This window comes from Delphinapterus leucas, chromosome 1 (genome assembly GCF_059928025.1).
Source record: "Delphinapterus leucas isolate spDelLeu-1000000601 "Yukka" chromosome 1, BTC_Dleu_Yukka2, whole genome shotgun sequence".
Classification (NCBI taxonomy): domain Eukaryota; kingdom Metazoa; phylum Chordata; class Mammalia; order Artiodactyla; family Monodontidae; genus Delphinapterus; species Delphinapterus leucas.
This window is the reverse complement of record NC_143129.1, coordinates 175,450,352-175,737,844: the sequence shown is the minus strand read 5'-3', so window position 1 is coordinate 175,737,844 and position 287,493 is coordinate 175,450,352. Positions and strand designations below refer to the sequence as shown.

The 287,493-nt window shown below is 47.2% G+C and overlaps 5 protein-coding genes and 1 non-coding gene across 12 annotated transcripts; 4 read left to right on the top strand and 2 right to left on the bottom strand.

Moving 5' to 3' along the window:
- Window positions 1-53,303: 53,303 nt before the first annotated feature.
- MICOS10 (mitochondrial contact site and cristae organizing system subunit 10) lies at window positions 53,304-88,760 on the top strand. Its single transcript, XM_022551820.3, has 4 exons — window positions 53,304-53,428; window positions 84,856-84,903; window positions 86,234-86,343; window positions 88,506-88,760. The coding sequence occupies exons 1-4, from the start codon at window positions 53,365-53,367 to the stop codon at window positions 88,518-88,520; spliced, it is 237 nt and encodes a 78-aa protein (XP_022407528.1). The 5' UTR covers window positions 53,304-53,364; the 3' UTR covers window positions 88,521-88,760.
- LOC115803889 (U6 spliceosomal RNA) lies at window positions 72,762-72,870 on the top strand. The gene has a single exon (XR_004024690.2). It is a non-coding gene; the product is annotated as a U6 spliceosomal RNA (small nuclear RNA).
- Window positions 88,761-102,853: 14,093 nt separating the features above from the next.
- NBL1 (NBL1, DAN family BMP antagonist) lies at window positions 102,854-113,981 on the top strand. 4 transcript variants are annotated; one of them, XM_030763884.2, is made up of 5 exons: window positions 103,111-103,193; window positions 109,387-109,447; window positions 111,236-111,430; window positions 111,555-111,666; window positions 113,066-113,981. In XM_030763884.2, the coding sequence occupies exons 2-5, from the start codon at window positions 109,407-109,409 to the stop codon at window positions 113,315-113,317; spliced, it is 600 nt and encodes a 199-aa protein (XP_030619744.1). In that variant the 5' UTR covers window positions 103,111-103,193; window positions 109,387-109,406; the 3' UTR covers window positions 113,318-113,981. The 4 variants fall into 4 exon arrangements, with proteins under 4 accessions (XP_089755930.1, XP_089755923.1, XP_030619744.1 ...); XM_022551818.3 differs by lacking the exons at window positions 103,111-103,193; window positions 109,387-109,447 and adding exons at window positions 103,268-104,817; window positions 109,584-109,587 and having other exon boundaries at window positions 111,242-111,430; XM_089899804.1 differs by lacking the exon at window positions 109,387-109,447 and having other exon boundaries at window positions 102,854-103,193; window positions 111,195-111,430.
- A 7,991-nt stretch (window positions 113,982-121,972) lies between these two features.
- HTR6 (5-hydroxytryptamine receptor 6) lies at window positions 121,973-133,720 on the top strand. The gene is made up of 3 exons (XM_022552122.2): window positions 121,973-123,200; window positions 132,897-133,055; window positions 133,248-133,720. Exons 1-3 carry the CDS (start codon window positions 122,466-122,468, stop codon window positions 133,695-133,697), a joined length of 1,344 nt encoding a protein of 447 aa, XP_022407830.1. The 5' UTR covers window positions 121,973-122,465; the 3' UTR covers window positions 133,698-133,720.
- A 2,134-nt stretch (window positions 133,721-135,854) lies between these two features.
- TMCO4 (transmembrane and coiled-coil domains 4) lies at window positions 135,855-231,426 on the bottom strand. Of its 4 annotated transcripts, none has more exons than XM_022552115.2 (16): window positions 231,362-231,417; window positions 220,934-221,041; window positions 217,099-217,255; window positions 212,158-212,335; window positions 204,346-204,520; window positions 203,612-203,639; window positions 194,724-194,856; window positions 187,570-187,667; window positions 187,185-187,328; window positions 186,292-186,411; window positions 181,955-182,119; window positions 180,948-181,084; window positions 179,172-179,256; window positions 151,442-151,559; window positions 143,920-144,037; window positions 135,855-137,019 (listed from the first exon to the last, which is right to left on the bottom strand). In XM_022552115.2, the coding sequence occupies exons 4-16, from the start codon at window positions 212,325-212,327 to the stop codon at window positions 136,606-136,608; spliced, it is 1,905 nt and encodes a 634-aa protein (XP_022407823.2). In that variant the 5' UTR covers window positions 212,328-212,335; window positions 217,099-217,255; window positions 220,934-221,041; window positions 231,362-231,417; the 3' UTR covers window positions 135,855-136,605. The 4 variants fall into 4 exon arrangements, with proteins under 4 accessions (XP_022407823.2, XP_022407824.2, XP_022407825.2 ...); XM_022552116.2 differs by having other exon boundaries at window positions 217,099-217,193; XM_022552117.2 differs by lacking the exon at window positions 181,955-182,119 and having other exon boundaries at window positions 231,362-231,426.
- A 17,852-nt stretch (window positions 231,427-249,278) lies between these two features.
- Window positions 249,279-250,361, bottom strand: RNF186 (ring finger protein 186). The gene has a single exon (XM_022551717.3). It carries the CDS (start codon window positions 249,957-249,959, stop codon window positions 249,279-249,281), a length of 681 nt encoding a protein of 226 aa, XP_022407425.1. The 5' UTR covers window positions 249,960-250,361.
- Between the last annotated feature and the right edge of the window lie 37,132 nt (window positions 250,362-287,493).

Here is a 287,493-nt window from a genome sequence, read left to right as displayed (position 1 = left end):
ACACGAGTTCGAGCCCTGGTCAGGGAAGATCCCACATGCCATGGAGCATCTAAGCCCATGCGCCACAACTACTGAGCCCGCGTGCTGCAACTACTGAAGCCCGCGCGCCTAGAGCCCGTGCTCCACAACAACAGAAGCCACTGCAATAAGAAACCTGGGCACCGCAACGAAGAGCAGCCCCTGCTCGCCGCAGCTAGAGAAAGCCTGCGCGCAGCAATGAAGACCCAATGCAGCCAAAAATAAATAAATAAAATAAGTAAATTTATGTAAAAAATAGAGTGATATAAAAAACAGGGCTTCCCTGGTGGCGCAGTGGTTGAGAGTCCGCCTGCCGATGCAGGGGACGCAGGTTCGTGCCCCAGTCCGGGAGGATCCCACATGCCGCAGAGCAGCTAGGCCCGTGAGCCACGGCCGCTGAGCCTGAGCGTCCGGAGCCTGTGCTCCGCTCGGCAACGGGAGAGGTCACAACAGTGAGAGGCCCACGTACCGCAAAACAAACAAACAAAAAAACAAAATGGGGTGATAATGTATTCTAAAAAACTCATGGTATATTCATATAATAACTGTGAAGCCGTCTAAAAATAAGATTTTGAAGAATATTTAATGAGATTATAATATAAAAAAGTAGAATAAGTCTATTATTATATTATATCCATGAAAAGGAAACAGACTAGAATGTATTACAAAAACATACTAGTGTGTGGTGGAATCACAGGAGACTTTTCATTTGTTCTTTACACTCTTCTGTATTTTTCAAATGTTCTACAATAAGCATGTATTATTTTTATTTTAAATCAGAAAAGACTATGTTTTCAAGGTTTGTAATAATATGAGGAAATGTAATTTGTTATAATGTTCAATTTTAAGAGCAAAAAAACAAAATTATAGAGAGCTCAACTGTGTTAAAATTTTGTTTTGAAAATGTGGAGGGAAATATACCCAAATGTTAGCAGAGGTTGTCTTGGAATATTTTCTTTAATATGCAAGTATTATTTTTATTTTGTAGGAGAAAACATTTTATTCAAAAATTTATCATGACAGTGTATTATATTATTCAGGTTTCTCCACAGAAAGAGAACCAATAGGATGGATTTATTTATTTGTTTGTCTGTTTATAAGGAATTGAGCCTCACAGTTATGGAGGATGGTGAGTCCCAAATCTTCAGCGTGGGCATTTTCATTTATGGCAAGCATTGTGCTGAGCATTTCACACGTATTACTTCGTGTCATCCTCATTATCACCGTTTATAATATATTCTGCCATTTATTCCCATATTCCAGGGAAGGAAAGTGAGGCACAGAGAGGTCAAGTAACTCTGCCAAGGCCACAGGGTCAGTGAGCAAGGGAATCAGGACACCAGACCGGGCCGACTTCTCCATTAGACATAAGAGGCACATTGCATGAGGTCCATGATATTTTTAGGGGCCCACACATTGTTTTAATTTTCGTTTATTTTATTTTATTTTTAAAATTTATTTATTTGGCCATGCCGGCAGCTTGCAGGATTGAACCCAGGCCCTTGGCTGTGAAAGTGTGGAGTCCTAACCGCTGGACTGCCAGGGAATTCCCAATTTTTTATTTTAAAATCGAGAGAAAAAAATGAATATAATGATAATAAATATATAACGAATTTAGTCTGGATTTGATTCATCCTTATTCCAACATAGTCCTAAAATATGATTTTAAATATTTTTTACGGAAGGAAAGGCCCACAAAGGCAGGAGTGCCTCCAGACCCCCTAACTCTAGGCCCCTGTACTTAAACTATTTATGGCTCACCCCCTCTCCGAACCCTAGTTAACCCACTTTAAGCCTGGATGTCTGTGTGGACACAGACAAGTCACCCTTTCTGTGCCACAGCTTCCTCCTCTGTAAAATGGGAATCATAGCTAGTGCAGACTCGTCTACAGCTGTGAGGATGCCCTGAGTGTACGTGCACAACACACAACACCTTAGCTACATGCCTGATGCTCAGTGAGGGCTCCGTAATGATTTAGCCACATCTGACATCATTTCTCGTTGCAGCTCAGGGTCTGGAGTGTCCACACCCTGCAGGGGCTTCTCTGAGAGGCCAGCTGGCTGACAGCCTCGGCAGAGCAACGCCTCATCAGGCCCACCAGGAATTCCACGGCGTCTCCACAGCAGCCTTGGGAGAGATGCTGATGAGTTCTTCCACCAACCAGGGGAAAGCCACACTTATAAAAGCTTCCAGGCCTCGGCGATAATTTCTCCCCTTCCCACACCCCTCCCCGCTCCCCTGGGCCCTTTCCCATCTTAGCTGTTTCTGGAAGCAGGACAGAAAGGACTTGGTTTGATGCAAGTGGAGAGAGAGCACAGACTTGGAACTCTCAGGAACTGGCTTTGCAGCCCAGCTCTGCCAAAACAAGTTTGGACAAGTCACTCAACCTCTCAGCCTCAGCCAAATAACAGGAACAGACAATTAAAGTAGGAATAATACTTGTGACCATTATTAGTAGTAGAAGTGTAAGGGCTTTGGGATCAGAGTCCTTTGGGTCAAATCATGGTTTCTACCTCTTGATGGTACCTGACTTCACTCCAAGTCTAAGTTTCTCATTTGTGAAATGGGGAACAATAATAGTACTCACCTCAAAGGGTTATTGGGAGGATTAAATGAGATAATTAGATCTAAAGTTTTCTGCAGCAAGGGCACACTGTAAGTGCTCTATAAAGGTCAGCAACTGTCACTTTAATTATAATTGTGCCTCTTCATGAGCCCTATAACATATAGTCCAGATTCCCCACTGCACACAGTAGGTGTTAATGGGTAGCTGTGGAATGAATAGATGAATGAATGGATGGACGAATGAACAAACTCGCCATCACTTTTGGTCTGGGACTGTTCTTCATGCCTAATCCCCTTTGACCTCAATGCAATAGAAATTTCAGCAGCTTCAAGACTTTCAGTCTTCTTGTTTTTTCTTGACTGGATGAGGCAGTTTAAAATATGTCTGCAACTCTGACACTCCCTTCAGAAGGTGGACCCTAATTCCCCTCCTTGACTATGAACTGAACTTAGTGCCTTGCTTCTAACAAATAGAATAAAGTAGAAGTGACTGTGCAATTTTTAAGACCAGATCATAAAAATCATGGAGGCTTCATCTTGGTCTCCCTCTTGGATTGCTTGCTCTGGGGGAAGACAGCTGCCATGTCATAAGTGTGCTCAAGCAGCTCTGTGGAGGGGTACATGTGATAAGGAACTGAGGCCTCTTGCCAACAGCCATGTGAGTGAGCCATCACGGAAGCAGATCCCCCGGCCCCAGTCGAGCCTTCAGATGATGCAGCCCCAGTCAAAGATTTGACTGCATCCCCATCAGAGACTCTGAGCAAGGACCACCCATCTGAGCCTCTTCCAATTTCCTGACCCAGAAAAACCATGAGATAATAAGTGCTGGGTTTTTTTTTTTAATTAATTAATTTATTTATTTGTTTGGCCGCATCGGGTCTTAGTTGCAGCACACGGGATCTTCATTGTGGCGTGCTGGATCTTTAGTTGTGGCGTGTGAACTCTTAGTTGTGACATGAGGGATCTAGTTCCCTGACCAGGGATCAAACCCGGGCCCCCTGCATTGGGAGCACAGAGTCTTAGCCACTGAACCACCAGGGAAGTCCCAGTAAGTGCCATTTTAAGTGGCTATGTTTGGGGATAATTTGTTACAAAGCAACAGATAATAATATACCCTGTATGAATATTCTTGATAAAAGTTTGCAACAAAGGCTTTTCTAATAATGCTTGGCCCATGGAGACTTCTGACTGTTCATTCTACATGGTGTTTTAACACCATTCAGAAAGCCTGAACCCACACTTTTCTTGTGACATTACTATTACTAGGCCATGCTTGTAAACTAATGAAGGACCCTTCCCTGCCTGGGATCTCAAGTGGGCTGCATCCTGACATCTGTTGTGCACCAGCCCTCCGTGGGATGGGCGCCACTGGATCCCTGGCTGGGAAGGAAGAGTCAGACTCAGTGATAAGCAGGCTTCTGTCCTGTCAGTAGCTCAGTATCATGTTATCAATTTCAGGAGGGTCCGTCTCGGAAGACTATTTCCTTACTGACAGCTCCCATGCTGATTTAACAGCAGCTAATCCTTTCACCTTGTTTGTAGACAACTTCAGAATCCTTTCCCTGGCTAGCCAAGTCTCAGCACTTGCTGGAGAGAACTGTCAGAGGCCTTTGCATCTGGGAAGTCTCTGCCTAATGTGGAAAAGATCCTGGAAAGAGTGTCTGTGACTGATCAGGTTGAGGGCTCAGGGCTGATAAAGACAAGCCAGCACTTCTTATCTCACAATGAGGATGTTAGCAGTAGAGCTGCCCTGAGGTCATGGTCAGTGTGGCGATGGCAGTCAAGTTCAACAGTCTTTTACTGAGCAACTGCTATGTGCCACTCACTGTAGACAAGACCAGGACACAAAGATGAGTAGACAAGGTCCTTGCCCTCAAAGAATTCACGGTCTAGTTGGGAAGACAGGCAGACCAGTGAATAATTTCAACGCAGAGCAGTAAGCAGAGGTTGATCTACATACCAGGTGAACTGGGAGCAGGAGAGAGAAAGGAAGGGTTCGCTCCTTGGAAATGGAGAGGTCAGGACAGGTTCAAGGAATACCAAGGAAGTATGATCAGCCATGAGCCAAGTAGAGGGGAGAAAATCTTAGGTTAAGGGCTTTGAAGGCTAGGGCAAGGATTCCTCTGACTTCTTGGTCTTAACTTCTGAGGGCTGGCAGGATTTAATTTATCCCCTTTCGATCTCTCTTAGAGTCTAACTGGATCATTAACCATGAAACCAAACTTGAAATTTAAAGGAAGATCTCCTAAACAGAGGTAAAAGTAAACTTACACCTGGATTTTAGCAAGGATCCTGAGACAAGGGTTGAGTGCAGATTTCTTATCAAATCTGCAATCTGTTTACTTTGACCATCTGCATTGCCATCATGCTTGGACTTTGCAGTAGCCACCTAACTCATGTCCCCATTTCTACTCCCTATCCTAAGTCCAGGCCCTCATGGCAGCTACAGTGTTCCTTTAAAATTTTCAGGGAATTTTTCAGGGGGCACGGTTCAATCCCTGGTCAGGGAACTAAGATCCCACAAGCCTCATGGCGAAGCCAAAAAAAAAACTGTAAAAAAAATAAATAAAAATTTTAAAAAATAAATAAAATTTTTGGGTTGGATTATGTCTCTTCTCTGTTTAAAACCCTTGGAAGGTCTTCTATTATGCTTTGGATAAAATCCACCCGCCTTTCTATGCCCCACCAGGCCCATGTGTCTGCCTTCTGCCCGCGTCTCCAATCTCCTCTCCTGTCCTCCCCCGTCTGCTCACCCTGTCTCATGCACTGGCCTTCTGTTGCCCAAATATACCAAGCTCTTTCACGCTCAGAACCATCCACTCACTCGAAACATGTTTATCAAGCACCTTCTATGTGCCAGACATTGTCCTTGGCACTGAGGATACAGCAGGGAACAAAATGTGCAGAAATCCTTGCCCTGGGGAAGCTTACATTTTAGTGAGGGGACACAGACTGTGAACAAGACACATCAATAAACAGTATGTTTGATGAGAATCAGGACGAAGGGAAAAGAAATAAAGCTGAGGGATGGTATCAGAGGTGCTGAGGAGTGAATTTGCAATTTTCAACAGGGTAACCAGGGATGGTCTCAACGAGCAGGTGACATTTGAGACTTGAAGGTGGTGAGGGAACAAGCCAGGCAGACACGTGGGGGCAGAGTATTCTCAGAAGAAGCAGTATTCGGTGCAAAGGCCCTGAGATTGGGGCGTGTCCAGTATGGTCAAGGAACAGTGAGGTGGCCAGAGGGGCTGGAAGAGAGTTAGAGATGAGATTCAAGAAGTAACAGGGGGCTTCCCTGGTGGCGCAGTGGTTGAGAGTCCGTCTGCCGATGCAGGGGACACGGGTTCGTGCTCCGGTCCGGGAAGATCTCACATGCCGCGAAGCGGCTGGGCCTGTGAGCCATGGCCGCTGAGCCTGCGTGTCAGGAGCCTGTGCTCCGCAGCGGGAGAGGCCACAGCAGTGAGAGACCTGCATACCACAAAAAAAAAAAAAAAAAAGAAGTAACAGGAATCTTAATCAGGTGAGTCTGACAAGCTGGCACAAGAACTTTGGTATATGTAGAAACCTCTGCCTGGAACAGTCCACCCTGGCTCTTCACATGCTGCCTCTTTCCCATCTTTCAGAACTCAGAGAGACTTTCCTTGATCACCCTCATCCCTTACTGTCACAACACTATCTTTTCTTCATAGTAAGTACCAAAATATGCAATTGTTTGATCTAATTACACATACTTCTCTGTTTACTATAGCACAAACTCCACTGAGGGCAAAAGACCTATCTGCCCTATTGACCATTGCAAACCCAGGGCTTAGCAGTCTGTCCAGCACTCAGTGAGTGTTCAATAAATCGTTTGTTGAATGAAAGAAATAGGGAGATTCTGTAATTATTATTCCTAGTTTGAACCCTATGGAGTATGAAGAAATACATTTTGACATTGGAGGAACATCCCCAGGAAACTTGTGGGCATTGGCCTGGAGGTCGAAAAGCTTTCAGAGAGAGAGAGAGAGAGAGAGAGAGACAGAGAGACAGAGAGACAGAGAGAGACTGAGAAAAGGAAAACCAAAAACATGCCACATGTATATTACATAGAAGCTAGAAAACAAAGCCTTCAAAACAGTAAGTGAAAAATGTTAAGATAGAATTCTACGCCTAGCCAATCTATCAGTCAGATGTGAGGTAGAATAAACATAATTGCAGATACACAAACTCTCAAAAATTTTACCTCCCATGCACTTTTTCTCAGAAAGTGGTTGATGATGTACTCCACCCATATGAGAGGAAAACACAAGACAAAGACGAGTATCCAGGAGACAGTGGCTCCAACCCAGGCCAAAAGCAAGGGAAACTCCCAAGTTGATGGCAAAAGGAAGACAGCATGACAGCTGTGCAGACAGCTTAGGTTAGATGGGTATAGGAAGGCAGAGGGCTCCGGGGTTGAGGTCTCCTGAAAAATAGGGAAATTCACCCATCATCCACTCCATGCAACCAGGATTGCCTGCGTCATTTACAGGACCCAGTGCAAAATGAAACTAAAGAGGCACGGCCTCTGGCTTGAAACTTATTAAGAATTTCAAGATGGTAATTTGGTAAACTTATTAAGAATTTCAAGAATTTAAGAATTTCAAGATTGTAAAAGCAGGGCGTTAAAAAAACTGGGTGGGGGACTTCTCTGATGGTTCAGTGGGTAAGACCCCATGCTCCCAGTGCAGGAGGCCCAGTTTCCCTCCCTGGTTGGGGGACTAGATCCTGCATGCTGCAACTACGACCCGGCGCAGCCAAAATAAATAAATAAATAATAAATAAATAAAATTAAAAAACAGAAACAAAAACTGCGCGGACTCTTCTGAGAATGGGGCCCTGTGGAACTGCATGGGTCATACGTCCAGGAAGTCGGCCTTGCATGTGACCATGTGGAAAACTATAGCAGGGGACTTCCCTGGTGGGTGCAGTGGTTAAGACTCTGCGCTCTCAATGCAAAGGGCCCGGGTTTGATCCCTGGCCAGGGAAGTAGATCCTACATGCATGCTGCAACCAAGTGTTCTCATACCGCAACTAAGGAGCCAGTGAGCTGCAAGTAAGGAGCCTGCCTGACGCAACTAAGACCCGGCGCAACCAAATAAATAAATAAATGTTTAAAAAAGAAAGAAAGAAAACTATAGCAATAGCCGTCCCCATCTGCAAGCTAAGAGAAACAAACTCTAGTTGACTTATGGAGAAAGGGAATTTATTCAAAGAATATCAGGTGGTCCATAAAATCCCAAGAGGGTTAGAGAACACTCATCATAGCTACCCTACTAGAGGAAACTCCTTAAAGCAGTCTGTAAACTGGTACGCTGAAGGTGATACCACCACTGTCCCCAAGTACTAGGCACTGCAGCTTGCAGATCTGATACTGCTGGGTCCCTGGGGATGGTACAACGTCATTGTCTCGCACTGCTGCCCTGCTGCAACTTGTTCTACCCAAAAAAAGGTTTCTTGTATTTTCTGCTTCTCCAGTCATTAGCTATCTATTCAAAGTCAGAAATGCGTGCATTATGGGACTTCCCTGGTGGTCCAGTGGTTAAGACGCAGCGCTTCCTCTGTAAGGGGCATGGGTTTCCGTCCCTGGTCAGGGAAGCTCCGCATGCCGTGTGGAAAAGAAAAGAAAAAGGAAAAGAAAAGAAAAAAACAAGAAAAAAAGAAAAAGAAATGTGTGCATCTGATGGGTGGAGCCCAAGCCAAGTGGCCATGCCCTAAGCTGCAAGAGGCTGGGAAAGTAAGCATCTAGAATCTTCCACTTCTATGAAGGAAGTTCTGCTTCCCACAAGTCTCCTAAGGGGGAATTCCCCAAATACAGGAAGGGTTTAAATCTGGGCAGCCAGGAAGAATGACAGATATCCGCTATCGAAGTATAGGAAGAATTCCTACTACATAGACTGAAACAAAACAAAACAACACAAAAGCTAAGCAAATGAAACCAAATATAAGCCAAGTAGAAATACAGATAAAAATAAAATAAGAACTGTTCAGAAAGGAAACACGATAGGACACTATCTGGCTCATCAGGGTTCTACATTTGCATATTCTGAATAACATCAAAACTGAACGTGGATTTAATCCCCCACATTTCATATTTATCACCTGGTGGAGATGCAAAGCGGAGAGTCAGGGTACCCGATGATTTAAGGATGCTCAAGAAATCATCTGCCATAATGGGAAGTTAAGAGATAACGTCTAAAATAGATACATAAAAAATTAGAAGTAAAATCCTATGTAGAAATAGGGACATCAAAGCCCAAAGGAGCTGCTAAACAGCAGCTGGGGAATAAGACTGGAAAGTGAGGAGAGGTCAGGTGGGGGCACTGCATTCTTCTTGTTGTTTGTTTTCGTTACATGCCTGTCTGTACTTCTTTGGGTCAGGCTATATCATGTTAGGCTGCGGTAACAAAGAAATCCTGAAACTCTCAGTGGCTTAACAAAATAACAGTTTTTTGTGGGTTTTTTTTCCCCCCTCATTCATACAGAATCCAGTGTGGGTTGGGCAGCCCTCTTTAGTCTTGTTTTCCCATCATCTGATCAAGGTCATGGCAAAAGGAAGAAAAAACTGGACGGTGAGCTGGCACAGTTTGAAGGGCCAGGCCTGGAGATGGCTTACATGGCTTGCACCCACATTCCACTGCACAGACCTCAGTCACTTGGGTCCAACATAAATAACTCTAAGAGCGTTGGGAAATGTGATCTCCTCAGGAAGATACATAGCATTGTCTTAACCACAATACCATTTACATTTTTAAAAAAATAAATTTATTTATTTATTTTTGGCTGAGTTGGGTCTTTGTTGCTGTGCGCGGGCTTTCTCTAGTTGTGGCTAGTGAGGGCTTCTCATTGCAGAGCATGGGCTCTAGGTGCACGGGCTTCAGCAGTTGTGGCTCGCGGGCTCTAGATCGCAGGCTCAGTAGTTGTGGCGCAGGGGTTTAGTTGCTCCGTGACATGTGGGATCTTCCTGGACCAGGGCTCGAACCCGTGTCCCCTGTATTGGCAGGCGGATTCTTAACCACTGCGCCACCAGAGAATTCCCCCCATTTACATTTCTAAAAATTCAGACTTTATTATTTAGAGCAGTTTTAGGTTGACAGAAAAATTGGACAGAAAGTATGGAGAATTTTCACATATCCCATTTCACCCCACCACACATAACAATTTCTTCTATTTTTAATATCTTGCATTGGTGTGGAACATTTATTACAATTGATGACCCAATATTGATACATTACTATTAATCCATAGTTTACATAGGGTTCACTCTTTGTTAAACAATTCTTTGAATTTTAATAAATGCGTAATATCGTGTATCCACAATTATAGTATCATATAGAATAGTATTACTGCCTTAACTGTCCCCTGTGCTCCGCCCATTCATCCCCTCCAACACCCATGCTCCCTGAACCCCTGATCTTTTTACTGTCTCTATAGTTTTGCTTTTTCCAGAATGTTATAGAGTTGGAATCATACGGTAATCAGCCTTTTCAGAATGGCGTCTTTCATTTAGCAATATGCGTTTTAAGCGTCCTCCATGTCTTTTCATGGCTTGAGAGCTCATTTCCTTTTAGCACTGAATAATATTCCATTGTCTGGATGTATCACTGTATGTTTATCCATCCAGCCTACTGAAGAACACCTTGGCTGCTTCTATTTTTTTTTTTTTTTTGTCTGTACTTGGGCCTCTCACTCTTGTGGCCTCTCCCGTGGCGGAGCACAGGCTCCGGACGCACAGGCTCAGCGGCCATGGCTCACGGACCCAGCCGCTCCAAGGCATGCGGGATCTTCCCGGACCGGAGCACGAACCCGTGTCCCCTGCATCGGCAGGCGGACTCTCAACCGCTGTGCCACCAGGGAAGCCCTGCTTCTAATTTTTGGCAATTATAAATAAAGCTGCTATAAATATTCATGTGCTGGGTTTTGCATGGACATAATTTTTCAACTCCTTTGGGTGAATACAAATACATTTGTGGGGATGCAATTGCTGAATCTTACAGTAAGGTTACGTTCAGCTTTGTTAAAAAAAAAAAAAAAAACTACCGAACTGTCTTCCAAAGTGGCTGTACCATTTTGAATTCCTGCCAGTAATGAATGGGACTTCCTGTTGTTCCACATCCTTGCCAGAATTTGGTGTTATCAGTGTTTTGGATTTTAGCCATTTTAATAGATGAACAGTATGGTTGTATCACATTGTGGTTTTTTTAAAAAATAAATTTATTTATTTATTTATTTTTGGCTGCGTTGGTCTTCGTTGCTGTTCGCGGGCTTTCTCTAGTTGAGGCCAGTAGGGGCTACTTTTCGTTGTGGTGTGCGGGCTTCTCATTTCTCATTGCGATGGCTTCTCGTGTTGCAGAGCACAGGCTCTAGAACGCAGGCTTCAGTAGTTGTGGTGCACAGCCTTCGTTGTTCCACAGCATGTGGGATCTTCCCCAATCAGGGTTCGAACCCGTGCCCCCTGCATTGGCAGGCCGATTCTTAACCACTGTGCCACCGGGGAAGTCCCAACAAGGGTGAATCTTGAGGACACGATGCTGAGTAAAATAAGCCAGTCAAAGAAAGACAAATACTGTATGATTCTCCTTATATGAGGTACCCAGAGTAGTCAAATTCATAGAAACAGAAAGTAGAGTGGTAGTTACCAGGGACTGGGGGGGTGGGGGAAATGGGGAGTGTTGTTTAATGAGTATAGAGTTTTGGTTTTGCAAGATTAAAGAGTTCTAGAGCTTTGTTGCCCAACAATGTGAATATACTAGACACTACTGAACTATACACTTAAAAATGATTAAGAGGATACAACACGTGGGATCTTCGTTGCGGTATGCGGGTTCTGTTTGTTTTTTTTTTAGTTGTGGCATGTGGGATCTAGTTCCCTGACCAGGGATCGAACCCAGGCCCCCTGCATTGGGAGTAGGGAGTCTTAACCACTGGACCCCCAGGGAAGTCCCAAGAAGATACATTTTATGTTATGTGTTTTTCACTACAATTTTTAAAAAGTTAATGATCTTTCCTTATTAGACTGGAGGGATGAACAAGAAGGCTTTTCAGGTCCCACGAGACCCTGCTAGAAATCTAGCTGTAAGCATATACTTAAACATGCAACAGTATTACTATTTAAATTTTAAATCTTTTAAGTGTTTTAAAGAGGCTCTTTGTAAAAGAAACGATTATTTTGCAGTGAGAGTGGGCAAATCTAATTTATCAGATATGAAAAGTTAAGTTTTTTTTCTTGAGTTCTCTTAAGGGCATCAAAAGTATATAGCACTGGGGGCTTTCCTGGTGGCGCAGTGGTTAAGAATCTGCCTGCCAACGTAGGGGACACGGTTCGAGTCCTGGCTCGGGAAGATGCCGCAAGCCGCGGAGCAGCTAAGCTTATGTGCCACAACTACTGAGAATGTGCTCTAGAGCCAGTGAGCCACAACTACTGAACCTGCAGTGCTGCAACTACTGAAGCCCACGTGCCTAGAGCCTGTGCTCTGCAACAAGAGAAGTCACCGAAGCCTGTGCACTGCAACGAAGCGTAGCCCTCGCTCGCCGCAACTAGAGAACGCCCGTGTGCAGCAACGAAGACCCAGTGCAGCCAAAAATAAATAAAAATTTTAAAAAGTATGAAATTCCAATTGTTTCTTTAAAAAAAAGTATATAGCATTGGACTTTCCTGGTGGTGCAGTGGTTAAGACTCTGAGCTTCCAATGCAGTGGGCCTGGTCAGGGAACTAGATCCCACATGCATGCCGCAACTAAGTAGCTGGTGAGCCGCAACTAAGGAGCACACATGCCACAATTAAGGAGCTGGCCGGCCAAAACTAAGACCCTGTGTGACCAAATAAATAAATAAATTTTTTTTTAAGTATATAGCATTTCCTGGGATTAAAAAATTTGGTTTTCTGAGCCCAAACAAAACGTACCTATTCAACTACCAATTACTGTGTAAGTAAAAAATTAGAACCAGCCATATTATCTGAACAATTTAGTTTGTTTCGATCTTAAAGGCATTATCAATTATACACCAAAGCGTTTCCCCATTTGCTTTGCCAGCCAGGAAGCTCAGAACAAGGTTTGTAGTACACCTCTAAGATCTGCACAGAACTATAGACATTATGTGTTAAGGCAACTTTGTGTTCTCATTTGCCTCTTAATTCATCTGATATATTCCCTCCCCTAATTTTTGCTTAGTCCCAGCTTCATCGCTTACTTTATTTATTTATTTATTTTATTTATTATTTTTGGCTGCATTGGGTCTTCGTTTCTGCGTGCGAGTTTTCTCTAGTTGCAGCGAGTGGGGGCTGCTCTTTGTTGTGGTGCGCAGGCTTCTCATTTCTGTGGCTCCTCTTGCTGCAGAGCACTGGCTCTAGAGCACGGGGGGCTTCAGTAGATGCGGTGCGTGGGCTCAGTAGTTGTAGCTCGTGGGCTCTAGAGCGTAGGCTCAGTAGTTGTAGTAAACTGGCTTAGTTGCTCCGTGGTGTGTGGGATCTTCCCAGACCAGGGCTTGAACCCGTGCCCCCTGCATTGGCAGGCGGATTCTTAACCACTGCACCACCATGGAAGCCCTATTTTTTTTTAAAATCTTTTACACAGCATGCATTTAGTCAACCCTCTTGGGAACAGGGTGGATTATATAAATAAATAAAACACAAATGAATAACATGAATGAGCACCTTACAGATATGGTCTTCTATAGTCATGAATTTCTAAACATCATCAAATCCATTACTTCCAAAGTCAAATAAAACTCCAGGGCCAAGTGAAATTCATCTTGTGAGGCAGAAGGAAGCAGCGAAACACTAGGGGTGGACTCTTCAACTAATATATTTCATATCTCTTTGTAAACAGGAAACACACAGCTCTAACAGCCAAGCAGCTGACGAGGGGAGGATGTGGGGAGGAAGGCTGTGACCATGAATGCACTAGCTCTAGGGGCAGTTACTGTTCACTGCAGTCCTGATTGAGCTTTCTAAGAAAGAGGTAGGAAGTTAAAACTATGCAGTGAGGAAACTCTTAAACACACGGATGTGTCATAAATCAAGATGACACTAATGACTTCTGTTAGTTGTAATCTGCTTTAGGCTGTTTCTCCAGCAGTGGGAATGAGGGACTTTGAGCTACCCTCACTTTTCCTTCTTGTTTTCTTTCCTAAGATCCACACAGAATTAAACGAAATTAAGTGCTGCATCAATTAAGCTTCCTGGTTGCAAGCCACAGAAACGGACTCTACCTTAAGCAAAACCAAAATTCATTAGAAGGCTGTTATGGACTGTGTGTTTATGCCCCTCCCAAATTCACATGTTGAAGCCCTGTCCCCCGATGTGGTAGTATTTGGAGATGGGCCTTTGGGAGGTAATTAGGATAGGATGAATCATGAGGGTGGGGCCCTCACAATGGGATTAGTGCCCTTATAAAAGGAGGCACCAGGGGGCTAGCTCTCTCTCCCCTCACCCTCAGCACACACAAAACAGAAGTCATGGGAGCACACAGTGAGATGGAGGCTACCTACAAACCAAGAGGAGAGGTGTCAGAATGAACCCACCTTGATAGCACCTTGATGTTGGATTTTCCAGCCTCCAGAAGGGTGAGAAAATAAATCTTAGTGTTTAAGCCATCCAATCTATGACATTTTGTTATGGCAGCCTGAGTTGACTAAGACAAAGGATATGGGGATTCACAGAATCAAGAGGAAGCTTAGAAAACCAGCAGGAATAAAGGGACCTCCAAGGCCTGGCAGTCATGTTTGTACAATTCCTGTAACAGAAGACACTCTTCCCATAGACCAGGAATTAGCAAGCTATGATCTACCAGCCAATTCTAGCCTACCACATGTTTTTACAAATAAAGTTTTATTGGAACTACCTCTTTCTTACAACATTGCTGGTTTCTTCCATCAGGGCTGCAGAGAACAACAACTGTACCCAGAATGCATATCACTTATACATGTTGTCTATGGCCCTCGTTGCACTGTAACAGCAGAGTTGAGTAGCTGTGACAGAGATCATATGGCTTGCAAAGCCTAAAATACTTACAGAGAAAGTTTGCTGACCCCTGCCTTAGACTAAGATAGGATAGCATGAAATGGTGCCCCATTGGAGTTGTGCAGTGCACTGGTAGCCTTGTCTGAGGAAGGCTGGGCAGTAGAAACCATAGCTAAGGCTATGCTACTCATGTTCAAGTGCTGTCTCTGTGATGAATCTGGGGTTCCCAACCCCTTTTCCATTTTCTTTGTCTTTGGAGAGTCCACTGGCTGAGCTTATGTAACAGGCCCATCCCTAAGGGACAGAGGGTGGAAGGATCTGGCCCTCTCAGCTCCATTTATAAGTGTGAGTAAGGGTGTCAGGAATAGCCTGTCCTGTAAGACTCCAAGTAAGTCCCAACAGAGGGGGCTTGGTGTATTAATAGGAGGAAGGTGGAAGTTTGATGCCCTTTGGCCAAAAGTCTGCGGATGTCCTTATGAATAATTACAAATATCCCCATCATTGTCATATGACCCTCAAGGTACACCTGGTTGGTTCCTTCATTGTCTTGCCCCACATCCAGACCCAGGCCACTTTTTTTTTCACTATTAGCACGTGGCCACCTTAGTCCAGGCCAACATTATCTCTTACTTGCATTGTTGCAACAGATGCCTGACCTACCTCTCTGCTTCCAGCCTTGCTTACTGCAGTCTGTTCTCCACACAGCTGTCAGAGTATTCCTTCTGCTGTTGGTCGGTTGGTTGGTGGGTGGGATGATTCTCTAAAACCCAAACTCAGGGACTTCCCTGGAGGTCCAGTGGTTAAGCCTCCGTGCTTCCATTCCTGGGGACACGGGTTTGATCCCTGGTCAGGGAACTAAGATCCCATATGCTGTACAGCATGGCCAAAAAAAAACAAAAACAAAAAAACCCCCCAAAACCCCAAAGTCAAATCATGCTACACCTCTGCTCACTCTGTCCAACAGCTTCCTGTCTAACTCAGGGTAGAAGCTAAAGTTGTCACCATGGCCTACCAGGGCATGATCTGTCCTCCCATTGTCTCTCTGATCTTCCCTCCTACCATTCTTCCCTTCACTCACTCTGTTCCAGCCACACCAGCCCCTGCACTGTTCTTCCAACAACACTGACATCCTCTGGCCTCAAGGTCTTTGATCTTGCCCTTCCCTCTGTCCAGAACTCTGCTCCCCCAGAGAGTTGCATGGCTCTGAAACAGGAGGGAAGGGGGCAGGACACAACATTTGAAAGAATGACATAGCCCGAGGACATGACATAAACTGATTAGAACCAAATGGGTCCAAGGTGGCAGACAAGTCGACTTCCACTAGACCTTGAGCCTCAGTATATGCTCACTGTAACACATCAGCAAGCTAAATGACAGTTCCAAGACCGACAATAGGATCAAAAAGTGGGTGGTGGCCCAATTCCTGGAAATCCCCGCCCCTTCCTGAAATAGCTGGAATACTCCTCCCACTCATTAGCCTCTGAAATTACCCACCTGTATAAAAACTGACAACCCCCATACCCTGGTGCCTTTCTCACCTTCTGAGATGGCCCACACTCTGTCTGTGGAGTGTGTTTCTCTCTAAATAAGTCCACTTCTTACCATCACTTTGTATCTCAGTGAATTCTTTCTGTGATGAGACATCAAGAAACTGAGCTTCATTAAGTCTTGAAACCAGGTGTGTGATCTCAGCTGGAAGACTATGGGTTTTTGCCGGGTTCGAGTCCTAGCCACGTGGTTTCAAATCCCAATCAGGGTTTTGGCTGGGTTCGAGTCCTGGCCGCATGGGTTCAAGTCCCAACCTGAGGTACAAGGTTTCAGCTCCAGCCCTCAAGATCTTCAGTCTCTGCTCAAATGTCTTCTCAATAGAGAGCACTCCCTTGACCACCCTGTGACCCTCTTTCTCCCTCACCCTGCTTTATCTTTTGTCATAGCGTTTCTCACCACCAAACATGTTCTATATGTCTGTTGACTTGTTCCTTATCTGTGCCTCATCGTATCGAGTCAACTCTGTGAGGGCTGCAGTATCACCGTGAGCTCTGCCTGAAGCTGGATAGGCACTGGAGGGATAATGTGAAATGAAAGAATCCTGACCCAGGGCACTGCTTCACTGAAGTTCCTGGGAAGCTCAGGACCCTGGAGCCCCCTATCGTGTGAAAATGAACCTCTTTCCCCACCCCTGGAATATTGATCCTGAATTCCCTCACTTCACACCCAAGGAATCTCCAGAGTATAAAACTAAAAGCTGATGGCATTGACATATTAAACCCCAAAATGCCTCAAGAGCAGGGAAAGTGTACTAGTTGCAGAGCAAGGAGGCAAGCTTTTCTTTTTCTTGTCCCCATTACCCTACTCTATTTTTCTTCATAGCACTTGCCACTATTTGAAATGGAGCTGAAGCCCCATCTAGCCACTTGACTATTCCTGTATTTTATATCTGTTCTTTCTGAAACCTTCTCTTTCTTCTGATTTTCCTTTGAGGACACCACCCTTCCCCCACTCTCGGTCCATATGACTTGATTGGCATAACTCTCACCCCAGTTCCAGGAACGGGCACGTTGACCAGGCCTACACTTGTCAGTCTACTTTACGCCTCTGGTCACAGTGACAGCTTTGAACATGACCCCATTCAGACAAAAGAGAATTGAGACCAATTCAAGTCAATGGGACTGCTAAGGAAATGGAACATCATGCTCCGGCTGGTTTTAAGAGAGAATAGGATGTAATACTGGAGCTGCTGGTGAAAGTGCCACAACGTAGGAGGACCATTCCTATATAAAGTTCCACAGTAAAGAGATATAGAGAGATTAATCTTGATACTTTTGAACCCCTGGATCCAGCCATACCTGAAGCTAGTGGACTTGTCAGATACAAGTGGCCTAATCCAGTTTGAGTAGGATTTTCTGTTACTTGCCACCAAGGGGTCTTTACTTTTTTATTCACTCTTCCCTCCCAACTAATTGTTCATTCATTTCCTCTAACTCCTTTTCTGTTAGTAGGAGCTGTATCTGTAGGTCAGACATTAAACCCTGAAATAGGATGCAAAAGTACTTCCTGCTCAAAGCCAAAACAATTGCATCAAGAGGAGGAAAGGTCAGTCCATTTTCCTCATGTTTCTAAGCATTTGGATGTTGTCAACATGAAGACAGAACTTCTAGCTTTTGATCTGCTAGTATTGGAGCTCTGTTAAGGCCAAAGAGCCTAACTCTCATGCTCCCCTTAGAAATGTAAACTTCTCCTTTGACTGAAGTCTTACAAATGTGCAGAATTGGGAGAGAAGGACCCTGAAGACATTTGCTGAGATATTTGCACAACTTCCCTTTATCTATTAAAATGATGTCATTGTTTTTAGAACATTTTGAGCCATTTTTCATTTATAATGTTAAAAGAATGCAGACACATATATAGACTGTAACTTCATTACTTTAAAAAATATTTAACCTTAATCAGTTTTTAAATTCAAGTAATAAATGTCTTAGGAAAATAAAACATTACAGGAATATATAAAGGAGGATATGTAAATTTCCCCATGAGCTGACTGTCTAGAGATGACCACGATTGACAGTTTGGTGGGTATTCTAGTATGTACTAAAACATAAAGTTCTTAGACACAAATGGATTATACCATACATATTGTTTGTGACTTTTTTTTCTTTCATATATCATGGACAAGTCACCACGTCTTTATACAGAGCTATGACAATCTTTTAAAAGGTTGTGTCATATTTCATTGTGTGCACGGCTATATATGTTATTTGAGTTGCCATTGTATAGAATAGCTTTGACTGTATAGAAATTCCATAATTTATTTTTCCATTTTCTTTTTGATGGACATTTGGATTCTTTCTAAAGTGTGGCTTATAAACAACAGACATTTATTTCTCAAAGTTCTGAAGGCTGGAAGTCCAAGAGCAAGATGCTGGTAGATTTGGTATCTGGTGAGAGCATGCTTCCTAGTTTATATACCCCCATCTTTTTGCTGTCCTCACATGTTGGAAGGGACAAGGAAGCTCTCTGGGGTCTCTTTTATAAGGGCACTAATCCCATTCTTGAAGGCTCTACCCCCATGACTTAATTATTTCCCAAAGGCCCCGCCCTCCAAATACCATCACATTGGGGATTAGATTTCAATATACGAATTTGGGGGGAACACAAACATTCAGTCTATGGAAGTAGGACTGCACTTTTTTTTTCTTTTTTCTTGATTAGTCAGTATTAGGGAATGAATGGCAATGAGCCATTTGCTTTCACTTACTTTCATTCTATCAGCCAGAAACCAAACTCAAATTGGCTTGGCAAAAAATGGAGTGAACAGTGAGGTAAGTGGCTTCAGGCATGGCTGGATTCAGGGCTCAGATGATGACATTGGAGCTCATTTTCTGTTTCCCACTGGGTTGGCCTTATTCTGTTCTAGGCCACAGCCCCCTGTAGCTCCAGGCTCTCTCCTTTTAGTGGCAAGGTGGTTGCAGCTGCTCCAGCCCTCATATCCTCTCAGATTCAAGCTCTGCACTCAAGAACAAGTTTGTCTCCCAATAGTCTGAGTCAAAGTCCTGATAGTTGCTCTTATTGGACCTCTCATGGACCCAATCATAGTGGCCCAAGGAATGGGCTCAGTTGATTCACTTGGGCCTGGGGTGGTCAAGTTCTCCTCCCCTGGGGGAGATAGAACCACTCCCCACCCCACCCCACCCCACCACCAAAGGAACTGAGAATGGGGGAAAGGCAGAGGCCCTAATGAAAACCTGGGAGTGCTGAATGGTTGCTGGGGAGCTCAAACCTTCCTCCAGTTCTGCTGGGCACTACTGAGTCCATTGTCATTCTGGTGTAAATTCATTCTCCATACTGCAGCCAGAAAGATGTTCTCTAAAAAGAAAAAATCTGAGCCTGTTTACAACTCTTCAGTGGTTCTTCCTCGCCCTCAGGATAAACTCCATCCTCCTTAACAAGGCCTCCAAGACGTGGCCGGCCTCTCCTACCACACCAGCTACATTTCTCCCCAGTATCCCCTCACACCCCTAAACCCTAGCATTCCTTAATAAAGTCATGCTGAATTGCTTAGTTGTCTGAATACACCCTGTTCTCTCTCCCACTTCTTGGCCTTTGCATAATAGTCCTGGTGATTTATAAAGAACTTACTAAGTGCCAGGCAATGTGCTAAGTATTATATGTGTACTTTACCCCCCATTTGAGTACTCACAATAACCCTATGGAAGGCAGTAGAGTGCGCAAGGTAGAAACACACTCCAGAGACAGTCTGCTGAAGTTCAGTTTCAGGCTCATGTATTAATCATGTTTTTATTTTGTTTTTATGATGCTTTGACATTTTAGGGCCTTGCTAATCCCAGAGAGACTGCCCCTCCCAGGGCTAGCTAATTCCTAGAGATAGTAAACAACTTGCCTAAAAACCCGCCTTTCACATGCAAACCAATCAATCCAAAACCAAACACCTGACTATATCCTTTATCAACTCTCACAGCGGAGTCAATATTGCCCCAGCTGTCAATCACCCCAGGGCTGGATGCCAGGTAACTAGGGACCACCCCATAGCCTGGAGCCTGCTGAAATTATTCAAACTAGCCATTCCTGATTTACCTTGCCTCTCTCCTTCCTTCCCATGAAAATCACAATAAAAACTTTTGACCATGCTTTTATTTCTGTCTTACTGACCCTGTTGCTTTCCCACACAGCCCTGTGTAGCTGTCATGCCCCACTCCCCTTGAGAATTGTAATACATTCTTCTTTCAAAGGCAGTTGTCTCCATGTCTGTCATCTTACCATACCTGATTAAAATAAAATCTTAGGTACATTTCACAACAGCTCAGCCTCTTACCAGGTGTGTGACCTTGGGCTCAATCTCTCTCTTGAATTCTCTTTATCTAAAATAGGGATAATAATAATGTCTACTTAGGGACTTCCCTGGTGGCACAGTGGTTAAGAATCCGCCTGCTAATGCAGGAGACACAGGTTCGAGCCCTGGTCCGGGAAGATCCCACATGCCGCGGAGCCGCTAAGCCCGTGCGCCACAACTACTGAGCCTGTGTGCCACAACTACTGCAGCCTGAGCGCCTAGAGCCCGTGCTCCACAACAAGAGAAGCCACCACAATGAGAAGCTCCTGCACCACAATGAAGGGTAGCCCCTGCTCGCCGCAGACCCAGCGCAACCAAAAATAAATAAAAATTTTTAAATGCCTACTCAAAAGATGTAGGGAAAAATTGTGAAAGACTTTGAAATGGGGGGAAAAGAAAGCGAGAGAGAAAGTAGAAAAAACATTAGAGGGATTAACTCACACATCAAGGTTCTTGGCACGTTCCATTATCTTTTTTTTATAAATTTATTATTTATTTTTGGCTGCATTGGGTCTTTGTTGCTGTGCGCGGCTTTTTCTAGTTGCGGCAAGTGGGGGCTACTCTTCGTTGCGGTGTGCAGGCTTCTCATTGTGGTGGCTTCTCTTGTTGCAGAGCACAGGCTCTAGAACGCAGGCTTCAGTAGTTATGGCACATGGGCTCAGCAGTTGTGGCTCACGGGCTCTAGAGCACAGGCTCAGTAGTTGTGGTGCACAGGCTTAGTTGCTCCGCGGCATGTGGGATCTTCCTGGACCAGGTCTCGAACCCGTGTCCGCTGCATTGACAGGTGGATTCCTAACCACTGCGCCACCAGGGGAGGCCACATTCCATTGTCTTTGAGTTATTTTACAACTCTCTAAGTTGTAGCAAACTGATAGTAATGCAATAATTATTGCTAGTAGAAATGCAAATTGTGTCTGGTGAAGTGAAATTTTGTTCAGAGGATATTGACAAGTTTTGTCAGTTTGCATCTGTTTGTAAAGTCATTTCAGCATTCCTTTTCTGACTATAAATGTAATACTTTGAATTTTGCTTTTAATCACTTGTAACCTCTTAGTGGTTCCCTCGTTGTGTAATGAGTTCAATAAAGTCTCAGTCAGGGACTTCCCTGGTGGTCCAGTGGTTAAGAATCCGCTTTCCAATGCCGGGGACACGGGTTTGATCCCTGGTCAGGGAACTAAGATCCCACATGCTGCAGGGCAACTACTGAGCCCACCCGCTCTGGAGCCCACGCCACAACAAGAGAGAAGCCCATGCGCTGCAACAAAATATCCTGCGTGCTGCAACTAAGACCCATGGCAGGCAAATAAATAAATACATAAATATTAAAAAAGAAATAAAGTCTTGGTCAATGTTCATTTGTGTCTGTATAAGAGTCATGATTTAATCTTTTTTGAAAATGAGACTTGAATGTTCCACTGAGATATCCAACAGATCCACCTGACAGAGCCAGGTAAACTGCCTTTACCAAAGTACCTCGTGGGTGGTTTAAGTACAGGCACATCTTTTCTTGGCTCTCAGAGATAGATCCCACCTAGCAATAGAAATTTAACTTTGCTAAGTCTCTGTTTCTATATATTCTTTCTACTAAGTTTGTGTTTTGTTTTTTATTTTGGTTTGTTTACAGTCAATAAATTATTCCCCTTTAGTGGCAGCAACAATTGGGATTTTGATTTTTATGGTCAGCACATTTACTGATCTCTGTGAAAGGGTTAATGATTATAGAAATCTATTCTCTGGAGAAAGAGGCAGAGAATCTGGCTTGTTAGTCTTTTTGTTTGTTTATTTGAGCTCAAATCAATTAAGATTTTGACCAATCAGTTTCATGTATTTTTGAGTTTATTCTTGATTCTTGGCAAAATTGTAGATCTAAAGCTCTGTAAGTTTGTATATGTGTAATACTGAAAGGCCCTTATCTCTTGTTGTGTAAGCGTGTAAAGTTTTCATATCTGTAGAGGATCTTAATAAATGAGATTATGAAGACTCAAAGAAAAGGAGCTCTTCTGAAGCTCTTACAGAGATAAAAAAAGGATTATAAATATTCTTAAAATGTGAATAAAATGAGGAAGTTGAATTTCTAATACTGAAATTGTGTGATAAGTAAAAAAAATTATTCTTATGGAAACTCAGAAGTGTTTTAAAAACTAAAATGCACTTAATTAAGATAAATCTTTGACAAATAAGGCTAGCTTAATAATTTTTCTTTGGGACTTCCCTGGTGGAGCAGTGGTTGGGAGTCCACCTGCCAATGCAGGGGACACGGGTTCGAGCCCTGGTCTGGGAGGATCTCACATGCCGCGGAGCCGCAACTAGGCCTATGCGCCACAACTACTGAGCCTGCACTCTGGAGCCCGCAAGCCACAACTACTGAACTCGAGTGCTGCATCTACTGAAGCCCGCGCGCCTAGAGCCCATGCTCCACAGTAAGAGAAGCCACCACAGTGAAAAGCCCGTGCACCACAGCAAAGAGTGGCCCTCGCTCGCCGCACCTAGAGAAAGCCCATGTGCAGCAATGAAGACCCAATGCAGCCAAAAATAAATAAATTTATTTAAAAAAAATAATTTTGCTTTAATAAAAACAGCTATGTCTGATTTATCAGTATGACTATAATACCGGTATACATTTTATTCTACTTGGGTTTATTTACCCTGAACTTATTCAGGTTAATTGATCAAGCTAGCTAACGTTACTCCTGTGTAGCATTTACAAAATGAAGAAAGGTAAATTTGTATTCAACTGCATTGAATCATTATTCTGACAAATCTTATTTTAACAGCGATCATGTCTTATAGTATGCTGGCTAATCCAAGATCTTCAGATGACTGAAAACCTTGCACTGATATTAAATTGAGTTATTTAATGAATAATCATTGATACCTAAATAATTTCTAAGATAGAACACTGAAACATTGTTAACTAAGCATGATTTTAAGTTTATATATTCTGCATATATGCTATATAAAGGCTATGTTCTGGGTTTCATTAATGAGCATTTTTAAAACATGTAAAAGAAATACCTGCGACTGTAGAAAGTTGCACTGTGATCTCTGCTTGTCCGCTGCAATACTTGGGTAAAGCGGACAGGTTTTCCTTAACTTACCCCACACCCTATTGTTATCTTTGACATAGAAGTTAGTTACTTTGGTGAAAAGTAAAACTTTGGTTAAAAGTAAAAATTCTATGAGTGGTTGAGATGACACTAAGAGCAGCGGTAACAGAGAACTATAACATGTATGTGAGCAGGTGTTCTCAGGCTTTTTGCGGGGAGCCTCTTATTGAGGACTCCAAACAGCTTTTGTTTATGCAATTTTTTTAAATATATAGATTTTATTTTTATTTTTTATATATAATTTTTAAATTTTGTTTATGCAAATTTTAACTGTTAATATTTACCATATTGGAATTTGAGGCCGGGAAAAATTTTTAACAAATCTTAAAATGTAATATATTGATTCATTTGAAGGTAAAAATGATGTACTCAGGACTTCCCTGGTGGCGCAGTGGTTAAGAATCCACCTGCCAGTGCAGGGAACACGGGTTTGATCCCTGGTCCTAGAAGATAGCATGTGCGGCGGAACAACTAAGCCCGTGCGCCACAACTACTGAGCCTGCGCTCCAGAGCCCGCGAGCCGCAACTACTGAGTCCGTGTGCTGCAGCTGCTGAAGCCCACGCACCTAGAGCCTGTGCTCTGCAACAAGAAAAGCCACTGCAATGAGAAGCCCCCACTCGCCGCAACTAGAGAAAGCCCGCACGCAGCAACGAAGACCCAACGCAGCCAAAAAAAAAAAAAAAGGTGTACTCATTGCTTGTTAACATAAATATCATCTTAGCATTAATATGAAAATTGTTCTGGCCTTGTGGGTCCACTGAAAGAGAAACACTGCGCTAAGGTAAAGTGTCAGTTTGATTCAGAATATAAAAGAGCATTTATATATATAAATACATTTTACTTGCTTTGGTTTGTGACACCTGAGTCTGAAAAGAAACTATGAAATATGTTAAAATTATAGGAAAGTTTGCTCAGTCTTGACAGGCTTGCTTCCTTGGTTTACTGATAAGTGCTTTCACCTGCTTATGAAAGGTTATTCTTTACTTTCTGTATAATTGCCTATATAGCAAACTTTCCATGTCTTAATAAGTTTCTGTGATTTATTCTGATTTTATTGTGTCGATTATTTAAGGGGGAAAAAAGAAGAACCATGATTCCTCACTTACGAAAAAGCGAATCTTCTTTACCATCTTGTTACCGTCTATGTTTATTTTTAAATGCTTTATTATCACAATGATAGACACTCATGATCCTCTCTTAATTGAATGTCCAAATCGTCACTGATAACTTTTTTGAATTTTTGCCTTCCCAGACTGGATCAAAAAAAGTAAAATAAAATTTCAAGATATTAGCTACGTCTAAAATGATCTTTGAGCTTTCCCATAGGATCTTTGGAAAATCACAAAGATTTGTTCTTTCACTTTATTCTTTATTTATTCTTAAACAAATATTTATTTATTTATTTTGGTTGTGTTGAGTCTTAGTTGGGGCTCGAGGGCTCCTTAGTTGCGACTTGCCAACTCCTTAGTTGTGGCATGCAAACTCTTAGTTGTGGCATGCATGTGGGATCTAGTTACTTGACCAGGGATTGAACCCAGGCCCCCAGCATTGGGAGCTCGGAGTCCTAACTGCTGCCCCACCAGGGAGGTCCCTTGTTCTTTCACTTTATAAAAAAAGATGCTAGAAATAATTAGATTTGCTTGAAGAGTTGCATGGAAAGAGCCGTCAAATCAGAAGAAATGCTCAGCTTTCTCTAGGTTAAATACATCTAGGCAAAATGTTATTTATACAAATATTTTAAAATTGTATCCTTTATGAGAAGTCCCTGGAACAATGTCTTTGCTCTCCATAGTATGTTCTTACCCTCAAGGAAAGCAGTTATGAACCAGTTCTCTTAAGAACTAGAACAATTATGAAATAGCTTTGTTGAGTTTTCCTACTTTCATCAGAGTCCTATCAGTGCTTTGCCTGATATTGGCAACAATAGTACAGTGTATCAGTCATGAGCTCAGATATTTTTAAAAATGTTTACTCTCTGCTACAATACTTGGGTAAGGCTTCCTTCTTTTATTTTTTCTTTCTTTTTTTTTTTGGCGGCATCATGTGGCATGAGGGACCAGGGATCAAACCAGGCCCCTGGCAGTGAAAGCGCCAAGTCTTAACCACTGGACCGCCAGTGAATTCCCAAGGCTTCTTTCTTTAATTTGAATCTAGCATGGTCTAGGCCAGTGGAATGCACATCAGACTTACAGAATAGAGACCTGTAGACATCTACAGATACTCCTGGTACAAAAAAATGTCTCAGGATTATTATGTTATCTCTGAAGATTTTTTCCTCTCTACAAATTACGTTTATCCATTTTTATGAATCAGATGTAACATTGACTGACTTCTTTGAAAATAGGCTTAATCATTATCTTTAGAGATAGTTTGCCTAAATTTTATTCTTTTCTGAATGTTTGATTATCTTTGTTTTACATGCCAGAAACAACGAAATTTCCTTGTCAGTTTCATGATTCTTATTATGCACATTCATCAGACCTTTCACATTGGAAAATTATCAGTAATCAATTGACCATATCCATTTTGGTCATTGCCATCTACGATATCTCTGAGGCTTGCCTGAAGACCCTGCTGTAAGCCACAGACCAGAGTTTGTGTTCTCAACAAAAAAGGAGAGTTTCAGAGCTTCACGGAAAAGGACTGTACCAGATACTTCAAACTATTGACACTCAAAGCTGAGCTGACCTGGCTCAGACAACTTTTAGGCTCTGCCAGTGGCGTGAGTCAGCATTTCCAGGGCGCTATAGTCAAGCAGAAGGCTTCCTAAGACACTACCTCAAGAGTCAGCAGAACTAGAATTAATTACATAGGACTGAATCGACTGACAAGGGAAAGTTTATTGTAGTTATTTGGAATATTATTGATGTTGTTTTAGTGTTCTATTTTCTAGATTTACAAGGAAGCTCTTTGTCTTTCTTCTTAAGCCATCTGTAACCCATAACAACTTAGTAGATTCTGCTTTTGTAAGTGGAACTAAACATTCACTAACCTTGCAGAATTTAGAAACTCTTAATGTACCCCTACTTTTCATGGCAAGAATTATTTGCATAGTTTTAATAAGAATATTCCCTCCTCCTTGCCAGGATAAATTGATTGTATACCAAGGCCTGGAGTGTCATATTTGAGAATGATGCTCCTCAAATCAGGTATAACAAGACATTTTAGGGAATAAAATTTGACACTGAACTGAACTTGTGTCTGCTTGCCCATGGGCAGCAAAGCCAATCTAGTGACACTGTGCTGTGGTGAAAGAACGTACAGCATTTACTGATGGACCAGGCAAGGAAAATGGGCAGCTCATGCCCAAAAGACCAAACTCCCTGAAGACTTTCAGGGAAGGAATTTTAAAGGAAAAATTAGGGGTGAGGGTTGCAGGGTGTGTGATCAGCTCATGGACTTTTTTCTGATTGGTTGGTGGTGAGGTAGCAGGGTGATGTTTCAGGAATCTTAATCATCAACCTTCTGGTTCCAATCAATCTGAGGCCTACATGCTTGTGGTCAGCATTTAGTCACCATCCTCCACCTGGGTGGGGGGTCTTAGTTTCTGCAGAACAACTCAAAGGTATGTGTCAGATTGTTATGTATCTCCCTTGAGGAGGAACTGGCACTCTGTTTTATCACTGAACTATTGTTTAAGGGATTATTATTTTTCTTGCTGGACTGCTTTTCTTTTGTTTCTGCATCCCATCACTTCTCTAATTAGTAACTGCTTGAGTCTGCTCTTTGGAAGGCCTAGGAGACTACAGCCTTTTTTCTACAAACAAGAAACAGTAGACATGGAGGGCCTTTTGTACCTGGGAGGGCCCTGCAGAGTCCCGCTTCTTTTCAATCCCCCTTTTTCTTTGATACTCCTCAATCCTGAGGAGAACAAGGGCTGGACAAGAAAGGGAATAAAGTTTTGGGTAGAGAGGTTAATCATAAACTCTGCTGGGTAACTTGGTTTTAGGGGACTTGCTTTCAAATTTGGCTGTATTTACAGAATTAATCCCTACAAAGCTCTCCAAGAAAACTGGTCTGGCACCTGGTTTACAGGCACTAAGGAATGATATTTGGGATATTTGGGAGACCTCAAAAGGAGGAATTCAACCAAATTTATAGGTACAACAGATGAGAGAAATCTGGTGAAAAAAGTTTCTTGGACTGGGTTTCTTAACCTATGAATAACATATAATAGAGCCTTTAAAAATTCCAAGTGGAGATCCCTTATAAAAATCTCCAGACAAATGTTAATTTGTAATTGTTTAAAACTGTATGGCTGAAATTAAGGAAACACTCCCATTTACCACAGCAACAAAAAGAATAAAATACCTAGGAATAAACCTATGTAAGGAGACAAAAGACCTGTATACAGAAAACTATAAGACACTGATGAAAGAAATTAAAGATGATACAAACAGATGGAGAGATATACCATGTTCTTGGACTGGAAGAATCAACATTGTGAAAATGACTATACTACCCAAAGCAATTTACAGATTCAATGCAATCCCTATCAAACTACCAGTGGCATTTTTCAGAGAACTAGAACAAAAAATTTCACAATTTGTATGGAAACACAAAAGACCCCAAATAGCCAAAGCAATCTTGAGAAAGAAAAACAGAACTGGAGGAATCAGGCTCCTGGACTTCAGACTATACTACAAAGCTACAGTAATCAAGTCAGTATGGTACTGGCACAAAAACAGAAATATAGATCCATGGAAAAGGATAGAAAGCCCAGAGATAAACCCACACACATATGGTCACCCACACACATATGGTCACCTTATCTTTGATAAAGGAGGCAAGAATATACAATGGAGAAAAGACAGTCTCTTCAATAAATGTTGCTGGGAAAACTGGACAGCTACATGTAAAAGAATGAAATTAGAAAACTCCCTAACACTATACACAAAAAATAAACTCAAAATGGATTAAAGACCTAAATGTAAGGCCAGACACTATGAAACTCTTAGAGGAAAACATAGGCAGAACTCTCTATGACATAAATCTCAGCAAGATCCTTTTTGACCCACCTCCTAGAGAAATGGAAATAAAAATAAACAAATGGGACCTAATGAGACTTAAAAGCTTTTGCACAGCAAAGGAAACCATAAACAAGACGAAAAGACAACCCTCAGACTGGGAGAAAATATTTGCAAATGAAGCAACTGACAAAGGATTAATCTCCAAAATATACAAGCAGCTCATGCAGCTCAATATCAAAAAAACAAACAACCCAATCCAAAAATGGGCAGAAGGCCTAAATAGGCATTTCTCCAAAGAAGATATACAGATTGCCAACAAACACATGAAAGGATGCTCAACATCACTAATCATTAGAGAAATGCAAATCAAAACTACAATGAGGTATCACCTCACACCGGTCAGAATGGCCATCATCAAAAAATCTACAAACAATAAATGCTGGAGAGGGTGTGGAGAAAAGGGAACCCTCTTGCACTGCTGGCGGGAATGTAAATTGATATAGCCACTATGGAGAACAGTATGGAGGTTCCTTAAAAAACTAAAAAATAGAACTACCATACGACCCAGCAATCCCACTACTGGGCATATACCCTGAGAGAACCATAATTCAAAAAGAGTCATGTACCACAATGTTCATTGCAGCTCTATTTACAATAGCCAGGACATGGAAGCAACCTAAGTGTCCATCAACAGATGAATGGCTAAAGAAGATGTGGCACATATATACAATGGAATATTACTCAGCCATAAAAAGAAACGAAACTGAGTTGTTTGTAGTGAGGTGGATGGACCTAGAGTCTGTCATACAGAGTGAAGTAAGTCAGAAAGAGAAAAACAAATACCGTATGCTAACACATATATATGGAATCCAAAAAAAAAAAAAAAGGTTCTAAGAACCTAGGGGCAGGATAGGAGTAAAGATGCAGATGTAGAGAATGGACTTGAGGACACGGGGAGGGGGATGGGTAAGCTGGGACGAAGTGAGAGAGTGGCATGGACATATATGCACTACCAAATGTAAAATAGATAGCTAGTGGGAATCAGCCGCATAGCACAGGGAGATCAGCTGGGTGCTTTGTGACCACCTAGAGGGGTGGGATAGGGAGGGTGGGAGGGAGACGCAAGAGGGAGGAGATATGGGAACATATGTATATGTATAGCTGATTCACTTCGTGATACAGCAGAAACTAACACATCATTTTAAAGCAATTATACTCCAATAAAGATGTTAAAAAAAATAAAATAAAGAACCGCTAATAATCTAAAAAAAAACAAACTGTATGGCTTTTAATTTTGCAAAGCAAATTTACCAGACTTGTATGACAAATTAATACTTTCACTGCACTTGTGTAAACAATTAGTACAAATCTAATGAGACCAGCTTCATTTTGTGATCAAGAATAAGTTTTCTTTGAGATTATTATGACCATAAGGGGTTTGGGGAGACCATACGGATGAATCGGAAAGACCCTGAAATTTATTGGGTGTCCTGACTGCCTGTCAGTGAAAGGTTATCTCTCCCTTTCATTATCTTTGAACTACTTTATAGCTCTGTAAGTTATAGAAAACTGGCAGTAATGTGAATGATTCTTGCCTATAGAAATGCAGTTGTGTCCAGTGGAATGCAATTTATTATTTATTCTCTAGTGGATATTGACCAACTTTGCCAGTTTTGTAACTATTTATAAATTAATTTCATTGTTCTTTCTCTCACTATAATTGTGGGGGTACTTTGATTTCTCCTTTGAACTATTCATAACGTCTTTCTGGTTCCCTCATTACTTAACAGATTCCATAAAATCTTTGCTATGGGTTCATTTCATACCCATATGAGAGTCAAATTTTTTTTTTTCAAAATTATCGTGAGTTAATATATGTAAGATGCATCGAACAGTGCCTGGCACCCAGTACAGGCTTAGTAAATGTTAGCTTTTGTAAGTAAAGGATTCAGATTATCCCCAGTTTTACAGATGAGGAGAATGAGGTACAGAGAAGGCAGAGGCACATTTGCTTAAATGGCACAGCTTGTCAGGGCAGGAAGAGAACTAGAATTCCAATCTGTCTGTCTTCAAAGCCTCTGTCTCCTTGTCCCCACCCCACCACACCCCTCTCTTACCCATAGTCCTCTCTGGCTGGGCTTTGCTAACTCCCACTCATTCTTCAGGTTTCATAGTTGGAGTCTCTCTGGATCCTTCTGGGCTAGGTTTAGCAGCGCCACCTCGAACCTTGTATCTTCCCCCATCAAGCTCCTATCATAAATATGTTGCAACCATCAATCTCTTCATCTAAAAGATGAGCCCCCATAATGACCAGGGACCAAGACTTTCCATCGCCATCCAGCACAGAGCCTGGCAGGCAGCAAGGGCGAGAAGTGAGGTGTCATGTAAGTGTGGCATTTTCTTCACCTGGGATGGAGAGCAGGGGTGCTTTCTGGAACTGCCTGGAACCCCTCTGCATCTCTGTTGTCTGCCAGTCCCACACTCCTTGGGCTCCTGGCCACTCTAGGGAGTAGCAAGCCCACCTAAAGAGGATGCCCAGAGCCACTAGGCTCTCATGACTTGAGTTTCCAGTTTTCGTTTTTGTGTTTTTCCAAATCAAATTCCAGAAATCCGGGTTTAAAAATAACCAAGAAACGCAATCTTCTCCACCAAGCCGTCTGGCAAAAACAAATCCTCAGCAGAGACCAATGTGCAGTCTCGCTTCACACTTACTCATTTTCAGACGCCAACTCAGCGTTTTGGGTGGGGAGGAAAAGGGGAGGCAGGACTCCTGGGGGCCGAAGGACAAGGGCCCAGGAGCAGGGCACAAGCTGGGCTGGATGCGTTGCAGGCACACACCCTTGTGGGCAGACAGCTGCTTGAAACTGCTGTGAAGTCCGGTTTTCCTTGGAGTCTCAGCCTCCTGGTCCCCAGCCCTGGTTCGGGCAGGAGATCAAAGCAGCCCTGGAAAACGGTCTCCGTTAGTGATCCAGAATTCATTCTCCTTCCCTAGGGAGACATCAGCTTCTGCTGGAGCCTGCCTTTCCCCATCATGACTTAGGGAATAGGCTGGTGTTGATAGGGAGTAGCGTTTATACTCACACCGATCAACGACTTCCAAGTCCCTCCTCTTTTCTCCATGGTCTATTTTTTGACCTGTCATCTTTCTTAGTGCCTGTTTTTGTGGGCGAGAAAAAAAAAAAGTGTGATGGAAGAGAGGAAATTTAGGACCAGGGGAGGCCTGGAAAACTGTCAAATTTCATATTTCCTCCTTATTTGAATCAGCATTTATGTCCCTCAATGGGGTTTTCCTGCACATGCTTGTATAACTCCCTTTTAAAACAATTTTTGCTGTTTTTTCCTTTCCCTGCCCCTGGGTGAGTTATTCCAACGACTACTTTCCACCTCAAAAGAAAAGTCGTGCACAGGAAAAAAGTGGTCGTGTGGTCTGTTGGCTACAACAAAAGTGGAGCCAGGAGACTTTGGTTCTATTCTGAGCCTTTTTGGGAACACAACGAAGGCAAGGGACAAGAGCCCTGCCCTCTTACGGGAGTTCCCGGGACCCAGTGCCAACAGGAGGAAGTTACTTCCTTCAGATCCAGAGGTGACCAGGAACTAGCGTTTATGAAACACCTGCCCAATGCCAGCCTTCTACTGACTGGCTCAATGGACCCTCAAAACTTGTGAGACAGGGCTTTTGACTCCTGTGTTACAGTTGGGGAAACCGAGGCTGAGAGAGATTGAGTGGATTGCCCCAGGTAGCCCAGCTTGGCAGTGGCAGCCAACATCAGAGCCCGGTTCTGGTTCTCAGGTCTGAGCTGTTTCACTGTAAAGCGCGACTCGCAACCCGCAACCGTGCTTCATTCGTTGATGTACTCAATTTATTGAGCACCTGTTACGCGCCATCCTCTGTTCTTGTAGTGTAGTGAGAAAACAGAGATCCCTTTCCTTTTTTCTTTGGCTGTGCCGCTTGGCTTGCCGGATCTTAATTACCCTACACCAGGGATGGAACCCTGGACTCTGGCAGCGAGAGCACAAAGTCCTAACCCATGACCCGGGACAGTCAGGAAACTCTCTCAAAGATCCCTGTCTTGGGACTTCCCTGGCGGTCTATTGGTTAAGACTGGGAGCTTCCACTGCACGGGGCACGGGTTCTATCCCTGGTCAGAGTAATAAGATCCTGCATGCCACGCCAGGCCAAAAACAAAACAAAAGAAAAGAAAAATCCCTTTCTTTACGGAGTTTATATTCTAGTCGGGGGTGGGTGAAGGAGAGAGGAAGAGAAAATAAAATAAAGAAGTAAATTATGAAACATGATAGGTGGTATATGCTAAGGACAAAAGAAAAATTAGAGCAGGCTAAGGGTTTTGGGGGGGCTGGAGACACTTAGGTAGGGTAATCAAGATAGGCCTCATGGAGGAGGGGACGTTTGAAGACTTAGGTGTGAGAGGGAATTCCCTGGCGGTCCAGTGGTAAGGACTCCAAGCTTGCACTGTGGAGGGGTGGGAGGGTGGGGGGACTGGGGTTGGATCCCTGGTTGCGGAATTAAGATCCCGGCAAGGTGCACGGCCCTGCCAAAAAAGAAAAAGAGAGAGAGAGAGAGAGAGATGTGAGAGTCAGAGAGAGGAGGCTGATGTTTCAGGGAAGATTATTACTGTCAGAGGGTACAGTCAGGTCAGTGCAAAGGCCCTCTAAGGCCACATTTGCCTAGCACATTCGAGGAGCAGCAAGGAAGACACAGTGAGTTTGAGATGTGTGATTTCTCTCCATACAGGGCCAAATAAATAACATCCAAAAGCATGTCTGAAGAGGCCCATTTATGAGGAGCTTCCAAACAAACCAGCCAATTCCTGACTTTCCCCACTACCGCCTTCCTTTAGACCAGCTGTTTTGAACCCAAGGGTCTGTGAACTTGGATGGGAAAAAAAAGTACAACTTTTTTTTTTTTTTCCACTAACCTCTTACTTGAGTTTAACACTTCCTTCAATTATGAGCCAGGCAACAAACCCCAGGAGACTTAGCAGGACCAGCAACTGACATCAATAGGAATCACAGATATTTTCATTTCACATAACAGGTGCTGTAAATTATCCCCAAATGTCTTTTACCCGCTTCACTTTGAACTAGTAGTAGTTATAGAGCCTGCCACTCGGTCTCATGCTTCATTGCATTAACAAGCACATATGTTACTATATCACAAATTCAAATTTAAAACATTTTTGATAATGGTATTTCATTATATCTAGTTTCCTTTGTAATCCTATGAATTTTATTGTTTGTATCTAAAAATCATTCTGAGAAAGGCTGCATCAGCTTCCCTAGACTGCTAAAGAGGTCCATGGCATAAAAGAGTTAAAACCTCTGATCTAAATTCAATATCCTTGACAGGACAGGAAGCAAAAAATAAATAAGGCACTAAAATTTCTTGATCCATGACAGGAGCCATGCCAGGAACTTGTCAGACATTACCTCGCTTAATCCTTACAGTTGCAAGGTGGACATGACTATTATTCCCATTTTACAGTTGAGGAAATTAAGGCTCAGAGAGGTTAAAGTCACCCAGCCACCAGTCAGTGGGAAATCAGGCATTCAAACTCAGAGAAATTTCTTTCTTTCTTTCTTTCTTTTTTTTTTTTTTTTTAAATATTTATTTATTTGGCTGCACCAGGTCTTAGCTGCAGCACAAGGGATCTTCCCTGTGGCGTGCAGGATCTAGTTCCCTGACCAGGGAACAAACCCAGGCCCCCTGCATTGGGAGCACAGAGTCTTAACCACTGGACCACCAGGGAAGTCCCCTCAGGGTTAGTTCTAAAGTCTTAATTTCATCAAAACAAACTGTATCATAAGTTGCAGCCTAAATGCCCGTCTGAATCAGGACAGTGTCATACCCACGTGGCAGGGTGGTATTAGTTTAGAGTCTGGATACTGGAACTAGTTGCCTGGGCTCAAATCCAGCCTGTGCTGTTTGTTTACATGTGACTTTAGGTAAACTGCTTCACCTCTCTGTGCCTTCATTTCTGTGTCTTTAACATAAGGCATGATGGTGATAACAATGCCACCAGCATGGACGTGTTGTGGCGTAGAAAGTGTAGGATGTCTAGAACAGTACCCGGAATGTAAAAGGTGCTTGCTTTATTTTTCTTAAGGACTTATTTTTATTAAGAGCTTTGGCTCTAGAGAGAAACCGATTGGGTTTGAGTATCAGCACAACTAGCTGTGTGGTCTTGAACAACTCACTTAACCTCTCTGAGCTTCAGTTTCCTCATCGTGTAAGTGGGGAGCACAATACTTGCCTCATAGTGTGGATATAAGGATTACATGATATAATGAATATAGGATATTTAGGTATTTACTGACTAGTACAATCAACCTCTAATAGATACGTGCTCAGTAAGTGCTAACATTAATGAATTACTACTATTATCTATTTCTGTTTCTTTTCAACCCCATCAATTTCCCTACTCCTTGCCCTTGTCTTTATGAAGCTTTCCCAGTCTTATTCCTTTACTCAAGGACTTCGTGGAATGTCTAATACGATTAATCGAACTATTAAAGCTAAATTCAGACATTTACTACCCAAATGTTTATTGAGCTCTTACCACGTGCCAGACACTGTTCTAGGCACATGGATACATCACTGAACAAGAGTCAAACATCTCTGCCCACAGCAGCTAATATTCTAGACTTTAGATACTCTGCCTCACACGAAGTCCCCTTTACTGATCTAGAGAGAATCCAATTAATATTTGACAATAATAACTTCATATCAATGTATTGGACATAGGTCTATACTGCCTTTCTCTAGACAGATCCTCCCTAAGGTGAGCTAAGTAGCTCTCCAGCCCCATCCCTTACCACTGAGAACTGTTTTTTTCTCTAGACATGCAATGCCCATTCACAGTTCCGTGCTTTTTCACAAGCCTCTCTTTACCTGGAATATCGTTTCGACCTGACAAACTCCTACTTGTTCCTTGGGGTCTGAGTCAAATGACCACTTCCGATAAATACTGTATGATATCACTTATATGTGGAATCTAAAAAATACAACAAGCCAGTGAATATAACAAAACAGAAGCAGACTCAGATATAGAGAACAAACTAGTGGTTACCAGTGGGGAGAGGGAAGTGGGGAGGAGCAATTTAGGGGTAGGGGATTAAGAGGTACAAACTATTAGGTATAAAATAAGTTAATATAAAATAGTCAATATTTTATCATCACAATAAATGGAGTATAACCTTTAAAAATTGTGAATCACTATATTGTACACCTGTAACTTATATAATATTGTACAACAACTGTACTTCAATTAAAAAAAAGTCTACTTTCTCCATGAAGCCTCCTTTGACTCCCGGGGCAGATGGCTACTCTACTTGAGCCCTCCAAGGGACATCTGCTTCTTTTACCTGATCAGCCTCAATTCCTTAGTTGCCCTTAGTTGTCCTTTAGGGAGCCATCCCCTCCTTGCTTTCAGCCCAGTGGGCTGATCTTAAGCCCACCTCACCCCTCATTCCAGGACTGAGCACGTGAATAGGCCTAGCCAATCAGAGTATTTCATTCTCAAGCCATAGTGATTGGTTCAGGTATGGACATGACCCAAGCCAGATCAATGAGATCCAAGCCTGGGACTGTATAAGCCAGTTCAAATTGGGTTTCTGTCCCTTGCAATTAAGAGTCCTGACTAGTACAAGCACTCCCTGAGTAGATTGTTTTCTGATTTCCCTGTTATCTTCTGTCTTTCTCCCTAGACTATGAAATAACCCAGGGCAAGGATAGGTTTTTATTCATGAGGTGATCCGGAGTCCAAGTCCCTTCAGACAAAGGGTGGTTGACATAGTCCTGGGACAAGACTGTAAGTAGATACTCCTGTCTGTTCCATGTGAACGTGAACGGCTTCTGGTCCTTCTTTCTGAGACGGATGGAAAAGAATGCATTTGCCAGATCAGTGACCCCGTACCACGTATGTGAGGCTGTGTTTACCAGCTCTAGCCCAGACACCACATCTGGCATAGCAGCTGCAATTGGTGCTACTCCTTGGTGGAGTTTACGGTAGCCCACAGCATCTTCCAGGATCTGTCTGGGTTTGGTAGGGAACACATGGGTGATTTCACCCTTTATTGGTGATGAATCAGTCTCCCCCTTTCATTGTCTTTCTCCGGTGCATTGGTAGCTTCCAGCAATAGCCATCCAATTCCAAAGTCTTTAAAACTCCGAAACACCTGATGGATTGCACCCATCAGTTCATTCTCTTCCTCTCACACCCCATTCCAGTTCACCACCAGTGAAAATCCTTAAAACTGCCCCATAATTGCATGCCAGAGGCTCCTGGTACTCTACAAACCACCGTTGACGGGGTCTTAACTGCCAGGCGACTGGCAGGTGATCCAGCTCTAAAATCCCATTTTAGTTTGCTTCCAGTATCAACTGACATAGGTTGAGTTCTCTGTGAAACAGATTCTGAATCTGAAATTTGCATGTAAGAACTTTAGAGGTGGGGTGCTCTCAGGAACTAAACCTTTGAGTAAGAGAATCAGAATTGGGGCCGTCAGAATCAGAATGCAGAGGGAGAAGCTGCACCCTGATGAAGTTGCTCTGAAGGTTTCAGACAGAACCATGAGGGGTTCTGCAGCTGAAATGGGTTTTCAGAGTTGTCCCGCTTTGAGGCAAGGAGGCTAAGGCATTTATATTCCTTTCTGACCGGTCACTGGATGCAAGATGCCTTTAGGAAGAGGGCTTGATCTTGGGCAGGGCACCACTCTGCCTGAGAGTGCCTCAGTCCTGAAGTGGGGGATCCGGGCAAACACCACTGCATCCTCTACGAAGAGTTTGTCTTTTCCATGTTGATGTGCTGGTATTCCACATACATTTTATTTTATTTTATTTTTTTGTTTGACTGTTAATAGACTTATTTTATTATTTATTTTTATTATTGTAGTAAGCACACTTAACACGAGATTTGCCTTCTTAAATTTTAAGTGCACAATGCAATGTCATTAACTGTACGTGCAACGTTGTACAGCAGATCTCTAGAACTTATTCCTCTTTCGTAACTGAAACTTTATACCTGTCAAGCAGCAACTCTCCATTTCTCCCTCCCCCCTTATTTTTATTTTTTTATTATTTATTTATTTGTATTGAAGTATAGTTAGTTTACAAGGCTGTGCTAGTTTCAAGTGTACAGCAAAGTGATTCAATTATATGCCTATATCTATACCTATTCTTTTTCAGATTCCTTTCCACTATAGGCTATTACAAGATATTGAGTATACTTCCCTGTGCTATACGGTAGGTCCTTGTCGTTTACCTATTTCAAATATACTAGTGTGTATATGTTAATTCCAAACTCCTAATTTGTCTCTCTCCACCATGTACATTTTAAATATTAGACTCTTATTAGCTTTAGATATTGCGAATATTTCCTTTCAGTCTGTCAGCTGCCTTGTTAACTGTCACTCAGTGTCATTTGTTGAGTAGAGTTCCTTAGTTACAATGTAACCAAATCAACAGATTTCTCTCCTTAAGGATTTGTCTCCATTGCCTAGGTCACAAAGATATCCTCCTATGTTCTGTTCATTCGCTGAATATATTTTTACCTTTCATATTTAGGCATTTAATCCTTTCAGAGCCCATTTTGGGTTTTTGTTTTGTTTTGTTTTTTGTTTGTTTTTAGCCACACCGCGTGGCTTGCGGGATCTTAGTTCCCCAACCAGGGATTGAACCCGGGCCCACGGCAGTGAAAGTGCTGAGTCCTAACCACTGGACCTTCAGGGAATTCCCTCAGAGTCCACTTTGAATGTTGAGTACTATGTATGCATCTGATTTTCTTCCCTTTTCCTCTGTACAATGAACCAGCTTTCTCGATTTGCCTCGGACTCTCTGCTCTCTGGTTTCTGCTCTCACCACTGGCTCAAGATGTGACATTTGCAGAAAATCATTGCCCTCTTGATATTTGTACTCTGTGGTTTTAAAAAAATTCCCATTCATCTTGCCCTCTATGAAGCCCTGGGCACCTCGCCCTCTTGCAGCTCTGTGTGTGCTCTTTCTAAACTTATTATTTATTCTTATTTATCTTCTCTTTCTTTGTCTCTTCTTCCTCTTTCATCCCTAGGGCTTCATTGCCTTAACTTCCTCTTGCAGCTCCCAAAAATTGATATAATTTAAGGCTCTATCCTGGTCTTTATTTTTAGCCCTTGTAATTCCATCTTCTTTGAGAAATTCATCCATTTTCAAGATTTTAATACCCCCAGGTGAGTGAGTCCCCTACTGGCAAATCCCGCCCTGACCTCTCTTGTGAATGCCAGTGACAAATTTCAAACTGAAAGTTGGATAATTTTTAGTATGTCTGAATTCAAATTAATCTTAACCGTGAAAGTGATTTTATACAATTTGCCTATATTTTAAACGTTTCCAAATCCTCCAAAATTCTGTCGCAGCATCTTCTATAAACTAGGTGTTCAACATATATTTATTCACTGGATAAGAGGATCTTATGTTTAACCATATTAAAAGTAAAAATTATCTTATTCATGGTTCAAAAGATCAGAGTCATAAAATTTCAGAGAAAACTTCATCCTCGAGTCAGCTTATCTTCTTCCTTTGAAACAAGGGAGGTAGGTCACCTCCTGTGTTACAGTGTCCCTCTCACTGAGGGTGGGGAGGGAGGAACAAGGGTTGGCAGTGGCAGAGCCACAGTCACTGTGATGTCCTGGGAAGATCACAGGAGTCAGAGAGACCTGCACTGAAATTCCATGTCCTCCATGGACATGGTTTCCTTATCTGTAAGAGTGAGTAAGAAGGCTCAGTCCAGATGGCCATTAGGAGAATAAAAGAAACAACACGTGGAAAAGTCCTTGCACTCAACAGGTGCTAAACAGAATTGTGAGTACCCTTGCCTCCCACTCCTGCATTTGGTTTCAAGCAGAAGACAGAAGTGTCTGAGCTCTCAGGATAAATGGTCCCTGTTAAGAGCATCCTGTTCCCAAAGGGAAAAGTCAGACTGAAAGTCTCATTGGTCCACAGAGCATCCCCATGAGTTTGTAAAGTAGGTTGAGGGAACTACATTTGTCTCCTCTTTACAAATTAAGAATTTGAAGTATCAAGTACCATCCTGAGAGCATCAAATGAGCACTTTAAAGTTGACAACGGCTCAGAACTCAGACTCTCATGAAGGAGCTTACTGTTCACTTTTCAGATGGGCAATGAGGGAGAAAACATCAAATGGCCCATCCACCTGACGCTTTTATATGACCTGGGCAGCATATTCAAGCCGGTGTAGGGATGAGATATAAAGTCTCCACAAGCATCCCCAGCTTGTCTCTGGACTCCTTCCAGACCACCTCCTTGTCTTTCCACCCTGCTGCTCCTTGTTCATAAACTCTCTTTGTTTTTGGCTTCATACTATGGTTCCTAGCCTCCACCCATCTTTTTGCTAGATGGTTCTCTAGGCTTGACTCAGTCTCCTGGCTCTCAGCAACCTCACCCATCCAAGCCATTGTTTTTGGTCTTTGTCCTTCCATCTCCCACCCTGCTTCCATGGGTAAGAAGCAGCCCATCTGTGGGGTCCACTGGAAGTGCCCCACTCCTCACCAGGACCATAAGGGTCATGATGGCCAGCCAGATTCAAGATGGCAAAGTCCTTTCTCCTCACCCCCCATCTTTAAAAATCACTCAACAAGAAATGAAACAAAAATATTGTTTACAAAACCAGGAGACAACAGCTGCCCTTAATCACACTAGGTAAAGTAGAGAGAGGAAAAAGGCAAAGCATCCCAGTTGGTTCTGACAATGGTGGACATCAGGACGCCCTCTGAGAAGCACCAGGCTGGATCTTAACGACAGAGGGTTAGTCTTACGCATCTGTTTATTCCCAGAGATTAGCACAGGATTGGCCAAATCAAATCTCATGAAACACTTGTTGAATGAATTACATCATTTTATATATATCATATAAAATGAAAGCACGTGAAAGCATATTTTGCTCTAAAAAAAATTGTTAGAAATGTTTACTACATTGCTCAGTGGAACTGCCATTACTTCTATTAGCCAGAGGGCCCTTCTAAACCCACACGCTGGGACTTCCCTGGCAGTCCAGTGGTTAAGGCTCTGCACTCCTAATGCAGGGAGCACAGGTTCGATCTCTGGTCGGGGAAGTAAGATCCTGCATACTGCACGGCACAGTCAAAAAAATATATGGTGGGCTTCCCTGGTGGCGCAGTGGTTGAGAGTCCGCCTGCCGATGCAGGGGACGCGGGTTCGTGCCGTGTCCGGGAAGATTCCACATGCCGCGGAGTGGCTGGGCCCGTGAGCCATGGCCGCTGAGCCTGTGTGTCCGGAGCCTGTGCTCCGCAATGGGAGAGGCCATAGCAGTGAGAGGCCCGCGTACGCAAAAAAAAAAAAAAAAAAGGTAAAAAAGAAAAAAAAAAATCCAGTATAAACCCACACTTTGAGGAAGAGAACTCTAAGAGATTCCCTTTTCCTGATGCTCAGCATTTCATGGCTTCAAATATTTTTTCAAACTTTCTGCTCTTTCATCAGCTCAGTTTTAGTCTTTCATTATTTTAACATGAACTTGGTTCCTATGGAGGTCAGGACTTGATCATTACATTCAGCCCTTTGCAATGATTAGGAACCAGGTAACAGCCCTGACATTTAATATTTAATTGTTTTTGATCAGCATTAATTAGTCACACATGCACACCAGATTCCCATTTAATTAAATACTCTTGGGAACACATTGTGGGCTCAGGGATTCTAACCACATCAAAAAGGAAATGTTCAAATTTAAAAGCTGGGCCCTGGAGACCCAGGCATCCATGGAAAGGAAATTCCAGATGTCTAGCAACCTCCCTCTTTCCTCAGAATCAAACCTCCTACTTCCAGCCCCCTGGAATCTAAAAATCTTAGCATTTCTGCTGAGAACTTCAGGCTGCAGCCGTCTCCTCTCTTGTCTCTCTTGGATCATCGGTTTTACCCGCTATCCTGAATCATCCCCCTCCACACAAAAACATGAGTAATTTCTCCCATCCTAAAACCCCGCTAGCAACTCCACCCCTTCTCAAGCTATTGCTCGTTTCCTTTGCCCCTCCTTGGAGAAAGCTCCTTGAAAAGACAGGGTGCACTTGCTGTCTCCGATCCTCCTCTTTGTCTCTCTCAAATCCACTGTCTTAAACTTTGGTCCTGACCCCTCCAAGGAAACTGTCCTTGTCAATGTAACCAAAATAACCTCCTTGATGCCAAATCCAATGGCCAGTCCTTCATCTTCATTCGACCCAGTTAATCATGTTCTTTTTCTTGAAACATTTTCTTCATTTGGCTTCCAGAAAACCATTCTTTTTGGTTTTCCTCCCAGGCATAGTCATTCCTTCTCATTCTTCTTTGCTGATTCATCCTCAACTCCCCAGCCTCTAAATGTTACAGCGCCACAAAGCTCAGTCCCTGGTCTTCCTTTCTCTCTGTCAATACTCCTTCCTTAGGTGATCTTAGAGAAGTCTATATATATGCATTGAACTCTCCATTTTTATCTCCAGCACAGACCTCTCCCCAGTTCACTCTGTATTTCCACTTGAATATGGACTTAGCCAGGTGCCTTAGAAATGCTCTATTGAAGAAGTGAAATCCCAGGGCAGAGTGAGAGAAAGGGAAAATGAGGCCAGGAGTGAAGGTAAGCAAACACAAGGGAGTGCATTATCAAGCTAGTCATATATTCATAAGAAAACACAACTAGTGGTGTGATCACATGGAAACATCTCCAGAGAGGCCAGGGTGGGAGTCAGGGTGGAGGTGGGGAGACACCACAGCACATGGTGCTGCCTCTTAAGAAGGTAAAGTTGGGCTTCCCTGGTGGTGCAGTGGTTGAGAGTCCGCCTGCCGATGCAGGGGACACGGGTTCGTGCCCCGGTCCGGGAAGATCCCACATGCCGTGGAGTGGCTGGGCCCGTGAGCCATGGCCACTGAGCCTGCACGTCCGGAGCCTGTGCTCCGCAACGGGAGAGGCCACAACAGTGAGAGGCCCACCTACAGCAAAAAAAAAAAAAAAAAAAAAAAAAAAAAAAAGAAGGTAAAGTTTATTTCTGGCCTGCAGAAGTAAGTAGAATTCATCTATTGACTCCTCATCTCTTGTCTCTCAATGATAATAGTTTACCCCTGCACCGCAGGTTGTAGTCCCTGGCCTTTTGGGGCTTCTTGAGGATGCCCACTCCCCCAGCCGTGGTTTAGAACTTAATCCTGGACTCAGAAGCGTTGGGAGGAACCATATCCGCCATGGTCTTGTCGTTTGGGTCTGATGCCTGGAGCTTTTTCAGCTTCTGTTGCAGTAGGCATGGTGAAGGTGAGCTGGAGCCTGGCCCTCACCCTGGGAGAGACTGAGACAGCCAGTGGTCTTAGCAGGAGACCATTAGCTGTGGTGACCAAGGCTCTTCTTTGAGTAAGCAGGCAAGGGGCCACGGGGAGGAGAAAGAGTTGAGGAAATACGGGGCAGTGCATAAACTGGGTCTACTAGGCAGCTCCAGACTTCACCTGACCAAAATGGAATTCCTGATTCTGTTCCCCCATGCAAGCTTCTTTCTCTCAGTTTTTCCCATCTCAGTGTCAATTCCTGCCTTAACGCCTCTTTCTTTTCCCCTCAAACCCTACACCCCATCTATCAGCAAATCCCATCAGCTCTAACTTCAAAAAAATCCAGATGTCAACCTCTTCTCACTGCCTCCTGTTTCATCATTTTTGGATGATTGCAATATCCTTCTATCTGGTTCTCTGCTTCTGCCTTGCCCCCAACATTCTATTCTCAACACAATGGTCCAAGTGGCCTTGTTAAACACAAGTGATATGGTGTCACTCCTGTCCTCAAAACCCTCTGATGTCTTCCCACCTCACTCACAGTAAAACCAAAGTCTTTGCTGTGGCCTATAAAGTTCTATACCATCTGCTTCCACCACCCCTCTGGCTTAATCTACTGTTTGCACAGTCTGTTCCAGCCATACTGTGCCTGTAAAGGGTCAAGCAAGCTCTCACCCCAGGGCCTTTGCACTTACTCCTCTCTGTGCCTACAAGACTCTCCCCTCAATTATCTTTGTGGTTTGCTTCCTCAGTCTTTCAGAGCCCTTAATGATGCCAAAAGCTTGACCTCTGTGCACTGGTGCCAAATCGAACCTTGGAGACAGAGTTTTGGATGAAGTAGAAAAGAATAGCTTTATTGTTTTGCCGGGCAAAGGGGGGCACAGCGGGCTCCTGACCTAAAAAACTGGGTCCCAGCCTGGCGGCAGCGTTTTGACAGGTTTTATAGCAATAGTTCAAGGCTGGGGTTGCTGACAAGATTAGGGTGTGTGCAGGGCCTGCACTCCTCTAACCTGGTCTCAGGTAATCTTCTTGATGAGCTTCTCTGTTTCCTTTAATCTCACCTCAGGTGTTTTCTTGTCTGCTCCTCCCTTCATTAGCAACTGTTCAGATCTGCCCTTTGGAACTCAGGGAAGGTCATGGAAGCTGAACAGAAAGGCTCCCGTGCCCACAGGGTCCTGCTCGGTTTCATTAACACCTCTATGATCCACTGCTTCTCAGCCAGAGAAGGCTCCATGGAGGAAGAAGAGGCTGAAGAATGGGAGAGATTAGGAAAGCAGGAAGGAAGGTGTGACGTCTTCAAGAGCTTGTTGGAAGGTCCAAAGTGATTGCAGGAATAATTTGGCCAAGAAGGAGACCTTACATGGAGACGTTATCACTGAACTCAGGTTCAGCTGATGAGCATTGGTTGGAAAGGAAAAGTTGCTTTATTCGGGAGGCTGGCAACCTGGGGAGAAGGCAGACTTGTGTCCAAAACCCAGCTCTGAAGATTCTGCTCCACCATGATAGTTTTTAAAGGGAGAATCATTCGGGGGAGGGGGTCAGAGTCTTCCTTATCTTCCGCTGTGTGCAGACTTTCTTCTGATTGGTTGGTGGTGAGGTAACAGGGCAGTGTTCCAGGAATCTTGTGCTCAACCTGAAGTTACCATCTTCCACCTAGGTGGGGGCTTTAATTCTTGCAGCAGAACTCAAAGGTGTTGTTTATGTATATTCCTTCAGGAAGAGCTAGGACCCTGCCCCACGGCTGCACTGTTGTTTCTTGACTGCTCCTCCTTTGTTTCTGCATTCCTTCCCTACCTTGATAATCAACTGAATCTCCCTCTGGAACTCAAGGAAGGTCAAGGTGGCTGAATGAAACCTATTTCCTACAAATGAGAAATGGGGGACACTGAAAGGATTTGTACCCAGGAGGGCCCCACAGGGTCCTGCTCCATTTCAACCTCATGTGGGAGAGTAGTGAAAGAGTTGAAGGGGGAGTGGAACTGTTCTCAAAAGGCTTTGTATGCAAAGTTAAGGAGCTAGGTGTTTATCCTTATAGGCAAGTGTGTCCAAGTGAGAATCAAGGTCAGTTCATTTAAGTTTCCACTGAAAACCAGGACCTCTGAATCAGAATTTGTTCAGGTGGTCTAAATATGTCTATAAAGGAAGCAATAGAAACCAGCATTGACAAAGGAGCAAAAAAGAAAAACAGGTGTTCTTGAGAAGAATCTTCCAGGCCTGTTCAGGAAGTTGATGGGAGAAGGTAGTTCTCCCCAAAGCCACTGCTTGAGATTTTATGTATCCCATGATGTGGTAACTGGGGGTTGGAAATGGGATTTCAAAACCAACCCAACAGGAAGAACAAGGAAAGGTTGGTGTTCTTTTTTGGTGCCCTCAGGTCAGCCCTACCTGGCTCACCCTCTTCCATCTCTTTTTTTTTTAGCAATAATGAGCATGTTTTCTTTCTTTTTTAAAACATTTATTTTATTTATTTATTTATTTATTTTTGGCTGCGTTGGGTGCTTGCGGGCTTTCTCTAGTTGCAGTGAGCGGGGGCTACTCTTGGTTGCGGGTTTCTCATTGCAGTGGCTTCTCTTGTTGCAGAGCATGGGCTCTAGGCACGTGGGCTTCAGTAGTTGTAGCACACTGGCTTAGTTGCTCCACAGTATGTGGGATCTTCCCGGACCAGGGCTCAAACCCATGTGCCCTACATTGGCAGGTGGATTCTTAACCACTGCGCCACCAGGGAAGTCCCCTCTTCCATCTCTTGACAACCAATGTTGTAAGGTCAAGGAGGTCAGTGAATGTGGGAGCCACCGCCCTCTGCTGGAGGGACTGGCCTCATCCCCAGACCTGTATTTGACTCCAGGTCAATAGTTTTCAACCTTATTTGAGAATCAGAAGAAAGCTATAGACTCAAAGAAAAAAAAAGATATGCACTCCTACATAAAGATTTGCACAGTTTCAGGGATTCATGGAAAGACCCTCTGAAACACACCCATCAGCCTCCCTAGAAGCAGACAGACCGAAGTACAAATTCAGGGCAGAGACACCCATCGCTCTGGCTGTGAGACAGAAGAGAAATTAAGAAGAGGCTACCCAGTCTATTTTATGCCAAAAATGCTGTTTTTTCTCCTTGGATCCCATGTTTAGAAATATTTTCTCTACCAAAGAGATTGCATTGGCTAAGAAATCATTTTTTCCATTCCCTAACTTTTTATTAACCCACAGAATAGACAACTGATATCCAGTTACCCCATAATGGCTGTGTTCATATAATCTAGGTCAAAATCAAAGGTCACTTGACACTAAGTTAGCCGGGGGAGCTCTGTAGTGGAAAAATCTCTGATTGATTTTGGCTGGCCCTTGAAATATTAATACTCAAGCCACGATGATTACATTTGTACCACCTGTCACTCAGTTCACGTGCTTAAATCCAAACCAATTCAGTGATGCTATTTGCCTCAAATTCATGCTCTCTCACACATCCACGTCAAATGCAGGTAATGGCAGAAAATGCACCTTCAGCTGCACCTTTTCAAGTGTTTCCTTTAAGGTCAATTCAAACATACGGTTAAAAAAAATATTGGCCACAAAGCTACACTTAAATCCACTCTGGTTGTTACTCTTAACTTGTGCTTCACACTGGGACCCTCAGGCACTAAAGACAGGACCATGTGAGAACATGGAACATCAGCTGAGCACCACTGAGTACCCGGCATGGATAGTGTTGGAGAGGTAAACATGAAAAAGACATCATTCCTGCTCGTCCTTCCTCCATTCATTCAAGAAATATTAAATGTTTCCAATGTACCAGACACTGCAAGGCACTAGGGATATAGTGATAATGAGACAAGTCAAGTCCTTGCTTTCATGGAACTTAGTCTGGTGGGAGAAGCAGGGTTGGGTGATGGAGGGGGAGAAGGAAGGAGTAAATAAATAGAGAAGATAACTGCAAACTGTGATATGCTCTAGGAAGGAAACAAAGGGGGTGTGTGGAGTTAGGTGGGGAATGGAGGCGGAGCAAGGACCTCTCATAGGTTTAGGGTCAGGGTCCAGGCAGGAAACACTTGGTCCACTCAAACTGGGGAATGGAGGAGAGTTTGTAAAGTTACTATTTACAAAGTGAGAGGAATGATGTAATACCCCGGATTTAGTAACAGTGGGAGCCATTGCTAGCATTAGGCCCATTTTTTTTTTTTTAGCATTTCTTTGTTTAAATAAATAAATAAATAAATAAATTTATTTATTTATGTAGGGCTGTGTTGGGTCTTTGTTGCTGCGCACGGGCTCTCTCTAGTTGCAGCAAGCGGGGGCTACTCTTCATTGCGGTACGTGCGTGGGCTTCTCATTGCCGTGGTTTCTCTTGTGGAGCACGGTATCTAGGCGCAGGGGCCTCAGTAGTTGTGGCACACGGGCTCTGTTGCTCCGCGGCATGTGGGATCTTCCTGGACCAGGGATCGAACCCATGTTCCCTGTCCTCGTGCCTCTCCGGGGCCAAGAGCGCGGTCGCAGTCTCTGTCCTGCCGCAATGTGGCCTCATCTTTCGGCCTGGCCCGGCCTGCCGCCGACGTCCATTAAGCTGGATCTGAGCTACAATGGGAAGAAGCAAATCAAAGAATCTGAAGAGAGCTGATGGGGAGGCCCATCTGAGGGGAGCTGCTGTGGGTACATCACTACCAGTTAGCGGCAGAGTATCCTGGGATCCAGCTCTCACGATTTCCAATCTAGTGTGGTCTCTGCTAGTTTAGTTTCCTAGGGCTGCTGTAACAAAGAACCACAGACTGGGTAGCTCAGAACAGCAGGAATTTATTCTCCCTCAGTTCTGGGGGCTAGAAGTCCAAACTCAAAGTGTCGCAGGGTTGGTCTCTTCCTGGTGGCTCAGAGGGAGACTCTGTCCATGCCTCTCTCCTGGCTTCTGGGATTGCTGGCACCCCCTGGCACCCCTTGGCTTTGCAGCCACAGAACTCTGATCTCTGCCTCCATCATCACATAGCCATCTTCCTTCTGTATCTGCCTGTCTCTCTACATCCCTTCCTCTTCTTATGAGGACATCAGTCATTTTGGATTTTGGGTTCCCCTTACTCCATTATGATCGGATCTTAGCTAACAACATCTGCAATGATCCTATTTGCAAATAAGGTCACGTTCTGAGGTTCTGGGAAGGGGGACACTATTCAACCCAGTACACCTGCTTCAAGAGAGCAAAGCATTAAGTTTGCAAAGTGTCTCTGTCATCTTCTCCTCTTTCAGGGACCCTTTCATTCAGTTTGAATCCCCCATTCCTGCTATTATATATTCAGAACACATGATCTAGTAGCTTAATCACTTGAAAGAGCAAGGATTACTCCAATAAAATGTCACTACACACCTATCAGGTTGGCAACAATTTTAGAGTGTAATTTTAAAAAATCAACTCTTGGCGAGGGTGTGGAGCAACAGGAGGTATTATACACTGTGGTGAGCATGTAAATTGGCACAGTCGTTCTGGGCTGAAGTTGGCAGTATCTAATGAAGCTGAAGATAAACAAACCCTATTGCCCTCCTTAGTTACATATCATATAAAAACGTATGCTGGGGCTTCCCTGGTGGCGCAGTGGTTGAGAGTCCGCCTGCCAACGCAGGGGACGTGGGTTTGTGCCCCGGTCCGGGAAGATCCCACATGCCACGGAGCGGCTAGGCCCGTGAGCCATGGCCACTGAGCCTGCACGTCCGGAGCCTGTGCTCCGCAACGGGAGAGGCCACAACAGTGAGAGGCCCGCGCACCGCAAAACAAAAACAAAAACAAAAACGTATGCCGATATGCACTAGGATATATGTACAAGGATGAGAAACCTTGTTGGTAATAGTTCCCAGCTGGAAACAACCCAAATACCCATGGAGAGTAGAAAAAATAAACAAATTATGAGCCAAGACATGGAAGCAACCTAAATGTCCATCGACAGATTAATGGATAAAGAAGATGTGTTTTATACACACACACACACACACACACACACACACACACACACACACAATGGAATATTACTCAGCCATAAAAGAAGAATGAAATAATGCCATTTGCAGCAACATGTATGGACCTAGAGATTATCATACTAAATCAGACAGAGATGAATACCATATGATATTACTTATTTGTGGAATCTTAAAAATGATACAAATGAACTTATTTACAAAACAGAAAGAGACTCACAGACATGGAAGACAAATGTATGGTTACCAAAGGGGAAAGGTGGGAGGGATAAATTGGGAATTTGGGATTAACAGATACACACTTCCATATGTAAAATAGATAAACAACAAGACCTACTGTGTAGTAGAAGGAACTATATTCAGTGTCTTGTAATAACCTATAATGGAAAAGAATCTGAAAAAGAATATATATAAACATATATAGATATAGATATAAAACTGAATCACTTTGCTGTACACCTAAATCATTGTAAATCAACTATACTTCAATAAAAAAACAAAAAACAAATCATGGATAGAATATAACGGAATACTATATAGCAATGAATCGAGAATGGACTATACATGCAACAACATGGATGAATCATAAGGCATAATAATGAGCAAAAGAAGTCAAATACAGACTGTATGATTCTATTTATATAAAGTTCAAAACCACGCAAAATTAAACCATATTGTTGAAGGATGCATAATCAGATAACAACACTTAAAGAAAAGCAAGGAAATGAATAACACAGAAGTCAGAATAGTGGTTATGCTGGCAGGGAGGGAGGGGATATGATCTGGCAAAGGACACACCAGGGAGTGGGCTTCTGAAGTGCTAGTAGTGTTTGTTTTACAATAATTTATGTGTCACACTGTATTTATGTTTTTAGCACTTTTCTGTATGCTTGTTGTATTTCACACATATGCATGTTTTTAAAAACAACAGCAAAAAAATAAATAAATAAAAAATAAAAACAACAACAAAGGACAGCCACCTGGGCTTTGGAAACAAACAAGGAAGCTACTTAGTAGCTGTTCGACTTTGGACACATTACTGAAGGGGCAAGATGATATAAGACCCCGCTTAGAGAAGATATGAATCAAAAAATGTGAATCTCCCTTTAAGAAAGGAATTAGTTTTTAATTGAAGGGAAACTGAAAAAATAATACTGGAATCTAAAAGACCTTTATATATGCAGGTGTTGTGCTGTAAAATGTTCTAATCTGTGTTGTTAATGAAGCTGGATTTACAACCTAGTAAACTAAACAAAGAGTTTATGTTTAGTTGATTAACCAGTCAAGGCTAAAATCTATTCTACTTAAGTGACCGTTTTTTTCACTTTTCTTCTATCCAATGTAAAAAGATACTGGCTCTCTTACTGTGAAATTGCTTTATTACAAGACTCTGTTTACCCATTTGAAACGCTAACTTCTATCTTTGTGAAATTTGCTCCATACAATTGGGAGAAGTCCTAATGATGGTAATAATAGTTTACACAAAGGGTTCAAATTAGGAACAAAGTAATTCTTTTTTTTTTTTTTTTTTTGTGGTACGCGGGCCTCTCACTGTTGTGGCCTCTCCTGTTGCGGAGCACAGGCTCCGGACGTGCAGGCTCAGCGGCCATGGCTCACGGGCCCAGCCGCTCCGCGGCATGTGGGATCTTCCCAGACCGGGGCACGAACCCGTGTCTCCCGCATTGGCAGGCGGACTCTCAACCACTGCGCCACCAGGGAAGCCCTCAAATTAGGAACAAAGCAATTCTTTAGGCAGTTTGTAGTTTCTAAAACATTTTGACACGACACTATCATCCTTTGAAGACTTCCTTACTTTGTGATACAAGAAGATATTCCAGGGTCATCTTGAATTTTCCCTGCTTGAGCCCTGGAGTCTTAGCCAATTTTCCAGGGAGCCCTGGGTCCTTTAAGTAGAGAATGGTATTTAGAAGCCAAGATCTAGGTTTGCTTATTGCTACTGGTATGTCATTGCTTTTAGGCCCTCTCCACAGACAAGATTGGGAAACAAACACACACACACACACACACACACTTTTATATGTATCTCTGTTACATTAAATACCATGAGTTCATACTGATACACTCAATTCCAATCCAACAGCAAAGAATTCTTTCAAGCTTTTTCCCTTTCCATGTTTGTAACTCCCTTCTCCAGCATTGAGAAATCTATTTTTAATCATTTTGAATGTAACTAAGTTTACAGTGAGTGTCTTGCTTTTTTTTTTTAATTGCTGTTTAAAAAAATATTTTTCCCACTTGTATGGGTCTTTGCTCTCTAAGAACTATAAAAACTCCAGAGTTTTCATTTATTTATTCATTCAATCAACATATTTATCAAGCAAACACTACGTGTCAGATAATGTTCTAGGGGTGGGGCTACAGCAGTGAATAAAGCATCGTATTGGGAAAGGAACCATGGAAAGAGAGAATAATAGATACAAACTAGGAAAAAGCTGGGATCTGAACGCAGACAGCCTGGCTCCAGAATTCATGCTATACCATCTGCCTCTGATTGCTCTCGTAATTTGCTCTCTGCCTTCTACAAAAATTCACAACTCTCTTGAATCCAATAAAAATGCCTCTGTCAGTTTCTAAATCTACACAGTGCAGAGCCTTGTGCATCTTCCACATTACTTAACATCTCTGAGACTCAGTTTCCAAATCTGCGAAAATGAAGATCCTAATCTCAACTTGCTGTGAGGATAAATTAAAGTACATGAGATGCCTGGTGATATTTGTGACACATCATTTGTATTTAGTGAAGTTAATTTTCCTTCTCTTTTTCAACATAAATGCTACACTATAAAGTTCCCCCAGAACAGAGACTTTTTTTCCCTCTCTCTAACTCAACTGATCAGTCAATCATTTATATATTCATTCTTACATCCATTCGAAAAGGAGTTATTGAAAATCCAATATATACTAGGCTCTCTCCTGGTCATCAGGATATAGAAATGGCACAGCCCCCATTCTCAAGGAGCTCACAGTCACATCCAAGAGACACACAAACAATTACAATATAGTCTGATATGTAGTTCAGATGCGAGCTGGATGAAGGATGGTCATGTCATGGAAGAAGGCTTCCTGAAGGAAGTGGCTCTGTGGTAGCAAGGACTAGAACAGTGGTTCTGCTGTTAAAGATGTCAAGAATAAATAAGTATATGGGTAAATGAATTCAATTCAGTTCATATATTTCATAGAAGATCCTACTGTCCAAGGCCTTGTGCTCTGAACTGGGAGTGTGCAGATGAAGAAGGGGCAGCTCAGGCCTTTAATGAGCTTCTAGTTTTACTGGCAGATACAAACATCTGTAAAGAGATGTTTCAATACAATGTAGAGAATCCTGTGGGGTAGGTGAGCTCCTGCGACAGTAAGAAGATGGAGGGAGGCTCCATGCTCTACTCGTGGATGGATGAAAGGGGGCTCCAAGTTCTATTAGTGCAGGTTTCCTAGAATGAATTGTTGCAGCTTGAATATAACCAGTAGATGAATAGGAGTCATTGACAGCTTCTAATCAGAGGAATAATAGAGTCAAAACTGTATTTGTTGGTAGGATGGAGGATGGAAACGGGAAGGGAAAACTAAAGGACACCAGCAAAGAGGCTGAATTATGAATAGGAAGCTTGATCTGGAGATAGAATTTGGCACTGTTTGCAATTACTTAGGGAGAGTATGTAAAGAGGATTGATGGAACCCAGCAAACCAAGACTCTTAACTAGCTGCAGAGAAAAACAGCCCTGGATGGACCCCGTAAGGAGAAGAGTCAGAAGAGGATAATTAGGAAAGACTGGTGTCCTGGGAGTCAAATGAATAAAAGAGAAGGCGGAGACAAGGAGGATCAGGAAAGAGACAGCAGTTGTGTCCAATGCTGTACAGAGATCAAAAAGCGTCCACTTTATTTGGCAATAGGTGACTTTTTAAAAAAAATATTTATTTACTTATTTAGGCTGCGCCGGGTCTTAGTTGCTGCACGCGGGATCTTCCTTGCTGCATGAGGGATCTTTCCTTTTTAGTTGTTGCAGGAGGACACTTAGTTGCGGCATGCACGTGGGATCTAGCTCCCCGGCCAGGGATCGAACCCCGCCCCCTGCAATGGAAGCGCTTCGTCTTACTCACTGGATCACCAGGGAAGTCCCCGCAATAGGTGACGTTTGCCAGAGCAATTTCTGTGTTGGTGGTGAAGGCGGGAGTTCCACTGCAATAAATGAGTGAATGAGGGAGGAGAAAAAGCCAAGACGAGTAAATGAATGAATAGATCCAGCGCTGTGCCCTCACTTGCCCTGGGAATTTCCAAGGCCAACGTCGGGAGCTGGTGTTGTGGAAGGACCTTCCAGACAGGGCTCTGGATGCCGCCTAGGAAACCTGTCTGCTTCGCAACCCTTAGGTAGGCGCGGCTCCAAGGTCAGGGTCACCTCTGGCCTCCAGGCAACCCGTCACCTTGACGACCAACTGAAAAAAACCGGAAAGTACGGAAGCTGTCAGATCATCTCGCGATATCTGGCGGGCCGTCGTCGGCCTTCCGGGCATGGGAAAGGAGGCGGCTCTCGCGATAGTTGCCTGGGGTTTGAGCGCGGGGCCCGACGGTCCGGAAAGCTGGAACTGCGGGTGGGGAACATGTCGGATTCGGAGCTCGGCAGGAAGTGGGACCGGTGCTTGGCGGATGCTGTCGTGAAGATAGGTAAGGGGTTCCTCGTCTCCGGCAGGCCCCACCCGGAGCCGATAAGTTGGCTCAAGGCTCCGCTGACCCGGAGGGCGGAGGAGAAGCCCCGGGAGAGGTCAGGCCGTTTGGCCTGTTCCAGCCCCTCAGGCCAGGGAGAGCTGTCCGGGCCCGGGCGGGAGGTCACTACGGCGGCTGGGGACGCGGGCTCCAGGAGCCTGGGCGGCTGCCCGAGGCGGGAGGGGTGGAGAGGCAGCCCCGAGGAGGTGGGGGTCGGGTTGGCAGGTGGCAGGAGAGTTGGGGAGCTCTGCGAGTTGAAGCAGTATGCAGGGCGCAACCTTGGGCTGGAGGCTGGAAATTCTCCTCCCTCGTGTCACATCTCTTGCACGGGGCGTGCAGCTTGGCCTGGAGGCCACATTCCTCCTCTGCTGAATCAAAAGTGCCCTCTAAGAAGGTCATCGGGAGCATTTTATAGATACTGTCAGGCTTTAACGTGAGTTGTTGTCATTCCCGAATTGTAACCTGGTTTATAGGCATCAGAGTAGTCTGGGGCCTGAAATCCGAGACATAGTGATGGTGATCTGGAATTAGAATTGCCTTGGAAAGTAAGATAGTGATTGGTAACTTTTCAGCCCTTAGTGTAACTCGGTGTAGCCTTTTAACACGTGCTCAGGGACGACACAAAAATTATGAAGTCACTGCTTGGAGGGGAGAGGGAAAGAGGGAAACTCACTAAGTGCCAGACTCTGTGCTTGGTGTGCAACTTAGTACATTATTTAATACAAGTCATGAAATTGAGAGTCAAGTGAAGGGATTTGCCCAGGGCCTAATCAATGACAAAGTTGGGAATTTAACCCAGGTTTTCTGGCTTCAAGTACCATACTTTTCTTCGATACTAATTTTTATTATCTAATTTTGATATTTTTGTATGGAAATCTTAAAAAAGTATTTAAGAGGATTTAGGATTGTGCCCTTGAATGAAAATATTGGAAAAGAAATAAAATTGTAAGGTCCATGAGAGCAGGGATGTTTTCTGGTTCATTCACTGCTGTAGCCTCAGCTCCCAGAAGAGTGCTTAATAAAAAATGTTGAGAATGAGTCAGTAAATGAAGTAATTTATCAGAGCTACCCCTTCATCCTCGAATTCACCACTTACCGGCTGTGTGATTTCGGGCAAGTTATCTAACCTCTCTGTGCCTGCTTGCTCATTTGTAAATTGGCAATAATATTGCTATCTCACAGAGTTGTTTTGAGGATTAAATGAGTGAGTTTATGTAGAGGCTTCCTTAACTATGAAATGGGGATAAAGAGATAGATTTACCTAAAAGGATTATGAAGACTGAAGGACAGAAAAGTACACAAGATACTTGCACAATGCCTGGCACTTACTATATATTCAGTAAATGGTGGTAGTAATAATTGTTAATATTGATACTGTGCCACTGCTGATCACCTGAGGCAGTAAGTAGTGTGTGTCATTCATGAGTGGGACATTGGTGGGGCATACACAGGTGGAATAATTAAATGAAGCATGGTGATATATGATTACAGATAAAAACTAAAATAAGTTATTTAGACTTTTTGCTGCAGAGCTATTATTATAAATCAAGTAAATGGAGTGGTGGGTTGAGGGAAGTGGGCCTTTAGTAGAGCTTTGGATAATGACTTGGACTTGGATAGTCAGGGAGAGTGGAAGAACTTGAGCAGAGGCTGGTTGAACTTTTATGGAGGAGGAATTGAAGCACGGAGAGGTTAAGTGGCTAGGAGTGGAGGAGCTGGGGTTAGACCCAGGCATTCTAATTTCAGCACCCGCCTACTCCCTAAACAAGGCTGCTTTGAGTGGAGTCAGAATTGTGGATTACCTTAGAGAGATTCTACTTTACCTTGAAGGCTTTTGAGTTGGCTTTGACTTTTTCACATGCATTCTGCATATTCAGCACCTTTGTCTTTAAAAATCTATTACTTTCTGCTCCCAGGGCTCAGTAAATCGAGGCTAGTAGGGAATCATGAGATTTTTTTTTTTTTTTTTTAGATGTTGGGGGTAGGAGTTTATTAATTAATTAATTTATTTTTGCTGTGTTGGGTCTTCGTTTCTGTGCGAGGGCTTTCTCTAGTTGTGGCAAGCGGGGGCCACTCTTCATAGCGGTGCGCGGGCCTCTCACTATCGCGGCCTCTCGTTGTGGAGCAGAGGCTCCAGACGTGCAGTCTCAGTAGTGGTGGCTCACGGGCCTAGTTGCTCCGCGGCATGTGGGATCCTCCCAGACCAGGGCTCGAACCCGTGTCCCCTGCATTAGCAGGCAGATTCTCAGCCGCTGTGCCACCAGGGAAGCCCATGAGATGGTTTTAAGTAACAAATATGTACTGAGCTATGGGCCAGTCAGTGGGCAGATAGGGAAAGAGAAGGCATTTCAGTGCCCTCAACAGGGAACTTATGTGATGTAAATGGAATTTTGGTATGATTGTCCTGGCAGTGTTTTATATAGAACAAATCAGGAGTAGAGGAGGCTAACAGTACTGTGAATGTGAAGTGATAAAAGTCTGAACTGTTAGACCAGAAAGGATGGGTCTGTTTGAGAAACTTCAAACTTTATCCCTCATTTATAAAAAGGAGATAGTAATACCCACCTCCTGGGCTAGCACAGTGCCAAGTACATAGTAGGAACTCAATAAATGCTATTTTCTTTATCTTCTCTCCAACTGGGTTAACTTTGCCTCATTTCATTTCTTATAAAGATGACTCCAAGGTTAGAACTTGGTTAAGTGGTGATGTCATTGATAAGAATTTGGAAGTAAAGCAGGAGGGGTGCATGTGCACCTCATTATACTAAGTTACATATAAGACTTAGTAACTGATCATGTGAGGTGGCAGGAGAGAGACTGTAGTGAGAAAAAAGCTCATAATTTTGATTGTTTTTCTGCTTACATGGTTGAATCTGTTTGAGAATGATAATGAGGTTGAGAAGAAGTTTTTAATTTTGAGGGAGAAGCTGAGTTCAGATTTTGAGGGGGTTGTCCCTGAAGTAATGGACGTAGAGAAAGGGCATATGAGAAATGAAGCATGGAAGTGTAATTTTGGGGGACTTTCGTCTAAGAGGTATTTGAGACTATGGAATGAACACTTTTTTTTTTTTTTTTTTTTGGCTGCCTTAGGTCTTAGTTGCGGCATGTAGGATCTTTCGTTGTGGCACGCGGGCTTCTCTCTAGTTGTGGCGCATGGGCTCTAGAGTCTGAGGGCTTAGTTGCCCCGCGGCATGTGGGATCTTAGTTACCCGACCAGGGATTGAACCTGCATCCCTTGCATTGGAAGGCAGATTCTAAACCACTGGATCACCAGGGAAGTCCCTGGAATGAACAGTCTTCTCTATGAGTGTGTTAGTTCCTATTCCTATAGGCAGTGAGGTTATAGAACTCTTTAGAAGTTATAGAGGTTATAGAACTCTTTAGAAGCAAGCTTCTTTGGCTGCTTGCTTTTCTAGTACTTCAAAATGGAGATGGAGACTCAGGAACGGCAGCCTGCCATAATAAGATAGAGGTTTTGTAGAAGATGTAGGCAGGGAAGAAGGACCAAGGCAAGCTTTCAGCTGCATATTGATAATTTCATATTCTCTGGCTTCAGAGAGACTGAAGGGAGGTCAAGGTGGATGGACAGCTCCCCTGGTGAGCACTTCTCTGTTTGGCACCTTATAATTAAGTGTTTTCATTCTTTTCCCACCGATTTGCTGAAAAATGACTATTTTAATCGCTCATGTTTAGCCTAGATATTGTACAGCTGAGTTAAAGAGCCCTCATAAGCATGTACTTTAGACACAAGTTGTTTTAAAAATTGTACTTCAAGGATTTACTCTGAAGCTTGAGTAATGTTCTCATATGATTTTGTCCTATAGGAAGAACTACATTTATTTATAAATACCACCTCTCCTTTCCTATCATAGGGAAAGCAGTTCTATTTCCCCCATATTCTGGTTTAAAAATATCTATTTATTTGTGTGTAATAGGAGTATGTGGGATGGAAGATTTCTAATATGGTTTGACCTGGTGTATTGAGCTCACTGACTCAAAGAAACAAAACAAAACACACTGCCTCCCTGTAATAGGCACAACAGGCCATTGTTTGTTAAACATGTTTCTCTCTTCTTTCACTTCTTGTTCCTTTCTTTTCCTTTCTTCCCCTCAGATTTTTCCTTTCTCCCTAGTTCATCCATAAGGTTTGAGACTAATGTCTTTAAAAAATAATAATAACATTGTTAGCATTTAAGAAGTTCCTAGGTGTCCTATTTATTCTCCATCACATCACTAAATTCTTTTAAAGCTTTTTTTAAAAATTAATTAATTTAATTTAATTTTATTTTTGGCTGTGTTGGGTCTTCTTTGCTGTGCGCCGTCTTTCTCTAGTTGCAGCGAGCGGGGGCTACTCTTTGTTGCTGTGCCTGGGCTTCTTGTGGTGGTGGCTTCTCTTGTTGCGGAGCACAGTCTCTAGGCATGCGGGCTTCAGTAGTTGTGGCATGCGGGCTCAGTAGTTGTGGCTCGCAGCCTCTAGAGCGCAGGCTCAGTAGTTGTGGCGTATGGGCTTAGTTGCTCTGCGGCATGTGGGACCTTCCCGGACCAGGGCTCGAACCTGTGTCCCCTGCACTGGCAGGCGTTTTTTTTTTTTTTTTTTTTTTTTAACACCTTTATTGGAGTATAATTCCTTTATAGTGGTGTGTTAGTTCCTGCTGTATCACAAAGGGAATCAGCTATACATATACATATATCCCCATATCTCCTCCCTCTTGCATCTCCCTCCCACCCTCCCTATCCCACCCCTCTAGGTGGTCACAGAGCACCGAGCTGATCTCCCTGTGCTATGTGGCTGCTTCCCACTAGCTATCTATTTTACATTTGGTAGTGTATATATGTTCATGCCACTCTCTCACTTCGTCCCAGCTTACCCTTCCCCCTCCCTGTGTCCTCAAGTCCATTCTCTACATCTGCATCTTTATTCCTATCCTGACCCTAGGTTCTTAGAACCTTTTTTTTTTTTTTTAGATTCCATATATATGTGTTAGCATATGGTATTTGTTTTTCTCTTTCTGACTTACTTCACTCTGTGTGACAGTCTCTAGGTCCATTCACCTCACTACAAATAACTCAATTTTGTTTCTTTTTATGGCTGAGTAATATTCCATTGTATATATGTGCCACATCTCTATGATTCACCTGTCAGTGGACACTTAGGTTGCTTCCATGTCCTGGCTATTGTAAATAGTGCTGCAATGAACATTGTGGTACATGACTCTTTTTGAATTATGGTTTTCTCAGGGTAGATGGCAGGCAGATTTTGAACCACTGTGCCACCAGGGAAGCCCCACTAATTTTTCTTAATAGCTCTTATCACCATCTGGAATTTGCAATTTGTTTCTTTACTTGATTGTCCCTCCTCCCTAGAATGTAAACTTCGTGAGAACCAGAGACTATTCTGTTCACTGTCGACCACCAGCCCCTGGGATAGAGGAGGCATACAGTAACTATTGTTAAATGAATGATATGTGTTGCTGAGAATTTTGTAGACTCTGTGCTCAGCCTGTATCTGCTACTCAGTGTCTTTATTAACTGAATTAGCATTTAAATTTTAAAAGTCCAAGTAGGGTATATTTCATGTGAGTTTCTGCCAGTTCACACTTTGATCATGTGTCCTTGTACTCTTGGAACTTTTACCAACTTTTAACTTCATCTGGGCATGTAAATTATTGTCAGTAATCTTAATAATAAAGTAGTATTAGAAATATTTGGGAGTAGTCAACCAAGAAACATAAACCAGAGAGCACTTTTTTATTTAAACAAGTAGAGCATGATGTTGGTTTAAGTGGTACTGCCAAAGCCTTATTGCAGGAAATTAAAAAGGAGTGAAGAATATTACGTTTTATGAATAGCATGTTCCATTAGTTTATGTGAATGCGTCATTAATGGCTTTTGCTAATTTTATGAATTTATTTTTGTTTTATCAGATTTATTGAATGCTCTGGTTTTCTTTCCCACTCCGCTCAAGGGCTGTGCCATTTATTGATATTTTCCTTGTACATACTGAGTAGTTAGTCTTGTGTGTACCCACATGAATAAGACACACATTCTTGCTAATGAGAATAGGAGGCCTAGTCTTGTGCTAACACAGGAGTCTTAATAGTTCTGGGACAGAGCTGATGCGCTCACCTTTGCTTGTCACTCGGACTGGATGGGAGGTTTTATCTATTTTCTGTTTCCCAGGGGAAATAAGATCCTAAGAGATGAGAAAATCAGAGTTTATGAGACTTATGGAGGTCCTTCCCTGCAATTTGAGAATATCTAAGCCCTGCGAGTGTAGGTCATAGAAGCATTGTCATTGACCTTAGAGTGCTGTTACGACTCACTCTCGAATGCAGTGTGACCTCACGACCAAGTTGATGTCTGTGTGGCAGAAGCTATGGCCCCAGATTTGCTGGAGGAAGCTTTGAGGAGAATCTCGTTCCAGTACTTTGTGGATTCATTTGGAGGCCTTGGGAATCCTTAATGTGAAAAAACTGTGAAATTGGCTATGTCCCTTCTCCCCCACATTTCACTCCCACTTTGAGACCAGAGTAAGGAATATCTAGTCTTTTTTTAAAAAATTTTGATTAATTAATTTATTTTTGTCTGTGTTGGGTCTTAGTTGATGTGCGGGGGCTTTAGTTGCGGCGAGTGGGGGCTACTCTTCGTTGTGGTGCACGGGATTCTCATTGCGGTGGCTTCTCTTGTTGCAGAGCATGGGCTCTAGGTGCACGGGCTTCAGTAGTTGCAGCAGGCGGGCTCAGTATTTGTGGCTTGTGGGCTCTAGAGCGCAGGCTCAGTAGTTACAACACACGGGCTTAATTGTTCCGCGGCATGTGGGGTCTTCCCGGACCAGGGCTCGAACCCATGTCCCCTGCGTTGGCAGGTGGATTCTTAACCACTGCGCCACCAGGGAAGTCCCAGGAATATCTAGTCTTAATAATACATGTATTGGCCAGAAAATCTAAAAGAGGAGAAAGAGATGTCACGGTTGGGAGAGGGGTTGCCCAATGCCATGATACTTTCCTGAAAAAGGCTGTCCTTGCAAGCCAGGTGTATTAAGCATAAGGAAACATGCAAGCCGTGGGCATTTATAAGCAGCCACTAGAATGTATCCCATTTAATGGACTGTGATAGCATTCACATGCCTTTCCTTTGCTTTTGCCTGATTTTTTGCATTAGAAATAAATGTACCAATAATTACCTCTCTGTGCCTCAGTTTCCTCAACTATAAAATGGCAGTTGTTTACAAGTGATGATAAAATGAGATAATCTCTGCACAGTGGTTAGTACATTACCTGTACTTGGTAAATACTAACTGCAGGCATGTGAATGAAGGATAGCAATCGTAAGTTAAAATAACACATTTGCTCCTATCACGGCTATTGTGGGTGGTGTGGAAGTCCGACAATTGGTATTCCAGTTTTATATACATAGTAGTAATAATTAATGTATACTTCTCTAAGCAATTTAATACCAGGCATTGTGGAAATCTCGGGGGAGGGGTGGACAGATGAATAGGCACTGGGCCTACCCTTGAGGGGCTTACCTTATTGAGGAATGTGAAAAGGAGGTGGAGACTTTGGAATTCCATCTTAGAGAATTCCATCTTAGGTGTTTAGTAGGTGGACCGGGTGGAGGCCTGCATTTCAGGTCTCAGAAACTGTCCAGGCATCGTCCCAGAGGAGAGAGAGACTTTGGCTCCTTCCGGGAGTGATGATAATGGCTACCATTTATTGAGCACTTACTATGTGCCAGACACTGTGCTAAGCATGTTACATTATCTCATTTAATCCTCATAGTCTTGAGGGGTATTTTCCCTCAATATATATTTTTTAATTGTGATAAAATACAAATAACAAAATTTACTGTTTTATGGGGGGGATAAATTAGGAGTTTGAGATTAACATATACACACTACTATATATAAAATAGATGAACAACAAGGACCTACTGTATAGCACTGGGAACTATATTCAATATCTTGTAATAGCCTATAATGGAAAAGAACCTGAAAAAGTTATATATATATATATATATATATATATATATACACATACACATATACATATATAAAACTGAATTGCTTTTTATTCAGTTTATATAGTATACCCAAAACTAACACATTGTAAATCAACTATATTTCAATAAAATTTTTAAAATTTTAACTTAAATTAAAACATTTTTAAATTGACCATCTTAACCGTCTTCAGGTGTACCACTAAGTAGTGTTAAATATGTTCACAGTGCTGTACACTCATTCCATCGTCTATCTCCATAACTCTTCATCTTGTAAAACTGAAACTCTGTACCCAGTTAATAACTCTCTACTCCTGCCCATACCTCCCAGCCCCGGACAACCACCACTCTACTTTCTGCCTCTGTGATTTTGACTACTCTTAAGTACCTCATGTAAGTAGAATCGTACAGTATTTGTCTTTTTGAGATTGGCTTATTTCACTTTGTATAATGTCTTCAGGGTTTACTCTGTTTATTTTTTTATTTAGGCTGTGTTGGGTCTTCCTTGCTGAGCACGGGCTTTCTCTAGTTGCGGCTGGTGGAGGCTACTCTTTGTTGCGGTGCGCGGGCTTCTCATTGCAGTGGCTTCTCTTGTTGTGGAGCATGGGCTCTAGGCCTGCGGGCTTCAATAGTTGTTGCTCGCGGGGTCAGTAGTTGTGGCTCGCAGGTTCTACAGTGCAGGCTCAGTAGTTGTGGCACACAGGCTTAGTTGCTCTGCGGCATGTGGGATCTTCCCGGACCAGGGCTCGAACCCGTGTCCCCTGCACTGGCAGGCAGATTCTTAACCCCTGTGCCACCAGGGAAGCCCGTTGTGGCTGTACCATTTTACATTCTTACTTATACTGCCCAAGAGTCGCAGTTTCTTCACATCCTCACCAACATTTGTTCTTTTCTTTTAAAAAAATTTTTTTAATAGTAGCCATCCTAATCAATGTAAGGTAGTATCTCATTGTAACTTTGATTTGCATTTCTCTAATAATTAGTGATGTTCAGCGCATCTTTTCATATACTTATTGGCCATTTGTATATCTTCTTTGGAGAAATGTCAGTTCAAGTTCTTTGTCCATTTTTTTTTTATCATTTATTTTTGGCTGTGTTGGGTCTTTGTTGCGCGCGGGCTTCCTCTAGTTGTGGCGAGCGGGGTCTACTCTTCTTTGGGGTGCGCATGCTTCTCACTGTGGTGGCTTCTCTTGTTGTGGAGCATGGTCTCTAGGCGTGCGGGCTTCAGTAGTTGTGGCACGCGGACTCAGTAGTTGTGGCTCACGGGCTCTAGAGCGCAGGCTCAGTAGTTGTGGCTCACGGGCTTAGTTGCTCCGCGGCATGTGGGATCTTCCTGGACCAGCATTTGAACCCGTGTCCCCTGCATTGGCAGGCAGATTCTTAGCCACTGTGCCACCAGGGAAGCCCCCTTTGTCCGTCTTTGAATTATTTTTGTTGTTGTTGCATTTAGGATTTCTCTATATATTCTTTTTTAAAATATTTATTTATTTTTGGTTGCGTTGGGTCTTTGTTGCTGCGCATGGGCTTTCTCTAATTGTGGCGAGCGGGGGCTACTCTTCGTTGCGGTGCACGGGCTTCTCATTGCAGTGGCTTCTCTTGTTGCGGTCACAGGCTTCTAGGCACGCAGGCTTCGGTAGTTGCAGCACGCGGGCTCAGTAGTTGTGGCTCTCCGGCTCTAGAGCACAGGCTCAGTAGTTGTGGCACATGGGCTTAGTTGCTCTGCGGCATCTTCCCGGACCAGGGCTTGAACCCGTGTCCCCTGCACTGGCAGGCGGACTCTTAACCACTGTGCCACAAGGGAAGTCCCATCTCTATATATTCTTGATATTAATCCTTTATCGGATCTGTGATTTGCAAATATTTTCTCCCATGTATGTGGGATACCTTTTTGCTCTGCTGGTATTATCTTTTGGTGCTCAAAATTAAAAAATGTTTATGAAGTCCAGTTTGTCAATTTTTTCTTTTGTTGACTGTGCTTTTGGTGTCTGAGCAGCAAAAATCTTGTTTCTCATCTACTCTCATACTGACAGTACTTCTGATGGTAGATGTGTGGGTTTTCCACACCAAGATATTCTCTGACACCAGCTGGGTGCTCCATTACACAATTCAATTCTGACAATAACAGGATAGCACAGACCCTATGAGTTAAGGGCTTAGTCCCCTAAGACTCTCACTTCAGATGCCAATCAGAAGTCCAGATAGTTACCTACGCTTCTGACTGACTGGCTATGAATCAGAGGTTCCCATGATTTCCTCTTAGGGTTCAATAATTTGTTAGAATGGCTCACAGAGCTCAGGAAAGCAGTTTATTTAGTAGATTACCAGTTTATTACCAAGGATACTAAAGAATATGAATGAACAGTCAGATGAAGAGATACATTTGGTGAGGTCCTGAAGGGTCCCAAGCGCAGGAGCTTCTGTTTCTGTGGAGGTGGGGTGCACCTCCCTCCTGGCATGTAGCCCTCCTGGCATGTAGATGTGTTCACCATCCTGGAAGCTCTCAGAACCCCATACTTTTGGGATTTTTCGGAAGCTTCATCATGAAGACATGATTAATCATTAACTCAATCTCCAGCCCCTCTCCCCTTCTTGGAGGATGGGGGATGAGGCTGAAAATTCCAAGCGTGACTTGGTCTTTCCGGTGATCAGCCCTCATCCTGAAGCTATGCAGGAACCCATCAAGAGTCGCCTCATTAGAGTAAAAGACACACCTATCACCCAGGAAGTTCTAAGGGATTTAAGAGCTCTCTGCCAGGAACTGGAGGCAGAGACCGATATATGTATTTGTATGACTTCATATCCAAGAAATCATTGCCAAATCCAATGTGGTGATGTTTTTGCCCTGTGTTTCCTCTTAGAGTCTTATAGTCTTACAGGTTTTTGAACTGTGTTCAGTTAATTTTTTTTTTTTGCGGTATGCGGGCCTCTCACTGTTGTGGCCTCTCCCGTTGTGGAGAACGGGCTCCGGTCGTGCAGGCTCAGCGGCCATGGCTAACGGGCCCAGCCGCTCCACGGCATGCGGGACCCTCCCGGACCAGGGCACGAACCCGCGTCCCCTACATCGGCAGGCAGACCCTCAACCACTGCACCACCAGGGAAGCCCTATTCTGTTAATTTTTGTATATGGTGCCAGATAAGGAGAGTCTGATTTCATTTGTTTTGCATGTGGATATCCAGTTTTCCCAGAACCATTTGTTGAAAAGACAGGTCTTTCCCCACTGAATGGTCTTGGCACCCTTGTCAAAAACCATTTGACCATATGTGCAAGGGTTTATTTCAGGGCTGTCTATTCCATTGGTCTATCTGTCTGTCTTTATGCCAGTACTACACTGTTTTTTTTTTTTTTTGACTGTGCCGTGTGGTTTGAGAGATCTTAGTTCCCTGACCAGGGGTTGAACCCGGACCCACGGCAGTGAAAGCTCTGAGTTCTAACCACTGGACCACCAGGGAATTCCCAGTACTACATTGTTTTGATAACTGTAGCTTTGTAGTAAGTTTTTAAATCAGGAAATGTGTCTCTTGGTTTGTTCTTTTTCAAGATTATTTTGGCTACTCAGGGTCCCTTGAGATTCCATATGAATTTTAAGATGTGTTTTCTATTTCTGCAGAAAATATAGGATTTTGATAGGGATTGCATCGAATCTGTAGATCACTTTGGATAGTATTGACATCTGGTAGCAAATAATATTCTGTGGTATGGATATACCACATTTTGTTTATCCATTTATCAGTTGATGGACATTTAGGTTGTTTACACTTTTTTGCTATTATGAATAATGCTGCTGTGACCAAGTATACCAGTTTTTATACGGACATATGTTTTATTTCTCTTGGGTATGTTCCTAGGAGTGGGATTACTGGATTGTATGGCTCTTGGTGTAGCATTGAGAAAAACCATTAAATGTTAAGCTGAAGAGTGACGTGGTTGAATGTCTGATTTCAGAAAGATCCCTGAAGTATTATGGGAATGAATTGGAAAGGCCCAGAATAAGGGCAAGGGATGTATTAGTATATTATTGCAAAATCATGTCATAAGTGAAATGATCAGGTTAGAGGAACCCAGAACTAAGATGGGGGCAGAAGGAGTGGAATGGAGACGGATGTAATGGTGACAGTACAGCAGTAATGTTTACCGAACTTGAAATGCAGGCTCATGAGCAGGAGTTGTCAGGGTGATGTCAAACCTACATAATGGAGAGTGGAATTGCGGTTGACAAGTAGGAGAGGCAGGAGGGGAGCCCAAGTAACATTTTGCAGTTTATTAATTTCTGATATGTCTTGAGATTTGTCACTGGTTATATGCAGCTCTGTCAACAGAGATGAAAGTTAATGCTGTGCCATACATTCATCTTCATGAAAAGAAAGGGTTTGGCCTTGTGCCTTCCTTGCTAAGAAAGTAGGACAGTAAATGATTTAGCAGCTGACCTACCTTAGAATTAACCAGCAGGTTTTGTGTATTCATCCTGTAATCAATTACGTGTAGTTAAATTGATTGTTTAAGACCATTTTAATGTTAAAAAAATACTATACTGGTCAACTAATCTATAACAAAGGAGGCAAGGATATACAATGGAGAAAAGACAGTCTCTTCAATAAGTGGTGCTGGGAAAACTGGACAGCTACATGTTAAAGAATGAAATTAGAACACTCTCTAACGCCATACACAAAAATAAACTCAAAATGGATTAGAGACCTAAATGTAAGACAGGACACTATAAAACACTTAGAGAAAAACATAGGAGGGACACTCTTTGACATAAATCACAGCAAGATCTTTTTTGATCCACCTCCTATAGTAATAGAAATAAAAATAAACACAAATGGGACCTAATGAAACTTAAAAACTTTTGCAAAGCAAAGGAAACTACAAGCAAGACAAAAAGGCAACCCTCAGAATGGGAGAAAATGTTTGCAAACGAATCAACAGACAAAGGATTAATCTCCAAAATATATAAACAGCTCAAGCAGCTCAATATTAAAAAACAAACAACCCAATCCAAAAATGGGCAGAAGACCTAAATAGACATTTCTCAAAGAAGACATATAGATGGCCAAGAAGCACGTGAAGAGCTGCTCAACTGCTCAACATCACTAATTATTAGAGAAATGCAAATAAAAACTACAGTGAGGTATCACCTCACACCAGTTAGAACGGTCATCATCAGAAAGTCTACAAACAACAAATGCTGGAGAGGGTGTGGAGAAAAGGGAATCCTCTTGTACTGTTTGTGGGAATGTCAGTTGATACAGCCACTATGGAGGTTCCTTAAAAAACTAAAACTAGAATTACCATATAACCCAGCAATCCCACTACTGGGCATATACCCAGAGAAAACCATAATTCAAAAGGACACATGCGGGACTTCCATGGTGGCACGGTGATTAAGAATCCGCCTGCCAATGCAGGGGACATAGGTTCGATCCCTGGTCTGGGAAGATCCCACATGCCACGGAACAGCTAAACCCGTGCACCACAACTACTGAGCCTGCGCTCTGGAGCCTGTGAGCCACAACTACTGAGCCCACATGCCACAACTACTGAAGCCCGTGCACCTAGAGCCCGTGCTCCACAACAAGAGAAACCACTGCAATGAGAAGCCCGCGCACCGCAACTAAGAGTAGCCCCTGCTCACTGCAACTAGAGAAAGCCCGCACACAGCAATGAAGACCCAATGCAGCCAAAAATAAAAAAACAAAAAGACACATGCACCCCAATGTTCATTGCAGCACTATTTACAATAGCCAGGTCATGGAAGCAACCTAAATGCCCATTGACAGACTAATGGATAAAGAAGATGTGGTACATATATACAGTGGAATATTACTCAACCATAAAAAGGAATGAAATTGGGTCATTTGTAGAGGCGCGGATGGATCTAGAGACTGTCATACAGAGTGAAGTAAGTCAGAAAGAGAAAAACAAATATCGTATATTATCGCATATATGTGGAACCTAGAAAAATGGTACAGATGAACCGGTTTGCAGGGCAGAAATAGAGACACAGATGTAGAGAACAAACGTATGGACACCACGTGGGGAAAGTGGCGGGGTTGTGGTGGTGGTGGTGGTATGAATTGGGAGGTTGGGATTGACATGTATACACTAATATGTATAAAATAGATAACTAGTAAGAACCTGCTGTATAAAAAAGAAATAAAGTAAAATTCAAAAATTCAAAAAAAAATACTATACTGAAAGAGGCCATTGAATAGTCATGGAAAAAGAAAGCAAATTACTGTTTTTCTTTAAGTATCAGTTCATCTGATAAATGTGGGTTACCACAAAGTATTGGTGGCTCACCAAAAAGTGCCTTTTGGTAGCCTGTGTTTGCAAACTGATACCTCTCCATTTCATGGAGTGATATCAGTTAGGCTAAACTAAAATACTTCAAAGGTTTTTGGTTGTTTATAGGTTTGGGTTTCAAATTAGTACATGTTAATTGTTGAATTAGTAGCTGTATTTTGTTTGTTATATGTATTTATAAACAATGTTTGGGAGCAGAAATCCTTTTTCCATTTGCGGCAGCAATATGAATAATGGAACATTGTGATCTTCCTAGAGGAGAATTTTCTGTTAGTATTGTAGAATAATGTAATTAGGCACTATATGGAACTTGAAAACATATTTAAATTTTTGTTTTGGCTGTGGTTTTATGCTTCCCTAAAATGTGGCCTGAAACAGTTTATTAGTAAGTATGCTGAATTACTTTTTCTGGCAAGTGCATTTCAGTGTTGAATCCAAGGGAAAATACAAATATTTACTTATAAAAGTCATTTGGTGTGGTAATTTTTTACCATGGCCATTGACCCACTAGTGAAATGTTAGGGCATTGCTAGATTGGATCCTGTTTATTTAAAGGCCAAGAGAGGGAAAGAGAGAGGAAGTTAACATTAATTGAATACCTGTTATGTGCCACCGTATTTGGCACAGTAATATATTATCCCTTTTTTACTCTACTAGCAATTCAGTGAGGAAGTTTATATTATCTCTTTTTCAGCAAGAAAAATATTGCTCAAAGATACTTGTAGAAATTGAGAAGTTCATTTAAAAATCCACATGAAAATGTAAACAATCCAGAACAAAGTGTTTTATTTATTTTTTTTTTGGCTGTGCCCTGAGGCATGCGGGATCTTAGTTCCCCAACCAGGGATCGAACCCTTGCCCCCTGCAGTGGAAGCACAGAGTCTTAACCACTGAACTGCCAGGGAAGTCCCCAAAGCAATTTTTTAAAAGAAAAAGTTGGAAGACTAACATTACCTGATTTCAAGACTTACTGTAAAGCTTCAGTAAACAAGACAGTGTGGTGTTGGAGAAGGGATACACGTATAAATCGGTGAGATTGGCTAGTGTCTAGAAATAGACCCATAAATATATTGTCAATTCATTTTTGACAAAGATGCCAAAGCAGTTTAATGGGGAAAGGAAAATCTTTTCAAGAAATTGTGCTAGAATAACTGGGTATCCATAGAGAGAAAAAAAATGAACCTCATTATCATACATAAAAATACATATCATACATAAAAATTAACTTGAAGAATCACAGACATGTAAAAGCTAAAACTAAATATTTCTAAAAGAAAGCATAGGAGAAAAATCTTTGTGACCTTGAGTTCAAAAAGATTCCTTAAAAAAAAAGATTTCTTAGGTCACAGAAAGCAAAATCACAAAGAAAAAAATTGATATGCTGGATTTGATCAAAATTTAAAACTTGCTCTTTGAAAGACACCATTAAGAGAACAAAAAAAGGCAAGCCACAGAATGGGAGAGAATATTTGCAATACATATATCTGATAAAGGACTTGTTTCCAGAATAAAGAATTTTTAAATTTCATCATAAGAAGACAATCCGTCTAAGAAAATTGGTAAAATGTTTGAAAAGATTCTTTGCAAAAGAAGTTATACTAATGGCAAATAAGAACATGAAAAGATGTTAACATCAATGGGTGTTGGGGAAATGCAAATTAAAATCATAATGTGATACCCCTATACACCCATTAAAATAGTTTAAAAGACTGACAACAGTAAAGGTTTTCTAGGATGTGGAGCAACTGGAATTCTTGTACACTGTTGTTGGGAAAGTATAATGGCACAATCATTTTGTAAAACTGGTAGTTTCTTATAAAGTTAAACATACCATCTATTCTACTCCTGGGTATTTATTTACTCAGGAGAAATGAAAACATGTTCACAAAAAGTCTTATATATATGTCCTTGAAAGGTGTCCTTGATAATCATAAAGTGAGAAAAGCAAATTTTAGAACATCATGTGTGATAAACGATCCTACTTATATAAATGGAATGATAAACAATAAACTTTATCCAGATTACTTCTTGGAATGATAATGATGCTTGGTGGGGAGGATCATTAACTTTGCTTTTTTTATGATGTAAGGAAATAAATGTGAGAACAATTTCTGTTCAAAAAATTATTTACTGAGTTCATTTGGTTCCTACAGTTGGGGACTATGAATAATCTTTAAATAAATATGTTAAGTCTAGTTTTGTTATTTAATAGGTTAGTTTAAATAAGCTTTTCACTAACTTTGAAATTACACTGGTACCTATAAATGAAGTTTCTCATTGATTGACAAGTTAATGGGATTTGCTCTTGGTGTGGATGTGATGTCCCATTGTTGCTTTCCTTGTTTGGCCCCAGTTGAATAACTTCCATGAATACATAGACTTACAGAATGATAGATTATTAGAGCTGGAAGGAACCTTAGGGATTCATTTGGTCTAGCGGTTTTTAAATGTCTTCCAAAGTACCCTAGTGGTTGCCACTGGCGGAGGGGGGCTAGGTACAGAGCAAAAAGGGAAGGCCGAGCAAGTGGATTTCTAGTCAGGCTTTCAGCCCAGTCCCCTCCCCCTGCCTAAACAGAGCAACTCTACTTTGATCTGTTGTATTTATATGTTTTCTGCATACGATTTTATTTGGAAAAATAATTTGAATGCTTTGGGGGGAAAAAGGCTGATAACAGTGATTTCAACCCTTTCACTTAACAGATTGGAAAAATGATGTCTGGAGAATTTGAGATGTGTTTCCCAGGGTCTGTTCATACAGAGTGATTTGTTTGGAACCTGTTTCTTTCTGTTCTGGATATTGGATAGATTTGTCCACGAGACTGCTGCTTTACAGCTCCTCCTGGATTTACCCAGTCACTGGGGTCCCACACACTTGGGGCACACACACACACACACACACACACACACACACACACACACACACACACACACACACACACACACACACTCTCTTCATTCTCCTACCACTGACCAGTCAGTAACGTAGTTTGGATCTCTGTTTAAGATAACATTTCTATTGAATGTGTTTGCTTCCTATTTCAGCTAGAGACCATTTCTAACTGAGAAATGGCTATCTAGAATCATATAACTTATATGTTACAACAAACAGGGGAGTTTATCATGTTTTCAAAATGTGGTCTATAGAGCCCTAGAGTTTGCGGGGCCCATCTGGGGACAAGTACAGGGTTCAGGAGGGTAGGGCCTGGTTGCTACTTGGACTCCTCAAATAGCAGCTTAGTTTTATCTTTTGAATGTACCGGGCTTTCACAGAAGATTTCTCTGGAAGAAAGGCTTTCTGCCTTGAAAGAGAGAAGAGGAAGAAGGAACGGAATTGTGTCCAGCCTCTCACTATAAGGGTGAGGAAACTGAGGGCCTGCAGTGTTAACCTCCTTCAGCTGGAAAAGCAGTGTGTGGGACATTGAAAGAAGAGTCGGCCTTGGGAATTCCCTGGTGGTCTAGTGGTTGGGACTTGGCGCTTTCACTGCTGTGGCCCGGGTTCAAGCCCTGGTCGTGTACCATTTGGCACGGTGCAGCCAAAAAAGAAAGGGTGGGCCTTGAGCTGAGTGAGCTTGGGACAGTCTTTGGCTTCTTTGAGCCTCAGTTTCCTCTTCTGTAAATTTGGGATGCTAATTCCTACATGGTTTTGATGAAGCCCAGGATTAGATAATAACCTAATGGTTGTGAAAGTATTTTATAAACTGTAAACCCCTAGACTGGGGGTGAAGTACCCCCTCACCCCAGGGACATTTGGCAATGTTTGGTGCCATGTATGGTTGCCATACTGGGGGATGGGGGAGTGGGGGTACTGACATCTGGTGGGTTGTGGACAGGGATGCCACTAAAACAACAGCACCCACGACAAAGGAGTACCAGCCCCAAATGTCAGCAGTCAAGGTTGAGAAATCCTGCCCATGACAAATGTAACTTCTCTAGACTTCTCATTCTTTACGACTCCCCTGCCACAGCCCTGCCAGACTACACTCACCCAACACAGGGTCGAATATTCATACATATAGTACATCTGTACACACAGACTCTTTCAGCAACAAACATAATGGGAAATGAAGTGGAAAAAAAAAGAAAAAGGAACAGGATAATTAGAATGACTTTTTTTTTTTTTTTAAATTTGGCCACACCGCATGGCTTCTGGGATCCTAGTTCCCTGAACAGAGATTGAACCCGCACCCTCAGCAGTGAAATCGTGGAGTCCTAACCACTGGACCACCAGGGAGTTCCCTAGAATGACTTTAAAGAAAGCATAGCTTATAATTTTTAGGTCTTTTTTGTTTTTTTGACTAAATACATACTTGTAAAAAAAAAAAGAACTGTATTACTTATAGTGAAAGTCCATTGGAATCTAGATAATGATTATTAACAATTTAACTTGTCATTCTTTTTTTTTTTTTTTTTTTTGCGGTACGTGGGCCTCTCACTATTGTGTCCTCTCCCATAGCGGAGCACAGGCTCTGGACGCGCAGGCTCAGCGGCCATGGCTCACGGGCCCAGCCGCTCCGCGGCATGTGGGGTCTTCCCGGACCAGGACACGAACCCATGTCCCCTGCATCAGCAGGCAGACTCTCAACCACTGCGCCACCAGGGAAGCCCTTAACTTGTCCTTTTTAAAAGAAGTGGAGAAAGTGAATTTGAAATGCTTTTTATTTATTTATTTTTAAATTTATTTATTTATTTTTGGCTGCATTGGGTCTTAGTTGGGGCACTTGGGATCTTTCGTTGCGGTGCGAGGGCTTCTCTCTAGTTTTGTGGCATGGGCTCCAGAGCATGTGGGCTCTGTAGTTGTGGCACGTGGGCTCTCTAGTTGTGGCATGTGAGCTTAGTTGCCCTGCGGCATGTGGGATCTTAGTTCCCTGAGCAAGGATTGAACCCGCGTCCCCTGCATTGGAAGGCGGATTCTTAACCACTGGACCACCAGGGAAGTCCCTGAAATGCTTTTTAGAAAGCATGATAGGAACAAGAAATAAAGGATAAAGAGGTGTGCTCACTTCTGCAGCACATACACTAAAAAAAATTGGAATGATACAGTGAAGGTTAGCATGGCCCCCGAGCAAGGATGACACAAATTCGTGAAGCATTCCATATTTAAAAAAAGGGGGGGGTACCACTTAGAATAACATTCTGGAAGAATATGGGATATGAAAATATGGTCAATATTAATGGAGGATGGGGAGCCATTTAGAAAAATGGTACAAGTGAGATGTGTCTGGGAGAGAGGGCAGATGGGGGGGCAGATCGCAGTGTGGCCCAGGTGCTTGTTTAAAATAATAGAGACCCATGACCAAGTTGCCTCAATTGTGTATTTCTTCAGGTAGAATTTGATTAATAGTTAACAGTGTATATGGGAGGAATTGAAATCCATTGCTTTTACTTCCGTTTCCTTTATCCAACCTAAACCTGCATTAGAATGCTTAGGATAATTTGTAATTATTATACACTCTGACATAATTGTTGACGAATTTGTAGACCTACTTTGACAAATGTTAGAAACAAATGTTTCTGATTGTTTGTCAGAACCTGCACATATAAACTACTCAGAATTCCTTTTTGATAGATTTTAAATGATTAACTGAAGCAAATGATTTGAGCAACATAATTCACTTTTTACTAGGAAGGTAGTCCTAAGAAAGCTGCTAGTTTCTTGGCATCATTTCAGATGACTACACTGAAGTCCATGAGTTGTAGGAATTTTTTTTTTTTAACCATTTCAGCGTAAGCCTGTATGTGAGCTTATAATATCCCCCTCTGATTAGAAGCAAAAATACAGTATATTACTGCTCTAATCTTATGTTGTCTTGACATTAGTATAAATGCTACTAATCTTATGTTTTCCCAGAAGAGATTGGCTGTGACCATTGAAAAAATTACTTTTTTTCCCTTGTTCCAATTGCAACTTGAAGTTCATTTTATTTCAGTGCATAGCTTATCTTTTGGAAGACTTGTTTTTTCTTCACTCAGTGTATGAAAACTAAATTTTTGGTTTCTTAATGTATGCAAGTCCAGGGATTTGGAGAGGTTTATTTATGGGGCTTTGTAGAGTACTTACGCCTTTAAGAAAGACTGTAGGCTTCCCTGGTGGCACAGTGATTAAGAATCCGCCTGCCAATGCAGGGGACACGGGTTCGAGTCCTGGTCCAGGAAGATCCCACATGCTGCGGAGCAGCTAAGCCCGTGAACCACAACTACTGAGCCTGCGCTCTAGAGCCCACGAACCACAACTACTGAAGCCCATGCGCTTAGAGCCTGTGCTCCACAACAAGAGAAGCCACTGCAATGAGAAGCCTGCTCACTGCAACGAAGAGTAGCCCCCGCTCTCTGCAACTAGAGAAAGCCCGCGCACAGCAATGAAGACCCAATGCAGCCATAAATAAATAAATAAATAAATACATTTTAAAAAACAGAAAAAGAAAGAATGACTGTAGAATACTACTGTAATAGAAAGTCAGCTGGGTGCTGTTTCCTAAACCTCATAGTCTTGGGCACCTTATGAGAGCTAGATTTTTAAGAAGACATTTAAATTAAATTAATTAATTTAAAAATTTTATTTATTTTATTTAACTTTGGCTGTGCTGGGTCTTCGTTGCTGCGTGCGGGCTTTCTCTAGTTGCGGCGAGCGGGGGCTACTCTTGGTTGCAGTGCGGGGGCTTCTCATTGCGGTAGCTTCTCTCGTTGCAGAGCACAGGCTCCTGGTGTGTGGGCTTCAGTAGTTGTGGCTCGCAGGCTCATTAGTTGTAGCGCACGGGCTCTAGAGCGCAGGCTCAGTAGTTGTGGTGCACAGGCTTAGTTGTTTTGCGGCGTGTGGGATCTTCCCGGATCAGGGCTTGAACCCATGTCCCCTCCATTGGCAGGCGGACTTTTAACCACGGCGCCACCAGGGAAGCCTGAGAGCCAGATTTGAACAGCAAAGAAAAAGTTGCTTGCTCACAGAGGTCCCCGAAATTCAGACAAGCCATTCCCACACTTTTGTGAATGCTGGTCTGGGATAGTCACCATTTGCACCAACACTACCTTAATTGCAAAACCATTGGTATATTTTAAAAATATTTGACCCCCTTTTCCATCTCTGCATTTCTCCATGACTATATCTTTACCTAAGCATCCCTTATTTAAGAATCATCATAAAGTGTGGTCACTCCCACTCCTCAGAAATTCCTAATCCCTGGTCAGAGTTGTGCTTTAACCTGTCCTGCTTTCATTTAGTACCGTCTCGCATTTCTGCTAGGCATGCAGCACACAAAGGCAGGGGGTGGGGGGAGTGTGGTGTTGAGGACAGATCAAAGTATGTAGGGTCACATTTTTCAGTCAGATAGCAGAGAAGGGAGAATCAGAAGTGTGGACCTAGCTCCCACCCGGCCCCCTGCAATGGCTTTCTCCTAACTGGTGTCTCCATCTTGGATGGAGCCTTCTTCAAATCTGTCCTCATTGCTGTGAGTGGGCTGTTGTAAAGTACACATCTGATATGTTGTTTCCCTGCTTAATTTCTGCCACTGCTTCCCTACTGCTTGTAATAGAGGCCAAGATCCCTAGTTTGCCATAGGAGACTGTCTGGCTTTATTTCCCACTGCACACGGTAATTTAGTGACCGGGAGCTCCTCATAGTGCGTTTCTCTCCTCCCCTTCTCTCCTTCCCCCTTCTCTAACCCTCCAGGATGGTTTGCGTGCCCTTCTCAGTGCGTCTAGCACATCCTGTTTCTGTCATTGTTCCTTGTACTTCGAGTTTCTAATTATCAGTAGGCTCTAACACTAAATAATGAACTTACTGAGAGCAGAACCTTATTTCCTGGGGCCTATTATAGTGCTTGGCACACAGTGGGTGCTCAGTTTGTGTAATGAAGGAAATGCCCACACATAGTGTTGGCTAGGATGAATTTTGGAAGGTATCTAGTTTCCTTTGGTAAGTCAGATTGATTAATAACTGTATATCTGTGAGGAGGCCACACCGGTGGCAGGGTTAACATGGTGACCAAAGACGAGGCCTCTGGAGTCAGACTGCCTGGGTTCAAATCCCAGACATGTGACCTGAGGCAAGTTACTTAACCTTTCTGTGTCTCAGTTTCTTGGTCTATAAAATGGGGCTAATAAGAGAAGTTTATTGTGAAGATGTAATGAGGTAATTTAATCCTGAAGCATTAGTGCTTAGCAAATGCTCTTCACTTTATGTGATGTTATTTGGTGTTCATGAAAACATTGTAGATGTTGCATTTTTATAAATCAACTTATATTTTAGATTTGTTAAGGGAATTTGGTATTAAAAGGTTATTTGATGACTTTTAAATAGCACCAATGTTTATTTTTTATTTATTTATTTATTTATGGCTGTGTTGGGTCTTTGTTGCTGTGTGTGGGCTTTCTCTAGTTGCGGCAAGCGGGAGCTACTCTTCGTCGTGGTGCGCAGGCTTCTCATTGCAGTGGCCTCTCTTGTTGCGGAGCACGGGCTCTGGGTGCGTGGGTTCAGTAGTTGTGGCTCACAGGCTCTAGAGCACAGGCTCAGTAGTTGTTGCGCACGGGCTTAGTTGCTCTGCGGCATTGGGGTCTTCCTGGACCAGGACTCGAACCTGTGTCCCCTCCATTGGGAGGCGGATTCTTAACCACTGTGCCACCAGGGAAGCCCCATCACCAATGTTTTTATAATTATCCAGGCAGGAGTTCTCAGCATTTTCTTCCCCACTGCACCCCCCTCCCCCCAAAACCCCAGATACACATACACACACTTAATCAGTTCTTAAGTCCTGTAAATTCTGCCAGCAAAATGTCTCTTCTTTTCCAAGTAATCCTGCACACCTTAGTCAGCTGAATCTTCCTGAAGCACAGCTTCAGTCATGTTATGCCTTTCTAAAAACTCTTCAGGGAAGCCCCTGCCTCCTGAATTAAGTGCTGTGCAGACTGCTTGGTCCAGCTTCTGGTGCCTTCAGAGGCCCCCGTCCCTTTCTAGCCTTGTCTCCTGCTCTCAGAGACACGCCTAGACTGCCCCCACTCCCATTTCCCTGCACAAGCCCTGCTTCTCTGCGGCCGCTGGGTGGGGTGCGCCACCCCCCTCCCCAACTCTGGCTGTTAAAAGTCTACCATTTAAGACAACTCAAATGCCACTTCTTTCTTGAAGATTAAAAAAAAACAAAAACTCTGCTAAATGTGTTCCCACCTTCCTGTCGACCAGCAGAACACTGTCCCTCTTCCGGCACCAAGGATCTGCTTTTGTTCAGTTTTCTGGATACCTGACTTGTTATTCCTTCTTGATCCCAAGCTCCGCAGGGAAGAGACTGTCTTATTTATTTCTGACCCTTGTTGAACCCAGTAGTCTTGCCCTTCAGTGCTCAGTAAATATTTGTTCTTGAAATGCTTTTTGTGGCAAAAGAAGGCAATTACAATTACTATGTGCAATGCACTGTTTTTCCAATCTTTTTACACATTTTATATTGTTTCATCCTTGCTATTCCCCAGTCAGGGATAGGCAATATTAGTATTCCTGTTTTTCTATACGAAGAAACTGACGCCTAGAGAAGGTATATTATTTGTCCAGGGACTGAGACATACCACATACCTAATCAGTATTCTCAATCATGTTTAACCTATGTTACCCCCAAGTCCACATAACCCTAAAACTGACGTGTAACCACTGGGTAACATTTCCCACTTTTTGAAGAATAAGCACTACATACTCTAGTGATGTGCTCCAAGAGGAAAGAAATTTATCCCCAGTGCCTTCTACTTAATAAATGCTAATAAATATAGATCAAGTAAATGTATAAGGAAAAGAAACCATTGGTTCTTGTTTCTCCATTGGTTTTTCATTTGAATCAGGAATAGGCAACAACGTAATAGCTATAATGATGTATACATAGGGTATAATGAATCCCTGATTCTTTTTTTTGCGGTACGCGGGCCTCTCACTGTTGTGGCCTCTCCCGTTGCGGAGCACAGGCTCCGGACGCGCAGGCTTAGCGGCCATGGCTCACGCGCCCAGCCGTTCCGTGGCATGTGGGATCCTCCCGGAACGGGGCACGAACCCGTGTCTCCTGCATCGGCAGGCGGACTCTCAACCACTGCGCCACCAGGGAAGCCCCCTGATTCTTATATTTACTTTCACAAAGATGAGAATCCAGTTACTGATATTGATGAGGAGGGGCTGGAGGTATTGAGAGGGAAGGCACTTGCTGGAAAATACCAGTTGAATACTGTTCAACTGTCCCTTTTGAACAGTTTGAATTCATTTTATCTCCAGCCAGTGCACAGAGGGAAGTACATCCCAGCTTGACTTGTTGACTGTTTCTCATTGATTCTAAGTCATTTCAGGGTTTTGTTATCACTCTTGGTAAGTCAAACATCTGTGGTTTCTGTTGTTTTCTTGAGGGATTGAAGAGTCACATAGTCATAAGTTACCCATGCAGAGCACTACAGTCCAGAAAATCCAGAAAAACACTTGGTGTCATGTAACAATAGAGTGGTCTCCCTGCTGCTCTCCTGACCTCTCCCTGAGGTTTATCTCTGCGGATAGGGAAGAGCCATGATTTTGGAGTCAGACAGCTTGGGTTTGAATTCCCCTTTTTAGTTATGTGTACTTGGGTAAGTCACTTAACCCCTTTACATTGTTTCCTCTTCTGTGAGACAAGATCATAGTACACCTCATAGCTGGTTCTGCAGATCAAATGAAATAATATACAGAAACGGTAGTACAGTGCCTGCCACTCTGTAAGTGTTAGTACCTCCAAGTCGCCCTCCCCCCATAAATGAAACACATGGCATCTTTTATTGTGTTTATTGAAACTTAATAATTCTTCATTTTCCATGTCCCTCTAATAGTTAATCTTCAGAGCGCCTTCACATTTTCCTACATACTATGCCCACATGTGAATTAACTAACTATATTTTAGTAACATGTGTACAGCCATGTTTCTTTTTTTCATTCTTAGAAAGTTGTACGACTGTCAGAATTCTGAAAGCTAGATTATGTGCTATATGCACTCATTTAAAAGGACCCTTTTTGTGAGTTTGGCTTTTCTTCAAGCAGAGCACACGAGTAATGACTTCCACATTTACCTTGCCTATCTTTGCTGCTTTCTGCTGACTGCTTTACTTGTTCTGATCAGAATCCTGGTATTTGATGTCCACCCTAGAAATTCCTACAGATGTGTCAGCCTCTGTCTAGTCCGACAGGCAACAGGAAGATTAAGGTCTTGTAAAATAGCCACCTTCTTAGTCTATGTCCTACACGCCCTGCAGCAGTGTTGACTTGTGAGAAGCTGATTAACACAGACCACATTTCCCATCTCTGGGCCTTTGGTCTGGCACACTTTCTTGGTTAATTCACATGACTTGGCATTTACACATGGACACCTGGGACAATCTGTCTTTGCCTCAAAGGATTAAGTAACACAGTTTGGAGTTGACTTAAAATTATTTTTTTCCCCCTCATAAATTGGGCCCTGAGCATCTTTCGTAAATCAGGAATGTTTCTTGGAAATGTAATTCTCACCAAACTCAGTCCCAAGGGTACTTTTCTATAAAAGCACGTTCTTGTTTGTCTGTCACAACAAATGCATTTGATGATTGTAATGGTGTTGATAGAAACATGATTGAACAGGAAAGCACACCCATTCTAAATAGGCCAGTTTCGTATTAATCCATGTTCAAAGCATAAATATAGTTTTATTAAACACAAGACAGCTCTAGGGAAATCTTTATTATATCTTAAAGCAAAATGTTCTAGTTCAGCAGTGAGTCTGAAGGAATCCCCTATATTTTAAAAAACATGTAGCAAAACCTGATGTATTTCTATAAACAGTTGCTAATGCCTATGAAATAAAGTCAACTATGCAAAGAGTGGGAAAAATAGATTCTGATTTTCAGCTGTGGTTCACCCACAGTGTGATCCTCCACAAGCCAGGGAGTTGTGTTTTAGTAGAGGATTTAACTATTACCTTACAGTTTTGAGATCTTTTGAGTTTTTTTAGAAAGGTAGCGGAACTTACTACTTTTTACTGAAGTCTGTGTCAGACACTGCAGATACCTTTACCTTTTCCTAATACAGCAACCCTAGGAGATGGTTTTCACTCTACAGATGAGCACGTTGAGGGCGGGCGAGGTTAAAGCCCTGACCTAAGGTCAGAGAGCTGGCTGGTGAGGATGGCCCAGCGGTCTGAACTGGGCCTGTCTCGTGACAGCATCAGTGCTCTTGCCATCCCACTCAGTGGGAGAGTAAATCTCTCATTTTTTGGAAGCTGTATCTTTTCTTTCAGACATTTAAGAATAAAGTTGTTTGGCCCATGGCTCCTAGGACCTTGAAACCTTGCTTGTAGTTCCTGTAGTTTCTCATCTTCATAAGCTGCCAGTTGAATGTGGTAGTTAAGGTTTTGCTCATACATCTTGTTATATTATAAACTTAAAATGGAGTTGCTTTGCAAGTTTAATTTTTAGATGCAGATGAAAATTTAGCATTGATAACTACACATTAGACTTACGAATTTAGGAGCTTTGCTTAAAATGTTAGCCATAAGCTGGAGTGAGATCTTAATTATATAATCAATTATTGATAAATAAAAGTGGGTCTATGGTCTTCTTTCCCCTGTGATCAGTCTTTCATAGAATTGTTTTCTAAGTGACTTTCTAACGATGTTTTTATGCCTCTCCCAACACTGAGTTATTCTTCCTCAGTTGAAAGTCCATTGGCAATTGCAACTTCTACAAAGTTGATTCCACAGGAACCTTTATTGCTCCAACTTGTTCTGCTTAGGGACTGATATCCAAAGTACACTTCTGGGACTTGGCTGCCAATCCAGTGGTTAAGACTCCGCGCTTCCACTGCAGGGGGCCCGGGTTTGATCCCCGGTCGGGGAACTAAGATCCTGCATGCCGTCCGGTGCGGCCCCCCCAAAAATTCAAAGTACGTTTCTGCCCCAGGACTGCAGTCAGATTATGTAGCCTGCTTCTTAATTCTTGCAGATTATGTTTGCTTTCTCAGTAATTTCAGTGAAGTCAAGCTTTATGATATATGGCATGGTAAGAGCAAAGACTTTCCTAAAAGTTGCATTGATTAACTAGAAATGGTCCATATGTCACAGTGAGGGCCATCAGCATAGTTCCGCCCACCCCCACACAAAGTGTGGCTTAGGGTATACACTGGTATCCTGCTGTTGGTTGTTATTCTTTTAAATTTGTTATAAACTCCACTTGGGGATGTGATGAGGCAGTATTTTTTATGTAGTTAGTGGAGCAAGTTCTCTGTTGTTTTGTTACTAAAATAGTATCAGATGAATTGTTAAGGAATTGCTTCTTTCTAAAAATGTGTGTTTATCTACTAGCTGGTTTTATGATGTCCTTTTGGGCACTAAGCATGCCCTAAGCACTTTAGTGCAGGGTTAGATTGATTCAGAGTAATTTCTTTTTGAAAGAATTTGTGCCAATTCTTTTTCCTTTCCAGAAGAAATGGTTTCAGAGCACGGGCTTCCTGCCTAATGTCAATTCCATAAGGCTTCTCTGTTATGGGGTGGGGTTTTTTTTTGTTGTTTTTTTGGCTTCTTTGCCTTGCTCCCCAACCCCCTTGGTGGACTTTGCCATTAGGAAGATGTGTACCTACAATCAGGCATTTCTTTACTTTAGGGTTATTTGTCATTCCAGACATCATGGGCCAAAAGAACAGGCTTAAAAGGGGAGGCAGAGTTATATAAATTTTATTCATAGTTAAATATTTGCTTCCAGGGAAGGTGAAAAATGCTTTGTACTTTTTCCTTTGGCTTTTTCTTCTAAGAGAACTTGTCATGCAACAACAAAAAAAAGTGGCCAAAGGCAGAGAAAACTCTTCTCTTTTCCATGTTGGTTTGTTTTCATTGTAAGACAAACCTTTCATGTTTTATTGTTATGAAGTTTAAACCTGGCCTAGAGGTGCCAATCTTTAGTGGAAACAGCTGCAGAGTTGGTGTCCCCTAATCAGGTGGGACTTTCTTTGAAGCAACATGTTGCCTTTTAAAGGAAAATTGAGCATGTGAGAACTTGAACCTGTAAAACCCATCAGCAGTTCCACCACTGTTTATCTCTTAAATAACCGAGGTAGCTAACTTAAAGTAACACGTTGGCATTTAAACATCATTTTCCATATTATTTTTTCTGAAGAGAACAGACTTGATATTTTGTGTCTTAAAAATATAGAAGTGGAGAAGAAAAGTCCCATAGGAATTGAAGGTGTAGCGGCCCAGTTTAACTAAGACTGTAGGGTACACTCCGCCTTTGGGCTAGTCTGAACTGTAATCTTGATCTCATATTTATACTTGCAGGTAAATGCCTTTAATCGGAGCAAAACTGGATGGTCAGGCATATACCTGAACTTAAATGAAGTCTAGAGAGGGAAGATTTTCTGCTCTGTACTGGTTGATGTTGAAGCATTTCTCCTCTTGTGGTTGAGTGATACTGGTAGCAGTGGGTTTAGCATCGTTCTTGGTCTACTGTTAGGAAAAGTTGAGCATCAGAGAGCTTTCTTTCCTTGGGGGAAAATAGGAGAGACAGGCATGGAATCAGAGGGACAAGAAAAATGCTGAAATATTTTCCTTTTGGGCTTTTGATTTGTTTGCCAAAAAATTGCCTTCCAGATGGAGAAGACCAAAAGCTCAGATTGTAAGCCATTATGTTTTTACTGGCCTAACTCCCCATCCCATTGCCTGGTTTGAAATCTGTAGGCCAGTCCAAATTCTTTACCTCATTTTCTAGTACCAATTTACTGTCTTACTCATCTTCCAGCTGCAAGGGGGTGAGGCAAGTTGCTTTGAAATTGAATCCTGTGCCATTTTATAAACCAAGCAACAGCAGATTCTTGCTGAGGACTATATCGATCGTGATAGTTGCCATTTCCCTGAAGTTCTTGAATCACACCTACCAGGTAGACTTGTGTCTGTGACATGTGCTGTAGGATTAGTCTGGGAATGAATCGGAACAAGCCCATCTGGCCTTGTGCAGACTTGTCACTACCCTGGTTGCCTAGCGTTCTGGGCTGTTGCATAGGAAGCGCAATTTGGTTTTTGGCTGTATCCTACTTCATTGGCAGTAGAAATCTTGACACTCCAATTTCCCTTGGAGGCAGTGATTGTTTAGGGGTTTAAGTTGTAGGGGAATCCAGTGTCAGGACATAGTGGGTATAGTGGCTTTGGAGTCTGACAGACTTGGGCCCAGTTCATTGCTCTTCCAGTAACTGAGCATGTCCTTGAGCAAGTTATTTTCTGCATCTGGAAACTGGGGGGTAATACCATATCAGGGTGGTGTTTGGTTGAAAAGATAATTTTTTTTTTTTTTTTGGTAGAGTAGGGAGGGAATGTTGGGTACTCATGGGAAATACTGATGTTTGTTCCTTTTCCTTCTCTTTATAACAGCCTTGAATAGGTTAACTATAGTGGTCTGTAAGCTGACGAGTTTTCCATCATTATATTAAATTACATAGAAATTGGGATGACATGAGTGATCTTCAAATGTTGCATTTTAAAGTTGGGCACCAGTACCTAATGCAGAGTCTATTGGACAGTACAAAGTAATGATTTTTAATTAAAATTCATATTTGTATAGGATATAGTCATAGGAAGGAAACACACATCATGGCCACCTATAGACAGTAAGAGAAAATTATCAGAAATCATTCTGGATAATAGCATAAACACTTTCTTCAGGCCAGCATCAGCTGGATTGTTGCATAGGTGAAGCAAAAAAGGTGTGGATTAGCTTGTTTGCTCAAGACGAAGTTCTCTGTGTTTGGAGCAGAAAGGTCAGGTTTGCTGACTGAGGAGTACTTTGTTCACACTGCAGTAGCCTAAATTCATGGTTAGACAGGAAAGAAGCTCTTGGAATTTCAACAGCACATATTTGAAAACCATTAAGGCAAGTGAGAATTGGGACTTTTATGTGGTGCTTAATTGTAAAGAGGTTGGTCAGGGTCTCTGTTGGACCATGGAGCAGACACTTAGTAAAGAGCGTCAGAATACTCTGAAGAGTCTGAAAACAATTAATCTGTCAAGTCTGGGGAAAAAAAAAATCAGATCTTAGCTGTCTTCCTTGGCATGTATAACTTACTTTTTTGATAATGGAAAAATAAGTTTATCTCCAAGTTTGGGACATGTATCTCTACAGTATGTGAGATGATTTTTTCCCCTAAAGTAGTACCACAGGTAAATGTTTTCATTTTAATGGTTCTACATTCATTTTAACACACCTTATGAAAAAAATATAGCTAGCACTCAAATCTATGATTATACCAATATTATTTAAGTTGAGGTTGAATTTATATAATTAAATACATACATTGATGGTTTTTTCAAAGAAAATAAGTGTGCAGATGAAGTACGCATTAGCAAAAATTATGACTGTAGCAGTGACCAAGGTTTGAGAAATATTGGTCAAAATGAGAATTTAACCTTTTTTGTTTTCTTTTTTTAACCCCAAGCGTACGTTCATATGAAGTTTGATTTAAAATGAGGTATTAAAAATTTTTTTTTTCTACCAGATCATTAAAAGAGGCTTGCATTTGTTCTTTTATTTTGAAAGATAGTGGTTAAAAATGCCCTATGAGTAAAATGAGGAGAGGGGATTAATCTTCACATTTGAGGAGGTGCTTTCCCTCTTTCTGGACACTCTGACTTGTGACAACCTTTGGCAACTGTTCTGGATCACTCCTTTGCATCTTCCTCAAAAAGTAGCCATCACTCAAAGTGCTGAAACGACAAGGGGAGCTTCTTGCTGACATTGTTTCCCTGATGTGCTGGCTGTGGCACCGCTGCGGAAGGTGGGTGGGAGAGCCCAAGGTGCTGGACGCTGTTCGCAAGCAGTGCAGAGAGCCTCTACTCGGGAACTGCCTCCTGGTTTGTTCCCCCACCCCTAAGACTCGTTTAGACAGAATGGTGAAGAAAGTTCTTATCCCCTATTGGGGCAAAGGGACCAAAGGCATAGATAAAGCCTCTGACAACAAGAAGGAAGGTTAGAAATGAGAAAATCATCTCTCTACCAAATTAAAAAATCTGTTTTATAGGTGTTCACATTTATGAAATGTTCGTTTTGTTTTTGTCATTACTATTAAGATATTTAACATGTTTTTCCTCCCTCTTTGTAGGTACTGGTTTTGGATTAGGACTTGTTTTCTCACTTACCTTCTTTAAAAGTAAGTGTGACTCTTCCTACTTTTACAACATAATGTCCTGGTGTATAGGTGCACATGGCAGGGACACTTCTGGAAGGCATGGCTACATGGCTGCCAGTCCATCCTTTTATGGGTTTAGGTAGGCCTCTGTAAAATGAGCTAGACAAAGACCGTGGACTCAAAAGAGGTCAAAATGGGCTGGGCATCTCCAGAATTCCCCCTGAGCATTGAGTCAGGGTGCCTGATATCTTCATTAAAAAAAGCCTGTACTTTATGCCAGTGAGTCATTTGGCCAAATCTACACTCTCAGATAATTCTAATTAATTATAATTTTTTCTAAAGGAACTTGAAAACGAGAGTCCTGCTGGTAGTAAAAAAGTAGACCAGAAATACCCATGCTTTTTGGCCAAAAATTCTCCTAAGCAAAGGGCAGGAAATGTCCCTTTCATTTTGTGGAAGAACTTCTGCAGTTTGGATATTGAATAGAAGCCAAAGGGGTCACTTTGACCTCTTTCCATGAAGAACTGGTGGGGAATACACAACTAGAGAATCATAATTCACACATAGTGCTGATGTGAAATAATCATGGCATTGGCTTAAGAAAACCTCATGACTTACTGGAATCAAAATATGTAGATATTGGTGAAATTCTATTTTTTTAAAAATAAATTTATTTATATTTAATTTTGGCTGCGTTGGGTCTTCGTTGCTGTGTGTGGGCTTTCTCTAGTTGCAGCGGAGGCAGCGGTCTGCTCTTCATTGCAGTGCGCGGGCTTCTCATTGCGGTGGCTTCTCTTGTTGCAGAGCACGGGCTCTAGGCGTGCGGGCTTCAGTAGTTGCAGCACGTGGGCTCAGTAGTTGTGGCGCACGGGCTTAGTTGCTCCGAGGCACGTGGGATCTTCCCGGACCAGGGCGCCAACCCATGTCCCCTGCATTGGCAGGCAGATTCTTAACCACTGCGCCACCAGGGAAGTTCCAGAAATTCTTACATATTTAAAAAATTCAAAGACCTTACCGAAAGGTGGTTTTATTTCTAAGTTTAAGAGTTAGTTAAAATGAGCAAATGGTTAGAACTGACATAGAAAAGTTAAGAGGTTCAACTGTGTCTACTGTTTTCATATTGTACCGCTTATTAATACCTCAAATCTAGCAGCACGGGTACTTAATAGAGCCCCCTTTCCCATTTTTTGGCTGGTGATTAAACGTTGACAGAAGTGTATGGCATATTATAGTCAACAGTATGATGCATGTGCAGTATTTATTGAACCCTAAGCAAATGTATTTAAGCTGGAGAAAAGCTTTATTTTCTCTTAATGGTTCCCTATTGGGATTTTCCTTTTCTGCTCACCAGGAAGAATGTGGCCATTAGCCTTTGGTTCTGGAATGGGCTTGGGAATGGCCTACTCCAACTGTCAGCATGATTTCCAGGCTCCATATCTTCTACATGGAAAATATGTCAAAGTATGTACAGAATTGATATTTCTCTTTCTTTCTCCTGAGTCCCCGTAGAATTCTTTAGAGTGCGTATAATTGATAAATACACTGTCATGTCACTGTGGCACCACCGAGATCCTAAGTGCTCAGGAGTCTGCCTCAGCATTTATCCTTAAATTAAATATCTGATACCTGTAGGTAGCACTTTTGTTCGAGATCTCAGAGTGCCCTGTAAACTTCTCACACACGTTCAAGCTAAACCTAAAGACTTCTGAACTCAGCCATTATTCTGCTTTCTACTGAAGAGCGCAGGTTCTTGACTGTGAGTCCCACATGATTCTGCCGAAGTCCTTGTCTACAGATGGGTTTTTAATGATGCAGACAGGATGAAAAAGTGTAACACATGCCTCAAGAGGAAGGAGGTAGCACGGTTCCTAAGGTTTTTGTGTGTAGCAGCCCTTTGGACAGAGGTGGTATTTATTTTTGTATCCCCAGGGCCTGGAACAAAGTAGGTGCTCAAATAAATGTAAAATGAATGAGTGAAATAAATTGTATGTCTTATTAGATGTGCTAATGGCCTCAGGCTTATTAAGGCATAACCTTTATAGCAACACAAGCTTCATGAAGAGCTTCACATTCTCTGGATGTGTAGAATCATCTACTTTCTTGGTTACCCTTGAGCTAGAATCACTGTGATCTGGGCAGCAGCAGGGGGCCAGTGGAAAGCACAGAAGCCAGGACACCCAGATGTGAGTCCTGGTCCATCACTTGCTTTCTATGTGCTCTTGAGTTTTTCACTTCTGAGATTGTTTTCTGTCTGTAAAATGAGGGTAGTAATTTCTGCCTACAGGGTTGTCGTGAGGATTAAATGTGAAAATGTTTTTAAGCTATGAGGTGCTATATATGTATATAAATAGAAATGTTGGTTATTATAATTGAGGCCAACTAAGAAAGGGTGACTGACTCGTTCATTGTTCCACCATAATAACAAGTAGGGCAGAAAAGGAGGTACAAATGAGTGTCCCAGTTCTGGTCAAAAGCTGTAGCCACAAGGGTGGCCGAATCTTAAATGACAGTATGCCACCACAGCTCGGTAGCCTCTATCTGAGAACGTGCTCAGACGGTCAGCTGCCTACTGAACAGCCGGTGCGGACCTGGGGAGGGGACTGGGAGCAGGGGAGCCGGCCAGTGGGGAAGCCGGGCAGGCGTCTCGCAGGCCCTCTGTGGTCATGTCCCGTCCCCGCGCCAGAGCCAGGGTGAGCTGATCAGAGGGACAGCGCAAGTGAGCAGAGGCGCAGCTGCGGGCCGTCAGCGCTGACGACAGGCGCTTTCCACTGCTCCCTGGCGCCTCGCTCTCTTGGCACCACGGCTGAAGTTAAAGGAGAACATAAAGGAACAGGGAGAGGAGCTTCAGGTCTTTTAATTGTTTGAAATGTTTTCGTTGTTCCAAACTGAGTTGTCATGGATAAATGGCTCAGGGGTGGTTATATGTGGATGTATTTAATGGCTGAGAGTTACTGTGGAAAATATTGTTACAGTATTTACAGCCTTGTGCGTACGGCTCCAAAATGGCCTTTTGTAACTTTATCTGAACTGGAGTCTGTGCCTTGATGTCGTCATCCTCCATTCTCTGAAAAGAGGAACAAAATCCCAACTTGGGGCTTTTTCAGTGTAGTCATATCATGGTAATTGCTTGCTGAGTGCCTGCTATGACCTGTGGACCATCCTAGGCGCTCCATCTTTACATTCTTTCTCTAGACCTCTCTCCCAGTAGATTTGTGAGAGAGGTTTTACTACCCTCATTCAGCAGATGAGAAGGCCGAATTTCACTGAGGTTTAAGAAACTTGCCGAAGTTCCTGTCATGAGTAGGCCATTTGATTCCAGAGCCATGCTCTTTCCACTCACCTGGGATCCGTCCCTTTGATGGGTTTTAGGAATATAGTTATCCAGGTACAGACTGTTCAGCCCTGTTGCGTTCCTTTTCTATTTTCCCCCCTCAAAGATTGAGGAGCCACTCTGAAGAACCTGGGCTGGAAGGATACAGTCCTCTTGTGAGACAGATTTAAAGCAAACAGAGTGGTAAGGCTTGGGGCCCATTGGTCCTCTGGGTCTGACCTGCAGCAGCAAGTTAGAGAGGGTTGTCGGAACGCTGTGTGCACAGTTCTAACCTGAGTGTCCTTCCTTACAGGAGCAGGAGCAGTGACTCACGTCTGAGAACATCCCGGTGGGAGGGAAAGAGAAATCACGTTTATTCCTCAGGAATACTGAAGTGCCCTGGAGTAAGCTGACACTCTTCTGTAACAATGTTATCAGTAATGCTTTAAACTCCAGCACACTGTTTATGTATTTGAAACCAAGTCTGTTTCTTGTTTTGTATTTTCTCTCTGGAAATTGCAAGGAGGTGGTCTTAAAAGAAATAAATGAAACAAAAATAGGCAGCCCAGTGCATTGCCTGCGTTTCTTTGCCTTTAAAGGGTCTCTGAGCAGGAGGAAAAGTATATTTGGACTGCCAGCAGCTGTAACCGCCTGGTCCCAGCCTCTCTTTAGAGCCTTACTGGAACCACAGCCGTTGTGCATTCCTCCCCACTCGCCCCTTAACGTGTAGTTTCAGAGCTGCTTCCACCTCATAAATCGGAGCTTGGAGAGTGCTGCTGCGTTGTCCGGGGAAGATGACAAATGCCTTGAGGATCCTCGCTTGCTCTGGCCGTTCTTTAAAGCCCCGTGTTGTCATCATCGGACCTGGCTGGCGCGTCTCGGCTGTGTCTGCCGCGCTGAGGTCGGGTAGTGGGCTGTCTTGGCAGGTACGGAGCCTCGCTGTGTCTGTCAGTGGCTCACTCCATTGATGTCATGATTCCCCACAGCTTCAAGGAGCTCGACACCGTCCGGGCCTCAGCACTGGGGGCTTTGTCCTGGGGGCTGGGGAGAGCTCGTGGCTCACACAGCTGGCCGGAAGGCCATGTTTGGGGTTGATTTCATCTTCACATAGCAGCTGAAGTCTGAGGACAAAAGGGCCACTACTCATGCCCCTCTGTGAATTTATACCTTTGGTTTCACTTGAACCAGGGAGGCTAGACACAAAAGTAGTATTGTAGCAATTTCTTCTAAAAATGTGCAGAATCTCAGAGCTCAGTCTTTCAGATCTTATTTCTCTCTCTTTATAATAAAATTAAGATGGGTGGAACTTGATCCCACTTGTCCCTTTAAATGTTGATTGAGCATCTGCCGTGAGCCGAGCACTGTTATAGGCCGCAGAGGTAAATGGATGAGAGACAAGACACAGGCCCCTTTAAGGAGCTTAGAGTCTGAAGCAAAGACAGACACTCAAACCCTTTCTGACACTGGACGAGGAGGAGTGTAGACAAAGTGCAGTGAGAGCAAAGGAGAAGGAGCAGCTAAGTCTCCTTAGGACGGCCTGGCAGAGGAGGGGACAATGCGGGCTGAAGCTTGAAGTTCATTGGACCTTCCAGACAGACAGGAAGAGAGGGAAGGTAGCTTTTGCAAAGGCTCAGAATCATGGCAGTGCGTTTTATTGTTGGGGAACCACAAGTAGGTCAGTATAGCCCGAGTGTGCAGGGGCAGGAGAGGTGTGGAGGGATGGGGTGGGCATCAGGGTGGAGCTGGTGTCTGACCCCAATTCGGGAACAGTGATTAGACAGTTCTTGCAAGTGTAGGTATACCTTCTCCCCTTTTCCTTCCTCATCCTTCACCCCAGCCCCCTTCCCAGAAAGGTGTGCTAAACTCTGGACCAAAACAGGCAGCAGTGGCTCTCGGCCCTACAAACTGTCCAGGCTCCTCTGCTCTCTGGGCTTTTTCATTTCTTTGCATCAGTTGAAGCCCAAAGATGGGCCTGAGCCCAGGACTGGAAGTCATGGCCCTGGCCTGCCATAGCCATTCCGCTGCTTTTCACTCTGCCCTCTTCATTCCATGATCAAGACACTCATGTAATTAAAAGAAAAATAACCTTACAACCCGTTTCATCTCTTACACTTTTCTCCATATTCGCTTTAAAAGTTACTGTTTCCTCCCAATTCTTCCATCTTTATTCAGGCAGAGAGGAGAATAACAGGTCCCCTCCCAAAAAAGACAAAAACAGAAAACACAGCATGCCCACTAATTCTCTAGATGTGTCAGTAGAATATGGAGTGGAAATGGACACTGGAATCAGACTTCTCTATGTCATTCGTTATTAGGTTTTAGGCATTTATTCGGATGGACCCCTTTGCCCGGCATCTTTGAAACACCACTTGTGTGTTTTGAGAAACTGAGCTCTGTGAGGGAATAGTTCTGGGCAAAGGCCAGCCAAGGGAAGCATTGGCTGTTTGCTTTAACTCCAGAGTACTTTGTATTCCCGCCTTGTAGCTCTTAGCAGAGACTGGCCCAAAGCACAATGCTCGATCTTGTCCCCTCTCCCTGCTCCCGTCTCAAATCACCTTTCAGAAAGTCCCAGCTTGTTGGCAAAGGCACACATTCTGTTCTACTTTAAGTTTCATCAGAAATTCAAGTCCTCTGGGGCCCTGTTCCCTTGTGGGCCTGTGAAACTTTGCTTTTTGTCTGCACTTCTGGAGCCAAATACAAGGAAATTCATGGGTTTGGGGAGAGAGTGATGGGAACCCAACTGGGCACAGGATACTGGGATAAAGCTGTGGCGCCCCAAAAGTGGCCTGCCCTGCCAACATATATAAATCCATACAGTCTGAACTTGACACTGTATAATTTGGCCCAGAACAATATGTATTTTGAACTCATTTAGGTGAATGACTTTGGCATTCTGAGAACCCACTGGGGGAGCCTTTATCAGGCTGCATTTGCCTTGTGCAGAAGTATGCCTTTGTTCTGAGAAATGGCCTCAGAACACACTCTGTTGAGCTGTCTCCTTGATTGTCATCCTCTCTCACCCATTTCAAAAGATCCACGGATGCAGTCTTGAAATCCTGCTTGCAGGAGATGCAGAAATTGGGAATGAAGGAAATATCTATGTACTTTCGCTTTTAGTTTTCCCAAACCTCACTGTTTACTTTTTTTTTTTTAATGTAACCAAGCCATAATTATATTTTACTTGTCATGGTTCAATCTGATTGTATTGTTGAAGGACTATTTCTGAACCTGTCCAAATAAATTCTGCAAAGTCTTTCCACAAGGATGTACTTGATGGGGCTGGAACAACCTTCATCCCGAGTGGTGCTGAGACAAACGATCTCCTGTGGCATGCTTTATAATTACATAAATGCCAAGGGGTGGAAGGGGGAAAGTGGAAATTCTCAGTACCGAAAGGAATGTTAAATTTAGAATCACAAGCTCATCTGGAAGTTATCACCACTCTTTTCTCTAAGTGTGCTGCAAGCACCACTTCCCCTCGGACACTAAAGTATGATGCTGGGGTAAACAGACCTGGCGGGAGCAGGGCAGACGTTCCCGTGTTTGCTGAGCAGTCTTGTGTGGAACATGGGTGAGAGTCAAGGTGACTGCTCCAGCAGTAAAGTGCCTCGAAGGGAGGGCACGGACAGGGAGCAGGGAACAAGGGAGGGGCAGGGCCTCCACGGGAAGAGCTTAGGGTTCCCAGCTGGACGACCTGGGTCCGAGTCCCTCCTCCACCACTTAACTTGCCATGTGACGGTGGGAGTTGCTTAGTCTCTTCAAACTTCAGTTTCCTTATCTGTAAAGAGAGGAAAGGATGATTTCTACCTTACAGACATTGTGGGTCAAATATATATGCTAACACAAGTATTTAAAAAGCAGGTGCTGCTATTTGAATCAGAATAGAGCACATGGTGTTAATGGTAGGTAGTCAGGGGACTGTTCTAGAACAGGAAGAGGGCATAATCCTTGGGTTCAAGGAGTTGGCTCTTTGAGTCTAAGTTAGCAAGATCTGCGGGAGAGAATGGGCGTCTCAAATGAGTTCCTGGTGATTAAAAGCCTAAAACTTGTTGGAAAACACTGTACTGTGCATCTTCATGAGTAAGCATCAGTGTCATTTGTTTTCACCCTACCCCATTGAGACATGCACGAGTAAAGCCTCCTGAAACTCCACCTGAGCGTTTCAAAGACCAGAGTTACTTACTGAGCACACGGCCTCAGTGCTGTGCCAAGAGGGGAAGGAGGGAAAAGGACACTGAAGAAACAGAACGGGAACCCGAGAGCTCCAGGGGCTTCTGGCGTGGTAGGAAACAGGACAAGGCCGGAGCATTTGCATTCAGGATAATTGGCTTCAACAGTGTGATTATCACTTGAGTTCAGAGCCAGAAGATGTAAGTAGGGGAAGATGATGTCAAGAATTCTGGAGGGGGCTTCCTTGGTGGCGCAGTGGTTGCGAGTCCGCCTGCCGATGCAGGGGACATGGGTTCATGCCCTGGTCTGGGAAGATCCCACATACTGCGGAGCGGCTGGGCCCGTGAGCCATGGCCGCTGAGCCTGCGCGTCCGGAGCCTGTGCTCCGCAACGGGAGAGGCCGCAACAGTGAGAGGCCCGCGTACAGAAAAAAAAAAAGAATTCTGGAGGAGTTCAGGAGTGGGCAGAAGATGAGCCTTTAATAGGGAAGAAACTGGGACTAGAAAAAGGAGCTCATTATCAGCTGTCACTCATCTTTATTCCTGGTCTAGCCAGATTGAGCCTGGCAGAACTTAATTTGATCACTTCAAATGAATACTTAATAATAGTTTGTATTTATTGGGCACCCACTGTGTGCTAGTTACTATTCTAAGCCTTTATGTATATCATGATACTTAATTTTTACAACAATTCTGTGAGAGAAGTACTATTATCTTCATTTTATAGATGAGGAAACAGATTTTTTTTTTTTTTTTTTTTGCGGTATGCGGGCCTCTCACTGTTGTGGCCTCTCCCGTTGCGGCGCACAGGCTCCGGACGCTCAGGCTCAGCCGCCACGGCTCACGGGCCCAGCCGCTCTGCGGCATGTGGGATCTTCCCGGACCGGGCACGAACCCGAGTCCGTTGCATCGGCAGGCGGACTCTCAACCACTGCACCACCAGGGAAGCCCTAGTTTTTTTTTTTTAAAGACATAATTTATAGACAGTAAAATGCACCCCTATCACCAGGTAGAAAATGGAAACACTTTTTATAATGTATACTGGTAATATTCACTACCTTTATGTTTTACTTTTAAGGGGTTAAATTTTTTGATAACTTTTGATTTTGATACAGAAAAGTTGTGAAAATAGTACAAGGAATTCCTTTGTACCCTTTACCCATGTTTACCAATTGTTCACATTTTTTCTCATTTATCATTCTTGGTGTATGTATAGTATTTTTGAGCCATTTGAGAGAAGTTGGAGATACGCCCATTTACCCCTAACTTCAATGTATATTTTCTAAGAATAAGGATATCCTCTTATATAACCACAGTGCAGTTATCAAAATCAGGCAGTGTTTTAAAATTTTATTTATTTATTTTTGGCTGCGTTGGGTCTTCGTTGTGGTGCGCGGGCTTCTCATTGCGGTGGCTTCTCTTGTTGCAGAGCACAGGCTCTAGGCACGCAGGCTTCAGTAGTTGCGGCACGTGGGCTCAGTAGTTTTGGCTCACAGGCTTAGTTGCTCTGTGGCATGTGGGATCTTCCCAGACCAGGGATCGAACCTGTGTCCCCTGCACTGGCAGGTGGACTCTCCACCACAGTGCCACCAGGGAAGTCCCAAAATCTGGCGATTAACGTTGATAAAAATAGTATCTAATCCACAGTACATGTTCAAATTTTGTAAATTGTCAAAACAATATATTGTTTATCGATTTCCCCCAGTCTAGGATCCAATCCAGGGTCATGCATTGTATTTAGTTGTCGAGTCTCTTTCTTTAATCCAGAACACTTCATCAGCTTTTTTTCTTGATCTTGACATTTTTGAAGAGTGCAAGCCAGTTATTTTGCAGAATGTTTCTCAATTTGGGTTTGTCTGATGTTTCCTCGTGATTAGATTCAGCTTTTGCGGTTTTGGCTCAGGTGATGTTGTGTCCTTTTCAGCACATCATATCAGGAGGCACATGATGTGCATTTGTCTCAACATTAGTGATGTGAACTCTGGTCACTTAAAGTGGTGTTTGCCTGGTTTCTCCCCTGTAAATTTATTATCTTTCTCTTTGTAATTTATAAATAAGTTGTGGTGAGATACTTTTGAGGCTGTAAATATTTCTGTTCCTTATCAAACTATCATAGTTTTAGCATCCATTGATAATTTTCTAAATTCATTATTCCTTATTATTTGACATGCTATGAGGAAGAACTTTCCCTTTCCCCCCATTTATTTGATCATTAATTTATGTCAGTGTGGACTTGTGGATTCTTGTTTTATTAAATTGTTTATAATCCATTACTGTCAATATTTATTCCTCAAATTGTTCAGATTTGTCTAATAGGAGCTCTTTCAAGCTGTTGCCTGTATCCTTTGGCATATCTAGTCCATTCTTTAAGCACGAGATATTCCAGACTCTTCTTGTATTTGCTTTGCCCCACCCTTGGAGTCAGCCATTTCCCCAAGGAGCCCTAATTCCTTTTAGTGGAGAATGGTAGTTAGAAACCAAGATCAGTAAGTGTGCTCATTGCTATTAGTGTGTCATTGCTTCTAGGCCTCTCAGCAGATGGAGCTAGGGAATAGGGGTGTGTGTGTGTGTCCTCAAGTTTGTACTGATTTTTTAAAAAATTAATTAATTTGTTTTTATTTTTGGCTGTGTTGGGTCTTCATTCCTGTGCGCGGGCTTTCTCTAGTTGAGGTGAGTGGGGGCTACTCTTCGTTGCGGTGCGCGGGCTTCTCATTGTGGAGCACGGGCTCTAGGTTCGCGGGCTTCAGTAGTTGTGGCATGCGGGCTCAGTAGTTGTGACTCGCGGGCTGTAGAGCGCAGGCTTAGTAGTCGTGGCGCACTGGCTTAGTTGCTCTGCGGCATGTGGGATCTTCCCGGACCAGGGCTCAAACCCGTGTCCCCTGCTTTGGCAGGTGGATTCTTAACCACTGCGCCACCAGGGAAGTCCTAATGTTTCCTATATTTTTAAAACCCCTAAATTAAGTTACTTTTTAAGTGGGTGGCCCTGACTGGTCATTTCTATGGGTCAGTGACTTTCAATTGGAAGAAAGGCTTCCCAAAATTCTTACCATAGAGCATCCTCTGTTCTCATCTGAGCTGCTTCCCTAGGTCACTATGTAATCATGAGCAAGTCACTTGATCTCTCTGGGCCTCATTGTAAGACAGTTGTAATGATCCCTTCCTGTCACACAGTACAAATGTGAGGTCAGGCATTGTGTTCTTGAGGAGAAAAGTGAAATAGCCAGCTAAGTAAGATTCTCTTATAATCAGTTATGTAACAAGTTATTGTCAAAAGAGTCATCGCCCTTTAAGCTGGAGGCTTATCAATTGTGATATCCCATGACAGACTCTTTCACACCCCAGAAACAAAGAGAAGGCCCACCACTTTACTTCCTCTTTTCTCTATAGTGGACTTCATGGATAAAACCCAAGTTCTGCTTTTTTTTTTTTTTTACCAGGAAAAGTCCTCTTGTCAAGGAATATCAAGGTAATTTTAGACCTTTCCTTAATCTATGTAGATACCCTTCTTGAAGACCGGGAGATAGAGCCACAGAAGGTGAGGCATAGAACATGTCAATTAGTGGCCACATCTAGTGACACCTCTCCCTTGGCCCCAGAAAGCAGCCATAATACTTCTTTTTGGCCTGGACATGTGATCTGTAAAGCCTCAGTTTAGTTGAGGAAGGGGACCCTTGGGGCTTGCTCTCACTTTGCCAGAATCTCTGCAGATCTTCCAGGGGCCTCCCAGCCTTCAGCCTCTCCCCCTACCAGTTTTAACTCGGTTTAATGCGTGTTGTTTTCTGTTCAGACAATTTCGATGGTTCCCCGATAATGCACAAAATATCGGTCAACATTTCTTAGCCTAGCATTGAAGGTCCTCTACCATGTAGCCCCTCTCTCTACCACCTACTGTATGCCCCCTACCCCATCCATGGAGTAAGATAGAGGCCAAGAGCAGGGGCTCTGGAGCCACGCTTTTGGGGTTTGAATCCAATTCTGACACTTACTCGATGCTATGGGGCCTTGGAAGTTATTTGCTCTGTCCATGCCTCAGTCTCCTCATCTGTACATGGGAGCAATGATGCTAATACCCACCTCAAAATGTTATTATGAGAACATATGAAAAGCCTTTTGGACAGTGCTTGGTATATAGTAATGTTAGACTATATTATTACTATTGCCCCCTTTAAAGCTATTCTCCACACGGCAGCCAGTGTTAAAACATAAACTGGATTATGTCAGTCCTCTGCTCAAAGCCTTCGTCTCATCTGGCGAAAAAGCTGAAGTCAGTAGAGTGGACACTGAGACCCTACGTGATCTGGTGCCAGTCTGACCTTGACTTCTACCACCGCTCCCTGTTCCTCTGCTCCAGTCCTTCTGTCCCTGCTGTGTCTGAACACGTTGGATGTTCTCTCTCTTCTCCCGGGTGTCCACACAACTCGCTCCCTCGCCTCTTTCAAGTCTTTACTCAGTGTGTGTCAGGGAGACCCTCCCAGACTGCTCTGGTTTTTGTAACCCTCACCGCCCCACCCCCCCAACACACTTCTCTGCTTTCTCTCCTTGGCCTTTATCATGATCTCACAGTTTGTATCTTTACCTGCATATTTTGTTGGTTGTCTGTCTCCTCTCACTAAAATGTAAGCTCCCTGAGGGTAGATATTTTTATTATTTTGGAGTTTTCTTCTTTACTGCCATATCCTTAGTACCTGAATACAGCCTGGCACATAGTAGGCACTCGATAAATATTCATTGAGAAACTGCATGTTAGTCTGTTACCTCTATTTCAATCAAACCTAGTTATCTATTCCTGAAACACGTTTTCCTAGGAGTGACAAATTCATTCAAACAAATACGTTTATTTCACAAGCCAAATGTATCCATTTTGGTGACTGCCTAGAGGAGCTGTGTTAAGAAGGATTCAGAGGCTACATCTGGGCCAATCCAGAAAGTGTGTGTTAATGGTCTCTTCTGTGGTGCTCTGAAGGTCTGAGGGCCACATCTTTGTCCAGTGCAAAACTCTTTTTCCAGGCCCTTTCTTTCTTAGCGTGGACTGCTTTCTCGACTTGTCGAAGTCTTGCTCATACCTCAGAGCCCTTGTTTAAATCCTCCTTCTTCCAGCAAGCCTTTCCTAGGCATGCCAGCTCCTTGGGACTGCTGCCTTCTCTGAACCCCTTGGCCTCATGCCTGGGCAGCTTCCCTGCCAATGAGCTTTTCCTTTGCTCCTCTACTTCCCATTGTCAGTGTGTCTGCCCTTTTCCCTTCCCCGGCAGGCCTTATGCCTTATTCTGTTTCCGGTTCCTGATGCTGCGCTGGACACTTAGTAAGTGGTCAAAAAGATAGGTTGTTTTAATCAAGACTTTTGGGGAGGTAGGCAACAAACTCCTTCCAATCAGCTTAAAATTGTAAGATACTGGAGAAGTTCAGAGAGTCCAGGGAAAGATGAACATCAAGGGCAGAGGGGCGAGAACCAAGCCCCTCATCAGCTCCCTGGCACAGTCCCCATGCCTCTCTGTTTGGATTCCTCAGAGAGAGGACTTGATTGGCCCAGCCTGGGTCAGGTGTCACTCTGGGCCACAGGAGGACAGGTTCATGGAGAACAAACTTGGCTGCTGAGGTACCTTGTGTTGACTGGTGGGTGTAGTTGGAAGCCGGTTCCCTGGTAGAGGGGCTGCACAGACACCCAGGTGATGTTCTTTTGTGCCTTCCAGTTCTCCAATACCCATGTTCCTAACAGGAAGATTTTTCAAAGACTTTATCTGGTGCACAAAAACCTTAAGGGAAAAAAGCTGTTCTGTGGGATATTAAATACAGAAGGACCAACTCTTCAGTAGAGAGAAAAATTCTCCTACTCTCTGTGGATATACATGGGCTGCTGGGAGCTGAGAAATGGAAGAAACAACGGAGAAGGGTTGTAAAAGAATTGACTTGCCTAACGCTGCCCACCACCCTGGCAGCCCTGTTCACCGTGTTTACCACAGCCACAGGGTGGAGGAATTCCAGGCACAAGGGCCTTCCCTGAGAGCCCAGCTCTGGTGCTGTCACTTGGAGGTGGGTGGGTTGTTACCGTGGGGTCAGGCAGCCCCAGCTGAAGAAACAGGGAGAGTGATGGCGGGAGGAAGCAAACAAACAAGGAGCAAAGTGAGGGGTTGCGGGTAGCCCCTGGCACCCTGTCCCTGGCATTTAGGTCACATTCTTGGTGACGTTGGTATGTTCATTCTTACAGATGAGGAAACAGCCATAACCACCACTGCCTCTCTGGAGTGGAGAAAGGACATTCCTTGGAGCCAGACCGACTTGAGTTTAAATTTCCACTCTGAAATTCCCCGAATTTAGATCTCATCTCTGACCTTCCTCTCTTCTCATCTCCCCCTTCTTAGCAATTGATCCCTCTTGATTTTTGGTCTCCCATCCTACCTACAAAGGGCATTTGACATTTTTCCAGGGGACAAGTTCCCCTTGGGGCCTCATTTCTGCTCTCCAGTCGGCCAACGCCATACCTCCCACACCCTCAGTAGCCTTCAGGGGCAGACCCTATAGTGCACTGTCACCTCCTCCTGCTTTCTCTGAGCCCAAGATGGGGCCCAGAGGCTTTCTGAGCCCCCAGGGACAGGAGAAGGCAAGAGCCAGCCCGGGGAGTGGGCTTAGAGTTAGAAGATCTGATTCTGCTCCTGGATCTGCTACTGACTCGCTGAGTGAACCTAGGCAAATCCTTTTCCTCCATGGGAAAGGAAAAGATGACACTAGTAGCTTTCACTTCCTAAGGGCCGAGCTGGTGCCAGGCTCTGTGCTTCATGCACACGTCCCTCAGTGAATTCTCCCAGTAAGCGTGCGCTTGGGCACTATTAAAATTCCTGTTTCACAGATGAGGAAACTGAGGCTCAGGACGTGCATTACTTGAGTGAGGTGAGAGAAAGCTTTGTGCTAAAGCCTGGGTTTGATCCAGGGACTCTGACTCCCTGCCTTCTCTCTGCTATACACCTCCCTAAAATAGCTTTCATTTTCTGGAGCACGTGCTATTTTCCAGGAACTGTGCCGAGCACTTTGCATCCATTTATCTCCTTGAATCCTGCCTCCTCCTCATCATAATCTTACCGTAAACGTCGCCTCCTTGAGATGTCTTCTGAGGCTTTCCCATCCCATCGCTCACTCTGGCTTGCTTAGCTCCTCTGTGACACTTAGATGATGAGAAACCCATTCTGCTTTACCCGTACACGCTCCACCTCCCTGTTGCAGAACTGAAGCTTCCTGAGGGCTGGGACCTTGTTGGTCCAGCCCATTGTGTCCCTGACACCTCTGTGCCTGGCACACAGTCCGCACAAAAGTATTTGTTAAATAAATGAGAGGGACCTCCCTGGTGGCGCAGTGGTTAAGAATCCGCCTGCCAATGCAGGGGACACAGATTCACTCCCTGGTCTGGGAAGATCCCACATGCCATGGAGCAACTAAGACCGTGCGCCACAACTACTGAGCCCGCGTGCCACAACTACTGAAGCCTGTGCACGTAGAGCCCGTGCTCCGCAATAAGAGAAGACACTGCAATGAGAAGCCCATGTGCAGTAATGAAGACGGAACACAGCCAAAAATAAATAAGTTTATGTTAATAAATAAATAAATAAAATAAATAAATGAGAGCCCCGGCAACGACTCTAGAGAGTATATGCCGTTACCAGCTGCACTTTACAAAGAAGGAAACCGAGGCCCAGACAGGAAGCAACTGGCACAGAGTCAGTGGGTGATGGAGCAAGGAGTCAAACCCAAGAAGGAAGACTCCAGAACCTTCCGTGATGAGTCCTCACGGCCCCTTCCACCTACACATTTGGACATGTGGACTCTCTTGGTCTTTATCTTGCAGAAGAGGGAGGGACTGTGGTTGTCCCAGGCCCCAATACCAACCTTCTGAGTCAGTGGGCCGGACTGGGAGAGAAGGCCTTTTTTTGTTTTCCCTCTTTCTCCGGGAGAGTGCAGAGGTTTGGACCCCTGTTGAGGCCAGGCTGACGGGATTAGAGGAAACAGCTGGCCCAAGCCCCTGCCCTGCGGGAGGGAGCTCACATTCCCAGGACTCGGGGAGGGAGCAGCTCCCCGTAGCCCAGTCACATTCCAGGTCGGTCATTTTCCTGAGCCCAGATGTTTGCTAATGAGCTGGGGTAGAGAGCTTTCAGCCCTCTACCCCAGCTCTGGGCCCCACATTACCTCGGCCCCAAGAGGCTGGCCCAGGGCCAGCAGGCTCTGGCTTCAAGCCCGTGCCCAGGGCCAGCCAGGCCTGTTGGGGCAACTGGCGCACCGCTGCCAACCAGGTGCATCTCCGTGTGCTTGGAGACTCTGACGTGACAGGTTCTGCCTTTCCTGCTGGGGCCCCACCACCCTGGGTCCTGGTGGTGCAGCATCCTTGCTGCAGCCTGATGGAGGGGCTCTGAGGCAGCCAAGAGGCTGTGGTGGGCAAAGGAGCATGGGCTTCGCAGTTGATGGGTCCGGATTCAAGTCTGGACTCTGTCCATCACTAGTGGTGTGATCTTGGGCAGGTAGCTAGGCTTCTGATGCCTTGATTTTTCTCATCTGTAAAATGGGAATGATGATAGGATTATGGTCAGGTTTCCATACAATAAAGCAGGCATAGTGCTTGGTATAATGCCTGGCACAAAGTGATAGCTGTTGATAGTATTAACAAGTTACTTTCCAGACCCCTTGTTCACATGGTAACCCTCCTGTAATTACCAGTCTTCACCACACAGGTGTGACCCAGTCCCAAACCCCATGTCCTTGATTAGGTGGCTGGGTGGCTGAACTGTCAAGGGCTTCTACTTCAGGCTGTCTGTATGACTTGACACGCTCATTAGGCTACCCAACTGGCTTCTTACAGTGGGCTGGGTTCTTACAAAATGTAGACATCCAGTCCCCACCCCACCTGGGATGCACATTGAGAGTGGCAGTGGTGAGCACAATGGTCAGTGTTTCCTGAGTGCCTACTGTGTACCAGGCAGTGAGGCTACACCTGGTGGGATGTGTTCCTCCAGCAGACGGTAGCTGGCATCCCCTTTACTGTGTGACTTTAGGCCAGTTACTTAACCTCTCTCTCTTGGTCTTGGTACTTTCACTTATGAAATGGGGATAACAATACTGTTTATTTCACAGACTTATTGTGTGGGTGGAAAGTGCTTCGAATGGGACCAGGCACGTAGTATAGGAAGGTGCTCAATATGCCTGAGCTATTATGAGCATTATTACATTTATACTCATGGAAACATTTATGGGGGATATTAATTACTTAATTCAGCCAAATATATTGTACCCCTTGTTTGCCAAGCCCCGGGGACACTGACACAGGTGATCCCTGCCCTCAAGGAGCCCACAGTCAAGTGGAGGAAAGAGATCTACTCAACTAGTCTAGAGGGAAATTACCATGAACAGAGGGTATGTATCCTGTGCTTCCAGGATCACACCGTAGAAGGGAGGGGTTTATGCTACTTGGGTCTTGGGAAGGCTTTCCAATCTGGTGCTTGAAGAGTGCCTTTACTAGGAGATGAAAAGAGGGGAAGGGAACCCCAGGCAGAGGGAACAGCACAAGCAAGAGCTAGGAGGCATAGAGACGCAGTACTGGGTTTGGAGAGGCAGATAGGTCAGCGTACACCATGGAATTATCAACAGGCCACTAGGAGCCACTGGGATGCTCAGCAACCTGTGACATCGGAAGAGCAGGGCTGCTTCCATCTGGGGGCTTCCAGCCAGGCTGGGGTGAGATGCATGGACACCCACCACTGTGGTAGAACGCAAAATTCCTAAATCTCGTCTCAGGACCGGGCTACTACTTTTCAGGAGCAAAGCTATTTTCTCACTTCACTGGCACACCAAAGAGAGAGGGCACGACCGAAACCCGCCCGAGTGCCCAAGTACAGGCTGATAAGCTGGGTACCCCCGTACCCAACAGCTGAGGCTGGGACGCCGCGCTGGGTGCTCTGCTCTTCCCAGGAGTCAGAGAAGTGAGTTCAGTTTCCGACGTTCCGGATAGTCCTTCTCGGGACTCTCAGACCCTTCTCTGCACACTTAAGCCAAGTGCCTGGCGCTGAGGTGAGGCCGGGCGGAGGTCGAGTGACACTAGGGAACTAAGAGCGCGGACCAGCCCCGGGTCGCACGGCCGGGAGCGGATAGGTTGGGCGCACCGCAGGACTGAGGGAGGACAGTCTCCTGGTGCCGCGGCTCGGTGGACTGGGGCGCCACAACCTCGGAGCAAGACTGCAGCACCCGGTTCCCACAAAAAGGAATACTTCCATCTTTGTCACCCGGAGGCCTGGCACGGCCCGATGGCCGGGCTGGGGGAAAGTTGGGAGAGAAGTCCGAGCGCAGAGAAATCCGGCGGAGGGCGCTTTAGAACGAGCCGGGGCGCCGGGCTCTCTGCCCTGCCCCTAGGGCGCCGATCAGGGCGGCCCCGGTAGCTCCGCCGCGCCGTCGGACCGCGCCGGAGCCCGGCCCGGGGCTCGAGGGCGACGGGGAGAAGGGGCCGGGGCCCCGGGCGGCTGAGGCGCCCCCTCCTGCGCGCCCGGAGGGAGCGGCCCAGCGCGCCCGCCCGCTCTTTCTTTTTCGCGTCCCTCCCTCCACTGCCCCCGCCCTCGCTCCCTATTTGGAGCGGAGACACCCCTGACGTCGGAGCCGCTCGGCTCGCCGCTCCCCCGCACCGCGCGCCCGCCCGGGGCCGCAGACAGCGCGCAGCGCAGCCCAGCCGAGCCTCGCGGGGCCGCCGCCAGCCCTGCCGGCCGCCTCCCCGAGCCTCCCGGGGGCGCCGAGCCTGCCCCCCGCGGCCCGCAGACAGCTCCGCAGGAACCGGCGGGCGCGCCGCGCTTCCCACCGCCGCCGCGCGCGCGGTAAGTCCCGCCCGGGCCGGCACGCGGGCGCCCAGCTTCCAGAGGCTTCGGCCGCAGGCGCAGCGCCGCGCCCCCGGCCCGCCCGCCAGCCCAGGGCACCGTGCGGAGGCGCCGCCGCCGAGCCCGGGAACACTGGGGGCTCGGGGCGCCGGGTCTGGGGACGTGGGCGCGGCACGGGGTGGCCAGGGAGCACCCCTGCGCCCCGAGCCGGTCCCCCGACTCAACAGGGGTTTCCATTTCTCGGTAGGAGTTCCGCGGCCAAGAGAGAAAGGGAGGGAGATGCGCGGCCGAGAGAAAGCCGGGCGGGTCGAGGGCGGGTCGGGCCGCGCGGCCGCCGGGGCAGCGCCCGGAGCTCGGCCGCGGGGCTCGCGCGTCCCCGCTGCTCTGTCCGGGCCTCGCCGCGCCGCGAGCCTCTCCACTCCCGTACGTTTCTGCCTCCTTTTTGTCTCTCTCTGTGTTTCTGTCTCCCCATCTGCGTGTCTCCGTCTATTTCCGTTCCTCTCTTTATCTGGTTCTGGCCCCTTTCTTTCTGTTTCTCCGCTTCTGCCTGTTTTCCATTTCCCTGGGTTTGTGCCTCTGCCTTTATGTTTTCTCTCCGTCTCTCCGCCTGCCCCGCTGTGGGAGTCTCTCTCTGAGTTCCTGCGTCTTCCTGGTCCCCCGCCCTCAAATTCGGACAGCGCTCCCAGCCCGGGTCGGAGGCACGGGGCCCCCACCGGGGCTCGTGAATAGTTTCCTAGACCTGGTAAAAGAAGCGAAACCCTCCTCCTACCTTCCGCCTGCCCCGGGGGACTGGCCTGGGTCATCCCCCTGGAATTGAGTCTGGGGCAGGGGAGCCAGCCTTTCCGGGGGCTCAGTTTTCTTAAGAGTTCCACCCCCGCGAGGCGGCCTGGACAACTGGGCCGTGCTGCCGGCCACCTGCCCGCCCCGCTCCCTGGGCGGGGCGATTCTGATCTTTTACACGCCGCAGTAAAGGGGGCAGCTGGCCGCCTTGGCGTGGCCAGGGGGTTGGCCGGCACCCGGGGAGAAGGGCACATTTTCAGGCTTTCCGAGGTCCTCGCCCAGCTGGAGGACACCAGCCTGTAACTACGGGAACCCCAGGAAAACAGAGGTCAGGGCCGGAGGCCAAAGGCTGGGCGCTGACGGGGGATGGGGGTGGGGAAGCAATTTGTCAACAAGGAGCCCCTCACCCTTTGTTACTGTGGAAACCACCAGCCTCCTGAAACTCCTCCCGTTGCTGGGGCCGCTTGGGTGTGGTTTGCCTTTGGTTGGGGCCAAAGAAAAGGCGAGGCTGGAGCATTTCGTCGGTGACCCCCCCATCCCCACCCTTGCGAGCTGGACCTCTTTCTCTTGGGCCTGTGTGCTAGAGCGTGGACCCAGGAGGATGTGCTGTGCATTAGCCGCATATATCTTCATCCTTTTAGAGTGAAATTTCCAACTGAGTTCTGTCCTCCTCCCCACCCCCACCCCCAAGGGCCGCAGACTGTGGGAGCGGGCAGGGATGCTGGTGAAGTCTGCAGTGGGACTTCTGCTGAGCAGATGTGTAGGCCGGCCCTGCAGCGGCTCGTTAGCATCGATTTGTTTTGGAGACAGCTTTCAGTCAGGAGGGTCTGCGGGCAGGCGGGCCGTGGTCTGGGCTGGGGGGCTGTAGCCAGGGAGGTGGAGCTGCTTGGCAGAGATGGGCAGGCCTTTGGGGCACGGGCTTGGCCCTGCGTGTCCGCCCCGGACGGTTGGTTCATGCTCTGCCAGCGCTGAGGGAAGGAAGGAAGCCACCCTGTGGTGACTGGGGTCATGGAATCACAGTGGCCTTAAGCAGCGCGCTGGAGCCAGGCTCCTCTTGAGGGAATCTGCTAGGATGGACTTTCCCAGGCCGTGCTTCCCATTTCACAGGGGCAAATGGGAGGCCTGGGCAGGTGAAACGAGTGGTCAGAGGCCTCTAAACACTGTACTGTCCTGCCTCCAGGCACACAGGGAGTCAGCGGGTGAGCTTGGGCCTGAACTTGTCCTTGGACCCCAGAGTGGGCCTGCTGAGCTGATCAGGGCTGGGGTCTGACCCTGGCTCGCCCCTCCCTTCAGTTGCACCATTCAAGGAAGTCCCCTGCGCTCATTCCAAGACCTGCGGCGGTTGCCTCACTCCTGCTGACCCCCAAGCCTAGGGCTGCGGCCACAGATGCCACACCCTCTGCACCCAGCAGCATGTACGCCCCGGCAGCCAGGCCCAGCCTGTTTGCTCGAAGTTGCTGGTCTCTCTGGGACCCTTTCCCTTCAGTCAGTGGCCCAAGAATTAGAGTCTGAGTGGGATCTTCCTCTCCGCTCCCACCCTGGCAGCACAGACAGTTCCTAAAACCCTCGCCCAGCCATCATCTTGTTTGAGTTTCCCCTAAACCCATTTTCTTGGAGGCAGATGCAACCCCAGGGTTTAGATATTCTCAGGACGCATTCAGGATCCAGTGGGAGGGAGGGGGAGGGGTAAGGGAGGGGTAAGGGGGTGTGGGGGAGGGGGGAGGGGGAGACAGAAGGGTGTAGGCAGAGTTTAGGGAGAGTGAGCAGCCCTGGGTGACTCAAAGCTAGCACTCGTAGTGACCTCTGCTGAGGACATCCTGTGACAGGTGTCCTCTCCTGAAATTTCCATGCCCTCTTCAGTTCAATTCTCACAACTGCCCTAAGAGGCAGCTACCCCCACTTTGCAGGTGAGGAAACTGAGGCACAGAAAAGTTAAAGGGGCTGAGCTAGGGTTTGAACTGGGGTCTGTCACAGTCCGTTGTGAATAAAGGAGACCCAGACCCGGCCCTTTGTGTGTGTCAGGGTGGGGCAGGGGGTGGGGGGAGAACAGGGAGAGGAAGGGACTGGGAGCATCTGGTCTGATCAGTTTGAAAAAATAACTCACCCCACACCCCACATGCTTTCTGTGCGAATCCAGACGTCACCAGAGCCCACAGGTAGAAACTTCCATCTGAATCCGCTGGGGCCTTAGGTGGGAAGGATTTCCAGAGGAGGTTTCGGAAAGCAGAAGTTAAAGTTGGGGAGAGGCTTGCCTTCTTCTAAGCATTTGCTGGCCCTGCCCTCCAGCTGTTCCCACACCAGGCTGGTTGCTGGGAACCGAAGGCCTGGTGTGTGTGTGTGTGTGTGTGTGTGTGTGTGTGTGTGTTTGGGGGTGAGTGGACCATTGTACCAAGAACATTCTGGGGTACCTGGCCTTAAGGACCCTGAATATTCAGATTTATCCCAAAGAGGAAACGGGGAGGGTGATTATTCACTTGTTTTACTAAATCGACTCCTTGTTGTGCAATGGGTGCTCTACGGTGGGTGCGGACGGGCCAGAGGTCTTCCTTGAAATCTAGGCCCCTCTGGTGAATTTCAGGTTTGATTCCAGGCACTAGGCCTAGGCAGTGGGGTGGGTGACCCCTGTCTGCATTGCTGTTACGGGGGACCCTTCCCTGGGGAGTTGGGGGGCTCTTGACCTGGCTGGTCCTCAGAATCATGTGGGGGTGAATACAGATGCCTGGGTTGCACCCCACAACCCAGAGTGTGGGGTCGGGATATCTAGGGCTGGGGCCCGGGCTTCTGAGTTGTTGGCAAGCATCTCAGGGAAGATGCTAGGTTCTGGTAGGCATGAAACGTAGAGAGGACTCCACAGGCCCGACCCCGAAGCCTGAGTTCTTGCTGCTCCACCCCCGTCCTTCCCCAGGAAGCTGCCGGGGCAGGTGTCCTGTGTCTGCTCACTGCCCTCGTCCCCTGCGTGGGAGACATGGGCCGGCACTTCCTTGTTCTGTGCCTCAGTTTCCACGGGGCTGGAGTGGGTCGGCTGTGTCCCCTCCCCTGCCCCAGGGGCCTTCTCTCTGTGTTGCTGGCAGCCTCAGATGTGTCAGGTGTCGGCACAAGGCCTCTGAGGATCCGGAGGGCTTGGATTGGGGAGTGGACGGTGGGGTGATAGGAAGGTACCCACCCTGGGCTGAGGGTGCCCTGGTTGTGGCCTCCCCACAACTCGGAGGAAGGGCGGCGCCGTACCTTCTGCAAGGCTCCAGGGAGCCAGGGGCTGGCCACGGCCGCATGCTCCTCTGCAGGGGAGTCCAGGCTGGGATTTGAACTCTGCCCCATGGGGCGCCCGTGCTTCCAACCCTGGCTGTGGCTGAGCCCCGGAGTGCTGACGGGTAAGAGACGCAGCTGCTGGCGCGGGAAGCCCCGGCCTCTTGCTTGCTCCAGGTCATTCCCCGTCGCCCTGTCTTCCTCTTCTGTGAAACTCTTGGTGGTTACCCTGCTGCTGTCCAGTTCAAATCTTAGCTTTAGTGAATGCTAACTGTGTCAGCTTGGGCAAATCTCTTTTGCAAACCCAGTGCCTCGGTTTCTTCATCCGTAAAATGGGGGAAATACCATATCTGTCTCCTAGGGTTGTTATAAGGACCAAATAAGTGAATATACATAAAAGCCTTAGAACGGTATCTGGCCCACAGTTAGCAGCAGCTCTTACTACTAGGAGGCTGGGAGGGCTGTGCTGGGCTCATACCCGTAAACCCCCTTTCTGGCCTTGCCCGTGCAGTTCCCTCAGCCACGGGTAACTAATTGTACTCTTGAGTTCAATCCAGAATGGAGAATCTCTCCTCCCCCGGCCCCTCCAGCTGTCTGACTGCCCCGCACTGAACAGCTGCTTCCTCTTCACCCACCTCCCTCGACCTCCCCTCCAGGCTCTGAGCTCCCCAGGGCCCCACCCTCGCTGCCCTCTCCGCCCTCCTAGAAGGTGCCTGGTAAACCATTGTCAAACTGCAGGGAACCGCCTGGCCTGGGGAAGGGCACTGCTTGGCCTGACTTGCTGGGGGCCTCGGGACAACCCCTCTGCAAAGCAAGAGGATCGGCCTGGGGGTTCCCCTTCCCGCCCTGGCGTTCTGGGACTCCCGTGACTTGTCGTGTGACCTTCAGGGCGGGAGGAAGGGATGAGAATCTGGGTGAGGCTCTCAAGTCTCAGGAAGGAAGGTCCGACTGCTGGATCAAAAAAAAAAAAAAAAAATCAGCTGAGCTGCTGCCTGAAAAAACAAAACACAAGCCAACAAAAAATAAAACCTGCTAGCAAAGAGCCGAGTCCAGTGTGAAGGGGGGGCAGCAGGGGTTCTTGGGGGCTGGACGGGGGTGTGTGTGGGAGACCGGCCCTGCGTCCCCCCCGGCTCCCTGCTCCAGCATCCAGCTTTGGCTCTGATGCCAGCCCAGGCCTCCCCACCATCCCCCCGGGGGAAGGGAACTGGCCTGAGGTGGGTCCCTGCTGGGTGCTGGGTACTTTCATCGCATCCTCCCAGTCATTTTCAAGGAAAGGGCTCTGCTCCCCGTTTTAGGGCTGAGGTCGGTGGGTGCAGAGAGGCAGACTGTACTTCCGGAAGTCACGCAGCTCCTAGGTGGGAGGCCTGGGACTTGAACTTAAGAGGCTCCCGGGGCCATGCTTCGGCTGGAGCTCAGGGCTGCTGGCCTGGGGAGGCCGAGCGCGGCCTGGCCCCTCCTCTGAGGTCCCAGCCAGGGCTTGGTGAGAGGCCGGACCTGGTGGGTTGGGTTATAGCACCCCCTCTGTGGGCCTAGCTGACCTTTAGCTGTGCCCTAGAGAGGGGGGTAGATAAGGGAGGTGGCCTTCTGCCTCAGTTTATCTCATTTCCCCTCGGTGTCTGCTACAACCTGACGCATGATAACCAGTCCTCACCCTCCAGACCAGTGACTCCCCTGAAACACTCACCGGTGTCCCATCTCCCACTACACCTTGTTATTAACCTCAGCCCCCATCTCAACTCCGCTCCCCCTTAGCCTGGCCCATAGCGTCAGTCCTAACCTCTCCTAATCCAAACCCCAAACCAGCCCCAGCGCTCATCTCCAGGCTACTTTCATTACAACCTCAGGCTCCGTTCCCGAGCCTAAGGAAACCTAACATCACCCTCTGCCCCACCTGACCTGGCCTTCCTGAGGGATCCTGATGGGGTCAGGTATAGGACAAAAGTCCCCGGACCTCTCTGAGGTCTCTAGGGGCCAGTCTCGCCTGGGGAGACCCAGGGAGCTCTGGCCTTAGGTGGGTCTCCGCTGGTGTGCTACGGTGGTCGGACCCTGGTGCAGAGGCTGATTCCCCAGGGACAGAAAAGGACCTGGTGGGGTGAGAAAGCCTCCTGGATGCTAAGGGTGTTGAAAAATTAGGTTGCCGGTTAGGAACAAGTCCATTCTGTTTTCTTAGGTTGTGGCTGTACTGAAAACATGGGCTTTGCTGTCCACCTTGTGAGTGAGACCGGAAATGTGTGAGTGAGAGCCTGGGTCATGACACAGACTCCCTTGGGATGGGGCAGACGGTCTGGACTCACCTCCCACTGCTCTCCCCGCTTTACCCCTCCCCACTGGGCTGGGAGCGGGGGTCACCCAGGCGTTGAGATCCAGTGAGGTGGGACTTGTCTCTGCTTCCGGAGACCTCCTGCAGGGAGAAGGGGCAGGACCTGAGCAGAGCTTGCTGGATAGAGAGAGCGGGGCGCTGCAGAGGCGCTCACAGCTCCGCAGGCCGGCCTGGGCCCTCCTTGCAAGCCCAGCTGAGTCAGCCCACGTAGTTAGCCTGCAGGAGCGGGCAAGACCCCCCATCACCTCTCACTTCCCGACTTTTGACCAAATACCTGCCACTCCAGCAGAAGGTGGGCTGAGGGTAGCGTTGTTCGGAATGGCATTTCCAGCCCTGAGCCAGCCTGACTAGTACTGGGCATCTGTGGGACCAGTGGGACCATACTTGGCCCTTGCTCCCACTTCGGCCCCACCCAGGCCCCTCTGGGGACTGTCCCAAGACACAGAATCCCAGTCTGAGCGAGCTGGACCACTTCTTAAGCCTGGCCTGCTTATAAGAACCACCCTGGAAGCTCGTTAAAAAAATGCAGAATCCCACCCCACCCTAGAACTTTCACTTCACTAGGCTTCAGGGAATTCTGACGCTCTACCAGGTTTGGAAACCACCAGTCCAGGGCACCCCACTCATTTCACAGGTGGGGACACAGGCCACAGTGTCCAGGGTCCCACAGCATGTGTGGATTCCAGACTCCCAGTCCAGTGCCTTTTCCCCAATGTCCTGCCCCCAGAGGACCCCTTTGTGAGCATTGCCCTCATTTCCGGATCTCTCTGAAGCCTCCCTCCTCCACAGTTCTTGCAGTGGGAGAGTGGGCGAAACCTACAGAAGATGAAGTTGGGGAACATTGGGAAAATCCCCTTTGAGTCCATGCTTGCGACACACATTCTGCCCTGCACCGCCATCTCCTGGCAGATTCTGGTATTGCCTTATTAGTGCCTCGCTCCATCCAATTCACAGAGGGTCAAGCCCTGGGCTTGGATTGCCTCGCCTCTTGTTTGACTCAGGTGTGAGGTTGGAGCTGGAGATAGTGATGTGTGTGTAGACTCAGGGCTTGGGGCTCTGATGGGGCATCCAAACGAGAAGTACAGTCTAGTTTGGGGTTAGTTTTTTCACCTGAGGTCCACGCATCCAAGGTGGCACAAGAATTCACAGTGACATGAAGATGGTTAGCTTTGCTGACAACCGTGGCAGCATGTCCAGGAGACCTGCTGGCTGGCCAGCCCCTCAAGGACCCACAACATCACAGTGAGGAGGGAGCTAATGATTGCTCAATACTCAACGGGGTGCTTGGAAACTGAGTGTCTGGCTTAGTACTTGCAATAATCATTGCCACACACAGCATCACCATCCCCCTTTAGATGAAGCAAGTGAGGCACAGAGATAAAAAGTAACTTGCTCAAAGCTACAAAGTAAGTTATAAAGATAACTAACACGTGTGGGATGTGTATGATCCGCTAGTCTCTCCACTCAGGGCTTTTCATGAAATACCTTGTTTAATCTCCATCTGATGCTCGTACTATTAGCAGCCCCAGTTTTGAGGTTCATACAGGAGAAATAACTTGTCCAAGATTGTGCTTGGCTGGTAAGTGGCAGAGGTAGGATTTAAACCCAGGCAGTCAGAGCCACGCTGTAACACCACTGCCCCCCTGCCCTCTGCCCAGCCTCCTGGACCCTGCTGGCCTCACCTGCAGTCTGTACTCAGTTCAAGGGCTCCAAAGGTCACGGGCACGATGCTTCGGGTCCTGGTGGGGGCTCTCCTCCCCGCCGTGCTGCTGGCTGCTCCACCGCCCATCAACAAGCTGGCACTGTTCCCGGATAAGAGCGCCTGGTGCGAGGCCAAGAACATCACCCAGATCGTGGGCCACAGCGGCTGTGAGGCCAAGTCCATCCAGAACAGGTGGGATCCCGGGGTGGTGGGTGGAAGGGATGAGGACACGGGCCCAGGAGGGAGGAAGAGGACAGGGCTGCCCATTCTTTCCTCCACCGTGGTGACACGGACGCGGTGGGCTCTCCTCCCGCAGGGCGTGCCTGGGACAGTGCTTCAGCTACAGCGTTCCCAATACCTTCCCGCAGTCTACAGAGTCCCTGGTGCACTGCGACTCGTGCATGCCGGCCCAGTCCATGTGGGAGATCGTGAGTACGGCTGCCCGCTCCCGCCCAGCTTCCGCCCAGAGCCGGCACCGGTCTGGGCCACAAGTGCTTAGTGAGGCCCCACTGTGTGCAGGGTTCGAGCCTCGTGCTGGAGATACAGACATGGTCCTTGTCACGTGATGGCTCACAAGTCCGACACCAGCATGTACAGGACAAGAAGCTCTGTTCTGATGTCAGTCACATGGTGAAATCCTTTCGGTGGCTTCCCATTGTTATAGGATGAGACCAAAATCTTTGCCAGACCCCGTAAGGCCTGTCCACAAGGTGTGGTCTGGCTCACCAGGCTTTCTAGCTTCATCTTGCCCCTCTCACCTTCTTCACTAGCTTGACCCTGACACCAATCCCGCCTCCTTTCAGTCTCTCTTATCTTGTCCGCTTACGACCACTGCAGGGCCTTTGCACATGCTCTTTTCCCTGTTTGGCTTACCTTTCTCCTCCTCCCCCCCTAGTTAAATTCTAGTCATTCCTCTGCGCTTGGCTCAGGCATCATTTTCTCAGAACCCCTTTCCTGATCCCCCAGGCACTGTGTACTTCTGCTTTGAGCATCTGTCACACGCACAGTTTTTCATCTGCATTTGGGTGATTTTGACAAGTCTGTTTCCTCTGCTAGACTCTGAGTTCCTTGAAGGACCATGCCTGTCCTTGTGTCCCCAGAGCTGGCACGGAGAAGGTGCCCTGTGGAAGGAGGGAGGGAGAGACAAGGAGGAAGGAAAGGAAAAAGAAAGGGCAGCTAGTGGCGCGACAACAGGGGAAGAGTGAACACTCACGGGGCTCGTACAGGGCGAGCCTTGGCTGGGTGGGGTGTGGGGGGGTGTTGGGAGGAGCTCGCTGAGGAAGTGATGTCTGGTCTCGGGTCCAAAGGTTGAGTAGAAGTTAAGTGGGCAAAGTCTAGGGCGGTGGGGAGGGGACGGGTGGGGCAAGGACCTCCTAGGCAGAGGGAATGGCATGTGCAAAGTCTCAGGCAGATCAGGCAGGACAGAGTTGGCGGGAATGGGGCAAGGTCAGGGGTGGAGAGAGAGGTCCTCTGGGGGTCAACCTCAAGGTCCTGGGTGGCCTGAGTCAGGAGTCGGTTTTTCTGCGAGAGCAGTGGGAGCCCTGGTGGGGGGAATTTCAGGCAGGGGCGGACCACTTGGGTCCCCTCAAGGTGCCCTCTGGCTACTGTGGGGATGGGCAGGAAAGTGGCAGGACGTGAGGAGACAGGTCAGGTGGCTCCTGCAGGGACTCACCCCCCTCCCCCTGGACGGGCCCAGGTGTCCCAGGTGGCCTCAGGCTTCTGGGGTCTCTGGGATTCTTGGTCCCATGAGGAGTGTTACCCTTGGGGCCTTCCTGCCAGCCCCAGGCCCTTGGAAACCTCTCTCCCCTTCTCTCCTGCCCTCCGCAGGTGACCTTGGAGTGCCCTGGCCATGAGGAGGTGCCCAGGGTGGACAAGCTGGTGGAAAAGATCCTGCACTGCAGCTGCCAGGCATGCGGCAAGGAGCCCAGTCACGAGGGGCTGAGCGTCTATGTGCAGGGCGAGGATGCGCAGGGCTCCCAGCCCGGCCTCCACTCCCACCCGCACCCTGGCGGGCAGCCCCCCGAGCCCGAGGATCCCCCTGGGGTCCCCCATGCAGAGGAAGAGGGGGCTGAGGACTGAGGCCCCCGACTCTTCCTCCCCTCTCGTTCCCTGTGGAATGTGGGGTCTCACCCTCCCGGGGAAGAGTTGGGGGAGAGGCTGAAGCCCCCCTTTGGCACTGGATGGACTTGGATTCAGACTTGGACTTGGAATGCTTCCCGGTTGCCACGGAGATCTGAAGGGGGTGGGACTGGCGCCAAGCTGCACAATTTAATATATTCACGAGTTGGGGGGAAGAAGCAGAGGTCTTCAGGGTTCTTTATCGGAGGGGGGTTCTCTTCTTTTCTGCCTCCTAGACATGTGCCCTGGGGAGGGGGGATAGTTGGCTAAGCTGCTGAGTTGGGGTGAGGCCGTCCAAGACGCGCCAAGGCCCGCACGGCCCCTCGGTGGGGCAGGGCCCTGGGGGTGCAGATGGTGGCGCCGGGCCCTGAGCTGAGGTTGGGCGCCTTGCCAGTGGCAGCCCTGAGGCAGGGCTAGGAAGACCACTGGCAGAAAGAAGCAGGACGCTCCAGCCCCACCGGCTTCCCCAAAGGCCTCGCACCCCCGTCCCCAGGGCAGCTTCTCCCCGGTGGCCCTCCCTCAGTGGCATGGTTGGGAGTCAGGCCTGGGCAGGACCCTGCTGCCTCCCGGCCCTGGAGCTGGGAGCCAGGCTCCCTGCCTGCCTTGGCTTTCGGGGGTGCGGGGGGGGGGGGGAAGGCAGGGGAGGAGGAGCCTTGCTGGGCCAGGGGGAGGGGATGACGCCCTCGACCAGAGGGCATCCTTCCCTCCTCGCCCTCTCCCAGATCTTAGTGCCTCTCCCTGCCCCCCAGGTTCTAGGCCCCTCAAAGCTGATGGAGCCAGCCTCACCCTCTTGGGAAGCTCTTTCTGAATATCGGATGCTGGGGAGGGGTCTCCCTTACCCAGAGGTTCCCAGGAGGGACCTGGGTGGGATGGATTCTGGATGAGCCTCAAGGAACGAGGAAGAGGAGGGGTGAGGGCGCGTGGGGCGGCTGTGTTCACTGTGGCTCTGCAGCTGCCTAGTCCCCTCCCCCCACTCCTCGCAGCCGCACTTTAGCCCTAGAGGGGGTGCGGGGCCCCGGGGTGGGGGCTGGCCAGGCGGGCAGGGAAGAACGCCCCTCAGTACCCACAGCTGCCTGCGTCTGCTCTTCTGTCCCAGGGCTGCTGCCAGCCCCACCAGCCCCCTGCCTGGGGGTGCCCCGGCCCTCACGGCTATTCCGACAAGAGCTTCTGGAGCTTGTAACCAGTAGGATGGACCCCGAGTTTTCTCATGAATAAATTCGTTCAACACCTGTGTTCTCTTCCTCACAGGGCAGCCCTGCTGACTCAGGGCTCCCCAAGGGGCGGGAGTCAGGCTGCACGCACATGGAGCCCTGAGCACCCCTCCCCGCATCCTGGTGGCCCTCACCTTCCCGCCATGATGTGCCCCCCGCCGGCTCCTGGCTCCCCACCTCCTGCCTCCGTCCTTGGCTGTTTCTGGCCTCGCATATACGTTGGTTGGGCCTCCAGAACCCCTTTTCTGTCTTTGACCTTTGATCCCTTAGGCCCATGACGCCTCTTCACCCTCACGGTGACTCTGCATCGGCCCTTCCCTGCTCTCCAGCTGGCTTGGCCTCTGGAGAAGGGGAAACAGACAAAAGCTAATGGTTACAAATGGATATAGGATGTGGGGGGCTGTACTAAGTACTTTATATCAGTTAACTCGCTGAATCCTCACCACCACCCTGCGATGCAAATACTGCCCTTGTTTTACAGAGGAGGCCCCTGAAGTACAGCGGGATGAAGTAATTTGCCCAGGGTTGAGAAATGTCTCCAGTAGGACTTGAACCCAGGCAGTCTGGCTGAATCAGTCTTCTTGGTATAACCTTAGTAACTGCCATTTGCTGACCACCTACTATGTGCGGGGCTGGGTGCTTGACAACTGTGGAGTCCCTTCCCCTTCACGATGACCCTATGGGTTTGAGATCATCACCTGCATGCAGCTGAGCTCGGGGCTCCCCAGATTCTCCATTGAGACGGGGCTGTGGGATGGGTGAGAGCTATGACTCTCCTTCCTTGCACACATTGCTGTGATCACCGATACCAGGCAATTTATAGATACTGTTTCTAATCCACGGAGCATCTTCATTTTGCAAATGTGAACTGAGGCCTTTGTGCCCTGGGAGTGATTCCCCCAGGCTGGGAGGCAGCGGCGCGCGCGGATTCCAGTCTAGCGCCCTCTAATGATAACAGTTGTGTACTACACACACGATTTCCTCCGGGTACCAAGCCTTCCCTTCATGGCGGCTCTGTACAGTTGTGTAGGTTGTGTACTTCCCAACTACAGAATGGCGCTTCTTGCGGTCGTGCAGGACACAACTATCCAGGGTGGTCCTGTGTCCTTCGATGTGGAATTGGGTTGGAGAAAAGTATATCTCTCCTGCACGCAGACCCCAGTGACCTCTCAGTCAGGCAGGGATAAGCCCTGGCCATATTAACAGTCCTTCTATACAGCTGGAGGTGGGGACTGACTGGAGGGCACAGAGAAAGTACTCAGAGACCAGGTCCAAATGAAGGACTTCCTGGGGTGGTGTCCTTGGTACTAGGCCTCTGAGACCTGAGCATCAACTTGGCAGGATGAGTCTTGGTCAGGAGCTGCCTTCTTCCTGTGTATGGAACAAGGTGGGGTATAAATGGATAGATATGTAAAGAAATTAATAAGAGCTGGTTGAAAAGGAGGGAGGCAGGTGGGTTGGCACGGCTGGTGGCAGGCGTGGTGTGCTAGCCAGAGTTCAGACTTCACTCACATCGCAGTAAGAGCCCTGGAGGTGTCTGCACAGAACTGGGTTCCAGCGAGACGAAAAGGAGTCTTGTGGGGGGAGGAGGAGGGGGAGGCTGGAGACCGGCTGGAGACTGCAGTAGTCCAAGCAGGAGGTGATGGAGACCAGAATTGGGTGGGGGCGGGGGAGGCCTAGGGAGGCAGGGCCATGGTAAAGAGGCGGGGCCACACAGGAGAGGCGCTGCTGATTGGATGTGGGAGCAGCGAGTGGGAAGAGCCAGATCTGCGAGAACAGAGAAGCATCTCTAATTGTGCCAGTTTGCCAACGGGAGTGAGATGTGGATTAGTGACGACCAATTTTTCTCTTCTCCAACCTCAAACTGAACCACCAAGACAGCTCAGAAGAAGAATTGAAGGTCCCCCTCCACCATTCTCTCCAATCCCCGCAAGGGTGGCGGGATTGAAAATCTTTACAAGGGATAAACACTGATGCAGCACTGTCCACGCCGGCCCCTCTCCGGATGGGCGGGTAATTAGTACCGGCTTCCCCTCCTTGTTTGCCTATATAGAGCCAATAACTCCCATCTAGTTTTCCTCCCATGCTCGGAGCCTCTGGGAGAATCCTGTCTGCCTGGGTTCAAATCCTGACAGGGCTACTTCCTAGCTGTGTGATCTTGAGCAGGTCACTTAAGATCTCTGAGGCTCAGTTTTCCCATTAGTAAGTTGGGGAATAATGATCGCACCGCCTCATTCCCAGGGTCGTGGGAATGAATCAATGTACATGTAGAGCTTAGAACAGTGCCTGGCATATAATAGAACCTCAATGAATGTCAGCCATTATAATAATAATTATTGGGAGTAAATGATTGGCCCACAACTGCTGGTGGTTGGGCTGATTGTTTTCTTCATTAATTCATTGAACATATATTTATGGCAACCTAATATGTGCTGAGGATACAACAGTGAACAAAGCAGACAAATCCCTGCCCTCAGTTAACCAGTTGGTTAATGCCTCCTGCGAGAGCAGCTCTGAGCAGACCTCACAACCTCCCTGGACCTTGGTTTCTCCATCTCTGTCATGAGCAGCTCTCCTTGGTCCCCTATGTACTGACAGGCATGGAGATCTGGGACAGAGGACTTCCTAAGACTCAAGCCTTCTCCTCTAGGGAGGGAGCACCCTGTGGCTAGAAGTAATAAAACGCTGAGCATCCTTGAAGGTCCCTCTCTACCCTGAAATGTTAAGGACATTCAAGACTGTATTATTCCATGAGTGAAATGACAAATTCAGGTGCGTACGCAGAACTTCTGAAGTTCTTAAATTCAAGATAATAACTGTGGCCACAAGGTGGCACCACCACCCAGGCCCAGTCTTGAAAAATTATTTTTTTGAATTTTATTTATTATTTTATACAGCAGGTTCTTATTAGTTATCCATTTTATACGTGTTAGTGTATACATGTCAATCCCAATCTCCCAATTCATCACACCACCTCCCCCCCACGCCCCCCTGCCACTTTCCCCTCCTTGGTGTCCATACGTTTGTTCTCTACATCTGTGTCTCTATTTCTGCCCTGCAAACCGGTTCATCTGTACCATTTTCCTAGGTTCCACATATATGCGTTAACATACGATATTTGTTTTTCTCTTTCTGACTTAACTTCACTCTGTATGACAGTCTCTAGATCCATCCACGCCTCTACAAATGACCCAATTTCATTCCTTTTTATGGTTGAGTAATATTCCATTGTATATATATACCACATCTTCTTTATCCATTCATCTGTCGATGGGCATTTAGGGTGCTTCCATGTCCTGGCTATTGTAAATAGCGCTGCAATGAACATTGGGGTGCATGTGTCTTTTTGAATTATGGTTTTTTCTGGGTATATGCCCAGGAGTGGGATTGCTGGGTCATATGGTAATTCTATTTTTAGTTTTTTAAGGAACCTCCATACTGTTCCCCATAGTGGCTGTATTAATTTACATTCCCACCAACAGTGTAAGAGGGTTCCCTTTTCTCCAACACCCTCTCCAGCATTTGTTGTTTGTAGATTTTCTGTTGATGCCCATTCTAACTGGTGTGAGGTGATACCTCATTGTAGTTTTGATTTGCACTTCTCTAATAATTAGTGATGTTGAACAGCCTTTCATGTGCTTCTTGGCCATCTGTATGTCTTCTTTGGAGAAGTGTCTATTTAGGTGTTCTGCCCAATTTTGGATTGGGTTGTTTGTTTTTTTAATATTGAGCTGCATGAGCTGTTTATATATTTTGGAGCTTAATCCTTTGTCCGTTGATTCGTTTGCAAACATTTTCTCCCATTCTGAGGGTTGTCTTTTCGTCTTGTTTGTAGTTTCCTTTGCTGTGCAAAAGTTTCATTAGGTCCCATTTGTTTATGTTTGTTTTTATTTCCATTACTCTAGGAGGTGGATCAAAAAAGATCTTGCTGTGATTTATGTCAAAGAGTGTTCTTCCTATGTTTTCCTCTAAGAGTTTTATAGTGTCTGGTCTTACATTTAGGTCTCTAATCCATTTTGAGTTTATTTTTGTGTATGGTGTTAGGGAGTGTTCTAATTTCATTCTTTTACATGTAGCTGTCCAGTTCTCCCAGCACCACTTATTGAAGAGACCGTCTTTTCTCCATTGGATATCCTTGCCTCCTTTGTCATTGGTTAGGTGACCATAGGTGCGTGGGTTTATCTCTGGGCTTTCTATCCTCTACCATTGGTCTATATTTCTGTTTTTGTGCCAATACCATATTGTCTTGATTACTGTAGCTTTGTAGTATAGTCTGAAGTCTGGGAGCCTGATTCCTCCAGGTCTGTTTTTTTCCCTCAAGAATGCTTTGGCTATTTGGGGTCTTTTGTGTCTCCATACAAATTTTAAGATTTTTTGTTCTAGTTCTGTAAAAAATGCCATTGGTAATTTGATAGGGATTGCATTGAATCTGTAGATTGCTTTGGGTAGTATAGTCATTTTCACAATATTGATTCTTCCAATCCAAGAACATGGTATATCTCTCCACCCATTTGTATCATCTTTAATTTCTTTCATCAGTGTCTTATAGTTTTCGGCGTACAGGTCTTTTGTCTCCCTAGGTAGGTTTATTCCTAGGTATTTTATTCTTTTAGTTGCAATGGTAAATGGGAGTGTTTGGTGTTGGTTATAGCAAAGTACAGCTCATAATATAACAAGCATTTGTTAATCTATCAAAAATAATGAACAAATGCTAACATTTTTGGTCATGTTTTCTTTAGTTTTTTTTTGGCCACGACGTGAGGCTTGCTGGGATCTTGGATCCCTGACCAGGGATCGAACCCAGCCCCAGAAGTGAAAGTGCCGAGTCCTAACCACTGGACTGCCAGGGAATTCCCTAGATTTAAAAAAATTATTCTATTCTATTCTATTTAATTTTATTATTGAAGTGTAGTTGATTTACAATGCTGTGCCAATCTCTGCTGTGCAGCAAAGTGATTCAGTTATACACATATAGACATTCTTTTTTTATATTCTTTTCCATCAGGGTTTATCACAGGATATTGAATATAGTTCCCTGTGCTATACATTAGGGCCTTGTTGTTTATCCATTCTAAATGTAATAGTTTGCATCTACCAACCCCAAACTCCCAGTCCATCCCTCTCCCTCCCCCTAGTTTTTTGTGTTTTAAATAAAGGAATCAAACTGAAAGAGCTAAAGCAGAGGGACTAATATTCTATTTCACTATATACTTTTAATTTTCACAAAGCTAAAATTTATCAGCCACCTCCTCTGTGCAAAATGGTTTAAATACTCGCCCCATGTATATCTCCACTACCCCAGTTTCATAGCAGCAGAGAAATGAAGAGGCTTTGCCAAGGTCACAGAGCAAGTAGCAGAATCAGGATTATAAACCCAGGTCACTGGGCTCCAAAGTGTGTTCCACACAGCACTTCTCAGTTTTGCTGTTGCTCACATCAAAAATCCCTGGGCTGAAGGAGTTACTGAAGAGCTGAATGCATTCCCATTGTACAGATGGGAACGTTGAGGCCAATAGCCAGCATTGACACAGCACTGTAAAATTTACAGGTGACACCAACAACCCTGTAAGTGGGTGCTGTATTGTTCTGCTCGTTATTGCAGAGGAGAAAACAGTGGCCCAAGGAGATGGAGTCGCCAACCCTAAGTCCACAGAGCTGGTTAGCAGTGGAGCTGGGATCCCAAGTCTGATCTTTCTGGTTCTCTGCCCAAGTGCTTGGTATCCTGTTCCTTGAGGCACGACAGAAATTGTCACAGTGGTGCAGGTGGCGTTGGGAGGGAGAACAGTCCTCCTCCTGCTGCACAGACCCATCTGCAGGCAGGGCTGGGATTCTGGGTGCCAAATAGTGGTTTGGGGGGAGCATGGGGGTGTGCAGGGTCTTGAAGATCCTCTGCCTTGGGCATCACTGGGCAGACCCGAGTTTCACTTCCACTTGATCACTAGCTGCTGGTGGCCTTGGGGGAGGCCCTCGGCCTCTCTGAGCCCCGGTTTAACACCTACCTCTTAGCATTAGTGTATTGGTAGGAATAGTATAGAATAAAGTTCCTGGAATACAGCAGGAACCTTAAACATGGGAGGTACTATTTTCCTGCTCCTGTGGAGGGGAAAAGACCCCGTTCTACCCTAGATCCCCTTTACATTCCTCTCCATTTCCTTTTTGCTATAGCAAGTATCACTCTATGACTACTTGAGACGTTTATTATGCTTATTATTGTATGTCTCCTTCCTATAGGCTGTAAGTTCAATGAAGTCGGATCTTTGTTTTGGTTACTGTAGTGTCCAGGTTGGGCAAAACAGTGCCTGACACCTCGTAGGTGCTCAGTATAAATGTTTGTTGAATCCACGATATCAAACTGTGACATGTCAGGCAGAGACCCTTCTTAGTTCTGGTTGGGGGTGGGTGGAATACACAGCAGCGTTGCACAGGGTGTGCCCCGCCCCACCCCTCTACCTGCAGTGGCTCCACCCCACCTGGCCAGGGGATTCCCCAATCTGTTCCCACTCTTGGGTACACTGGGAGTGCCAGCACCTCGGGGTCTTCGTCCTTAGCACCTGGAGCTGTCAGGGGGCAGGATGGTTTCTGCTCGGAAGGATTGTGAGGGGGAGGTAGCCATCTGTTTAAAGGTTTGAAGGACGTATTATATAGGCTATGGCATATTATATACAATAGATATGTACGTGTGTGTAGTATTATATATGTGTACATATATGTCAAGCGATCTGCCCAATACCTCCCAGCGGGCTCCCCCTGGTAGCGGGTAGGCAGCCCCACAATGGGGAGCAGCCCTGGGTGAAGGCGGGCCACAGCCTCCTCCTCTGAGATCCTCCTGCGCCCCGTGTGGGTGGGGAGGGGCATGCGGGGGGTGGAGGCTGCTAGAGCTGGGAGGCGACCTGGCGCAGCCGGAATGCTCGGGTCATCCCTCTGCAAACCTGGGGGTACCAGGAAGCCCGCCCGCCTACTAGTCCTGGGCTCGGCTCTCCCCGCCCACCGCGGGGCTGGGCGCAGGCTCCGCGGCGCGGGGACAGCGCGCTCCTGGAAGCAGCCACCGCTCTTCCGTGCGCGCCGGCCCCTCGCGGAGTCTCCCGGTCCCTGGGCGCCTGCCCGGCCCGCGGCCGCTTTTTCCTCTCCTGGCCCCGAGGCTCCTGCCGCAGTCGCCGGCGGCGGAGCAGCGCTCAGCGCCCCAGGTACCGAGCGCGGGAGGGAGCGGGGCCGGCGACCCGCGGCCGGGCGGAGAAGGGGCGGAGGCGCGTCCGCGGCTCCTTCTCTCTCCCTGCGGGCCGGCCCGGCATCCTCCCTCTCGCTGCGGGGACCGTGTCCGCCCGAGCTCGGGGTGCCTCTGCGCTGGCTCTGAGACCTGCCTTCCCCGCCAGGGGCTTTGCTCTGGCGCGTGGACCCCCCCACCCTGCAACCCCCAGCACCACGGCTCCCCACCTGGCTCACCCCCACTACGCCCACCTGCCGCGGGGCGGCCTGGATAGCGCCCACTCGCCCTGGGTTCCCACCTCCCTGGGTCCCTGCCCTCGACCCATCTTACCGCCCGTCCCCTCTAGGGGCTCTGCTCCCACCCGGCCAAACGCTCCCAGAGTCAGCGTCCCGGTCCTCCTGACTTTCGGCCCGCTCCTTCTGGAGGGCTCAGCTCAACAGGTGCCTCCTCCCAGACTTCTTACCGGTTTGCTCCAGGTGTCCCTACATCACACCCGAGGACGCCCAAAGGCCCCCTCTCCATCCTCCTCGGGTTGCTGGCCCTTGACCCAGAGCCCCATTCATACCTTCCCACCTGCGGCCCCGGGGGGTGGTCTGTTCTCACCGACTACGCCCATCCAGCCTCTGCACCTGCAGGTCCCTCTCTCCGTCTTCCCGCCCACCCTACCTAGTCCTCCGGACCCCTTTCGGGCCTCATGTCCTCGCCCTCCGCCCTCATGGTCCCAGAGCAGGGCCCCGCCAACAACAGCACCCTGGACTGGGAGTCGGGGCCGCCATCGGAGCCGGGGGGCAGCGGCTGGGTGGCGGCCGCGCTGTGTGTGGTCATCACGCTGACGGCGGCGGCCAACTCGCTGCTCATCGCGCTTATCTGCACGCAGCCCACGCTGCGCAACACGTCCAACTTCTTCCTGGTGTCGCTCTTCACGTCGGACCTGATGGTGGGGCTGGTGGTGATGCCGCCGGCCATGCTGAATGCGTTGTACGGGCGCTGGGTGCTGGCGCGGGGCCTCTGCCTGCTCTGGGCCGCCTTCGACGTGATGTGCTGCAGCGCCTCCATCCTCAACCTCTGTCTGATCAGCCTGGACCGCTACCTGCTCATCCTCTCGCCGCTGCGCTACAAGCTGCGCATGACGCCCCCGCGCGCTCTGGCGCTGGTCCTGAGCGCCTGGGGCCTGGCCGCGCTCGCCTCCTTCCTGCCCCTGCTGCTGGGATGGCACGAGTTGGGCCGCGCGCGGGCGCCCGCCCCGGGCCAGTGCCGCCTGCTGGCCAGCCTGCCCTTCGTCCTGGTGGCGTCGGGCCTCACCTTCTTCCTGCCCTCGGGCGCCATCTGCTTCACCTACTGCAGGATCCTGCTGGCCGCCCGCAAGCAGGCCGTGCAGGTGGCCTCCCTCACCACCGGCATGGCCGTCCAGGCCTTGGAGACGCTGCAGGTACCCGGGGCGCGCAGGGAGACCCGGGCTTGTGGGATGGAGAAGAATGAGCAGCCATTGGGTGCCCACTAGGCATCCGCCATGTAATATACAATTGCTGACGACCTCCGATTGGTCATTCCCAGTTCCCACCTTCCTTCTGAACTCCAGACTCAATGTCCAGCTGTCCACAGGACGCTCCAGGATGTGGGGCAGTCTTCTCGAAGGTAACATGTGCAACAGGGAATTCAGGGGGTCCCAACTCTCCCCACCTGCTCGTCCCCCCGTCGTCCCCATCGTGGCAAATGGCACCATCATGGCATCGCACTCCAGAAACTTAGGAACAATTTCTCTCCCTCATGCTCATGGGATTCATCTGCAAGGCCTGTTGGTGCTGCCTCTAAACATGTGTCACCTCCAATGCCACCTTCCTGATCCAGGCCGCCATTGCTTCTTACCTGGGAGCCTTTGATAGTCTCCTGCTGGCTCCCCCTGCCTCCACGCCAGACCCCCTCCTATCCATTTTCTGCACAAACAAAAGCAGAAGCGTGATCACCTCACCCCCTTGCTACAAACCCTTCAGTGGCTCCCCATTGCTCTCAAGATAAAGGGGAGACCTGTGTCAGGATCTGGCCTCGGGATCCGGTCCTGACCACCCCCCCAGCTGCACCTCTTCCCTTCCCTGCCCCTTTCTCTGCAGCAGTCCTGTGGCCCTACTGACACTCCTAGTAGGCACCAGACTGACTCTGTGCCCAGGTCTTTGCACTGGCTGTGCCCTCTGCCTGGAATGTTCTTCCCCTGGAGCCGCCCTTGCCTGACTGAGACTCTTCTTCAGCTCACAGGTCACCCCTTCCCAGAGGCCCTCCCTGACCACACTGTCTGCAGACCTCCCTGCCCTCCCCCACCCTTTTATTCTTGATCCCGATACCCAGTTTATTTGTTGCTCTGTTCATTGTCTCCCCCACTGAAGTGTAAGCTCCCACGAGGGCTGGGTGTATCTGAGTGAGTTTTGATCTCCACTGTGTATAGTAGGTGCTCACTGGTTACCTGTGAATGGGGTCGGCGCTCTTTGCTCAAGATCTGCAGTGCCTAGAGTGGAGTGGGTCACACGGTACCCGAGTCTTATTGTTCACGCCAAGGGATGGGACTTTAGACTGATCAGGCCTGAGCCCTAGAGAATTAGGTCACAGGCCCCCAAGAAGATCCCAGATGGGCTCTCCAGTGTCATCTTGGTGTAGCCTCAGGTGGAGGAGGTGCCTGCAGGATGGGAGGTACCTTGGGTAGGGGGGTCACTGGATAGATGGGGGCTGAGAGGCCAACACCCTGGTCAGCAGCCCCCGCAGAGCGGCTTACCCGTGTCATCCCAGCAGTGAGGCCCATCAAGTAGGAGGACAGGGTCTTGGGTGGACAGGAAGTCCTGGCTGCGGCCCTGCTCTCTCCCCCATCTGTGCTCACTGGAGAACGTTCTTGAGTCTCACCAGGTGGCTGTGACCCTGACTCGGTTCTGCAGCTGTAGGGCAGCTGCCCTGGGCCATCCATCTCTCTCCCTGGGTTCCTGTAAAGGAGCGTTTCCCAGACGTCAGGCGTTGGAGAACTGCCTTGTGGTATCTGCCTTGCTACCCCTCCACCCACCCTCACACATGCCTCAAGGCTCTGCATCCGTATGTACTTAGCATTTCCTTGGAGACATCTCATTTATCTTCTTACTTCCATGAACTTATTTAGAAAGAAAACTTCTTTTCTCTTCCGGAAACGGACAGTCAGTCTCCCGGCCATAAATAGAAGGTGATCACGAACACAACCTCACTGAGGCTGCAGAAGCACCAGCAGTGTTACTAAAGCCCAGCTTGGATGTGGCTGGAGATGCTGAGCCTGAGGCCGGCTTTCTCTTTGTTAGACGTTGGAGGGATGTTAAAGACACAGTACCACTGACAGAGACTTTCTCTTGATGTAACCGGAAGAGCTGGGAGGGAGCTGTAAAGGCCTATGCTTCCACTCTGTGACTCAGTTATTTTATAGGGTGTCCATTTGCCACTCAAGGGCACCTCCAACTCTCACACTCTGGGGAGCTCTGCCCCAGTGACTAAGGAGGTGAGAAGTTGGCCGGCCTCGGTCTGGATTCTCGGTTCCAGCAGCGTCTGTGATGCATAGATTTTCTTTGCATGAAGCTAACTGGCCAGGATTGTACCTGAGACTGTGGCCTCAGCACCTGGGCAGGTGTCCCCCGAGTGCTAACAGCTGCAGCTCCACAGCCTTTGAGCGCTCTCTACCTGCCGGGCACTGAGCTAAGTGAATCCCCCGAACACCCAACGGGGCAAATAATTATCATCCCTGATTGACATCTGGGGAAACCGAGGACCGGTGACGCCCAGGGTTGCACAGCTGGTTAGTGAGGTTCCAGCTCAGGTCTGGCTGATGCCAACGCCTGGATCTGAGCGTCGTGCTGCCTGTGGGCAGTGACATGCTCTTAAAACATTGACCTCAGGGACGCCACCCGGTGTGAGACCCTCCACGCCACCGGCTGTGCCTTCTCAGTCTCCTCTACTGGGTCCTCCTGCTTCTCCACCATCCGAGGTATCACCCGGCCTCAGTCCTCTGACTTCCTTGCTCTTTTCCCACATTCACTCAGTGAGCTGGTCTCGTGCCATGACCAGAAGTGCCACCTACCCACTGATGACTTCCAGCCTGGGCCACTTACTTACCACTGCCTGCAACAGAACTCCGGATTTTCCAGGCTCCAGACATAGTCTCTCCCTTATCTTCCTCATGTCGACTAACTAATATGAGTTGCTCGGGCCAGGAACCTTGGAGGCAGCCTGGATGCCTCTCTTTTTCTCACACTGCTCACCCAGCATGCTTTCTGCTTTCAAGACACTTCTCATGTCTCGGTTGCCTCCCTTGGTCCCCTGGGCTTCTGATGCCTGGATTATTGCAGTGATCACCCACTGGCTTCCTAAGCCCATCCTTGCTCCCTTTTGATCTTACACAGCAGCCACAGCGATCCCTTTAAAATGCAGGTCCTGGGAATTCCCTGGCGGTCCAGTGGTTAGGACTTGGCACTTCTACCGCAAGCTGTGAGGCATGGCCAAAAAAAAAAGAAAAAAATGCAGGCCCTGTTATGTCATTCCTCTGCTCCTTCTCTGGCCTCCTTTCCTTCCACCACCCTCCACACTCCTTCTATTTCAGTTCCCCTGGCCCCCTTGTTATTCCTTGAGCATACCAAGCACACTTCTGCCTCAGGACCTTTGCACTTGCTGCTCCCCCTGCCTGAAGTGCCGTTTCCTCACATCTCCGCATGGTTCTCCCCCTAACTTCCATCACTTTCTTCTGTCCTCTGCTTGGCTGTCTTCCCTAATCACTTCGTCAAAAGTAGTAACGGCCATACTTGTCCAGATCCCATCCAGTCCTAATTTCCTAAGTTATTCTCAGCAACAAATACCACCGCCTGACATGTTATATACTTTCCCATTTACTGTTTGACTGTTTATTTCCTCCTACTGGAATGTAAGTTCTATGAGGGTGAGGACTTGTCTCGATTGCTATATTCCCAGAACTTAGAACAGTGCCTGGCGTGTCGTGAGTGGTCAGTGCACAGTGACGAGAGAAATGAAATGAACAACAGTGCTTCACAGAGCCAGGGGTTCAATCCCAGCTCACATCTCTCCCTTTTCTCCCACTTTTAGAAGCAGTTCTTGTAGCTGATGAATCCTGCACTTTTTAGTACGTTGATTCACTTCCTTGGTACTGTGTTGAGTACCTCCCTTGTGCTGTGGTTGCAGGGATGAGTGGGTCTGAGAAGATCCTGCCCTGTTGGAATCTACTTTCTAGCTGGAGAGAGAGACACTGATCACGAAACCCTATCATGATGAGGGCTCTGGAGCTTAGAAGAAGGGTGCCTCCGCCAGTAAACATTCAGGGTCTATTACTCCCTGTGCATACGTTTGCAAACTGAAGCAAGGAAGTCACGAAACCAAAGGTTGGGAGGAGTCTTCATGGGTCATTTAGCTGTGGCAGAATGACCCGCAGCCTCTCAAGCCAGCAACGTGTTTGTGCAAATTCTTCCTACTTTCTGGAAAGCCTTTTCTCTTTATTTGAATGAGACAGTGTCAGACTCTCCCATTGCCGTTGCTTCCAAACCCACTCAGATCCTAAGTAAGCCTTCTGTAGGGCAATTTTTCCTTATTGCCTGGAGAATTGCCTGCATTTGGGGAATTTGCTTCTGGGATGCTGCCTCTACTCTGGCCTCCTGGATTGTGACCCACTTCCCCCACCCAAGCTGGCCTGCCCCAGAGTCCAGCAGCATCCAGCCTGGGGACGGAGGCGTTCTCAGTGCCTGGACCTAAAGGAACTGATGAGAATGAACAGAACTTGGGGGTGTGTTAGGCCCCTTTCCTCCTCTTTCCAGCCCCACTGAACCCTTAGCTCCTTCTCCAATCCAGCCTCTAGCTTCCCCACAGAGGGAAGGGGGCTGGGCACCAGTCCCTGGAGTCATGGCTCTTCAGGGGTTTCGGACAAGGGAGCTGAGCTGGCTGGAGCATCTTTCTATGCCTCCGTCCACCACATCTGCCTATTGATGTGAATGGCCTTTTAAAAAGCCACTGGTTGGCTCAGTGGTTTCAGTCAGGTCTTCCCAGCCCTAGGGGCTGTAAGAAAGAGTTCTGCTTAGAGGCCAGGCAGGGCATATGGGCTGGGGTTGAAGAGAAGGGTGTGAGAGGTGGTGGTGGTGCCAGAGTGAGATGCCACCAGGGCAGGAGTGTGTGTGTGTGTGTGTGTGTGTGTGTGTGTGTGAAAAGTGGGTGCCCATGTGGGGATGGGACGCATCCTTGGGGGATTCCAGAGGGACCAGTGTGGGTGCTCAGCCTGCTGGGGAGCAGCAGTGGGAGGCTCAGCTGGGAGTTCCTGCGTTCTTAGCCTCTTTCTCTCTCTCCAGAATTCCTGTGTGTCTGTGGTCAAAACCCTTTCCCTATCCTCTTCCTCTCCACCACATCTTTTCCCCTTCTCTACCCCCTCCCTCCGTTCTAGCTCACCCATCCCTTCCTTCTGCACCCCATATCTTCCTCTCTCCCTCAATTTCTCCTCCTTTTTCTCCTCCCCCAGCTTTTTCACCCTCCATCCCCCAGCTGTGCATCATTCTGTCCTAGTGATCCATCTTCCCTTCCATCTCTGCTTCCTCCTCAGAGGAGGCTGTGATCACAGAAATATCTTGGAGGGGGAGGAGGGGGCTGAGTGGGAGGCAGAGGAGCAGAGGAGCAGAGCCGAGCATGACAGCCTTTGCTGCTGCTCAGAACGAGGTTGCCTGGTGCAGCTGGGGCAGGGCACAGGAGCTTGTGTGTCTGGCTGAGCACGGGTTCAAATCCTGCCTCTTTCCCGTCGCAGCTGGATGACTTTGGATGAGTCACTCACCTCCGTCTATCTCAGGGGTAATGCTATTTATCATTTGAGGCTGTTTGAAGAATCAATGAGATGATATATATAAACCTGGCGCATAGTAGGTGCTTGACAAACGTTAATTCCTATCCTTTCCTCTTGATGGTAAAAATGCACGGTTCTGGGGGAGCTCACCCCTTTGAGATTTTCTAGGGGGAAAGATCACCCTCGCTGCCATGAGCAGCCTCGTCACCACTATGAAGGAGCCGAGGTGAACACAAATAACAATAAACAACAACAAGGTAACAATCACACGGTACTTACTGTGTGCCAGGCACTGTTCAAGTAACTTGCTATTATCTTATTTAACCCTTACTACAACTCTACGAGGTAGATGCCATTGTAATTGCCATTTTACAGATGAGAAAGCTGAGGCATAGAGAGGTAAAGTACCTTGCTTAAGTTCACTCAGCTAGTTTGTAACAGAGCCATGATTTAAACCAGGCAGTCTGGCTCCAGGGTCTATCCTATTACCCTCACACTATGATTAGTTGATCGTACATATTTGAAATTACACGAGGGAATACGTAAGTACACTTTAAAATGAAAATTCATCAATAACGATAAAATAAAAGACCTCTCTGACCTCATCCAATCACCTCCCACTCCTACGTCTCTCAATGTCTTTCCGGTTCTTTTTCTGTGTGTTTCCATATTTGTCTATGTACCTAAAGAAACTTAGTGCTTTGCTTTGTGTATTTTTTTAAACAAAGGGAATCGTGCTGTATCTCTTGTTTGTACAAATTGCCGTTATCACTTGATAATGTGTCGTGGAGATCCTTCCATTTGATCAATTCATTCTTTCAAACATCTGTGTTGCATTCTATAGTGGTAATGTACCGGGGTTTATTTAACCACTCACCTTTTGATGGACTTTTGGGCTGTTTCCAATTTTTTTCCTATCACGAATGGTGCTGTGGTACACACTCTTGTCCAAGCCAAGTGTAGAGACACAGGTACGGGTTTTTATGGACATAAGGACCTGTAAGCGGACTTGCCTCCTGGAAGGGCACTGCCAAATTGTCCTCCAGTAGCTGCCCTCTGACAGTGACAAATGCCACAGACATGTATAAGGGACATGCAAATAACAGAACGTGCCATGGGGCCATGAGGTGGCTACAGGGCAGAGAGAAGTGGGAAGGGTGAGGCTGGCATCAGCCAGAACCCAGAGTGTGGCCTGGCGGTTGCCATTGGCTTCTGCTCCATGAGGGACTCTCAGTGACAGTGGTGGGGTTTTACTTGGGGGTGCCATCCTCCAAAATGGAAACGGCCTGGTGAAGTGCAGTTTCTGGAGCCAGAGATGACTTTGATTCCTAACTCAGCACTTGTCTGCTGTGTGACTCCTGGAAAGTTATTTTGCCTCTCTGAACCTCATCTGCAAGATGGAGATTATAATACCTTCCTCCCATAAAGACTCAGTGGCAGAATGAACATCAACTGCTGATACATAGCAAGTGCTCAGTAAGTGGAGATGATCATTTGGGGTCACTGGTACTTTTGTTTGAGGCTTTGTACTGGCGTAATGTGACCTTGGGAAGGTTCCCCCACCATCTCTGAGCCTCAATTCCTTCTCTCTTCCTTCTTGCTTGTGTTCTTGGGTCAACTTTTTGGGGAGAAGAGGAGAAAGAGAAGTACAGGTTTGTTCCTAGGAAGACTGGAGAGGGACTCTCAGATCATGGTTAGTCCTTCTGGATCATCCTCCCCTGCTGACTGCCCCCAAAATGTCTCCCTGAGTGCCTTGGTACCCTAGTGCCCTAGAGCTCTAGCAAGATCACAGCTGTCTTTTGCCCCCTCCCCAGGTCTCCAGGGGCCAGGGGGTACCCGTGTGTCTAGGGCTTTCTGGAGACGGTGTCTCCCTCTTCCCCATATGTCTGTCCCCACTGGTGGCAGCAATTCAAAGTCACGGCAGATCCTAGGAGATTCTTTTGGGGAAGCAGGAGCCTCTCCCTCCAGGTTGAACAGGTTGGCCCACGGGAGCCATATAGAGTTCACTCTGGAGAAGAGAAAATGAGAAGGAGAGAGAAAAGCAGATCCTCTTTTTCTTCCTTGCTATAGCATAGTGGCTCAGAGCATTTGTCCTGACATCTGTGCTGCTTTGGAAAGCTCAAGCTGCTGGCAGAAAAACAGGGCTCCTGAAGGTGCTAAAAACTCCCCCAACCTCATACTCATACTGCTGAATCGACATCAGGGCTGCTATGTATTTACACTTACTCTGTGTCAGGCACTGTGCATGCATGTATATCCACAGGTTCAAAGCAACTCCGTAAGGTGAGTATTTTCTCCCATTTTACACATGTGGAAACAGAGACTGTCAAGATCACAGGGCGAGTAAGTGGTAGAGGCATGATTTGAAGCCAGATCACTTGTCTTAAAACAAGCTCTTGCCTCTGCACAATGCTGCCCCACCAAGACAGAGGGGAGAAATCAAGGTCTCTTTTAGGCTGCTCTGGGTGTCTTTGATATTTGTCTAACCAGATTTCACTTGGAGAAACACATCGAAGGGTGGGACTTGCAGTGTGCCTGTCTCCCCTCTCCTGCCACTGCCATTCCAGACCCTATAGAAAGATTTTGTAGGGATGCAGCTGGGTTTTCAGCACCATGGACAGTAACCAAGCCTGGCTACCCTGAGGAGGCGGGGAGAGAAAAAGGGCTGGGAGGGGGATGGGGTAGGGGGTTCGGCTTTGGTGCTCGAAGGGCTGACACAACTTGCCTTTGCCTCCTCCACCCCATTTTCACCTGTGAAGGCTGCCTGGGAATCTGGTTCCCTTCCTGCCTCCTTCTCTTTCATCTTCCCATACCCAAACTATCTTTGGTTGCCTCAAGAGCTAAGCTGGGCTCTCATGCAGTTTAGAAAATGTTGGGGGGAAAGCCCTGGCTTTCAAAGCCCAGGTATATTCCCAGGCAGCCCACATGCCCCTTCATAATTCAATAAATTGTGCGCACCTCTGCATACCAGTATTTACTTAAAAATTGTCAATATAGGTGGCTCTTGCCTTGTGGAAAGCTGATATATGAAAATCCAAATTGATTACAATACATGGTTCAGAGGAGGGCTTCACATTCCAGCTTTCATGGACCCCTAGGGGTTTCATGGATGGGCTTCACAGTGGTCTCTGAACCCTCTGGACATGAGGGAACTTTTTTCTCTGTGTGTGTGTGTATTTATAAAATTTTATAAGACTTTTGTTTTCTGAGGAGTGGTTTTGTAGATTTCATTAGAGTCTCAATGGACTCACAAAGTTGAAAAAATTAAGAGAACCTCTGGGCTAGTGGGTCATCTGGGATCAGAGAGCCTTTTGAACGTTTTGGGACGCCTGCGCTCCCACTTGTAAAGTCACATTATAACCCCTCGTGCCGTGTTCCCCATGGAGCAGCTCCTAGCTTCTTCCTCCTCCTCTCCCCTGGTTCCCGCTCACGGAGTCCACGTGTGCGAATGGAGATGTCTGTCACTCCACAGTGAAATCTGTGTGCAAAATGCCAAGGTTGCTTGCATCCCTAGTAATTTATACAGATTTAATTGTACACGTTTGTTTTGGGCACATATTTTCAAAAATGCACTTTATTTTGTGGAGTCTGGGAGTAGTGGTGCAGACAAAACCATCACTCCAAAATACGAAGAGAATCCACAGGCAAAGAGATTGCCAAGCCCTGGACAGCAACTGTCCTCTTTTGTCAAGTACAGTTCAATTGCGGCTAATTCTTGTAGTGCCAAAGTGCAGTGCAGGACAACACTGCCCCAAACACAAATCCAACAGTTCAGAAGACCCACACGCCTTGCAAAGGACAACATTTGACACTGGCCAACACACATGACCATGAGCCCCAGCACCTAGGAAATCTCACTGTACTTTCTAGAGCTCCTCGTGAGGCGCTGGGTCAGGGTCATAGCTCGGTGCAGGACCAGGACAAAGGCTCCGTCTATTTCTGGAATCAGGGCTCAGTCTGGTGCTAAAATTGGGCTCAGTCTGGTCCGGGGTTGAGGCTCAGTTTGAGATCTTGTTTATGTAGGGCTCAACCTACGGTAGGCATCAGGGGTTCAGGGCCATGAGTAGGGCTTGGCTTATTGCTGATGTCAGGGCTCAGTCTGAAGCCAAGATCAAGGTTCAGTCGGGAGTCAGGGTCAGGCCTCAGTCTAGGACTACAATTGGAGCTCATTCAAGGGTCAGGGCTCAGTTTAATACTGGTACTAGGGCTCAGTCTAGAATTAGGAGTAAGGCTCAGTCTGTGGCTGGGAATAGGGTCAGGCTGGGGTGCATTCTTCACTAAATCACGTGGCTTTCCTTTCCTCAGGTGCCCAGGACCCCGTGCCCCGGGGTGGAGTCGGCTGACAGCAGGCGTCTAGCCACCAAGCACAGCAGGAAGGCCTTGAAGGCCAGCCTGACACTGGGCATCCTGCTGGGCATGTTCTTTGTGACCTGGCTGCCCTTCTTTGTGGTCAACATAGCCCAGGTAATGCTACCACAAGGGGCAGGTGAGTCCACGCCTGGTTGCAGAGGCCCTGAGCCCTACCCCTGTCCAGACCTGGGGAGGGAGGAGGGCGGGCTGCCTCTCCATGTGTTTATGTGTCTGTCCCATCCGTGCTGGGTGGGGTGGCCTGCGTCCCTCCTCCAGGACCAGGCATGACGTGCCCCATCCCTCCAGGCCGTGTGCGACTGCATCTCCCCGGGGCTCTTTGATGTCCTCACATGGCTGGGTTACTGCAACAGCACCATGAACCCCATCATCTACCCGCTCTTCATGCGGGACTTCAAGCGGGCCCTGGGCAGGTTCCTGCCGTGTCCCCACTGCCCCCGGGAGCGCCAGCCCAGTCTTGCCTCGCCCTCCGTGCGTACCTCTCACAGCGGCCCACGGCCGGGCCTGAGCCTGCAGCACGTGCTGCCACTGCCCCTGCTGCCGAACTCGGACTCGGACTCGGACCCGGGCTCGGGGGGCTCCTCAGGCCTGCAGCTCACGGCCCAGCTGCTGCTGCCTGGAGAGGCCACCCGGGACCCCCCGCCGCCTGCCGGGACCACTACCGCAGTCAGCTTCTTCAACGTTGATCCTGCGGAGCCTGAGCTGCAGCTGCATCCGCTTGGTACCCCGAGGAACTGACGCAGGCTTGGAGAGCTGGACCGGATGGGACCAAGTCCCTGAGGCCCTGGACCAGTTCTTGGCTAAAACCAGGATGCTACAGGTCTCCCGGGAGCCCGCTGAACTCCAGGGGGCTGCACGGAGCCAGCTCCCCGTGCCCACTCCAGGCCTCCTACCTGGAGGGCTAGTTGCTGGCTCGGTACAGTTTTCTCCAGGATGCCCCACTATTGAGTGTAACTTGTGGATGTGTGTAGAGCAAGGCTGGGGGACTCCAGGGAGTGGGGTAAGGACCTCTTGGCCCAGATTAGGATGAAGACAACCATCTCCTTTGCACGTTTCTGTCAGACTGCGTGGGAGGGACACCTCTGTCTGCAGAGGCAGCTTGGCGCTGGGCCAAATTCCTCGGTCCTCCAAGTGTGGTCCGTGGGCCACCGCCTCAGCTCCCGGGAGCCTGTTAGAAACGCACACCTCTGCCCCACCCCGACCTGGTGTTCAGCAGGTGGATCCTGCGCACATTATCGTTTGAGATGTGCTGGTTCAGGTGATCTTTAACCCCGAGAATGGTTTGCTAGACCGTTTTTGGACCAGTCAGGTTCTCAGGATACACCTGCCCGCACACAAAGCATCTGAGCCTGGGAGTCAGGCAGGCCTACATGTGAACCTCTGCTTCACCACTTACCAGTCCTCGTACAAGTTACTTAACCCCTCTGAGCCTATTACTCCACGTGCAAAATGGGAGTAACGATGCCTGCTTCATAGGGTGTCTTGAGCGTTAGGATACTGCACACAGAATGCCCGGCACTCGGCAGGTGGTCGGCTGGTGGTCCCTGCTGTTACAGCTCCTGGCCATCCAGCCCCCTGGCCTCTGGCTGAGGGCCAGGAAGGGCTCTTTGTTCCCACTGTTCTTCCACCTTCCTCCTCGTCTTCAGCCCCGGCCCAGATCTCACAGCCTGGCTCGCTCTGGAAGCTGCGTATGGCCCCCACCCCAGCTCCCAGGCGGCTGCACTGCGTCTCCTGGAGCCGAAGGGAGAGCTGGTGGCTTCTGCTCAGCACCGGGAATGGTGTTCCTCTAGCCTGGACTTCCTTGGGCCTAGAAGGGAACCAGCTGGTGGGGACAGAACCAGCCCTTGACCACCTCCTTCTGGCCTTCCCAGGGCTCAGTGGGAGTGGTGGTCATCGGGTCAGCAGAGTTGTAGAGCTGTCCCTGGTGTGGGCTGGTGCCCTCGGGCAGGCAGGTGGACCCTGGCACAGGGGCCTGCTTTTTTCTGACGGGGGAACTCTTGGTTCCCAAAGCTTACCTACTTTAGGGTTTCTTTTTAGTCAGAGGTTTTTCTTACTCTGCTTCCCACCTCCAAGTTCCATCCACCCAAACTCCCAGGGGCCTCCACTGGCGGCCTGGAGCTCTCCTTGGTGCTGAGTAGACTCAATTCTGGCCATGCCGCTGGCTGTAGAGGGGCCCTGGTGCTTACTGGGGCTCCCCCTCTACCCCCAGGCCTGCCCCAGTGGACTCTCAATAAACACTAGCTGAGGCGGTGACCGTGGTGTGAACTGAATTCGCTTGAGGGGCCACTCAGGCTGTAGAAGCAGCTGGTGAAGTGGGAAGAGACTCTGGGTGCAGGTGTCCTGGGTTCTGGTCCAGACTCTGCCCTGAATTTGCTTTGGGACCTCAGCAACGTCATGTCCTCTCTCGGGGCCTCAGTTTTCCGTGGGTGACATGAGCTGTTTGGATTAACAGCAGTAGGAGTTCTGTAAATATTTTTTGAAACAAATACACGTACCCCTGAGGACCAATTTGGCTCCAACACTCTAATTCCCCTGCCTCTCCCCACTCCTCGCTGCCTCCCCTGAGCTTGTCAATATTTTCTCTGCCGGGGCCTTGGTTTCCCCATCTGCACGATGCGGGGGGGATTATCTCTGGCCCGCTCATTCAGAGACAGTGGGAGGACCAAAGGGGATGGTTCCAGGGATGCAGATCCAGTGGCTAAGAGCTTGGGCTCTAGAGGCCGACTGACTGGAGCTTGAGACTGACCACCTGTGTGATCTTGGGTAGATTACCTAACCTCTCTGGGTCTGCAAGTGAAAATGAAGATAATAATAGAACCTACCTCATAGGGTTGTGGTGAGGGTCAACTGAGACAATCCAGGTAAGCACCCTGTACACAGTAAATACCTAATAAATGGTAGCTGTTACTATTATTTATTATTAGAATCATCACACCTCTGTTTCTGCTATAGGAAATCCCCATCTAATTCATTCTCGTCACAGGCCCAGTCCACACTGCCTGCTGATCCAGCATTTTTTCACCACGTTCTGTAACACTTCTTCACCACGTTCTATAATTGTTCTGTAACAGTTATATCCAGGGCCACTACGTGGCATAACTTTGGGGGGCGCCCTTCACATCACGTCTTTATGATGCTGCCCCTGTAGTTGTGCGGTGCACAGCCTGTACAGTTGCATGTGGCAGATCTCATCGAATCTCCCAAGAGCAGAGAGAATAAGCTGCTTGTCCCACTTGTACCTGCTCTGTAGGTGTGGCAGTGGTGCCTGTGGGCGAATGGGTCGGCAGACACCAGGCTTTTGAGGCTGGGGAGCGTGGCTGGGTGGGAGCCTCAGGCTCCACAGAGCTCCTGAGCCACCTGATGGGCAGCCAGACCCTACAGCTCTGACCCGAAGCACAGGAGGCCCACGGCTGGTCTAGTCCTGGGGCTCTACACTGTGCTTGGTTGACTCTGCAGAGCTCTAGACTTGCTTCCTTGGGGAGGGGACGGTGTCTTCTTACAATCCCCCTCCTTCCAGTACCAATGTCTTCAATTTAGGAAAGACAGTGGTGGAAATTCTGCATCTCCAGAGCTCATGTGAGGGACCCGGTGGAGTGGGGTAAGAGAGCACTGCATATAGAAATCTGGGAGAATGACTCTTCCGGGGTCAGTCCAGCCCTGGGCAGGACCCCTGTGTCTCGCTGGCACAGTCGGGGCAGCCCAGTGGGTTGGGGCCCATGCCATGGCTGCAGACAGGGGGGCTCTCAGCAGGCCTGGCAGCATCAGGAAGAGAGGCCCCTTCAGACTGGTCCAGTCTCACTGGCACTTGGGCTTGGCTGGGGTCAAGAGATGTGGCTGCTTTGGGGGTGTCTCCCAAGGGGGATGTGGGACCTTGGGTTTGCCCATCCTGGTTGGTGGTCTTATCCGATGAGGAGGGCGCTGCTGCCTGGCGAGGCTCCTCTTGAGGCAGGCTGCCAGGGGCCAGCAAGAGCCCCTTCTCGTCCCAGCCTGGCTTGGTGTGGATGCCCACGGCCTTCAGGATGACGTCCATCTGCTTGGCGTAGTCCAAGTGGCCGCTGACCTGTAGGAGGACAGTGAGTGAGGACCACGGGTGGTGGGCAGACCCCAGTCCTCCCCAGGGCTCCTGGGCCTCTCCCTCCGCATCTTCACCAACCAGTCACCAATGCCATGACTCCAACCCTCAATGATTCTCAAGTCCAGAGTGGGTGGGAGGCCTCTGGGTTCAAAGCTGCTCTAAAATTTCTTAAATAAAGACGAAGGAAGCTTCTCTACAGAATCTGGGTCCTCTGGGGGCAGGAAAGATCCTCCTGTTACAGTTGGAGTGGAAGTTCCCGTTCTCTGCCTGCAGCTTTAGGTTACAGTGGAAGGCTCTGTGGATCACCAGCTGTGGGACCTTGGACAAGCCCCTGTATGCCCCTGACCTCCATTTGCCTCAGCTGTAAAATGGGGACAGTAAGAGTAGTTACATCAGAGCGTTGCTGTGAGGGTTCCTCTAGGACAAAGCCCCCAAATCTAAAATAGAACTATGGCTAGAAAGATTGTCAGGTACTTTCTACAATTCACTCTCCCCCTTTCCCTTAGTCATAAGAGCTCCAGTTTATAGCTGGGTACATTCTCCAGCCTCCCTTGTTGCCAAGCATACTACGGTGATGAGTTCTGGCCAATGAGATGAAGCAGCAGTGTTATGCGGCGCTCCCTGGGATTCTCTTTAAAAGGGGGAGTGCTTCGCTTTTACCCCTATTTCCTCTTTCCTGCTGGCTGGAATTCAGACAGGATGGCCAGAGCTGTGGCAGCCACCATGAGCCATGAGTTGGCTCACTAAGGATGGCAGAATAGCAAGACAGGGAATTTTGGCCCCTGAAAGCTATGGAGCCACCAGCCCTGAACTGCCTCTTCTAGCCTTTGCCTATGGGACAGCATCACCTCTTGTGTGTTTAAGCCACTTCATCTGGGCCTTTATTATGGATGGAACCTTCACTAAGACAAGGGTCAAGAACTCAGAAGTGCCCACCCCCTTCTTGAGAGAAGAGAGACTCCCCCATTTTTGTGTTGGCACATATCAGTGACTGAAAAATAGGGGCGTGATTGGAGTGCCCGATGCCTAACTGAAAATGGACAATGGTCGACACACAGTAGGTCCTTAATACATTGTAGGAAATGAGTTTATTGAATATACTCCTTTGACAGGTACTGGCTGCTAATTGGAGGTGAAGAAATTGAGGCAGAGAGGTAAAGTGACCTGCCCAAGGTCACCCAGGTGTCAGAGCTGGGGTCTGAATCCAGCCCTGTTCACTTCATAGAAGATCAGGTGTGTGGTGGGGAAGACTTTAAAAATCATTTTCATTTTACAGATGAGAAAAGAGAAACCCAGAGAGGGGTGGTGGTTTGCTTAACGACACACAGCACGTGAAAAGCACAGCCGTGTGCTGTGCTTGAGACGCTGAGAGCAGAGGCTGCTTCGCTCAAATCTCCTCCCTGAGATGGAGCCTTGCGCTCTCCCCAGCCAGCCTAGGGGGCCTGCTTTAGTGCCAAAGGCAAGCACAAGACAGAACAGTCCTTCAAGGCTGAAGAGGAAGGTTTTTGTCTAAAAAGGAGACAGGAAAGCACTGGGGAGGCTTGTGCTGGGGAGCTTAGGAAGCAACACAAAGGCTCGGCTGCTAACACCTGCATTTCCATTCGAATCACAAATCACACCGGGTTATTCCAATGACTTTGCAGGAACACAAAAGACAATTCCCTGTACAGTTTTGTTATTTTCTCATTACCTGCTTACTTCTTGTTCTTTTCTTTACAACCACTTTTAAAGAGTGTTCAGTGAAAACACACACATGTATACACACAGAAGAGGCTTTTCAGATCCCTGGGTTCAGGGTGGAGGTCAAGGTAGGGCAGCATCTTTCCATAGCGGGTGGACATTAGTGGCTGCACGGCACTAGAAAGAACCTAAGTTTGGAATCAGAGACACGGGGGTTCCAGACTTGGCTCTGTCTCTTTCTAGTAACTGGGTGAGTCTGTACAACGTCCTGAGACCCAGCTTCCCTGTCTGTAAAATGAGGATCATGACACCTCATACCTTGAATGTCTGCTATGAGAGCCCCAAGGGCCTGGGACTTTGTGGGAACTGTTCTGTTCCATATATGACCCCAAACACTTTTATAGGGACGTTACACAATTAGGGTTAGTGATACCCATCGCATGGGGTTGGTGGGAAGAAATAATACAAACCACAAGGCACAGCACCTGGTACACAGTAGGTGTTCCACAAATATGAGTTCCTTTTAATTTAATTTTCTTGGAAGGAGGGATAGAAGGTAGGGAGTGAGCTAGGCAGATCCATTCAGGAACCCAAAACGGCTGCTGAAGCTCTAGCCATCACATCTGAATTCGGGCCAGCAGTAACCTAGACCCACAGGGACAAACAAGGATGACCTCCCTATACCTTTTTAATGTTGGTGAAGGGCTGGTACTCGGGCTGGGTGGAGGCAGGCAGGACAGGAAGGGAGGGAGGTGTTTACGGCTACTGGCTACAGCTGATTCCAGATGGAAATTCCACTGTGCAGCTGCCCTAGAATGCAGAGCTCTGGACCTTCTTGGCTACAAGTTGGTCCAGGTCTCAGCCAAGCCTAGTCCCTGATCTGCCATTCTGCAAAGACCCAGAGGCAGAACTGGCTGGCAGAGTTCCAATTGTACAGGGAGCCAGAGGGATGGGAGAGCAGGAGTGAGGTGGATGGGAAAAGGATCCCTTCTGAGCGGTGGAACATTCTGGTGTGGCTGATGTTGGATAAAGATTTCAGCCCAAGACCATCTCCCTGGCTGTCTAGATGGAAATCTGCCACCTGTCCAGATATGCTGGATGTCCCTGGTGCTGAGAAGCCTCCCTGACCTTCCCACGCTGGTTACGGACCCTTCCTGGGGCTCCCCTGCAACAGCACTCACTACACACCATCGTCTTCATCTGCTTGCATCTGTCTGTGTTCTGATAGACCGTGTGAGCTGAGGAAGTGCACGCCTCTAACTCACCTCTACTCCCCACATACAGCCCTGTACGCTGTGGGTGCTCAGGGTAACCAGATCCACACAGGATGAATGGGCCTCAGCGCTTCTGGTTTCCTGCTTTGCAAGACACCTTGACTTACCCAAACCAAAGCTGCTGCCACCTGTCTCTGCCTGGTCAACAATTCCCAAGCCTATCAGGCCCCCTGGGGCTCCTTTACCTCTTGGGCCTCAGTTTCCTCCTCTGTAAGATGGGGCTAATAAAGATACGTACACCATACACCGTGTGGGCTGGTTGTGAGGATTCAACGAGATAATACACGTCACAGGCTTATTGGCCTAGAGTTGGAGGTCACTGACTGGAAGCCACAGAGGTGCGTGAATGCAGACGGTGTGAACGCGCTGGTTAAGAGCCCAGGCTCTGAGGTAGGTTCCCTAGTTCATCTGGCTCTGCCACTCACATGCAGTGTCCCTTCCTGCGGCCTCAGTTTCTATACCTGTACAATGGGGTTATTATCCCTACTTCATGGCACAGCTATGGGGATCAAGTGACATAAGGTCTGTAAACCATGCAGAGCAGTGTCTGGCACACTGGCTATTGTTGTTATTATTCCTGAATGTCTATTGTGTGCCAAGCCCTGTGCTAAATAAGCTCTAGAAGCCAGCTGGCGTTCTTTTGGGACATCAAGACTCCAGAGACTCTGGGCTGGGTCTCTGCCCCCAGAAGAAACCTCGTGACGTGGCCCCCGGGGTGGCAGAAACCCCCACCCGCTGCAACCCAGTCCTCACACAGGAGAGCCTGAAAGGTGGGCAGGCAGCCTGGCCTTTGTCTGCTCCGTTCACCAGAGATGCCCTCTGCCTGCGACAGGGCCTGCCCCTGGCTCACTCCTGTTCAGGCTTGTCCTGAGATCAGGAGCCACCGCAGACCACGTTTGTGTCCCGTGGCTGACGCTGGGATGACGCTCAGAGGGCTCTGCCCACGTCAGCCCGGCAGGGAGAAGGAAATTCTCCTGTAGAAGGTCCTGTAGGTTTCTGCTCCGAGCACAGGGCAGCCAGTGCTTCGCAACAGCAGTCACGAGGACTCTTTTGCCAGCAACCTCTCTTCCAGCAAGAATTTTCAAGGAAAAGAGGAGGGCAGCACAAAGGCAATGCTAATTACCTCTAATTACCCAGAAGAGGAAAGCACTGCTTTTTGTGATGTGCTCCTAATGCGATAAAGAGCTATTGTTAGGCAGGAGCTGGGAAGCTGCCGTGAAGGCAGTCTGAGTGGGGAGAGGAGTCTCTGAAGCTGTGGTCCCAGAGGCAGAACTGAAGGTGGACACAGGGGCAGGAGACGTGGGAACCAGCATTAAACGAGGGCCTACTGTGCACCAACCATCTCGCATGTGCCCTGGAAGACAGGTGATATCTCTTGTTTCTAGGATGAGGAAACCGAGGCACAGAGAGGTTCAGTCACTGGCCTAAGGTCACACAGCCAGTATACCAGTGGCAGAGCCCGGATTCTAAGCCAGGCCTCTCCGGCACCAAAGGCTGTGCTCTTCCCACTGTATCCCATTCAGGGGCTTCCCAGGGCAGAAACTATCTTTCAAGGGCTTTGTAGCATTTAAAGGAAATTTTCATTTGAAAGGAACGTTCAGCCATTCCTTTTCACATTTGATTCTTGTGGCACAGAAAGACCCCTGGAGTGGTGAGGCATCAAGTCACTTCTCCCCTTCACCCCATCAGGGTATAGGGACCCTCAAACAGGACAGAGACCCCTGGACATGGGCCAGGAGGCATCACTGAGTCCTGCTGTTTCCTGGTCTTGTTACCCAGCTTTCCTCACTCCCACAGGGAGGTGTACAGCACAGGCTCTGGACCTGGTTTCAGAGACCAGATCTATGACTCTCTGGCTACACTGAATCTATTCTCTCAAGCCTTAGTTTTCCAGTCTGTGACTTGCGGATGCCCAATACCCACTATACGGGATTGCTGTGAGATTGACATCACGTGAAGCAAGTCTATCAGGGATAAAGATGATCTAAGGAGATGGCTCTAGGGCTTGAAGTTCATGTCTGTCCTGGGAAGACTGCCTCTTGAATTAGGAGTGATAAGTTTCATGGGTGGATGAGTCTAGAAACTCTTCTTATTCTTGGACCAATACCAGCCCCCAAAGCTGCCGGTCAGGAAGGCCGGGACTGCTTCACTCGTGTTGTCTGGTGGGTCAGGACCTGTGAGCTAGGGCCCTGGGAGTCTGGGGGAGTGAAGATATAAGCCAGGACAAATTGGCCACAGTGACATGGTGGCAGGCTGGGTGGGAGGCCCAGGAGACCTCGGGGCAAGGTCACGGCCCACGAGCTTCAGTGGCAGCAGTGCCTGATAATGTTCTGGTTTTAAGTTTTTGCGCTAGAATCCCCCTGTGCTCTCTTCAACCCTCAGTCAAGTTTCAATATGCATGCAACCCAGCATTAGCTGTGCTGGTGGGGGTGGGTCAGGGTGCCCGGCTTCCCCTACCACGAGGTGCAGTGTGTGTGCGTGCGTGTGTGCGTGCGCATGCGTGCATGCGTGCGTGCGTGCATGTGTGTGTGTGTGCGTGTGTGTGTGTCGTTGGGCCAGGCTGCTGTTGAAGCTGAAGGGAGAAGCCAGGGTCCTCCGGGGTGCCCCTCCCCAGGGGAGTTTTCAGGTGCCCAGGGAGGGGCCTGGACTGTCTGCTCTCAGGTAGGATGGTGCGGCTGGCTCAAATTACTTATGTGGTACCTGGGGAAATTGGGTTACGCTCAGGAAATGCTTGGTACTTGATAAATGGCAGCCGGCAATGTAATAATTGGAAAACAAAGTTCCTGTTCCCGTGAACCTTGCAACCCGGGAATTTTCACTGGCTGAGTTTGCTTGGGGACATAACTTCAGCTCCGTATATCCTCATCCTCCTGGCAGCTGGCACCTCTCCCACTGGTTCTCACATCTACCCAACCTGGGGCGATGCCCACTGGCTTCAGTCCTGCTCAGCCCTGTCCCTGCTCTGTGACCCTGGGCAAGTCCCTCAGCCTCTCAAAGCCTCAGGGTCCTCATCTGTACAGTGGGGATACGGATACTGCAAAAGGTTTAGGGCAGAGCTGGGCATCGAGTGTCCACACATGAAGCTATTATTAACTCCCTATGACAGACATGTGGTGGGTGGACGAGGTTCCTTCAAGCCCAGAAGATGGCTCTAGAAACTCAAATTAGGTTTGTGTAGCTGCTGGGGTGGGCTCCCTCGCATTGCATTCCATTCCCAGCAAGAATTCTTTTCATTGTCTGCCCTGCCTAGTCTGAGATGTGTAAGAATCCTTGGGGAGTATGTTTAAAATGCAGACTTTCAGGCTCCAACTCCTAGAGACTGATTTAGGAGGTCTGGGCAGTGGGGCTCTGGGATCTGCATTTTAAATAAACTCTCCAGATGATTCCAAGGTGGGGGATCTGGGAACACAATTTCCCTGCTCTGTATTCCACGGTTTCACAGCCTGGAAATTGGGTGCTTCTGCTCTGGTCCAGCCTGAAGGCCTCCACTTGTGTCCTCTGGTTGTTTTCGTTCCTCCAGGAGAAATAGACTGTCCTGACTAGTAATGTCGGCTGGGGGAGTGAGTGGGGGCAGTGGGAGGAGGAGTGGGGAGGCGTAGTGGGAGGGCAGTAATATAGGGGCAAGAGCATGGGCTCTGGAGGTTCAAATCCAGGCTATTAGTTGCTAGTTGTGTGATGGGAACTTTTCTAAGTCTCAGTTTCCTAATCTGTGACATGGGGATAATAGTGCCCGCCCCAGAGGCCTGGGGACAATGCCCCAGCACAAGGATGGTGCCCGTGAACAGGAGTTACCTCTTCCCAAGTGAATTCTCATGACCTCCCTCCTCTGGGGTGGACTGAGCCCGGGCCAGTGTCCCTGGGACCTGGGTTGCTGGGCTGGAGTAACGAAGTGCCCACCCCTCCAGCCCCAGGAGAGACAGGTGATACTCACCATGGAGGACAGGTCCACGTTCTCAACCCTCTTGTCCTGCAGCAGCACGGGCTGTAGGCCGGCCACTCGGAGCTTCACGGAGGACGTGCGGTAGACAAAGCTCAAAAGCCAGTCCCCACTGTGGGCAGAGAGGACGGAGTGAGAAGGGGTGGACGTCAGCCTCAGGAGGGCCCTGCCTCGCCCCGGGGGAGCCTGGTGGGGCGGGAGCTTCTGTGGGAAACCAGGGCCCCACTGCACCCGTGTATGATGGTGGGAGCTGCAGCCACTAGCATTTCGGGAGCATTGCCCAGGGCGTGGCGGCTCCAGGGAGGCTGCTTTGTTTCCTGCTGGGCCCCCAGAGTAGAGAACAGCGCTGGCCTGGTGGGCAATAGATGAATATCTGTTGAGTGAGTGAATGAGGAAGCTGGATGAAGTTCTCCACAGTCTGCATGTGGCTGGGTGAGCTGCTCTCAGCTGGGGAGGGTTTCCAGTTCCCAGGGTGGGGGGTGGAGGCTGGTCCAGGGCTCCCTGGGAGACGAAAGAAAGGCAGCAGGGCGTCTGCCTGGGGGGAGAGGATCACGGGGAGCTGGGGCCACCATGCTCTGTGGCTTGGAACTCTGGGTCTGGGCCCCCATCTGTCTTTGAGCCGGAGGGACCAGCTGTGCTTTCTGAGACAGGCCTGGCCCAGCCTGCAGCTCTCCCTGCCCTCAGCCACCTAAGAGGTGAGCGCGGCCCCTCGAGGCAGGTCACACCCCTGGAACACTCCTCCACTCTCATGGCTGCTCTGAACACCACGCCCTGCCCCCTGCCCCCCATCCAGACATAAACCCTGCACTCTGGCAAGGAGATAACCCCGGACACTCTGTGGCCCGATTCTTCAGGTACACCGAGCACTGTCCACGGGAGACGTGGTGTGTGGGGTCCACGGGACAGCCTTGCCCCTCGAACCCCTGTGCCCTGTCCGGGGTGAAGCTGGGCCCCTCCCTCGGCAAGTCCATGCACATGGACCCCTTTGTTCCCCCTCTGCCTCCAGGGCTGAGACCCCACTTAGCACACTGGGCGTCTTTTGTTTAGACCGAGTCCAACTCCGGTTGCAGGGCCATTTGAGCCCATCGTTTTTGTGCGCTTGTGTGAAAGAAGGGCCCTCCCTCCCCGTGTGTGCAGGGGAATGTGCTGAGGGTCAGGAGCCCCCAGCCTGCCCGTGTGACCCTCTGTGCCCACAGGCGAGGCCCCAAAGCTGTCTGGGACCCAGGGTGTTGTGGGCTCTCCAGGCCTGACCCTCTGGGATCTCTGGCCACATGGGTGCCTGTGTGGTTACCACCCTGGAAGCCTCTAGAAGGCTGGGGTCCAGAATTGAGGGGCTCTCAACAGACCTTCCTGCTGTGCCCCACCCTGAGCTCATCAGCCTGTGACTCCTTCTCTGAATCGTCCACCAGGTCCCTCGAGCAGAAGCCAGCAAAGCCACGTCCTAGGCCTCCCTTCCCGCCATGGCCAACTTATCACGGAATCCTGCAGATTTGTACTACCTGCCCCTACTCCCCACTCCCCCAAAACCCATCCCTTCTGTTCCAGCCCTGAGATCAGGCAACTCCCCGCCCAGCCCCCCACGGACAAAAGGAACGGCCTCCTCCTCGCTCCTGGCCTCACCTCTCTCCAGCCACTGGGGTCTTCAACTCTCATCCGACCATGGCCCTCTCCTCTCAGAAGCCAACCTTGACTCTCCACTACCCACAGGCCTTCTCTTCTAGAAAATTCCCTAACTGCCAGAGAGCAATGTTTGCATGTCGCAAGGGTTATCCTAATACTGAAGGCCCAAGAAACACTGTCCCTCAGAATGATGGCTAGGGGAGAAGAAAGGAGACTGACTCAAGTTGTTTTATTAACTAATCGTGAGGCTTACATGCATCCAATATGGGGTGTGAGGGAGGCCCCTATACGGTTCTGACATAGAAAGCAAAGGAGCAAAGTCAGGATTGTTCCTTCCCAATGATCCGTCTTAAACATGACAACACTCTACTTACAATGCTAAATGTACTTATTCATACACATGTAGGGGCAGGACAGGAACATGTGTTAGAAGGTTCCACATCCTCAAAACTGTGCTAAGCAAACCACAGGGCCTTTGCTGGCATTCCAGACCCTCTGCGCCCAGCATCTGTCTCTTTTGCCTGGGGTGGGCCACGAGCCCAACCTCTGGACCACACAGAGCCAGTCCCACCCTGTCAGTTACCAGCTGTGTGACCTTGGGCAAGTTGCTTGACCCCTCTGAGCCTCAGTCTCCTCGCTGTAACCTACCTTCCGGGGCGGGCAGGAGCGTGCACAGAGATGGCACATCGTGTACCCAGTGCTCACACACGTGAGCGCTCAGGAGGTACCGGGTACGATGATACCTGCCGCTCTGGGCCTTCGTGGGCAGTGTGGCCTCTCTCCTGCTCCGCCTACTCTTCCAGGGTCTGATGGGCTCCTATCCATCTTTTCAAAATTCAGCTTGCATGTCACCTCTCCAGGGAGTGCCCCTGAGCCCTTCCACTTGATAGTATTAATCCTCTGTCCCTCATGTGACTGGTGTGTGCTCCTCTTGTGACCTTTGTTACACGTCCTCCGTGTGTCCGTTCCTGGGTCTTTTCTTTTTCCGGGCAGAGAGCTTGTTGAGGGCAGGACTGTGCCTTAGTGCTGCATCCTGTATCCTGAGCAGAATCGGGAACTCCCTCGGGGGTGGGAGGTGGGTGCAGTGCCCAGCTAGCCAGGCGTCGATGGCCCTCCAGGCCAGGCGGATGCATACAACTGAACCTTGATTCACACCGCATGACCTGTTGAAGGGTGTGCCGTGGCTGCTCACAGGCCTGGAACCACTTGTGGGCAGGGGGTCCTCCCCGTCCCTTCTGCCATTATCCCCACACAGTACTGGAGCAGAGATCACACAGGGAGTCCCCCGGGGGCTCAGAACAAAACCCTCTCATTGCAGATATCCCAACTATCAGGGAGACAGTCTCACCTGAGTTCACATCCTGGCTCTGCTGTGTGGCCTTGGTGAGGCACTTGACCCTCTCTGAGCTTCAGTTTCCTCACAGTATAATAGGGGACAGAACACTCGCCCGGTTGGCTTCCAGGGGGTTCGTGAAAGCCCAAGCAAGTTAACAAACTTGCAAAGAGCTTTATTAATGTACATGATAAATTTATAAACGTATATAGTTTGGGAGTGTTGGCCTGAAGCTCCCCCCAGCCCCTCATTCCACTCCCAGTCTTTAAGTAGGTTTACGGCAACTAAAACACTTCTGGGGGCCAAGAATATGAATTCCTGGTCAGTGCTTAATTTAATCAAAAAATTACAGTTATTGTTTTGGTCTGTGCATTCCTTCCCTCTTCTCTCCTTCTTCCTCCTCTCCCCCTCCTCCTTTTTCTCTCCAGAGAGATGGCTCAGGATCTCACAAAATAATGGAAAACCAAACTTACTAGCCTCAGGTTCTCAACGGAACAGATGGGTTTAATAAGATTTTGCTGCTTTCATATTGCACACATGCAATTTTAATTCTTTCCCTTTGCTGTTTATGAAAGGATCAAAAAAATCGTGTGCTGCGAATATGCCCAGTAATAATAATTATAACCGCTATCGCTTATTGGGCACGTATAAAGCCCCAGCCTTTATCTTACATAATCTCATTTAATCTCCCCAGAACCCCTGTGCAGGAGGGACTGTTATTCCCATCTTATAGGCAGGAATACTGAGCTTCAGATTTGTTTGCCCAAAGCCACCTGAGTGGTAAATGGTGGTGCCAGGATTTTAACTGAGGGCTGTCTGCCATCAATGTGGTGGCCATTCCTTCTCTTTGCTTGTTTTTAATTAATTAATTAATTAATTTTTAAAGATTTTTATTGGAGCAGAGTTGATTTACAATTTGTGTCAGTTTCTGCTGTACGGCAAAGTGAATCAGTTACACATACACGTGTATCCACTCTTTTTTAGATTCTTCTCCCATACAGGCCATTACAGAGTATTGAGTAGAGTTCCCTGTGCTCTACAGCAGGTCCTTATTAGTTACCTATTTTATCTAGGGTAGTGTGTATATGTCAATCCTAATCTCCCAATTTATCCCTCCCCCCACCCCTTACCCGCTGGTAACCGTAAGTTTATTTTCTACATCTGTAACTCTATTTCTGTGTTGTAGATAAATTCATTTGTACCCCTTTTTTAGATTCCACATATAAGCAATATCTTCATTCAGTATGACAATCTCTAGGTCCATCTATGTTGCTGCAAATGGCTTTACTTCATTCTTTTTTATGGCTGAGTAATACTCCATTGTATATATGTGCCACATCTTCTTTATCCATTCTTCTGTTGATGAACATTTAGGTTGCTTCCATGTCCTGGCTATTGTAAATAGTGCTGCTATGGACATTAGGATGCTCTTTTCTTATTTTTTAAACTGTCCTTACTTAAAAAATTAAAGTCTCTTTTATTAATAAATATATATGTATATACACACACACACACACATATATAACTGAATCACTTTGCTGTATACCTGAAACTAACGCAATGTTGTAAATCAACTACATATCAATTAAAAAAAAGTCTCTTTTAAGCCCTACCTCCAATCCCTGTCCACTCTTTAGGAGTGACCACTGTTAGTAGTTTCTCATGGTCCCTCTGGACCTGCCTGTCCATTTTCAGACATACAGATACACATATGCACACGCAGAAACGTTTTCCTTCGTAAATGGGATCATAGTACGTATTGTCGCACTTGCTTTTTTCCCCCTTAACTGTTCCCCTCTTTGCGGTCATTCAGGTTGTTTTAAATTTTTAATTATAAATGAAGCTGCAAGGATCCCCTTTGTGCATCCATCTCTGTGCATGTATCTAGTACAGCAGGATCCCAGAAGTCAGAATCTGTGGGATCAGAAGATTGGCACATTAAAAATTTGGATAGATATTGCCAATTATCCTCCACTGAATTCAGCTGCCACCAACAGTGTATGACAGCGCCCATTTCTCCACATCTTCACCAACACTGAATGTTATTCATGTTTCAGATGTTTGATAATCTGATGGATGATAAATAGTATTTTACTGATTTTAGTTTGCATTTATTTCACTAATAATGAGGTTGGGTACATTTCCAAAAGTTTATTGACTGTATTTATTCCATGTTTATATATCCTTTGGCCATTTTCTTTCTTTTTATTTTTTTTATTTTTTAGGCTGCACCATGAGGCACGTGGGATCTTAGTTCCCTGACCAGGGTTCGAACCGGTGCCCCCTGCATTGGGAACATGGAATCTTAACCACTGGACTGCCAGGGAAGTCCCTGGCCATTTTCTAATTTTTGTTTATTTATTTATTTTTGGCTGTGCCAGGTCTTCGTTGCAGCATGTGGAATCTTGAGTTGTGGCATGCAGACTTCTTAGTTGCAGCATGCATGTGGGATCTAGCTCCCCGACCAGGGATTGAACCCGGGCCCCCTGCATTGGGAGGTCGCGAGTCCTAACCGCTTGACCCCCAGGGAAGTCCCTCTGGCCATTTTTCTTATTAGATTTTTTTTTCTTATTGATTTGCATGAGCTCTTTGTCTTTGTTTCTTTGTTCTTTCTACCCTATCCTGATTCTAAGAACTCAGCTTAGAATATGAGTGATAAAGCCATACTGATTGGCTGAACTCCCGTGTCCCGGTTAATGCCCTCTATCCAAGGCTAAAGACGATCTTTATCTTCAGCTCTGAACTAGACATGGGCTAAATTATCAAAATGATAAAGACTTTCCAAATCTCTTCTATTCAGTTGCAGGTTCTACTTGGGATGGTTGGGCTTAGATCAAAATTAAAGTTAACTGGCCTTGTGACTTAACTTCTCTGGGCCTCAGTTTCCTCACTTGTAAGATGGGATTAATAATACAAACCCCTTAGGGTTTGGGGCACGATTAACGGAGAAAATGACAACAGAGACAGGATCTGGCAGGTGGTAAGAGTCTAATACTTGTCATACCCACTCCCCCATCACTGCATTATTGCATTTTCATGGGTTTTTTTTGAATAACTGTCTGTTTCCATATGTGTCTTTTCTGCTAGACATGAACTCCTCTTGTTCATCTTTGTAGCCCCATGTCCAGCAGGACGTCTTGGGCATGTATGTGGGATGATTCTGAGTTGCCCTTAACCTCAGGCTGGAGCCTCTCCCTCCTCCCACCCTGACCTATATTCCTTAGAATCAGGAACCCAGCACTCTCCTCTTTCTCTAGGCTGTGCCTTTCAAATGATCTCACCTGTCCTTCTGGCTTCAGCCGAAGCTGACATCCCACTGGCCCTCGCTCCAGTTTGCATCTCTCTCAGTTCCAGCGCTGCATCTCCAGCCGCCCTGCTGGACACTTCATGTTCATAGCCCCGTGAGTCAGCCGCTTCCCCAGGTCTCACCTCCTGTCGCTAAATGAGTGTGCACTGCACTTGGGGAAAAGCCTTTGGTTTCAGAGCTTCTGGATTTGGGTGTCGCAGACAAGCCTGGAGCTGCCTGTTTCCTGCCTATTTGTGCTGCTGCGTGCGAGGCTGCACAGGGCTAGGTGGGGGCTTGTTCCTGTTGAGGTTCCAGCTAGTGCCTGGCGCGAGGTTGGCGCTTCGATGCTGCTGCTGATAAACGGTAACACCATCTGTCACTCACGGAGCAGGCACCCACCATGGGCAACTCTGTAAATCGCTGGACTATCATCGTAACCCTGGGGGGAGTCACTACTATTATCCCCCCTTCACTGATGGAGAAACTGAGGCCGATGTTAAGACCCAGGTCTGTGCGATTCCAAATCCCTATTCTCGTGTTTACGCTGTCACCTCGCTCCTTTGCCTCATTTGGAGGCTGAAGGGCCCGGGCATCTTCTCAGGCCAATCTCCTGAGGTCTCAGCGGGTGCTTTCATCTTCTCTTCTTCCCCAGAGTCGAGGGCACGGCTTTGGCTGAAACCTCTCAAGTCCTCCTCAAAGCCAAGCCCAGGGATGCCCCCTTTCCAGCCCCACAGCTGTCAGTCTTCACAGCCCCCCTCTCTTGCAGGAGGGTCTGTCGTGTGGTATGGGTGCTGGCTCCCCCATGGCTGTCAGCCCTGCCCCAAGACACTGCTCTGAAAGCTCAGCCTGGACACTCCCCACCCCCTTCCTGCGCTGCCAGATAACCCACGCGCGAGCTCCTCAGCCGGCGTTCAAAGACCCCCCATTTACGGCCCAATCTTTGCTTTTCAGTCTCATCCCACTCACCCTCTTCCCCCAGATCACGGTGACCAGCCTGGCCTCTCGCGTCATCCTGTAAACTGGTCTCAGGCCCGACACAGGGAAATCTTTCTTAGGATCTGTCCCTGCTGCCCATCATCCTATGGGGATGGATGCTGCCCAGGTCAGAACACCTGGCCCGGGCCTTGCTTCTAGTAGGGCTGGTGTCCTACCGGTCCCTGGGATCCTCCAGGACAAGGGCCTGGCCTCCAACATCTGTGTCCTGGGCACAGGGCCTGGACACACTAGGTGCTCAGTAAGCACTGTCACCTCCTCACAGGCACAAGGTTTGGACAGACCTGCAGTAGCCATTGACGATCCTTCCAGATACCACCTTCCGGAAAGGCTCCCAGTGCTTGGCTTCTCCCTCCACGGGCGCGCCCAGCAGGACAACGTCCTCGATGATCCCTTGGCAATCTGGAGAGAGACCCCGGAAAAGACTGTCAGCACCCCTGGCCACAGCGGGTCCTGAGAGTGACTCTCCAATGGTGGTGGAGGAAATGGATGTCACGTACATGCGCACACACGTGGATATGCACACCCACACTCATGCAGACATGCACACATATGCTCAGGCACCTGCGCAAACACATTCGTGCACACAGACACACACATGCCCACACAGTACGGTGGCTTCCATTTACTGAGTTCCAGGCCCTCCAGTGCCCGATCTATTCCTGCAATGCATCATCATCCCCATTTCCCAGTTAAGGAAAACCAAAGGCATTTTCAAGATCACAGGGCCAGTAAGTGGCACGGCCCAAATCGGGACCCAGGTCTATTTCCCCCTCCATGAAGCTCACAACTGGCCGTGGACTCAGATGCGGTGTCTCCCTTTAGAAGGGACTGATGGCCCCTAGCGCATTGCACGTGCCGGGCAGGAGACACCACAGCCTTCCTCTGCAACAGGTTCTCGGGGGTCTGTACAGCCTGGCGGGAAGGTGGGCGTGGAGAGGAGAGGGGGGCTCAGGGTCCTGGGACACAGAGTACACGCAGCAGCTGGGCTGACCTAGTGGTTCAGAGTATTTTAGGCCAGGGCTCCTCTGAGCGCATCCATCCTCCTCAGTGGATGAGGGCTGGCCCATGGGCTGTCTGTCTCGTAAGTATAGATCAGCAAAGCAGCGTTTCTGGAAACCAACAGCTCACACATGGGAGTGCAGACCGCACTTCGAGAAGCACTGCTCTAGACCCCTGGGGGCGCACGTGCACCCCCACCCCCAGTCACCCCCTGACCCGGCTCTATTTTTCTTCTTGTCACACCTCACTTGTTTACGTCTGTCTCCTCCTCTAATATCTGGGTTCAGGGAGGGCGGGGCTCCAGCTGCCTTGGTCACAGCTGTATAGGACAGTGCCTAGTCTATACTTGGGGCTCAGTAAAGGTGTGAATGAATGAGTGAGTAAATACACTGCCATCCCCTGGGACAGCCAGGATATGTGCTTTGCAGTTGCAAAGCCCTGGGATCAAATCCCGGCTCAGTGACTTCTGAGACAAGTCACTTAACTTATCTGAGCCTACAGGTGGCTATGGTACTGCCTTGGTGGTCTTTTTATGGGGATGAAATCATGGTGGGGAAAACCCCAGCGTAGTGAACACACAGTGGAAGCCAGTGTCTCCCCGCCCCGTCCCCTGTCCTGTGCCCCTGCCTCTCCACAGGTTCTGAGCCCCCCCAAGTTTGGGCAGCAGCATGATCCGTGTCATTCCTGGGGAGTGGGCCCCAGAGGGACAGCTCAGCCAGTCCTACCACTCTCTCTTGCTGAGGGACACAGGACAGGTGGCTTCCTCTCTCTGGGCTCCGGTTTCTAACCAGAGTGCATCTAAATGTTTTCCACTTGGGCTGTTGTGTCAGAGTTTGTCTGAGTAAGCGGTTCCAGGCTAACAGGAGTTTGAGAACCCTGTGCTCCTCTGGCCCTGAGTTATAAGATTCCAGGGCACAGAATTCTGATTTCACTCCTCTGCTTCCAGGGATGGGATAATCTGGCAGAAGGATGGAAAACTTTAGGAAGCTGGTAGTTTGTGTTGAATTGCAAGGATGACTCAGATACTGTTTGATGTAAGGGCTATTTCAGGTGCTTATGCTGTTGGCAAGGCTGTAGCTCTGATTCTGACCCCTTCTCTCGGCAGATGAGGAAACACGGAGTCTCAGAGGGGATGGGGCATGCCCACGGTCACACAGGTAGTGAGAATACAGCTGGGCCCAGAACCCGGCACGGGGAGCTGTCGGGGCCTGGGGCCATTCTCTCTGCTGTTTACGGGTAACAACTCAAAGCACAGCGATCGCAGGTGGGTTATCATTGCTCCCACGGTGCCAAACGGCTGTGGGCCCAGGGTCAACAACTGAGCTTAGCAGCTCTCTCTGGACACCGGCCACTCAGGGCACCTGCCCTGTCCCCCAGAATCTCTCCATCTGAGCAGCTGGGACAGCTTTGCAGCCCTGGGCGCCGACGCCTGGAGGGCTGGGACCTCCTTGTGGCCGGCAGGGGAACTGCAGCATTCCCCATCAGGTTACCCTGAGCAACTGTCAGGATCCTGTGACTAGCGATCGGACAGGTGTTATGAAAAGCAAACAAAGGTAGGTGTCTTTTGCTGAGCTGAGACTAGGAGCTGAATCTCACAAAACAGTCCAGAGCACAGTCAAACCAAGTCAGGGTAGGCGGCGAGCTGGAAACACATTTACCTATCTCTGAAGCCTGGCTTTAAACTGCCTTTCTAGACCTCTTCCCCTTTATCCTCAGACTGCTGCCACAGTCAGATGTGCCTGTCTTATGTTTTAAAAGATGATTTGCTCTCTAGGAGGTTGCATACCTAGAGATAAGCCACGTGGCAGGCTCCTGGTAATGCACAGGTGTTAGCTTAAAGAAAGTTGGTGAGAATCATTTTAGACCCACCCAAGGGAGAATCCTGTACTGTTCCCGGAATGAGACGGTCCAGGAGGGGAAACCTGGGTTAGGAAAACTGGCTGTTGAAGTAGATGCTGGAGAAAAAAGGTCAAAATTCACTGTTTGGTCCAAAACCTTATAATACCAGAAGATTTCAGCCTTCCAGGTAAAATACAGAGAATCCTCACTCAGGTACCACTTTTAGTGTCAAGCAGTCCCCTTTCATGGGCACAGATGATCCGTCACATCATGACATGAGTTCAGCACAGAATACCCCCGCTTTTCAAGACCAACACAAGAAACTGGCATTTAACATTTTAATAATAACGAACATAAGATGACCTCACTGTCTTTTTCCTGCAGGGACCACGAATGTTTGCTGAAACATGTTGGGATTTATTCCTATATTGCTACCACCAACTTTTCTTCTTGTGAATTTTTAAGGTGTTAAGATATAGTTCCATAGTTTTGTAAATAGTCAGGGATCCAAGGTGCACCAGTCACCTTCAAGTTCAGGACTCAAGTTCAGGTTCAGCTTTTGGGCTTGGATTGCTCATTTTTTAAACAGTCTTGTGTATGTTATTAATATAGTACTTCTACTGTTGAAGCTGGAGGCCTTTCATTCTTATGCCTTTGGCATTAAGGAGGCTCCATCCCCGGGGCAATTCAAAAGAAAAGCTTTATTAGTCCTGTCTTTATCCCTCCACTTTCAGTCCTTTTTTTCACTCACGTATGGTGAGAAACATTACCCTCCCACACTGTCTTTGCTCTTACCTCTTATTTTCATTCCTTTTTTTTTTTTTTTGGCCACACCCCGTGGCTTGTGGGATCTTAGTTCCTGACCAGGGATTGAACCTGGGACCACGGCAGTGAAAGCACTGAGTCCTAACCACTGGACTGCCAGGGAAGTCTCTCTTTTTTTTATTCTTAACACGGGACCCAAAGAGGTCCCTTTAAAATTTGAGTCATAGGCATGAGGTACCTTTTGGGGGTGCTGGAAATGTTCTACAGCTGGGTCGTGGTGATGGTTTGTACAACTCTGCACGTTTCCTAAAAATCACTGAATTGTACACTTAAAATGGGGGGATTGTGTAATATGTAAATGACACTGCAGGAAAGTCAGATCATTTCACTCCTGTGCTCAAAACTCTCCTGTGGGATCCATCTCTTGTGGAGTCAGAGTTAAAGTCATTTCAACAGCCCTCGAAGCCCTGCGTGACCTTCCCCACACTTTCCCCTTGCTCACTCTCTTCCAGCCACACTGGCCTTCCTGTTCCAGAACATGCCAGGCCTTTTCCTTGCTGATCTCTCCTCCTGATACGCTTCCCTCCAACATCCACAAGCCTCACCCCCCGACCTGATCCTTCACATCTTTGTTGAACTGCCGCCCTCCAAAGGGAGGAAGATGCAACCTCCCACCCCTACCAGGTGCCCCATCTCCCTTCTCTGATGTATTTTTCTCCATAGCACTTGAGACCATCTGACTTACTACCTATTTTACTTTCACAGTCTCTCCTATGATCTGTCTCCTACTACACGTGAGCTCCTCAAGGGCTGAGCCAGGGAATCCCCAGTGCCTAGAACAGCAACTGGCACAGATGCTCTGCTCAGTAAGTATTTGTGGGATGAATGAAAGCAAGCTGTGGGACTCAGCAACCCTTCATGTTGAGAATACATGCAAAAAGTTTATTTTTTTAAATTTTTAAAATTTTCATCCCGGTATAACATCTTCCGAGAGGCTCTAGTTGAGGATCTCTGTAGACTGGATAAAAGCAAATGAAGAGTGCTGACTTGGCTGAAAGTAAATGGAAGAGTATTTAACCAGGGTTCTCAGCTCTTCAATTGCTGGTTTCCAGAGCTCTGCTCCAGGGGAACAGATGCTACTGTGACTGACTGCGGTCTGCAGTGGGCAAGAATAATGACCGGTCCTTCCAAAGCTGACTCTGCCTCAGTCTCCTCTGCTGGCTTCCGACAGTGTGACCCAGAGGCTCACGGTGACCCTCCCAAGAAGCACCCAACATCACCTGTATTAACAAAAAATCCCTTGGGCTTGGCCTACCTAATAAGAAGGCTCAGGGTCTCCAGACCCTTCAGATGATTCATGGTACAGCTCAGGGTGCCCCATCTCTGGGGGCAAAGATCCAGCAACTTCGAGGGCCTAAGAAACTACACAATTGCAAACTGCTGTCGTCCAATTAAATGTCTCCCGTCTCACACAGCAGGTGTCATGATTCTAAGACCGTATCAGATGCTGTTGCAACTCCACAGAATTCCTGGATTCAGGTAGTCTGTGGTCATGACATACTTTTTCCACCAGGAGATGCTGAAAGTGTGATGACTGCTGTGAAGTGTTTGCCATTAGAAAGGGCTCAGGTTCAGAACGGCTGGGCATCACCAGTCCAGGGGAAGCGGCTTGACCTTTGGCACAAGAGAAATCTGTGTTCAAATCTTGGTTTTACGTGAACTGAAGTCGGTTATTTAATAACTTGGAGCCTCAGCTCCCTCATCTTTAAAATGGAGATAATATAATAATACTGATTTCCCAGGGCTGGCGTGAGGTTATATGTTCAGGGCGGTGTCTGGCACACGGCTTGGTCAGTGGTGTCCACTGTTATTCCCGTGTAGATGATCAATTTGACGACTAGGTAGAAATGGTGGGCGTGAGGCATTGTCTTTGGAGATGGCTCAGCCGTTATAGTCACCGTGCCTGTTTCTAGCCAGTTGCTCATTGCAGGCACTATTTTAGGAGTTTGTGGTGGGGAGTGGTGATGTCAGGCACCTGGTAGCAGTGGACAGTAGCATCGGTCTCCTTCAGAGCACAGCCTCTAGAGAGAAGCAGCTGAAGAGCTGTAAACAATGGTTAAACACTTCCTCATTTACTTTAATTTTTTTTTTTTTTTTTTTGGGCCGAGCCACACGGCTTGAGGGATCTTAGTTCCTTGACCAGGGATTGAACCCACACCCTCGGCAGTGAAAGCTCGGAGTCCTAACCACTGGACCGCCAGGGAATTCCCAAAATTTAAAAAAAAAAAAAAAATTGTGGTGAAATACACCTAACATAAGGTTTTCCATCTGAGCCATTTTTCAGTGTGCAGTTCAGTAGCATTAAGTACAGTCACATGGTTTGCAACCACCCTCACTTGCCCTTATCACTCAGAATTTAGGTAAATCAGCTTCTATCTTGTCACCCGCTCTTATCACTCCTTCAGCAGCTCACGCCAGATTCCTGATGTGACACTTTTACCACCTGGCGCTCCTGGCGGTCTGGAGATTGCCTTAGCTTTTCAAAAGAAAACCCAAGGGTTGAGAATAGGCTGTTCTTCACAACGGCAAGAGTCCCTTTACACTAGAGCCTTGGCCTTGAAAATCATATATAAACTGAGTTTTTGTTAAACTAAACATTCTTAAAATGTACCAAGTAGGGCCAGCTCTTTCAACGCGTCCCACGGAGAATCCTTTTGTACGATGAGGGAGGATCAACTGTCACTGGGAACAACCAGTCCCAGCTTCCCCTCTGTCATTTTGTCCTCTCCATACAGTGGGCTTTCTGAAGGTGAGGCAGGCCCAGGCAGTGCTTTCCAGGTCTTTCCAAACACCCTCCTCTAGGAGTTACACAGAAATCTCATCAAACGGCCAGAAAGGCAACATCACAGACTCCCATAGGCCTATCACACTGTCAATAATGAGATTCTCCCGGGCTGCAAAGACCAAAGTTTGAGAAGCAAAAAGGAAGGATCTCCCCCCTCCTGGCGGGGGGGCCACGTGTGCAGTGAGTGATAAGGTGGGAAACGAGGGAGGAAATGATCTCCCGACTGCGAGTCCAGAAAACAGACCTTGAAGTAAATGATATGAACTGCATCTAACACAAACGAAATCCATTCCAAAAATACACATACGCGCGCACGATAAACACACAGACGTGGCCAAAGGGAGAGGGAGAAGGCAGGAGCCAGGCATAAAGGAAGATGAAGGGAGGGAGGCTTTGACTGTCCCCCACCCCTCGACGCCCCCAGTGGAATGAGGTTCACACTGGAAAGAATCGTTTAAGGGAGCCCGTTTGGATATATTATAAGGATTTGGGATGAATTCTTTATGGAAGGAGTAAGCCTTCATCTCTCCCTTTTGATTTCCATCCCTTTCATCTGGCAAAGTGGTAAGGCTGTTACTAGCATCCCGGGACCCACAAAATTAATCCGCATATGCCTGACCTCTCCTGGAGGTGTGGGGGGAGCGGTGGGCTAAAGCCGGGTCTGTCCGAGGACAAAGCAACTGATAGATGCAATTCCATGGAAGGGAAAGAAATCCCATCAAATGCGATGTCTGCTATCATGGAGATGGAAAGAGCCAGTTGACTGAATGACAGTCTGTTCTGCATTTCAGCTGGTATCTAAGTGACAGCCCAGAAATAGTTTTCAGCTAAGTGGGAGTTTAGGAATTCAAGGGTCAGGATGTTTAAATGTATCTGAGCTTAGTGACAAACTCTTTTGCCTTGGCTTTGTCCTTCAAACATCATGGACAGTAATGTTGGTCTAACTTCTTAGGGGCTGGGAATGAAATTGGAGAGAGAGATCTTGCTGCAAAGTTGTTTTTTTTTAAAACAAAGTTCTGGTATTCTATTTCTTAATCCCCCTCCTTTTCTTTATCTTCATCATCACCATCATCACAGCTTACCTCGGGATAGGCTAAGTGCTTTATACATATATTATTTCATCTACTTCTCATAATGATCCTAAGAGTTAAGCAGTACTACTCCCATTTTATGACGAGAAAAGCTTGCCTCAGAGACACTAAGTAACTTGCCCAAGGTCACAGAGTAAGTGGCAGAGTGGAATTCAGTTATTCCTACATTTTCTCTCCTACTCTCCTGTCCTACTTCCCTTTGCTATGAAACATAATCTTGACTTAAAACATATGTCTTTTGATAACTGTGACATCTTCTAAAATTGTATATTAAAAACAGAACAACACACCCTGCCAAGATGAACAGTTCCAATTTGGCTGAGTCAAGAGATGCACTAGCAGGCTACACTTTGCTAGAAGATTCATATCCTGATGTGGGCACAACACCAAAGGCACATGACCTTCTGCTTTGGCAATCTCAGGAACATCTGCCAAACCGAGTGGGCGAAAAGATAATGCAAAGAAAAAGGGGTCCACATGAAAGATGACACACCTTCTGTTTTTTGATGGAGAGTTATGGCAATCCGCCTACACCCTAACACCTAAACTCAATTCCCCATCAGAAAGGTCAAACTGACTAAGACGACATAACTTGGAAGTACAGCTGCTGGTAAACTGTAGGCTGTGAGCCAGTATAAAACAAGCAATTTCATTATATATATGCATATACATAAATAAAATGTCATGTATGTTCTATCAGCTAGCTATTGTTGTGTAACAAATCATCCCCAAACTCAGTGGCTTAAAGTAACCATTTGTTATTTCTCATGATCCTCCCAGTAGGCTAGGCAGTTCTGCTGAGATTATCCAGGCATGCTTGATCCCATTGGGCTCACTCATGTGTCTACAACCAGCTGGTAGGTAGGCTGGGGGCTGGCGAAGATAACTTGGCTTTGCCCCATGTAATCTCCATCCTCCAGTGGGCTAGCCTTGACTCGCTCTTAAGACAATGGCAAGGATCTAGGAGGGTGGAATCCATGCGCAAGGCCTCCTGAGGCCTAGGCTTGAAACTGACATGATGTCATTTCCTCTACCTTTTTTAGTGAATGCAAGTCACAGGCCAGCCCAGATTCAAGGGGTGAAGAAACTGACTCCACTTCTTGATGGGAAGAGCTTCAGGGTCATATTGAAAAGGATGTGGATACAGGGAGGGGTGGAGAAGTAGGGCCAGTTTTTGCGATCCGTCTACCACAGACGTACACAATATACCTGAAACACTGCGAAGTACTGATAGTCATGTGCAATAAGCAAGGGGTTAAAAATCCCCAATGATACCAGTACTAGATGAATGTTTCTTTGAATTCTCAGTTAGTGAGAAGGGGAAGGAGTGGGAAGAACACTGGGTGGGAACGATGCCAGGGTGCTGGGGTGGCCTAGCCAGGCTGTTTCCAAGTGGCTGTTTTCAGGGATGTGGTTTGGGGACCCTGAGTGAAGGCAGGATCCACCTAGAGAACTGGAAAAGTAGGCCAAAGAATCCTTTAGGCAAGATCAAGGTGGGGTGTTCAAGTACTGATCTCGATCAAGTTCAAGATCAAGCACAAACACCAGACTCAGAGGGCCAGAGGTCACAGCTGCAGAGCAGGGTCTGGAGGCTCTTAGTCAATTATGATAAAGGCAGCTAGTATTTACCAGCATGGCCCTGGATTCTGGGAACAGTGTTATTCTCTCTGTGTTATCACGGTAATATTCATTGCTTTTTGAAGTAGATCTTTGAGTAGGTATTGCAGCAAGGGTCTCTTAAAGGTAAACTTGCTCAGTCTTTGAAAATACCTTTTGGCTTCCATTTTGAATGATAGTTTAGCTGGATATAGAATTTTAGATGGACAGTTCTTTTTCTTTCTTTTCTGGCTTCTATTGTTTTGAGAAGTCTCATCAGTCTAGTTGAGCTTTCGTTGTAAGAATCATTTTTAAAAAATCATTTTTAAAGTAATCATTTAAATAATTTCTCTTTATCTTTGGAGTTCTGCAATTTCATTATGATGTGCATGGGTGTAAAATACTTATCCTTCTCAAGACTCATGTTCCTTGAACCTCAGGAATCAAGTCTGGAAAACTCTCAGCCAATAAACTGTATCTCTCTCCTACTCTCTTGTTTTTGGAGTTGGTATTAGGCAAATGTTGAACTTAACTTCCCTTTCCTATCTTCTATCTCTTTATCTCTCTGTGATGCATTGTAATTTCTTCAAATCAATCTTCCAGTTCATTATGTCTCTCTTTAGATTTGTCTAATCTGTTGTTTAACTCACCCACCAAGGTTTTAATTTCAATGACTGTATTTTCATTTCTAAAAGTTCCATTTATTTTAAAATCTCCCTGTTCTTTTCTCAATGCCTTGCTCTTTCCACTTATTTTTCAATGTTTTAATTTATATCTTTAATAATTGTAAACCTGCTTATTTTTTGAGGGGGAGCTCTTTCAGGCTGTTCTATTAGACTGAGCATCTAATCCTGATGTTTGTTTGTGACTTTCCCACATGGTTTTTTTCCCCCCCCAAATGTGTTTTTTAAGTCTGGAATACGAGCTCATCTTTAAAGCTGCTCTTACATGGGAATCTGTGTAGTTTGGATTGAGGACCTATTTTTCCCCAGACTAGTCTGGTGTCAATTTTTTGACTTGGGGAACTCCTGGATCATGCAGGTGGTATAAATGTGAACCCTAAACCCGAGTGAGGCATGGCCCTGTGTCTCTGAATTCCCCAAGGAGACATATTTTTTCCCCCCAGTCAGGGCAACATGCTTATTAATCTGGTTTTCTGCTCCCTCCTTGTTCCTCACCTCTGGTGATTTCCTTTACTTTTTGGGAGCCCAGCTAAGCATTTAAAGAGGTATTTGCTATAGTTCATCTAGCATTTCTGGAGTATTTGTAGTGAGAGAATTTTCAGGCTGATTAGTTCGCACTATTGCCACTCCAGAAATTGCTAATATAGCTATAATATTTCTCCACTGTATGTTAACCATCTCCTCTTTAAAAGAAAAAGGATAGGCCTCAGGCTCAGGGCCTTTGGCAGGTGACAACATCATGCTAGATCTTGATTGTTTTATTTTTAATGTTTTAATTTTTTAATGATTCTTTTCGTGTATGATAATACTCGGTTTCCAGCTGAGGTAATGGTTCCTTACAAAATAAATACATTTAGGTAAAGATTATGAATTGATATAAAAATATTAAATTGGAACACCCATGCTAAATAGAAACAACACAAATCATGATCCTGTATGATAATGCCTGTGGTTGGGGACCTGGTTGTGAATCCACAGTGGTTATTATCATTCTGCTAGCGGTTACAACCTGGTGTCCACAGCATTGGCTATAGTTTAGCAAGTCTGAGTCCACTTAACTTTTGATGTTCTCTGGGCTACAGTGTCAGGTTTGCTTTCTGACAGCAGTTATTTTAAAAGGTGGTCATGTTTCAACTGGGTCATTTACTTAATGTGACTGGATCCAGGTACAAAATAAGATTTCCCCATGGTTGCTTCCTCTTACCCCCTCCCAAGCTTTACAACTCTTTATTCGTTTCCTGAAACAGACGGCACAGTGACTGCTGGTAAGGAACAGTCAGGGCAGAGATCACTGATAAGCGTGCTGGTAGTAATGTCTTTCTCACGAACTCCGCCATCTCCTTGCATGAATAGCTCTGCCAAACCGTGGAGCCCCAGATCGCTAAGCGGCTCAGATCTGGCAGCAGCCTGCAGCTTTGAATGTTCCCGTGAGCATGAGTGTGCGTCCATGGCCCTCCTTAGCCTGAGCCCAGGTCCCCGGACGGGTAATGGGAGATACCCATTGCTCTTGGTCATTGCTCTTCCTCTTCTCTGCCAATGACTTTCTCCACATAGGTCTGCCACATGGCAGGGGGCCCCCCAGTGATGTCTGGGATGCTGTGGAATTCTCAAAAACAACCCCATCTGAGTTCCCTTCCATCTTAAAAAAAAAAAAAGTGCCACAGGACCGTGATCTTGTATAGTTTTGGTCATTTAAAAAAAAGATGACATCACTAATGGGATCTGATTTTTCTCTCTTTTCTTATAAGAAATTCTTTTTCAGATCATTTCCTCCTGATTTTCATCTGGGGATAAAAAAGTTCATTGAAATAACAGCACACTTTGGGCAGCGGCTGCCAGGAAGGTCCAGCCATACTGAGGTGGGCAGAACTTCTGCTCTGATAACGTGTGAGCAGGGGTCTGATGGGCCCTGCACTGCCTGGGCTGGGCCAGACCACGCCTCTCCAGTTCCTCATCTGGACACTGGCCCAAGAATTGCTAACTTGCAGGGCTGTTGGGAAGGGTCCATGGGATGATGTCTGGAACCACCTGTGACAGCAGGTACTTGGTAAATATTAGTTCCTCCTCCTTTTTGTATCTTGTTTTTCTTTTTTTTTTTGGCCATGACATGCAGCGTGTGGGATCTTAGTTCCCGTACCAGGGATCGTACCCAGGTCCCTGGCAGTGAAAGTGCCGAGTCCTAACCACTGGACTGCCAGGGAACTCCCCTACCCCCCACTTTGTATCTTTGATGCCTAATAAATGCAAACAAGGAGGATGTAGCTGGGTGACATGGAAATTCTCAGAAAGCAGGAGCAGCTGCTCAGTTCTTCACAAGCCCTCAGTGGAAGGCAGCCGGTAGACACTCCCCAGCGAGCTTTTGCTGGAAACCCACTCCATGCTGGGCTTGTGACGTGCACGCCCCAAGAGTGACCACAAGGTGGTGCTGTGGCAACCACAAATGCTCCAGGTGCCTCCTGGGCCTGGCACTCCTCCAGGACCTTTCTGGAAGGCCACCTGCCAAGGGGTGGGCTGACCACAGCCTAGAGCACCCGCCGCTCCCCGGGGTCCCTGAGAGAAGCCCGCTCCAGACCTGACTCTGCCTTTTTTTTTTTTTTCCCCTGGCCCTGCCTTTTACTAGCTGTGCAGCCTAGACCAGATGGGTAAACACTCAGCTGTACAATGAAAGGGACAGGTCCACGGTCCTCATGGGGCAGTGGAGAGAGCCCTGCTGGGGGAGTCAGGCATGCCTAGGGCCTACCTAGGTTGGCTGTGACCATCAAAGAGACACTTCATGGGAAGGGCCTGGCAGGAAGGGCACTCAATCAACTGGCTTCATTTGGTGCAGTTCAACAAATCCTCTTAAGGGGCATCTAAGGCTGGGCCGAACCGGGGGCTGGAGATCCTGGCCTCAGGAAGCAGAATGAGAGAGAAGAGAGGCCTCCGGGACCAGCAGATGGGCGGGTTTGCGCAGCTGCAGGCAGGATGGCTGGGGATGGAGTGGGGAGCACGCTCAGAAGGGAGTCCCTCCACACCCGAATTCTCCGCAGGCGGGGATGGGGTCTGGCTGATCTCTGACCCCTCTGTGCCCTGCACAGGTCCTGGCACTTGGCAGGCCCTCAGAAGATGTCTGCTGATTGATGGATAAATACATTAGGAGAAAGTGCTGACATGAAAGACTCAAGTCAGAGCCTGCGTCCGCTCAACAGTCGAGCCCTGGAATCCTGGACCCTGTTCATCTCTCCCAGCTTACTTCTCCCAACTTCCCAGCAGCAATCTTGGCTCAGGTCACCTGCCCTCCCCAGACCATTCACTTCCTCTCTCTGGATCTTTGCTGTTGCCAGACTCTGGCTCTAAGGCCCCCTGTCTCCCTCACAGCCTCTCAAGGCTTACCTGTTCCTCAAGGCCTGCCACCTCCTCCCTGAAGCCTTCCCTGCCACCTGGAAGGAGAAGGCTCCCTCTTCTGAACTGCTCAATGTCTAGGCCCTTGCAGTGAAGCATGTGGTACTGTTAATCTACCTTTTTTTAAGGCTGGATTCCATTCTCTTACCTAGATTACAGGCAATTTGAGGGTAGCAAGCTTATCATAAGAGGCAGCAGAAAAGAAGGGTCAATAGGAAGTGGTTTAGAGTCAGACGCATCTGGGTTAGAATCCCAGATTTGCTCATTACTGGCTGTGTGCCTTTGGACAAGTCACAAAACCTCCCTGGGCATCTGATTCCTCATTCGTAAAAATGGAAAATGGAACACCTGCATCCAGGTGTAGTATTGCTCACACCTCTCAAGGTGACTGGGAAGAAGATCAAGGTGGATTCTGTTCCTACCTGGCACACAGTAGGTGTTCAATAAACATCAGCTCCCTTCCCCCCTCCCCATCTTGGAACGATGGCTTCTCATTTTGAAGATGAGCAGCTGTTCTCCATCAAACTTCTGCAGAGAAATGTGGCAGGAAGAATAAAAACCTTGCTCTCTAAGCTGTGAGCCAGGTTCGGCAACAGTCCCCTGAAGCCTCAATCTCCAGCAATTGCTAAATTACAAAATGTAAAATCCCCCAAATAAGACTCCAACTTGGGACTTGTTGCCTATTTAACATTCTTCCAAGTACCCAGGTGCTCAAAGCTGAAGACATCATTATCTCCTGTCTGAGTTTCTGCAGACGCCCCTGCTACCACCCTCCTGACAATTAGGCAGCACCTTGGAAAGGTCATTCCCAGCCATGGCGTCATCCTCATGGTTCCGGGTTTGTAACCTTTCTAGCTAGCCAAAGGCAGAGCTGTTTCAGGCTAATTAAGCCTGAACCTGGGCACTTAGCTCCTAAAAGGAGAGGGTGCAACACTCAGACAGAGTGAGTCAGGTTGAAATGGAAGGTCTTGTTACCCCTGGAGCTGGCATCTCCACATCCCCTCACAGAAGTGAGAAACATGCAGTCAGTGCTTTCTGCTTTTGCTTTGATTGCTAGGAAATGAGTAGCTAAAGTCACAGCTCAGTTATAGCAACTGGGTAATAACAACAGAATATGCAATGACAGTACCAGGGACAAAGATGTGGTTACTGAATGCCTACTACTTGCCAGCCATTCTGCTAAATGCATTACATATATTATCCCACTTAATCTTTTCAATCAAGCTCTGAAGAAGGTATTACTAGACCCATTTCACAGGCAAGGAGACTGAGGCACAGTGACTGGGTACATGTGCTCAGCTAGTAAGTGGCGGAGCTGGGATTCAAGTCCAGGCCTGGCTGCAGGGTCCACTCTGCTGTATTTGGGCTTCCCAACTGGCTCATGCCTCCTGTTCACATCTGTGTTTTTTTGGTCCTGATGTTTTATATTTATCCGTATTTCCTGAGAAGTTCTGCAAATCCAGGAGATGCGCTTTGCATAAATAAATAAATGGATGTCTGAGTAAATGAGTGAACCAAAGATGGAAGACACAAAGAATAAAGGGGAACATAGTAGAGACCTGAAAGGTCAGATTTCACACAGGGACATCTGTGCTGGGGTGGCAGGGATGGAGGCCCCCAAACTCAGACCCTGTCATTAAAACACAAAGTATAGGGAACATACCACCCACAGGCAGGAATGTTCTAATCTTCTGTCCTGCAAAACAGGCCTGGCAATTTTCTAAAAGACAACCGTTTTGGTGATATTGGCTAAGCAGGCTCGATGGTCACGGATATCTTAGATACAAGGAAACAAACCCCAACAGTTTCCATTACAGAATGCTGTGAACTGAGATGCTTCAGTAATATGTAAATTAAGGAGACTTATGATTTCTTCGCCTCCTGGAATCCTCAAAGCCCCAGAGGGATGCTCCTTCACTGCAGAGGGTCTGGATTCTTCAGTTACTGTCAATTGGGACTCATGCAAGGGACCTGTTTATGGGTCATCAGGGCTCACCATGGCCAGGAAAAGAATTCCCTTCCTCTCCCTGTGGAGAGAAGCTTTGGCAGATAATCTGTTTCCCCAGGAGCTCGGACAGTGAACACAGACATCTGCTCCATCTGCTTGAAAGTGACAATTATGGTGGACTGAAATAAATCAGCATTCAGTTCTCAACACTGTCTTTGTGAACTTAATGGGACTCTGGTCAGCTCTGAGTTCAAAATGGATAAAAACATGTTTCTGAAAAGCCAACAGCAGATCTGAGGACATGCTGGCCGCGCAGGCACTGAAGAACTCGGGGCTCTGTTGCGGTGCCAGAGGCCTCCCTGGAAATAGCTGAACACGAGCCACCTTAACAGACTCTCTGAGCAGGGCCTGATGGTGCACAGCCCACAAGCCACTGACTCTCAGGTTAAATCAATCTGTTCTTAAGTTCCTAACTACCCTGGGCAGAGTCTAAGCTTCCTGTCACTGGAAGCAAGTAAGCAGGCACTAGTAGAGACCTCTGATGGACGATGTTAAGGGGATCCTGTACGTGTAGGGGTCTGAATCAGATGATTCCAAATGTCCGCTGGAACCCTGAGTCTAAGACTCCATAACTTCTGATGTCCGTGGGATAAAAGGATGAACCGAGGCCCATCCTAGTGACTGACCCCAATGTGATGTTCTTGAAGTGTCTCTGGATCATCAAACTGTGATTACACTGAGTGCTAAGTGCCCTTTACAGTGTTCTAATGCTTTCAAGACTGCAAACCACCTGCTGTGCAACCATCTTAGCCAATTACCAAGCATTTACCGTGAGCCAGGCCCTGTGTTAGGTGCCTTACACGTGCTATTTTGTCTGTCCTTACAGTACCGCTCTTCATCGCGGTGCGCGGGCCTCTCACTATTGCGGCCTCTCTTATTGCGGAGCGCAGGCTCCAGACGCGCAGGCTCAGTAGTTGTGGCTCACGGGCCTAGTTGCTCCGCGGCATGTGGGATCCTCCCAGACCAGGGCTCGAACCCGTGTCCCCTGCATTAGCAGGCAGATTGCCAACCACTGTGCCACCAAGGAAGCCGCTAAGTATCTTGATGGGTGGGTGTCATTAGATCTATTTTTACTATGAGGGAGGCTTGATGAACTTATATAATTTGCACAGGGTCATAGAGCTCATAAATGGTGGAACTGAGATTTGAACCAGGCCTTTTTGACACCCGTGGTGTGGGGAATTGTGGCTTTCTGGGTAATTATTAGCAGACTTTTCTATGACTTTCCTAATGAGGGGTTAACCCACTCCTCACGCCCCGTATACATTTGAGTTAGGAGTAAGAAGTGTGTCTATAGATGGCTAGACAGGTGGTAGGAAAGGCAGGCTAGGCAGACAGGTCTTGGAATAAAGAAGCCCAGGGGAGCTTCTGCACAACAGGTCCAGAGCATGCTGATGGTCCTGAGATGGCTGGACGGAGAGCACAGGCTCTGGCCTTGGAGGGAAGGACCTGGGCTCTGTCTGGTCTCAGCTGCAGGAGCAGTGAAATTCACAACCCCTCCTCCTTTTATACCAGCACATCTTTGCCCACCTTCTTCCCAGGCCTCCCACTACTGCCCCCCAGGGAAGAGGGGGTGCTGGTCTGACTGGTCAAGTGCAAGGACACTGATATACTTGTGGGCAGGTCACTGTACATCGGGAAGTCAGACTGCAGCTCTGCTGCCTCTCCAAGCTGAGTCCCTCGAGGAGGACCAGGCCCACATATTCTCTCTGTGGCCCCGTCTCCATCCCGTTTGCTGGGGATGGTGCCCACTTTGTCCCCCTCTCTCCTTTGACTCCCTTCCTCCATGCTGCCGCCGGCCAGGATGAGGTAGGTCCCTGGATCAGGTGTGGAGCTTTTGGGGGCTGAGCCTGCGGTGTGACCCAGCACAGCTTCAGCCAAGTTCTTCCCCAGGGGTTTCTGGTGCCAGCCTAGGTGGTGGTCTGTGGTAGGTACCCTGGCCACATTTAGCTAGAGTCTACATGCTCATCACTCTTGGGAATCCTGTGGGGAGACAGGATCTTTTCCAGGGCTAGGATCTGGGCATGTCTGGGTTCCTCTATCATAACAACATCAAACTCCCAACACAAACACCGGTCATCACTGCCTTTAGACCATGTGTTTTCCCGGTCTCCTTTTCCTTGCCTGTAAGATGAAGATGTTAAACAAAGCCATTTCTGGAGGCTCTTCCAGCTCAGACCTGGGGCCCCTGGAAGCTGAGTGGATTTATCTAGTAGGCACGGGGGTCGACGGCCAACCTGCGGGAGGAGGGTGACATGGGTCAACCGATGGCTGAGCCCTGAGGGTTTATGGTGGAGCAGCGAGGCCGGGCCCCCGAGAGGCCGGAGCAAGCTCCTGAATCCTCGCCTTTACACAGCTGAGACGACCCAGGTTCCATGTGTGAGCAAATGCATTTCAGCAGGTGTGACTGCTAAGGTCAAGGATATCTGCATCACCAAGAGGATGCAGATGCCTTTCAAAGGGGGTTGGCATGGTCTGCAGCTACAGGCCTGTCGGAAAGACCCCGTTAGTTTAGATTAAAGCAGCAAATGAGGGAGTTCCCTGGCAGTCCAGCGGTTAGAACTTGGCACTCTCACTGCCAGGGGCCCGGGTTTGATCCCTGGTCGGGGAGCTAGTATCCCGCAAACCCCACAGAGCAGCCAAAAAAAAAAAAAAAAAGCAGCAAATGAATCCCACATTTTGCTCCCTTCCCTCCCAGGAGCTGCCAGACTGAAGATGTTACTGTCTTTTAGTGAGCTCAGAGGCAGTGAGAGCCACAGCCCTGGAAAATCCATCTGGATAAACTGATGGAGAGCGGGAGAAAGGGACTCTAATTTACTGAGGGTTGGCCACACGTCAAACACTGTGTGGTCACATCTACCATACCGCAAGGCCAGCTGTGCCATCAGACTGGCTCAAGTTGGGTCCCAGGCCCTACATACGTACATTTTTATACCTCTTCTCTGTGCCAAATCCCATACCCGGTGCTGGGGACGGCAGGGGCGAAGGAAACGGACATAGTCCCTGCACTCAACCTCTTCATTAGCAAAAGGAATATCCATACCTGCATCTTAGGGGTGTTTGTACATTAAAGAACGGAAAATATGCAAAGCACTTAGCAGAGTGCCTGGTACATAGTATGTTCAATAAACAGTAGTTATTAAGTCCAGAGCAAGCCCCAAAGGCCTCAGGGTCCCACTTGACTCATCAACCTGAAGCTCAGAGGTGAAGTGATTTGCCTAAGGGCACCTAGACAGTAGCTAGCAGGGGCTGGATCTGAACTCAGGTCACAGTCCCTTGCATCCTGAAGACACAAGGAGAAGTAATCGAATGGAGTCAGCTTACAGATGGAGCAGGGACGGGGAAACCGGGACCGATGTAATGAATGGGCTCCGGTGCCCAGAGTGCAGCAGCAGGCCCCGCAGGCTTTCACCGGATGAGTGAGAACAGGCACAGGCGAGCTGGCTTGTCTCATGATGTCTCGCCAACTGCATGGACAGGGCCACCAGCCAGAGACAACATGTAATGTCGCCTATTAATTCCCTTCACATCTTTTGGGGATGAGGGGGAGAATCGATGCATAGATAGCTGAAGCTGAACTGACTTCTCGGTTCACGTGGCCATTTCCTGGCTCAGCTACCACTAGTCAGTCTGAACGGAGCTCTCTTTCCAACTACTCAATTTTTGAGAACTTTGAAAGTAAATACATAGGAAGGTGAACAATCCACTGATCTGGGGCCCAGAGTCTCTTGGTGAGTACTGGGACTGTGGCTGTTCTTGGCATCAGGCACTGCCCACCACTCTTGCCACCTGCTGGGGCCAAAAATACTCTTGGTCAGAGGATCAGTCACTCCCAAAGCAAATTCATCCTGTCGGCGGGCAGATGGACCATTGTCGGAAGTGGACTGTTCCTCTCTGGGAATTCTGGCTATGTTCATTTCCTGCCCCAAAGTATCACGTTTGGCAGGTGCACGTTTTGTCTTGGTTCTGGGTGGGCAGGAGTCCTACACGGGCCGTGAACATGCTGGCTGATTATGCCTGCCGGGAAGTTGGAGAGTGGAGCGGCCCTGGGTCACTAGGAGGCTTGGGCGACACACCGATCAGCTGGCCGGGGTCTCGGAGTTGGTGGGGTCCACTGTGATGAGGCAGCTTGAGCCCTTCATCACCCAAAGGCCTCAGCACCGTTCTCTGCAGGCAGCGCTCACGGCAAACTTCATGGGTTTCACATCCCTCGTTAATGCATCAACTACTGACATGTACTGGGTTCCTTGTTTGTGTCAAGCCTAGGCCAGGAGCTGGTGATACAGAGGTGAGTACAACAGACAATGCCTGACCCAGAGGTGTGAGTGAGTGCGGAGACAGACAGCTGAGTAAGGGTGAGGGAGGGCGCGGGGAGGTGGCTGCACGAAGAAGAATGACCCAGATTTAGGGGCCGGGCGCTGGGCGCAAATCCCAGCTCTGCCACCTTCCAGCTCTGCCACCTCCCAGCTCAGACTTTGGGCAAATCCCTTAGACTCTCTGAGTCTCAGTGTCCTTGTCTGAGACTCTCTGTAAAATGTGATGAATCAAATGCCTGCCCCACGAGGATGTTGTGAGGATCAGAGTTAACGAAACCGTCACCGTCAGGCATCAGCACAGGCATCCCATCTGTGGCGACCGACACCAAAACCAAACCCACACTTGACCCTCTGAGATAAAGCAAGAATAACAGGGGCACCTTGTCCGGTGCGAGTTCCCAAATGAAGGAGCATTTCGCATAAGTTGCTGACTCCCCAATGAGAATCCTGTCCCCAGTGTTTGGAACGCTGATGTCTCAAGATTCTGGGTGTCCCTGTGGCTTCATGAGAAAGAATAACGTTAGGAGAAATGCCTGCTTTTCCACCAAGAACAAACTGATGAAAACTTGGCAACCCTGGTGATTGTGAGGTGTGTTTTCCTTTAAGAACCTGCTGTGTGCGTGTGTGCGTGCGTGTGTGCGTGCGTGTGTGTAATTTGGCAAACCAGACCTTCCAAAGTCTAATTAGTTTACACCTTTTTGCAAAAACTACTTTTCTTTCCTAAATGCTCCCGAGTCTGAGTCTTCCTTCCACACGGAGTATGGAGGAGGGAACTTGTGAGCCACATTTTGAAGGATGTGTCTGAACTGGCTCCATGCCTGGGGTCAGGGGAGGGGAGAGCGTTCTGGATAGCGAGAACAAGTGTAAGGGCACGAGAACATGTGTAAAGGCAAGGGATGCCTGGACCTTAGCAGACAGGAGTCACCCTGAACCCCCTTTTTTCATTCTTGGGGAGAGAAGAGCTCTGGGTGTGGCTGAAGGAAGGGCAGTTGATGGAACTCTCAGGACCTGCAACCAAAAAAACCAAATGGACCCACTTGGGCACATTGCTTTGCTTCGCACTGAGCCTTAGCTGTAAAATGGAGATAATTATCCTGACCTTGGGTTACCGTAAGAATTAGAGAACATGTCATGAAAGAGGCATGGCTCAGCCATTGTGGACTCAAATTCCAGTTTCATCATTATTAATCCTGTAAGCATGAGCTAATTACTTCCCCTCTGTAAGCAAGCCTCAGTTTCCTCATCTGTAAAATGGGGCTAATTAACACCTCACAGGATTATTGGGAGGACTAAATAAAATAAGGCATGCAAAGTGCTTAGCTGTGCCTGGTACATAGTAAGTGCCCAATAATCGTCAGCTGTTGAGATGATGACGATGACTAGAATGAACCAATCGTGGAAGCAGGTAGGCGGGGTCTCAGGAAACTCCCGTTGAACCTGGGTCTATTTCTGCACGGAGAAGATTCCTCAGCCACACGAAGCATTCAAATACTCATCCAGAAGGCAAGGGATTCCCACTGGGAGTCAGTCCTTCCCACCACCCACGTCTGAGTATGTGGCAAGACTGCTCTGAGAATCCGATTAACTGATGGAGGAAGCTTGGCAGATGCGTCCAGCCCCCGAGGTACCCCTGCAAACCCAAACCACCTACCTGGGCTGTGGGAGGGGCACAGCAGGTCTGGAAGCCTTGCTGAGCAGCTGACTGTGTCCTGGGGGGGCTGGCTTCTTGTGACTCTATTTCGTAAGCCAAGTACTTACGGGCTTTAAGTGGTAGAGACAGATGTCTCCACCCAAGGGCAGGAGGTTCACATTAAGGGTGTCAGCCCCAACCAGTCGGCTACCCTAGAACTTGGTATGCAAGTACAGTAAGGCTCCCTTTACTGAGCACCTACTACATGCCAAGTGCTTTTCAGATGACTGACATCCATCACTGCCCACCCCCACAGCCATTCTGCAAGACCCCAACTCATGTCTCAGGGAGGGCAGATTATTTAACAGACTGGACTGTCAGCTCCAAGAGGACGGGGGCTGCACCGGCTAGTTTGTTGTCATCTCCCCAAAGCGCAGCATGTTGCCTGGCACGCAGTAGGTGCTTTATGAACGTGCGTTAATGGAGTGAATCTGATTGTGACTAGCTCTCCGCTGGGAAGGTCTGATCTGAGACACTGCTTTGAGTGAAGACATCCAGCCAGAAGGGCTCAAAACAACAATGTGAATAGGAGCTCTGGAGCCAGGGAAAGGTGTCAGAATCTTAGCTCTAGGGCAAGCTGCTCCACCTTTCTCTAAATCTCACAGTTCTCATCTGAAAAACGGGGCAGGATTACTTATCTTACGGGGTTGTTGTGAGGGTTGACAAGAATGTACATAAATCCGTGAGCAAGAACCAGCCAGAGAGCTGGGCCTTCGTAAGCGGCATCCGTTGCTACACTATCGCTATGACAGTCATTCCCATTTGTGGGCAGCTCTACCTTTTCAAGGCATTTTCACCAGGTCATCTCCCTTGATTCTCTGGGCCCTGGGCACGGTCTGGAGCCAATCACCATCAACACAGCTCAGGGCTTTGTCCGCCTGGAGCCTGCTCCCAGCCAGACTGGAACCAGCTCTGGTCCTCCGGTGGGTAACGTGCTGGGGGATCTTTGCTGCTTCTGTCTGTGTGTGGGCCCCTTGGCCGAGCTCCTGGGCTCCTGGGTACCATCAATTGCTGGGGCTCTCACCCAAGCATCCTCTGCCACACTGTGGCTTTCCATCAAGGTGCACGTCTATCCTGCAAGCGGTGAGGGAAGGTGGAGGAAGACAGAAAAGTCCCTAGTTTGTAGATAAAGAACCTGAGGCTTCAGCTGAGAATTAATTACAGGGGCCAGAATCCAAGTAAGGTGTTCTGGCTGGAGCACATGGTGGGAATACATTCACTGGCCCTTCATGGATGTTAGACATGTCCACGTGCCTTGCTCTGGCCAATGAAACATGAGTGAAAGTGATGTGTTACTTCCAGGTGAAAGCGTTTCAAGAGCCAGTGTGTAACTCACCACAATCTCTGTCTCCTACTGAAGGAGGCTCCATTGGCCTGGATCTCTGAGTGACTATAAAGATCAGAACCCCCTGCCCACCCACAGTGGACAGATGGCACAAGTGAGAAATGAACCTTTGCTGTGTTACACTGCCAAGATTTGGGGGATGTTTGTTACTGCAACATAACCTCACCTATCCTGACTGATACAATGTGAATGTTTATAATTGTTAGAAATGTTAGAAAATTCACTTACAGACCACTCTCTGTTGGCTTTATCCCAGGTACAGGAGGCACAGAGGTGGGTCAGACACAATCTCTGCCCTCAGGGGGCTTGTAGTCTAGACACCCATTTGTAAGGAAGCTGCCCACACTGAACTTGAGGGAGGGGCAGGCCCAGGTGAGGGACACCTTGTGAATGGTTGCATATCCCCTAAGCAGTAACCCCCTGCTGTTTGCAACATGGCCCAAAAAGGAAATGAAGCTGTGAGATAGTTAATGCTACAGGCAGCTTTTCTTGGGGGAGGGGAAAAAAGGATGGGCTGCAGCTAGGAGGGGGCAGGGGGTGGGGGTAGGCTAGCTGAAGGATTCTGTACTCTGTGTGACTCTAGGATTTATTGCTACATTTCATTACTTGGTCTCAAGGGAACCCAGAAAACAATTAGTGGATTCAACTGCATTGGAGTAATTCCTCTTTTACATTCCCCTAACTCAGATAATGACAGCTTTCCTGCAATTAGGAGAGGGTCTCCTTGGTGTGCTGATTAATTGGGTGTTAAACAAGAAGGGCTGCCTGAGACCAGACAGCTGAGCTGGAATGAATTAGACGTGAAACAGCAGCTCCGGGCAAAGGGTGAATAATTCATTCACAACCACAGACAGCCAGCTGGAGACTTGAAGGTGCACCATCAGTAACACAAGGCCAGGACTTGGGAGGGGGTTGTCTAGGAAGAGGGGGCAAGGCGGGTGTAGGAACAGAAAGGAACCTAAACTGTGGGCCCCCACTCTGGTGGGAGGCTGCTTTTCCCTCAACAAGGTCCAGGGTCAAGGTCACCTATGTGTGTGTGGTGCTCTAGTCCTAGGTGCCAGCTCCCCGCCCTTTTTTTTTCTGGCCGTGCCGTGCATGGCTTGTGGGATCTTAGTTCTCAACCAGGGATCAAACCCAGGTGCTCGGCAGTGAAAGCGTGGAGTCCTAACCACTGGACCGCCAGGAAGTTCCAAGCCAGCTCCCTTTTATAAAGCTTAAGACAGATTTTAGCATAATATAAATGCTCAGTAAGAATTACCAGGCTCTTATATGCCAACATTTATATGCACTATTGCCTTTAATCCTTACAACCTTGATGGCAATACTATCATCATTCCCTGTGTTTCACACGAGTCACCTGGAGTTCAGAGCGGGTAGGTGAACCTAGCAGTGCGTGTGGGATTCAAACCAGGTGCCCTGGCTCCACAGCCCACATATTTGCAGCACCTGAGCTGGGATCTTCTCGGTGGGGAAGAGCTGTGTGGCCCCGTCACCTAATGACGCAAAGGCCTGCATCTGTGCCATCCTTCCAGCTGTGTCTGGTCCCCCGTCTGTTGGTGGGTGGGGACCGGGTGGTAAGTGGTAAAGCCCTGAAAGCCAGAGGCTCCCTGGATGGCTGGCAAGAGGACACAGGGGATGACAGAGAAAGAGAACACAGGAAGAGGAGGGCCACGCTCAACACGCAGGAATGTGAGCCTCTTTTTATTAGTGTGTGTACGTCCATGTTTTTATTCATTTTACTTCGTGGTCTCGGTGGCCTTGGGCCCAGGCCCCCCAGGGGGCCGTCAGGGAGGCCACGCACAAGTGCCCAGCTCTCCGGGTTCAGGACCCCTCAGTTCCCCTCTGCACGTGGGTGTGTTTTGTTTCCAACTTCCCATTTCTATAAGCCACCAGGAGTTACCTTACATAATCTCCGGAAAGGAAGAGGGAAACTGGGGAAATAAACGGCTCTGAGGCCTGGCATCAGGGGCTTGCCGTCCACCCGGAGGAGCTGAGAAGGCCGGCAGGGCAGGCAGGGTTAGACAGTGTGCCTGTGCCCCATGGCACGGGGAGCCTTCTTCTGCCCCAGAGAGAAAGCGGGCCCCAGCTCCCCCCTCGTGAGAGCAGCTTCTGTGTACATCTGGAATAAGCCTCAGCCAGCTGAGGGGCAGACCGCTTCTTGGAGGGTTCTTGACCAAGGTCAAGGCAAAGGGTTACCAGGGTCCTTTATTACCTCCCGTCCAGACACAGGGTGGGATGGGATGTTATTAAGTAGGGGAAACTATCAGGCTGATCAAGAATACAGACTCTTGTTCAGAGTCTTCTGGCCGTGCGTTCCTCCTTCGGAAGGTGACCGGATGGGGAGAAAACCAGCTGCGCTTTTGGCCGCTGGGCTTCTATTCAGATTCCTACCCAATTCTTGTTATTTGGGAAGCTTCCCATCCATTCAGGAGAGGGCCTTGGGGTCGGCTGAGTTGCTGCCGTGTGTGTGTGTGTGTGTGTGTGTGTGTGTGTGCGTGTGCGTGTGTGTGCGTGTGCGCGCGAAAGAGAATGTGTGCACGGGGGGAGGGGGGTCAACCACAAGCTGCCCAGCACTGACCACCCCCTGCCCCCAGTGCCTCCCTCTGCAGGACTATGCTCAGCTGTTCATTCGTCCCACAATTCAGAGGCCAAGCGTCTAACCAGTTGGTTCCAGCACTTTAACCCGGCATTCGAGACCTGTGCCAGGCTCCTGTCCTAACCATTTCCCACATTCCACCTTGGTCCCCTCTCACAGGCTGCAGAAAAACTAGACTCAACGTTTTCAGACACTCTGAGAGCCCTTCCTCTTCCCTGCTGGCCGGACTCTCTGGAATTCCCCTCCCTCTAGATCCCCTGGAGGAGCCCCACCCACGTTCAAGGTCTGGGTCCTCCGCAAAGTATAGCACAGTTGTTACCAGCGAGGGCCCTGGAGCCAGACACGCTGGCGTCGAATCCCGGCTCTGGCTCTTAGGATCCGCCTGGCTTTCCCTCGCAGCCTCATTCAGTTTCTCATCCCAGAAGCAGGGAGAGTAACAACCTCCCAGGGGGTTGCCGGGAGACCGAGATCCTGCATAGTGCACGGCCCGGCACGTGGGGAGTCTGCACCGGGCTCTTGAGCCTGTCAGCCCAAAGTCAAGTCCACCCACCTTCCCGAGCTCTCAGAATGTGCCATGTGCCAGAGAGATGGTGGGGCACAGGCAGATCCCGCCTACCTGGAATTCACCATCTAACGTGTGCGCCAGAAAGTAGACACAAGATGACAAGCGTCTCCATCTACACGACACTCGCCATAGTTCCCCGTGCACAGTACGTCCTCAGATTAGAGGAAGAAGCGTTTACTGAGTGAACCCAAATTGCAGCAGGTGCTTTCACATTCATCGTCTCGTTTTAATCTGTTGAAGAGCCTTCGAGGTAAGTGTACTAAGTCCCACGTTCAGATGAGGAAGCTGAGGCTCAGAGAGGTTAAGTGACTTGCCCAAGGTGCCACAGCTCGTCAGTGATGAAGCTGGGACCCAGATCCAGGTCTACCTGATACCAAAGCCCCAGTTCTCAGTGGTGGGCTATGAAGAGCCAGGGGAGGGAGCAGTGGCCAGGAAAGAGGCGGGAAGGAAGCTGCTTTGAGAACCACCCCGCCAAAGGCGGAGGGCAGGAACATCTCCCTCCCATCAGTTTCCGGCCTCACTTGCTGGAGGCAGCTGAAGGGCGACCTCAATTCCAATGGCCGTGTCCAAATGATCAATGGTAATTAACTCGTTCAGGAGGGGAATTGGAGACTTGGCTTGTATTAATGATCTGAAGTTAACATGTAATTTATGCTAACTGGAGCCAAAGACACGCCTTTGTCCCCCAGACCACGTCATCCAGGTGATAAGGAGCCTGGCAGATGGGTCTGCTGCGTGGACTGGGGGAAGGATGACCAGGAAAGGAGCAAAACGATGACAGCGCAGAGCGTGACAACTTTCCAGGGGCCTCCCTGGCGGCAACAGCTTTAGAGCGCAGGGGGCGAGTGCAGCTACCCCCAACACCAGCAGAGATACTTCAGCCTAAAAGCCGCTACAGGATGTGTTGACCAGGACCCAGCACTGGGCCGGCTGCCTGACCTCCATGCTCTCTGGCCTTTGACACTGCCCAGAGGTGACAAGCACCTCCTGTTGCAAATGGAGAGACCGACGTCCAGGGAGGCTGAGTCCTTACCCAACCCAGGCTCCCCAGGTGAGCAGAGGTAGGACTCAGACCCAGGTCTCGGCTGCCTGCAAAGCCCATGCCCTCCTTTATCCCCAAGTCAGAGTCTGGATCACCATTTGGCAAACATCTGCTCCCCTCGTCCTCCGCTGTGGACAGAAGGAGCGTAAGGGGCAGCGGGGACTGCCCACCCCACTGGCCTAGGGCTTGGCTGTCACTTGCTTGGACCAGCAAAATGTGCGTTAAAGACTGCTGAAAATTCTTTGCTACTTCCCCCCATCCAGAGAAGGAATTCTCTCTGCTGCTGCTGTGCTACACCAGGAGAGAGGTTAGCCCGGGTCCCACGCACGGTAGACCACCCCAAGTGCCCTGAGCTCTGCACCTCACCCCCCTAACCCCTTGCTATGGCAGCCCCTGGTGACAGATCTGCCCCAAACCGGCCTTCAGTCCTGGAGGCCTCACCGACCCGAGACCAGGGTAGGGGCCCTCAAGCTTTCCGTTGCATCAACACTGAAAGTATGTGTTCGGATGGCATGACACACTCCCAAAGGTGTCTGTAGTGGGTTGAATGGTGGCCCCCTCAAAAGATGTGTCCATTTAGAACCTGTGAGTGAGACCTTACTTGGAAAAGACCCTTCATTAAACAGTATTCCACTTCTGCAGGAACTCTGTGGCAAAGGCTACCAGTCATCACCCTACACCCATTCTCCCTCTGTCCTTGGTAACAGGTGTTGGAAAAGGCGTCTTTGCAGATGTAATTAAATCACACAAATGTAATTAGGGAGGGATCCTGAGATGAGGTCATCCTGGATTTGAGCGGGCCCTAAAGCCACTGACACTGTCCTTAGGTGAGAAGAGATGACACAAAGGAGAAGGTGATGTGAAGACGAGGCAGGATGGAATGTGGCGTCTGCAAGCCTAGGACTGCCGGCCACCACCAGAAGCTGGAAGAGGCGCGGCTCTCCGCTAGAGCCTTCAGAGGGAGCGCGGCCCTGCCAACACCCCAATTTCGGACTCTTCCACTCCCCTCCCACTCAAGAACCCGCATCAGAACGCAAAGGCCGTTTTTATAAGACTGTCTCACGCCCACTCTAATTTACGTACGGAATAAATAAACAATTTTCCAAATGACTGTTTTTTCTTTTTCAAGCTGTTTTAAACTCTAAGATCTGGGAACATGGTCACAAGACTCGTGACCTCTAGTGCAGAACCTCTGGCCTGGGGGATGGACTCTGGAAGTGTTTTCACCTGTGACAATGGGCCAGCCTTACCTTTCTCCTGAGCCATCTCTTGCAGACAGAAGTAGATGACTCTGGCTCCCAGGCTGAAGCCAATCAAGGTGACAGGCCGCTGGCCCTGGGGGAGAAAGGACACAGGTGTTGGGGGCATGGTGCACAGCCAGTTCTAGAAAAACATCAGCCCCGATGATGGTGGCCCTTGCACACTTCCCAGCACCTGCCTCCCGCTTAATGAATCCCGCCTGTGCTATTCCCGGCCCCAGGCTCTGATGTCTCCATCAGGAGAGTCTGGGTCCTCATTTATGCAGGAGGGCACCTGCTCAGGAACCGGCTTCTTCCCAGGTTGACAGGCAGCATCTGGCTGGGTTAATTCCCTGGTTTTATCTCAAACCACTACCCAGTGGCCGTCGCTCCTTCCCCATCTACCTGTGGCAAATGACTGCAGTGAAGCGGGGCCCTTCTGGAGCCGAGAGAGGAGGCAGGAGGTACCCCGGGTGTGATGGGGGAAAAAGGCAAAGAGTCACATGGGGGGGGACACAACTGTTCTGTTCCTAGATAGAAAGTGGGGAGATGAAATATTGGCCTTATGCTGTAAGAGGAGGTTGTAAGTTAGATGCGAAGAGGAATTTTCTGACTCAAGAACTTGTAGGAGGGGCTTCCCTGGTGGTGCAGTGGTTGAGAGTCCGCCTGCCGATGCAGGGGACACGGGTTCGTGCCCTGGTCCGGGAAGATTCCACATGCCGCGGAGCGGCTAGGCCCATGAGCCATGGCCGCTGAGCCTGCGTGTCCGGAGCCTGTGCTCCGCAATGGGAGAGGCCACGACAGTGAGACGCCCGCTTACCACAAAAAAAAAAAAAAAAAAAAAAGAACTTGTAGGAAAAGCAACTTGAAAAAGAAAGTCATGAGAGGTATTTGGGTACAACTTCTACGTGGAGGGAGAGGGCAGATGGTTCCAAAGGTCCAGCTGGTCTCAGTACTCCATTCCTTTCCCTTGCTTTTGGGCCGGTATATGTGCCCACCCTCCCCCCACCCTCCCCCCCACCTCCATCTACTGCCATGGAAGACCCTCCATTAAACAGTATTCCAATTCTGCAGGAACTCTGTGGCAAAGGCTACCAGTCATCACCCTATACCCATTCTCCCTCTGTCCTTGGTAACAGAACTCCTGAGTTTTTCTGGGCCCACAGCTACCCAGCCAAAAATGAAGTTTCTCCAACTGCCCTGTAGCCAGGGATAGCTGCAGGGCTGAGTCTCGGCCAAAGGATGTGAAAGGCCCTTCACTTCTACTTTCCTGCCTCGGACTGTCTGGAATGTGGATGGAACCCTAACTGTTTTACGTGGTATTTGGGCCACTGGAGATCTGCTCGGAGGGTGGCTCTATACTTCGGGAAAGGAAGAGCTGGCCTTGTCCACACCTGCAGAGGCCTGTTAGCTTTCACCTGATTGCTTGCTAGAGATGCACGGTCTGTAATTCTTACTGGTCCATCCTAGGACACTTTTTATCTTTTTGGCCACGCTGCGCTGCTTGTGGGACCTTAGTTCCCTGACCAGGGATCGAACCCGTGGCCCCTGCAGTGGAAGCATGGAGTCTTAACCACTGGACCGCCAGGGAAGTCCCCCTAGGGTGCTTTTATGACTTGAACTGGAGGAGCAATGACGACCACCCCCCACCCCCCCAAAGCCACTGGGCTACCCCCACATGGGCTTGTCTCAGGTACGACGTCTGTGCACAAGTCAGCCCCCATGCTTCCCTGCTTCCTCGCCCCCTGCCCGCTCCCCCCGCTCCCCACCCCAGCTATTCCCAGGTACCTGCTGCCGGGAGAGCAGAATGTGGGCCAGGTGCTTGCCAACCTCTGCTGATCGGTGGAGACACACACCCCAGGGGTTGTCGATGACATTGGCAACACTGAGGAGTGAGGCTGGCCAGGTCAGGGCAGCCACAAGGCCTGGGGAGGAGGGATATCGGTGATGAAGGCCGTGGTGGCAGGGGCGGAGAGGGGGGTCCTTCTAGGGAAGTGATTGGCTGGCTAATGGATGCCTGAGTGAATACATCCAGAGTCTCTAACCTGGAATCTGTAAGTTTTCCATGTGTGGTCAAACTGCTAAGTGGTACAGAAGAAAACTGAAGCTCACGCATTTCTGATACATGGCCTAGATCCCTTATGTTTAAGTATCTGCCATGTGTGAGATTCCAGAGATGGCCCCAATTTGTCACTCCACCCTGTATCCTCCCACTTGGCCTCATAACTCTGCAATGCCCCCTGCTCCTGCCCTGCTCATCCACTCCAGGCTCAATCATGTGACTTGCTTTGGCCAATGAGATGTTACTGGATGCGAGGCTTGAAATGGACTTGTGCCTCTACTGCACTTCTGTTGTGGGTGTGGGATAGCCTGCGATCCCAGGACGGGGAGGAGAGACAAATGGAGCAGAGCCGAGTTGCCCTGGTTGCCCCAGGCAAGGCTGGCCTAGATCAGTGGACAGTCAGCTGACCCACAGATGCATAAGCAGGCCCAGCAAAGGTCAGCCAAATGAAGCCTCAACACTTCTGAGCTACTGTGATAAACGGTTGTTATTTTAAGTCACTGGGTTATGGGGTTGTTTGTTATGCAGCAATTGCTAACTGACACACTATGTGATAATGTGATGGGCTGTTTCTCTGTCTCCTCCCTATAAGGACCATAAACTTTGCCTCTCTGTGTTCTTGGAGACCAGCACTGTGCCTGGCTCACTGGGGGCCTCAGGCATGCAAAGGTACAGAGCCAGTGTGGCTTGGGAGTGGTGGGAATGCTGCTGGTGGGGGTGAGGGGAGGCTTACCAGACAACACTGTGTATTTTAGGGCCTCCTGGGCCACCATGTTGGCAAGACCACTGAGAATGGTCTCCAGGGCGTTGCCAAGCTCCATCAGGTACGTGGCCTCCCAAGCCAGACAGTACTGCTCACGGCTGTGGGCCAGGGCAGCCCATGGGGCGCTGAAGGTGCCTGGGGAGAGCACAGGTAGGTGGGGTCTCTCCTGTGACAGAGGAGGCCTCTCACCCTTTCCCAGACAGTCGGCGACAGGGGCCCACTCACCCTTGCGGGGAGACAAGAGGCCCACCCCCGCCACTGAACGGCAGCTGACAGCAGAGCAGACGCGCTCCCAGACAGAGCACAGGGCCGCGCTGTGAGACAGCAGACTGGGGTTCGAGACCCAGCTCCTGCATTCATCAGCAGTTGGGCGACAGCGGGCACCCTGGGTCGCTATCCCGCGCTAAGCCTCACTTTGCCTAGCTGTCAAGTCGGGAGACTAGTATTTACCTCCTTTCATAGAGTAGGTTATAAGAACTAAGTACTCCAACTACTGTGTGTGTAAAGTGTTATTTTCTCTCACTCTGCAGCAATTCCGGCATCGAGGAGGCTAAGAGCACACAAGAGGAACACACGGGGCCACGAGCAGCTTGCTCCCTGAACCGGCTGCATCTCAGTCAACAAACACTGCCTGGGAAATAGTCTGCAAATCTGGAGCAGAGGGGTTTGAGCCCAGCTCTGCCATGAGCTTGCTGGCTCACCCGATTTTTCCGAGCCTCAATTTTCTCACTTAGGGACTGGAAATGCGAGGATGACGACAGTACTGACCACGTGACCAACGTCAGGCAGGAAAGTAAAACCATGACTGTCTGCCTCCCTCTCTCCCTCCCTCCTAGTCCTTCCTCTGCCTTGAGGATGTTGTCACCTCTCCAGCAGGACTCTCAGGCCCCCTGTGACCTGGCCCCTGCCTCCTTCACAGCCTCATCATGCATCAGGTTACCCTCCAGAAACACATGCTTTTGATCTTGTTCGTTCACTCGTTCATTCATTCATTCATACCACAAACCTTAACTGAGCACCTAGACTATGCCAGGCCAGGCGCTTGACCCTGAGGATACAGACACCATCATCGTAGGAAACGTTTAGTGAGCAAGTACTAAGTGCTGGGCAGCTCTGTGCTGAGGGATTTCCCGTGCACTCTCTGATTTACCTCAACACAGCCTCTGAAATGGGGCCCCACAATTAGCCTCATTTTATAGCTGAGGAGACTGAGCCATCCAGATAAAGTGCTCTCAGCCTGGGGAGCGAGAGGGCCATGCAAACATCATGTAGTCACTCATTTCTGGGCCGTGGGAGCATCGAGGGGCCCCGTGCATTTCTGCCCATGGTCCGAGTGACCTTCCACACTTACTTGTCTCTGAGCTTCCAGCTCACTCGCCTTATCCCCGGGGACAAGGGGGATCTAATGCACCTTGCACTTTTGCGTCCTGAGTTCTCGTCACAGTCTGCAATTATCCATTTATTTCTGTGTCATCTGTTTAGTGCACGTCTGTCCTGCAGTCTGTCTGCCAAGCACTCGATTCCCAAAGCCTCATGAAAACAGGATGAATGAATGAACAGTGGAGCCAGCTTCCCAGAGGCTTCGGGTTCTGGCTCAGCCACATGCCTCGACCTGCCCGACCCGAAGGCCTCGTCCCTACCCGAGGGTGCTCTGCTGACATGCAGACCACTGAGGGGCTGCTCCCCGCTCTGCAGAGAGTCTGTCACAGGTCTGCAGCAGCTCAGGGATTAACTGTCTCTAGTTATGGAGGAGGAGACGGCCAGCCCGAGACAGGATGTGGGCACAGATATTGTGTTTGTGTGTGTGTGTGTGTGTATGTGTGTGTGTGTGGTGGGCTCTGGACCCAGCTCGGCAGCTTTATGGTTGCAAGACTCACAAGCAAGGCACGCTGCCCTTCTGAGCCTCAGTTTCTACACCTGTTAAAATGGAATGATGGCATCTGACTCACAGGTGTTGTGGGGATCACGTGAGAGGCTGCACGAAAAGCATTATGTAAACTGTAAAGTGCAGTACTGCATTCTATCACCCTGTGGCCAAGAACATGGGCTATGGAGCCAGACAGAATGGGGGTGAGTCGTGCCCCAGTTCCTGACTAGCGAGGCGACCCTGGGCAGCCCTTATCAGCCTCGGTTTCCTCATCTGTAAAAGGGGGGTGATAATGATGCCCACATCCGTGGCTTGAAGTGAGGGACTAAGTGAGCCAATGCATGCAAAAATGCCTGGCTTAGTGGTGAGCTACAAAGCCATAATCATGATTACAAACAATCCTATTTAATAAAGGGGCGGGCCCAAGAAAGCCCATATATTCCCATCACACACAGAAGCAAGCCTGTGATGACACGAGACTTCTTTCCTGGCCATCAAGGAGGCAGGACAAGGTGACTCATTTCCCTCCTGAACTTCATTCATCTACCTTGGTTACATTTCTTGTAACCACCGCCTCTGCCTAGGGAGCATATTGCAAGATAATGGCCCCCCCGCCCCCCCTCCCCCGGCCCCCACCGCAAATGAACTTGATTTTGCCCTGGGGCCAGCCCAGCAAGGGGGTGGGTAAAACAACCATAAGGGCTTTGCTTTCCACACTGGTCAGAACTGCAAATTCCTTCACTTAGACTCTTGCTCCTTCCTTCCTGTCTCAGTCTTTCTGTAGCATGGATGGTATCATGAAACAAATGAAGAGAAACCCGTGAACTCTGGGTCAGGAGACCTGGGTTCGAATCCTGCATGTGCCACCTGTCTGCCATGTGCTCCCTCTAGGTTTCCTCTTCGTCCCGATCAGGATAAGAACAGCCCTCACCTCAGAGCATGGATGTGAGGGTCACTCGAGGTAACGTACATCAAGCTCCTAGTGTGTGGGTGAAATGCCTGACTCATGGTGCTAGGTGCTCAGTCACTGTTCGAGAGTCCCCTGTTTGGGGACTGGCCCTGGTGCGCACATACCAATAAGACTCTGGCGCCCAGTAATGCCTCTCAACAGAGCCTGGGCATTTTCTCACCTGCTTCCTCCTGTGCTGTTTAGAAAAGCTGTGGCTTCTGCCCTCGGATCCCAGCAATTTGGGAACCCAGGAGGCTCTGAGCTTGTGTATTTGGTCAGGACGCTCCAGACTCCCCGGCCCACCCTGTTCTCTCTCTGATTGACGACCTGCTTGCTGAGCCTCACACTGGGCACTTGCAAAAGTGAGCCAACAGTAAGTGGACCATGACCTTATTCCTCAGTGCCACCCTGGTTAGAATCCCCCCAAAACACACACGTTCAAATTAGAGCAGTAAAGGGAAATAACGTTTGTGGAATGTCACTAAAAACCAGGTGCTTTCCACACGTTACCTCGTTTAATTTAATCTTTGTAAGTGCCCTGAAAGGCAAGGATAATTTGCTCTACTTTACAAATGAAGCAGCCAAGGCACAGAGAGGTGAAGTAAATTGCTTGAGGTCACACAGCCAAGATGTACTGATTTCTCACCTGTGTGTTGAAACTCCTTTGCTATTTTCCACTTGCCCTGAGGATAAACTCAAACTCCTCGCCACAGCTCACATGCTCCTGTGTGATCCGGCGTCACCCACACTCCTGTCTTCTAGCTCCTTGCTCAAGCCATCCTGTGCTTCTCTTGCACCACTAGGCCTTTCTACATGCTGCCCTTTTGCTTGGTATTCACTTCTTTCTCCTTCCTTCTCTGGCTACTTCCCAGCCAGTCCTTAGCCTAAATGCCACTTCCTCCAATAACTTTTCCCTCACTCCTCAGAAGCTCTCTGTGCTTCCCCTATCGTGCCTTCCATAAAGCTTCCCTGTAATTACTTGCTCAATGATCTGTCTTCTGCCTTGGACCATATGTTCCATGGGAGCAGAGGCCATGACTGTGCTGCTCACCACTGAATTCCTAGGACCTGGCTCAGTGTCTGGCACATGCTCTATAAACTCTGTGGAAAGGATGGGTTGATGGGTGGGTAGGTGGGTGGTTAAATGGGTGAATGGATGGATAGATAGGTGGATGCATGGGTGAATGGACGGATGGATGGATGGATAGATAGGTGGATGCATGGGTGAATGGATGGATGGATGGATGGATAATGGTAGATGGATAGATGGATGCATAGTTGGATGGATGGGTGGATGGGAAGACAGATGTGGGATAAAGTCATCTCACCTCTCCGAGTCTCAGTTTCCTCCTCTGAAGAACAGGTCCCCCCTACCCACCCCCTAAAGACATACACAGGCAAGAGCCTAGGCCAGGGTCTGGCCCACAGCAACAGACCCAGCTCAGCCAACATCCACCCGCTTCTGCATCCTTTTCTGCCCCTGGTCCTCACGGTATTTGCCAGATGCCAGCCATCCCGTGATGGCGATGGTGATGTGTAGCTGCCTGCCTTCTGTCAGAGGCAGAAACATGAACTCTTCAATGGCCCCGACACGCTTCTTCATCTTGTATCCTAAAGACCCAGATACAAAAGTGAGAATGGGGGTCACTGGGGACCCTGGGGAATGTTAGAGTGGCTCTGTGTACTCACACACTCACAGTGACTGCCAACCGTGTGCCCTGTCCCTTGACAAACCTCTCGTTTTTGAACTCATTAAGGTCGGTGCCATTACCGTCCTGACTACAGATGAAGGTAACAGGTTTCCAAAGGCTGGCTAGCCCCCAACTGGCAGAGCTGGGGTTGAAACTCAGAGCCCAAGCTCATAACCACCGCTCTGGCCTGATTCAATGGGTACTACATCTTTTTCCCGCCCACGAACTTCAGGAGTGTAACACACTCCTCTCAGTGAAAGTGGTTTGAGCTGACCAAGATTCTCAATGTGGGAAGCAACATGCCACTTAACAGGAAACTCTGTGTGACTGGGGAGCTACTGACACATATGATTTGGAAACACTCCCCCACGGGATGCTGGTAAATGAGGCGTAGCCATGTGTCCTCTTACAAGAAGAAGCTCAACCGTCTCTGAGGCAGCCTGCCTGGAAACTTCTTAGATGGTGACAAGCAGGTCCAATCAGACCCTTTCTAAGAAGTCTACACCAGGTGCAGTTTCTCAAACTCAGCCTTCTCCCGAGCCATGCCAAGCCATCCACCCAGTTCTCTGGGAAGCTCGCTATAAGTTCTGGCAGTGCTAGGACTCAGAGTGAGAAAAGCCATGTCCTCTTCCTCCGTCTCCCAGGGAGCCCTCACTGGTGAGAATCTGGGCCACCACTCCTTTGGAACCTTACCTGTCAGGCCAGCTCCAGCTGCACCGAACAGCGAGGTCATGACAGCTATGCCGGCCGCTGAGCCCAGAGCCGCTGCCCCGGCACTGCCAATGATTGTTGCGGCTCCGGCAGCAACAAGAGGGGCAGCCAGACCCCCGGTCACGCCTGCAAGGAAAGCGGCCCGTGGTGGGTAGAGGTGGGAGTGCGGACGGGGCCTGCTGCGCTCTTCCTCCGCCGGCCTCCCTCCCCCTGCCTCTCACGGACAATACTAGTGAGCACATCTACTACGCGCATGCGAGGCGGGGTGGGCTCCCAGCTGATCCCCCCGCACTCCCCACTCTTGCTCCCAGCCTGGCATCATCCCTCACTCCGTGCTGCCCGGGCCAGTGCCACCATCTCATCTTACCGATCACTGTCCCGCCTCCCAGCGTCGCCAGGCCTATCAGGAGATAGCGCTTCCACTTCCTCCGGTTTTCTTTCTTCTTCCGGGATGCCTCGGCCGTTCTGGGGTGGGGGGGTGGGGGGAGAGGTTGCTCTCTGGGACTGGCTGTGTCTGGGATCCCTTGACACCTCCCCGCCTCACCAAGCCCCAAACTGGGATCAGTGCTGGGTGCTCTGTCATGCAGAGCGAGGTACCAAGGTTACCTTGGACCCATCTATGGTTTTAAAAAGCTGAAAACATTCTAAAACCCAGCTGGGGAATCCCAGTACGTGGGATGTGCTACTTACCCAACGGATCCATCCTAACAGGGTTGCAATTTGAATAATGAAAAGACAAAAAAATAATAATAATAGTGGCAAAAGAAGCACAAAACTATCTTTATACAGATGGACCCAGAATGAGTACCAGATAGAGTCACAGACATCATCACCTCACTCCTTCCTTCCCCTTCCCCCACTCCGCCATCTGAGCCCACCTCCCTCTGGAAGGAATTTGGGAACCAATTTCCTTCAGATTTATCTTTTCAAAGAGGGGTTAGAGAAATGTCTGTACTGGAGACCTTGGCCTTGGGGCAATAGCTAGAACCCTTCAGACTTGAAATTTGAAAGTGACAAAATGTAGCAAAAGGGAAGCATATGGAGTAAACTGGGGTCAGGTGAATCCTGAGAATGGCCCAGGAGAGTCACTAAACCCAACTTTCCTGTCCAACATCTGGTCCCCGGTGCTCTGGGGCAATAAGGAGAAGGATGGGAGACAAGGGTGGGGCAGTGCGGTCACTACCAGTGGGAACTCTGAACTGAACTTGGAGTTTGGACAACAACTCAACTTACAGAGCGATGGCCGACAACGATGATGATAAAAGAAGGGTTAATGTTTATAGAGGACTTCCAACATGCCTGCCACTGTGCTTTGCACTTCGAATGGTTTATCTTATCCTAGAAGCAGTTTTATTATTGTCTCCATATCACAGACGAGGTCACGGATAAGAGTACCGTCCTCCTGAGTGGCAGTGGGGATCAGCAAAAACAATGTCTGTCAAGCGCAGAGCTTGACAGTTGGCCCTGCGAGCGGGGACCGAGACAGTGGCTGTTGCCATGAAACTCCATCTCCCTGAAAACTCAGTTCTCCCTTTTGTAAAAATGGGGATGATAACATCTCCTTCATAAGGCTGTTGGTTTGTAAAGCTTAAATTAATTCCTTCTTCATCCCTTTGATCAACAAACTTTTATGGAGAATGGACAGCAGGCTGGAACTTCTGTGTGTCGGAGAGCAGAACAACGCAGTACTCAACCGGAGCCGTTTCCTTCGCATCTCTTGCCTCCTGAACCATACATGATAGCAAGAAACAGTTCATCCTCCGGTCAGTGAAAAGAAGTTGGATTTGAGATGGGCTTTCGGAGACCCGCTATGCTTTTTGGTTGTCTGCCCGCTCACCTCAACCAACTTTCCCCTAAGCACCTCCTGGGGGTACAGCACAGCACTTCTCGGTTGCTTCACTACTGAGCGGAAACCAATTCTCCATGATCACAGGTGCTGGTTTCTCATGACTGAAATTCACGCCCTCGGATGTGCGGGAAGAGGCCGAACCACGTGCATTTAGCAAAGTGGAAGGCAGGATGGCGATGAAGGGCATGGGTTCTGGTGTCAGGTTTCAAATCCTGTAAACTAGGCTTGAATCCTCCCTCTGCTGTGGTGGTGCATGACAATCCTCCAGGTGTTCAGTTATCCCTCCTGCACTGGTCCTCCCTATGGAACAATTACACATCTCTGCCCTGTTGAGCTGAGTGGTTCCATGATCTGCTTTAGCCAGCAGCTGGAAAGGATATGAGTCACTTCTGGCAAAATCTTTATGAGCCAGTGCAGCGCCTGGTAAGTCTCCTTTTGCTCTGCCCCGAGACCAGCAACACTCCCAATAGAGGTCACCCTGTCAACTGGGACCCAGAACCAAGAAAGTGTGGACTAAAGCCACAGCCAACTTGCAAGAAATGCACTTTTGTTGCTGTAAGCCATCGAGACGTGGAGGTCATTTGTTACCGCAGCAAAACCTAGGCTATCCTGCTGGACAGGGCCAGTTACTAACCTTGGGACTATGTACAAATGACTTGTCCTGAGTTTCCTCATCCGTGAAGTGGGAATGATAATAGCGCTGAATTTCCAGGGGTACTAGGAGGGCTAAACCTATGGTGACTGGCATACTGTAGTCGTTCAGTATGTTTACTGCTATCATCATTCCTTCCATGGTTATGACAATTTCCTCCACAGGCTGGAGATATACTTTGGCCCTTAATTGCTAGTACCAATCGGGGCAAACAGGAAGGCTGGAAATTAGTTGCTTTCAGCAGAGTTCAAGGCCTGAGGAGAAATTCCAGCTGCTGAGGGCGTACAAGAGGAACGCACAGGGGCTACGAGCAGCTGGCTCCGTGAACCAGCAGCAAATCGTTCGACAAACACTGCCTCGGAAATAGTCTGCAAATTCGGGGTGAGGTCTTTGCGCCCAGCTCCGCCGTGATCTCGCTGGCTCCCCTCATTTTTCTGAGCCTCAATTTTCTCACTTAGGGACTGGAAATGGGAGGATGATGCAAGCACCACCGCGTGACCAGTGTCAAGCAGGAAAGTACAGTCACAACTGTCTGCCCCCCCTCCATCCTGGTCCTCCCTCTGCCTTGAGGATAGAGTCACCTCTCCAGCAGGACACTCAGGCCCCCCCGTGACCCGGTCCCTGCCTTATGCACAGCCTCATCGTTCATCAATTCCTAACTTACACTCTACCCTCCAGAAACACTGAACTGCCTGCAGGCACACTGCCCACGCCTCAGTCCTGTGTTCCTGCTGGCCCTCGGCTGCCAAGGACCTTCTCACCTTCCTTTGCCTGGCTAAACATTACTCATCGTTCCAGAGTCACCTCCTCGCCTGCCTGAGCCTCACGGTTGCCTACGTGCTCCGACTCCAGGCCTCCCTAACCCTCTGTACGGTATTAGCCTGGAATTCTAGACCATTGAGTTTTCAAAGGGTGGGCTTTGGATCAACTGCATCAGAATCCCCAGGGGGTAGCTGTTAAAAGCACTACTTCCTGGGTGAGGAAACCACCTGTAACAAGCTCTCCAATTATCTCAAGTTTGAGAATCACAGGGCTGAACCTTGGGACACAGATAAAGCCTTTCCTGTGTTCCACCCTCAGCAGCTGGCCCTGGGATTGGCACCTGGATGGGGCTCAGAAGACGTTTTTTGAAAAGAACCTACTCATTCCACAGCAAGAATTGGACGTGAACATCTTGCTGCAGTGATCTTTTCTCCTACTCACTGTCCATTTCTATGAAAACCAGGGGGCACATACATTTTGGCTAAATAAAATATTTATTTAGCCAATCACCATCAAGAATGAAATTTCTGGGATAGTAGAACAAATCTAGGATGTTACAACATTTTCATGATTAGTACAGATTTATTATTAAGAACATAGTCAAATTCTTGAGTGGGTGCCCTTGACATTTCTTAGCACAGTCTGCTTCTAGATTGTTCCTGCAGTGACACCTGCACATCTGGGATACTAGACAGTCATCACTTTTAGCTGAGTTTATGGAGGGGGAAACTCATAGCCTAAAGGGAATAAAATAACTAAAGAGTAAATATCGTTCTTGAAGCTGTTTTATTTAAATGTATAAATGCTAGTATATCAGATCAATTTTATAAAGATTGGATTGATGATATACTCTAATCTCTAGTATTCTGCTTTGTATTATTATTATTATTAAAAAAAATTTTGGGGGGGCTGTGTTGGGTCTTTGTTGCTGCACGCGGGCTTTCTCTAGTTGTGGTGAGCGGGGGCTACTCTTTGTTGCGGTGCGCGGGCTTCTCATTGCGGTGGCTTCTCTTGTCGTGGAGCACGGGCTCTAGGCGCACGGGCTTCAGTAGCTGTGGCACGTGGGCTCAGTAGTTGTGGCTCGCGGGCTCTAGAGCACAGGCTCAGTAGTTGTGGCGCACGGGCTTAGTTGATCTGCAGCATGTGGGATCTTCCTGGACCAGGGCTGCAAACCCGTGTCCCCTGCATTGGCAGGTGGATTCTTAACCACTGCGCCACCAGGAAGTCCCTGCTTTGTATTATTATTTGAATGTTTACAAAAAAAAAAAGAATATAATATTTTCCCTAAAAGTTATTTAGCTAAGGCACTCTCTCTTAATGTACACCTGAACTGCCAATCGATTTCCTTATTTAAGTACTAGAACGCTCTTAGTAACTGTTTTGTACACAAAACGAACAGCTTTCCCGTTAATCATTAATTATCACAGCATTTCACTCCTGCAATAACTTCAGTTGTCTGATTGAATTTCAACCTCTAAAGCACAAGAGGAGAGGCTGGCTCTGAGTTACATCTATGATGCTTCCTATACTGGGAAGTGAGAATTCAGAGCACGACACTAAATCCAAGTGAAGCCCTGTTCCTATTACTGACTTTGCCTGCTGACTAGGCACCATGGCAATCTATGTCATCACATAGCCTCTGGCCACACTCATGACCTGGGATGTCAGAAGTGACCTTGAGCTGACATTCCATGTCAGCTTCCCAAAGACAGAGGCTGAAGCCAAAATGCAGATTTGGGCCAAATCCCAGGCAGAGGTCACAGATACCTTGAGAAGAGCAGAGACACCTGCACTGCTTATCTCATGGGTCCACAAAGAAATTTCCCTCACTGCCACCTTATCTCCCATGAGAGGGTGTTCCTTACCTTTACTGCCCTCACCACCACCCTTTTCTTTTTTTTAAATCACCTTCTCCAGTAGATAGAGAGGGAGTGCTTATCTCTGGGGAGTCTAGAGACACATTTCTAGTAAAAGCTCAGAAAGCCCCATAAAAGAATTATCTTCACCGCCTTCCTCAGAATTAAGAATGAAACCTCGGATTCTCAACCATGCCTTGAGGGACGCAGTAAGCAATGTTCAGACTGGATAAGGAGGTTGAATCAGATGGTGCCACTGACCAGCTGGGTGGCCTCGGGTGAATTACGTCACCCTTCTGACATTCTGTTTCTTCCTCGGCAAAAGCCTCAGGGGATTGTAATGAGAACCCAATGAGATGGTATCTTGTACCTGCATCTAGAGAGCGCTCAATAAAGGTTAGATGTTGACCATGTTATTATGATGGGATCAGTATCAACGTCCAGCACCGCATTTGCTAACGTTTACTATGTGTCAGGTGCTCTTCCAAGCCTTTGATATGTATTAATTAATTTAACCCTCTTGACAGCCCTATGATGGAGATACTACCACTGTCCCTGTGCTAGAGATGAAGAAACTGAGGCACAGAGAAGTGAAGTCACCAAACAAGTAGGGGAAGCTTGGATGGCCTCAGGGCTCAGATGGGGACCCAAGAACAGAAAGGTGGTACATCACACCCTGAACTCCAGTTGCAAAGGATCGCCTTGGGGTGCTGAGTGAGAAGCTCACCTTGCAGAAACACAAAACCTTAGAGTTAAAAGAAACCTACATACAACTCGATACTCTACTTGTACAGGTGAAAAAACTGGTGCTGGTGTCCGGACAGGGAAAGCAACGTGCCCAGGGCCACACAGGGACTTAGCAGCAGAATCAAACAGAGAACCAGGTCCCTTGGCTGACCAGTCCCCATGCTTTCCCTGCGTCTCAGACCCCTCCAGAGACCATAGATAGAATCTGAGAGGTTGCCAAAGTCCCTAAAATTGAGTTAAAAAATGACACTTGTGGAGTATTATTCTGAGGAAATGGCCCACGCAGTAATAACAGCAATGATAACAGTACTATAGCAAATGTTGGTATTTAACAACTAGTAACTCTGTGCAAGTCCTGCTCGAAGCGCTTTATGTGTACAAACTCATTTGAGCCCCACAAGAACCCTATGAAGAGGGTGCTATTATTATCCCCATTTGTAGCTGGGGAAACTGCGGCCCAGAGAAGTTAAATAACTTGCCCAGGATCACACGGCTGGTAAGTGGCAGAGCTGGGCTCTGTTTTACACATTCCCTGATCTGGCATTACTGGTATTATCAGAACAGACCCTCTGGGTAATGTGTTTCTTTCTGACAATAGATTTCCAGACAATACTTAAGAGTTTCCTTCATTTCAAGACATACTTGAGGGATCCAGGTGTTGGCCTGGATCCAGCTGTTTCTTTATTGACACAGCTCTGGGAGTCAAAACAAGTCTATTTTCAGGTTATTTCAATAGACCAAGTTTCCTTCTTTCTGAAGGAATCAACCCCCTCCCTTTGCCCTACAAACCCTGGCGGGAGGGCGGCTCCAGTTCTGAACTTGGCTTCAAAGCTAAATTCCCAGCTGGGCTGAACTGGCACAGCCTGGCTGCTCAAAGAAAGCCTTCATGGCTGAACAAAACCCAAGGCTGGGAGATGTGCCTGGTGCAAGGAGCCCGCAGTTAGGCTGTGACTGGGATCGATTTATTACCCTGGGATTAGATCCTGTGTAAGGTGTTCTGCAAAGAGCTGAGCTCTGGCCAAGTTACCAGGAAAATTTCCCTTGACACACACCTGACCATACACAGATAGCAAAGCCTCTTGACAGCTGGCAGGTATGCGGGAATGTGGGGGAAGGGAAGGACTCATACTTACTGAGCCCTTGCTACATGCCAGCCCTGGGCCAAGCACTTGATAATACAATTGCATTTGTTTTCCACAATGACCCTAGGAGGATGCTATTCTTATTCCTATTTTACAGATAAGAATATTATGGCTTAGAGAACAGGGGGTGGGGGGGCACCTGCCCAAGGTCAAAAAGGTGTCAGAGGTGGGATTTGAACCCAGGCCACTCTGGCCCACAGACAAGGTGTCACAAGAACTGAGGGGGAGTGGGGTGTTGGGGCCACAGAATGTTAAAGTCACAAACTCATGGCCCTTAGCATTCATCCATTCAATACCCCCTTCCTACAAATGAGGATGGAGGCCCAGAGACGGGAAGTGACTTGATAAGGCCACACAGCGAGTCAGGGCTGCACTGTGACTCTCTGTCCAGTGCTCTTCCCACCTCAGTGCACCATCTCTTAATGGGGGGAGGGGACACACAGGATGCTGTTATCTGAAGAGTGGAAGTCCTTGATTCCTGACAGGGTGGCCAGGGTCGCAGGGCACACTTACTCAGATTCCTCCTCTTTGGTTTCCTTCAGGCTCTCGAGGAACGTCTCTTCGAGGAGGTCCAGCTCCTCCAAGGGCACTTGGAGGAGGGAGGTCATGTGGCAAATGAGGACTCGGGCCCGAGCATCGTAGCGCCCTGGAAAGAGAGAAAGAGCACGGGGTCAGTTCAGCTTCCAAGCACAGAGATGTTAACAGCAGCGCAACGGATGAAACCCAAACCCCAGATACGTCCGAAGTGCACAGCCCCGAGAACCAGTCAGCTGAGCAAGGAAACAGCTTCTGGGGCGGAACCGTGTGCAACCATTACCCACACGGATCGGAAGAAAGGTGGCGTGTTTCACCAAATCAGCAAAGATCAAATTTTCACATCCCAAAGCTGTTAAGGACGTGATATCACGATCAGAAGGAAATCCAACTCCATCATGACATACAAGGCCCCTGGCCAACTCCACGACCTCACCTTCTAGAATGTTCCTGCTGCGGAGCCTTTGCACTTGTTTTGTTTCCACCACCGGGAAGGCTCATTCCCCAGATCTTCTTGGGAGGCTCCTCCCCCTCATTCAAGTCTCTGTTCAGACGCCTCCCGCTCACAGAGGCCTTCCTGACCCCCGGCCCCCATTACTTTACCCCTTTACTCTGCATTTTGTTCCACACAGAGCTTGCCCTGCTCTGACATCATATCCATTTACTCTCGTTTGTCTCTCCCCGTGAAGTATAAACTTTATAAGTATAAACTCTACACTGCTTTATCTCCAGTCCTTAGGAGAGTGCTCGGCACAAAGAATAAATGTTCAATTAATGACCTGACAGACCTGGGTACGGATACTATTTGTGTCTAACCTTGGGCAAAGCTCATCCTCGCTCAGGTGGAAGTGGAAATAGTAACAGTCATCTCACAAAGTTTTTTTTTTTGGCGGTATGCGGGCCTCTCACTGCTGTGGCCTCTCCTGTTGCGGAGCACAGGCTCTGGATGCGCAGGCTCAGTGGCCATGGCTCACGAACCCAGCCGCTCCGCAGCATGTGGGATTTTCCTGGACCGGGGCACGAACCCGCATCCCCTGCATCGGCAGGCGGACTCTCAACCACTGCGCCACCAGGGAAGCCCTCACAAAGTTTTGAGGAGAGGACTCTGGGTCCATGACGGGTCCTTAATGAATGATGCAGAACCGGCCTCCTCTGCTGGGTGTCTGCAATGCTGCATGGTAATTTTATACTAAGGTCGTAGTAGCTACGATAACCTCAGCTTCTGCAAGATAAGCCAGTTCCTTCCTCTAACGAGGGTCCTTAGAGCGAGCCGTGGTCTAGCAGCACTTGCCCAGCTGCCCTCGGCCGCCTCCCTGGATGAGGACCTGTGTGTCGGGAAACAGACACCACAGGCCATGTCTTGGGGTTATTGATCAGCTAATGTTCCACAAATAAAGGAGCTCCCTCCTAGGCTCACAGACTATTGCACGTAGGCCATAATCGACCTGTGGCAATTAACAAGCCTTGGCCGTGGTGATTAACTGATGGCAGTTATTATCAGCCACTAATTCATACTCCATTGGTCAAGGCTGCCGTGATTCAGTTTCTGGAATACAGACTGCCAGGTGCACAGGTGATTAAAACCTCCCAAGGTATTCTCGGGCACGGGACTCTGGAATGTCAGCCTCGTGTAAGGGTCATTTCAAGGACCTTGACAGCCAGGCTGCTGGACTTGGAGCTGAGGTTCTATTTAAGGCAGGTGGTGAGTGGTGGAGGAGGGGCAGGAGTCCTGGGCTACCCAGGACAACTTGCCAGGTAGCCAACTCACTCCTCAAGGGCCAATCCATCCTGTCTCAATAAAAAGCCCAACTTGGGGTTCAGGCCAAAAGCCTGGGCATCGTTCTTGATTTTTCTCGTTGCCCCTCCTCAGACATCCAATCTACCAGCTAATGGTGACAGCTGCACCTCCAAAATGTATCCTGAGTCTGACCACGGCTCCCCATCTCTGCTGCGCGGCCACTGTGACTGCCATCGCTCTTCAAGGACCAGCCATTGCCCTGGTTCCTCCTGCCCCACACTCTATTTGCCACGCAGCAGCTTGAAGGCTGAAGTCATAAATCTGATCGGGGTTCTCTTCCCCAACTTAAAACTCCCCAATGCACTTAGAATAAAATCCACATTTCTTCCCATGGTCTGCAAGACTGTACATTTTCTAACCCCTTCCTGCCACTCTCTACCACCTCACTTTCTACTGGTCCCTGTTTCCACCAGTATTTGTCCCACCAAGAAGCCAAGCTCATTCCTGCCCCAGGGCCTTTGCACTTGTTCTAACTAGCAAGCTCCTGATCTGAGAAGGTCTGGGCGCATTCATGCCTGGAGGAAGTGGTGTAATCAAGATGACTCCTCCTCCCGCTACCTCTGCAGGGAAGGAAATCTGCATCCACGGTGCTCCTAACAAATGCTGGGCACCACTCAAGAAGCTTGCATTCCTGATTGCTAATCTTCCCAGTGGTCCTGGGAAGCTGGTATTATGATGCCTCATTTTGCACAAGAGGGAAGAAAGGGTGCAGAAAGGCTAAGAAACTTCCTAAATCAGGGGTCCCCAGCCCCCAGTCCACAGACCGGTACCGGTCCGTGGCCTGTTAGGAACCGGGCCACACAGCAGGAGGTGAGCTGTGGGCGAGGCGCGAAGCTTCATTGGCCGCTCCCATCGCTCCCTGTCGTTAGCATCACCACCTGAACCATCTCCCCCACCCGAGTCTGCGGAAAAACTGTCTTCCACGAATCCAGTCCCTGGTGCCAAAAAGGTTGGGGACCGCTGTTCTAAATCACACAGCTGAGAGAGCCGTGGAATTTGGCTTAAAACCCAGGATGCCAAAGTTTCTGTTCATTTCACTGTGGCTGCCTTTTAAAGGCAAATCTAATTGAGGGAATTCCCCGGAGGTCCAGTGGTTAGGACTCCGAGCTCTCATTGTGGAGGGCCCAGGTTCGATCACTGGTCGGGGAACTAAAATCCCACAAGCTGAGCGGTGCAGCCAAAAAAAAAAAAAAAGACTAGAATAAGGCAAATCTACTCAAGTGAAGTTTTGTGATTCCAGGTCAATCCCATGTGGTCAGCTGTGAATCCTACCTTCTGGGTGCATGGGATATGTGGGGTGCACCCACAATCCCAGGCATAGCCCTAGGCCATGGGCCAAAGGTGCACACACAGGACCCATCACCCGGCAGCCTGTTCTTTGGAAAATCTTGGTGGGGGGCGGGCTCAGGGATCTTGGCTCTGCCCCCAGGGGGCAGGAGTATGCCAGCCTCCAACTGCTGGGCAGCCCCAGCACCCACCCAGACTCCACCCTTGGAGCCCAACTGGTCCTTCTGGCCTAGGAAGAGCAAGGGACATGTCCAAAGTCACCCAGTGTGTTTGGACAGACCCGGGGGCAGAACAAACACTTCTGGGCTCCTTTTCTCACCAGCATCTCAATAGAGAAGTTGATGCACTTTGCACTTCACCATCCAACACTGTGCTGTGCATTAAAGGATGAACAGCGTCCTTGGAGCTTGACACTAAACGCCAGGTGCACCCCAGGCGCTGTGACAACAACCACCACCTGCCCTGCATTTCCAAATGCACCTCCTCAGGGAGCAGTACAACCTCCATTGCCAGGCACTGAACCAGCCTCTGTTCTCACTATGGATCTGAGTTCGGGAGCCAGAATGACCTGCCTGGGGTTGAGCTTGCCTCTCCTCGGAGAGCAGCAGAATCCCAGACCTTTGGGAAGAGATCACGGCCAATCCCTTCCCTTTGGGGACTGCCCTCCAGACCAAAGGAAAAAGGAATTCAGAGGCAGAAACTTCAGCCTTTGTTGGGACACAGACTGGGGTTTGAATTTTCATCTGACTACCTACTAGCTGAATGGCTTCTGGCAAGCTTCTTGACCTCTCTGAGCCTCAGTTTCCTCATCTGTACAATGGGGGCAAGAATACCCTTTTAATCTGGCGTTTGTTGAGATACAGAGAAGATGCATGTGATGAGACTGGCCAGCACCTGGGATGCAGTAAGTGATCAAGAAAGGGTGGTTAATAGTACTCTTTTTATGGTAAATTGTCAAATTTCCTCTATCCTTAGATGCTAAGAAGCCAGGGCTGCTGGGGTGAGGCTGTGAGCTGCTGCTGCTGTGTCAGCACGGGGAACCTTCGTCTCGCCTTTCCCTGCGGTCTGAGGACACTCTCAGGCCGTATTCATTCAACTGATTAACCAGCCTACTGCACTGCCATCCCTCGATGGACCGACTTTTTTTTTTGGCCGTGCTGCGTGCCTTGTGGGATCTTAGTTTCCCGACCAGGGACTGAACCCAGGACCTGGCAGTGAAAGCACCGAGTCCTAACCACTGAACAACAAGGGAATTCCCCCAACTTTTCTAATTGTACATTTTATGTAACATTTAGAATATTTATATCCAATTTCACCCTCAATGAATTTTTTTTTTCATATAAAGGAAACCACACCTTACTCTAGTCCCACGGTCCTCCCCCCATCTCCCCCATGGGCACTGGTCTGACTTACAAGTCTTCCCAGGGTCTTCACTTTGGTGGGCAGAGTGTGGCTGGAGGCACGGGACTTTTTTTTTTCTTTTTAAATTTAATTAATTAATTTTTGGCTGCATTGGGTCTTCGTTGCTGCGCGTGGGCTTTCTGTAGTTGTGGTGAGCAGGGGCTACTCTTTGTCACAATGTGCATACTTCTCATTGTGGTGGCTTCTCTTGTTTCGGAGCATGGGCTCTAGGCGTGCGGGCTTCAGTAGTTGTGGCACGTGGGCTCAGTAGTTGTGGCTCGCGGGCTCTAGAGCACAGGCTCAGTAGTTGTAGTGCACGGGCTTAGTCGCTCTGCGGCCTGTGGGATCTTCTTGGACCAGGGATCAAATCCGTGTCCCCTGCAATGGCAGTTGGATTCTTAACCACTGCTCCACCAGGGAAGTCCCAAGGGACAGGACTTCTAAGATGCACCCTGTCTCAGGGCAGGACTCGAACTCCGATGGTTTCAGGTATGACTCCTGCCTTTTCTCTTCACGGCTCATTTTGGGGGGACAGTTAAGGGTGGTCAGCGTGGCAACAAGCTTACTTCAAGGCCGGTGGTCATGGGAGCAAAGGGGGCCCATCTGAGGCCTCCCTCCGGCTCCACCCTCTCAGCTGCTGGCAAGATTGGCCTCCTCCGGCCTCTACCACATGGGGTGCCCACGCTTCATTCTGGCCTCATCAAATCCCCTTAAAGTCAGCTGTAAGGATGAGGATTTTATCATTTTATCTCCATGTAGGAAGCAGAAAAGCAGTTAAGCATGGACTCTGGAACCACACTGCCTGGGTTCAAATCCTTGCTGTGTGACCTCAGGCAGGTGATTTCACTTTCTGGGCCGCAGCTGCCTCTTTTGTAAAATGGGGGACAGGAATAGCATCTACCTCCCAGGGCTGTTGAGGGGTTTAAACAAATTGTAAAGAATTTTTCTCAGGGCCTGCACACAGTAGGCACTCAATGAGCATCGGCCCTGGTTAGAACTACTCCCAGCACCTAGCAGACGGCCTGGCACACACAGTGCGGGCTCCGTTCTCATTTGCTGAATGGATGAACAGCCAGCTTCAATACTGATAGCAAGCTTTACGAACCTTGAGGACCTGATGAAGAACCTAGCCACCAGCTGACAACGCGTTCCACCACGATCAACGACCAACCTCTCAAACCTTTCTGATTCATTGGGGAGGTAGGGTTTGCAACTCAGTAATAAAGACCAGGTCAGAAAGTAGAGCCAAGTTTGCGGTGAAGGTTGTTATATCTCATGTGGCTGCATGTCGTCGGGTTCCATGGCCTGGAGTCAATGTTATCTTAGGATTCAGAGTACAGAGGGCAAGAGCCATGCTTCAGCTTAAGTGTCCTGCGCACGTTCACCATGAGACTCACTGCCTTAAATGGAATTTGAAACTTACTTGGAAATGCCACCTCGGGTTACTTAACCTCCTGAGCCTAATTTCCTACCAGTGGGGATAACAGTATCTACTCTAGCAGTTGATTTGAGGATTATATACGATGCAATAATTCACCATCTGTGTACAGGACCTAGGAGAGCAACTATGTAACTTATAAAGATTACCAACTACAAATAAACCAGCCCCACCTGAGACGGCCAAATTTGGGGTCCTGAACCCATGGTTCTCAACCAGGGATGTTTTTGCCCCCCGAGGATATCTGGCAAAGCATGGAGACATTTCTGGTTATCACAACTCAGGAAGTGCTACTGGCATCTAGTGAGTAGAGGCCAGGGATTTAGCTAAATCTCCTACATGGCACGGGGTGGTCCCACAACAAAGAATTATCCAGTCCCAAATGTCAATAGTGCCACAGTTGTGAAACCCAGTCTAGAGTTGGCTCAGATTTAGTTTAACCTTCAACATATAAAAGGCTTATTTTTTCCAGTTGTGTGGGCAAGAAGCTTCATGGGTTGTTACTGGGTGAGAAGAAAATGATTAGCATGCATAAAAAATTCCACCCAGCTGCCAAGATGGCATTGTTTTGTGACTAACATCCCAATATTGTCAGTATGGGTCAACCTTCCAGGAAGTTCAGAGACGTGCGGCTTTTTGTGTTGATGTCTTGGGCTGATTCCATGATTAATCACCCTGTGTCACACCCAGAGAGAGAGGCAGTAGCACAGAGAGCCTTCTGTGCTGTGTGTCCTACTCCATCAGTCTCTGTAGAAAAAAGATGTTTTAGCCCTCAAGTTCAGACAAACCATCTTGCTAGTATCTGAGCTTGTGCTCTAAGGAAAGGACATCCATCCTTATTTCTATCCATCCAACCTTCTATCCATTTATCCATCCGTCCCTCCATCCCTTCATCCATCCATCCATTCACCCAACAAGTACTAAATGCCCGCCACGTGTCCATCAGTGTTGCAGACACTGGGATATGATGGTGAACAAGCCAGACAAGGGCCCTACTCTCATGGAGCTTATGGGAAAGGCCCTGAACAACCGGCCCAACTGTGACACTGACCTTCTCCTTACAAGATCCTTGACTGTGTTCTTGGGATCAAAGACAGTTTTGTTTTGCTCTGAAGTAGCATCTGGCTCTTGCCTCTCATTTGTATTTGAAGTTGAAGTTCAGAGAAGTTAAGTGACTTGATCAAGGTCACACAATGGGAGTCTGAGAGACAGGATGACAGTCCAGGTTTTCTGGTTCCCAGGGCTTTCCCATTTCACCACCACCACCACCGTGCCCCAGTGGCACTCATGGCCTGCTTCCTGCACGCCAGCTCTGTTCTGAGCACTTTACCTGGGTTATTTCATTTAATCCTCACCACTGCCCTATAAGGTAAAAAGTACTGTTTGTTCCCATTTAACACCTGAGAAAACCGAGACACAGAGACATTCAGGACCTTGCCAAAGTAGAGCTTGAATCTTAACACCAGGCAGCCTGATCCCCAGATGCACCCAGTTCTTGGTCCCTGGTTCTTCATTAATAAGGACAGAGTTGGACATGACAACTGTAGCCGCTCCCACTCCGGGCCTCCTTTTCTCACCTACAGGCGGAGCTCGTTTTACTGCTCTTTGCCTTGTCTGTGGCAACCCTGCATCCAGCAGGTCCATCAGTGCCATTTTTCCAACAGCATTTTTAAATTAAGGTATATCCATTGTTGTTTTAGACACAGCGTTACTGTACACTTAATAGACTACAGTATAGTGTAAATATAACTTTTATATGCACTGAGAAACCAAAAATATTCACGTGACTGGCTTTACTGCGGTGGTCTGGAACGGAACCCGCAATATCTCCGAGGTCTGCCTGTGTCTGATGAGAGGGTCGTCTAGATGGTTTGAGGGACCACCTACCTCTGACCTCTGGGGAAATTTTGAGCCCTAGCACCCACTCCCATTGGGGTCCCGGCGTGCCAGTGAAGCTCCTCCTGTTTGTAGATGCCGGCATCTGGTGGGGCTTTGAGATAAACCAAAGGCACCCCCCAGATGTTGTCAGAGACTGGTATTCTTTAGATACGAGGTACTACTATATTCCCGTGGGGATGCTGCCACAGTCCTCAACCCCTGTGGGTAAAATCTGCTAAGGTTTTTGTTAATAGCACTTGTTTTAGAATGTCCAGCTCTGCCATTACCAGCTTAGGCCAGTTACTTCACCTCTCTGGGCCTCAGTTTGCTCGTCTGGAAAGTGGGAATGTCTACATGAAAGGATGTCTATGAGGATGATGTGAAACAATGCCTGACAAGGGTCGGGTACCATGACCAGCGTTAACAGGGTGCTTCATAAGTGGTGGTTATTCTCAAGAGACATCTCAAAGGCAATGCCGGTTTAGAGGCTGCCTATGAGAATACCCCCGGGAGGGAATGAAGTACCAGGTGATGACATTAGACAGACTGTTTCAAACCCACTCCAATTATTCTGTGAGAGCCAGGCCAAGGTCACCCACAGCAAAGGGGGTAAGTAAAGTGTCCTGGGTGCTCCTGGGAGCTCAGGAGGGCTTGTGATTGGCAGGTGGGGGCAGGAAGCAGGCTAGGATGAACGTGGCTCGCTGGGCTCGTGGCCCAGCTCTACTGGCTTCCCTTTCCTTTCTTTTTTTTTTATTGCGGTATGCGGGCCTCTCACTGTTGTGGCCTCTCCCGTTGCGGAGCACAGGCTCCGGACGCGCAGGCTCAGCGGCCACGGCTCAGGGGCCCAGCCGCTCCACGGCATGTGGGATCTTCCTGGACCGGGGCACGAACCCGTGTCCCCTGCATCGGCAGGCGGACTCTCAACCACTGCGCCACCAGGGAAGCCCCCTTTCCTTTCTTGCACCAAAAAGGTCACTGGGGACGGGACCGCAGGGGCAACACCTACCACTGGCTTCACTGGCTGAGGTGCAGATACGTGCCCCACAACTTATGAAATCAACTCACCATCCTTGAGTGAGAAGCTCAGAAGGTCCTGAGGGAAGAGTAACAGGAATTAGCAATAGGTTGATTTGTAACCAGCCTGCTCACTTGACAAATGTTTATTGACCCTTAAAAAGTGGGAGAACAAGGCAGACAAAATACCTCTGGCGTACATTCGAGGGGCGAGCCAGACAAACAAGTAAGCAGATAACTGAATAAATGCGTGAGAATTTCAGGGAGTCAGATGAAGGAGGGGAAGGGCTGTACCCATCGATAGCCTGTGTCAAGCTTCTGCCTGCTTCAAATGCATACAGAGCAGGTGAGTGACATGCCCAAGGGCACACAGCAAAGCTGCTACTTCCAAAAGGAGGCACCACAGCTTAGCAGTCAGGAGCACGGGCTCTGGAGTAAGACTGCCAAGGTTCAAATCAGCTGTGTGACCTTGAACAAGTTACCTAACGTCTCTGTGCCTCCATTTATCATCCTACTATCTAATAAAATTGCTTTGAGAATTAAATGAGTTCATATTAGTAAGGTATTAGCATATAATAAGTACTGTTTAAGTAATAAATCGATAGTAAATATTCAATAATGATAATTCAACATTAGCTATGATCGTCATCATCACATGAAATTATGATGCAATATTTAATCTTTCAATTCCCCCCACGCCACTAGAAGCGATATTCAGGCTGACTTTGAGTGGAAATTATCTGTTCTACTTTCCCTGGCAGCCACCACCTGGGCGGTGGGTGTACCTGAGTGATCACCAGTGGGTCGTCCTTCAAGATGGGGTCCTTCAATAAAATCTGAGCAAACGTGTCTGCTCCTTCGCCTCCCAGGCCGCTGGCAAAAGCAGTCATGGTTGTCAAGACAGCTTCAGACAAGTCCAGCCACTTCACCAGGCCAGCCACAAAGTCCGTGCAGAAGGATCTGAAAGACAGACGCAGCTGAGATCCTGGACCGTGCATCTCACGATATGAGGTGTGTGCAGGGATGTGAAGACCTGGCACTTACAAAAAACCACGGCGACTGTGGCCCAGGGAATACGGAAGAGCCAAAACCTGATTTCAGGTGTGTGGACTTGGGCTTCTTCCTCCACCAAAACTTTGACCACAGGGCTGATAAACCACACGAACGGGGCTAACGAGCAGTTACTGACCATACGCCCTGAGGCCGGCCTGCCCTGGGGCTGTGGAATCAAAAATGAGCAAGATGGGCCTTGGATGAGACGCTCGCAGCGGGATGGAGACTTGAGCGGAACTAACTGATCCAGGGCCATGGGATATGCTAGGACAGGGGCAGGAATCAAGCCCCGATGAGTCGAGAGGGAGCCCCAAATCCACCTGTGAGGTGAGAGGCAGTGACCAGAAAAGGTTCCCACACATGGAGATTGGCTGCTGTTGGAAATGGCCACGGACATGCTTTCTGGAGACACAATGGCTGCTGTAGAAGTGGATAAAGTGCAGAGAAGTCTGTCCTCCAGCCGTGCCCACCGCCACCATGGGGGCTCTGTCTGCAGCAGTCATTTGAGGGGGTCCCTGGGTGGGGGATGGATGGGGTGCTCCAGGAGAGAAGGGACCCCAGGAGCTACAGGAAACACATGGCATCTTGGGGACCCCAGAAGAGTCCATATAAGGCTTTGATTCCAAGCCACCACTGGGATGCGGAAAAGGGAATCAGATCAGAGGGGATTAGACCAGTGCAGAGAAAAGGCTTCCCAGAGACAAGCAGAGCTCCCTGGTAGAGAGGGCGACCTCAGGAAGCTCCCTGCTTGCACTGCCCAGCTCCGGTTCCTGTGGATCCCAGGCAGCCCACCCAACCCATTCTTTAGAGCTGCTGCTGCCAAAACCCAAGTAGAGAGATCTCTGCAGGCTGGGCCTGTGACAGGAGCAGTGCAGGACTCAGGTTCAAATCCTGGCCCTACCACTGTTTTGGTCCAGGTCCCCGGGAAGCAGCTCTGAAATGATTACTGGGGATTCTGTTGGGGTCAACGTCTGTGAATGGGCAGGGAGGATACAGGACTGGGCAGGGAGGTCCAGTCTCAACAGAAGCCTCAGCTGACCCTGTGGGGAGATCTGAAGATGGGGTGACCCTTGAGAACTGCCCCCAGTGGGGCAACAGGGCTGGGCCTTTATACCCTTATTTCAGACAGTCATCGGACAAAGGCTGACCCAGGAAGGCAGCAGAACCTTGGGTGAAGTGGCTCTCTTCAGCTGAGGCAGACCCAGGCTGTGCTGGAAAGCCCTCTCAGTAGCTGGGGGAACGTCCTTCACTCCTTTTTTTTTTTGACCATGCCACGGGGCATGAGGGATCTTAGTTCCCTGACCAGGGATCAAACCTGCGCCCCCTGCCGTAGAAGCGTGGAGTCTTAACCACTGGAGCGCCAGGGAAGTCCCAGGAAAGTCCTTCACTCCTGAAGGACATCTGAGCTAGTAACTCGACCTCTCTGTGCCTCAGTTTCCTTATCTGCAAATGGGTCTAAGAAACCAACTTCATAAAATTGTTTGAGGATTAAATGAGATGATACATGTAAAGCAGCCCGAGCAGGGCTTGGCATGCAGTAGATACTCAACTAATGTTAGTTAGCATCACTATTTTATTTACAAGGTGACCAAGAGAGGCAGTGGAGAAGAGGGTTGAGCCGGGCTCTAATGTCTGACCCCTCGGGGGAGTCCTGGCTCCCTCGGTGACTGGCTTCATGCCCTACTTCACCTCTCTTAGTTTTACTCTCCTCTGCTGTAAAATGAGGATGATAATAGGGCCTGTCTCATGGATTGGCTGGAAAGATTAAATGACATAATAGTGCCTGATAACCCTCAATAAATGTTAGCTACTGCTGTAACAATTACTGTAACTTACCCCGCTACAATTACTGGGATTACCCTGGGATGATGTGTGAGTGTATATGCAGGGAGGGATGACTAAGTGAATTGAGCATTACTTTGGGGTAAACATATACGTAGTGCCGAGGGCAGCGGCACGGCCTGGCCCTGTGTCCATGAAGGAAGTCCTGGATGTAGAGAAGCATCTCAGAACAAGAGTGGAGGAGTGAGGAGCACGAACTCCAGCTCAAATCCCAGCTGTGCCACAATCTGTGTGATCTTGGGCAAGTTACTTAGCCTCTCTGTGCCTCTGTTTCTTTGTCTGTAAAACGGTGGCGATAACGATGAAACCTATTGCATAGTGTTGTTGAAAGCTAAGTTAACATTTGTCATGTGCTTAGAGCAAAACCTGGCACATATAAAGCCCTATACTGGTGTTTCTTTAAATGAACAAATGAATTAATAAATATATATGTAAAGTGCCAGGACAGCAATCTATGAAATAAGAAATAGCATTGTAGAATGGCAGGGCCTTGGTAAATGCTTCTAACGTGACTGCTGATCTAGCTGAACCAACTAAAAATCAATAGCAATGATGATAATCAATGGTGATCACAGAGCAACTGTCTGTCAGTCCCTGTACTTAGTGCTTCATACACACGGACTCATTTACTTCTCATTACAGCCCCATGAGGGAGGGAGGTACTATTTTTACCCCCATTCTAGAGATAAAGACACCCGGAACCAGAAAGGTGTTTTTTTGTTAGTTTGTTTTGTGGTTTTTGGCAATGCCACATGGCTTGTGGGATCTTAGGTCACTCAGCAGTGAAATCACGGAGTCCTAATCACTGGACTGCCAGGGTATTCCCCAGAGAGGTTAAGTGACAGCTCCAGGGTCCAGGGTTCTCTCTGACTCCAGAGGCCATGCTTCACCACTGCAGAGATCGTCCCTCTCCAGCAATCACATTCCTTGGCACCCACCGAGTGCTGGGCACCGGCTAGGCTGGTGCATCCATCTCCCCTCTCATCCTTGCCATGTCTTGAGACGGAGCCCCTGGGCTATGGAGGTTAAACGCCATATCAAGGGTCCCCTGGCTGGGAAAGGGCAAAGCCTCATCTGGAATCCAGGTTCCCGACTCCTAGTCCAAAGCTCCTCCTATTCACTAGGGGCTGGAAAACTACACCAGGGGGCTGCAGCCCCCTTTTTTTTTTTGAAACTAAGTTTTATTGGAACACAGCACGCCCATTCCTTTACATGCTGTCTCCCGGCTGCTTTTAGCCTACATGCAACAGCAAAGCTGGGTGACTGCAACAGAGGCCACAGGGTTTGCAAGCCTAAAGTATCGAGACCTTCACGGACAAAGCTTACTGACCCCTGCTCTACACCATTAATATCTCCAAGTTTAATAAACAGAGTTCATTGTAAGGAACAGCGTCTGTGACGCTTACAGCATGGAAGAGAGATAAATATTTAAAAGGCTTGCTTTTATGCCCCATGTGGACATAAACACAGAAAGTTTTCTAAAGATTACTGAAACCAACAGCATATCTGGGATTTACAACCCAGATTGAGGCTGGTTTTAAAATGTGTTTGGGGCCTTAAGAAGACTGAGATCAACCAAGCGGAAAGAGGTGGCATAGAGCATTGTAACTTTCAGGAAGGAAATTGCCCCCAAGGCAGATGCTTCCGGCTCAGCCACATTGTGCTTAACACCATACTTGGATTTTGTGGGGGACACAGAACAACTTCTCCATGTGCCCTCCCAGGCGGTGCCCAGCACGGGCCTGGCACACAGTTCAGGTTCATAAATATTTGTTTATGTGAACAAAGTATGCAGAACTCTTCCCCCACCTATCTACCAGCTTATCAGGTAGGGATTTATCAGATCTGAGAAGCTTCTGGAAAGACAGAGCTTCCCATGCATGGCACAGGTATGGGCTAGAGCAGGGAGAGAGCTGGACCCTTGCAGGAGATGGGACCCTGGCTTGCTTGGGAACAGAACATCCAACGAGATATATTCTAACCTCTAGATAGAGAACGTGGTTTCATTATTAATAATGAGAACATCCAACGTTTGTTTGGCAGTAGCTCTGTGCCAGGCTCTGCAGGGGCCATCAACACGTTCCTTCCTCAGGACCACCCTCTCTGATGGATGGCCGTTTCTCAGCAGCAGTGATTCCCCAGCCCCTTCTTCCTGACCAGTAGAAGCCCCCTCCCATGACGGAGACAGAGTATGTCAAGTGCCTTTATTTTTTTCCCTGCCTCCCTTGCAGGTGAGGCGAGGGCATTTGACTAGACCTAGCCAATGACACAAAAGGGGAAGCCTTCTCAGGGTATCCCGGGAAAGAGTTCCTCCCTGATGAGAGACTTGAAGAGAATCCCTGTCCTCCTCTTCCTTGGGCCTTCCTTCCTTTGCCTTGGGTCTTGTTCTGTGATGTATGGCACTGCAGCAGCCATTTTATGATCAGGAGGGGGAGGCTAAGAACTGCAGAAAAGCCAACCCAAAGGCTTTTTGAGGTGCTGTATCAATGCTGGAACTCTCTTCCTTTTGATGTCTTGTTAAGTGAGAAAAACAAATCTCTTATTATTTATTTTTAAATTTTAAAATTTGTTTCACATCTTTATTGGAATATAAATGCTTTACAATGTTGTATTCATTTCTGCCGTACAACAAAGTGAATCAGCTACATGTATACATATATCCCCATATCCCTTCCCTCTTGAACCTCCCTCCCACCCTCCCTGTCCCATCCCTCTAGGTCATCACAAAGCATCGAGTTGATCTCCTTGTGCTATGCAGCTGCTTCCCACTAGCCATCCATTATACATTTGGTAGTGTGTATATGTCAGTGCTACTCTCTCACTTCATCCCAGCTTCTCCTTCCCACCCTGTGCCCTCTAGTCTGTTCTCTATGTCTGCCTCTTTATTCCTGCCCTGCCACTAGGTTCATCAGTACCACTTTTTAAAATTCCATATATGTGCGTTAGCGTATGGTATTTGTTTTTCTCTTTCTGACTTACTTTACTCTGTGTGACAGATTCTAGGTCCATCCACCTCACTACAAATAATTCAATTTCATTCCTTTTTATGGCTGAGTAATATTCCATTGTATATATGTGCCACATCTTCTTTATCCATTCATCTGTTGATGGACATTTAGGTTGCTTCCATGTCCTGGGTATTGTAAATAGTGCTGCAATGAATATTGTGGTACATTATCTTTTCTAAAAAATAAATTTATTTATTTATTTATTTATGGCTGTGTTGGGTCTGCATTGCTGCGCACACGCTTTCTCTAGCTGCGGTGAGCGGGGTCTACTCTTCGTTGTGGTGCGCGGGCTTCTCATCGTGGTGGCTTGTCTTTGTTGTGGAGCACAGGCCCTAGGCGTGCCGGTTTCAGTAGTTGTGGCTTGCAGGCTCTAGAGCGCAGGCTCAGTAGTTGTGGCGCACGGCCTTAGTTGCTCCGCAGCATGTGGGATCTTCCTGGACCAGGGCTCGAACCCGTTGTGCCCTGCATTGGCAGGCGGATTCTTAACCACTGCACCACCAGGGAAGTCCCTACATGTATCTTTTTGAGTTATGGTTTTCTCAGGGTATATGCCCAGTAGTGGGATTGCTGGGTCGTATGGTAGTTCTATTTTCAGTTTTTTAAGGAACCTCCATGCTGTTCTCCATAGTGGCTGTATCAATTTACATTCCCACCAACAGTGCAGGAGGGTTCCTTTTTCTCCACACCCTCTCCAGCATTTATTGTTTCTAGATTTTTTGATGATGGTCATTGTAACTTTTATTATTTAAATCTCTTTTAGTACAGTGTACTGTTACTTGCAGCCCAAAGTACCCTGAATGGTAGGGGTAAGTTCCAGGATTGTCTTCATTTTACAGATGAGGAAATTGAACAAATAAAGTAAGTCACAGACTCAGCAAGCACCACCATTTATTGAGCACCTACTGTGGGCCGAACACTATGCTATGTGCTTTAACTATATCATCTCATTTGATTCTTGTAGTCACTCAGCAGGTGGGTATCACTAGCCCTATTCTACAGATGAAGACACTGATGCATAGGGAAGTTAAATAAACTGCCTAAGGCCACATGTAACTGGAAAGTGGCAGGGGTAGGACTCGAACCCAGATCTAAGTCCAAATCCCGTGGAATGTCTCCTGTGCTAAGAAAGTCAGTATTTATCCATCCCTTCTTTTCACAGACCTTTACCGAGGGTGTGTGTTACACCAAGCTGTGTGCCAGGCACTGGGAACTCAGAGATGAACGAGGCAGCTCCTGCCCTTCAGGGAAGAGTTACAGTGCAGCATGGTGGCTGTGGTGACAGGTCACTGGACAGACAGGTGGAGAAGCTTCCTGTCTGGGGGGCTGAGGAGGGTCTGGGAAGGCTTCCTGGAAGTGACCCCCAAGGAGATGAAAACGCTCAAGTTTCGGGCCAGTGGGAGGGACAAAGAAAAAAAGCAAAACAAACAAAAACCCAGCTAAGACCCAAGGCACGGGGAAGTTTACTCATGGGGACCATGGCTGGGGTTGGGGGCTGCGGTTCTTGAAAACACTGCAGATGCAAAAACTTCTTGCCATCTCCTGCCCCCAACCCATCACTCCCTGTCTCAGGAATGATATCTCTGTCCTCCCAGGACCCCTCCCCATCTGGACCTTTGGGGCCAAAGTTAGCTCCTCCCTCTGGCCCATCCACAGCACCCAAGCTGTCTCCAAGTCAACTGCATTCTCCCTGAGAAAAACTGCGTGTGTCCCTCCATCTCTGGGTCACTGTCCTGGTTTCTCCAAACAACTCCCTCCTCTGGTCTCCAAACTCTCTCCCCGCAAAATCCTTAAAGGGCTTGAAGGCCAAGCCCAAGCTCTTAGCCACTCTACCATTCCGACTCCATGTACTGAGTGTCACTGAACCTGATATGCATCGTGGCACTTAGCCCACTTGTCCACTGTTAAGATCACTCATTTGGGTGCCCGCCCCCCACCAGACTGTAAGCACCAGGAGGGTAGAAGCCAGGCCTTGCTTTTCCTTGTTTTCTCCACAGGGCCTTGTACTACACTCAGCACATAGTAAGTGCTCACTGAGTGTAGATATCTTATCCCCCTATTAGGGTGTGTCCTACTTGAGGGCAGGGATAGTGTCGGCCTTGTTTGTCTTTTTTTTTTTTTTTTAATGTTGGGGGTAGGAGATAATTAATTTATTTATCTTTGCTGTGTTGGGTCATCGTTTCTGTGTGAGGGCTCTCTCTAATTGTGGCAAGCGGGGGCCACTCTTCATCGCGCAGGCCTCTCACTATCGCAGCCTCTCTTGTTGCGGAGCACAAGCTCCAGACGCGCAGGCTCAGTAGTTGTGGCTCACAGGCCTAGTTGCTCCGCGGCATGTGGGATCCTCCCAGACCAGGGCTCGAACCCGTGTCCCTTACATTAGCAGGCAGATTCTCAACCACTGCGCCACCAGGGAAGCCCCGGCCTTGTTTGTCTTACTCATGTCCACTTTCCATGTACTTCAAACGGTGCCTGGTGAAATGCTTCTAGGTGCTCCTTAAATGCTTGGTGAAGGTATAAATAAGTGGGTACTGAATGAGGGATGCCCTAGCCCCCTACCACACTGTGAGCTCCTTGAAGGCAAGGACAATGGCTTTCTCCTCTTTGTAGTGTCCAGTAACACCTGGCAGGCTGCTTGGCTGCCAAGAGTCATCTCCCTGAAGAAGCATGACCATCCCTCTGTGAGATAAAAGCACTCACCTTTGCTCAGGTTCTGGAAAGAGCTGGGACAGGGAGATGCCACAGAGGGCGGCATAGGCAAAACGGTTGGTCTCGGTCAGCTCCCGGCCTGTGGGCAGATGCGGCTCCCCTTCCACACCTGGCTCGGCCACCTGGGGCAGCCTCTGGCTCGACCCGTCCCCTGTGGCCATTTCCAGCCCTGCAGGGAGAAATCCCAGTGAAAAATGCTTTCAGCAGGTAGGCAAAGCTTCCTTAAATGGGACACAAAAACTACCACATCATAAAAGAAAAGGTAGACAAATTAGCCCTCATTCAAATTAAAAACTTCTATTCATCATCTTTAAGAGACTGGGGCTGGGGGAGATATTTTCAATGTGTATATCACAAAGGATTTGTATCCATAGTGTAAAAACAACTCCTACAAGTCACTAAGAAAAAGAAACAAGGCAAATTTAAGATGGGCAAAAGACTTGAATAGGTACTTCACAAAAGATATCCAATGGCCAATAAGCACACGCAGAGGTGTTCAACATCACTGGGCATCAGAGAAACAGAAATTAAAACCCCAATGAGACACGGCTACTCACCCATCAGAATGGCTAAAATTAAAAGACTGACAATACCAAGTGCTGACGAAGATAAGGGACAAATAGAACTTCCATATACTGCTGGTGGGAGTGTAAATTAGCCATCTGAGACATGGAAATTAAAACTCCAATGAGATACTACCATTCACATATCAGAAAGGTTAAAATTAAAAAGACCTACAATACTAAGAGAATAAGGAGCAAATAGAACTTTCATACACTGCTGGTGGGAGTGTAAATTGGTACAACCCTGTGAAAGATGGTTTGACTTTATCCACTAAATTTAAACATGTGTCTTCCCTACACCCCAGCAACTCCACTCCTGAGAAATGAAGGTTTATGTCTCCCAAAAGACACAAATGTTCATAGGAGCTTCACTCATAATAGTCCCAAATGAAACAACCCACACATTCACCCACAGCAGAATGGACAACCTATGCAGATTTATACCATGGAATATTACACAGAAATGAAAAGAATGAAGTTTGGCTCACCACAACATGAGTGAATCTCAATGGTAAGCAGATGGTCATTCACCAGAGAATATATACTGTAGGATTACGTTTATATGAACTTGAAGAATAGGTCAAACCAATCTATTGTGAGAAGAGTCAGAAGAGAGGTTGCCAGTGGGAGGGAATATTGGCTTAGAAGGGGGACAGCAAGGCTTCTGGGTGATGGAAATGTTCTATATCTTGACCCAGGTGGTGACTACATGAGCATAAATATATTTTAAAAATTCACTGAGCTGTACACTTACGATTTGTGTACTCTATGTATGTTATACTTCAGTGAAAGGAAGGAAGGGAGGGAGCAAGGTCTCCTTCCCCTTCCTCTGTCCCTCCCTTTATTCTCTTTCCTTCCCAGGGGCAGAAGGGGAAGAAGGGAAGGGATGGGTGGGGAGGATTGGGGAAGGGACAAACCAAGCCAAGTCAGGCATCCAAGGGCCCTGGGAGCGGGTACTGGGAAGGGTGCCAGCCGTGACCATAGGGCACTGTGGATATGAATGCAGGCTCAGGACCAGACAGACAGGGTGTGAATCTAAGTGCCTCCAACTCATAGATGTGGGGCCTTGGGCAACTCAAACTCTCTGCACTGAGATTCCTTTGCCTAAAAATGGACTGTAACAGTACGTGTCTGGAAGAGCTGTGTAAGCAATAAATGACATGGCCGTGAAGAAATAAATGCATAAAAAGAATCAACAGACAAGTAAATAAGATGCTCAGCACAGTGCCTGGCACACAGCAAAGGTGTATAAATAATAGTAAGAGGCAACATTATTGAGCCATTGCTGGATGCCAGGCCCTGGGGCTACAGTTTTTAACATGCATGGTCCCAGCCAACTCTACGAGCCAGGTACTGTTGATACCATAGCATCCAGTTTTCAAACCGGAGGGGAACAGGCTCAGAGAACTGGGCCCAGGTCACATGCCAGTAAATGGCAGACCAGAGCCCAAAGCCAGAGCTCTTGGCCACCATCTCTGTTTCGAACACTCGTCTTATCGCCAAGAGATTTCTAGTCTAATACCCATACTCCACACTAACTTTGGTCCACAAATTTGTTCTCATCCAGCTGAGCAATAAAATCTTTTGTTCTCAAAGTATCACCTCCATGGAGGGATTATTTAAAAATCTGTCCACAACTAATATTGCCATCAGTTTTTCAAAATAACTCTGAGGTAGTTAAAAGCCACAAACCAACATCTGGACAGCACGTAACAGTTTACAGAGCACTTTAAATCCATTTAATTCTTACAACTACCACGTAAGGTTAAGTAGGACGTGAGGCGTTATGAGGTTCTCTCCTTTAACTATAAGCTTCAGAGAGGCCAAGCGATTTCCCCACAGTTACACAGTAAGTATGTGATGAAAAGTCAAACCAGACTTTGATTCTAAACCCCATGTTCTCTCCTCTACACCCGCACAGGGATTCTCCTTCCCTTGTTTCAGATGGAGAAACTGAGGCCCAGAGAGGTTAAGATCATGCCCAATGTCACCCAGCAAGACTGGCCTCCAATGGTTGCTCCAGGAACCCAAGTTCGAGATCTGTTTGTAGATTTCCCTGGCTCAGATAATCAGTGCAGACCATGTCGGTGGACAAAGAGGACAGCAACAAGCCAAGAACCAAGGACGTCACCGGGGGCAGCGCCTGGCCTTGATGTCAGCAGGCTTAGCAATTTCTACTACCTTGTGCCACTTGGCAGCTGGGGTAATTGTCCCTATTACCCAGAAGAACCCAAGATGGTATTTTATTGGGCTGGTATTTGGGGAGCCCCATGTTAGCTCTCAGCTCAAGAAGAAACAGCCTTCTAATCAGAGAAGCATGAGCTGGCCTGTCTCTAACCACAGGGGACAGGGGGTTGCGCTGAGTGCACGAAAAGCTCAGCTCAGGCCAAATTCATTCATTCATCCATTCAACAAAATACTCTCCTGATGCCCTATAATCCATTCTCTACACAGTAGCCTGAGTGGCCTTGCTGTCCTATATACCAATCATGTCACTCACCTGCTTAAAGGCCTCCGAAGGCCTCCCATCACCCCAGGATGAATACCAATCCTTTCATGATAGTCTACAGAGTCCTGATCTGGCCCCTGCCCGCCTCTCAACTCCAGCTCACGCCCCCCACACCCGCCTTGTTCACTACACTATAGCCATGCTGGCTGTCTTTCTGCTCCTCAAATACGCAAGCTGGTCCTCCCTCTGGGCCTTTGCACCTGCCATTCCCCCCAGCCTGGGACACTTTACATTTGACCTTCACATCATTCTGGCCTTAGCCTGAATGTCACCTCCTCTGAGAGGCCTTCCCTGATTCCCCAGGCCATGTACTCTGCCTCTCTATCCTAGCACCCTGTTCTCTTTCTATAAGACTTACTCCTGTCTTAAATAATATATTTTTAAATTATATTGTTTACTTGTGTAAACAAGTAGAACATAAACTTCTCGAGGCAGCCCCTGGTTGTTTTTTCACTGCTGTAACCCCAGCTTTCTGAACAGGCCCTGGAGTATTGCAGGCATTCAATAACTACTTGCTGGATGAGTGAAGAGGGCCTTGAGGCAAATCAGGGGACAAAACTGACAAATTCCCTGCTCTCAAGGGGCTTACATTCTGGTGGGAGACAGGAGATGATACACTAATACATCATGATCATAGTCATTTAAGTACTTGCCACGATCACACAGCTATTAAGTGGTGGAACTGAGATTCGCACTCAGGGGATCTGGATGTAACAGTCCACTAAGTAAGTAAGTAAATATATAAACATTCAGTTGGGCAGTGAACAGTTAGGGAGACGGTGATATGCAGTGATCAGGATGGCGGGGGCTGACAACAGTATCGGATGAAAGGTGCCACTCCAGCAGAGGCCTGCAGGAAGTAAGGGGGACAGCCCTGCAGATGGGTGGGACAGGGTATTCCAGTAGGAGAAACAGGACAGTGGTAGAGCTAGATGGACAAGTAAACAGATGATAACCCAGTGGGATAAACGCTGTGATGGAGAAAACACAGATAGAGGGATACAAAGAGGGGAGCCCAGAATTGGCTTCCCAGAGAAAGTGACATCAGACAGGGGTGGGGTCAGTGGGAAGAGAATGTTCTAGGCAGAGGGGATAGCATCTGTCAAGTCCCAGAGGGAGAAGAGAGAGGATGCTTCTGAAGAACGGAAAGGATGCTCAGTGTAGTCAGGGCTTGGACAATGGGTCGGTGTAGAGGTTGGGAGGGAAGAAATGAGGCTGGGGGGGAAGCTGCCAGGGGCTACGCCCTGCAGGACCAAGTCCTCCCAGCTAAGGAGTCCGACTTAACCTCAAAGGCAATGGCCATACGGGGAGCTGAGTGGGGGTACACGGGACCCCTTGGTATGACTTCTGCAACTGCCTGTGAAATCTATAATTATTTAAAAAGGAAAGGTGGGATGTCACTAGAGAATATGAAAACCTTAAGTTCTAAGTAAATCTAAAATAGATATTCGCCTCCACTCCAAACCAACCAGTTAGTTAATTTAATAAACATCTACCAGGGACTTCCCTGGCAGTCCAGTGGTTAGGACTCCACGCTTCCACTACTTCCAGGGCACAGGTCCGATCCCTGGTCGGGGAACTAAGATCCCACATGCCCCACAGCACAGCTAAAACCCCCCACAAAACCCAATAAATAAATAAACAAATATGTACCAGATACGTACAATAAATATGTACCAGGTGCTGTCTTACATGCTGGGGACACAGCGGTGACTAAGACAAACAGACAACCACCTTCCACCATAGAGATACATTCTAGTCGGGGAGATAGATAACATGTAAACTCACGACATTTAAATTAATATCACTTTAAGTAATGACAAGGGTTCTGAAGAGAAAGAAACCTTAAATAATACTTACCCAGATTTCAAGAAACAACCGTGGGCTTCCCCTCTAAGTCTGAAAACAGGCTGTCCAGGTTCTTGAAGGTTCTTTGGAGAAATATGCAAATTTCCCTGGAGGAGCAAACCAGAAAAAGAAGCCCATGGGTCCATAGGGTGTGGGATCTGGAGGAGGCCTGTGGGAAAGAGGGATCGGTTAGCCCAGGGCTCAGGGCTAACCCTACTACCACCACTACCACTCTTCTGGGCCTTTGCCCCCGAAGGTTTGCAGTCAGCTACCATTCACTGGGCACAGCCCTGGCGCTGTGCGTGGATTGTCGGTTCTAAGTCCTTGTACCCTGAGCCGTGGGTGCTGCACTGGCTCCTTGGTTAGCCTGGCAGTAGAGGGCAGGCACCGGATCTACTCCATATCAGTATTCTGCTGCCCAACCTCTTACCTGCCACAGGGTGAGTGCTCAGAAATTGCCTGTGACACGAACAAATGAACTAGTGTTCAGGCTTAAGCAAGAGCTAGGTTATTCCCTCCAGAAAGGCACTCCTATTCTTACCCTCCCATCAAGCATCAGATGAGAAAGGGAGACTGGAACAAGGGCCAAGCATCTGGAATTACCCAGGGATGTCCCAGAGCCCAGCAGGTGAAGAGAGAAGATGCTTCTGAAGAGCCAGAAAGATGCTCAGGGACTACCTCAAATAACCTGAGCTTCATCCTAATGGGCCATTTGCCATGTTCAAGGAACCAGAATATTTTCTGCCTCTCAAGCTTCCATAGGGTGTTTAATCAATCAGTAGTGATAACACCCTTCCCCTGGATGTTACCTTCTTATGAGGCACGAGAATGTACATACTATGCCTGCAAACCAGGAGATTCAAGCCACAAGTCCACCCATATTAAAAAGACACAGAGAAGAAAAATGTCGAGATGAATAGCCTCTATAGTGATCTCTGAAAGGTGAGATACCAGAGACTTTTCTGGATTTCCCCAATATTCTGTCACAGATGCGTATTGCTTTTCAACTCTGAAGACAGTTATTTTGTTTATATCTCCATCTGTACAGAGGGGACTGCTGGACTTACATTGGGATGGTGACAGTGACTGTCTCTAAGCCGGGGGGGTGGGGCGGCGGTTGTCCAATTCTGGATGATTTTAATTTTTTCTTTATATGTTCAAGTTTTATGAATTTTCAATAATGACTGTGTATTGATTACAAGATCGGAACAAATAGATACGATTTTAAATTATAATATGGTGTACTGATGCCGGTTCATACTGGCATCTCTTCCCAGCTCTGTGTTCAGTGATGCTGGGAGCCTGAAATGGGCCAAGAGGGAGTATTTCCACCACAGAAATGGAAAGTGCTACAAACAAAGGGACTCTATTTTGCAGGGAGGTGGCTAACAGTACGCCACTGGATATGCAGTACGATTCCAGTTATGTTTTATTTCTATTTTTGGCTGCGTTGGGTCTTCATTGCTGCGCGCGGGCTTTCTCTAGTTGCGGTGAGCGGGGGCTACTCTTTGTTGTGGTGCGTGGGCTTCTCATTGCGGTGGCTTCTCTTGTTGCACGGCGTGGGCTCTAGGCCTACGGGCTTCAGTATTGTGGCGCACAGGCTCAGTAGTTGTGGCTCATGGGCTCTAGGGTGCAGGCTCAGTAGTTGTGGCACATGGGCCTAGTTGCTCCGTGGCATGTGGGATCCTCCCGGACCAGGGCTCCAACCCGTGTCCCCTGCACTGGCAGGCGGATTCTTAACCACTGTGCCACCAGGGAAGCCCTCCAGTTATGTTTTCAAAAAATGTTTCACAGAGCAAAAAGATCACAAGGCAGTACATCAAAATGTTAATGATGCTTGTCTCTTGGTGGTGAGGCTGTGGGCCTAGAAGTAATCGATTTTTATTCTTTCTATTTTTCTGAATTTTTAACATTTTCTGTCGTGAGCTTATTAGAGCCTTTATAATAAAAACATTTTTTTAAAAGAATTAAAAACAGTTGTGTTTGTTTTGTTTTTTGGTTTTTTTTTGCGGTACACGGGCCTCTCACTGCCGCGGTCTCTCCCGTTGCGGAGCACAGGCTCCGGACACGCAGGTTCAGTGGCCATGGCTCACGGGCCCAGCCGCTCTGCGGCATGTGGGATCCTCCAGGACCGGGGCACGAACCCGTGTCCCCTGCATCGGCAGGCGGACTCTCAACCACTGCGCCACCAGGGAAGCCCAACAGTTGTGTTCTTGGTCCCTAGAAGGGGAGTGCTTAGTCTCAGAAAGCCCTGGCCCCATGTGGCCCAGCCAAGCCACAGGTCTTGTCACAGTTAAGTCCCATTCCTCTGACCAACAGGTCTTGTCCTCAACAAGATGGACAAGGGCAATTCTCGGCCATCCATGCCGGTGGGATGGAGGAGTCCAGGGTTCCAACGCCATGGACTGTCCAGGCGGAAGGGATGGGCCCCAAACTCTTCCAGCTGAGGGAGTGTGGTGGCAGCCGTGGGTGGGGTGCCACCTAAACTGTGTATGCTGGTCCTCGGGGGCCTCCACCCCTTGTTCTGATTAGGGACCAGGATCCAGTCTGATATTCTCAAATACGTCTGAGAAGCTGGACTGATTCTGAGAGAGTGAGCTGGGTTCCTGTGGTGAGAAAAAGACCCCGCTAGTCAGAGCTAGCAGTGTCTGTGTGCCTGGGGCCACCTCATGTGCACAGGGCCGGTCCAGCAGCACCCTGGGCTCAGGACATCCCTAATGGATGGAGTAAGTCCCAACTCCCTGGGGGTCTTGTCTCTGCCCAAGTGCCGTGAAGACACCAAGGAACCCTGAGAAAGGTCCACACCTGACCCAGGAGAGCCCCAACTCTCAGGGAAACACCATGTACATGGTGAGGACCCCAGGGAGGACACCAGTCGACGGCTAGGCTGCAAGGCCCAGAAGTGGGACGGAAACGGTTAGTCTGGAGTGGGACCACGTTTTGATGCACCACAATCATGATTTTTCTCTCACCAGTCACGTTACCTGTCACCAAAGAAAACACGGACTGGGTTATTTCTGTCAGTAGTGGAGGTAGACGGTCATTCCCAAACATCTGACCTGGGTTCTGCAGGCACCCACAGGAGGTGCTCAACCCACATTTGTTGACAGACACCATAAACGATGCAGTGGGATTTCTTCTTGGAACAAGAAAAAATTCCAAAGTCGGCACCAAGGAGAAAATCAAATGTGGTCAGTATCATCCTTGAAAATCCTTTAAATCATCCTTAAAACTCTGGGACCTGGGTCTTTAGAAGATCTCATGCAAGAATGAACTTCTTTTGTTTTTCTTACACGTGAGTCAGCTGTGGCTTTTTTTTTTTTTTTTTTAACTTGGAGCAGTCAGTAAAGGCCAAGGTCAAATTTGATGTGTGTGTGTGTGTGTGTGTGTGTGTGTGTGTGTGTGTGTGTGTGTGTGTGTGTGTGTGTGTTGCAGAGGGGAGGGGAGCCCAGTGGGGGTCGGGGGTGACGTTCTTTTTCTCTCTCTCTTCCTCTTTTTCTGAGTTAACTGGCCACAGCTGCATTTTTTAATGAGTCTGCAGTACAGTGAGATAATCATTACCAGAGAGATAGCTACCGTGTCACAGGAAGGCTGAGGACTAATTATTCTGGAGCCAAGGAGAAGGAAGAACATCTGGCTGAAGAAATCCTTTATAACAAATACAGCTACAGCACTGTTCTTAAGCCAGAAACTCTGAAGATTGTAGTCCAAAGTTAAAACACACACACACACACACACACACACACAGTACGACAATCTGGACATGGTCCTAGAAGTGGAGATTCTACGCAGGCCCAATTTACTCCCCACTCGCAGCATTTTAGGAGACAAACCCATTCGTCTATACCTCTATCTGGAAGTTAAACTGGAGGTCAGTGGTAACTGCAGCAACTCAGGAGGTTTCCATGGCAACAGTTCCAACATAGAAGAACCCAGAGGGTTTTGGACGATCCCACTACAGACCAAAAGAAAAAAAAGGGATGTTGGCATGGAGGGCAAGTTCCCATCACAACCTCACTTCAGCAGCCTGGAGTAAGGGCGGGGTGCTGGCACAGGGAGGGTAACAGTGTGCTATTGGGGTGGATGCCCAGGCTGCAGGACGTTTTGTCCACATTTATCATTGCGCCCTTCCTCCCTGACTCCCATCCTCGTACAAGCTGCCATCATCTCTCTGGCAGGAGCCTCCTCACCAGTCTCCCGCCTCTTTCTGCCCTCACCCCTAGCTATCCACCCCACAGCATCCAGAAAGTTCCACCTCAAACTAGAATCAGATCATGTGCCTTCCCTGCTCCAAACCTTCAGTGACTCCCTTCTCACCCACAGTCACCATCAAGGCACCCGGGCCATATGTAGCGCACCCTTCTCCTCCCCTCCCCTCCACTCATTCTGCTCCAGACACACCATCCTCCTTGCTGCTCCTGGATCCCACCATGCATGCTCCCACCTCAAGGCCTTTGCACTGGCTGTTCCCTCTGCCGGAAGTGCTCTTCCCCCGACAACCACATGACCGACTCCCTTATCTCCTTCCAGTCTTTGCTCAAATCTCACAGCTCAGGGAAGCCATGCTGCCCCCAGCCTCTCCTCCCAATCGCTTTTAACTGGCTCCTCTGCTTGGTCCAGAGCACGCATCACTGTCTGACACACTATATCCTTTCCTTGTTTATGTTTATTGCTTACTGTTTATCTCTCCCTCTGCCCAGTGGAAGCATAGCAGGCACTCATAAACATTTGCTGAATGAAGGGTGGTTTCCACTAGGGATAATTAAAAAACAATTCAAGAGGGAAGTCTTCCTGGGAAGGAAGGGGGAGAAATGGCAAAATCTCTAATAGTTCATTTGACCTACTGGTTTTCAAACTGCTCCACAGGGCCCCAGGGACCTCTCTTACTCTGATGGGCAAGAAGAGAGACAGTGGGGAGCCATCCATGCCCACCTCCAAATTTCAACAGTGAATGCCCCAGCAATGCCACTTCTGGCTACACACCCAAAAGCACTGAAAGCAGGGTCTCAAAAAGATATTTGTATACCCATATTCATAGCGGCATTATTCATAATAGCTAAAAGGTGGAGGCAACCCAAGTGTCCATCCATGGATGACTGGATAAACAAAATGTTATATACATACAATGGAACATTATTCAGCCTTAGAAAAGGAAAGAAATTCTGACACACTGCAACATGGCTGAACCTTGAGGACATTATGCTAAGTGAAATCAACCAGTCCCAGAAAGACAAATACTGTATGACTCCACTTATATGAGGTACTCAGAGTAAGCAACATCGTAGAGACAGAAAGTAAAGTGGGGGCTGCCAGGGGCTGGGGGAGGGGGAATGGGGAGTTGTTGTTTAGTGGGTACAGAGTTTCAGATTTGCAAGTTGAAATGGTCTGGAGATCCACTGCAAAACACTGTGATTACACCTAACACTTCTGAATTGCACACTTCAAAATGGCTAAGATGGCAAATTTTATGTTGTGTCTATTTCATCACCATTAAAAATTTTTTTAATTAAAAAAATCGTACCAGTCAATACTTGGTCAATGTTAGTAAATGCCACCCCTTTCCATGCATCATCTCATTTCCTCCCAATAATCCTACCAGGTAGGTGCTATTATCTCTGTTTTACAGATGGAGAAAGAGGCCCTGAGAAATGGATGTCAAGGTCACTGGATAAGTGATGCGGGATTTAAACTTGTACCCGGGTCTTAGCCCAAGGGCAGCCATCTTAACTATGATGCTACACTGCTCCTCTTTGGTCTAGTTTATACATTGAGGTGGCCCAAAAGATTTCAAACACAATTTGAAAACCTCCGAATTAGAATCTCACTAGCTCCATCTGTCCACAGGTTAACACCCTGAACCGAGCAGGACCCCGTGGGGCTTTCCTGCGATAGACACCTTCCCCCATGTCCTCTGCCTGCCTCTCGTTTACGGAAAAGTGGTAGTCTCCCAGGCCTCCCCCGAGTCACAAAAGCCTGGCTCAAGAATTAGTGATTGAAAGGACTGTGTAGTGACAAATGTAGCAGTTGTGCCTGGAGAACTGGTAATAATTTAAACAGTAAATCAGCCATATGGCAGTCACAGAATCTTTAGTTCCTCTCTAAAGTACCTGGATAACAGTATCTGATGCACAGTTCCTGAGTTGTTTTACAGATGCTAAAACCCCCACCAAATGGAAGAAGTCAACTACTTGATGACCATGAGAATGTAGCCCCCCAGACCCACTGGAGCCTGAGGATTGGTAACGTTAACACCTGTGACACCCCATTACCTCACCATCAACCAATCAGAGAACTGTGCTCGAGCTGATAACACACCCTGTGACTCCCCTTCCTCATCTTGCCTTCAAAAATCCTTCTCCGTAAATTGATGCAGCCACTACGGAAAAGAGCATGGAGGTTCCTTAAAAAACTAAAAATAGGACTCTCCGGTGGGCCAGTGGTTAAGACTATACACTCCCACTGTAGGAGGTGTGGGTTTGATCCCTGGTCAGGGAACTAAGATCCCACATGCTGCATGGTGTGGCCAAAAAAAAAAAACCAAAAACACCTAAAAACAGAGTAGCCATATGATCCAGCAAACTCATTCATGGGCATATATCTGGAGAAAACTATAATTAAAAAAGACACATGCACCCCAATGTTCATAGCAGCATTATTTACAATAGCCAAGACATGGAAGCAATCTAGACATCCATCAACAGATGAATGGATAAAGAAGATGTGATATATCTACACAACGGAACACTACTCAGCCATAAAAAATGAAATAATGCCATTTGCAGCAACATGGATAGCCTAGAGATTATCATATTAAGTGAAATAAGTCAGACAGAGAAAGCCAAATACCATGTGGTATCACTTATACATGGAATCTAAAATATGATTAAAATGAACTTATTTACGACACAGAAACAGACTCACAGACGTAGAAAGCAAACTTAAGGTTACCAAAGGGGAATGGGCATGAGAGAGGGATAAATTAGGTGTTTGGGATTAGCAGATACAAACTACTATATATAAAAGAGATAAACAACAAGGTACTACTATAACAGGGAACTATATTCAATATCCTGTAATAAACCATAATGGAAAAGAATATAAAAAAGAATATGTATATATATATGTATATATATATACATATATATATGTATAACTGAATCACTTTGCTATACACCAGAAACTAACAACATCGTAAATCAACTATATATCAAAAAAAAAAAAAAGTTTCCCTGAAACCCAACGGGGAGTTTGGCTTTTTCTGAGCATTGACTTCCCCAGACTCCTTGTCTGGAGCCTTACAATAAACGCTGAGCTTTACTTCACCACAACCCGGTGTCAGTAGATTGGCTTTACTACGTGTGGGTGAGCGGAGCTGAGCTTGGTTCAGTAACAACCCTACTTTTCACTTTGTTTTCTTCCACTTCCCTTCTTCCAGCCAGCCTTGCCCCAAACTGAACCATCTGCTGCTTCCAGCCCATGCTGGGTTTCTCATCTAGGGCCTCACCTCATGCTGTTTTTTTCTTGATGTGGGTCCTCATGTCCAAATGGTGCCCTTCTTCAAAAGCATCCTGATCCCATTTCAGCCTCACAACAACCTTACAAGGAAGAGACTAACACTGTCCCCATCTTACAGACAAGAAAACTGAGGCTCACAGAGGTGAGGGCCACACAGCTGGCAAATGGCAGGACCAGGTAGGACATACCCTCCACAGGCATGTGTGACTTCAAACCCAAGTTCTTCTTCACTTTAGTAAAGGGTCTCAGGAGCTGCCATGAGGCTTCCTGGATTTGTCCAGCCTGCCAACTCTGAAGCCACCTCCGAAGCCACCCCCAACTTCCCACCAGGCTTTCTCTGCCTCACCTCCTCTCAGGTATAACGGCTGGTTGCCCCTGTGCCTGCCTCCCCGACAAGGAGGCTCAGGGTGGGAGTGGATGCCACTCAGGACATCTGTGCTTCCCCACCTCCCCAGCAGAGTTCCCTCCTTATTCATCCAGGTCTAAGACAGCAGGTGCCACCCCTGCCTGCTCCCACCAGACCCTGCGTGACTTTTCTTTATCAAATTTGCTACCACCTGACAATGGGTTACAGGTTTATTTGTCTGTGGTCCCACTAGAGAAAGCTCCGTGAGGGCAGTGGCTTTTGTGGCACATTCCCTGATGGCTCCTAGAACAGTGCCTGGCAGAGTAAGTGAAAGGATGAATGAATGAACACTTACCCCCAAAACTAAGAAGTGACTTCAGCGTTTTTTTTTGTTTTTTTTTTTGATGAAGGACAATACGGTTTTATACAAAGCAAGGTCCCCATATTTGCTCAAGAGCTACTCCCAAAAGTAGACTTCATTACTGAGCACCTCTGAGCAAACTCAGACCAGTCCTGGAAGTCATGAGGGTTACAGTTGCAAGGTGTGTGTGTGTGGCGGGGGTGGTGACAGGGTACAGGCTGAAATTAATCCCAGCAATATACAGTGTATAATTCCACCTTGAGCTAAACCTCCCACATACCTGGGGATGTCCTGTGGCCTGAGGAACTTGGAATGCAAGTCTAGGCTGGGCTCAGATCTGATGGATGAGCAGGTGTTAACCTGGGAATAGGGAGATGAGGGAGGAGGAATGGTCTAGAAGAGCACGTGCAAAGGCCCTGAGGAGGGCTGCTGATAAAGTGATCAGAGATGCAGCTGGAGGAGGAGGCCAGGTGTAGGTGAGGCCCAGACTGCAGGGCCTTATGGGCCCTGTTAAGGTTTTTGTTCTTTATGCTTAGAAAGTGGGAAACCACAGAAGGATTTTGAGTGGATGGTGGTACCAAAGATGGGTCTGGCTGCCAAGTGGAGGGTGGCTGAGTGGCAAGTGGATAATATCCTGTCCCCAGTCCCCTTCTGCTGGTTGTAACACATGGCAGCGAGGCTCCTGTTTCATCTGTAGCCCCAGTTTAAAACGTATGGCAATGTTTACAAAACCTTCAGGTCATAAAGGACAGAGTGATGATAAACCACCTAATGACATTTTTCAGGTCCCACATGTGTGGGCCCAGGAGCCTGATCCAGCCACTTGTAGCCTGGTGGTACCAGTGCAGGGAGAGATGGTTTCAGGCTCGTGAGAAATTCTCCAGGCTCTGGCCCTGATGTACCTCCCCGTCACCCTAACCAGGCCAACACTTGTCTTGTTGACCGCTTGTACCTCCAGCGTCTAAACAGTGCTCATGCTGGTACATGCTGAGCTATGGCAACCTATGCAGTCAGCTGTGCCCATCCAACCACTCCTAGGCCTTGGGCTTAAAAACTGAAAAGGCTCCCAGAGTGGCAGCTCTACACAGGGCTGTTTGTGGCTTTGGCTGCTTTCACCCCCATGACAACCTTGGGGACAGGTATTTTATAGATGAGGCACAGGTCACTTAGCTTGTTCAAGATGACTCAGGAAGCTGCAAAGTTAGCCACATCTGTCTGATGCAGTACATGTGATGGCAAGGGTTCTAAAAGTTGAAATGTTCTAGTTCTGTAAAAAATGCCATTGGTAGTTTGATAGGGATTGCATTGAATCTGTAGATTGCTTTGGGTAGTAGAGTCATTTTCACAATGCTGATTCTTCCAATCCAAGAACATGGTATATCTCTCCATCTATTTGTATCATCTTTAATTTCTTTCATCAGTGTCTTTTTTTTTTTTTTCGGTACGCAGGCCTCTCACCGCTGTGGCCTCTCTCGTTGTGGAGCACAGGCTCCGGATGCGCAGCCTCAGCGGCCATGGCTCACGGGCCCAGCCGCTCTGCAGCATGTGGGATCCTCCCGGACCAGGGCACGAACCCGCGTCCCCTGCGTCGGCAGGCGGACTCCCAATCACTGCGCCACCAGGGAAACCCTCATCAGTGTCTTATAATTTTCTGCATATAGGCCTTTTGTCTCCTTAGGTAGGTTTATTCCTAGATATTTTATTCTTCTTGTTGCAATGGTAAATGGGAGTGTTTTCTTAATTTCACTTTCAGATTTTTCATCATTAGTGTATAGGAATGCAAGAGATTTCTGTGCATTAATTTTGTATCCCGCTACTCTACCAAATTCATTGATTAGCTCTAGTAGTTTTCTGGTAGCATCTTTAGGATTCCCTATGTATAGTATCATGTCATCTGCAAACAGTGACAGCTTTACTTCTTCTTTTCCGATTTGGATTCCTTTTATTTCTTTTTCTTCTCTGATTGCTGTGGCTAAAACTTCCAAAACTATGTTGAATAATACTGGTGAGAGTGGACAACCTTGTCTTCTTCCTGATCTTAGTGGAAATGGTTTCAGTTTTTCACCATTGAGGACCATGTTGGCTGTGGGTTTGTCATATATGGCCTTTATTATGTTGAGGAAAGTTCCCTCTATGCCTACTTTCTGCAGGGTTTTTATCATAAATGGGTGTTGAATTTTGTTGAAAGCTTTCTCTGCATTTATTGAGATGATCATATGGTTTTTCTCCTTCAATTCGTGAATATGGTGTATCACGTTGATTGATTTGTGTATATTGAAGAATCCTTGCATTCCTGGAATAAACCCCACTTGATCATGGTGTATGATCCTTTTAATGTGCTGTTGGATTCTGTTTGCTAGTGTTTTGTTGAGGATTTTTGCATCTATGTCCATCAGTGATATTGGCCTGTAGTTTTCTTTCTTTGTGACATCTTTGTCTGGTTCTGGTATCAGGGTGATGGTGGCCTCATAGAATGAGTTTGGGAGTGTTCCTCCCTCTGCTATATTTTGGAAGAGTTTGAGAAGGATAGGTGTTAGCTCTTCTCGACCAAAAAATTTCACAATTTGTATGGAAACACAAAAGACCCCAAATAGCCAAAGCAATCTTGAGAACAAAAAATGGAGCTGGAGGAGTCAGTGTCCCTGACTTCAGACTATACTACAAAGCTACGGTAATCAAGACAGTATGGTACTAGCACAAAAACAGAAATATAGATCAATGGAACAGGATAGAAAGCCCAGAGATAAACCCACGCACATATGGTCACCTTATCTTTGATAAAGGAGGCAAGAATATACAGTGGAGAAAAGACAGCCTCTTCAATAAGTGGTGCTGGGAAAACTGGACAGGTACATGTAAAAGTATGAGATTAGAACACTCCCTAACACCATACACAAAACTAAGCTCAAAATGGATTAAAGACCTAAATGTAAGCCAGAAACTATCAAACTCTTAGAGGAAAACATAGGCAGAACACTCTATGACATAAATCACAGCAAGATCCTTTTTGACCCACCTCCTAGAGAAATGGAAATAAAAACAAAAATAAACAAATGGGACCTAATGAAACGTCAAAGCTTTTGCACAGCAAAGGAAACCATAAACAAGACCAAAAGACAACCCTCAGAATGGGAGAAATTATTTGCAAATGAAGCAACTGACAAAGGGTTAATCTCCAAAATTTACAAGCAGCTCATGCAGCTCAATAACAAAAAAACCAACAACCCAATCCAAAAATGGGCAGAAGACCTAAATAGACATTTCTCCAAAGAAGATATACAGACTGCCAACGAACACATGAAAGAATGCTCAACATCATTAATCATTAGAGAAATGCAAATCAAAACTACAATGAGATATCATCTCACACCGGCCAGAATGGTCATCATCAAAAAATCTAGAAACAATAAATGCTGGAGAGGGTGTGGAGAAAAGGGAACCCTCTTGCACTGCTGGTGGGAATGTAAATTGATACAGCCACTATGGAGAACAGTATGGAGGTTCCTTAAAAAACTACAAATAGAACTACCATACGACCCAGCAATCCCACTACTGGGCATACACCCTGAGAAAACCATAATTCAAAAAGAGTCATGTACCAAAATGTTCATTGCACCTCTATTTACAATAGCCAGGAGATGGAAGCAACATAAGTGTCCATCATCGGATGAATGGATAAAGAAGATGTGGCACATATATACAGTGGAATATTACTCAGCCATAAAAATAAATGCAATTGAGTTATTTGTAGTGAGGTGGATGGACCTAGAGTCTGTCATACAGGGTGAAGTAAGTCAGAAAGAGAAAAACAAATACCGTATGCTAACACATATATACGGAATCTAAGAAAAAAAAAAAAAGGTCATGAAGAACCTAGGAGTAAGACGGGAATGGAGACGCAGACCTACTACAGAATGGACTTGAGGATGTGGGGAGGGGGAAGGGTAAGCTGTGACAAAGTGAGAGAGTGGCATGGACATATATACACTACCAAACGTAAAATAGCTAGCTAGTGGGAAGCAGCCGCAAAGCACAGGGAGATCGGCTCGGTGCTCTGTGACCACCTAGAGGGGTGGGATAGGGAGGGTGGGAGGGAGGGAGACGCAAGAGGGAAGAGATATGGGAACATATGTATATGTATAACTGATTCACTTTGTTGTAAAGCAGAAACTAACACACCATTGTAAAGCAGTTATACTCCAGTAAAGATGCTAAAAAAATAAAAAGTTGAAAGGTTGATAGTGACATAAGCATTCTATTTCCGGAGAGAGCCGAGCAGGGAGCCTCAAGCTCCTCGCCTTGAACTCAGCCACCCTCCCTCTGCCTCCTGTATTTCTTTACTGAGAGCACTCACAGGTTATCAACAGGGTCACTAGGGTCTCTAAATAAATATGCTCTAAATAAACACTACCCCCTTGCTTATGCCTGATTTGGCAAAAGGCCTCTGATAGGGGCCACACTCTGGACCCTGCTTTACCATTTCTGAAGCATTTTGGCATAGCATCATCAATGCTATGAAGTATTATGGCCCCCATTCTATGATAAGAAAACAGGCCCACAGAGGTAGAATGACATATCCAAGATCACACAGCTAGGTTTCCAGGCTCTGAGGTCAGTTTAGGGCTCCCTTTGGCCCACTCTCTACCCACCTAGGCCCTCTCCCCCAAATCCCTGGGAGGTGGGTCGGGGGAGCTCAGGCTGACAGAGCATCTCAAACCAGGCCCACGGGGGCTGGAGGCTCAGAGGGCTTGAGGCTGTGAGGTTTGATCTCTCTCCGCCCTCTTCTCAGACTTAAAGGTAGAGAAGATTCCAAAGGTCCCTCCTCTAGGCTCAGCCTTTCCCCGCCTGCCCCTCAGGCTGAAGGGCCGTGTTTTACTCCACCCTCCGGAATGTACCCCCCCTCCACCCCCGCACCTCAGGGCACCACTTGTCTTTGTTAACTGCCGTTTCCTCAGTGCATGACCACCTAGAGGGGTGGGACAGAGAGTGTGGGAGGGAGGAAGACGCAAGAGGGAAGAGATATGGGAACATATGTATACGTATAACTGATTCACTTTGTTATAAAGCAGAAACTAACACACCACTGTAAAGCAATTATACTCCAATAAAGATTTTAAAACAAACAAACAGTGCACACACTGGCACACAGCAGGTGTTCAATAAATATTTGCTGGATGCCCCCAAAGCTTAGAAGTCTTCATGTTTCTGCCCTGAAATGAACACCGAGTTAGGGGAAAAGAGAACTAACTGCTGACTCCTACTCCATGTTAGGCAGTAGTGTCTGGACCAAGGCCCCCAGTCTAGCCCAGCTGTGGTCCCGACTCCCTGTGCCAGGCCGAGCAGGGCAGAGAGGGGGCACTGTGCTGGCCTCCTCTGTGCCAGGCACTGGGTCCGGCTGTGGAGTCGGGGAACCCAGGTTCGTATCGTGACCTCCTTCTCAGCGGTGTGGTCTTGGGGAAATTCCCTCATCTCTCTGAGCCTCAGCTTACCCAAGTGTAAAATCCACTGCAAAGTTAGTAGCAGTAATTCATCCTCCTCTAACAGCAGGGGTCAGGATGAGGCGACCTGGGCTCCCTGTGACACTGGGGCCGGGGCTTTTCTGCAGAGGTTATTCCCAACCTCCCTCCCCCGCCCCCCAGGGAATTCTCAGTTTAGGTGTGTCCTGTGAGCTCAGAGGTCTGGAGGGGCAAGGAGAGGGGGGTGAGGGGCGCTGGAGGGGCCGCGTGAGCCAAGTGGAAGCCCACTGACCCCGGGTGACCTTGGGCAAGTCCCTTCCACTCCCTGGCCCGGACCAGCGTCCTCATTTATCAAGGGAGGCAGCGGACGCCTGAGTGCTGCGCCCGGCCTCAGTTTCCCCATCTGCTGCCCGGGCGTGTGGTTCCTACGTGCACTTCCGGCTCGGAAGGAAAACAAGCAACCACACGGAGGCCTTGACTCCGGGGAGGTCGGCGCGGAGGGCGGGGCGGGGGCAAAGAGTCCGCAGGCCGAGCCAGCCGGGAGTGGGGCTCCCCGCGCGGAGCCGGCGCGGTGGCGGCGGGGAGCGGGCCTCTTACCTGAAGGTGGCGGCGAAGGCGACAGCGAAGGCGGCCCGGCTGCCCCGGCCCCGCCCCTCCTTCCCTTCCTCCCTCCCTCCCCCCGCGCGGGTCCCGACTGGTCCTGACGCCGCGCCGCCCGCCCCGTGCGCGCCTGGTCCTTCCGGGCTCCGGGCTCCGGGCTCCGAAACGCGTGTCCCAAGCCGCTTGCCCCGCCGCCACCCCGCCAGAGGGTGCCGGCTTCAGGAAGTGACGGGCCAGCCCGGCGCGAAACTCGGTTTGTGGGTCTGTTCGCCTTCGGGGAAGCCACAGGGCTTCGGCTCTGCGGAAACTGCTTGCCAGGGGCTCGGTCGTCAAAATTAAATCAGGTGCAATCAAAGAACCAGGCACAGAAGCAGTCTTCCCGCATGTGTATACAGTGCTTGGAAGTTTACTGAGTGATGAGATATCCATGCGCTCCCTGAGTTTTCTTTCAGTTTCTTTAACGCCAAGTTTGGTCTGGTCTCAGGGCCTTTGCGTTTGAGGTTCCCGTGCCTGGCTCTGTGGCCCCAGCTCTCCACTCCGGTGTCCACGCAGGGTGGCATCTGTGAGGCTTCCCTGACCACCCAGCACGTTCAGCCAGAGAACAAATACTTCCTGAGCAACTACTATGTGCCAGGTACTGTTCTAAGTTCTGGGGAATCCCACTCCAGGCGCGCAGTCCTGTTCTGTGTCAATCGCAGTACTTCTCACTCTGTGGAATTGTTTGGTTTATCTTCCTGTTGGCAGTTGATTGCCTGCCATCCCCACTAGAATTTAAAAGCCTGGAGAGTCCTCTGCTGTGTGCCCAGCCCCAGGGAACGTGCCTGGCACTTGACAGGTGCTCAGAATCGTATAATGAATGCATGAATGCATCTCATTCCTCTAGCAATCCTGTGAATCTCATCACAACTGTGCTACACGAAAGGAAACCGAGGCTCAGGTCGAGGCTGTGCAGAAGCCACAGAACTAATGATGAGTGCCAGAGCTGGAGTGTGAATCATTGTGGCCACAAGGTTGTTACTGTTTCTCCAGGTAAAGACAGCCCAGTACCGTAAACAGAAAAGGCACTGGCCAGGGTCAGAGACCAGCTTCCAATACAAAGTCTGTGACTCATGCTTCTTGTGGAATGCCCTAGGCCTCTGTCTCCTCGTCTCTCCACTGGCCACTCAGGACCAAGAACAGCAGCTCTACCTACCTACAAGGCCATTGTGAGGGTCAAATGGGTTAATAGCGTGCACCCTTCAGGGGCATAGGGGCTATATCTGAGCACGTGGGTCTTGTCAATTGCAGTATTAATAACCACATGGAAGTGGACGCCAGCAGAAAACCTCCAGCCATCCCTCCTTCGCTCAGTGTCTGGTGGCCCCTTCTAGCCAGATTGGCTCTGTGGGACCAGGCACCATTTTGCACAACAGCCTTGCCCCGTCTCTAGTTCGAGAGAGGTTCTGTGTTAAACACTGTTGACTCCAGACTTTGGATCTGTTACAGCCCTGCCCAGTGCCCATCCCTCACCTCAGTCCCCGCCACTGAACAGCACACGGGAGCTAATCCAGAATCAAGGCTACAGGAAGGAAAAGTGGAGAAAGTATATTTACCCCTCCGGTGTATGCCTTTGAGATTTTTGAGGTTTGGTGTTAGACACTGAAGAATTTACTCTCCTCCTCTGTAAAATGAGGATAATTATGACCCCTTCAAGTGCTGTCATGAGGATGAAATGAGGACATGCAGGTAAAGTGCTTTGAATGGTGTCTGGCACACAGGACATGCTCAGTAAGAATTAGCTGCTTTCATTCTTGGTAAAAGATACTTCTGCTAAGAAGTCTTCTGTCAGCTCCTCCGGAAGGAATGGTTAGGGGTTTGTGCTGGAAGGAAAAGCCCTTTGGTGGCGGTGTGTGCAGGGGGCAGGCGCAGTTCCCTGCTTTTGCTCCCAGCTCTTCAGAAGTGGCGGTTGGTCTTTTTGGTCTTTTTGTATCTTGTTGTCCAGAATTTGCCCCAACTGCACAGGCATGCAGTTATTTTTAGTCCCTTATAGTTTCTTTGTATTTTGCTCCTTGAGGAGACATTCGTCCAGGTGCAAGCACTGCAGCAAAGGGTCCCAGGTTCCAGGTCCCAGCCTGTCTCACAGGCAGCCAGCAACTGCAAAGCTGTGGAGAGGAAGAAGGTGGTTGACACTTTCAAGGAAAAGGCTGGAGTGGAGAGAGCTGGGGGAGAGGAATAGATGAGCTTAGAGAGGCAACGAGGGCCACGTCACTGTGAGCTTTATAAAAAGGCTGATGCTTGGGCCTAGGGTTGCGAGGCTTAGCAAATGAAAATGCAGGATACCCAGTGACACTGGAATTTCAGAAACACAAGAAATAAATACCTCTTTAGTACAAGTATCTCCCACTATTTCCCAGGGCATACTTATACTAAAAAGTTATTCATTGGGTATCTGAAATTTCAATGTAACTGGGTGTCCTCTGTTTTATCTGGCAACCCTGCTTGGGCCCCACCCCTAGAGATTCTGATTCTGTTGGTCTGGGGTCAGGCCAGGCCTAGTTATTGTTCACAAGCTCACCAGGTATTTCTAACGTGTGCCCAGGAGCCACTGATGTAGGGCCTTGTTTATGGATTTTATTCTGTATGAAATGGAGAGTTGTATAAGGTTTGGGGCAGCAATGTGACATATTTTCACCTTTTCAAAGGATCCCACTGGCTCCTGGTGGTGGACTAATGGATAAGAGTGGGCGCGGGTGACTGCTTCGGAAGCTGTTTCAACGGTCCAGGTCGGGGAAGGGACCTGTATTTGTTGAGTGCCTACTATGGGCTAGGTACAATAAAAGTATATCATGGAGGCATAGGTTCCTGGGTCCTGCCCCTCACCAAACCAGTTTAGAATTTCTCAGGGGTGTGGAAGCCTAGAAGTTTATATTTTTAACAAGTTGCCCTGGTGATTCTGGTGTTCAATCAGAAGAACCAATTAGAAGAACCAATTGATTGGATTTGATTCTTCCAGAAATTACAGAAATAACCATGAATATTGTTCAGGGACCATTATCCTTGTGGCTGGTTCTTCATGTCCCATACATACACACTTTATATCATTTAATCCTGTGCTATTATTAGCCCCACTTCACAGAGGAAAGAACTGAGGCTCAGCGGGGTTAAATAACTTGGGCAGGGTCACCGAGCTACAAGATGGCAGAGCCAGGATTTAATCCCAGATCTGGTTGGCTCTGCTATCCTGCCATCCCATAGGCTCAAACATCAGTACGGGTTCAAAGATACTTAGATGGCTTTTGGATGATGGCTCCCCAAAAGAAGGAGTCTCCTTTGCTATGCTCCATTGATGTCTGTCCTTCCGGGATGTGAGTGGGGGCTGGCCTGGCATGAGCCTTTGTTGAATGGTACTGAATTCTGGGGGTGACGTCACTGAAAGCAACCCCACATCCCTTCCCGTAGAATATCCTTATGATGCCGTTGTGCTGAACTTGAGACTGAGTGACACAGAAGCTCGTTTATGGTCACTTCTTTCCTAATGGCACTCAAATAAGCAGGGCTACCATGGGGAGGGACTGGACACAACCACAGAGGAAGGTCAGGGTGGAGGGTGCTGTGGATGTTTTCTGGTTACTATGGCTATTGTTACATCGCTGAGCAGTTTCTTGTTTGTTCTAAGGTCTCTTTGACCCAAAGAACTAAACATCTCTCTGTTAATGGGACCATCAGCTAGAACTGGCCAATCTAAGTGGCAGCATTTAGGGTCAAAGACACTTGGGTTAGTATTTTCCCCCATTGTTCTTGTCTGTTAGGTAATAATTTTGTAGTCTTCTGCCTTATCTCTTACACAGAAGTTTGAGTGATGACCCTCTACCTGCTTCTCATCTAAGAATGCTTTGCACTTACCCCTGAACTGATCTGCACTGATATGGATCTCAGTGCATGAGACCCATATCACTGGTGGTACACAAGATATCTTCAGCTGGTACATGAACTTGCATTAAATCACCTTGAATGATGCATGAGAAAGTTATTCCCTTTAATCCTTATTCTACTGAGAACACAGTTTGATGCTATGGAATCTTTTTTGTTGTTGTTGAGGTACAATTTTTATTTGTTTCTGATAAACTAATAATCAAGGCCATTAATTAAACTCATATTTAAACCATTTTTCTTTGTGACTTACAGGTTCACAAACACACAAAAAGTATATATACTTCTTTTTTAAAAACAACTTTATTGAGATATCTTTGACTTACAAAATTATATATATTTGAGGTATACAATTTGAATTTTTGATAGTATTTGTATACCTTGTAAAAGATCATCCCTGTCAAGCTAAATAACTTAATCCATCATGTGTACGTAGTTATCATTTGTGTGTCTGTGCGCACGCGCGCGCGCGTCTGTTGAGAAGATTTGCTTTAAGATCTATCCTCTTAGCAAATTTCAAGTATACAATATAGTATTGTTACCTGTGGTCACCATGCTGTATATTAGATTTCCAGAACTCATAGTCATTCATCTTGCATAACTGAGACTTTGTACCCTTTGACCAACATGTCCTCATATCTCCCTTCTCCCTCCACGCAAACCCTGGCAACTACCATTCTACGCTCTGCCGCTATGAGTTTGACTATTTTAGATTACACACATAAGTGAGATCATACAGTATTTGTCTTTCTGTGTCTGGCGTATTTCACTGAGCACAAGGTCCTCCAGGTTCATCCACGTTGTTGCAAGTGAGGCAATTTCCTTCTTTTTTTAAGGCTGAATAGTATGCCATTGTACTCCTATAACATTTGCTAATCTTCCTTTTTAACAAAGGGAGAACGGGCCTCAGCTCAGAGTCTTCGACTCTCCAAAATATTGAGTTAGGATTTAAACATCCTGTTATTTATTTATTTAATAACCTTTTTATTTTGGAAGAATTTTAGATTGACAGAAAAGTTCCAAAGACAGTACAGAATTCTTACCTAAGAATCATATAATGCTTCACCTTGTTTCCCCAGTGTTAACATCCTACATAACCATGGTACACGTTTCAAGACTGAGAAACCAATGTTGTAATAGGGAAGAACAAATCTGACTCTGTATTGGATCTGTTTCTTTTACTTTAAGCTTTGTATTCTATTGCTTTTGCTACAAGTTAAGAATGTTGCCTATAGCTTGAAATACACAGGATAGCCCATTCTGGAGGCTCTGACCTTTAAAGGTCTAACACTTTTGCATTCATATAGAGACAAAAAGTTGCAGAGCAGAGAATAACATTTGCCTTGTTGGAGGTTTACAGAAACATGGTGATCTATCCTATGTGGACAGCTGCAAGAATAAAGGATTCTGACACCAAGAAGTTTGCAGCAACCAGACACACCCCCCTCCCCTTTTAGTATAAAAGAAGCCTGAATTCTACCTCCGGTAAATGGTTCTTTGGGACACGAGTCCACCATCTTCTCGGTTTGCTGGCTTTCCGAATAAAGTCACTATTCCCTGCCCCAACAACTTGCCTCTCAATTTATTGGCCTGTTGTGCTGTGAGCAGTACGAACTTGGACTTGGTAACAACATTGGTACATTACTGTTAACTAAAGTATAGACTTTATTCATTGGTTTTTCTACTAATGTCCTTTTACGGTCCCAGAATCCCATCTGGGATACCACAATGCACTTAATGTTTTTGTTTGTTTGTTTTCAGCATTGATTTCACTTAAAAAATCTTTTTTTTTTAAAATTTAATTTACTTTTGGCTGCGTTGGGTCTTTGTTGCTGGGCATGAGATTTCTCTAGCTGTGATGAGTGGGAGCTACTCTTCGCTGTGGTGTGTAGGCTTCTCATTGCTTCTCTTATTGAGGAGCACGGGCTCTAGGCATGCGGGCTTCAGTAGTTGTGGCACGTGGGCTCAGTAGTTGTGGCTCACAGGCTTAGTTGCTCCGCGGCATGTGGGATCTTCCCAGACCAGGGCTCGAACCTGTGTTCCCTGCATTGGTGGGCGGTTTCTTAACCACTGCACCACCAGGGAAGTCCCCAAAAATCTTTTTATTACTTTCTGCAACAGCAAATGACCTTGGCTTTTTCTTTATGACAGAGACATCATTTTAAAACATTAAGCAAAATGAGATTATTTTAAAAAGACAGTAATAGTAAAAGTAACATGCAGACGTAGCAAAAAATTCTCAGTTTCCTCTGGGTTGACTTCACCCATGGGAAAATCCTCCCCATAGGCTGTCAAGATGGCCAGATTGGTTTCTCTCACTAGTCATTAGAATGTATGTTTCTGGGAATTCCCTGGTGGTCCAGTGGTTAGACTCTGTGCTTCCACTGCCAGGGGCCTGGGTTTGATCCCTGGTCGGGGAACTAAGATACTGCAAGCCATGCAGAGCGGCCAAAAAAAAAAAAAAGAATGCATGTTTCCGTTAGGATGTCTGGCCACTGTTGTATCCAACGCTTCCCAATGTGTGGCCAAAATCGTAATGACACTGATGACTTATGGAACATAAAATCCAGAGGTAGATGGTTCCAGAGTTGTCCCCAAAGCTCAAAGACCTAAGCTCTTTCCATCTTTCATCGTCCTCAGCATGTTGGCTGTTGCCCTTCACTGTGTCATGCTGTGGCCCAAATGGCTCCCTCAGTGTCAAGCATTCTTAAGCAGTTGTGTTCAAAAGCAGAAAAGAGAAAAAGGGAGCTCTCCTCATGAGCCTTTCCTCATGGTTTCTCTCCCATGGTCAAGGTGGAAATGATTTCCCAGAAGCCCCTTTGCTGGGATCACATATCTGGATCACATGATCACCCGTGGATGCAAGGGAGTCTGGGAAAGCAAGGAATCTGGCAAAGGGGATTGGCTCAGGCCAGTCCTAACATTTGCAGAGCTCAGGGCAAGAACACAAAGTGATAAAAAAAAAAACATGTCCTAACCTTCCAACCAGACAGACACACCTTCAAACCACATGGAATATCAGGTGTGAATTTAGAAATCCTTCAGCACCTCAGAGTTCCACGCCATGATGTGGCTCCTGGTTTACTGCCCATCTTCCTTCTCTTCCCAGCCCCAATTCCATCCCATACCACATGAGGTCTCCCACACAGGTGTGTGGACACTGCAGCCCATGCATCCAAGATCTGAATACCCCTCCTACAAAGAGCTGCCACTTGGCCACTCCTCAAACCTAGGAATGTGTGTAGTGGCTGCACCCTTAGGAGAATGGGTCAGGGGAGAGGTTCACTCCTGCAGTCTGGAAGTGGATTTGGGGCAGTTTGGACAGGGAATATTGGGGTACCAGGCACCCAGAGTGTGGGCTTAGGTGGGCACATCCTCTTGGCCTCGTAGGCTTCTCTCTCCATCAGGATGGAAGAGGCCAGAGGGGGGCCCCCTAAAGGATGGGGCCCAGAGCAGAGACTGCTCTTGCCGGTATTAATGGGGCACATTGCTGCACAGATAAAATCAGGTTTCTCTGAAGGAGAAGGTGGAATGGCTATTGAGAAGACAGCCCTTAGTGCCCCAGTGTGAGCTCAGTGGGACCAGGGGTCTTATGTTTTATTGACCCTCATCTCCCTAGGACCTAACCTAATGCCTAGTGTATGGTAGGTGTTTAATACATGCTTACTGATTGAATAAGTGAGTGAATGAATGAATATCTGTGTTAGTACCACTTGAAATTGTCCTGCATCCCCTCCCACAGGGATGGATGCTGTTGGAGGCCAAGTCCCAAGGAAGTTTATCTGGGGTCTGTAGCAGAGCAAACCCCAGCACTCTGGACACCGTTCCCGCTGCACCCCGACTCACTACCATGCTCACCTCCGGTGGACAGCTGCAGGGTCTGCCAGCAAGAGTCTGTTGTTGCTATTTCAGAGTTTCAGTGCTGCTGGATGACTCAGCACTTCCATGCTAAGCGTTTCATGTGCCGTAGTGGACCCCACAGCCTGGTACACCGGACCCTCTGCCGCCAGGCCCAGCTTTCTTCCCTGTTCCTGACAAATTCCTGACCTAGACAGGCCCACTCTCTGTTCCTGAATATACTCTGTATTTTCCAATACTTTTCTCACACTATTCCTGCAATACCCTCATTCACCCCATTCTTTCTGTCTGTTCAAATCAAACCTTTCCTTCAAGACCCAGCCAGTTCCCACATCCTTCCTGAGGCTTGCCCTGGCCACCAAAACCCCCTTCCTTATGTCTTCCCTAGGAGTTCACATATGCCATGTCCTGCCCTGGGGCACTCTTCCATTTAACATTCAACAGAGGTTGTAAACCTCACAGAGCACCGGGTCTTAGGGGAGGGGATGAGGAGGTACCGGAATCCTCTGGGTAGCTATCTTATTTATTTATTTATTTTTTAAAATTTATTTTATTTGTATATGTTTGGCTGTGTTGGGTCTTCGTTGCCGTGCACAGGCTTCTCAGTGTGGTGGCTTACCTTGCTGTGGGGCACGGGCTCTAGATGCACGGGCTTCAGTAGCTGTGACGCGTGGGCTCAGTAGTTGTGGTGCGCGGGCTCTAGAGCGTAGGCTCGGTAGTTGTGGCGAACAGGCCTAGTTGCTCCGTGGCATGTGGGATCTTCCTGGACCAGGGCTTGAACCTATGTACCCTGCATTGGCAGGTAGATTCTTAACCATGACGCCATCAGGGAAGCCCTAGCTAGCTTATTTAAAAGAGGGATATTGAAGGATATGACAGGCAGTCTCGTGGACAGGCAGGACAAGGCTGGCGAATGGCCAGGCCTCACTGAGACGGGCGACTTGGGATATCAGGACCTGAGGCTTTTCTCTTTGCCTCTCAGAGGACACGGGCCCCCTCTTGTCTGCCTCTGTATCAGCTTCATTCATCACTCACATCCAGCTCTCTATTGTACTGTGACATAAATCTGGCTCTGGACCGGCGATCTTAGCTTTCCCTCTCTATGACCTCATGACTCAAGCACCCACGAGTGATTCAGTGCTCCTTTGCCTGGAAGTGAGACGACATGGTCAAAAGGGTTTAAGCAAAGAAAAAGAATTTGTTGACCCATGTAACTATGAAGTTCAGAGGAAAGTCAGGTTTCAGGTGCGGCCAGATCTAGGTACTCAAATAATATGATTAGGAACCTCTCTCTATCACTGGGCTCAGCTTTGCTCTGGGTTGGCTTCACCCACAGAAAAATCCTTCCCTTGGTGGGGAAAGATGGTAACCGGAAAGTCCAAACATTCTACCAGCCTAGCAACTCTGGCAGAGAAAATACTTCCTCCAGGTAGCTCCAGTAATATTCTTGGGTAGAGCTGACATTGGCTTAGCTTTGAACCAGACCTTGTGGCCAGGGGACATGATGCTTTGATTGGCAGGTTTGGGACACATGCTCTACCCATAAAAGACGAATATGGTATTGTTACTATCAGAACCCACTTGGACTGAGATCGGGTGGGGAGGAGGCAGGCATCTCAAAGAGAGACCCAATCAAGTTGGAGTTCATCTCTAATTAGCTGTGGCGGGGTGGGGATTGACTCACACCTGCTGCTCTCTCTACTCAACACCTCTCGTTCTTCTGCAAATAGCATTCTCCTTTGTTTGAGGTCCTTCTCCTTCCTAATCACAAGATTCTCTTGGGGCTGCTAGTCACAGCCCTGCTGATCACAGAGGAGGGGCATGTGACCCAAGATGACCAATCAGACTCCTTCCTTGGGATTTTTCATCATTTAACCAAAGGAAGAACGTCTGCTCAGTTCTTTCTGGAGGTGAAGCTAGGAAGACATGAGTAGGAGCTGGCCAAGTTTCCAATCTCATGGACAAAGCTGGTCGGTGAGAACAAGACTCAAATGCAGAGAGAACAGGAGATGGAAATGGAGAGAAACAGTCTGAATGAAGCCCCATACCTTAGTTTCATCGTTGCCAAGACCCAACAGGAAACTGCCTTTGCCACCATTTGGTTAAATGAGCCAATACGTTCATCTTTTTGCCTAACTTGGGCAGCTAGTGTTTCTTGGGCACATCCTGTGTGCTGGTACACGGTGCTAAATGGTCTCTACAGGTGATCTCTTTTGATGCTCATAACTCCATCATTATTTCCCCATTTTATAGGTGTGAGAACGAGGATTAGGGAGTTTGAGAGACTCATTCATGCAGCCAGTAAGTAGCAGAGTCAGGATTCAAACCAGACAGACCATCGACAGAGCAACCCACAAAGCTCTAAAACCCGGGGTGAATTGGTTGTGGATGGGGCAGGCATCCGAATGCGGGATTAGCGCTGGGTACCAGCCTCAGGCCCGGCCTTTGCCCTCAAGCTGCTTAGACTCTGTAGCGTTGTTAAGTTAGGTTTAAAGTTTTCTTTTTTCACTATGAAATATGTACAGAAAAGCACATCCAAGATGTAGGCACTGTTTATAAATAATTAGAAAATAAGTCTCATCTGTGTAACTACCGCCTAAGTCCAGCAATAGAACATGAGCAGCATTCCAGAGCCCCACTGGCTGCCTCTCCGCAGGGAGAACCACCTCCTCTAGGGCTACCCTTTGTCTTAGACGGTCCAGATCTCACGCTGGGGTCTGATTTTAGCACCTATGTGCATATCTTCTTTCCCCAGCTAGGGAGAGGCTGACAGGGGTGTTGCTGGTAAGGACCATCACTTCCCCTGTATTTTTTTGCTTCCCCCACTTGCCAGGTGAGTAATAAGTGCTCACACACATTTGTTGACAGGTTTACTGGGATGGGCGAGCACCTACTCTATGTTGGGAACTGTGCCAGGTGTTTTACGCATTATCTCATTGAATTGTCACAGAACTTCCCTCAGGTAGGTTTGATTAGCTTGCATTTCCAAACAAGGAAACTAAGGTTCAGGGAAGGCACGTATCACACCCAAGGTCACACAGAGAATAAATGGAGGGACTTGGTTTTGAACCCAGGTGTGTCTGTTACTGAGGACCCTTCTTTTCTTTTGTTTTTTTTCTTTTTCTTCCTTCTTTTCTTTTGGTACATTTTGATTGGGGCAGGGAAGGTGAGGAAGCAAGGGAGAGAGGTGAGGGTAGGAGGGGGATGGTAAATGCAGTGACTGAATAAGGCAGAGCTGGATTAGACCGCCTGCGTTCAAACCCTAGCTCTGCCGCTTAAGCAAGTTCCTTACCTGCTCTCTGCCTCAGCTGCCTACCTAAATAGGAGCTCTGTGTCAGTTCACTGAGATGACACGTCAAATGTCTAGCATAAAGAATAACAGGGTTGTTGTGAAGAACAGAAGGGTTAAGGAAGCTCTGAGAACAGTAGCCTGAATGTAGTAAGCACTTGATAAACATTAGCCAGGATGATTGCTGCAGTTGTTTTGGAACTGCTGCACCCACAGCTACTTTGCAGGCTGTTTTCTTTTGCAATCTGACTCCAGTGAAGGACCTCTGGCTGATTGTCTACTAGAGCTTGTTTCTTCTGGGGATTCTGAGGCCAATAGACCAGAGACCAGCCTCCTCCCAAAGTGGCTGGCCTGAGATCCAATGCCGTGTTTTCCCGTCTGACCCCACGTCTGAGCAGAGCTGACCCGGGCACCGTTCTCCTGGGCCTGATATCAGGGCAGCCTCGGCACGAGGTCAGGCTGGCTCTCAGGAGGGCTGAGGGTGGGGGTACCAGAGGGCTTCCGCTACCTGGCCTGTGGCATTGCAGCTTTCCTTTCCCAGGCTTTGGAGGGGCTGAAGTTCATGGTGGGATTTTTCAGCAAGCAGGAGCGTGGACAGCTCCTGTATTAGGTCACGAATGTTGGTTGCAAGCAACAGAAACTGATTCTGGCTATCTAAAGAAAAAAATAATAATTGTGGGGAAGGAACCTGAGGGTTTACTGACCCTCAAGGACCAAAAGCTATGGGGACCATCTGCTCTGTTGCTGCCACTTTATTTATTTATTTATTTTAAATGTAAAAACTATGTATTTATTTATTTATTTGGCTGCATCGGTTCTTGGTTGCAGCATGCGGGCTGGGATCTTCATTGTGGCATGCGGGATCTTTTAGTTGAGGCATGTGGGATCTAGTTCCCTGACCAGCTGGGATCTTCATTGTGGCATGCGGGATCTTTTAGTTGAGGCATGTGGGATCTAGTTCCCTGACCAGGGGTCAAACCTGGGCCCCCTGCATTGGGAGCATGAAGTCTTAGCCACTAGACCACCAGGGAAGTCCCATGTTGCTGCCACTTTAAACACTCATCTCTCCTTCATCACTAGCTCCAGATTCCAGTTCTGGAAAAGCTCATATGACATATATCATGTGACTGCTTCAGGTGAAATGGGAGGTGGGACCAAGCGCCCCAACTGGTGTAGTGGTTGCTGGTGGAACGCTCCCTTGGGCAAGATGAGCTACAGGGCAGTTTCCTCAGTAAGGGAGGTGGGGGAACAAGGGGGGCCCAGCTGAATATAAGACAATCAAAGGAAACAAGACGAAGGTCCACTTTAGTCCTGCCCTCTTTGAGCGTACAGGCTCTTATGGTGGGTTCCTCAAGCATCCTGAAAGATACTCTTTCCTGCTTCTCAATGCAGACAGGGTGCTAAGAAGCAGTGTGGGGCAGTGGGAAGTGCAGACATAGCTTTAGAGTCAAACAGTAGGTTCAAATTCTAGTATCTCACTTACTCGTTTGTGACCTGAAGGTCAGGTATCTTAATGACTTGGGTTTTAACTCTTTAATCTTCGAAATGGGGATAATAACTCAGTAATTCTCATATGGTTGTTGCTAAGATTAAGGATAATTTAGGAACTGTGGGCTCTGATTCCAGCTCCATCTCTGACATATTGGGCTCTGTCTGGGGGGAAATCACAGGGCTTCTCTGAGCCTCGATTTCCTATCTACACAATGGGGGTGAGGAATTAATCTTGGGAATCAATCAGACTTGATTTTGAGCCTGACATTGCTATGTATGTGCCATATGACTCTGGGCAAGTCATTTAGCTGAACTTGAAGCAGCCCAGCTAAGGGGCCTGTTGCAAGTACAGGCACAGGATAGAGGCTGTATTGGTTCCTAGGGCTGCCACACCAAGGTGCCACAGTACCTGGTTGCTTAAACAATGGAAACGTATTGTCTCACACAGTTCTGCAGGCTACAAGTCCAAGATCAAGGTGTCGGTAGGATTGGTTCCTGATGAGAGCTCTGAGAATCTCTTCCGGGCCTCTCTCCTGGCTTCTGGTCATTTCCTGGCCATCTTTGGCATTCCTTGGCTTATAGGAACATAACCCTGGTCTCAGCCTTCACCTTCACATGGCTGTCTTCTTCCTGTGTATCTTCATATTGTCTTTCTTCTTTGTATGTCTGTCTCTACATCCAATTTCCCCCGTTTTATAAGGATGCCAGTCATACTGGATTAGGACCCACCCCAATGACCTCGTTTTAACTTGATTATCTCTGTAAAAACCCTATTTCCAAATAAGGTCACATTCTGAGGTAGTGGGGGTTAGGACTTCAACATGTATTTTGGGGGGAGGGGGGACACAATTCAACTGTGCGCTTATTAGTTTTCCTTTTTCATCAAAATTCCTTATCAAATAAGATTAAATATCTTGCTCAGTACCTGGCACAGAGAAGACCTTGAATAAATATTTGTTGAATAAATGCACAGATGGATCTTAGCTTTCCTGGTGTCCTGCATTCTTCAGAGAGTTCTCTACTGACCCAGGAAATATTCTGCCTTAAAAAAAGTAACTTCGAGGTTCTTGGACAAGAATATAAAGTTCATATGAATAGCTCCAGGCAGATTCAAGAGCTTGGATCTCATCTCCCTTTGACTGTGCTCTATGCTGTTCCCATAGCCTGAGAGATTGCGGGAATATCCTTCATTCTCGGAAATGTTTTCCATCGCCACAAAGAATTCATTGTTCCAGCAAAGACTGCAAGACTTCCTCCAGTCATTTGAAAAGGGCTTCCAACGATGAACAGGTGCTTTAGGGTGAGATGAGAACATGGCTGTGGGTAACGGGACAGGTGACCTCCACAAACGTCTACCCCTGAGTCCCCCATCCCAAGAGGGGATGCCATCTCTTCTTAGTTTTTCACCCTTTGGGCCAGGGGCCCACATACCTTGAGTGACTACAGTGAGCTGGGAACGTTTCATCTGATACAGCAAAGTGACTCAAAGCCTAAACTCTGGAGTTGGACCTGGTCTTGGCCGCACCATCACCTCATTGTGTGATCTTGAGCAAAGTTACTTAACCTCTCTGTGCCTCAGCATCCCTGTTGGTAATTTGAGGGTAATTGATAATAGCATCTACATTCTAGCAGATGTAATAACATATGTAACACACTTTGCATGGTGCATTCAAACCATGTTAGCGATGATTGTTTTCTTATATTAATGAAGATGTTGCTGACGTTGAGGCTGGTTAATGGGGGAGGTAAATTCTAGTGCTTGGGTTTTAATATATTTCCTTATTAATAAGACTGAATAAAATAAGACGGGTCTTTTCTCATCATTCCTGTTGGGGCTTTCTAGAACTCAGCCCATCTCTCCTTGTCTTCTCCCTTCCTTCTTTACTTCCTTGCAGTCCTCAATGCTCAACCATGGCTTATTTTGCTAATTCCCCCACAACCCTGTGAAATATGTATATAACCTGTTTCATGGATAAGGAATCTGAGACTCAGAGAGGCGAGGTGACTTCTAAGCAGTGAAGCTAGAATTCAAGCCAGGTATGTCTGACTTCCAGGTCACAGAATAGGGTGATGGGGCTGATGGGGATGAAATGTGGCCTCCCCCTGCAATTCCTCTCCATCCTTAGGACCTAAGCATAAGGTTCTCCACCAGATCGGCCTGTCCTGGACAGCACTCCTACTCCGGACTGGCTTCTCCACCCCATCACCAAGGCTGGTCCCCCGCTCTATCACACCGGACAGGCCCCGTGGAACCCGTTCACCCCCAGGGTCAATGTCTGATGGTAAAGGCAGACTGTTAGGACACGGAATTCTCGTTCAGCAGCACTTTGAATCCCCACGGAGGCCCTGGGAGGTGTGTGGCATCCTCCACACACGCTGCGTTACAGGTGGGCACACCATAGCTCAGAGAAGTTCTGTTACTCCTATTGGCCACACACTGGGTCAGAGCCTGCCTTTGAGCCTTGGCCTGCCCCTCCGATTTCTTCCACTTACATCCTTTTGCAGCACTGCCTGTTTCCTCTGTTTCTCTCCAGGGCAGCCTGGGCTGAAATTAGCCTCTGGTGCTCTCTGCCCCAACACTGCCAGGGGCCAACAGTACTCGGGGACCAGCTGGGCTTCAGGACAATGGGACAGAAGTGTCGAGACATCTTTGCCCATGGGGACGGAGGGCACATTGGTCATGTGCTAACACAGCTCCCTTCAAGGGAGGCTGGCACTGGGTGGTAAAAGTCAGGAAAGCCATCCCACTTTTTTTTTTTTTTTTTTGCGGTACGCGGGCCTCTCACTTTTGTGGCCTCTCCCGTTGCGGAGCACAGGCTCCGGACGCGCAGGCTCAGCGGCCATGGCTCACGGGCCCAGCCGCTCCGCGGCACGTGGGATCTTCCCAGACCGGGGCACGAACCCGTATCCCCTGCATCGGCAGGCGGACTCGCAACCACTGCGCCACCAGGGAAGCCCAGCCATCCCACTTTTATCATTCTCTTTTCTTTCTCTTTAGCATAGACAATAGATTCCAGAATTCTCGGGCTTCTCTGAGCACCTGACTACTGGAATTTGGAGGCTCCTGTGGTTAGTTTCCTATTCTCTCTCGCAAGCCCACAAGCAGTGACCAGCTTCCTGGTTGTTTTGAAACTGCACACAAAGGAGGAAACATGTGGGAGCAGAAAGAACAATGGGTTAATTTCCTAGGGGGCTCTGGCAGTGGCTGGCTGTGCAACCTCAGGCAGATGAATTGACCTCTCTGATCCTCAGTATCCTCATCGGCAAGATGGTCTCTTCTTCATAAAGCTGTTATGAAGATTCAGCTAGATAATGGACATAAAGCTGTTAATGCAGTGCTGGGTGCACAGTAAGCACTCCGTAAACATGAGCCCACCGTTACTTTGGTAGAAATGGTGTTGTCATTAGCAACTGAAACCTTGGTGGAGGTTTTCTTCTTGGTGGAGGGTCCAAGAATGAGATGGAATGGGAGTGGAGGTGAGTGAGGAAAGAATGTTCTTTCCTTCTCCTACTGGCAACCATCCCAAACTGCACATGCCCGAGGCCAGCTCTGGAAATGCCAAACAATTCTTGTCATTTATCCATCCTATGGAGACAGGGTGTCCTCCAGGCCCGCTTGGCGTTGGCTTAAAAGCATGGGCACATGTACACCCACACGCACTCACCCACACTCTTTCCCAGCACCAGGGGTTAATAAGGCCAATAGCATGGGTGTCACAGTGTGCCCTGAAGGTACCTTATAAGAAAAAGGAAGATTTTTGTGTGTGTGTGCAGACTGCAAGAACAGCTAATTGCATACAGACCTACATTTTGACTTTTCTGGGTGTGACTCCACAGGGGATGTGACCCCACGTTCATTATCTGGGAGCCCAGCGGCATCCTCAGCTTCTGGGCTTCAGGGGACTTAGGAATAATCCAGTGCTACTGGCTCATTTTGGGGAAGTGAAGCTCAGAGAGCCAGAAGGCCCTGTTCAACAACACACACGCAACGGCTGGGCCGGGGCCAACCTGCACGCCCCCCCCCCCCGCCCCGGCCCCCTCCACGTGCTGCAGTGGCAGTGTTCTCTCATCCCTCCCTGACAAAGGGATCGTCACCGCGAACTTCACGTCCAGCCTGCAGCTGTCATCCTATCAGGAGGAAAGGCGGGCAAGGAGGGACAATGGATTGTACTCAACGAACCCTTCTGAGGTTTCAAGTCTGCTTCCCAGTTACGGGGTCTTTGGAAGGAAATAATGTGACGTCTCCTGTCTTTTACTCCCCTGCACCCTGATGGGTCCCCCCCTGGCTGACGCCTGACTTTGGCAGAAGTCTCCTCTCTGTTATGGAGCAGAAACGGTGGAGAGAAGACACAAAAGCCTTTCAGATGGCTGTGACTCTCAGGGAGAGGCAGGAAATGTGGGGTTATTGGAGAGGACTGTTTCATTTATGGGGCCTCTTATCTTTATGACAAAAGCTCAAATGGGCATCGGGAGGCAGTAAGAAAGAAACAATGCCCATAAAGATTTCCTTCTAGAGTATGGGGTCATGTGCATCCAGTGGGCAGCTGGACCCGCTGTGAGGGGATGGGGGTAGTTCTTGTAACGCTGTGATTCTCTGTTAAGTTAGGACCTGATGACATGGAGCCGAGAAATCCTGGTGGAGCTGCTGAGAGCAATTCCCAGACCCACCTGTGTCCTCTCCAACCCTCCCCAACTCTGCCAACCAAATGTGGGCATCCCCTGGCAGCAGCAGAAGACCCACTCCTCCACACAAGTTCTCCCTCTCCATTCCTGGGGGCAGCTCAATGGGAGACCCGAACCCCCAGGACCTTTGGTGAAGTGGGATGGGCACGAGATGGACAACATCCGGGGGAGCACAGGAGGACTGCCTGTGGGCTCTGACTTCCCCAGAGGGAAAATGTGTCACAGCCAGAAATAGAAACAAACGACCCCAAACACACAAAACCAAACCAAAAGCAAGCAAGAAACAACCAGATACATAAACTGCAGAAAAAGGAGTTCCGGTTCTATTTGTTGTGCAATAACGTCAATATTTGTAATACTTTTATCAAGGTATAGAAGGAAAAACGGGAGCGTTGGAATAAGCGGAACAGATGGTCCCCCCGCCCCTGTAGCGTTCAAGTAGTCTGTACCTCTTCCCCATTCCCAAACAGTTTAGCTATGCTGTTCCCTGAGCAGGCGTATGTCTGTCGTCCAAACACACAGCTCTTGACCCAAGACTGCCATTCTGGCTTTGGCTTGCAGGTGCAGCTGGCGTTTACTCTCCCAAGGGAGCCAGTCTGATGCAGAGCCCCTTACCCTGTTCACTGTGACAGTAAACGGGCCGCAGAGACACAAGTCCCCAGACACTGCCTGGTCGGAGCGCTCTCAGGCGATGGAAGAGATCTCGCTGGGTTTCTGCTCTCTGCAGAAGAGAGTCCTGGGGGAGGACCAGTAGCCGGCCTGGCTGCTGCGGTGACAGCAGAAAAGCATGGACAACAGCAGGGCCAGTGCGACGATGAAGCTGAGCATCCACCAGATGATGCCCGGGTAGATGAAGGGCAGGATGAGGACGATGAGCAAGACCAGTAGGAACAGGTGTGCCGCCAGGCGCCGGGCTGCCACGCAGTTGGCACTCTCCGTGCCCTGTTCATCCTCTCCGGCTAAGCTGGGATGCCCTGCTATCAGGGTAGCAGGATTCACCAGTCCCTGAGGACAGAGCCGCACCTCCGGGCCCTGCCAGGCCAGCTGCCCCAGCACGGCCTCCTGGTCACGCAGGCTGCAGATGAGGCCCCCGGGGACGGCAGTGACCTTGCGGCACAGCGGGCAGGTGATGGACCAGGTGTCGTCCTGCACGCACAGTAGTAGCTTCAGGCAGACGGCACAGAAGGTGTGCTGGCAGCTCAGCAGCTTGGGCAGCCGGGCACGGCTATAGGACTCCCGGCACACCAGGCACTCCAGGTTGCTATCCGCGGAGCCGCGATGACCCCCAGCAGGGCCCGCGGTGTCAGAGGCGGTGGCTTCTTTGGACGTAAGCTGGGGCTGCTGCAGGAGCTCAGTGCAGGCCATTCTGGGCACAGGAGCCACCAGGACGTGGCAGCTCAGGACCTGGGCATCGACAGGGAAGTGTCAGCCGGTGTCACTGGGACCTGGATGTGGTCTGACCTCAGGCTGGGCTTCTCAAGCCTCTATTTCCTTCTCGTCATCAGCCATCTAGCACCGCTCTCCCAGGGTTGCTCAGCTTGTTTCTTGGTTCACGTTGTCCCTTCAGTTATTATTATTTCTTTCCTTGAAACCTGGGGTTAATCAGTAACTTGAGGGCCTGGAAGGGCCAAGGGGGCAGGGCCAAGGGGGCAGGGCCAGTGCATGAATCAGGATTTTCCTGTGGCGTCTGGTGCCTCATGAGTGCCCGCGGGATTATGGCTTGTGAGCTTCAGGGTACATTAGAATCACCACCACAACCCCCTGCCCCCCACCCCAGGAGCCTTTTAAAATGCAGGTTTCTAGGTCCCAAACCCAGAGATTGAGATTCAGCAAGGTCTGGATGGGAATCTTAGAATTTGCTCAGTTAACAAACATCATGATGATTCTAACCCAGGTGGACCAGGGAGACCTCACTTTGAGAAACACCACCATGGGTGCTTCCCAAAAGGTTTTGGATGTCAGGATCAGCGGGAAAAAGTTTATTTGTGCTTTGAGAATGTTTGCAAGCAGGTGGCCCTGTGAAGAAGAAAGAAGTGATGGGAAAAGTATTCTGAGTAGCAGGGGGGAAAATGTCCAGCCAAACAGTAAAACCGAAACAGTCCATAGGTATGTCTCACCTGCTACTGCCATCTGTTCCTTTACAGTCACAATAATTGTATTAACCGTTACTGGTTCCCAAGCATCTCATCCCTATCCAGCTGTGCACTTCACATACCTACTAATAGGTACAATTTGTTGTGTGCTGGGCACACTGCAGAGCCAGTAGTAATAAAAACAGCTGCTGTTTGTTTGGGCCTGCTTGGAGCCGAGCCTCGAGACAGAACCTTCACCTGCCATCTCCCTGCATCCTGGCACAACCCTGTAAGGAAGGCGCTGCCGAGGTCTGGAAGCAAAGGCAGGGTGTGGTCAGGGCAGGCCTGCCAGCTGCCTGTCAAGGGGCCTTTCACGGGGCCAGGACCCCGTGGAATCTACCAGCGTCCAAGGTCAGGTTCCCAGCCTCTTGCGTCCAGGAACTCAATCTCGTCCTTTGGTGTAGAGACAGTTGGCCTTCAGGCAGCTGACTCAAGCTAACAGGGCTCATGTGGGACTGAAAGACATACATAGCATGCAGTTAAGAAAACGTGATTCCCATAATGGAAAAGAATAGGAAAAAGGAAAACAATATATATATATAACTGAATCACTTTGCTGTACACCAGAGACTAACAAGACATTGTAAATCAACTATACTTTAATAACAAATTTAAAATTAAAAAAGAAAATGTGATTTCCTCACTTTGCCCTGAACGTCAGAGGGTGGGGTGGCGCAATCCACCTCCTCAAACTAATGCCTCACCTACGTCACGCCGAATCCACCATCCTTTGCGGCTTCTGTCACCAGCTGAGGTCCACAGAGTCCAGCTCTTCTGACCCAGTGCTTTCCTCCACGCTAAGGGACAGGCTCTGCTCTCTTGCTTCACCCTTCCCCTGGGTCCCCTGTCTCTGAAATCGAATTCTCCACCCTCTACCCTCTCCATCACATCTCTTCTCCTCCTCAGCCATCAGCCTGACAATCACTTATTTCTCTCTATTCTGTTCTCCCCCAGATCAAGCTGAAAGGTGCCTCAGGTCTAGCACTGGGCATCTGTTTTCTCCCCAAGCCCCAGCATCCATCTCTCCTTCTACAGTGGCCTGTTTTCCTTTTGGGCAACCACTGCTCTCCACTGTCATCGTGTGTGGTTCGAAGCTCTGTGGGAGGAGAGAGGCGATGTAATTCAGGGCAGACCAATCAGCATATTCCACCCCGCTGGCTAAAAGAATTGGTTCAGACAGGGGTATGTGATCTAAGCCAAACCAATGAGATTCAATTCTGGGAGTTCTGTTGGAACGGCTCACAAGTTTCTCTTACTGCTGGGTTTCCAAGCTAGAGGATGGAACCCTGGAAGTGCCAGGAACACACAGTGTGACACAAAAGAAAGATGAGAAAAGAGTCAGAAAAAGGCCTGATGACATTGAATGCCTTGATCCAGCCATACCTGAAGTCAGAGCTCTTTGGAGTTTTTTAGTTATAATAACCAATAAAATTTACTCTGATTTTTATTCTTAAGTCAGCTTGAGTTGGATTTCTGTCCCTTGCAAGGGAAAGACATCTGAGTAATGCAGCAATAGATGAAGAAAAGAAGCCTTTAATTGCTACCTGACACAAGACAATCGAGCTGTACATGGCCAAGGCAGAACTAACACCTGTGGGTTACTATGCCGAAAGAGACTCTGTGTCTCTTTCCTGCTTTGACCCGCATTATGTAATGCTCCTTTCTGTTTGCTAGACCTGAGGAAGGGTTGAGATAGGAGAAGAAAAAATTTGTTGAGCTGCATTCATTTATAATGAGAAATAGAAAATCAGGTGGGCAACAGAGTTTGGTCAGCTTGGCCATTGACCCCCTCTCTGCTAGCCAGCTCTACTGGAAGCCAAATAATTAGGAAGGTAGCTGGATGAGGTTGTAATCAGACCAAGGGAAGTTATTTGGGGTTAGTGTCTAAATAACTTTTTGATGTTGGGGGGCAACCACCATGAAGAAAATATATATTGGTTATAACAACCCAAATATTACAGAAATAAATAAAGGAGAACGTGAAAGTTCCTTTGAAAAACTTCTGTTTTCTGAGAAATGACAGCATTTAACAGCACGTTCCTTCACATTGCCCCCATCCTACCATCTGGGCTTGGGAGCTACTTTGTTTCTTAAAGGTGCCTTGGCTTAACCATCATTTGCACTGGCTTTATAGTTAGACAGCCAGCTCTTGTCACTTTGCCAGCTGCATGGCCTTCGGCAAGTCTTTTCAACTTCATCGAAGCTCAGTTTCTCATTTTGATAAAATGGAGACAGTAACACTGTAGGAAATTGTGGGAGATTACTTAAGCACCCCTTCCCACCTCCATCAAACCCTGCTCAGGGGAGACAGTAATTTATACACCTTGCCATCTAACTGACCTCAGTGTAATTGACCGCACCCAGGGACACAGAGGTAAGACACTTTGGTGATCTGTTTAGCTAGTGCTGCTTCTTCTTTCATAAAAATTAATTAATTTAATTTTATTTATTTTTGGCTGTGTTGGGTCTTCTTTGCTGTGTGCGGGCTTTCTCTGGTTGCGGTGAGCTGGGGCTACTCTTCGTTGCAGTGTGCAGGCTTCTCACTGTGGTGGCTTTTCTTGTCGCGGAGCACAGGCTCTAGGCGCACGGGCTTCAGTAGTTGTGGCGCACAGGCTTCAGTAGTTGTGGCGTACGGGCTTAGTTGCTCTGCGGCGTGTGGGATCTCCCCGGACCAGGGATCAAACCCGTGTCCCCTACATTGGCAGGCGGGTTCTTAACCACTGCGCCACCAGGGAAGTCCCCAGCCAGTGCTTCTTAAAGAGAAGTGAAAGTGGGCAGGATCTGAAGCATAGCCTGAAGCAGATCTATCCCAGGGGAAGGAAAAAATGTCTCTGGAGCCTTCAAAATGTTCAGTTCATCTAGGTTTTTTATTCTACTCCGTGTTACATGTGTGCTTGCAGTAATATTACAATTAGGAAATTGAGTCCTTCCAAATCTTCAAATAAAACATAATTTTTAAATTACTATACAAATGCGAATTCATTAATTCTCAGTAAAACTTTTCTTTTCCCCTTTGAAATGCAGTTTCTTCCATCCTGTGGCTTCACACAGTCCCTGGGTTGTAAGGAATCTGAGAAGCACAGCCTCAGTGAGGTTAGAATTTCATAGCCTCCTGTAAGTGGGGAAACCAGACTCAGGTCTCCTGATGGACCACCTTGGAAACCCCACTTTGCAGGTCGTCACAGACCCTCACCCTACAAAGACATTTCTGATGTGAGCTTTAGGCCCTGTATCAAGTTCACTGGCAAAGGTGCGAGAGGGTGGTGTTGTCATGAGTCAAAATGCCTGATCCTTGCCTGGCCTCTGATCTTGACCAGCCCCCCCTCGCTCCACACTCCAGTGGCCCCAGAGAGCCATGTCCCAGCAAACACCCCATCAGCCCCACTCCCCTCCCCACCCCAGGCTGGCTAGTGTCTTAGCTCACACTCGTCTTCCAGAATTCCTGCCTCTGTGCTCCTCGGAATCCAGCCGGCTATGCCTCCAGCCCTCTCAAAGCGTCAGTGTGTCTGGAGGGTGGATGGGTGGGGGAGATGGGGGGTCAGGATTTGGAACCAAAACGACAATAACAGGATAGTGAAGATAAGGATGGAGAGGGAGAGACCATGCAAGAAAGTGAGGGCTTCAGGTATCAACTGTGGGAGGTTGGAAATAGCGCTTTCCCCCTCTGCTTTTTTTTTTTTTTTTTTTTTCCGGTATGCGGGCCTCTCACTGTTGTGGCCTCTCCCGTTGCGGAGCACAGGCTCCGGACGCGCAGGCTCAGCGGCCATGGCTCACGGGCCCAGCCGCTCCGCGGCATGTGGGATCTTCCCGGACCGGGGCATGAACCCGCGTCCCCTGCATCGGCAGGCGGACTCTCAACCACTGCGCCACCAGGGAAGCCCCTACGGTATCTTCTTGATCTGCCTTTTTGGCTGAGGAGCATCTGCTGGTTCAGGTCCTAAACTTGGATCTATGCCGAGCTGTTTATGAACCTGACTTAAGCCACGAAGGTTGGAACCATCAGCTGACGAGCAATAGGTAAGAGCACTTCCGTCTGACTCAGAATTATCAAAATGCGTCTGCGCCTGGATTACAGAAATCAGACAGTGAGCCCCTAAGACCACATTTTCTTTGAATTTGGAATGATTCTACAGTCTCGACCCATTTCTCACTGCCCCCTCTAAACTTCCTTTCCTGTCCCTCCCTCCCCCTATCTCTCTGGCTAGCTCTAGTTAACCCTTCAACTTAGAATTCTCCCTTGACCCCCTTCTGAATATCTCCTTGGAAACATCTGGCATGTCTTTGAGTCTGCATTCCCTTAACTGCCCCCTCAATTCCATGCAGCTAAGCATAGGGACCCCCACCTTTGCCGCTGGCCCAGGCCCCAGGGAGCGCACCTGGCCCCCTTAGTGGAGACAGAGCATCTCACAGGTTGTGAGAAATTTTCATCCTCACCCTCTTAACCTCTTTTGCACGTTCTCTAGTTGTTTGGACTAAGAATATGAGTCCTGGAAGAGGAGCTGGTGGAAGAGGCATTTTCATCTCACCATAAGAGTATTGGGAGACCTCGAGTCTGGCCCCTGTCAGGCTCCATTGCCTTAAACCAGCGCTCCCTAACCTTTTTGGCACCAGGGACCGGTTTCGTGGAAGCCAATTTTTCCACGGACCAGGGTGGGTGGGAGATGGTTTCGGGATGATTCAAGCGTATTACATTTGTTGTGCACTTTATTTTTATTATTATTACGTGTAATATATAATGAAATAATTATACAACTCACCATAATGCAGAATCAGTGGGAGCCCTGAGCTCCTTTTCCTGCAACTAGATGGTCCCATCTGGGGGTGATGGGAGACAGTGACACCTGACGTGTGTTGCTTCTGTCCATCTACTCTGTAATCTCGTTTCCGTTGCCATCACTGCAGAAAACACTGCTTCACAAAGACAGGACGTTGGAAATGGAAGCAGGCTTCTCAGTGCTTCTGTGGCAATCTCAGGCTATTCCACCTTGACTTTAATCCAGAACGTATGGAGACTGAAGTCTCAAACATACTTTTAAGGCCACCGTCATTTGCGATCTCAAGCAGTTGATCGTCTTCTAGCACGGACAAAGTCGATTCACCTGGCTTATCCACAAATGGGTTGAGGATCCATTCCTTCCCAGTTCGGGGGTCTTTTGTGGTTGGGAAGTAATGCTCAAACTCTTTAGAAAGCTGAGATAGGTGATCATGCACCAGCTGGGAGAAAGAAGACCCTGGCTTAGTCTCTTTCAAAATCTCTGCTAATGTTTGAAACATGTCAAAAATCCCAATGTTCACTTGTCACCCCCATAATTCCAGTTTGGCTTTGAATGCAGCCACTTTATCTGCGGACTTGAACACAGTTGTCATTCTCCCTGAAGTGACAGATTGAGTTCGTTGAGCAGGTTGAATACGTCACACAAGTAAGCAAGTTTTGCGACCTATTCTGTGTCACTGAAATCTGCTACCAGTGGTGACTGTCTTTCTAAAAGAAATCTCTGGAGCAGCTCTCGTAACTCAAAAACTCTGGCCAGTGATCTACCTTTGGAAAGCCATCTCACTTCTGTGTATAAGAGAAGACGTGTGTACTCTGTGTCCAGCTCCTCACAGAGCTGCACAAACAGACGTGAGTTAAGGGCATGTACTTTAATGTGGCTGATAATTTTAATCACATCCTGCAAAACATTGTTAAGTTCAGGTGACATTTTTCGGGTAGCCAGCATTTCTCTGTGGATGACACAGTGCACAGACTCACATTCATAAGTGACCTCTTTGAACCGAATAGTGAAACCAGAAAGCCGTCCAGTCATGGCAGCTGCTTCATCCATGCATATACTGACACAAAATGGCCAATTCAGTTTTCCTGATATGTAATCGTTCAAAGACTTGAATGGTTCTGCAGCTGTGGTGTTGGTTGGCAACAAAAGTGCACACAACAAATGCTCACGCACATCCTCCCGAAAAACGTATCACATAAAAACAAGCATTGTTGCCTTGTTGTCAACATCAGTAGACTTGTCAACCTGGATTGCGTACCATGGTGACTCATTGATCCTCTCTAACAATTGCACCTCAATATCCTCTGCTATTTCATCAATTCGTCTAGTTATGGTGCTAGCCGAAAGAGGAACGCGTGCCACATTTTGAACTGCATCCTCTCCTAAAAGTTCATGACACATGTCCTTAGCAGCAGGCAGGATCAACTCTTCACCAGCAGTAAAGGGCTTCTTAGCTTTAGCAACGTGGTCAGCCACTAAGAATGAGGCTCTCAGTGCAGACACATTTGATGAAGTGGTGGCCTTCAATAATTGCTTCTGTTCTTTGTGTTCACATTTTTTTCTTTTGAAAAACTCCAAAGGCTTGTCTTTTAATGCAGGGTGCTTGGTCTCCAAGTGGCAAAGCAGTTTGAGGTTTTCATGGCTTCGTTGGATAGCCGGTTGCCTCATATTATACAAAGCGGGCTTGGAGAATGTGAATCACCTGTTGCAATGAACCCGGAATTTAAGTAGGACTCGGTATTTTCTTTTAAATGCAGCTTTCTTTTTGCTGGCAGACTTAGAGTCTGCCATTTCATCATTGGGTCTTTCCCCCTTTACAAAGAAGCTCTCCAGCGAAGTTTTGTTTTTTACTCATTTTGGCTAGGGTTAGCTTGTGGGCTTACCAAAACTGTGACTGAGACGAGTGCGCAGGGAGGGAAAGAGGCGCGGACGGAAGTGGTAAATAAAATAATGGGTGGGCCACGGGTGGACTAAAATAAGTGTCAGATTCTGACTTAAACCTCTCTGCTAATGATAACCTGTGTCTGCAGCCGCTCCCCAGCACTAGCATCACTGCCTCAGCTCCACCTTGGATCATCAGGCATTAGATTCTCATAAGGAGCGCGCAACTGAGATCCCTCACATGCACAGTTCACGGTAGGGTTCACGCTCGCTCCTGTGAGAATGCCGTCGCTAATTTGACAGGAGGCGGAGCTCAGGTGATAATGTGAGTGATGGGGAGCGGCTGTAAATACAAATGAAGCTTTGCTCACTTGCCTGCCGCTCACCTCCTGCTGTGCGACCCATTTCCTAACAGGCCATGGACCAGTACCAGTCTGTGGCCCGGAGGTTGGGGACCCCTGCCTTAAACCATCAGATGGCTAACTCTGTCAAATGCCTGGCTGAGAGAAATTTGATTTGGAGGAGTTTAGCTCATCCATTTCTCCATATCAGCATCTCTCAAACTATGGTCCTCGCATCTCTAGCTTTCTGTAAGCTTCTAAAAGGAACTCCTGAAAAAATTGGGGATGGGTGGAGAGGAAGGTTCCATGAAGACAGAAAATAATTCATCCTTCACCTGACCTTGGAGATTCACATGGACACTCGAGTATTAAACACTTGTAGAAATTCTTCAGTTAAAAAACTTGCTTGATTTTGTTTAATCCTGATTTTATCTCCAATTTATTTCCTGTGGAACCCTTTTCTTACAGAACACTTATTAATGCTGTGTGCAAATCTGGGCTTCTGAGGAACACAGTTTGGGAAATGCTGTTGGATCAAGCTAAGCCATTAGAAATTTGCATTTGACTCTGTTTTCTAAAGGCTCTCACTGAATTGTATTTTAGAGCTGTTTCACTGGCTTCTTCAAAGGATACTCCAAAAAATAGGCTTAGGAAACCCATTACTGCATGTACATTCAGGGATGTGGCCAGGGACACCCATGCATGACACTATTCAATGTCATGTGTATACATGTGTGAAAATTTTATTTTTGGGCTAAGTGCTAGGAAAAGCTTCGTTTCCTCTGAGGGCAGTTTGTGTCTGTTCACACGACTAGCTGTAGTTCAGCTATTCTGAACTACCTAATTGTAGTTTCCCATTTTGCTTTGGCCACCAGGAAGCTCAACCATAGCAACTCTGGAATATCACATTTGGCATGTGGTGCTACAGTCCATTCCCATTCCCTAAGTCTAGTTAATGGTTTACCTAGTCCTGAAGTCTGATGCTTTATCTTTGTATTTAGATTTCACTTTTATATATTTTTTGTAATGATTCCAAAATGTTTGTGGAAAGAGGAGAGGTAGGAAAAGAAGAAGAAAAGATGATAGAGTAATAAGGAAGAATTGGAAAATACAGGCAGACCTTGGAGATATTGAGGGTTCAGTTCTAGACCGCTGCAATAAAACAAATATGGCAATAAAGCAAGTCACATGAACTTTTTGGTTTCCCAGTGCATATAAAGGTTACATTTACACTATACCGTAGTCTATTAAGTGTGCAATGGCATACATCTAAAGAAAATGGTGCACATATCTTAATTAAAAAATAATACTGTTGGAAAAACGGTGCTGATAGATTTGCTCGACACAGGGTTGTCACAAACCTTCAATTTAAAAAAAAATTAATTTATTTATTTTGGGCTGCGTTGGGTCTTCGTTGCTGTGCGGGCTTTCTCTAGTTGTGGCGAGTGGGGGCTACTCTTCGTTGCGGTGCGCGGGCTTCTCATTGCAGTGGCTTCTCTTGTTGCGGAGCACGGGCTCTAGGCACGTGGGCTTCAGTAGTTGTGGTACGTGGGCTCAGTAGTTATGGCTCACCGGCTCTAGAGTGCAGGCTCAGTAGTTGTGGTGCATGGGCTTAGCTGCTCCGCAGCATGTGGGATCTTCCTGGACCAGGGCTTGAACCCACGTCCTCTGCATTGGCAGGCGGATTCTTAACCACTGTGCCACCAGGGAAGCCCCCAAACCTTCAATTTTGTAAGAAATGAATTATCTGTGAAGTACAATAAAGTGCAATAAAATAAGGTATGCCTGTATAAGATGGGAGGTGGAGGGGGCAGGGAGAGTGTGGGTGTGTAACCTGGCATCCCTTTCTTGAGATTAAACCCTTGGGCTCTTGCCTCCTTCGACTCATGCTGTCCTGGATACGATGTGTGCCTATCGGAATACCTCTCCACTTGTCCTCTGCTCGCCCCAAAAGTGTGGACCTGCGATTTGTACCACTGAACTATGTGAAAATTAATCCTCCCCAGCATGGCCTGTGACTCATTAAACTACTCTCCAGGGTGATCTGCCCAAGGTTGGGAAGCTGTCAAACCAGCTCGCCTTTTTTCTCAAAATGTCGAGTCCTGGTCTTTGCAGGGTTCCCCTGGGAGGAAGACACTTGACTAGAAACAATAAAGGATCCTGGGCACTTGGACTTTCATTTGGTGGTAGTATGGCTGTTTCTGAGCAGACTGGCAGGTCAGATGGACCTGTGTTCAAATCTTAGCTGTGTGTCTCTGAGCAACCAACTTAACCTCTCTGATTCTTAGTTTCCTCATCTGCCTAATGGAGATCCAAAGGTTACCGAGTCCAAGCTTGTACTGCTCACAGCACAACAGGCCAATAAATTGAGAGACGAGTTGCTGGGGCAAGGACTTTATTCAGAAAGCCAGCAGACCAAGAAGATGGTGGACTAGTGTCCCAAAGAACCATCTTCCCTGAATTAGAATTCAGGCTTCTTTTATATTAAAAGGGAAGAGGGTAAAGTCAAACATTTCCTGTTTCTGGTCAGACTCTGGAGGGGATGTGTTAATTTCTTCCTTCCTGCAGCCGTTCACAGGTAGGTGTGGTCAAGATGTTTCCAGTGAGCTAAACAAAGATATTTTAGCTTAACACTCATTACATGGGAGGCAGGGTTCCCAGAGATGGACCATTATGCATAATTTACGCTTATAGGCAACAAGCCTTTAGTGATTAACTTGTAAAGTAAAAGAAACAGATCCAATATGGAGTCAGATTTGTTCATCCCTGTTACAAAAACAGTGTCTGCGCCAGAAATCTTTTGGTCATAAGAGTCAAAAAAGTCAACTCAAGCTAGCATAGTCCACAAAGAAAGGGCATTTCTTGGCTCATGTGGCTGAGAAGTCCGGAGGTGGTCTGGCTTTAGGTGAGTTAGACCGTGTGGCTCTCACAAGAGCTACCATTTGCTGAAGGCTTGCACGGATTAGTTATTTATTCCTCACAACGCACGTAGGACAGAAATATTATCTCTACATTGTGGGTGGGGAAACTAGGTCACAGAGTGGTGAAGTGGCATTGCATGGCTGGCAAGTGGCAGCTAGAATGCAGTCAGGGAAGTCTGACTCTACCCCATTACACCATGCTGAGTTAGATTCCTCTTTCGTTGGTGGGGCATGAGAGTGAACATCTGCACCCTCATGCAGAGAGGGAGTCCCAAACACACAGCCCTCCCCTCTTCTGACACTCTCACCTGGCCTCTGAGATCTGCCTTGAGCCCCCGGACTTGTCTCATGTGACCCTTTACTCTAGTGTTTATCAGCAACCACTGGGACTCCAGACTCCCAGGTCACCCCCCACCTTGGGCTTGCTAATTTCCAAGAGGCTCTATCATGCCCTTTTCTGTCCCTTCTCTGCCCCTCCCCGACTCCCCTGAACCTCCCACTGTGCTCTCTGGAGTTCACGGTTGGTTATCAGCAAAAGTCGCCGTATCCTGACTTCTTCCTTGGAAGTTCCCATCACCCATGTGCTCTAACAGGACCCTGGCTCCCCCTCGGGACCCTGCTGTCTCTGGAGCTGTGGCTGTTTTTCCTCCCATTGCCCTTGTGCCGCTGCGTGTGGAGGTGGGCAGCTGCCCTCCTGTTCCTGACTGTCATGTACAGACCCTTCTCCCGCCCCTCATCCTAAAACTCCTTGGCTTTGAACCTCACATCACCAGATTCTCCATTCTACTGCCCCTCATTGTCACTGTCTCCCACTGACTTCCGGCCCCTCATTTCCCAGCGATCTGGGCTCCTGGCTCACTGTTGCTTGTTCCCCTGACTCAGACTGAATTCATATGGTGGCAATGTACGTGGAGATGATCCTTCCAAACCCCAGGCCTCTTGGTTCCTCGACAACCTCTCCGTCCACGATCTTGACTTCCATGCAATCTCAGCCTCTCACTCCCCTGATCATATTTAGTTTTTACCAATAAGTCACAATTTCAATTTCATGCATCCAGTTCTCTGCCTACCACTTCCTGTCTTTCTAGCTCTCTCCCTTTAGTATCCAAACTCTGACAATCCTTGGACATTGGACCCTCCAGTGATCTTATCAGCGTTTCATGGCCCCTCATCTCTTAATGTCCTTCCCCAGCTCCAATGCCATGGCCAGTTATTATAATCGCTTGACTCCTTGATAAAATCCGATTCTCCACCTGTTCTGCGCCTGTCTCAGCGAAGGTAAACAAGGCTGAAGACAAATGCACGGCCATGCTGACCATGATCTTACAATGGGGCTTTAATGCTTCCAGGCAAGGACCTGCTATGTCCTTGGTCCATTCATTCTCCCCTCTCCAGGATGGCTAGTTCACATCTTCTGCTGAAACCCCCGCCTCCTCCCGCATCCTTACTCTCAACTGTTGACCTTGTGGCCCATTTATTGAGATATTGAAGCAATCAGAAGAGAACTTCCCTAGTTTCCCTCTCCTGCTCTGCCCACCCACCAGGATCTGCCTCCCCCCCCCGCCCCACCGCCAACATTTTTCCCTCCCCTCCTGCCGTGAACTACTGTGCTCTGGCTAAAGCTGGCCCCGCCACTTGTGAGATCCCATCCCTTTGGGTCTGGTCAAGGACACTGCATAGGAAATTCACTCCTCTCCTTTCTACAACTTCTTTTGCTCTTTTCTGGATCATTCCTAGTGACAGAATCACATCTATTCTTTTTTTCATCTTAAAAAAAAGAATCAAACTTATATTGACTTCACTTCCCCAGCCAGCTGCCATCTTATTTCTTTGTTTTCCTTTGAACAAAATTCCCTGGAAAAGTCATCTGTAGTATCTGTCCCTTGTTCTTTTCCCCCAACATTTTATTATGAAAAATAAAATACTGTACAGTTGAAGAAGTTTACAGTGGACACCTATATATCCACCACCTAGATTCTACCATCAATATTCTATTGTACTCACTTTATTATATATCGAACTATCCATCCATTCTTCTGTCCATCCATCAATCCATTTGATTTTTTTAATACACTTCAAAGTAAATTGCAGATATAAGTATACTTCCCTCTAAATACTTTAGTATGCATATTACTACCTAAGACATATTTGTTTTGTGAACTAATCTGCATATAATGAAATGCACATATTTTAGCTCTATACTCTTTTAAAGCTGCTTGAGTCAGACTTTCATCTCCACCATCCCACCAATCACCTCCGTATTGCTAAATCCTATGGGCAATCCTTAGCCCTTAATTTACTTACCTAACACAAGTTGATTACTCCCTCGTGTCTCTACTTGGCTCTCAGTACCACCAATCACTTCTCAGCCTTCTCTGTTATCTTCCTTATCAAGAGGATTTGGTTCTCTTCCCTTCTCCACCTACATTCACTTACTTGGGAATCTCACTCATTTCATGGTTTACATATCACCTAGATGCTGACAACCCCCAAATTTATGTCTCCAGCCTTGAAGCTCACTCTTGAACTCTAAATTTGCATAACCAATTGCCTACGTCTCTCTTTGGATGTCTGACGTTTCAAACTCAACATGTCCTAAACTAAACTCCTGTTCTCCCTCTACCCCCAAAATACCCAATCTACCTGCAACCTTCCCCCAGTCCAACCTTTTTTCCAGTAGATGGCAACTCCATTCAAGATGCTCAGATAAAAAAACCTTGGAGTTGGGACTTCCCTGGCGGTCCAGTGGTTGAGACGCCGCGCTTCCACTGCAGGGGCCACTGGTTCGATCCCTGGTGGGGAAGTAAGATACCACATGCTGCATGGCCCAGACAAAAACAAACAAACAAACAAATAAACAAAAAACCCAAGCTTGGAGCTGTCCTTGATGTTCTTGTTTCTTTCATACTTACAGCCAATTGGTCAGAAATCTAATTTACTCTATCTTCAAACTATATCCCAAACCCAACCACTTCTCACCATTGCCACTGCCGCCCCCTTGTCTGAGCCACCATCTTCTCTCGCCTGGACTCCTGGTAATAGCTTCCCGATAGGTCCTCCTGTTCCCACCCGTGTTCTGCACATTCTTTTTTTTTTTTAACATCTTTATTGGAGTATAATTGCTTTACAATGGTGTGTTAGTTTCTGCTTTATAACAAAGTGAATCAGTTATACATATACATATATTCCCATATCTCTTCCCTCTTGCTTCTCCCTCCCTCCCACCCTCCCTATCCCATCCCTCTAGGTGGTCACAAAGCACCGAACTGATCTCCCTTGCACATTCTTCACACAACAGCCACAGTTATCTTTTTTTTATATATAAATTTATTTATTTACTTTTATTTTTAGCTGCATCAGGTCTTCGTTGCTGTGCACGGGCTTTCTCTAGTTGTAGTGAACAGGGCTACTCTTCGTTGTGGTGCTCAGGCTTCTCATTGCAGTGGCTTCTCGTTGCAGAGCATGGGCTCTAGGTGCGTGGGCTCAGTAGTTGTGGCTTCTAGGCTCAGTAGTTGTGGCTGTGGGCTCAGTAATTGTGGCTTGCGGGCTTAGTTGCTCTGTGGCATGTGGGATCTTCCCAGACCAGGGCTCACACCCATATCCCCTGCATTGGCAGGTGGATTCTTAACCACTGCGCCACCAGGGAAGTCTCCACAGTTATCCTTTAAAAATGATTGTTGGGCTTCCCTCGTGGCGCAGTCATTGAGAATCTGCCTGCCAATGCAGGGGACCCGGGTTTGAGCCCTGGTCCGGGAAGATCCCACATGCTGTGGAGCAACTAAGCCCATGCACCACAACTACTGAGCCTGTGCTCTAGAGCCCGTGAGCCACAACTACTGAGCCTGTGTGCTGCAACTACTGAAGCCCGCGAGCCTAGGGCCTGTGCTAGCCCACAAGGCTCCCCATGAGTGGCCAATAGCCCACAAGGCTCCCCATGAGTGGCCCTGTTATCTCTCTGACTTTCTCTTACCACTCTCTTCCTTCTCACCACACTTTGCACACTGACTCCCAATTCAAACTGAGGGCCTTTGCTTTATCTGTTCCCTCTGCCTGGACTTCTTTTCCCCCAGATATCGAATTGCCTTTCAAGTCTTTGTTGAAAAGTCATCTGTTCAATGAAGTCTTCCCTAACTATCCTATTTATTACAACAAACTGTCTTCTCCACCTCGGACTCCTTTTTCCGTTTATCCTGCTCTAGGTACCCCTGTTTCATTGTTATTGCTTTTTAACATACTATATAATTTATGTTTATTGTTTGTCTATTCCCCATTCTACTTGAATGTCTGATTGATGTCTCAGACTCAGTATGTCCAAAACTAAACTCCTGTTCCTCAACTCCAGCCACAGAACCCAATCTACCTGCAGCTTTCCCAGAGGGCAGGTACCTTTGTCTCTTTGGTTCGCTCAAGTATCCTAAATCCCTAGAACAGAGTTGGGCCCATAGTAGGCACTTAATATTTGTTGATGAGCATATGTAGCTGTAGCTCTGTGTGTCTCTGTGGCAGATCATGTTTTTCTTGGTTGTTGAATAGCCATTACCCTCCTTGTCTTTTTTGCTTGCTGGCAAAATGCTAAATTACAAGGGATTAAACAAGATGGGAGTTGGATTAATCTGCTAGGACTGCCGTAATATATAGAATACCACAGACAGAGTGGCTTAAACAGCAGAAATTAATTTTCTCAGAATTCTGGAGTCTAGAAGGCTAGGATCAAGGTGTCATCAAAATTGGTTTCTGGTGAGGTCTCTCTTCCTGGCTTGTAGATGGCTTTTCTTCTGTGCATATGCAAGGAGAGAGGGCTGTGGTGTCTCTTCTTTTTCTTATAAAGATACCAATCGTGTTCGATTAGGGACCCACCACTTTGACCTCATTTAACCTTATTACCTCTTTAAAAGCCCTATCTCCAAATACATTCATATTGGGGATTACAGCTTCAACATATGAATTTGGAGGTGAGGGACATAATTTAGTTCATAACAGAAATTTATTTTTCTATCCCATGAAGTCTTGATTGGTGATCTGGGACTGGTGTGGTGCTTCACAGTGTCAAGGATGTCTATCATCTTTCTCTACCTTTAGTGGCCCCCATCCCCAAGTTCACCTCGTACTCCAAGATGGCTGCTCAGGTCTGCATTCCAGCCTGAAGAAAGGAGGAAAGGGAGGGCAGAGAGCACTGGTCCCACCACTAAGGACACTTCCCAGAAGTTGCACAGACCAATGCCACTTACATTGTATTGGCCAGAGTTTAATCACATGGCCACACCTACCTATAAACGAGGGTGGAAAACGTGTCTTTGTATAAGATGCCATGGGCCCAGTTAAAATTTCAGTTTTACTACTGTCACTTATAGAAACCTAATTTAACTAATAAGGCCTTTACTTGCATGTAACCTTAAGAAAATTACTTAACCTCTTTGAGCCTCTCTTCTGACAACTATAAGAGAAACTAGTCTGTGTCAGACACGTGGTTTATTCATTTGTCCAGCAAATATATATTGAGCACCAACTATGAAACAGCCAACAGGTTAGATATTAAGGACACAGTGGTGAACAAGAAAAACACAGTCCTTGTTCTTGGAGCCAACAAATAAAGAAAAATGTTAGTGGTGAGGGAAATAAGGAGAATTAAAACAGGGTGACATGGTCATAAGGGACTGGGTGGCTATTTAGATTGGGTGGTCAGGAAGTGACAATTATGCTGAGATCTGAATAACTTGAAAGTGTTCAGTCAAATAATAGCCATTGTTTTTAGGTATTATAATGGAAAAAGAACTGAGTCACCAAGAGGAATTTGACCTGGGTCTGTTCCTGGCCCTCACTTACTTTGTGTCCTTGAGCAAGTCACTCAGCTTCTCCAATTCCTTGTTTTCTTTTCTTAGAAAGAAAAATTTCCCATTCACCTTCTTTTCCTGAACAATTTAGTTCTAAAATCATTATGTAGGGCAGAGCAAGGTAGGTGCCTGCTCTGGTAGGAGGTGAGATGGGAAGCTGCAATGACCTGGAGTAGGGTAGGGAGGGTGATCACACACAGGTGAAGCCTGGTACAAAGAGTCAGAAGTCAGTAAGGAGAGGAGGCTACTTGTGTGAGGTATGACCTGGTGTGTGTTGTCAGAGCCCAAGCAGGGTGAGTAGGATATTCTAGCACAGGATATCAAAGCCTAGTGGGGCGAGGGAGACGTCTGCACAGGTTGAGGTGTTGGTATGCTTGGGAGATTTGTGACAAATGAAGATTGCCCAAATAAGTAAATATATTAAAAATTATGAGATCAAGGTGACATCAGTGAAAATGTCAGAGTAAAGACCTCTGAAATTTCTTTCCTTTATAAAGGAAAAAAGGAAATATGCAACAATTGTCAGAAATAATTTTTGCAGAACTCTAGAAATTAACCAAAGGCTTGCAGCAGGGCAGGGAGCATTTATTCAAGAAAAATGGCTAGCTCTTGGTAAGAATAATAAGCTCTATGGTATATATATAGTTTTTTGGCCTTGCTGCGTGGCTTGTGGGATTTTAGTTCTCTGACCAGGGATTGAACCCAGGCCCATGGCAGTGAAAGCCCACATACTAACCTCTGGACCACCAGAGAATTCCCTATGGTATTTTAATGTATGCTATCCCCATTAGTCTCTCTAGCTCTGTGGTAGCCATGAAAATTAACAGCCTACGATCTCAGTGAAAACCTGCAGCCAGGCAGCCAATGGAGAGGTTACAATAGGGTTGGAGAGCCTTCAAAGTATTACTCTCAGAGACTTGTCATTATTTGACTTGTCTGGTGGTTAACTGGAAGACGCCACTTGCAAGCCTGTCTTTATTTGACCTAACTTGCAGCTCACCCAGTTCGAAAAGCCTTTTTTCCAAAGGTATTTGTCAGAAACATTTAGGGTGAATTGTGACTGCCTGAGGTAGTGAATAAGAGTTGGGGTAAACAATAGGCTAACCAAAAAGCTTGAAAGGAAAAATTAGGGAATGAGATATTCATAGGGTCTATAAAAAGCTCTGGCATATTCCTGGGAATCTAGAAAACCACATGCATGTGAGGGCTGTGAGCATGTGAAGGGTTATGCATGTGCTCAGGAAAAATCTGAGAAGACCCTAAGCTCTTACTTCTGTCTGTCCTTGAGGCTCTGCACAAGCAGGAAGTGAAGACTAAGGCAGAGCTCTTATCTCTCTGGCTGAATGTTGAAGGCATGCCTCAGCACATGCACAGAGCCCATTGGCCAAGACTGGGAGACTTATAGGTTCCTAGTGTTTAAGGAAATCTATGTCTAATCGTTGACTGACCATTAAGGTTACTATGCAAAGTCTTCAGTTGCCACACACAGCAAAGAATACAGATTTTACAGAATTAGTTAATAAAAGTCGTGAAACAGACAACAATAGCAAAAATAACAAATATCAACAACAACAAACCTTGGAGAAGTGAAGAGGAATTTAATATATAGAATCGCTACATTATATTATTTAAAACATCCAGTTTTCAACCAAAAATTAAGAGGCATGCAAACAAACAAACCAAAAACAAGTAAGTATAGCACATACACAAGGAAAAAAGCAATAATAGAGTATTTCCCTGAGGAAACCCCACATATTGGACTTACTAGACAAAGACTTTGAGTTAGCTGTTTTAAATATATTTAAAGAACTAAAGGAAACCATGACTAAAGAAATAGAGAAAAGCATGAGAATAATGTGTCACCAAATAGAGAATGTTAATAAAATTTTTAAAAAAGAAATTATAAAAAAAGAACCAAATGGAAATCCTGGAGTCAAAAAGTATAATCGCAATTAAAAATCCATTAGAGGGCCTGACTGGAAGATTTGAGCAGGTGGAAGACAGAATCAGAGAACCTGATGATAGGTCAATTGAGGTTGTCAGTTGGAGGAACAGAAAGAAAAAAAAGGAAGGGAAATGAACAGAGTCTCAGAGAGCTGTGAAACACAACGAAATATACCAATATATGAATACTGGGAGTCCCAGAAGGAGAGGAGAGAGAGAAAGGGGCAGAAAGAGTATTTGAAGAAACAATGGCTGAAATCTTTTCACATTTGATGAAAACTATATTTTACACATCCAAGCAACTCAATGAACTCCAAGAAGGAGAAACTCAAAGGGTTCCACACCTATACACGTTATAATCAAACTGCCACAAGCCAAAGACAAAGAGAATATCTTGAAAGCAGCAAGAGAGAAGGTACTTATCACATACAAGGGATCCTCAATAAGATTAACAGCTGATTTCTCATCAGAAACCATAGTGGCCAGAGGGCAATGGAATGGCATATTCATTCAAAGTAATGGAAGAAAAACATTTATCAACCAAGAATTCTATACTCAGCGAAAGTATCCTTCAAAACTGAAGGATAAATTAAGACATTCTCGATTAAAAAATAAACCCTGAGAACTCTCACTGGTAGACCTACAAGAAACACTAAAGAGAGTACTTCAGACTGAAATGAAAGTACACTAGACACTAAACACTGTCTAGTGTCTAGTGACATAGGTTACTAGACAGTAACTCAAATCCACATGAAGAAATAAAGAGCACCAATAAAGGTAATTACATAGGGAAATATAAAAGACAATATAAAGTGTATTATTTGTTTGTAACTCATTTTTTATCTGATTTAAAAGACAACTACCCGAAAATAATTATAAATACATGTTGGACATAAAAAATCATAATTTGTATGGCACCAACAGTACAAAAGGAAGGGAAGGAAATGGAACTATACAAGAGCAAAGGTTTTGTATACTATTTAAATTAAGTTAGCATTTACCTGAACTAGATAATGATAAGTTAAAATGTTAATTGCAATTCCCAGGGCAACCACTAAGAAAATAAGAGTGAAGTTGGAGGACTCACACATCCTGATCTCAAAACTAAATACAATTCTACAGTAAGCAAGACTGTGTGGTACTAACATGAGGAAAGACATATAGATCTACTGAATGGAATTGAGAGTCATACATTTACGATAATTTAATTTTATACTAGGATGTTATACAGTTAAGTGGGGAAAGAATAGTCTTTTCAACAAAAGGTGCTGGAGCAACTGGATATTCACATGCAAAAAATGAAGTTGAACATCATATACAAAACGTAACTCAAAATAGATCAAAGACCTAAATGTAAAAGCTAAAATTATAACACTCTTAGAAGAACACATAGATGCAAATCTTCATGACCTTGGATTGGACAATAATTTCTTAGATGTGACACACAAAGCACAAGCAACAAAGAAAAAAAATAGATTAAATCATCTACCGATGATTAAATCGTCAAAATGAAAAACTTCTGTGCATCAAAGACATGATCACAAAAGTGAAAAAACAACCCACAGATTGGGAAAATAATCTGCAAATTCTATATCTGATAAGGGTCTAGTATTTAGAACATATAACATATAAGACTCATAATTCAACAGTAAAAAGACAAAGAACACAGTCAAAAATGGGCAAAGAATTTGAACAGATATTTCTCCAAAGAAGACATATACATAAGCACATGAAAAGATGTTCAATATCATTAGTTAGTAGCAAAACGCAAACCAAACCCACAAGAGATATTACTTAACACCCACTAGAATGACTATAATTTAAAAAAAAGCAGACAATAACTGTTTGGGGGAAGATGTGGAGAAATTGGAACCCTCCTACGTTGCTAGTGAGAAAGTAAAATTATGCAGACACTTTGGAAAACATTTTGGCAGTTCCTCAAAAACTAAAACATAGAATTACCACATGACTCAGCAACTGCACAAAAACATGTTCACCTAAAAACTTGTAAATGAAGCATTTTATTCATAATAGCCAAAAAAGTGGAAACAACCCAATTGTCCATTAACTGATGAACAGATAGACAAAATGTGGAATATCCATACAATGACATATTACTCAGCTATAACAATAAATGAAGTAATGACACGTGCCGCAACATGGATAAACCTTGCAAACACTGTGCTAAACTAAAGAAGGCAGACAGAAAAGGTCACATATTGCTTGATCCCATTTATAACAGTAGATTAGTGTTTGACAAAGGTTAGAGAGAGGAGAGCTTTGGGGAGAGACTGCTAATGGATTTGGAGTTCCTTTTGGGGTGATAAAAATACTCTAGGTATTGGGCTTCCCTGGTGGTGCAGTGGTTGAGAGTCCGCCTGCCGATGCAGGGGCCACGGGTTCGTGCCCCGGTGCGGGAGGATTCCAGGTGCTGCTGAGCGGCTGGGCCCGTGAGCCATGGCCGCTGAGCCTGCGCGTCTGGAGACTGTGCTCCGCAAAGGGAGAGGCCACAGCAGTGAGAGGCCCGCGTAACAAAACAAAACAAAACAAAAAAACCCTCTAGGTATAGATTATGATGATGGTTGCACAACCTTGTGAATATCCTGAAAACCAATGAACTGTAAACTTTAAACTGGTGAATTTTATAGTATGTGAGTTATATCTTAAAAAAAAAAAGGGGACCTAATTTCTTACTGTCGGAGGAGATACAAGTATGGAAAGGGAGAAAATTAGAATAAACTCTGAGGTTTTGAATCGGAATTTGAGGTCACATGTGAACTCATGACTTTCAGTATATATAGATGATTAGATACAGAAATAAATATAGGTTTAAGTGTGTGTGTGTGTGTGTGTGCACGCGTGTGTGTGTGCATTCCTTATCTCTGTCTGCTGAAAGGGCCTGGGAGCAGTGACATCCTCATAGCAATGAGCACAGCTAGCCAACTCAGATCTTGGTTTCTAAATACCATTTTCCACTAAGGACTCTGCTAAGGAGTCCAAGGAAACAGGACACCTTGGAGAAATGGCTGAATCCAAGGCTGGGGTGGAAACAGTACAAGGTGAGCCTGGAACATCATATGCCAGGAAGTAAGGAAGTAAGGAAGTGCTCAAAGATCAATGTCCCACTGTCCAAGCCAGGGACAGTTTGGTATAGAAATAAGTAATGATAATAATGGATTCAAACACATGAAATAAAATAGGAAACCATGAGTCCATATAGATCTAAATCAATAAAGGAATAACTTGAAGATGTCATGGAAAACAGGATATTGACATAGTTGCAAAGTACCTCTCCACACAATACTTACAAATGGCAAAACTGAAAAGAATAATCTCATGGTGGAAAAGCCTAGCAAATACCACCGTAATCAAGAGATTAAAGTGAACATCATCAATAAAGGGATAGAACTAAATGATGCTCCACCTGATAGGATGCAATGAGAGCTCAGCACTGCTTCCTTAGTATTCCTGCCAATGATGCAAAACCTAGGTAGAATCATGAGGAAATAAAGTTCAAATCCATATCGAGGGACATTCTATAAATTAAATGGCCTGTAATCTTTAAAAATGTCAAGGTAATTAAAGTCAAGGAAAAACTGAGAAACTTCCAGATTTAAGGAGTCTAAAGAGACTTGATATCTAAATGCAATGTGTGATTCTGAATTGGATCTTTTTTGGTATAAAGGGCGTTGTTGGGACATTGGTGAAATTTGCATGGGGTCTCTGGATTAGATGGTGTTCATTTCCTGATTTTTAGAGTTTTAATGTGGTTGTATAAAGATATGTCTGTGTTTGTGGGAAATACATACTATAGTATTTGCGGGTGATGCATCAGATTGGCTATTTATTCTCAAATGGTTCAGGAAAAAAAGTTTATTTTTTTTTGTCAGTGGTATGCTAGAGTCCATTATGCTTATATCTTTCCAACTCTGCACTCAGTGACATCATGTTGGTAGCTTGAAATTGGCTGTGGTGGGAGTATTTACACCATGGAAATTAGTAAATGTTACAACTCAGGTCTTTTTTTTTTACCCTGGACAGCTGCTTGTTGAACACGTATCAGTAACGCCATTCTTTGTAGCATCTTTCAAATTTTTTGTAAAGTTTTTATTGTTTCAAAAAAATATTAAACTAAAAAAAGAGAAGATTTAATGTTACTCTTTCAAGCCCTCCTTTGAACAAGACTTGCAATAAATATATAAAGAGCATTTGTATAGTGTTTTATAGTTAACAGAAGTATATTTTTATACTTTAATTGAATATTCCTGACAATCCTGTGAAGTAGAAATTATCATACCCATTATAGAGACAAGTGAATTGAGATCTAGATAAGTCATGTTCTTAGACTTTAGGACAATGGCTCTTTTTCTTCATCGTTGTACACTCAGTGCCCGGCATATTCCTTGGCACGTAAAAATGGCATCAAAAATGATGGCAGAATATCTCCAAGTAGAAAAGATAGGTCTCAAATCCAAAACTTACAACTCCAAATCTCACATATTTTTTTCTGCTAAATTAAACTTTTAAACAGTAATTTTGATTACACATGTATCACATGACTATAAATCCATCCTAAAATTTAATACACTACAGGTAAGCTTAAATTCTCCTTGACCACATTTACAGCCCCCTCCATGGCCCCCATCGCATCCCCTCTATGGGAGTAGCCTCTCGTATCAATTTGTTCTCCTCCTCCAGACCTATTTCAATGTATTTGTGTTTCCCTCTGAACCATATTGGGTGGCAAGTTCATGGCCAGCTTTGACAATCCTGGTGCATTCGTGTTTTCCCTGGGAGTGAGCTCCATCCACCTCCTCTGTTTCTTCTTTCTGTCGACCTTGATTTTCCTCCTCTCTTTCATACATATAAAAGCATGCAGTCATCTCCCCAGCGATCAAGCCACCCTCCTCTGTACAGAGGCCTCAAGAAAATTTATTTCCATCTCAGGGTAAAGTCCTGGCTTGTAGACTTGGCCCCAGCCTTGTCCCCATGTCGCAGGAAAAATCACCAGGCTTGTCAGCTGTTCCTTGACAGTGACCTTGTGCTCTAAAATAAACAGCTGTAACCCAAAAAGAGGAGGAAGGAGAGACAGAATATTTTCCAAATGTAAGAAAGAATGTGAGGTGTGAGGGGGCAAAGGGTGGGGTTTGGAGTATTTTCCTTTCTTTGTTCACCTTCTTTGGGGACTGTCTTCACACTATGGGGTCATTGTCACCTATTCATCTTCAAGGAATTTATCTGACTCTTAAAACAACCGAGTCAGCAGCTAGGGAGACCTTCGTGCATTTGGTGATGGGAATGAGGTCAGAGCATGTGGTCGGCAGTATAAGTTTTCTGCCAGTGGCGTGGTTTGCTTACAAAACAAATGGATCTCTTACTAAAAATAAAATGAAACTCAATCCAAACAGTTCACCTTAAATCCTTATTTAAGAGTGTGAAGGATGTAATACTTGTGTATTTGTGATCATTTACTGAGATATTAATTTGTGTTTTTGTTCTCATCATGGTGAAGACTTTCCCCTCCTTCATCCCAAGAAGGTAGCCAGAGCAGAAGTTTCCAGGCCCCTTCCATCAGAGCCACCCCCCACAGAGGACTTGAGTTCCCCTGGGTGACCCGAGTGGGATTGTCTGGGACAGGTCTCCCAGGGTTGGGAGAGGTAGCCCTTAGTGAAAAGAGGAAAGAGGAGGAATTTGGGAGAGTTTCCTCAGAGAATAGGAAAGGCAGGACAGAGAGATTTTATGGGTTCCAGAAAAATGGACTGGCAGGACTTCTGATGGGCTGAGCAGAGAGAGTTCTGACCCCAGGCACAGAGACTCTCCACCTGGGCAATGACCTCCTGTGCTCAAGCATGGCTCCAAGGCAGTATAAATGCCACCTTCAAGGTAGGCTGGGATGGTGGACCTAGCAGATTTCAGCGTGAGCTGATAATCAGAGTGTCTCTCCCCAAATGTTCTAGATTGCATAAGCTCCCAAGGACATTTGCACAAACCTGGAGAGAAGAGGGACTCCCAAAACATGATCAAGATGGAATTTCTGGCTAGCCAGGCAGGTGGGGCTCATTAGAGAATGAGCATTTTTCTTATGCCAGATTGTTAGGGAGTTCAGTTACATAAATACTGACTTTGATCCACATAACAATCTTTATATTTCCTTTACTTTCAAATTTTGGTGTATTCTATTGATTGAGTACTTTATGAAATTCCAATACAGCCCTGTCACATGCAAAATGTCATTTTACCTCACATTACACTTTGATGGTGAATAAGGCAAGTGTTGTTTAATTTGCTAAAGCCGAGAAAGTTGATTCATAAATGGGTCTTTCGTGATTCTTTCCTATGCCCAGGGAGGCCTGGGTTGGGCCCCATGCTGGGTCACTCAACCTCGAGATTGACTACCAGCACTTCTGGCTTCAGGGCTCCTACTGGCCTTAAATTTTGCCAACATTTTGCTTCTCTAACTTTCACTCCTTTGATCTGCTTGCCGTATATGTACGAGACTACCCCATGCTCTGTTTCTGTCCTCCATTGGTACTCCATGCCTGGCTGCTATCCCCATCAATTCTAATCTTTTCAACATGGGGACACTTCTGTTTCTTTGCTTCAACAATTGCTTCAGATCTAACAGACATAATGAGCACCTCCTCTGGGTCAGGCATGCTGGGAGATATTCTCCTATGGTACTTCATTTGGGAAGTATACCTGTGCCTGATTTTTAGATGTGGAATCTAAGAACCAGAAAGGTCAAGAACTGTGCCCAAGGTCACCCAGCTAGAAAGTTGTAGAACAGGGATTCACACCTTCCTTTTCTGGGTCTGAGCCTACTAACCCCACCTGGTTGCCTTACATCGTTGCCAGGCTCTCCATCCATTTCCAAAGAGAAAATAAGACAAATGTTAAAAGGAAATCGATGCTGTATTCTTCTGAATCCCAACTTGAGTGTTAGGACCTGCCCTGATTTAAAGTCACCAGGAGTAGAAACTCAGTTTTGACTATTAGCTTAGACGCATCATTGTAATAGCAAGTTTAGCTCTTGCAGCTCAGTGTCCCAAAGTGAGTCCCATGGAACAACTATTGCATAGGATGATTTGCAGACAAGGAATTCTACTGTCAAACATCTTGGGAAATCGGGTGTTAAGTAAAGTTAAATAGAACTCGATTCTCCATTTCTTCTTATACAAATACATGCTTTTGAATTGCTGAGGGATGTATGGGGTGGATATATATGATATTGTTTCCCAAACTTATCTGATCATCAAACCTCTCTCCCTCTTTTAAGGACATCTTCCAGGACTAGGATTCAGCAGAACACGATTTCAGAAACTTGGTTGTGGTTTCATTTAGCTGAAGATATTTTAGTTTTTCCCCATGTGGGTCCCCAACAACCACCAAAGTGATCCTGGTCTCTGGGAACAACCACAGGAAAACTAAGTGGACATGCCTTCCCTAGAAGGAAAAGTCCCTTTCTTCACATGCAAAGATGGTGGAATTTCATATGCAAAGACGATGACCAGTTACCATTGGACACTGCAGCTTCGGGGTCCTAAGTGATGATCAGAGAAACCTCTCACCTTACAGAAGGGGAAACTGAGCCCAGAAAGGGAAACCAACTTGTCCTAGATCACCCAGCCAAGACCACAATCCCTGAAATCCTGATGTCCAATACCAAGGGGTTAAACTGCGTTGAGTTCCAGACACTTCACATGCTTCATCTTGTTTCACTTGTAAGAAAGATATGTGCGCACAATTCCTATACTCTTTTTATTTTTTAACGTCTTTATTGGAGTATAATTGCTTTACAATGGTGTGTTTAGTTTCTGCTTTATAACAAAGTGAATCAGTTCATATACTCTTCATTTCATGGCACAATTAACTGTTTGTAAAACATGGGATTGCCTAATTAAATTATGACAGCCAGTTAAATTTGAACTTCAGATAAACAACAGATAATAATTATACTAAAAAACTATTCATTTTGTAACTGTATTTTTATTCACTAAATCTTCTTACAATCTTGCATGAGTCCAAAGCCCTTAGGAAAATTTTAGCTATAATGCAGTGGAAAACATGGAAAGGTTTTGAAATTAGGTTCACATACTAATTTGGCCACTTACCGACTCTGCGATCTGGGGCAAGTTACTTAACCCCTCTGAAATGCAAAGACTTTTAGTAAGAATTAATTGAAAAACACATATGGGAAAGTTCTTAGCACAGTGTCTGGCACTCAGAAATGGCAGTTATTACTATTGTCATCATTTGCTTAAAATAATGCTCTTTCTCAGGTCTTGTCTTGGCCAAAAAAGCATTAATGTAGATCCTGGGGGAATTAGTTGGAAATGTGTACTTCACTTCGACAACCTAAGCACACATTTCACCTTATCACCCACTAAAACCAGAAAAATTCAAAGCAAAAAGCAGAATGTTGGCGTTGACAAGTGTGGCAGGTACTGCTAGATGCCCACCAGGGGTAGATGCAAGTTGTATGGAACTTGAAGCTTATGCAATTTGGGGGGTGTGGTGTTAAGAAAAATAATATAAAACTAAGTATATAAAATTAGGTATAGGGCATTGGAAAGGGCCTGATGAATGAGATACTCTGAACCTTATGCTTCATTAGCTCTTCAGTACCCTATTCTGATGCCTACCCCATACCCATTCTCCACTTAATTTTTAACAGAACCCAAATTTTGTTTGGGTGGTGCTATGGACTAAATGTTTATGTCCCTTCAAAATTCATATGTTGAAACCTAACTCCCCATGTGATGATATTTGGAGATGGGGCCTTTGGGAGGTGATTTGCTTACGAGGGTGGAGTCCTCCTGAATGAGATTAGTGCCCTTATAGGCCCCAGAGGTCTCCCTAGTCCTTTCTCCCTTATGAAGACATAGTGAGAAGACAGCTGTCTATGAACTAAGAAACAGGCTCTCACCAAATACTGGATAGGACAATGCCTTGATCTTGGACTTTCCAGCTTCCAGAACTGTGGGAAATAAATTTCTGTTGTTTTTAAGTCATCAGTCTATAGTATTTTTGTCACAGCAGCCCAAACAGACTAGAACAGGTAGACATGGTCCCAGCTGAAAAAATAACAGCTTCCATTTTCTAGATTCTCTTGCAGCAAGGCATGCCTGTGTGACCTACTTCTTGCCAAGTAGGTGTAACCTGTAGAAAAACAATTGTTTTCCTGATTAAAAGGCATAGATTCAGCTGACACACTCCTTTGCCTTTGCTCTTTCTTTTCCCCTTTCTACCTTCTGGAAATAAGGACAGATTCTAGGAGGTGCAGCAGCCATCTTGCAACCATGAGGAAAAAACCACACATAAATATGGCTGATTGGAAAAACAGAAGTCTCCTGGATCCTTTGCAGCATCATGGGGCCACTACACCTGTACTGGATGATCCCTAGAATTCTTGGTATCTGAGAAAAATAAACCCCTTTGTTCCAGCCACTTAGTCTGGCTTTTGTTACATGGGGCCAAATACAATCCTAACTAGTACAGCATCATACATATCTGGGTGGGTTCAAATCATAACTAACACTATGTGGGTGACTTTGGGCCATTTACCCAAATTATCTGCAAGTTATTGTCATATTTTAAAAAACAAGGGTTATGGTGATAATTAAATATCAGAATAGAGAACTATAAAACAGATTGTATATATGGGATATTGATATATGATAGAAGTGTCTTCACAAATGAGTGGAGAAAGAACAGATTATTTAGTAGATGGTGTTGGGGAAATCAGCCTACTCTATTAAAAAAAAGTTGAATCTCTATTTCCTGCAATATGAAAAAAAAATCCTCCAATGGATTTACTACCTACCAGTGAAAGAAAAATTATAAAACTAATAGAAGAAAAGTGCCATTGTATATTTTGGACACATTGGCATGGGTATGGATTTCAAAAATAAGAACATGAAACACAAATTTTAGTGGAAAAAATGGACCTAGCTACATATAAATTAACATGTTTTCTAAACAAAGGATACCTTAAACAAAGTTAACAGATAGATGAACCAGAAGAAGGTATTTTCAAGTCTTAAACCAGCAGGAACTATTATGTGGAGTCTAGGTTCTAGACCTGCACTGTTCAATATACCACTAGCCATATGTGGCTATTAAGCACTTTATATGTGACTAGTACAAATTAGATGTGCTGTAAACGTAAAATACATACCAAATTTCAAAGACTTAGCATACACAAAGGAATGTAATGCATCTCAATAATCTTTATATTGATTACATGTTGAAATGATAATATTTTAAATATATTGTAATAAATATATTGCCAAAGTTCATTTCATCTGCTTCTTTTTACTTTTTAAATGTGGCTATTAGAAAAAAATGTTCATTACATATGTGGCTCACATTATATTTCTATTGGACAGGGCTGTTCTAGACTATATGAGAAACTCCTATATAGTTGGAGGAAAAAAGAGTGGAAACCCAAGAGAAAAATGGGTAGAAGGTATGAACATGCAATTTACAAAAGGAAACCAAAATGGCTAAAAAGTGTATGAAGAAATGTTCAGCCTCACTAATAAGCAGAGAAATACAAGTAAAGTACAACAATGAGAGTAACTCAACGCCCTTCAAATCAGCAAAAGTCAAAAGTTAGTTTCAAATGGGGACAATGTGAAAAAAAAGAGGATCTTCGGGACTTCCCTGGTGGCGCAGTGGAGAGGACTCTGTGCTCCCAATGCTGGGGGCTGGGGTTTGATCCCTGGTCAGGGAGCTAGGACCCTCGTGCATGCCGCAACTGGGATTTCGCATGCCACAACTAGGGAGCCTTCCTGCCACAACTGGGGAGCCCATGTGCTGCAACTAAGGAGCTGGTGAACTGCAACTAAGGAGCCTGCCTGCCACAACTAAGACCTGGCACAACCAAATGAATGAATGAATGAATAAATAAATAAATAAAAGAGGATCTTCATGCACTGCTGGTGGGAGTATAGACTGGCAGAGCTGTCCCCAAGTAACTCTAGTTGCCTGGTGAAACTATGTTTGTGGATATTCAAGGCAGAGATTCAGTTTGTGGGCACCAATATGGCTCATGGGCAGTGAGTGTGTTGAGTGATCAGTGTCTGTATCTTGACGGTTGTTAAATATTTTGAATACCATACGTGTATACCCTGTGAACCTGCTGTTCCACTCCTAAGAATGCTCCCCAGAGAAACTCTCTCATGCACATCTGTAAGATAACCAGAGAAATACAAATAAATACAACGTGACTGACTTGACACTCAACAAATATGCACACAACTTGACCCCGAAATGTTTATGGAACCAAGAGGTGGAAGCTACCTAGGTGTCCCCCAGAGGGGGACTGTTAGGTAAAACCTGGTCTATGCATGCAATGGAATATTACATAGAATGCAGAACTAATGAACTAATGATCCAGATGTATATGTAGTAACAGGAGAGATCTCAAGAAGAAAGTGTTGAGGAAACAAGAAGGAACAGAATTAGATTTATAGTGCAGTTCCATTTGTATGAATTAAAAAAATCAGTAGGATACAGTTTCAAATGTATGTATATATCAAAATAAACAAATGGAAGGTAAATTAGATGGACTTAAATAAAATCAATCTGAGTGCTTACAATGAGGAAGAACAGAAGAGGAAATAGAGGATGAAAGGGAAAGGAAAAAATAAAGTAAAATTTAAAAGGGGAGCTTTTACTAGGGTTGCCATATTTCACAAACAAAAAAACAGAACATCCAGTTTAATCTGAATTTCAGTTAAACAATAATTTTTTAGTATAAGTATGTTCCAAATATGCCCAGTTAAACTTCAATTTCAGATAAAGAACAGGTAATATTTTAATGTAAGCATATCTCCATAATTAGCCTTATGAGTATATCTGTCATGTTGACAGTGGTTAAATAAATGGCTAAATTCAAGTTCACCTGGACATCCTGGATTTTATCTGGCAATTCTAGACTCAGGACATTGCTGAGTTCTCTCCTCTACCTGGCTGAACTGTCCAGGCAGTTGTAAACGTATGTCAATCAGATTATAGATCTTGGTAACTTCGTCTCTGCTTCCCACAGCAGAAGCCCTGGATGGACCCTGGTACTGCCCACACCTTTCTGCTTGGGTCACTGGATATCACAAGACTATCTCTTTGGCAGAAAGGCAGTATGAATCAAGGGTCTCTTTGGCCATTTACAGCAATAAACACACCTTACACGTGTTTAACCCTTGTACTGTTTTGAAGGTGTGTCTTTAAGACCCCTTGGGAACATTCAGCCAATCACTCTTCACTCACATCCTATGGTGAAGAAAATCTGGGAAGCTGAGAGAGAGAGAAAGAAAGAAAGAGAGAGAGAAAGAGAAAGAGAGAGAGAGAGAGAAACAAATCAAGTAATAAATGAAATATAGGCATTACTCCAGCCCAAACTTGTTTCAAATCCCAGCCTTGCCATTTATTAGCCTTGTGATCTTAGGCAACTTAACTCCTGAGCCTCAGTGATTCCATCTGTAAAATTGGAGAGAAAACAGATATCTCACAAGTTTGTTGTGTGGATTATAAGCAATAATAGTGGGAAGAATGATAATAAGAAAACATGTAAAAGGCTTGCACAACTGTTGGAAAGATTTATGTATCATGTATAGAAAAACACTTGGAAAGCAAACAGAAATATTCACAGTAGTTAAGTAAACGACTAAATGAGGCAGATCCTGTAAAGTGCTTATCACGTAATAGTCACTCAGACATGTTAACTATCATCCTCTATTACTATTTCTTGGTGATGAGCTCATGAATGATGGTTACTTTTTTCTTTATACTCTTTGGTCTTTTTTCTCATATTTTCTAAAGTGAAAGTATAATAATGTTTGAAACAACAAATATTTGCAGGGCACCCATCAGGTCCTGGGCACTGTGTTGGTGGCTTGGCGTAAATTCAGAACAGATGAGGTCTTCGTGGAAAATCCAGGCTGAGATGACAGCATGGTATCTTTACTGTTGCTGTTCTCCCTCCCGCTCTTTGCGATGCACTGTTTGTAGACTGGATACAATGCCCGGGATAAGCAACATAGCCCTCGTGGGCTCAGCATTTTCTTTTAGGCTTTTGGATGATTCCTCACAATCGCAAACCCTCTTTCTGCTTCCCCCACCCCCCAACTTTTTTAACTACTTTCCCATCATAAAGTACTAGAAAGGGACATTAAAAATCATCTAGCATTGCCTATCGACTTTACAGATGGAGCATCAAACTGCAGCTTCTCTCCTCTCCCACCGTCTTTTCCATTTCTTCTCTTCTCTTTTCCTTTCTTCCTCTGACACCCCACTTCTACTTTTCTTCTCGTTGTACACAATCTTGATGAGTCTGTGGTGGTAAGAGAAGTTTCTGGTTGTGCTTTTCCTCTTGCTGGCTTGCTGTGTGCTCTGTGCCCACAGGCTGCAGGGAATCTTGCATGGAGGTGTTTACTACCTCTCCATCAATGCTCTTGCTCTTTAAGAGGCAGAATGGGGTGGCATTAAAATACTCTAGACCAAATATTAAGAGTCTCCAAGTTCAAGTCCCCAAATATCAATAATACCAGCTGCGATATTGTCTGTGCTTACTCTGTGCCGGGCTCTGTACTGAGCCCTTTTGATACGTTTTCTTGTTGATGCTGAGACACCCAGAAACGTGTTTGAAGAAAGACAGCTTCACAAAGTAGTTTATTCTAAAGAATGGCTGGGGCTTCCCTGGTGGCGCAGTGGTTGAGAGTCCGTCTGCCTATGCAGGGGGTACGGGTTCTGTGCCCCGGTCCGGGAAGATCCCACATGCCGCGGAGCGGCTGGGCCCGTGAGCCATGGCCGCTCAGCCTGCGCGTCCAGAGCCTGTGCTCCGCAACGAGAGACGCCACAACAGTGAGAGGCCTGCGTACCGTAAAAAAAAAAAAGGAAAAAAAAAGAATGGATGGATGAATGCTAGCCAGACCAATCACCTGAATCCAGTTGTTTTAAAAATTGTTCAGGGGACTTCCCTGGTGGCGCCGAGGTTAAGAATCCGCCTACTGATGCAGGGGACACGGGTTCGAGCCCTGGTCCGGGAAGATCCCACATGCCGCGGAGCAACTAAAGCACCTTTAGTCACAGTGCTCTTTGTGGAACATTATAAAAATTTTATACATACTGTCCCCAAAGAACAAATTAATGCAACTATGCTATATGCTCAACTCCACTAAAATAAAAAGAGTGGTTGAAACTTGTCTTTTTTGAGCTTTCTCTCTAACTTTAAGCTGTTATTTATTTGTTTAGTCATTTATGAGCATTCATCAGATAGTAAATAAATACTATACTTATTGGGGGTCTTTTATGGGTCAGATTCTTAGTAGACAAATGGTAGTAAGTTCCAAAAGTCTGGGGGAAAAAAAATCTTTAAGTGAGAAAAAATTAAGAGTGACAAAAATTTAGAACCTTTCTGGGAATGTTCACATTTTGAAAAAGGTTTCACTTCTTTTTACCCAGAAAAGGTAGCTCTAATTGTGGAATTTAAGCCGTGTGACATTTCAAGATAGGACATCTCTTTGGAGGCAAGGATACCCTTCCAAAGCCATGCAATTGAGGCGGCACTTACCTTGTCCTGGAGAGGCCCTTCCAATGCGTGGGCCTCAGTGCCAAAACATTCTCCAAGGTTCTTCCTAAGATAAGGTGGGACTAGGGGTCCTCGGGAGCCCCCTTGGTGGGACTTGACCTTTGTACAACTCTGAAGAAATAAGAAGAGAATAACAACTGAAAGAGCATGACCCAAGCGGCACTGGCCCCGTCTGAGAGGTGGAGCAGGTGTTTCCAGGTGTGTCCAGGTTGCCATGTGGACAAGTACGTCAGTTTGCACCCACCCTGCTGTTTTCAGAGAAACCCTCTCCTCTTCCTGGTGTCATTTGCTCTGGGTTTTAGCTTCCTCAGCTATGTCTCTGAGTGAGCCTGGGCCTCAGGGAAGCCGTCTGTCCCTACTCTGTCTCTCAATATCTAGAAACACATCTGTAGGTGGGGAAGGAAAGACAATGGAAGATCACTGACTTCGGAGTGTTGAACCAAAGGTCTGCTGCTTCCTAACTAGATGGCTATGGCAAGTGCCTTAACCTCCCCAGGCCTCAGTTTCCTAATCTGAAAGGGAGGATCATGATAGGATCTTCATTACAGGGTTATGTGAGAACTAAATAAGTAATTCACGGAGGTGCTTTAACACAGTGGTGAATGCTCAGTTAATAGTAACTTGGGGACTTCCCTGGTGGCGCAGTGGTTAAGAATCTGCCTGCCAATGCAGGGGACACGGGTTTGAGCCCTGGTCCGGGAAGATCCCACATGCTGCGGAGCCAACAAAGCCTGTGCGCCACAACTACTGAGCCTGCACTCTAGAGCTTGCGAGCCACAACTACTGAGCCCTTGTGCCACAACTACTGAAGCCCGAGCGCCTAGAACCTGTGCTCTGCAACAAGAGAAGCTACCGCAGTGAGAAGCCCGCGCACCACAACGAAGAGTAGCCCCCTCTGGCCGCAACTAGAGAAAGCCCACATGCAGCAACAAAGACCCAATGCAGCCAAAAATAAATAAATAAATTTATATATAAAAAAATAGTAACTTGGGTAGTTATTAATGTGCTGAAAATTCAAGATATGGGATCATCCAATCCTTAGGGAGACTCGTGGACCCGGCATGCATCTGTCTCCTATCACTCTCTCCCTGGCGGTCCAGAGTCTACTATGCATATTTCTTAAGAAGACAAGTAGCTTTCTCTATAGGGTAATGTCCCCCACTGCTGGAGGGAATTCAGGGGGGTGAAATGGAGTGGGCATTGGAATCTGATCTCTGTGGATGACTCACCTGCTTTTGCTTGAAAGCTGCCTTTGCAAAATGGGGACAATAAAACATTTTCCCCTTCACTGCCCCACCCTCTCTCCCAATTTATGAGGCTGGCGGGAGCACTGATTAGCCTGTAAACTGCTGTGGTTTCCCTTGGAGAAAAATATCTAACAGAAGCGATGTGCACAGGGAGATCAGCTCGGTGGTTTGTGACCACCTAGAGGGGTGGGATAGGGAGGGTGGGAGGGAGGGAGACGCAAGAGGGAAGAGATATGGGAACATATCTATATGTATAACTGATTCACTTTGTTATAAAGCAGAAACTAACACACCATTGTAAAGCAATTACACTCCAATAAAGATGTTAAAAAAAAAAAAGAAGCGATGAGGATGGTTGCAGTTTACAGAAATGAAGATTTGTTTTCAGAGCAACACTTCCTGATACCTGGAACTGAAGACTTTGTTCTATACAGACTCAGGCAGGTGTAGGTGGAAGTAGCATGCAGCTCAATCTTGAAGAACCAATAGTCTTAGAATTGATGTTTGTGTATGAATCCATGTGGTAGGATAAGTGATTCTCAGACCCTTGGCAACAGGAAAGTTTTGTTTAAAACTTCGTGGTTAGGAGCACAGACTCTGGAGTTGGACTCTCAGGTCTGAATTACAGCTCAACTCTTTCTAGCTGTGTGGCTTTGGGCTGATTTACTTAATCTCTCCATGCCTCAGTTTCTTCATCTGTAAAACAAGAATAATGATAGTACCTAACTCATAGGATTGTTGTGAAAATTGAATGGGTTAAAAAATTTAAAGCTTTTAGAACAGAGTTCCTGACTGCGTAGGGGGCTTGATAAGTGTTAGTTTCTATCTATCTATCTATCTATCATCTGTTTATCAACATCATTATCATCTGGACTGAACAGTGCAATGTAGAGGGAAGAATCTAGGATTTGAAGCATATATACCTTTTATTCCAATCCTGCCTGTACTACTCAAAAGTTCTGTGATCTCTGGATACAACTGTTCTTAAGTTTTTGTATTCAGTAATGGCTGGAAGCTGGAGATACTTAAGTGAACTGTATAAAATACAAAAACGTCTTAAAAGTATCAAATAGCTAACAAGCCAGTGAGGGGTACTGCTTGAGATCTGGGAAAAGACAGGATCCCAGAGAGGTGAGCATTACACTTAGGGCCACTTGTATTGTTCCATACATTTGCTGATATCAAGCAGGCCGCTCTCTCAGACACGGTGGAACTAAAGTAAAATACTGAATCCCATCAAGGGTAAGAATCCTGGTAAACCATTTCCACTTTTAGCTGAGACTCAAAAGGGCTATACCCTAGGAGAAGGGGTGAGATGGAAATAAACAAGCTGTATCTCAGACTGTAGCCAGTCTTTGAGTCACCAGGGTGGTCCAGAAAAACGTCAGTCTTTTGAATTTGGTTGGTTAAATCATCTTAGGCAGTTAGTACCCTCAGGTGTTTGATAGAAGCTAAAGAAAATCCTCTTTTGAGAGAATATAACATCATCCTGGCCAAAAATTGTTTTACAAAGATGTTTTAAACTACAATATTCTACTATTATTAGTTAATAATAGTTAGTAATAATTAGTTACTATTATTAGTTAATTAAAGATAACTAAGCACACTAAAAGACAAGGCACCACGAACAAGCGTTAAGAGAAACAAGAGACAATGAAACAGATCGATAGGGACTAGTGTTGTTAGAATGATCAGAAAACAACAATAAAACAGCTACACTCACTATGTTCAAAGAGATACACATAAAACTCGAAAATTCTGTCAGGAAACAGGAAGTGATAAAAAGTGACATAGCAGATTTGAAAAAGAACCAAATAGAAATTCTAGAACTGAAAAATATAAGAACCAAAACGAAGAATGCAGTGGATGGTTTTAACATCGGATTAGACACAACTAAAGAAAGAATTAACAGCACGAACTGTAAGACAGGTAAAAAGAGTAGCTCCAGAAAAAAGCATGGGGAGTCAAAAAGGCATGAACTACAGAAGAGAAGTAAGTGACGCAGAATGTCTAATTTAGGATTAATTGAATTTGGCTTTTCCAGAAAAGTATTTTTCCCAGAAGGAAAAACAGAACAGAGCACAGGTTATATTTGAAAAAAATGACAGAAAAATTTCCAGAGATGAGGACACATCTTTCCAAAGACACAAGAAGCCCAAACATTCCCAAGCAAGATAAACAGAAAGAAATTCACATGGGAACACCTAATGGTAAAACTGCCCCAGTGATTCCCTATTCCTGGAACATTCTTCCACAATGCCCATTCTAGCTAAATCCTATCCACAAGTCACATCTTATTTTACATCTAATGTAAATTAAAATACTTCATGTCCCTCCTTCTCGCTCCACTTCTTGTTAGGTGGTCCATCTTCTTTGCTCCCACAGCATCCTGGGCTTACTCAGACTTTTTTACTTATCATACCTGAAATTGCCTCTTTATCCGGCTGCCTCTTACACCAGATTGTGAGGTCTATGAGAGCAAGAATGTGTGTGTAGTACTCATTGTTGACCCCCGCACCCCAGCACAGAGCCTGGTACACAGAAAAGCACTAAAAAAATGTGTGTCCAAGAATGATAGTCATCTAAACTCTTTGAGCCTCGGTTTTCTTATCTGGAAAATGGGTACAATAATACCAATATCATGCATTCTGTATATGGTTGTAAGAATTAAGTTTAGATAAAACGTGTACCACACGTCTATTGATACAATAATGCTATATATTTGAACACCTTAAGACTCTGTTTTCATATTTGTCTAGTGAGGAAAATAATTCCAGTTGGGTTGTTTTTAGTATAGGCTGAGACAGGCTATCCATCATGTCACAGTTGACAGTGAGCTAATGGGAATTAAATGAGCTAAAGGGAGGCCAGGCCCATTTGTTGGATTCCTACCATGTGCCGTTTGCTGTGCTAGGGGCATTATTTTCATTATCTTATTTTAAGGCGTATGAAAACATGAGACATATAGTTCTCTTCTTCTCTCTTAGATGCCTGAGAACTAAAAACCTTGCAGGGATCTCATCACAGAAGTGTCCTGGAGGAGGAGGAAGAGGAAGAGAGAAAAGATGTTTTAGATTTGGGGAGAAGATCTTTTTTTTTAAATTAAAAAAATTGATTTAAAAAATTTTTTTGGCCGTACCTTGCAGCATGTGGGATCTTAGCTCCCTGACCAGGAATCAAACCCAAGTCCCCTGCATTGGAAGCATGGGAGTTTTAACCACTGGACCGCCAGGAAGT

Coding starts and splice junctions, on each gene's coding strand:
- MICOS10 (XM_022551820.3), top strand. CDS start 53,365: ATGTCGGATTCGGAGCTCGGCAGGAAGTGGGACCGGTGCTTGGCGGAT. Junction 53,429..84,855: donor GGATGCTGTCGTGAAGATAG/GTAAGGGGTTCC, acceptor CCCTCTTTGTAG/GTACTGGTTTTGGATTAGGA. Junction 84,904..86,233: donor CTCACTTACCTTCTTTAAAA/GTAAGTGTGACT, acceptor TCTGCTCACCAG/GAAGAATGTGGCCATTAGCC.
- RNF186 (XM_022551717.3), bottom strand. CDS start 249,959: ATGGCCTGCACTGAGCTCCTGCAGCAGCCCCAGCTTACGTCCAAAGAA.
- TMCO4 (XM_022552115.2), bottom strand. CDS start 212,327: ATGGCCACAGGGGACGGGTCGAGCCAGAGGCTGCCCCAGGTGGCCGAG. Junction 144,038..151,441: donor ATCGTCAATGGCTACTGCAG/GTCTGTCCAAAC, acceptor CTCTGCCCACAG/TGGGGACTGGCTTTTGAGCT. Junction 137,020..143,919: donor ACGTGGACCTGTCCTCCATG/GTGAGTATCACC, acceptor GTCCTCCTACAG/GTCAGCGGCCACTTGGACTA.
- NBL1 (XM_022551818.3), top strand. CDS start 104,730: ATGTGTAGGCCGGCCCTGCAGCGGCTCGTTAGCATCGATTTGTTTTGG. Junction 111,431..111,554: donor GCCAAGTCCATCCAGAACAG/GTGGGATCCCGG, acceptor CTCCTCCCGCAG/GGCGTGCCTGGGACAGTGCT. Junction 111,667..113,065: donor CCCAGTCCATGTGGGAGATC/GTGAGTACGGCT, acceptor TGCCCTCCGCAG/GTGACCTTGGAGTGCCCTGG.
- HTR6 (XM_022552122.2), top strand. CDS start 122,466: ATGTCCTCGCCCTCCGCCCTCATGGTCCCAGAGCAGGGCCCCGCCAAC. Junction 123,201..132,896: donor AGGCCTTGGAGACGCTGCAG/GTACCCGGGGCG, acceptor TCCTTTCCTCAG/GTGCCCAGGACCCCGTGCCC. Junction 133,056..133,247: donor TTGTGGTCAACATAGCCCAG/GTAATGCTACCA, acceptor CCATCCCTCCAG/GCCGTGTGCGACTGCATCTC.